The 288,358-nt window shown below is 38.5% G+C and overlaps 10 protein-coding genes, 1 non-coding gene and 1 pseudogene across 26 annotated transcripts; 7 read left to right on the top strand and 5 right to left on the bottom strand.

Annotated features, from left to right (window-relative positions):
* Nucleotides 1-1,157: 1,157 nt before the first annotated feature.
* lrrc24 (leucine rich repeat containing 24) lies at nt 1,158-9,440 on the bottom strand. Its single transcript, XM_052133975.1, has 4 exons — nt 9,044-9,440; nt 5,604-5,882; nt 4,629-4,797; nt 1,158-2,335 (listed from the first exon to the last, which is right to left on the bottom strand). Exons 1-4 carry the CDS (start codon nt 9,203-9,205, stop codon nt 1,158-1,160), a joined length of 1,788 nt encoding a protein of 595 aa, XP_051989935.1. The 5' UTR covers nt 9,206-9,440.
* Nucleotides 9,441-40,068: 30,628 nt separating this feature from the next.
* them6 (thioesterase superfamily member 6) lies at nt 40,069-44,213 on the top strand. Its single transcript, XM_052133987.1, has 3 exons — nt 40,069-40,185; nt 41,040-41,544; nt 43,967-44,213. Coding segments are annotated over exons 1-3 (618 nt in total). The 5' UTR covers nt 40,069-40,183; the 3' UTR covers nt 44,078-44,213.
* A 586-nt stretch (nt 44,214-44,799) lies between these two features.
* LOC127649074 (protein THEM6-like) lies at nt 44,800-55,931 on the top strand. Its single transcript, XM_052133988.1, has 3 exons — nt 44,800-44,852; nt 45,307-45,811; nt 54,322-55,931. Exons 2-3 carry the CDS (start codon nt 45,311-45,313, stop codon nt 54,427-54,429), a joined length of 609 nt encoding a protein of 202 aa, XP_051989948.1. The 5' UTR covers nt 44,800-44,852; nt 45,307-45,310; the 3' UTR covers nt 54,430-55,931.
* A 3,929-nt stretch (nt 55,932-59,860) lies between these two features.
* Nucleotides 59,861-90,640, top strand: LOC127649743 (E3 ubiquitin/ISG15 ligase TRIM25-like). Its single transcript, XM_052134969.1, has 15 exons — nt 59,861-60,480; nt 62,037-62,132; nt 67,265-67,498; nt 70,037-70,190; nt 70,326-70,379; nt 74,731-74,823; nt 76,669-76,720; nt 76,948-76,958; nt 81,085-81,668; nt 81,774-81,860; nt 84,787-85,020; nt 86,769-86,928; nt 87,317-87,373; nt 87,480-87,533; nt 88,371-90,640. The coding sequence occupies exons 1-15, from the start codon at nt 59,884-59,886 to the stop codon at nt 88,919-88,921; spliced, it is 3,018 nt and encodes a 1,005-aa protein (XP_051990929.1). The 5' UTR covers nt 59,861-59,883; the 3' UTR covers nt 88,922-90,640.
* Nucleotides 90,641-90,829: 189 nt separating this feature from the next.
* Nucleotides 90,830-124,726, bottom strand: eef1da (eukaryotic translation elongation factor 1 delta a (guanine nucleotide exchange protein)). 11 transcript variants are annotated; one of them, XM_052133964.1, is made up of 12 exons: nt 124,637-124,669; nt 117,083-117,131; nt 112,865-112,917; nt 110,214-110,716; nt 102,534-102,654; nt 101,403-101,474; nt 96,060-96,125; nt 94,281-94,368; nt 91,754-91,854; nt 91,443-91,640; nt 91,150-91,344; nt 90,830-91,009 (listed from the first exon to the last, which is right to left on the bottom strand). In XM_052133964.1, exons 4-12 carry the CDS (start codon nt 110,711-110,713, stop codon nt 90,971-90,973), a joined length of 1,380 nt encoding a protein of 459 aa, XP_051989924.1. In that variant the 5' UTR covers nt 110,714-110,716; nt 112,865-112,917; nt 117,083-117,131; nt 124,637-124,669; the 3' UTR covers nt 90,830-90,970. The 11 variants fall into 11 exon arrangements, with proteins under 11 accessions (XP_051989924.1, XP_051989923.1, XP_051989925.1 ...); XM_052133963.1 differs by lacking the exon at nt 117,083-117,131 and having other exon boundaries at nt 124,637-124,685; XM_052133965.1 differs by lacking the exon at nt 117,083-117,131 and having other exon boundaries at nt 110,214-110,720.
* A 548-nt stretch (nt 124,727-125,274) lies between these two features.
* Nucleotides 125,275-125,357, bottom strand: trnal-uaa (transfer RNA leucine (anticodon UAA)). Its single transcript has one exon. It is a non-coding gene; the product is annotated as a tRNA-Leu (tRNA).
* A 2,897-nt stretch (nt 125,358-128,254) lies between these two features.
* On the top strand, nt 128,255-151,595 carry ghrhra (growth hormone releasing hormone receptor a). Its single transcript, XM_052133976.1, has 13 exons — nt 128,255-128,380; nt 130,092-130,200; nt 134,210-134,314; nt 138,778-138,878; nt 139,206-139,303; nt 139,475-139,607; nt 143,442-143,595; nt 144,589-144,649; nt 144,960-145,029; nt 145,150-145,241; nt 147,681-147,810; nt 147,939-147,980; nt 149,215-151,595. Exons 1-13 carry the CDS (start codon nt 128,327-128,329, stop codon nt 149,368-149,370), a joined length of 1,305 nt encoding a protein of 434 aa, XP_051989936.1. The 5' UTR covers nt 128,255-128,326; the 3' UTR covers nt 149,371-151,595.
* A 3,722-nt stretch (nt 151,596-155,317) lies between these two features.
* Nucleotides 155,318-207,600, bottom strand: LOC127649060 (pituitary adenylate cyclase-activating polypeptide type I receptor-like). 5 transcript variants are annotated; one of them, XM_052133959.1, is made up of 15 exons: nt 207,480-207,600; nt 195,138-195,236; nt 187,825-187,930; nt 178,460-178,567; nt 177,814-177,917; nt 177,618-177,715; nt 174,920-175,052; nt 172,535-172,688; nt 171,526-171,586; nt 169,606-169,675; nt 169,306-169,397; nt 167,347-167,430; nt 165,191-165,320; nt 163,369-163,410; nt 155,318-159,567 (listed from the first exon to the last, which is right to left on the bottom strand). In XM_052133959.1, the coding sequence occupies exons 2-15, from the start codon at nt 195,192-195,194 to the stop codon at nt 159,343-159,345; spliced, it is 1,464 nt and encodes a 487-aa protein (XP_051989919.1). In that variant the 5' UTR covers nt 195,195-195,236; nt 207,480-207,600; the 3' UTR covers nt 155,318-159,342. The 5 variants fall into 5 exon arrangements, with proteins under 5 accessions (XP_051989919.1, XP_051989918.1, XP_051989920.1 ...); XM_052133958.1 differs by lacking the exon at nt 207,480-207,600 and adding an exon at nt 201,828-201,986; XM_052133960.1 differs by lacking the exon at nt 207,480-207,600 and adding an exon at nt 201,828-201,986 and having other exon boundaries at nt 155,318-159,554.
* Nucleotides 207,601-240,499: 32,899 nt separating this feature from the next.
* On the bottom strand, nt 240,500-269,866 carry fyco1b (FYVE and coiled-coil domain autophagy adaptor 1b). 2 transcript variants are annotated; one of them, XM_052133954.1, is made up of 18 exons: nt 269,791-269,866; nt 269,171-269,271; nt 267,460-267,566; nt 265,696-265,821; nt 262,213-262,319; nt 260,516-260,659; nt 260,169-260,262; nt 257,288-259,486; nt 257,105-257,197; nt 253,353-253,471; nt 253,061-253,228; nt 252,547-252,690; nt 248,736-248,935; nt 248,224-248,350; nt 247,775-247,870; nt 243,617-243,827; nt 242,957-243,066; nt 240,500-242,259 (listed from the first exon to the last, which is right to left on the bottom strand). In XM_052133954.1, the coding sequence occupies exons 2-18, from the start codon at nt 269,220-269,222 to the stop codon at nt 242,199-242,201; spliced, it is 4,158 nt and encodes a 1,385-aa protein (XP_051989914.1). In that variant the 5' UTR covers nt 269,223-269,271; nt 269,791-269,866; the 3' UTR covers nt 240,500-242,198. The 2 variants fall into 2 exon arrangements, with proteins under 2 accessions (XP_051989914.1, XP_051989915.1); XM_052133955.1 differs by having other exon boundaries at nt 257,288-259,483.
* Nucleotides 269,867-272,191: 2,325 nt separating this feature from the next.
* On the top strand, nt 272,192-273,214 carry LOC127649742 (chemokine XC receptor 1-like; annotated as a pseudogene).
* Nucleotides 273,215-281,809: 8,595 nt separating this feature from the next.
* Nucleotides 281,810-283,166, top strand: LOC127649069 (chemokine XC receptor 1-like). The gene is made up of 2 exons (XM_052133982.1): nt 281,810-281,904; nt 282,106-283,166. Exon 2 carries the CDS (start codon nt 282,108-282,110, stop codon nt 283,164-283,166), a length of 1,059 nt encoding a protein of 352 aa, XP_051989942.1. The 5' UTR covers nt 281,810-281,904; nt 282,106-282,107.
* Nucleotides 283,167-285,258: 2,092 nt separating this feature from the next.
* xcr1b.3 (chemokine (C motif) receptor 1b, duplicate 3) lies at nt 285,259-288,065 on the top strand. The gene is made up of 2 exons (XM_052133983.1): nt 285,259-285,354; nt 286,293-288,065. The coding sequence occupies exon 2, from the start codon at nt 286,295-286,297 to the stop codon at nt 287,327-287,329; it is 1,035 nt and encodes a 344-aa protein (XP_051989943.1). The 5' UTR covers nt 285,259-285,354; nt 286,293-286,294; the 3' UTR covers nt 287,330-288,065.
* Nucleotides 288,066-288,358: the final 293 nt, after the last annotated feature.

Here is a 288,358-nt window from a genome sequence, read left to right as displayed (position 1 = left end):
ACTGAAACATACTGGCATTTACCAGAAATAAACTAACTCTGAAACACAACCTGCTCCTGAGCAGGTTATGTTGAGAGACTAAGTTGCTATGGCTATTAGCATATCCTGAAAGTTACCTTGGTTTTTGGAACTGAATGTTGAGGTTTTCAGCTTGCTCTGAGAAAACATACCTGGGTAAGTCAACAACCCTGCTTTCTGGAATACCCCCGGATGCCATGTTTGCAATTTACACAAGCATTGCAGGGAAATTTTGTTGGTGTGGAGAAAGCTGCTTGCTGACCGAGCTGCATGTATACAGGAGCAAAGAGTACACGGTTAATACAGTACAGTGCATGTAAATGGGAACAACTTTCTCACATTAAATCACTTTCTAGCAATAAGCTGCTTCTGGCGTCCAACATAGTCAGTGTGTATTTTAATGTTTACAGATTGGCCCCATTCACTGCCATTTTAAGTGCCTCACTGCAGTTTGTTTTTTAAAGAAAAGGAATTACAAGTCAAACAAATCTTTTTTGCAATCAACAGTTTACCATAAATTCTGTTGATTCAGCTTAACTTGTTTTGAACACAAAATATTCCTCTAAAAGGAGAACTTAACCCAGCTCTTTTATATACAATACCAGCTCATACTGACCATAGCTGTCAAGCTCCAAAAGAGCAAAAATAAATACAATATTGGCGTGAACTAATCCTTTAAAGCTGCTTTGTGTAATTTTTCAATAATAAAACACTGTACCTTTCTTCTAGCTAAGATTAATGTGCAGAGTCAACTATACGTAATCCATTAGCAGATTGATTTCCCCAAAAAGTGTAAACACAGTGGGGCTTTGAACATTTGACTGTTTGTTTGACCCACCCAAAATAGCAACGTTGGCTCCACCAATGGTGTGAGATTTGCGCCATACTACCTCTTTAAAATAGGGGGACTTTTGGGCAAACCTGTTTGAAATCACTGAATATTTTTGCAACACTCCAGCTTTAAAGTATGTTAGTCCTTATATATCACAAAAAAAGCATTTGTGCTCTATGAATGAAAAAGGAAATAAAGCAGGATAATGTTCAATGGCAAGAACCCCGGGCATTTCAAGTGCATTGAAGAGTAAGACTGTCCTTCCACCAAGCAGAAGTTCTCCATCAAAGTAACACAGTGATAGTGTTCAGCAATGGATCTCATAGGCAATCTGTGTGTCAAACAGCAGACTCTGGTTTACGAACAGTCCCTCTAGATCGGGCGGAGGTGCTTCACCTCCTTCTGCAGGAGCCCTGCGGGGACCGATGCCTCCTGCCCTGCCTGGGGTTACTATTCCTTGACTCTGTAGCGCCTCACTGGCCTTCAGCATCACCCCTTGTTGGTTTGTGTTCAGTGGGGTGGGTAACACCGGTTTGGTGCGGTTTAGCACATACATCTCATGGCCACGTTCATCTCGGTACTCTTCAAGCTGAGCGAAAGTGGTGGGACCGTCGGAATAGTCATTGACGTAGAGGATGCTCTCCTCCTTGCTGGCACTGTAACCATCCTCCTCTTTCTGCCGTTGGCGATGACGACTGTATATCATACAGAGCAAGAGTAGGGCCGTCAATGCTAGTAGAGAGATGCCCACAGCGATGGCTGTCTGAGTTGCGGGTCCTAAGGCATTGAAGTCCATGCTTTCCAATTCATACAGTGGCTCTTGACTCACGTCGAATGAGGACGGATGATAGTACGATGATGAATGTAGCCGAGGCCAGATTGCAGAGGCCGACGAAGACAATGACATATTTACGGACAGGTGAAAGGTCACCCTAGCGACCCCACCTGGGTTCCACGCCTCACATTCGTAGCGTCCGGCATGCGCCACTGTAACATTGCTGAGAAACAGCATCCCACTTCCGGTATCTGGATCAAAGCTTTCTCGTTCACCTCCGTCGTCCACACCACGGACTGGTCCTCGACTTGACGTCCCTCCTTTTCCAGCAGGTCTGGCAGTCACCACCCTGCCCCCATTTCTAGCATCTCCTTCCATTCCCACCTCCTGCACCAGTCCCCGGGGAGACAGCTGTGCTTTACCATGAGAGGCTTTTCTCCAGGTGACCTGGGGTTGCGGGTATCCAGATGCTTGGCAAGAAACACGCAAACTCTCTCCCAAACGTACCGTCAGGTGGCTGGGCTCCAACTGCACTACGGGAGGGATGCAAACAAGACTGTTGGCTGGAACCTCTATCAGACTGAGGTGGGAGAGCCTCGGAGGTTCTGCGCAAAGCATCCGGCGTTCCGCTGAGCTCAACAATCTCTGACCTTCTTCATTTATCCAGCCGCGCAGCCAGTGTAAAGCGCAGTCACAGCGCCATGGGTTATCTACAAGAGAAGAAAGACAGCTTGGGAATAAAGGAAGAACTCAAACCTCTCACATCCACATATTTTACAAATAATCTGCTTTAACTCCAAAGGGACTCACCTTCCTATTCCTTCTCCTTCACAGTCTTGTTATGTAAACCCTCCTAATCTCCTTTTGCTTCATATTATATCTCTTTTATGCCAGTTTCATCACCCTACTTATCTACCTTCCTTCAAGTTTTCTTTTTTCAATTGTTTCTTAATGGGATATTTCACCTAGAAATGAAAATGATGCCCTCATTTACTCCCTCTTATGTTGTTCTTTCTTATATTCTATCTTCTGTAGGACATAAAAGGAGATGTTAGGAAGTATGTTAGTCTCAGTAACATGAAGTTGTCATTCTACCTAACATTTCCTTCTGTTTTGGAACATGAGAGTGAGCAAATTGTGACAGAATTTTCATTTTTGGGTGAATGATGGCATCTAGGCAAATCTGAGCAGTTTGAGACAGTTTCATGTTTCCATGCAAGTTGTTAATTTAGTTTATGCCCAAAAAAAAAATAAATAAATAAAAAAAAAAAAAAAAAAAATATATATATATATATATATATATATATATATATATATATATATATATATATATATATATATATATATATATATATATATATTACAAAATAATAATGCAAATAAAACAGTGTTTCCATCGTATGTGTTCAAGAGAACAAATCATCACTTCTGGGGAAATTAGCACAAAATAGAAAAGGAAATTGAAGTTCAAGCCATTGTTGCTTTTTTATTAAAAGTAATGAATGACTTGCAGTTTGGAGGGTGCAGACAAAATGCTCTCATGAACTTCATATTTGCTAGCATTAAGCAGCAGATGCCTTATGTCTGGGAGCGAAAGTTTGTCAGATCATGTTGCCAATAATTTAATGACAGGCTTTGGCTTTGGCATTTCAGAATAACCCAAGCAACATTTGAGGTACTATGCAATGATATCGATATTCTCTGAGAGAATTATGTATATACATGGCTTGTAGAGGAAAACATGACTTTTTAAGCCTCATCTCATGAACATTACGTCACTATGGCAAAATTTTTGCTAAACGAAATTACGTGCTTCATTACATGTTTTGCTGCAGTTTCCTAGTGAAATGTCCAGCAGGTGGCACCAAATGTGAGTGAAATTGTGTCGTAATCAGACAAGATTTTTAAGTGAAATTCGAACTGAAAACTTTAACCTAAACCCAACCAATAGTTCTCTAAATGCAAATGAGAGGTTAACGAAACAGAAATTCTTGCCATTTACCAATGGCTAAACCTAATTGATAGTGTGAAAAAAGCAAATGCGACATGAAAAGCCCATTTTCAGAAGCAACCACGTAATTTCATATTGCTTCTATGACACTTTTGTCTCGTCAGCTTTCATGTTTGGCTGGGCTCAAGTCGCAGTCAGCTGATTCTAAAGTCCAACACTCTATCATGTGAGCTACTGCAGAAGCTAATCACATCGGAATAAGTGTGTAAGAGTAGGTGTGTCTGTAATACAAGCATTAAAATGAATCGTTTATCAAATTATGAATTATAGTAAAAGTGTTTTCGATATCATAACATAGCAGTGAGTGAGTAATAGTGTGAAAGATAGGTGTTTATAAAGTCATAATCGGCCAATGTAGACATGATTTGTGTGAAAGTGAATAAAACGCACAGTTGTTTCATTGCCTCTAGAGTTAATTTCACCAGGAAACTCCAGCGAAACATGGAACGTGGCATCTACACGACTCCACATGCCGAAGTGTCCTTGGGCAAGACACTGAACCCCAAATTGTTCCCAATGGCAGGCTAACACCTTGATTGGCAGCTCTGCTGGCATTGATGGATGAATGAGATGCAGTGTAAAGCGCTTTGAATACCGCTAAGTGTAAAAAGGCGCTATATAAGTAAGACCATTTATAGGTGTTTCCATCCAGCATTTTTTATGCGATATTAAAAAATTGGCTATCCAGATATTTTCGAGTTCTCTTCAGAAACTCCAGAGGAGGCACGTGTAACCTGTGATGTTTTTCATATGAATAAGTGTCTAGAAAATCTGGGCTTCACTGGAACAGTCCACGCATACTGTGCTGATGACTAAATGTACATTATGCGCAGATGTACTGGCACATAAAATAACCAAGTATACTTTGGCATTTAAGCTTCAGTTTCCATTTGCTCTCCATTTAATCTCATTGCTGTCTAGAAGAAGCAATTAAGACTTTAAAAGAGATCTTATGAATTTTCATGGATTTGGGATCATCTACATTTTCTTACCTGTGACTCTGAGCACCTGCAGACTGACGAGGGGTTTGAGTGAAGCGGGACTCAGAGTTCGCAGGTTGTTCCTGCTGAGGTCCAGAAGAGCCAGAGAGGACAGACCCACCAGAGCTTGATCCCCAAGCACCTCCAATGAATTCTCCTGCAAATGCAGCTCCTGCAGACGCTGCAAACATGTCATCAACTTTCAAATTGTTTTATCATTATAACCATCATCATGATTGTTATCACCATCTTCAGTATAATCATGGGTAAAATAAAAACACACTGTGTAAAGCCATCTAGGATAGTACAACGTCATCGGTTTTCAGAACAGTGTGTCCATCAAATTATCATATTGCTGAGAATAAAGTCCCTATTGATTTAGCTCTTTTATTAGTTCGTTTTTATGAGTACAGCTTTTCTCTTTTTTCCACTCTCATGACAGTCAAATGAGATACAGTACTAGGGAACATTGCATAAATATTGGCTAAAATTATGCATAGGTTGTGTAAATGTATAAAATATTTTAAAATAATGTTAATAATTCAGTGGTCTTGCAATATTGGGTGGATTTCATATAAATATTTCCAAGTGATATTTCACCCCAAAATCGAAATATGAGAAAATGTATTTTCAATAAAGATAATTAATCCGAATTTTAGGCAAATTAAGATTTGTATGTTGCGACAACAATTTTATTTCATGGGTTAACCATATTTCCCTCCTCAATTCTCATTACCATAATGCATCCAGATGTCCTATTTTTTTAGTTTTCTTGTAATTATGATTGTTCTCAATTATGATTCTCATTATATATACATATATTTGCATTAGAATAAGCAAAAATTTAGTAAAAATACTAAATAACTACAAAACAAAATACATTTCTTGTTACTTTTTTTATTTTGAGGTGAATATGATGCGGACACGTTCTATGACAATGTTGAAACATTTGAAAAATTTGGGAAAAAGTTGGGACAGTTCCTCTACCTGCAGTCCACGGAAAGTGTAGTCCTCCAGTCTGATGATCTGGTTTGCTGCGAGGTAAAGAATGCGCAGGTGATCCAGGCCACGGAACACGTCCGCAGTGATCAAGTGAATTCGGTTTCCGTTAAACGCGAGCTCCAGAAGCAGGCCCAGGTTTCTGAAAGCCCCAGCTTCCAGGGTGGAGATACTGTTGTTCTGCAGGTAGAGGTAGTGCAGTTGACCGAAGTCAGATAGATCCCGCTGACGGATCTGTCCAATGGCATTGTCCTGAAGAAAGATGGTCTATGATACAAGTTACATGGAAAGAAAACCATTAGTACAGTAGCACTGTATTTTAGAGCAATTATTTAGAAATTATCTATATAAAAAATTAAACTTTTGCATTTGTAATCCAATTTTGTATAAAAAATGTCAACATTTTGTAGTCCCATCAAATGAGTCAAGAAAGAGAAGTTAAAAATCATGGCCAGTATCACTTCCTGTTGATCCATTACAGTGGAAATGGACGGTCTTGCATACTGCTCACTACTGTTGGAGCACATCTAACCTCTTCTGGAAGCTGGTTCCAACTACATGTGGCATAATAGCTAAACACAGTCACCTTGTTTCAAGTGAACCCTTGGTATTTCTAACTGACTTGATCCTCATGCTCTGAGAGTTCGGTTAGGTTTATATTTAAGCATATCTGTATTGTATTTAGAGTGATTTATAAGCAAGTAATAGTACTTTAAAATCCATTCTAAATGTAATTGGAAGTAGGGGTGGGAATCTCTAGACACCTCACGATTCGATTCGATTCGATTACGATTCAGACAGCTGCGATTCGATGATAAAACCATTATCGATGCATCTTTTTTTCAATATAAATTTTTTTTCTCACTGACTGCTTTGTACTTTTAAAGCAAAATATTTGTAATGATTCATAATGAATTTACTTCCAATAACTTTTATTAATACAACGAATGGAAGAAATGTGGCAAGTCAAATCAGACAAAAACATTTCACATGCAGGAATTTGCCCAGTTCTGCAGCGACGATCATGTTTGATGCATTATCAGTTACTAAAACTAAATCTTTCATAGTGATCTTCCATTCCTCTGCTACATTCTTTAACAGCTCAGCCATATTTGCATCCGTGTGGCTCTCATGGGCTGCTCTTGTTTGGAGCACATGAGACACTATCTGCCACTCATCTGTGATAAAAATATGCAGTTACCGTCACATACGATTCTGTGGCAATGGATGTCCACGCATCACAGGTTAGCGCTATCCTTGTTGCTTTCTTTAGCAACTTAATCACATCGATTTTGGTCTCGCTGTATAGTGTGGGGATCGCTGTGTCAGTGAAGTATTTATGAGATGGGATGTTGTATCTCGGCTCCAACGTGCGCAACATACCCCGAAAGCCCTGGTTTTCAACAACCGAGTAAGGATGCAGATCCTTGGCAATAAATATTGCAATCGAATTTGTAATTCTCTTAGCCTTTTCGGAGCTGGGTGGAAGCTTTGACATCGCTTGCTCGATTGTCGTCTGATTCGCAGCTACAACCGGCAGTTTATTTTCTTCCTCCGGGTGGAAATGTGCAATATGGTTTTTCATGTTTGTCGTGTTTCCAAAATATTTTATTTTAGTTTGACACAACTTGCATACAGTGTGGCTCTTGTCCAACTCACGTTTCCCTTCGTCTTCATAGAATCCAAAGTGCTTCCATACACTTGCTTTTAATCCCGAGGGAGCCATCTGTGTCTCGTGTAAAGTGCCAAAAAGACTGTCCGGGCGCTGTAGTTGCACACTTACGAGGTCCGTCTTTTGCATTCCGTCAACATTACGCTAGCAAGAAACATTCATAAAATTGATGCTTGACGTTTGTGAATCGATTCAGAATCGTGCAAGTCCGCATCGTGATGCATCTAAGAATCGATTTTTCCCGCCACCCCTAATTGGAAGCCAGTGTATAGACCTGAGGACTGGAGTAATATCGTCAGTGTTTTTCCATGATAACCTTAGTTTCCGTCCTAACCATCTGTGTCCGTGCAACAAGACATTTAAAAAGGTGTCTGAAAATGAATGAATTCTGGTTGCTTTGTAAATTTGGTAAAATTTTACATTTCGTACACATCAGTTTGCTCCACAAAGCTGTATATTATTAATCATTTGATTGGGTTTTCTATTTCAGTGTAAACAGTCAAATTGACTTATGGTTGGAAGGCACATTTTGTGTTGTACCTGGTTAGTGCCCAGTGTTGACAGTTACATTTCAGTCCTGGCTCGGTTTTTATGTATTCTGTTTATTAGACAAAAGAACAAAGGCTTTAAACTGCTTTATTATTCCTTCCAGCAAAAGCCTACAGACAAAACTGTCCTTTTATGCTGTTTTAAAACTAAAAGAGTTTCTTTCTTCAGTTGTTCCAATTTAATATGTTCCAGGTAAATTTAAAGTCAAAGAGAGTTTGCTGAGAGCCAGCACATCATCCACGCCTTAACAAGTACAAGTCTTACGAAATCGATCAATACAACGTTGTGGATGCTTATAACAGTTCTGGGTCAGCTGTCTCTGAGCCTATACATCCTTACGGGCATATCTGAATCATGCAAACAAATCAATTGACCAGAATCTGAAAATCGCTCATGCATTTGAGTGGCTTGTCTTCACTAATTTATCTACATTAATGATACAACATATTACACTAATTAAATTTCAAATTGATTCCGATCACGTTATTATCTTTGATCAAACACGGGCAGAGCCGAAGCAAATTGCTTGAAAGCGTAGCTTGCACAGGTCAATTAAGCAATTTATGCACACCAGCTCAGAACATTCACCAGCTGCAGCAATTTTAGGGATCTGACCGAGGTGAATGTATATAGATGCAAATTAAGTGATCACGGGTGAGAAGTTCTTCCAGTGAAAAGTTGGGCATTGTAGTCTTTGGAGCTCTATGATCTTAGTTTTAATCTCAGCTTTGCTGCATTTTGTGTTGTTTTGTGCACATATAAACAAACAAGAGTTCAGAACTGCATCAGAGTATGTTTTAGAGTATCCTCTTATTACCTTCCTATGAATTATGTCGGAAATGTAATTTATTTAGTAGAAAGAACAAGAAAGACATTCACACGTTCCCATTCGGCACATGCTTGGACTACTTTTTGTTGGCATTTGCTCTCAAAACAATACTATAACTGAGGGGATGTTACCACTTCCAATGCCTTGAAATGGACCTACACAACTGCCAGCAGTTCCAGTTATATCACTTCACTTTAGTGTAAGCCTATATTTCGTTCCCCCCTTGGTCTCCCATGTTGTTCTTGCTTGTTAATGTTGGTTAACCAAGAAAGTGTTTACTGGTTAAGCTACTTAAAAAGCCTTGTTGGAATACCATTTGCTGGTGATCAGCAGGGTAGAACCCTCTTGTAACCCTCTTGTTTCCGTGCTATCACTCACCTGTGTTCCTTGAGCAATGCCTTGTGGGATCTCTTTGAGTCCGATGGATCCACATTCCACGGTCAAACTATAGCAACGGCACCCCAAAGGACAACCCAGAGAAGACGCCCATAGCTGGGCAAACATGAGCGCCAACACTACTGAGAACTGATGAGGATTCATCTCAGACAAACTGGAAGGAGGGAGTGATAGAAAGAGGCAGCAAATCTAGGGCAAAAGATAGAGAGAAAGAAAGGGAAGAAAGATACGGATTATGGTTAAACCAGTGGAATAATTCTCAAAAGAAAAGAGAGAGACCCAAAACAGACACTGAAGGTTTGTTGTATAGAGCGCACGCACGTGTGACTTAATCAGATCTGTAACGCATGAGATTGCGCTTAAGTGGATCGGAAAATTGAATCCTGGGGTATTGCGAGGGGAAATCAGTGAATATAAGAGTCAATATAGGGTGAAAAATCTGGATGGATAGTATTCGCTTCTGCCTCTCTGGTCCCTACAGTACAAGTCTCTTAGGAGGAATCTGTGCTGGGTTTCGGTTAATTAAACATGAGCCATGAGGTACATATTACTAGCTGCCTTATGGAACTCTCTTCTGTCTGTTTTTGAGAGAACACATGAAATACAAATCCACTCACCCAGCACACACCGCATATCTCTCCCAGGAGTTAAAATCAAAGCCTGGGCTTGCTCTACTTTTCTTGTTCATACAAAGGTGTATAGCTTTCATTATTTGAAAGGATTATGTGAAGTATGAATGAAGACTTGGGCCCAATGGGCCCATATTTACAGCTAACTAGACTAAATATACAGTAGAGCAGAGCAGAATGATGGAATATACCATGTGATGGTAGAAATGTGTCAACAAGTAGAGATTCCTATCAGAATCAGAATCAGAATGAGCTTTATTGCCAAGTGTTCTCACGTACACAAGGAATTTTTGGGGGTGATAGGAGAAACAAGTGCACACAGAACATTACAGTGAGACACAGAATATACAGCAAGGTACGAGTAAGAATAGAGTTACAAATAATAGGACATCTGCAGATGGTAATGTATGTACAAGGTAGGGGTATGTACAGTTATTGAATTACATTTTTGATGGGGGGGGGGGGTTTGTGCGGGGGTTCTCCTGAAGTCCACAATCATCTCCACTGTTTTCAGTGAGTTCAGCTCGAGGTTGTTGATCTGTTGATCTTGAGCTCCCATCTGTATGCAGACTCGTCACCGTTGCAGAAAAGGCTGATGACTGTGGTGGTTGTGCAGGTGTTGTTAAACGTGGTCTGCCAATGCGAGGACGATCAGCTGTCCTTCCTGTCTCCCTGTAGTGCTGTCTTAGGCGTCTCACAGTACGGACATTGCAATTTATTGCTCTGGCCACATCTGCAGTCCTCATGCCTCCATGCAGCATGCCTTGGGCACATTCACACAGATGAGCAGGGACCCTGAGCATCTTTCTTTTGGTGTATTTCAGAGTCAGTAGAAAGGTTTCTTTAGTGTCCTAAGTTTTTATAACTTTGACCTTAATTGCCTACCGTCTGTAAGCTGTTAGTGTCTTAACAACCGATCCACAGGTGCATGTTCATAAATTGTTTATGGTTCATTGAACAAGCATGGAAAACATTGTTTTTATTTATGCATTTGGCAGACGCTTTTATCCAAAGCGACTTACAGTGCACTTATTACAGGGACAATCCCCCCGGAGCAACCTGGAGTTAAGTGCATTGCTCAAGGACACAATGGTGGTGGCTGTGGGGATCGAACCAGCGACCTTCTGATTAACAGTTATGTGCTTTAGCCCACTACACCACCACCACTCCACTTTATTTTAAACACTTTAAAATAAAGAACTGTAAAGTTATTTGGATTTGTACAAAATTATCTTTAAAATACAGTGTCCTGAATAAGGGACGTTTCTTTTTTTGCTGAGTTTATAAACATATCCGTATATTTCCGTGTACTCCGTATCTTCCATATACTCGCATTGCATGCCCTTGCTTTAATCTAGAACAATTGATTATCTAATCAAAATATGCATAGAGGTAAGGATGAAAATATGGATGAATATAGTCAATGATGACAAATTATGATGCAGTAAATCTCCAAAAGATGTCAGTGATTGTTTTTATTTCACTTCTACTGCTGTTATAAGAACTGTGCTGACCACAATGTAACATGGAAGAATAAAAAAAACTATCTGCAGCTATCGGCATAGATTTCTTTGCTTATAACCGATAGTTCCAAAAAGCAACTATCGACACCGATTAATCTGTAAAACCGATATATCGGTCTACCTCTTTTTATACATCGGTCAAACCTTTAATTTATAGTTTACTTCTGTTTTGGTTGTGTAGATTATAATATCTGTTAAATAAATAGCAATTGAACTGCAGAGTTTGGAAATTAATATTTTCATTATGTACAAAGTTATAAGGTATCCTTAATAATTTACAGCATTAGCTAGTACAGAATTTCTTTCTTTTCAAATGGAGATTATAGCTGAAATATACCCAAATTAATTAGAACCGAATGAAATACAAAAACCGTCTGTATTGTATTCCAAGACCTCGTGAATCGGAATCGAATCAAATCAGGAAATCTGTATTGATACCCAGCCTTACATGCTTAGGACATTTTAGGCAGTTCCAAAACTAAAAAATATGTGTCTTTCTTTAGCTGTTTTAACTTACTCTGCTCCTAGTAAATTCAGAGTGAATGATAGTTTGCCGAGAGCCAGCACCAAGTTCTAACAAGTCTTACGGGATGGATCAATACAAAAGTTCTGCATGTGTTTAACAGTTCTGAGTTCTCTGAGCCTATATAACCTTACACGCAACGCTGAAACATCACAGTGCACTTGAAATAGATCATCACTGAAAGAATTAGAGGATGTCTAAACTATGGGCCCAGTTGCTCAGAAGTAGTCTCATCGGATTGTATCAAATCTTGAAAAGGGTTGTTCAAAAAAAGGTTTCTGAAAATCAGATTAGATCACATAATCCAGTCTTGGTTTTGATCTGGATCAAACCTTCAGTATGTGTTGTTTAAAACTTCAGAGTAGGATTGGGATACCTTTGATCCAAAAAATCAGGATTATCTTGATCCCAGCAGAAGGGTGGATTCAGGAACAAAATGTAATAAAACTTTAAAACTGCTCAAATCACACAACATTTGAAACATGTAGTATACAGGTATATACACCAATGTTTGCTTTGAAAAACCAGCACAAACGTGAAATGGATTACCTGATCTTGGACAACAAAACATGGGATTTCCAAATGCAACTTTTTGAACAACTGGGCCCAGGAGATCAAAATGAGGGACATGAGAAGGTTTAAAAATGTTGATTTGAGATCTGAGCTCTGAAATGAAGGCATTCATACAGGTCGTAGATGTGAGAAGAATTTATTAGGTTAGTGACTAGATTTCGCCACATGAAAAGTGCTCCAAACTTTGAATATTAAATGGCATCTCATTTTTCAAAACCAAAAAAACAAGGAGACAAGGCCACATTAGAGGGCAAAGAAAAATATATTGCCTTAAAAATGTATCTCTGTAAGGGAAGATAAAAATGAATTGTTTCCTTATTTCAGCTTAGACCTGTTCCTTCCTTAAAGGGATAAAATCCTGTTATCATTTACTCACCCTTATATTGTTTCAAACCTGTATGACTTTATTTCTTTTCATGGAAAACAATATGAGGGTGAGTAACTGATGACTATCCCTTTAAATGTGCGATTGAATGATGAACCATGAGCAAATGTGAATATTTCATGTTGCTTAATTTAGCAAGTTTTTGAGAGGACAGTGCGCTCGATTAATGCAACATGACCCACATACGCCTCTTTATTTGCTGAATGCATCAAAGAGACAGACATGATAAACATCAGTGGAGAAATGGCAGCCTATTCAAGCCCACTGCCCTGTACGCAAATGCTATTGTCCTTTTGCTGAAAAAGGAGAATCAAAATCACAAAGGAGAGAAGAAAACTGGGGGAAACTTGAATGAGTTTGGTTTCAGCGGTTTCATTCGCTACGTGTGTCGGCTCACAAATATTCTGAAAACATTATAAAAAAGATGAGGCTCAGAAGTGTTGAAAAGGTGCATGTTCTCTGAGGTATGGCACACCCTTACATGTACATCTGGATTCTGTGGTTATTCTAGCAGATTAAAGGGTTATTCTAGCTCCCTAAAGGCTGCAAGAGCAACCACAGAATTTAATATTTACTTCACAGCGTGTTGTTATGAGGCCTTGTGTTTTGAATTCAGAAACAAGTGAATTCAAAACCAATTTCCCTACAAGAACTGCAGGAGAACAGAACAAAGAATGAGACAGAGTGAAAGATGAATGGATGGATGGATTAACAGAAAAACAGAAGACAGATGGACGGATGGACAGAGAGACAAATAGATAGAGAGAAAATTGACGGAAGGACTGATAGATAAATAGATAGATAGAAAAACAAACAGACAGACAGATAAACAGATAAATAGATAGAAAAATGGACGGACGGACGGACAGATAAATAGATAAAAAGAAAAATGGACGGACAGAGGGATGGACAGACAGATAAACACATAGATCGAAAAACAGATGGGTGGATGGACAGATAAACAGATAGAAAAACGGACAGACAGACGGACGTACAGATAAACAGATGGACAGACAGATAAATAGATAGAAAAAAGGATAGATGGACAGACAGCTAAATAGATAGATAGAAAAACAGACAGACAGATGGACGTACAGATAAACAGATAGAAAAACGGATGGACAGACAGACGGACGGACGGACAGATAAATAGATAGAAAGCAAAATGGACGGACAGACAGATGGACAGAGAGATAAATAGATAGATAGAAAAACAGATGGACGGATGGACAGACAAATAGATAGAAAATGGACAGAGATAAATAGATAGATAGAAAAACGGACAGACAGATGGACAGACGGACAGATAAATAGATAGATAGAAAAACGGATGGATGGACAGATAAATGCATAAATAGAAATACGGATGGATGGACAGATGGATTAATAGATAGATAGAAAAATAGACGGACAGATAAACAGAAAAACAGATGGACATCTAAACAGATGGAAAAACGGACAGAAAGATAGATAAAAGAAAAATGGATGGACGGACAGATAAATAGATAGATAGAAAAATGGAGGACGGGAGGATGGATAAATAGATATAAAGAAAAACAGAAGGATAGACGGAAGGACCGATAAGTAGAGAGATAGAAAGACGGACGGACGGACGGACGGACAAACAGATAGACAGATAGATAGATATTTTTTGTATGTTTTGAATGAGCTCTTATGCTTTGTTCCAGTACTGCGTGTAGTATAATAAGTGTTTTGTTTGCTTTTTATGAGAGCAGTTCGTTGTATTTAATATCTACAGAAAAGTGCCACTCATGAACTACCACTTTCTGCCCTGAGCAAGAAAGCATAGAAAAGTAACTGTCCTTGCAGTTGAAATGCACTTGAACTGAATGTGCATTTAGATGCTTATTTAGATTCCCTAATGGTGGACTTGTCTGGTTAGAGGCGAGTGTAATCTTGTCAGCTGCTGTAATGAGACTAAATGTGCTGCCTTGCAGTGGAAGAAACAATAAAGGGATGCACAACAAATCAGTGACCATATTGGTATCAGCCTCTATTATTTTTTTTTTATTTTAGTTTTATTACATTTATTGGTCTGATTAGGCAAAAAGGCAAATATTGGTCTTTTTCTGTCCCAGGTTTCAAAAGTTATCTGTTGTTTCAACTGGACACTGACGTTTTGATGACGGAACTCACTTGCATGTCATTTCACTTAATGTGAATGCATTTTTGAAACAGTATAGATTTATAATATTGCCTATTATATTGTTATTGTCATCCATAACATAATTAACTAGATTCCCCATGCAAACCTCACCACTTCAATGCTTTTTTTGTGTGTGCATTATCTAGGGTGTTCTGGGTGGTTTGCTGGGGTAATGCTAAGAGACTATAGTCAAAATATTCCACCTCTCAAGGCTCTGATATTTTGGTCCCTAGTAGAGGTTGACAGATATATCAATGTTTTTTAACATTCAATAAATCGATTTTAAAAACAATTGGATGATTAATCTGTTATTTTCCTTTTCCACCAGTTTTTTAGTTATCGCTATCTGCAAAATCCAAAATTGGTCGACTTCAAGTTCCTAAACCGATAAGCCAAAACATTGTGACCACCTTCCTAATATGCTGCTGGTCTTCCGCGTGCCACCGAAGCAGCGCCGACCTGCCGTGGCATGTACTCTACAAGACCCCTGAAGGTGTCCTGTGGTATCTGGCACCAAGACATTAGCAGCAGATCCTTCAAGTCCTGTAAGTTATGAGGTGAAGCCACCGTGGATCAGACTTGTTGGTCCAGCACATCCCACAGATGCTCATTTGTACTGAGATCTGGATAATTTGGAGTCCAAGGCAACACTCTCAAACCATTCCCGAACAATATGTGCAGTAAGGAAGGGTGCATTATAGTGCTGAATCAGGAAATCACATTGCGATGAAGGAGTGTGCCTGGTCTGTAATGATGTTTAGGTAGGTGGCACGTGTCAAATTGACGTTCACATGAATGACCGGACCCAGGGTTGGTCATCTTTCAACATTGCATCCTGATGCCATCACTTCCCCAGGTAAACGGTGCACACGTACATGCTGTCCACATGATGTAAAAGAAAACGGGATTCATCGGACCAGGCAACCTTCTTCTGCTGCTCCAAGGTCCAGTTCCGACGCTTGCATGCCCTTTGTAGGCACGTTTGACAGTGGACAGGGGTCATCATGTGCACTTGTACCAGTCTGAGGCTACGCAACCCCATATGCAGCAGTATGTGATGCACTTTGTGTTGTCACACATTCCTCCCGTAACCTTCATTAAAATTTGTTCAGACCACACAGGATAGCCTTTGTGCCCTCGCGCATTGACCAGCCTTGGACGCACAACACCCAGTCACCGGTTTGTGGTTTGTCCATCCTTGAAACACTGTAGGTACTCACCAATGCTGACCAGGAGCACACCACATGCCTGGCTGTTTTAGAGATGCTCTGACCCAGTCATCTGGCCATAACAATTTGTCCCGTGTCAAAGTCACTCAAGTCTTTACTCCTGCCCATTTCTCCTGCATTCAACACGTTGACTACGAGAACTGATTGTTCGCTTACCATCAAATCTACACAGACCTTGACATGTGGCCTTGTTAGGAGATGATCAACGTTATTCGCGTCACCTCTGAGTGGTCATGATGTTTTGTATTTGTGTATTTATGGCTCGATTTGCTCCATCAGTGAATTACATTTTTTTTGACCCATTTTACTGTCCACCAGGCAAAACATTTTATCATATTTGATCACTTGATGACAAAAGTAGAACAGTTACAAGACACATTTTGAGGTATCATTCCTGTCTGTAGCAGTGCTGTAAATGTGAATGAGTTACTCATCAAAGTTAAATACATACTGTATGATGAGGGAATTTGCACTGGCATCTCATCGTATGCAATAATCATCATAGATATACCACACAGATACTACATTACTCTGCTGAACACTCTGACCTCCATGAATGTGCACACAATCACCATTTCTGGAGTCTAAATTATAATTGGTGATACTTCAATACTTAGCCTGATGAAATCATTTAAATAAATAAGTTACATACCCTTGCCTCTGTAACCCTCATATAACATCATTTACAAATGAAATCTTTACAGAGGGCTTCTCTTTAATGGTAAGAGATAGCAAAGAGGCAAATTACCAGAGATAAAAGCATTGAGTGTTAAGACTACCAAGTATCATCAATACAAATCACAGCAATCGCATGATCTGGCGTGAGCATTTATCAGCAAATGCTCTGTGGTGGAGTCACTCTCAAATCTCTCATTTGAAAGAGAAAAACTCAAGCTTGTATTATACTCTCAATAAGAGCACTTTAAGGCTGTCACAATTATGCTGGCAGGAGATGGTGAAAGAGAGAGAGAAAATTTGAGCAAGAGTGCAAATATACAGAAATGCCATCCGGCCATACCTCCCATGTTGTCATGGAAACAATAGCGGAGGGTCTGGATTCTGAAGGCAGGGCCTGTAGGCACTGTTACAACCAAGAACGGTGTTCAACACTTAGCAGAGATAAGAATTAGACAGAGACAAAGGGAGAGGGAGATTAACGGAGGGACAAATTTTCAAAGAGAGCAAGGAATATGAAGTACATTCATTTAACGCTTATTATGGTCGACCTTTCTTCCGGCGTGTTATCATGAGTAACAAGTGATCCTAAGGCAAGCGTTACTATTGCTATTGCTCATACAATCCCCCAACCCTAAATACCAAACTTCGGTCTGTAAATTGTCCCACATTGTGCTACGGACATGAATGATGAATGGCATTGCAAGTGGCACACTCCATGGTTTGAGCTATAGGAATAGATGAATTATGCCTTCAATTTTGTGGCTTTTGGAGGAGAGTTGTTCTGTTAGTTTTCTAAGCAATCAGACGATTTTAGCAAAACACGGTCTCCTAGATTCACATTACTATACTTGTGTTTTGCAGCAGTTTCCTGGTGAAATGAACACTAGAGGCACTACAACAACAACAATGACTTTTGTTGAGTAGTGCTGCTAGTCAATTAAAGTATTTAATTGTGATTAATCGAATGTTTTTAATAGGTAATCGGGATAAATTAATCACAGATTTTTAAAGTGCCTAAATTTAACTCTATATATACTTCTTTTCCTGTCAAAATAAATTTTGACAATTATGTAGCAATTATGTTTATTGTAAGTTACTCCACAGCATAAAATCGACATTCACTAAAATACCACTGCTTTAAGTAAAATTAAACATTTCCCAAAGTCTAAGTGGGAGGTTGACTAAATGATATAACTAGTCCCATAGGATGAATATTCATTGCAACTACATTACATCCTTTCAACCCTCATCCTCTGCAAATTAATCATGGCTATTCACTTTGCTACAGCAATCATGAAGCTGCATTCACATGATCCACGATGTTTTAAACTCCACATTAAAACCTCTGCAGAGAACGTTTTGTTTTGCACTTAGCACTCGCACTTTACACATAAATGATACTGATGCATCTCTCCAGCAGGTCATGTAAATGCAGCTTTTCACAGATTCCATCTGGGTATGTTTTGTTCCAAAAATACAGTTAAGAGGACCTTTCTTCATCACTTGATCATTGACACAGCATCATTGATGTGTGTGTTTGTGGACAGTGCAGATTATCAGTTCATAAACATGTACTTTTACATTTACATTTATGCATTTGGCAGATACTTTTATACAAAGCGACTTACAGTGCACTTATTACAGGGACAATCCCCCAGAGCAACCTGGAGTTAAGTGCCTTGCTCAAGGACACAATGGTGGTGGCTGTGGGGATCGAACCAGCGACCTTCTGATTAACAGTTATGTGCTTTAGACCACTACGCCACCACCACTTTTCACTTTGTTCCTCACAGAATGCTATCTTATGACATCAAAACACTTTTAATATAGTGTATGACATTTAAGGTAATACATTTTAACGTTTACATTACATAACCAACTACATTTAAAAGATCGGGATCAAATTGCGTGGTAGCGCAACTGATTGAGCATTGATTTTGCGATGCAAAGTACCGAGGTAAGAGTCCTGAAGAGCATGTGACTCGACATGTGAGTCGAAAGTGTCAAAGAAGCACCAAGAAATGACATGGTTGCTTCGGCAGAAGCGTTTTTCATTTATGTACTATCGGTTAGGTTTAGGTTTAGGGTAGTGAGGAAGGTTTTGTTGATTTAAACTTGATATAATATTAATATATGTTTTTCCCAGGACAGTCCCGTATTTAAGCACGTTTTCTAGTGTCCGACTTATTCTGATAATATCGCATTTTTTCCCTGTATTTCCCTTAAAATTTAAAATTTCTCTATGGCCTAGGCAGCTTTCTCAGTCACGTGAGTATTCTTATCAAAGTTAGCCAAGGATACGGCTTGGAAAACCAATAAAATCATACATGTGATTTTGAAGTACATGATTGGATTAAACTATCCAATCACAATCCCCTATCAATAGACTTCCAGTTAGTGAACTGATTGAAGAGTCAGTAAAGAGTGCACAGATGAAATTGCGGCTAAAAAAATTTCAAGGAAGCGTGCATGTACATTTAATGAGGATCTTCAAAAAGAGTTTACATTTCTACAAAAAGAAGTGACAGACAGAGCCTAGTAAAGTGAAGTGTGAGATTTGTGGAGCTCGTTTTTCCATCACCCATTGCATCCAAATTGGAGCCGCTCATTGGAGAACATAGAAAAAGTTGAGTGGGCCCTACTGAGAGACATCCCAAAGTGGAAAGACATTCAGAGCAGCCTCAAACACTTCTAATCCAGAATCCCCGCTCTCAGTTTGATTGACAAAACCACGCTCTTTGATGAGTGGGCTTGCACGAAAAAACATTATCACTCGTCGCATCACTGAGTGGAACATGAACAAGACGGCCATCTCTGAGAGATAGACAGACGTTTTCGTGAGCTGGAGAGCAAGACCTTCAACTTCAGAGTCTTAGACAAGGTCGTGCAGTTTGTTTTATGCATGTCTGGGACATATGCAAAACTTTTGCTCTCGTATATGCATTCCTGCTACTGAATGCTCTGCAGGCTACTGCATCTATGAGAGATAAGTCGAGATGACATTTCCCGGTGCCTACTTTTTGTAAAGAGTGAGAAGATACAGTGATCCTTTCTTAATTGCATCATTACATCATACATAAATCTGATATATGTCATAGCCTATGGAGAAAAAAAATGAAAAATGAAAATATATGGTCTTAATGCAAATTAAAATGCAATCTATTTAATAAAATGCAACAAAAATGTTTTTATATATGTAGTACTTTTTCCCAAACTACAGGCCTAATGGACTTTGGATACCATGTGCTCAAATATCAACTGTTATTTTATATGTATGTTTATCTGGCCATTTATCATGCACAATCATGGTGGATAACTAAATTGTTGTTCCAAAACAAATACGAATTATTCAGAATTGTATTTAATTTAGAGCTCAAAACCTTCACTCACCACACAGATGGAAGCATTTATTGCTTTATTAATGGAGAAGGAACCACCATCACAACAACAACAAAAACAATAATAACATACGATTAAATTGTGCACCAAAGCATTCCATTTCAATTAGACCACTCGCATTTAATATCGTTTTAACTGTGATGTCTTTATTTTCACACATTCATAAACTGAAGATTATGATTTGTGCATTGCCTAGCCTACATATTGTCTTTTGGGCTTCACGCTTTCATTGCACTGGCTTTCTCTTCTTGTTGAACTCAAAAGCTGGAATAATCCTGGAATACTCATAGGAGAGCTTGCAGAAGACTGTCATTATGACACATTTTGTGAGAGAACACAAATGTTTTGCAAGAGACTGCAAAAGCATTTGCAGGTTTATTTTCCCCCACCCAAATAATTCTTCCCAAATACCTTGACCCTTTAGGGCAGGGACATCAAACTCAGTTCCTGGAGGGCCACAGCCCTGCAGAGTTTAGTCCCAGCCCTGTTCCAAAATGCCTCCTTGTAATCTTCAAGCACTCCTCAAGACCTCGATTAGCTGCTTCAGGTGTGTTTAGTTAGGGTTGGAGCTAAACTCTGCTGGACTGTTGACCTCCAGGAACCGAGTTTGACATCCCTGCTTTAGGGGCTCAGTATGAAGGCAATGCTTTTTGTACGTCTTAATTTTGGACTGACTGCTCGGCACTTTATGATAAACTTTTGAAAGACAAGCGCACACTGAGAAAAATTGCTGCTAGCGAAAAGTACAAGGTGATAACAGTTACATATGCGGATGCACCCTCTACTTTGCATTGATCTGCACCTAGGTAAGGATACGTCAATTTCATTTTTGCTGGGAGGGGGGTGTCCCGTTTTCCACAAGCTGCAATCTGGTCACCCTAGGAATAATGCATTTTTATGCCATGTTGTTCATAACAGTTGTTGTCTCCCAATAAAGCACATTTTCGGTATCTTTGGAGCTCGAGGTTTTGGAAAGAGGGGTTGTGGCTAGAACGGCTGAAATCACTTACATTTAGTGACCAGAAGATCATAGAGTTTTAAAGGTGGGCCCTTTTGACCTGGGACAGTAAGCAACCATCTAGCAATGCCCCAGCAATCACACGGACCACTCTAGCATTGTCGTGGTAAGTTTTGCACAAATATGAAAATTGAATTGTGAATTGTGTGTATGTTTGTATTTGTTTACAAGAGCAAGTAAGCAACAATGAGAAGAAATCATGTAGATTGTCATGCTCTGTTTGTGTGCGTCCACTTCGTCAATGCTTTCACGAACACAAGCGTCGTATCTCCTTCCGTTCTCACTCTGTGATTGTGTGTGTTCCATTCAGCAAACAGTAATCACATAACACGAGGGCAGTAATCAAAGACTTCTTACACTTTCCCCAAACCCTGTGACAGAGTAATCAAAGACTTACAAAAACACTTACACACCACAGTCTTTCATCATTTCTCATCAAAAACACATACAGCAGAACTTACAGACTTCACAGTCCGTGCAGCAGACAGCCAAACCTACATCTACTAGTGTCCACAAATCTATACAAGGCCAGTGAATTTCTAATTTCTCTGCTGGCGTCACCAATTTACCCAGATAATCTGAACTGAGAGGCGGATCTAGATGAATAGCCACATCTGCTTGATATTTAAACGTTGACTCGTGTCCAGCTGCGGTTTACTCAGATCGATTTTTCTGGTCGCTACCTCCAAATCAATGTGTGTGTGTGTGTGTGTGTGTGTGTGTGTGTGTGTGTGTGTGTGTGTGTGTGCTGATTTAAACTTATGATTTACAACTTAGTGTAGAAGATGCAAATCAGTATATTCTGAAGATTAATATTATGAAAATACAGTATGCGCAGGTCACATTTCACAAGATAGACAGAAAAAATTAAATATATAGAACAAATATTTTTTTTGGGGGGTATTCAGTTTTTTAGTTTTTTGCCATCTGACATTATTTTCATGACTGTGGCATTTTCTACTCCAATTATTATTATTTCTTGCAATTCCTGGTGCTCGTAATAATGATATTCATTATATTATAATTTCTGTGAATTTGTGAATACAGTGAAAAAAAATACTGTAATATGTTTGTTTCTTTTTTTTTTTTATAAAGTACAATATTTTATTGGTCCTAAAAGAAGGGTTTCTTTAAGCAATGTATATGTTTATATATGTATATGTATATACTGTACAGAATATATATAGCTGTATTTTAACTTAATTTACACTTAATTTGCTGTCAAATGCATTTATTTCCATCTTAGGAAAAAAACAAAAACAATATGTAACAATATAAAGATATGCATTATTGAAACACTTAGTCCCCATAGATTGAGTATTCATTCATCTTTTCATTCATTTCACTTTTCTATATTCATAATTTTACATTTAAAATATAAGTCTCATAATATCATGTATGCATTTGCAACTGCTGTGTAAATGCATTTATTCCTGCTCTGTGAAAATACACCTAATTGCCTCTTCAGATGGAGCTTCTGTGCCACCTTTGCTGTGTAAACATGGCTTGGCGTGCTTCAGTGGTAATTCAAATGCGCCTTACATCGGCTGAAAATACTTGATTTTTTATCACAAGTCCTATCTGGGCTTGTTTTGTACTTCAAATAATAGCACTAAGTGGTCCTTTGTCCATCATTTTCTCACTGACAAGGAAGCGCTGTTGTGGTGTGTCCATCACTGTAATGACTCTGGGTGGACACATTACAAAGGTTTCACCCTCCCAACAAGTGTTTATGTTGGTTTGTGCTGTATTAACAGTAAATGTGTTAACAAAAATGTACATGTTAAAATCTTTTAATTAATCACATGTGATTAATGAATTAATTCAGACAGCTCAAGTATATATATATATATTAGGGATGTCCCGATTAAACTTAAATGTCCCGAGCTCTTAAATGTATGAGCAGATGTGCTCCACACATTCACTTTGAAGCACGCAGCACATGCAAACTACATATTTATCTCATTAAAAAAACTGTGTAATTATCACACTAGGACATAACGTGATTTAATTTGTGTACTGAATGTTTACTCAATGACATTCATCTGATTATATTGGAGCATTTTAGCAAGCACGAGTACAAGTACATGAGCGCAGTATCAAACCCCATTCCAATACCAATATCAGTATCAGGACATCCCGAATATATAAATGAAGCTATTTGACACAACAGATATTTAAATATATTCCACAAGACAAAAGGATAATATATCTGTTGTGTAGCTCCTAAAGGGCAGTATTAAATAAAAAAAGATATATATTATATTATATATATATTATATATAATATTTTCCGAAATGGCTGTGTAACTTATTAGACAAAAGGAGGATGTAAAGATATGCACTTAACTGTTTATAACACTATTACACTATTTATTTGAATAATGTTTTTTCATTCAGCGTTTCAAGATCTGGGTGTTGTTACATTATAGTATCCATATGTATGCAGTGCTGGTGATTTTATCAATCCGTGCTCTTTTATTCACAGCACGCTTACATGCCTGTGACAGTCTGCTGTTGCTTCTGCACTGGACATTTAGCCAATACACTCAAAATAAACCAGAAATTAACAAAGTGCCTTCACTATTTCTGTAATGCTTGCAACATGATGGGTCCGGTCAACCTGTTGCCAAAACTGACATGCTGCACTGAATGCACTGTTATTGCGGTTTTACTGTCATGCACACTGAGAACTGACAGTAGTGAATCAATAGACTCTGTGATCCCTTGTTCCCACTCTTCCTTTGTCTCTTTCTCAATGTAGACTATCTTTCTTTGCTCTGGCCAACCTCCAAGCCGCTGTCCAGTTCTGAAATGATCACAGCCTTAAAGAAGCACTTAATCAGACAATTACAATTTGGTCATCATTTACTTTTTTACATTACTTGTGCATTACAAACCCATATCACTTTTTCCCATGGAACACAAAAGGAGATGTTAGGCAAAATGTTAGCCTCAGTCAACTTTCACTGGATGGGAAAAGCAATGTCAGTGAAAGTGAATGGTGACTGAGGCTGTCAGTCTGCTTATTGTCGCTTTTTGTGTTCCGTGGAAGAAAGAAAGTCGTATGGGTTTTGAACAACATGAGGGAGAGTAACTGATGACAGAATTACTATCCCTGTAATAATGTGGTCACTTTTACTCTCCTGCACATTTCATTACAATGCTGAATTTGAGAGACACGTTAAAAGTGTTGCACTTCAGCTGTTGCAGGCTTCTATGGTTGCAGAATATCAGATAGTCACATAATAAGCATTCAAATGCGTTACTGCTTCCAAAATCATCCATTCAGTTTGTTACACTGAAATGTATATATATTTATATATATATAAATAAATAAATAAATAAATAAATATATATATATATATATATATATATATATATATATATATATATATATATATATATATATATATTTATTTATTTATTTACCTAAAAATGTGATTCATGTGTTAACATCTAAATTAACTGGTTTTTATTTAAGTCAAAAATATAATTTAACATCACTGAATCAACCTGAATAGCCCATTAGATTAAACCACCAACAGAACTCATTTTAAGGGTCACATGGGGTAGAAATAGCTCAGTAGGGTCACAGATGCAGGTTACCACTTTTTACAGTATAGAAATAGACTCTTTAGGAAGTCATGACTAGAAACAGCAGTGCACATGTTGTGAATTCAAATAGATAAAGTGTTTGAAAAGTAACATGATATATATATATATATATATATATATATATATATATATATATATATATATATATATATATATATATATATTGGGATCTGTTAGAATATATTAAAATAATACACATAGAATTCTTACCTGAGAAATGATCGATAGTGTTTAAGAGCTGCGTTGCTGGTCTTTATTAAATTCAAACGCACAAATAAGGACAAACGGCACCTTTCAAAGCCGAAACATCAATCCACGTCGGGACGGGAAACAAAGCGGCATTTGAGCTGCGATCTCGAAAGGCCACCGCTCCGTCCTGCCGTTCTGCACAGAATATTCCCGTCATATCCGCTTCAGAAATATCAAATCAATATCAGACAGAGCGAATCGTGAATCGTTTACCAATCTTTGGTCTTGGTAACCAAAATAACGTCTTGTATGCCTGTAAAATAGGTTATGAATCCCACTTCCCCAATCCCCACTTCATTATGAGCTCAGCTGATCAGACTCTCTCTCTCTCTCTCTCTCTCTCTCTCTCTCTCTCTCCTCTCTCTCTCTCTCTCTCTCTCTCTCTCTCTCTCTCTCTTGTTCATTCTGATTGGTAACTTGAATCTTCGAGCACGCTGGCGTTCATTCAGCTTGTTCTGTTTCCTTTCAATTCACTTCAGCACAATTTTTAGTTTAATTTTACAATGTATGTTTTACCAGAAGAATCATCTAAAAACGCTAAATCGAGGGGCCATTCACAGCGCGCTATTTATTTATTTTTTTAAAGTGATAGTTCACCCAAAAATGAAAATTGTTTAGCAGAAGAAAGAAAGTCATACACATCCGGGATGGCATGAAGTTGAGTAAATGATTAGATAATTTTCATTTTTGGGTGAACTATCACTTTAAAAAATAAATAAATAGCGCTGTGAACACACCTTCGTTTGTGTAAAAACAATAACTTATCTCTGTATGTCCATACAATGTAAGTGAACGTTGGCTAGAACTTTGAAGCTCCAAAAAGCATGTAAAGGCAGCATAAAAGTAATCCAAAAAAACTCCAGTGGTTACATCCATATCTTCATAAGCGATATGATAGGTGTGTGTGAGAAATAGATCAATATTTACGTCCTTTTTTATGATCAATCTCCACTTTTACTTTCACATTCTTCTTCTTTTGTTTTAGCCCATTGGCATTCTTTGTGCATCCTACTGGGCTGGGAGGAGAATTTATAGTAAAAACAAAAGTGTCTCAACCACACCTATTATATCACTTCTGAAGACATACACTCACTGAGCACTTTCTTGGAAGACCTGTAAAACTGCTTATTCATGTGATTATTTAATCAGCTAATCGTGTGGCGGCAGTGCAAGGCATAAACATTCAGATACAGGCCAGGTGCTTCAGTTAATGTTCACATCAACCATCAGAATGAGGAAAATAAGTGATCTCAGTGATTTTGACTGTGGCATGTTTGTTGGTGTCAGACAGGCTGGTTTGAGTATTTCTGTAACTGCTGATCTCCTGGGATTTTCAGGCACAACAGTCACTAGACTTTACTCAGAATGGTGCCAAAAACAAAGAACATCCATTGTGTGGCAGTTCTGTGGACGGAAATGCCTTGTTGATGAGCGAGGTCAACAGAGAATGGCTAGACTGGTTCAAACAGACAAAGTCTATGGTAACTCAGATAACCACTCTGTACAATTATAACATCTCAGAACACACAGCACATCAAACCTTGAATCGGATGGGCTACAACAGAAGACCTCGTCTGGAACTTTATTAGGACCGTATGTGTTCCTAGTAACGTGCTCAGTGAGTGTAGATTTAACCACTGGAGTCATATGGATTACTCTCATGCTGCCTTATATGTTTTTTGGATCTTAAAAGTTCTGGCCACCATTCATCAACTGTTCATCAACATCAACTGTTTGTAAGCACGTATCGAGAACCCACTTTCTGTTATAGACCTATTCATTGCACTAAATTGTTTTTTGTTTTTGTTTTTATAGCACAAGGTTGTCTTTGGTCTGAATGGTCCATATGGCTACTTAGTTACTAATAATATTTTTTAAGTTTCAAAGACAATAACTTATTGTAATTTAACATTTACATTTATGCATTTGGCAAATGCTTTTATCCAAAGCGACTTAAAGTGCACTTATTACAGGGACAATCCCCCCGGAGCAACCTGGAGTTAAGTGCCTTGCTCAAGGACACAATGGTGGTGGCTGTGGGGATCGAACCAGCGACCTTCTGATTACCAGTTATGTGCTTTAGACCACTACACCACCACCTTTAGACAACTATTGTAAATGTTTTTAGAAGTAAAATGTCAGAATTTCCTTATAATTTACTGTGCAGTTTAAAAAAATATGTTTAACAAGATAATAGTTCTTTTATAGTAGTATTGATATAATATTGTTTTTATGTAAGTTAAATGTTATGAATCACCTTATAATTTACAGTCAAAAAAAAATAAAACAGTAAAAGAGCATTCCCAGAAGCCCTTTAAATAAATAATAATTTTCTTCTTGTTTTTGTTATTATGTACATTTAGGTGTTTGTTACATTTGATCTTATTTAGTACGTGTATTATCATTTTACTTACCCTGATGTTTTGTTTTTGTATCTTTATTAGTGCTGTTCAATCATGTCGTTTGTCTATGGGTTCTATGTGGGCCAATTTTGATCTGTCTGTTTGTTTGTTTTTTATGCTTCTTGTGATTGTCTGTATAATTTGGAGTCAATTTTGATAGATTGACTATGTTTTTAATTTATTAAATATTTTATTTATATGTCTGCAAATGTACTATACCTTGAAATAAGTTAAGCTAGTTTAGGTGGTTTTCAGCTGGCCAAGCTGGTATCCCAGCCTGATCAGCTGACAAGTGCCCAAAAGCCTCTAAAATTACCAAACTAGTCCAGTCTGACAATTGGAAACCAGCTTGGTTGCCAGCTAAGACCAGCAAACCACCAGACTGATTTAAGCTATTTGTTTGTTTGTTTGTTTGTTTTAGCAGAGTTATGAATTGTAAACCATACAGTGAGTCACCAAACTGCATCCAGTAATGGCTGAAACATTGTCATTGTATTTTTAATGGTGTAGCTGCCAGCTCTTATTTTTCCAAGTAGTGGCAAAACACATGATTTGTTGGTCTTTTCGACAGTTACCATATTCTGGTAGTCGATTACAAGTGAGGTCAACCACAAATGTGAGAGAGATATTGAATATTTACCTTTTTTACAGTATATATGTTCAAACAGTCTTTATTGACACTGACATTGGCACTTTTCCATTCACATGATTTCAGCACCATGGATAGCTACATGTGACCAGTTACAAAAGACATATACTTTTGGCCCTTACTGTACTTATAATGGCGGTTGTGGCTCAGGTGGTAGAGCGGGTCGGCCACTAATCGCAGGGTTGGCGGTTCTATTCTCAGCCCACATGACTCCACATGCCCAAGTGTCCTTGGGCAAGACACTGAACCCCAAGTTGCTCCCAATGGCAGGCTAGCACCTTGCATGGCAGCTCTGCTGTCATTGGAATGTATGAGGTGAATGAGACACAGTGTAAAGTGCTTTGGTAGCTGCTAAGGTTAAAAAGGTGCTATATAAGTGCAGACCATTTACCATTATAAGTACAGTGATGGTAATACCATGGTACTTTGAGATATATCATGTTGTAACATGTAAATTAACCGTTTACTGACTTATTCCATTCAAATATATTATTTAATATGACTTAATGAATGTTATATTGGGCAATCCAAATGAAAGTCACTACTATTGTCGTGTTACAAAAAGACGCTGTTTTGTTAGTGTGATTCATTCAAGACAAAAAGGCTTAATTTTATGTTAAAACATGGTGCACGGTACACTATAATGTACTAACTCACAGTCCTTTACTATCTTTTAGCATCTAACTACAGGAAACACATGTAAGAATGAGTGAACCCTTCTGCTGTAACTGTAATTTTCATTTCTTTTTATGTATGTATGTGTGAGTTTATTATAAATAGAGATGCCTTTCTGTCTAAAAGCCAAATAACAGATTTTCTCTTTGCTCCTGGGTGACTCTTATCCACATTGCAGAAACAAATTAAGTGTCAATGTACATTCATTAATGCATCTCTCTCAGACTGATTCCGGAACACCCTTGCTGTTATTGAATATTTCGACAGAAGCAAACTCTACACAAAGCATAGCCGCCCAGATGATTCCTGCATAACCCAGGGCTCAATAATGCTTGTCCCCAACTGACGGACCTTGTCATAAAATAAAGTCATGCGATTTTATTCTCCCCTTCTCCGAATTCAATAAAACATTGCACATGGCACACAATGGAAGGTTGGATTTTCTACAAACAGAAATGACACAAAGAATCGGTTGCCATGGTGATGTGAACCCATGCTGACATTAATATTGGTCTATGAGAAAGAATAGAAACTCTGTTTTCTCCTTTCTGTTTGTTCTTGTGTGGAGAATGCAGCTTACGTCTTGCTTATCTCTATGTGTAATCCCTAATGGTTTCTTTTGATGGCTGTGTTATTGTTTATATATGGGTCTTATTAACCTCTGGGATCGAGCTAAAGGGGGGTGGGGGTCAAGGCAAACTGACCCACATTTAAATGCATTCGGATCTGTGTATGTATGGGATGATGGCATTCAAACACTTATATAAAAGCATCATATAAAAGCACAAGTGTGTACTTTCTCAAATGCATTTGCAGGATTGGTGTGTTTTTACAGTGTGAGTAAATACCCCAGGCTGTGCTGGTTCATGTTGACCTGAATTAGTGTAATTACAAATCAAAGAAAAATGTCTGGCGTAAATCAGAGATTTGGTACACCACCACACAAAAACAAACACACTTCAGTTCATATAGCTTTTCCTTTTCGCCCGAGGAGGCCCAGGCTGTGACATTGTTGTAACACCTACAGTAGTGATCTGCCGTCCTAGACAGGCCTCATTGGAGTGTGCTCCTGAACCAAAGACAGATTCAAATGGTCAACTACAAAATTCTGCTTCCTTTTAAAACAGGTCATGACATAAAGAATAACATTTTCCTTGATCTTTTGACATATAAGAGGTCATTGTACTGTAAAAACATACTGTAAGTTTCAGAACTCAAAACTTCCTCACTGCAAAAAGAGCATTTGTTGAAACCAAGCTGCCCAAATGACTCGTTCTCTACTTCCTCCACACTGTGATGTCATAGTGCATCCGATTGCCTCCACAACAACACATCAATGCCTATTTTACATTATATTATTTCAGTTGTGTGCCCAGTAATAGTAAGCAGTGAGATGAGAATGATAGAGCAGGTCAGTCAAGAGCAGATCATCATAACAGTGGGCGCTTACTGTCAAGACTTAAAGGAGAAGCAGCACCAAAACCAAGAATTTATAAAAGAGGGTCAGAATGAGGGTGGAAAATGATCATTTTTACAAATATTTTACATTTTTGTGCCAAAAAAACTTAACTAATATTATAAGTGAAACTCAAGGAACATGTACAAAATAATAAAAATGTCATGTCATGACCACTTTAAGAGGGTTAATTTTAAAGCAGCATCACATACTATATATTTTACTGATAAGCAAGGACGCACTGATCCAACACTTGTGTGCCGATATACGATTATTTAGAACAATATCTGCCGATACCAATACTGATGGTTTGGTGGTTCTACTTTGTTATGCTATGTTGTTTCAAATCACTGATATCTCTACATGTCTTCCAAGTTTCAGAGTAACTGGTCTCAGTTTTAAACAATAAGCACATTCTTAACTCAAGTAAACAGAATATTAAAATGATGCAGCCTCCACTTTAGCTTTAAAAAAACTTGTCTTATTCCTTGTCTTATTGCAGCTCCACTGTCATTGTCACCCAATTCAAAGTAATTCCACACAAGAGACATTTCTTTCTCACACAGCACAAATCATAGTCTAATTGTCTCATCTGTTTTTTCTGCCCCCTTTTGATTCACAGGAAATAGTCGGCCCTGATCGTGGGCTGTTTTTAAACAATCGGCTGATTGTTATAGTGCAATGAATTGCTTTTGTTGGCCGATTTGACGATTGTCCGATACATCTGTGCATCTGTACTGATAAGGCATTCTGAGAATGCATTGCTACAATTTGGTTAAAAAATCATCCAAGATAACAGACAATTTGAAAGGAATTTTGATTGCAAATATATTTAATTCATTAATGGAACGTAATGATAAAAATAGTTCAATCTAATGAAATCTAATCTATTTAAAGGTAATATGTTTCCCAAAATGTGTGTGCTATGTATTTTGCTATGACGTATTTGCCTAATAGAACACTGTAGCTATAGCATTAACATAACGTCAAACTACTATTTTAGCACAATAGTGCCCGCACACTTTTTCAGCCGTTTTGATTCCGGAAGTGTTTTTCCCATTATAATTTTTTTCCATAGAGATTTCATTAAGTCCTTCATAAAACAGTTCTAAGACATGAACCAATCCAAACAGCTTTGAGGTTAGTAGCAATATTATAAACTTTGATTTGAAGCAAAAAGTATTTCAAAATTTATAAAAATTACGAAGAATATTTAACATCTTTCATGAGGGAATGAACTACATTCCCATGACGCCTTGCGAATGATGTAATGGAATTAAAAATGATGGAAAAATATAAAATGATTGATTTAAAGTTGTTGATAGAGTAAACAATGTATTTTAGTTTTAATTGCCAAATATTCAGATATACAAATACTTTTGCTGGCCAAATAAAGCAGATACTTAACATTTACATTTACATTTATGCATTTGGCAGACGCTTTTATCCAAAGCAAAATAAATTGCACTTATTACAGGGACGATTCCCCCAGAGCAACTTGGAGTTAAGTGCCTTGCTCAAGGACACAATGGTGGTGGCTGTTAGGATCAAACCAGCAACCTTCTGATTACCAGTTCAGCACTTTAGCCAACTACACCACCCACCACTCGCCTAACTTAAGAGCCTATGATTGGATCATTATTGCAGTGATTAATATGTTTCAGCCGGCAACAATACTTTGCAACCTAACTGATGCAGTGTGTTGCTTCTCATTTCTTAAAAACCATGTTGGAAGACGTATTCCGTGGTCATGGAAAAGATGTTACTGTGTTTCAAAAGGGGCAAATTATTGGCCTGCATCAAGCAAAGAAAACAACGTAAGGAGATTGCTGAAATCACTGGAATTGGGTTACGAACTGTCCAATGCATTATTAAAATCTGGAAGGATAGTGGTGAACCGTCAGCTTCACAGAAGAAATGTGGTCAGGAAAAACTTTGAATGATCGTGATCGGAGATCACAAAAACGCTTAGTGAAATCACATCATAAAAAAATCGACAGTAGAACTCGCAGCTATGTTTAATAGTTAAAGTAAGTGCATTTCCACATGCACAATGTGACGAGAACTTTCAGGATTTGGACTAAACAGCTGTGTGGCCACAAGAAAGCCCCTTGTTAGTGAGGCTAATTGGAAAAAAGACTTCAATTAGCTAGGGAACATGATTAAACTGTGGATCAATGGAAAAAGGTCACTAGGTCTGATGAGTCCAGATATACCCTATTCCAAAGCGATGAGCGGGTCAGGGTAAGAAGGGAAGCGTGTGAAGTGATGCACCCATCATGCATACTGCCCACTGCACAAGCCTCAGGAGGCAGTGTTATGATCTGGGGATGCTTCAATTGGTCAGGTCTAGGCTCAGGAACGTTATGCAGCAATAAAATTAAGTACTGTATGACCAGGTTATCCCAAAAATAGATTTTTTCATTCCTGACAGCACTGGCATATTCCAGGACAACAATGCCAAGATTCATCCCCTTCAGATTGTGAATGAATGGTTCGGGGAGCATGAGGAATCATTTTCACACATTAATTGGTCACCACAGAGTCCTGACCCTTAACCCCATTGAAATTCTTTGGGATGTACTGGAGAAGACTTTACGGAGTGGTTTGACTCTCCCGCCATCGATACAAGATCTCGGCCAAACATTAATGCAGCTCTGGATGGAAATAAATGTTGTGAAGTTGCATAAGGTTTTCGAAACAATACCATGATGAATGTGCACAGTGAACAAAGCTAAAGGTGGTCCAATGAAATATTAGAGTATGCAACTCTTTTTTATTAACCAGGCAGTATATATAAATAGTTTAAGAGTGTGGGGAGATCGACTCGATTTCGTCATTCACGGTGTGTCATGAAAGTGGACAGTCTTTGCAGAGCTCATTTGGTGCACTTTGTTTGTGGTGATTCACTGAATGGTGGATATTGGAGTGGTGGTGGTTTAGTGGTCTAAACCACATAACTGGTAAACTGGTAATCAGAAGGTTGCTGGTTTGATCCCCACAGCCACCACCATTGTATCCTTGAGTAAGGCACTTAACTCCAGGTTGCTCCGGGGGGATTGTCCCTGTAATAAGTGCACTGTAAGTCGCTTTGGATAAAAGCGTCTGCCAAATGCATAAATGTAAATGTAAATAATTTATCATAAACAAATTATTCACTTATGGAAAAAAAATTTGAATTGGGAATTTTACTTCCGATACCAGACTGTTGGGCACTGTTGCCTTTTTAATAGAGGTGCCACCTCATGTTGGTTCTCTAGTTTATAAAGTTTTAGTTTAGTTTACATATTTTGTTTTAGTTTAGTTGTGCTTAAGAAGAACGTTTCAGTAAAGAAGTCAGCTGCCTTTGTAGGCAGTGGACAACTAAGGTTTTAGAACAGAACTAATGCCTCCTTGAGCAGTTGCTTTGTGTGCATTTGTGTTTGTGCCTTTGTTTGTGTTTGCAAATGTTTTACTGTATATTGTCCCATAGGCAAAAGTGTTTTTAGGGATTATTATAATACTGAATTATGAAACAGTTCAAACTGGAGAGGGAGGTGGGCCATTACTATAAGAACTTTGAAGGATTACAGCATTGAAAAAGTCATATATTCAAAAGAGAACATGAGCAATGGTGTACTAGACAGATGTTTCCTATTTCAGTAATCTTTTAGGGGGATAAAAACAAGGGCTTTTGCACAAACCACAGACTGAAACACACACACACACACACACACACACACAAACATTCAGACATCTGTCTCTGTTGTTGTCTGCTTGAGGTCAATGAATAAGCAGATTTGACTGATTACTGCTGTGAACTTGTGTTTGTGTGTGTGTGTGTGTGTGTGTGTGTGTGTGTGTGTGTGTGTGTGTGTGTGTGTGTGTGTGTGTGTGTGTGTGTGTGTGTGTACATGTTTATACTAAATTGTGGGGACCAAATATCAGAGCTGAGATCACCTGGGGCCCAGCCAGCGGTCCCCACAAGGGAAATGGCTTATTAAACATGTAAAAATGCAAAACGTTTTCTGTGAGGGTTAGGTTTAGGGGTAGGGTTAGGGGATAGAAATTATGATTAGTCTGTGGAGAGTCCCCATAATGATATAAAACAATTTTGCATGTATATGTGTATCCACAGTCCATCGATTTATCTATCTGTCATCTAATGAATGTCATTTACCACTCATCCCAACACACACACACACATACACACACACAATCCAATATTACTCATGGGATTTCAACAGCAACCCCTCAATGGGTTCATTACTATTTCAGGAACACATTGCACCACAATCGATACGTTTCCATTAAAGTGATGAATGACTGTTTTTCAAATGCTCTCGACACAATCACTGTATGGTGTTTGATACATAGACTGTGTTTTGTCATGTGTCATGAGTAATGCTTATTCCTTAGACGTCTGTCGGTCTGTATTTTAAAGGGATGATTCATCCAAAAATTAAAATTCTGCCACCATTTACTCACTCTCAAGTCATTCAAAACCCATATGGCTTTTGTTCTTCCATGGAAAAAAAGGAGGGAAAAAGTGGTCCATATGACTTGTGTACTATTCAACAATTCAGAAACACATCAACAAATCAAGAATGTAATTGTAAATGCAAATCATAAAACAAAAAACTAAATCCAGAAGCGGAAAGGGTAGGTACCATAGCTTCTCACCTGATTGGCTGTGTGAGACTTAGTCCTTTCTTCGGGATTGGCTCACTGATTATATCAAAATTTATGCAAAAAGATCACTGACTGAAAAACTAATTCATTTGGAGTGTTTTTTTCTCTCGGGAAAACAGCAACAGGAAACTTTATAACACAGAGAGTAAAAACAGCGAGCGGGGAAAGTTAGCTTTAGGTAAAATTTTCAACTATGGTCTCATGGTTCATGTAGTGCAGTAAGGGATCGTCTTAAAGTCCACAAACTGAAACATTGGTGGTGTGCAAGTATATCTCCTTATATTGATACAGCATTCACTTATTTTAGAAAAAAACACTGAATGACTAACGTCCTGGTTACTTTCATAACCTCCATTCCCTGATGGAGGGAACGAGACGTTGTGTCGATGTAGTGACACTAGGGGTCACTCTTGAGAGCCCGGAAACACCTCTGATCTTTGATAAAAGGCCAATGGGAATTGGCGAGTGGTTTTGCATGCCCCTGCCCTGGAAATACGGGTATAAAAGAAGGGGACGTGCATACCGCTCATTAGGTTTTGTGCTTTGAAGCCAAGAATAAGGTCCCGGCCATTTCAGTGGTAGTTCAGCGTTGTTGCAGGAGGGACATAACGTCTCGTTCCCTCCATCAGGAAATGGAGGTTATGAAAGCAACCCGGATGTTCCCTATCTGTCACTCACTCAACGTTGTGTCGATATAGTGACACTAGGGGTCCCCTACAAAAAGGCCACAACTGGCGGTGCGAGATGGGCAGACTGCTGTGTGCCGCTTAGCCAGTGCAGCGGGCCGGCCCGTAACCTCCCCTGACGCACTGTGAATGTCAAACAGCCCTTTGGGGACGAGTCGAGTACTCAAAAGGATGGGGATAGGCTTGTTCTTGTCTTGACTCTTTTTACTTTTTTCTCCACAGAAAAAGAGAGAATTCACTAACTGACCGGGACGCCAGTGTTCACTCCCAAGGGGAAGACACTGGAGGGGCCGTGGAATTGAGTGGAAATGCGCCACATTGTCTTGCCGAGTCTAGTCGGAAGTATGTCAAGTCCCATGGTAGGTCCTACCCCACGGAGAGGAAGCTCTACGAGCATGGAGACTGGGGCAGAGCAGTCTCTGCCCAAGGAAGATGCCGTTTGCCAACCAGGAAACGTTTTTCAGCGGGAGATACATTGCAAGGGTTGCCTATGGGGAACCAGAGCATGCGGAGCACCTGTCCCAGCATGGGGCGTAGTTAGCACAAGTACTGGGCCGGCCATGAGACGGGTGGCGTCTGCTTCCTGTGGGGAAGAGGGGCCGCCGGGGCGGGCCAGGGTGGAGCCGGTGCACCTGCCGCAGGGGGACGCCCTTGGCGACGAGCAGACGGGGTGTGGGATCTTGACCCGCACCGGGGCAGGATGTGTTGGATGGCCTGCTGCTTCACTGCCGAGAACTGCTGGGTGAAGTCCTCGATGGTGTCGCCGAATAGGTCGGCCTTGGAGACGGGGGCATTAATGTGTCCCGCATCTCAACCAGGTTCAGCCACAGGTGCCGCTCCTGGACCAACAGTGTGGACATCGTCCACCCGAGAGACCGTGCCGTAACCTTCGTTGCCCAGAGGGCAAGGTCGGTCGCCGAGCGCAGCTCCTGCATGTCGAAGTAGCATATGTAATTTGTATTTTCTATATCTTCTAATCTTTATGAATATTTCTTTAAAAAATAAGCAAGGAAATTTGTTTTTATTATTAATATTTAAAACAAAGTCAGGTGGTGTAACTAGCACGCAGGTAGCCATTCTGGAGAAGAAAAAACAAACAAACAAAAAAACAGAGGACACCGACCCTCGTGTGACATTTAAATATATATATACAATAATAATAATATTTTGATATTTTTATGAAAATGCAGCTTTTGTTCTTGTCATTTGTAGTAACCCTAAGTAAATGTCCTGACATTCTTTACTCTATATTTCTACCTTGAAAAATAAGTTATAAAATATTTTTTGAAATGAATGACTACTGTGTTCTCAACGTGCAAGGGATGTATTTTAAGTATTTTACTAAGACCACTTGTCAAATAATTTTTTTGGTAGAAAATACTAAAACAAATTTCACAAATTTATGAAACCAACATGGACACATTGACGATTATATTTGTATGAACTTGATACGTGTTTTATACTATATTTTTTTTGGATACCCCTGTTTGACAGTGACCCTTTAACAGTTTAATTTTGGTCTGTTCCTCACACAAAGCCAGGGACGGACTGGCAATAGGGAGAACCGGGACATTTCCAGTGGGCCGGAGGCGAAACAGGCTGAATGGGAGGCGATAAGCTGAAACGGGCTTATCACTAAGTTGCGTTCACACTGCCAGCTACTTTGTCGCCAGTGGCTGGCGGTTAGGTCGCTAATGGTGTGTATGGAGAGTCTAACAGCACTGTTTCTTTACAATTAATATTATGAAAATATTAGTAATGTTATTAATATGGTATGTTTATTCACTATATCTGATCATTTATATGGTTTCATTTGCTGTAACACATTTTTAAAACAAATTATTTAATAGTTAATTTTAAAGGCTATTAGATGATTTAAACTTATTTGGATCGCAGATACACCTTTCCACGGATAATTTTTCTTAAATATGTCCTTGTACGTGGGCAGTGACATATCATATAACACTGGTAAATTGCTAACAGCAAGGATTAACCTTTCCTCCACCTTTCCGTCACTGCAGGAGCTGAGGGAGAGAAGGATCACGTGAGCGCCACCATCTTCTGTCGTATTGGCTGTCGCTCCCGAAAGTCGCTCTTCGTTTGTATAAAGTTAAACATTTCTCAAATTTGTCGCATCGCTGGACACACCCACATCCGGTCGCCATCGCTCGTGTCGCCGGAAGTCGCCAGCTCTCTTTGAAAATTAACGAGATGAGGTTGTTTTGTCGCTGTGTGTCGCTGGCAGTGTGAATGCAGCTTTGTGCCAAACGGGCCGCGACTGGGGGGCGCAATAGCAGAAAAGGACAGAAAAAAGAACGTTGTATGGGTATGGAATGATATGAGGGTAAATTCTAATAGAATTGTCCTATTTTTTGGTGAACTATCCCTTTAAAGGACAGCTGATTATCCACAATCAGACACCATGCAGAACTATTATTTTCTTGTCCAAGCTTTGATTAATTCATGGGTAATTGCATATGTGGAAGGAGAATGGGAGGATGGCTACAGTAATAGTTATATCTCTTTCAGACAGTACTTTGTTCAGAGGGCCTGTTCATCCATCTCCTTCACTGACAATGTCAGACTCAATCTGCTATAATTCATCATTCATATCGACTCACAGCACTTCTCAAAGGACTCAAAGTGCAGGCAAAGCAGGAACAAATCCAACAGATATGAATACGTGAATTCGTAAAAAGACATTGAACCTCAAAGGAAGGTGCATTTTATATACAACAGACCCCACACAACTTAATTCAAAATTAAAACCACTGACATGAAAAACTTAATGTTCACAACATGCTCAAAAAAATATTTTAGCCAATTTTTTACAATTTATGCATTTCAGTTTCATAACAGAATTCCATCAGACTGCATTGTTTAATTTTTAACTAAATTAAAAAAATACAACTTTTTTATTATTTAGTTAAAGATTACTCTCAGATATATTTTTGTTATGATATTTAAATGCATAAATCTAACTTTTTTTTTTTTTGTGCTTTCTCAGATGTGCATGACTTTATTTTTTCCGTTAAACATAAACAAATATTTTTAGAACAATATCTCATCTCGGTAGGTCCTTTCAATGCAAGTGAATGGTGACCAGCACTCCAAAAGCAGATAAAGTCAGCATAAACATAATCCATCAGACTCCAGTGGTTTAATCAATGTCTTCTAAAGTGATCCAATTGGTTTTGGGTGAGAACAGAAATAAAAAGTAACTCCTATAGAGCCATTTAGCACTCTGCATATACGTCAAGTGCTAGGAAGTGTAATCGAGCTTGAAATCATGATCTTGCCTAGAGACAGCTATGCCAAGAAGACAAGATGTACAGTGAAAAGGGATTCAGATTTTGGTCTGTTCTCACCCAAAACCAACTGTATAACTTTAGAGGACATTAATTAAATCACTGGAGTCTTATTAATAAATTTGTATGCTGAATTTATCTCCTTTTTGGAGTTCTGGTCATCGTTCACTTGCATCATAGTTATGAACTTACAGAGCTGAGATATTCCAATAAAAATCTTTGTTGTGCTCATTTATGCATTTGGCAGATGCTTTTATCCAAAGTGACTTATAGTGCAATTATTACAGGGACAATCCCCCCAGAACAACCTGGATTTAAGTGCCTTGCTCAAGGGCACAATTGTGGTGGCTGTGGGGTTTGAACCAACAACCTAATGATTAACAGCCCTGTGCTTTAGCCACTACGCCACCACCACCAGGGTGAACTATCCCTTTAAGCATGAAACACCTGGAAGCCCTACTTTATTTGCCAAAACATGTTTCAAATTTCACACCTGAACAGGAAGCTATATTTTTAATTTCTAATAATTTAAATCTCTTTCTTGACTCATTCTTTGATCAGACATTTTGTATATGAATATTTTGTAAATTATTTAAAATATTAATTCAAATAAATATAAATGACATGTATAAAGTAATATTTCCTTTGCATTTTTATATATTTATGAAATACATATAGCATATTTATATAATATTATGAATATTAAAATGTAAAATATAATACATTTAATACATGTTCAAACTCCAGACGAACGTCCTTCGGTGACGTCATATCAGTATGTAGGAGGTGTGTCATCATATCATCTGCTCTGGTCGTGGTTAAAGCAAAGTGATCCTAGCAAGTCAGTCCACTATCGGCCATCTTTGGAACGCTATCGGGAGGCTATTTCCGGTCATGCCGGTGCAGCTCCTATCTACTTCAATGGGGAAAGACCGAAATCTGCTAAACGGTTGGTCAAGATTATAATCAAAGAACATATTTCAATTCAGCAATAAAATCTGACAATACTGGGATCATAAATTACGTTCAAACAATGTGATTATCCCCAGCTCGTATAGCTATGCGCATGCGCGTTCTGGAGTTGATTGACAGGTGATTTCTCTATCTAAATGTTGATTGGCTCTTATAACTGTAAGGCGGGACTTCCTTTCTACGTCCGTTGGACGCTTGTAGCTCCTTGGTTGAGCGTTCCAATTCTCCCATTCATTTAAATACAAGTGGCCCTTCTCTGCTAAATACACTCTGGTTGAAGACGTCAAGTTGCGGTTGGTATAACAGTGTGGACATGTAAGTATGCTATTTGAAGGTAACATGTTGAAACTTTAACAGCTGCTACTTTAGTTATGAGAAGCCAACATTTTGTTAAGCCAGTGCTGAACTAGTTTCGCAAACACTTGCACAAAGTTGAGTGCGTCTTTACGGCGTCAATGGTGTGCATGTGCTGAAGAAATTATAATACCGAGTCAAACAAAAATACTGCGACCTTTATCGTCGCGAGTTATTGTTGTTTTGTTCAAATATTTTGATATATCTATTTGGGTTTATAAAACTAATAATGCGTTGTTTAAAATAGCTGAAAAAAATCAATTCAGCTCCCTCAAGCACACAAAACCGTCTTAACCAGCTTAACTAGTTCTTCTCGAATGAGTCTGTAAAATGACGTCTGAATGCAAAGCAACGCAGAATCAGTCATTTATGTCAGTTTTCAGTTTTTTGTCATGGATCTCTAAGCCGAAATAAAAGTTAACTAATAGAACGCAACGGTAAATAACAAGTAGGTAATGACAAATAACATGGGGATGAACATCAGTATAAAGTTATAAACAACAAGTAGTACCTTTTTTATAGTAATAATATTACTTTAAAATGATGTGCACACACATATATGAAGATTTATCAGCAGATATACATGTAGCATGTCGCCACGTTTAAAATTACATGACCAGCTAAATACTACTGACTTGTTATTAAACCCTTTCAGTCCTAATCTTGGCTTGTTTGGCTTTGGTGTGATTCTACATCCACACCAATAGGTGTCATTATAAGACAAAAGCCTAATTCAGCGTTTGCGTAGTTACTGTGTTATGGCTTTGCATTGCAGTTGTGTATTGTGGCATTAACTTTACCTCTCTACATTACAGGGAGGACACATTGCTGTGGATTCTGGCCGTGTTGTTACTTCTGTTCTGCAGTCTGGATGTGTGGTATTATTTACGTGTAGTGGTTGTGTTGACCAGAGCCTGGTTCCTCTCACCTGTATTTGACATCACAGGGGAGCAGACTGTCAGCGGGCGAGTCCTTCTCCATGACATTGACCTATGCCACATGAACAATGCCCGCTACCTACGCGAGTGTGACTTTGCCCGTTTTTCTCTATACGCCCGCAATGGGGTGTTCAAGGCTTTAAGAGCCCTGCAATGTACCATGGTTGTTGGGGCAACTACCATCCGCTACCGACGGCCATTGTGTGTGGGTGAGGCATTCAAGCTGTGCAGTCGAATCGTCACTTGGGACGAGAAGTCGTTTTACCTAGAGCAGCGGTTTGTGTCTTGTAAAGATGGAATAGTCTGTGCCATCATGTTCTGCAAACAGAATGTCCTGCGTAGCAGTCCGGAGAAGATCCTGCAATATCTGTGCAAAAGGAAGGTGAGCTGTCATACATTTACTGATACATTTAGCTTATTCTGTATAGTTTTACATCATCTAAAAATGTACACTGGTGGCCAAAAGTTTGGAATAATGTTCAGATTTTGCTGTTTCGGTAGGAAATTGGTACTTTAATTCACCAAAATGGCATTCAACTGATCACAAACTATAGTCAGGACATTACTGATGTAAAAAAACAGCACCATCACTATTTGGAAAAGTAATTTTTAATCAAATCTAGACCGGCCCCATTCCAGCAGCCATCACACCAACACCTTATCCTTGAGTAATCAAGATAAATTGATAATTTGATACTATTATGCCTTAAGACTAGGCAAGGTCTTAAGGTCAAAATTTGGTCAAAAAGGGCATAAAAAGAAACAGCTTTCTCTAGAAACTCGTCAGTCAATCGTTGTTTTGAGGAATGAATGCCATAAAATGCTTGAAATTGCCCAAAAAGCTGAAGCTTTTATACAAAGGTGTACACTACAGACAACTGGCTGTAACAAGGACAGAGAGAGATGTGGAAGACCAGATGTGCAACTAAACAAGAGGATAAGTACATCAGAGTCTCTAGTTTGAGAAATAGACGCCTCACATGTCCTCCGCTGACAGCTTCATTGAATTCTACCCTCTCAACACCAGTTTCATGTACAACAGTAAAGAGAAGACTCAGGAGGACTTATGGGAAGAATGGCAAAGAAAATGCCACTTTTAAAACCGAAAAACAAAAAGAAAAGGTTTGAGTGGGCAAAGAAACACAAACATTGGACAACAGATAATTGGAAAAGAGTGTTATGGATCTTAACCCCATTGAGCTTTTGTGGGATCAGTTAGACTGTAAGGTGTGTGAGAAGTGACAAGACAGACACATCTATGGCAAGTGCTACAGGAAGTGTGGGGTGAAACGTCACCTGAGTATCTGGACAAACTGACAGCTAGAATGCCAAGGATCTGCAAAGCTGTCATTGCTGCACGTGAAGGATTTTTTGAATGAGAACGCTTTGAAGTAGTTTAAGAAGTTCTGAAAAAATTATAAAAAATTGTTTTGTTATTAATGTCTGACTATACATTGTGATCAGTTGAATGGCACTTTGGTGAATAAAAGTACCAATTTCTTTCAATGACATCAAAATCTGCACATTTTTCCAGACTTTTGGCCACCAGTGTACATTCATACAAAAGTGAATGGGGACAGACATTTGAGCTCCAAAAATTACCAAATAATCACCATAAAAGTAGAAATGCAACTTACGTTAGCTTAGTGTGAGGAAGATACCGAAATGCAAGTCATTATTCACTGATAATCTCCTCATCCTTCAGAGCCATATGCTAACGTTCAAAAAAACTTTAGTGTTTAGAAGCTTTGTGCCAGGTTTATGTCATAGATGCCAAATACCATTCTCACGTCACAAGACCAATCGCGACACGGCAAGTTCGAAAATACCCAACTGCAAATGACATTTAAGATCTATGGCAGAGGAGAAGATTTTCAACTTAAATTATATGTCTTGTCCTCACACAAAGCTATAGTGCTTTATTTATTTATTTGTTTGTTTATTTTTGGCTGTAGTGAAGGGTTAGGTTCATTTTAAGAGGACACTTAAGTCATTTTATTGGCAGTAGAGCATGGTCCGAACATTATTTAATTTTGGTCAAAAGGTATCACTTAGCTACTACACTCAAATTATTTTACGATTTACGCATTTCAGTTTCATAACAAAAATCCTTAAAATTGAATTGCATAATCTTAAAAAAAAATATATATAATATATAATATATTATTATATATATATATATATATATATATATATATATATATATATATATATATATATATATATATATATATAGTATATATATACGTTTTATGAATAAAATGTTAAAAATGACAGTTCAGTTTGATGGAATTTTGTTATGAAGTTGGAATGTGTAAATATTAAAAATAGGCTAAAATACTTTGAGTGTAGTTTTCTGTTTAACATATCGCAGCTCAAATCGCAATATGTTTCAATTTAATCTCAATATGAGTTTTTGTCCAAATCGTGCAGCCCTAATAGTAATGAATATAATGAAAAATGATTGAGTTGATGCAATAAAAACATGACCCAAGTTGTCCAGCAGCTGGCAGCACTTTGTTGAACTCTTAAAAGATCATAAGCTGTTTAGTGTGGGAAACAAGTGCATTTGAGTTTGATTCACTTCAGAGTTGTTTCTCTCCAGTGCATACATTTTATTTTACTGTTATTTTCTTTATTTCTTAATGTATATAATCATTATGAATCTAAAACCAGGCGGCTCATCTCTTTTTTGTTGTTGTTGTTGTTTATGTTGCTGCTTAAACCAGAAACTTACTTAATGGGTTATAATGTTCTCATGTCCCACACCGCACGCAACTTAAAGACTTATTTACTTTTTCTAGGTGGAAGTTCCGGAATTTCCTGAAGACCTGCAGCACTGGATTAATTTCATTTCTGCCAGCAGTAAAGCACTCCGAGTAGAAAGTGGGATGGATGACAAAAAGAATGAATAAGGGCTCAACAGGACCTATTTCCATAACTGAACTCTTACAAGACGGTTTACAAGATCAAGAATCTTTCTGCTGGACACATACAGTAATAGTGTCTTAGTGTTTGGATACTGTAATGCAAAATAAAAATGTGAACTTGTGTGTTGTACTGTAAAAGCCTAATTCATGGACACATTGTCACTTTCAAAAAATCTGATTATTTTTGTTAATATCTAAACATAACTTATTAAAGCTAAATGTAAGAACAGAAGAGAAAATAAACCAAAAAAAAATTATCTTTGAAATGTTTTTTTTATTTATGCCAAAACCAATATGCATAATAGCAGTTAGATACAAAAAAAAAAAAAATATTTACAAAAAAAAAAAACAGCTAGAAAAACTATTATTGGAGGTTATATATTAACAGTATTCGTCAACTTATTTTTTAGATATTTTGTTAATACTGTCTAAGAAATATGTAATAATAATACAAATTTAAATCAATTTAATATAATGGATTCTTGCCTTAAATTACATTTAAAAATATTTTGTTCTCCCCAAATAATAATAAAAAAATATAAATGCATTGAATCTATGAGTTTTTGTAGTAATAATAACAAACAATATAAAAAACGCTTCTCTGAAATGTTCTTCCTGGTGTCGTTACAAAAATCTGAAGCCACGCCCAACATTCGTAGGACGGCCGACGCAAGAACGTCGTTTCACGCTGAACCAATCAGAGCGCATTTCAGTCTGCACGCAAGTGTGCCTGAAGCCGGCTGATCGGGGTGTCCATCGCGTGAGTAACAATTTCATATATTTGACAAGATTATGATTACAAACATTCATAAATGCTTTCGTTTATTAATGAAGATTATTTAAAAAATAAAAAAACTTGTCAGCATGGGGTACGCTTCATCTCACGACCTTGTCAATGTTATGCAGCTGACGTCGGTTATTTAATCTAAATTAATAATGGACAAATGGGTTTTCAGTAATTTCCCGGAATTAATGACGTAACGGGTATTTACAGTAGGCGCTCACAATGTCATAATAATGTCCTGCGTCTTGTTTTGTAACAACAGACGCCGGATAATGTGTGTCAGCATCACAGTTTTCTTTATTTTAAGAGTTGAATATTATTCATATGGCATAGAAATACTCAATAAACCCAGTTTTGCTTATTCACGTGATCCTCCTTAATCCTTAATTATTAATGACGTGAATAATAAATTATCGTCACTGTGAAACAGAATCATGCTGCTGTGGCTCCTGTCTGGGTCTCTGGTTCTGTTCGGCAGTGTTGATGTCTGGTACTTCCTGCGAGGCTCATGGATGGTCATCAAGTCCTGGTTTCAGGTTCCGATTCGAGATGTTCTGGCCGAGCAGATCGTACACGGACGGGTTCTCCTGCACGATCTGGACTACATGTGCCACATGAATAACGCCCGCTACCTGCGCGAGTGCGACTTTGCCCGCTTGGCGCACTGCACCCGGAACGGGCTCTTCATGGCCGCCCGAGAGCTCAACGCCACGATGGTGGTCGGAGCCTCGACCATCCGCTACAGACGCTCTCTGGCGCTCGGCGAAGCGTTTGAGTTGCGAACACGCATCATGTCCTGGGATGAGAAGTCCTTTTATCTGGAGCAGAGATTCGTGTCCAAATCAGACGGGTTCATCTCTGCGGTGATGCTGTGCCGACAGAACGTCATACGCAGCACTCCAGAGAAGATCTTGGATTTCCTTTGCAAGAAAAGGGTATGGATTTGTATAATTCTTCAGTCACAAAAAAGTTCCAAAAACTACTTTGTAAGGCCTACTTCTATAATGTACCCTAGAGTACCATCCAATGGTACATTACTATGTTAATCATTCAGAACATTCAAAGTAGGTGCACTAACAAAAATGATAATGGCAATACCATGGCAGTACATTGGGGCACCATGTAAATATCATGGTACAAGAATGTGGCAGTACAAATACAATCATGCTACTACCTTGTAAAACCATGTATTTGGACATGTTCAATGGTAAAATCCTTTTTTGGACATGTATCATGGTAATACTATGTTTTTTGACATACCATGGTCATACCATATTTTTGAACATGTACCTGGGTAATACTATGTTTTTTGACATGTACCATGGTCATACCATATTTTTGACATGTACCAGGGTTATACCATGTTTTTGGACATGTACAATTGTCATACCATATTATTGGACACATACCACGGTCATACCATGTTCTTGGACATGTACCATAGTCATACCATGTTTTTGGACATGTACCAGGGTCATACAATGGTTTTGGACATGTACCAGGGCAATAATATGTGTTTGGACATCTACCATGGTCATACCGTTTTTGGACACATACCACAGTCATACCATGTTTTTGGACATGTACCATGGTCATACCATGTTTTTGGACATGTACCATGGTCATACCATGTTTTTGAACATGTACCTGGGTAATACTATGTTTTTTGACATGTACCATGGTCATACCATATTTTTGACATGTACCAGGTTATACCATGTTTTTGGACATGTACCATTGTCATACCATATTTTTGGACACATACCACGGTCATACCATGTTTTTGGACATGTACCATGGTCATACCATTTTTTTGGACACTTACCACTGTCATACCATGTTCTTGGACATGTACCATAGTCATACCATGTTTTTGGACATGTACCAGGGTCATACAATGGTTTTGGACATGTACCAGGGCAATAATATGTGTTTGGACATCTACCATGGTCATACCGTTTTTGGACACATACCATGGTCATACCATGTTTTTGGACATGTACCATGGTCATACCATGTTTTGGGACATGTACCATGGTCATACCATGTTTTGGGATGTGTACCATGGTCATACCATGTTTTGGGACGTGTACCATGGTCATACCATGTTTTGGGACATGTACCATGGTATGGCCATGGTTTTGGACATGTACCAGGGCAATAACATGTTTTTGAACATCTACTATGGTCATAACATGTTTTTGGAAATAGCATGGTCATACCATATTTTTGAACATGTACCTGGGTAATACTATGTTTTTTGACATGTACCATGGTCATACCATGTTTTTGGACATGTACCAGGGCAATAACATGTTTTTGAACATCTACTATGGTCATAACATGTTTTTAGAAATAGCATGGTCATTTCATGTTTTTGACATGTACCATGGTCGTACCATGTTTTTGGACATGTACCAAGGTAATACCATGTTTTTAGAGAAGTGCTATGGTCAAACCATGTTCTGGGGCATGTACTATAGTCATACCATGTTTTTGGACATGTCCCAGGGCAATAATATGTGTTTGGACATCTACCATGATCATTCCATGTTTTTGGAAATAGCATGGCCATTTAATGTTTTTGGACATGTACCATGGTCATAACATGTTTTTGGGCATGTACCAGGGTAATACCATGTTTTTGGAGATGTGCCATGGTCATACCATGTTTTTGGACATATACCACGGTCATACCATGCTTTTGGACATGTACCATGGTCATACCATTTTTTTGGACATGTACCATAGTCATACCATGTTTATGGACATGTACCATGGTCATACCATGTTTTGGGACGTGTACCATGGTCATATCATTGTTTTGGACATGTACCATGGTCATACCATGTTTTTAGAGATGTGCTATGGTCAAACCATGTTTTTGGACATTTACCATGGTAATATCATGTTTTTGTACCTGGGTAATTTCAAGTTTTTGGACATGTAGCATGGTAAGGTCATGTTTTTGGACATGTATCATTGTAATATCATGTGTTTTGGACATTTATCATTGTAATATCATGTATTTTGGACATGTATCATGGTAATATCATGTTTTTGACATGTATCATGGTAATATCATGTTTTTGGATATGTATCATGGTAATATCATGTATTTTACATGTATCATGGTAATATCATGTTTTTGGATATGTATCATTGTAATATCATGTTTTTGACATGTATTGTGGTTATGTCATGTTTTTTTTCCATGTATCATGTTAATATCATGTTTTTGGACATGTACCAGGGTAAAACATTTTTTTTGACATGTATCATGGTAATATCATGTATTTGACATTTATCATTGTAATATCATTTGTTTTATACATGTATCATAGTAATATCATGTTTTTGACATATATCATGTTAATAACATGTTTTTGGAGCTGTATCATGGTAAAATCATGTTTTTGGACATGTATCATGGTAATATCATGTTTTCACATGTTTAATGGTAATATCATGGTTTTGGACTTGCATCATGGTTGCATCATGTATTTCTGGACATGGTAATATCATGTCTTTGGGCATGTAACATTGTAAAATCATGTTGTCACAGACTGTCTCCCTCGTGTTTCCTAGGACTCTTATTTTGAAGTCTTTCCCCTGGACTACATTACCCAGTATGCATTGCCCTCGTCACTGCCATCTGTTCCTCATTTTTCTCACCTTTTTTCCATTCCCTCATTAGCTCTTGTTTGTATAATTACACTTTTGTTTTTGCATACCTTTGTCAGTTCCCGTTTGTTTTTCAATGTCATAATTTGTATCAAATTCTGCTACTCAAGCAAGGGGACCGTCCAGTTGAGTATCACATCTGTGAGTTCTTAGAATTAGCGAATTTAGTGCACTATCCAGACCACTCTCTGGAACCCTTACTGGACCCTCTGTGAATATGTGGAGAAGGCTCTGGAACTTTGCGGTTCCCATTACACAGTGGATTATGACGGGAACCCCGGGCCAAAACCTGCATCTTCGGCTCCTTGCTCCAAGGTATCCACGGCTCCGAGTGAATGCCTGTGGCCTCGCCTCGCCAAGGAATCCACAGCTCCGAGTGAATGCCTGTGGCCTCGCCAGCTCCCGTGACGATGCTCCCAGCTGTCTGGAAAAGTAGGAGAAGGAAAAGGACACGTTCTCCCCAGTGCGCACGGCCACAGAGGTCGTTCCTCAGTCCCTGCCAATGTTCACGACCTCGGATGTCATACCCCAGTCGCTGCCAGTGCTCACGACCACGGAGGTCGTTCCCCAGTCGCTGCCAGTGCTCACGACCACGGAGGTCGTTCCCCAGTCGCTGCCAGTGCTCACGACCACGGTGGTCGTTCGCCAGTTGCTGTCAGTGCTCACGACCACAGAGATTGTTCCCCAGTCGCTGCCAGTGCTCGCAACCATGGAGGTCATTCCCAAGTCGCTGCCAGTGCTCCTGATCACGGAGCGCCTGATCTCACCTGGCTCTGCCTGCCTTCGTTGAGCCTCTCCTGGCTCCGCCCTCCGAGTCTTCTGCCACTCCTCCAGAGACTCCTCCTCCAAGGGTTCCTACCGCTCCTCCATAGACTTCTCCTCCAGTGGTTCCGTCTGCCCCTCCTCCAGCGGCTCTGCCGCCTGACCCAATCCCTACCCTGTGTCCACCTTCCAGGCCTCCTGACCCAGTCCCTAACCTGTGGCCACCTCCCAGGCCTCCTGATCCAGTCCACGCCCTGTGGCCACCTCCCAGGCCTCCTGATACAGTCCACGCCCTGTGACCACCTCCCAGGCCTCCTGACCCAGCCCTGCGGCCGCCTCCCAGGCCTATAAATACCCTTTAGTTTTGCGTTCCTTTGTCCATTCTTGTTTGTTTTTGTTTGAGTTCCTGTTTGTTTGTTTCACTGTCATCATTTTTATTAAAGCCTGCAAATAGATCCTACATCTCCAGTCTCATCTCAGCAATGACTTGTGACATGATAATACCATGTTTTTTGGACATTAATCATTGTAATATGTTTTTGGAGATGTTTCATGGTAACATCATGTTTTCTACATGTATCATGGTAATATCATATTTTTGGAGATGTATCATTGTAATATCATGCTTTTAAGGTATCACAGTAATATATTTTTGACATGTATCATGGTATTATCATGTTTTTGGACATATGCCACATTAATATCATGTTTTTGGTCATGTATTAGGTAGAATCAGATGCATTTTTGGAGATGTATCATGTTTTTGACATGTATGCTGGTAATATCATGTTTTTTACACTTATCATGGTAATATCATGTTTTTTACATGTATCATGGTAATATCATGTTTTTGACATGTATCACAGTAATATAATGTTTTTTACATGTATCACGGTAATATCATGTTTTTTACACGTATCATGTCTTTGGAGATGTGTCATTGCAATATCATGTTTTTGACATGGTAATATCATGTTTTTGGACATGTATTATGGCTGCATCATGTTTTATTGGCCATGTGCCATTGTAATATCATGTTTTTGGACATGTTCAATGGTAATACCATGTGTTTGGATGTGCCATGGTACAATCATGTTTTTGGACATGCATCATGGTAATATCTTGTTTTGTGGACATGTACCAGGGTAATATCATGTTTTTGACATGTATCATGGTAATATCTTGTGTTTGGAGATGTATCATGGTAATATCATGTTTTTGGACATATATCACAGTAATATCATGTTTTTTACCTATATTATGGTAATATCATGTTTTTGGAGATGTGTCATTGCAATATCATGTTTTTGACATGTATCATTGCAGTATCATGTTTTTGACATATGTCATGGTAATATCATGTTTTTGACATGTATCACTGTAATATGTATTATGGCTAAATCATGTTTTATTGGACATGTTCAATTGTAATACTATATTTTTGGGCATATGCCATGGTGCAATAATGCTTTTTGACATGTATCATGGTAATATCGTGTTTTTGGACATGTATCTTGTTAATATAATGTTTTTACATGTTTTTTATTTATCATGTTTTTTTGACATGTATCATGGTAATATCATGTTTTTGACATGTATCATGGTAATATCATATTATCACAAGTATCATGGTAATATCATGTTTTTGACATGTATCATGTTAATATAATGTTTTTACATGTTTTTTATTTATCATGTTTTTTTACATGTATCATGGTAATATCGTGTTTTTGGACATATACCAGGGTTATATCACGTTTTTGACATGTATCATGGTAATATCATATTATCACAAGTTTCATGGTAATATCATGTTTCTGGACTTTTATCATTGTAAAATCATGTTTTTGGATATATTCAATGGTAAAACCATGTTTTTGGACATTTATAATTGTAATATCATGTTTTTGAAGATGTTTCATGGTAACATTGTGTTTTCTACATGTATCATGATAATATCATATTTTTGACATGTATCATGGTAATATCATGTTTTGGACATGTTCATTGGTAATACCATGTTGTTGGAAATGTGCCATGGTACAATCATATTTTTTGAAGATATATCAAGGTAATATCGTGTTTTTTTTTTACATGTACCATGGCAATATCATGTATTTAGACATGTATCATGGTAATATCATGTTTTTGGACATGTATCATGGTAATATTATGTTTTTGGACATGTATCATGGCAATATCATGTATTTATGTATCATGGTAATATTATGTTTTTGGACATGTATCATGGCAATATCATGTATTTAGACATGTATCATGGTAATATCATGTTTTTGGACATGTATCATGGCAATATCATGTATTTATGTATCATGGTAATATCATGTTTTTGGACATGTATCATGGCAATATCATGTATTTATGTATCATGGTAATATTATGTTTTTGGACATGTATCATGGCAATATCATGTATTTATGTATCATGGTAATATCATGTTTTTGGACATGTATCATGGCAATATCATGTATTTATGTATCATGGTAATATCATGTTTTTGGACATGTATCATGGCAATATCATGTATTTATGTATCATGGTAATATTATGTTTTTGGACATGTATCATGGCAATATCATGTATTTATGTATCATGGTAATATGTTTTTGGACATGTATCATGGCAATATCATGTATTTATGTATCATGGTAATATCATGTTTTTGGACATGTATCATGGCAATATCATGTATTTATGTATCATGGTAATATCATGTTTTTGGACATGTATCATGGCAATATCATGTATTTATGTATCATGGTAATATCATGTTTTTGGACATGTATCATGGCAATATCATGTATTTATGTATCATGGTAATATTATGTTTTTGGACATGTATCATGGCAATATCATGTATTTAGACATGTATCATGGTAATATCATGTTTTTGGACATGTATCATGGTAATATCATGTTTTTGGACATATGCCACATTAATATCATGTTTTTGGTCATGTATTAGGTAGAATCAGATGCATTTTTGGAGATGAATCATGTTTTTGACAATATCATGGTAATATCATGTTTTTGGCAATATCATGTATTTAGACATGTATCATGGTAATATCATGTTTTGATATTACATGATACATGTTTTGTATCATGGTAATATCATGTTTTTGACATGTATCATGGCAATATCATGTATTTAGACATGTATCATGGTAATATCATATTTTTGGAGATGTATCACAGTAATATATTTTTGACATGTATCATGGTATTATCATGTTTTTGGACATATGCCACATTAATATCATGTTTTTGGTCATGTATTAGGTAGAATCAGATGCATTTTTGGAGATGAATCATGTTTTTGACAATATCATGTTTTTGGACATGTATCATGGTAATATCATGTTTTTGGACATGTATCATGGTAATATCATGTTTTTGGACATGTATCATGGCAATATCATGTATTTAGACATGTATCATGGTAATATCATGTTTTTGGACATGTATCATGGTAATATCATGTTTTTGGACATGTATCATGGTAATATCATGTTTTTGGACATGTATCATGGTAATATCATGTATTTAGACATGTATCATGGTAATATCATGTATTTAGACATGTATCATGGTAAAATCATGTTTTTGGATATGTATCATTGTAATATCATGTTTTTGGACATGTATCATGGTAATATCATGTTTTTGGACATGTATCATGGTAATATCATGTATTTAGACATGTATCATGGTAATATCATGTATTTAGACATGTATCATGGTAAAATCATGTTTTTGGACATGTATCATGGTAAGGTCATGTTTTTGGACATGTATCATGGTAATATCATGTTTTTGGACATGTATCATGGTAATATCATGTTTTTGGACATGTATCATGGCAATATCATGTATTTAGACATTTATCATGGTAATATCATGTTTTTGGACATGTATCATGGTAATATCATGTATTTAGACATGTATCATGGTAGTATCATGTTTTTGGACATGTATCATGGTAATATCATGTTTTTGGACATGTATCATGGTAATATCATGTTTTTGACATGTATCATGGCAATATCATGTATTTAGACATGTATCATGGTAATATCATGTTTTTGGACATGTATCATGGTAATATCATGTTTTTGGACATGTATCATGGTAATATCATGTTTTTGACATGTATCATGGTAATATGTTTTTGGACCTGTATCATGGTAATATCATGTTTTTGGACATGTATCATAGTAATATAATTTTTTGACATGTTTTTTACATGTTTTTGGAGATTTTTTGCATGCACTTCACTTCTACCACAGATTGTGCAAACACTCCCATCCATGCCCACTTGCTCTTTCCGCTGACATGAAAATTGATCTTTGAATTAGCGCTTTCATGAAAATGAGTTAAGATGTTGTGCTTAGTTGCATCTAGCATGGTCACGGAAATAGAGCCCATTATGTTAGTAAATGGTTTTGCACAAACAAATCAATAAATTACCCTTTTCCACCTGTCTATGGCCCTCTGTCTGAAACACTGATTGGCTAACATATTTGGAGTGCAAACACCCCCTAACAACACTCGTGGAACAGTTTGTTTTTCCATGAATAAAAGAATGAAAACGTGCAAGCTATTTATAAAATCACCTGAAAAGTCTCCTTGGGTGTGCCGTTCCTCTTAAGAGTACTCATTTAGAAACATAGTAATGGTAATGTACCAGGTCTCTATGTGGGATAGGGGCTGTGGTGATACCATGTTTGACATGTATCATGGCAACCGCATGTTTTTGGTCAAATGGAATTCTTGGAAGTACCATGTAAAATAGAATGGTATACTTTTTAACACCTTATTTGTTAATGACTTATGTATACTATATATATATATAATTAATATCCATCTGATACCATCACTGTACCCTGATACCGCCACTTTACAATAGTTGTTTTGTAAGGGTACAATGGATGTTCCTACCTAACAAAAATATATCTTCTATATTTGTCTCTTTAAGGTGGAGTGCCCTGACATTCCAGAGGACCTGCAGCACTGGATTCGATTCATCACTGCCAGTAGTCAGGCATTGAGGGCAGAGAGTGGACTCGAGGAGAAGACCAAATGATCATTTTAAAGACACTTACTGTAAGCCTTCCTTGTGCATGTAAGTTACCCCATGAGGATAACCTTAAATTATGTAACTTTTCTTTAAAAGGTCAGTTTTGAAATTGCAAAAGGTATTGCTGATCCAGAACATGGGATATTGGATCGTCCTTATATCTGTTCATCCATTTACTATTCCACATTTGCCCTTTATATGGTTTGTGTTAGTTATAAGCAGGCCCGCACAGAATCTTCAAAGCTCTATAGGTTTCAGCAGAATTTGAACACACATCATTCTCGCATTTCTACACATTCCACGTCCCTTGTGTGTTAATTTAATAAATATCTTGGCTTATTGGTATGCTTTCAGCTTCCAGCTCTGTATATCACATTTAACTGTTTAAATTCATTCCACACATTTTCCTCCAACATCAGTGTATAAAATGCAAACATTTCCAGATTCCTTCTGGGCCTGTCTAGAAATATAGAAACATGATGGTTGTCTTTACTAAACCACTACAGAAGATGCTAAAAAGAAATAATACTGACAAAACACAGAGCACGAATCTCTTTGTAGAAAAATGAACGCATGAGCGAGTGTTTAAGAAGGACAAAAACTTGACTCCAAACTTGACTCCATTGAATTGAACGCTCCCATGACCAAATACGCACATAAACGTAATTCTTAACTTGAAAGTCATGTTGGATGACCGAGTATTTTTCTTAGTTCTGAGCAGTGATTTCAAACAAATATACATTACCGGTCAAAACTTTTGAAACACTTGACTGAAATGTTTCTCATGATCTTAAAAATCGTTTGATCTGAAGGCGTATGCTAAAATGTTTGAAATTAGTTTTGTTAACAAAAATATAATTGTGCCACCATATTTATTTATTTCAAAATTTTATTTAAAAAAAAATATGTTTTTGAAATTTATGACTTGGACCAAATAATAAAGAAAAGCAGCCAATAAGTGCCCAACATAGATGGGAACTCCTTCAACATGGTTTAAAAAGCATCCCAGGAAAAAACCTCAAGAAGTTGGTTGAGAAAATGTCAAGAGTACATTTCTGCAAATTCTAGACAAAGGGCGATGACTTTGAAGATGCTAAAATATAACACAGTTTTGATTTATTTTGCATTATGTTTAGTCACATCATAATTCCCATAGTTCCATTTATGTTATTCCATAGTTTTGATGACATTCCTATTATTCTAAAATGTGAAGAAAAAAAAATTCAAAAATGTTTCAAAACTTTTGACCGGTTGTGTATATATAAAATAATGTTTTATCATATCACTTATTCATGGATTGTTTGTGTTAGTCAGATATGTTAAGTAATGATTTATTCCCATTTAAAACGAAGGTTTATTATTATTTATGAGGGAACGTGTATTTATTCAATTAAGATGTTTTTCAAATATTTGCATTATATTTTTATTTAAGAATCTGTATGAAAAATGTATCTAAAGGAATGAAAGTACCTGAAATGAAACTTGAAGACTTGCATTATGAAATAAAATACTGCATTATAAATAAAGTGTATATATGTGTCTAAGTTATTAGATGTATATATTTATATCATGTTGTGGCAGCAGAGGCGTGGTCAAGCGCCCTCACCGCTTCCTCTCCCTGATAGGCGCTTGACCACGCCCCCTGCAATCACAAAAGTAAATCTAGCTTTTGTGCAGAAGGGATGTGATGAGTAAGAGCAGCACTATTGCCATCTAGTGTCTAAAGACTGTCATAATTGACTATTATTCTTACAGTTTTTAACAAACGCTTACATGCTTTTCTCAAAACTGGGTACACTGTCAAAAAAATAAAAAATATATAAAAGCTTCTCATAGACCCCCTTACTCCTAATATTAAGATGTGTCTTGGGTAATCAGATCACATGTGGTCAGGTAAGACAAATCGCTGTTGACACCTGTTTGCTTAAATGCGTCTCCTGTGACCACTTGTGATCGGATTTGGAGGGGAGGCTCTCTGTTTCATGAGGACACACATCAATCACTATGTCAGTGTGTTACTGCATATATTAAGTCAGAAAAGACAAAGAAAGCACAAAAGAAACTGCTGTTTCTCCCAGATGCTGTTGAAATTTTATCTACGCACAAAGGCAACATGTCAAGCTGAATTATCCGTTATTTTAGTGCATTACGAGGTGTTCACGCTTCCCATCTGACTTGATATCAGACAAACTAAAGAGGTTCTGTGAAGCTTTCATGATTGTGGAGGGTTATTTCCTTTTAAAGCCGCTCGTAATCTGCAAAGATTAAACTCTTGTTTTAGTGAAGCGGTTGATTGACAGGTTAGACGTGGCACTTCACTGCTGCCGAAATGCATAAATGGCGGATTAGCATTTACACCTCTGATGTGAAGTGGTTTTGACCACATTCGTATGTGGTTTTTGTGATCATATCACAAAATGTTTTAGACCCCGTTTAGACCTGTAATTAGCACTGACCACATGTGAACAGATCGCCTGAAATGCATTTTAACACCAGGTGGAAATGTGGTCATAGTCAGTACAACAGCTGTCTTTGTGGACTACACATTTGATAATTTTTCATTGCTTTGCACAATCATTTAATGACCACATTCTTCAAAATTCATGAAATCTTTTCTCACTCAAACCTAACTATTATATCAGCTCCATATACAAACCCAATAGATTGCAACAGTGCCTGACCACTTTTTCAGCCATCTGGGGTCCCGGAAGTATTTCCCCATTTTTTCCATAGACTTTTTGTAAAATCCTTCACAAAAGAGTTGTAAGCCATGAACCAAACCAACCAGCTTCGAGGTGAATAACAACATCACAAACTTTGTTTTGAGGCAAATAAAGTATTTGAAAATTGGACATAAAGACAAAGGTTCAAGGCATTCCCCCTGTGCTATAGTGAAAGCACTACAACAAAACTACTTATATAGTTAAACATGCCATACTATGCACCATATCTTATTTTTTTCTGGTTATTATTGGGATTTTGGTTGAACAATAAACTGTGTCTGGAATGTTATTAATTTCGGACTACTGTAGCCTCTGTGTCTGTGCCCGTAATAGTAAGAAAAGACAAAATAAAATATTATTATATAAATCGATTGTAAATCGGCTGATTAATCGGTTGTCAGGCTTTTCCAATATCTTAGTTATCAGTATCCACAAAATCCACTAGCGGTCAACCTCTAGTATGGGGGTGAGTCAGTGCCTATGTCATGGGTAACTTGCACATCTGTGAGGGCACCATTAATACAGAAAGATGTGTTTAAATTTTGGAGCAACATGCTGCCATTCAGACTCTGTCTTTTTCAGGGACATCCCTGCATTTTCCATTTCCATCATGTAATCCGATAACAAAGTGGTTACTGTAATCCAATTACTTTATATTAAAAAAAAAACGGAGATTACAGTTACTGACTTTCATTTAAGGGAATTACTTTTTAGAGCATCACTTGGACTACACATATTTCTATATAATATTTATATAGAGTATTGGCATTATTTAGAATTTTTTTTAAACTTTTCTATGAGATGTGTTTTAGAAAGTGATAATTTCATGTAACTAACTTTTCGGTGAACTAATCATATTTTTACTATTTTAGAGAAGTAATTTGTAATCTGTAATGGATTGCTTTTTATATTATTTTCAATACACACTGATCAGTCACAACATTAATACCACCTGCCTAATATTTTGTAGGTCCCCCTTGTGCTGCGAAAACAGCGCAACCCGCATCTCAGAATGATGCTATTATTCTCACCACAATTGTACAGAGTGGTTATCTGAGTTACTGTAGACTTTGTCAGCTCAAACCAGTCTGTCCATTCTCTGTTGACGTCTCTCATCAACAAGGCATTTCCATCCACAGAACGGCCGCTCACTGGATGTTTTTTGTTTTTGGCACCATAAACTGAAGCTCCTGACCCTAATCTGCATGATTGTATGCACTGCACTGCTGCCACATGGTTGGCTGATTAGATAATCGCATGGATGATTGTTGCTGCCAGACAGGCTGGTTTGAGTATTTCTGTAACTTTTCTTTTCATACACAACAGTCTCTAGAATTTACTCAGAATGAGCCAAAAACGAAAAAGATCCTGTGAGCGGCAGTTCTGTGGACAGCAGCGCCTTGTTGATGAGAGAGGTCATCAGAGAATGGCCAGATTGGTTCAAACTGACAAAGTTTACAGAAACTCAGATAACCGCTCTGTACAATTGTGATGAGAAGAATAGCATTCTGAGATGCAGGTTGGCACTGTTTTGGAGGCAAGAGGTGGACCTACACAATATTAGGCAGGTGGTTTTAATGTTGTAGCTGATCGGTATATACTTTTATATCATTGTTTGCATGAATGCAAACCAATGGGACTTTGCAAGCTTAAAGTCAAACAATTATAAAAGAATATTCCGAGTTCGAAACAAGTTAAGTTCAGTTGACAGCATTTGTGGCATAATGTTAATTACCACAATAATAATTTCGACTCATCCTTCCTTTTATTTAAATAAGCAAAATCTGGGTTACTGTGAGTAAAATACGATTTGGATGCTTTATTCTGCCTTCCTCGCTTCAATCAAGACATGAATTCACCGGTGGGAAGAAATACATGGACACAGAATGTCACAAGCAGTTCTTTGATTTACTAAAGGAAAGCATGGGGTTATATGGTTCTTGTCACACAAGGCTGGTTACACCCTTTACCTTGAACCTTGTTTCCTCTCGCTTACAGAAGTACATTCTTATCAAGTACATTTCTTTGCTTAAGACAGTGCCGAAAACATACAAAGCAGATTAGCAAGCATCTGCATAAAAGGACACATTATTCCATCTGAGGCCTAAAAACAGTTACAGTGAGGCACTTACAATGGAAGTGAATGGGGTCAATTTTTGGCGAGCTTGAAGGCAGAAATTTTATAGAAACACTTAAATTAATTCTTCGGTTAAAACTGGTGTATTATTTGAGCTGTAAAGATGTTTAAATTGTTGTTTACAGGGTTTACGGCATTTTGTCATGGCAACAAAGTTGTAAAATTGGAGATTACACAGAAAAGGTTAGTAAGTGATTTTATCACACTAAAATCATGTTAACACATTGTTTACATCTTGTGGCTATACTTTTGAAATGGTGAGTATTTTAACATTAACGTACTGGCCCCATTCACTCCCATTGTAAGTGCCTCACTGTAACCAAGATTTTTTTTAAAGGAGGGACGAGTCGAAATATATCAGCATTATGCCACAAATGCTGTCAATTGAGTTTAACTTGTATTGAACCTGGAATATTCCTTTAATGCATCACTTTAAACACTGCTATGACGTAACAATGCTAAACACTGCAGATCTCTCTGAAATGGAGTTCTCGGTTGTTGTGCATGGCAGCTTTCCGGCCCCTCCCCCTCCTGTCAGACTCCATGGTCACATGACTCACTTCCTGCATAAACAAAGCTCGCCTGGGTTTCGCTTTTAAAATGGCGCAAGCTGGAGTTTTCCTGGAGCACGACCAGTTCAACTGTTCCATATGTCTGGATGTCTTAAAGGACCCTGTGACTATCCCATGTGGCCACAGCTATTGTAAAGGCTGCATTAAAGGATACTGGGACCAAGACGACAATCTGGGCATTTATGGCTGTCCTCAGTGCAGGCAGAGCTTTGCACCCAGACCTGTGCTTGGCAGGAACACCATGCTGGCTGATGTCGTGGAGAAACTAAAGAAGACAGGGCTCCATGCTGGGCCAACAACCTCTGATCCGAGCCAAGCCAAGCCAGGGGACGTGGAGTGCGACGTCTGTTATGGAAAGAAAAACAAAGCCTTTAAATCGTGTCTGGTTTGTCTTGCGTCCTATTGTGAGACCCACCTTCAACCTCACTTCGAGTCAGCGGCCTTTCAGAAACACAATCTGGTGTCCCCTTCAAAAAAGCTACAAGAACAGATGTGCTGTCGCCACGATAAACTCCTGGAGGTTTTCTGTCGCACGGATCAGCAGTGTATTTGTTACCTTTGTTTAACCGATGAGCACAAAGGGCATGACACTGTTCTGGCAACAATAGAGATGAATGAGAAAAAGGTAACGTTTTAAAGACCAGTTCTAGAGACTTTTATGTGTGTAATGTTAGTGTTTTGTTGCCTGAAAATGTAAATTCTGTCATCATTTACTCACCCTCGTGTTGTTCCAAACCGTTCCCTCCATACAATGAGAGTGAATGGTGACTGAGACTAACATTCTGCAAAACATCTCTTTTTGTGCTTATGGAGAAAAATAAATAAAATACGGGTTTGAAACAGCACGAGGGTGCATAAATGATGACATAATTAGCATTTTTGGGTGAACTATTACTTTAACCCTTGTGCATCAATTAAAAAAAGTTACACATAGGTTCATTATGGACAAAAATGGCCATGTCCAAAAACTGTCATGAAAATATTAGAGATTTATATTTTTTTCCACTTTCACTGACATAATTTTTTTAACCAGCATCAGCTCTAATCATAATGACCAAACATTCATTCATTTTTAGAATTTTAACCCTTTAAACGCTGGTTTGTTTACATAATGCCACTGTTGTTTTTTTAGGAAAAAATTAAAAATAGTAATTATTATCAATTTAATAGATGCTAAGCAGAATTTTTTTTCTTTGATTATTAGAGCCTCGGATATGTCAATGATTAACAACAACATTCATTTTGATGCTTTCATATTTTTTATGCAGTATCAGATTTAAAAAAAGCTACCACTCAGGTCCATAATGGACAAAAATGGCCATGTCAAAAGTGTCATAAAAATATTATAGAATAATATTTTTTCTACTTTCACTGACTTATATTTTAACCAGCATCAGTTCTAATCATAATTACCAAACATTCATTTATTTTCAGAATTTTAACACTTTAAACGCCGGTTTGTTTACATAATGCCACTGTTGTTTTTTTATAAAAAATATAATAATTATAATTATTTTCAATTTAATAAATGCTAAACAGAATTTTTTTAATTTTTATTATTAGAGCCTCAGACACATACAAACCACACTCTGAAATCCATACCAACACACTCACACAATTATATATTCATAATGTATCTAATTGGCTCTATAATATGCATAAGCCAAAAACAGCAGAAAACAACAACAAAAGCTGATGATATGCCAAACCTGAAAAAATGGCACGATCTGATAAAAAATATTTAAAATGTAAATTTTGAAGCCTTGCCAACATAATGAAAGCATGTTAAACAAGATTGCATAATTTTATAGTTAAATGGCACTGGGATTAAAAATCGCAGTTTTAATGGGTTTCAATGTGCCATTTTTGTCCAAAACAACGCTAAGAGGGAGTATTTTGTGTAACTAGTGCAAAAAATATTTTTTTAAAGAAAATAGGGTGAAATATTAAAATTCCAATAAAAATTCACACCTGTGGAAAATTTTATGCAGTTAGCATTAACACAAAGTTATCAAAAAAACAAAACTGAAAAAGCCAAAAATGTCCACAAGGATGCACAAGGGTTAAAAGTGTTTGAAATATAACACGGTTGAAGAAAGTTGGTGCATGTAACTATATAACACATGGATGAATAATGTTTGTTTATTTTTTTGAGTATGTACGTTGTGTTTTTCCTCCCAGAATGCTCTCGTGGAGATGCAGAGGATTTCCCAGCAGAGAATTCAGGAAAGAGAGAAGGAGTTGGCTGACCTGAGACAGGCTGCACAGGCGCTCACAGTGAGTATGATGTGTTTACATGTGTCTACTTCACAATTTGCCTTGAAGTTTGGCACTTGATAAGGCCTCTCGGTTTAATCCAAGTGTGCCGCACAAGCCCTCAAAAGTGAAGCCAAAACGTCTCGATCGCCCCTGGTGACTGGTCCTAGTATAGGTCATAAACCCCGCCTGGGACGTGAGACCAACTAAACAATTCAATTGCACTTCACATATCTTTTTTCCAAAGATAGTTTCTGTCATTTACTGTCGTTTCTATCATGTTGATGTAATTTCAAGTGTTTGTTTTCAAAATAAGTTTGTTTTTAGTTATTTGATGCAATAGAATCGGTGCTGTGACATCATGATTGACAGCTGTGATTGACAGGTTCACTGAGCGAAGTAGTCACTGAAGCACCAACTGACTTTTTTTCGGGATCTTCGGAGGACTGAGGAGATTGGAGCTTTAAATTTAATATCTAAATTTCTATAATTAATTATTTCACACCGTCAAAAGTGCAGGGGCGTGTCCTTGCGATTGATTCAGCGAGAGTGAGGGCGGGGCCTTGATTTCGCGGCTTTACTTCCTGCTCACTACTGCGCAGGTCTGGTCCCGAAATCGCAACTGCGCAGACTCAAGTCCCAAGATGTCAACGCCATATCGGGACACTGGCGGCTTCAGTTCTCATCAATGGAAAAGAGCGAAGGGGCGTCGTCCATCTTTTTTTTACAGTCTATGGTTTAATCAATATCAGCCCTTCATCACTAAACTTTTAGTTCTCCAATAGAAGTTTGTTTTTGTGGAGCTGTCTTCAGAAATGATTCACTGGCCAGACTAAACATAATGTACTCTATACATGTGTTTCTTGAACTTTGGGCACTTTTAGCCCTGTGAATTTCAAGAAAGTAAGTTTATCTAGTTTAATTTGTCTACTAACCATGTCCAACAGTGTACGTACATGTACAACAGGAGATTAGTGTCATTTGTTTCTGAAAGTCATTACATTTCTAGCACATCTCAAATACTGTTGCATTTAATAGAATTCTGTGGCGGAAATGTCGGTGATGGAAATAACTTTTTTTATGTTTTTGAAATGGATGAATTTTGTCTAAGGCTAATTTCACAGCTTGTGTTTTATGTATCTCAAATACACGTAATTAAATTATATTTTCACACTTTGAATGATTTTGTAAAATTACAGCTTGACTGGAAATGATCGGCAATAAAAAATATTCTGATCACAAGTGTTATTAACCTTGATTTTTCTTTGTTGTATTCAAACATCACTTCACTCAAAAAAATTATTAGATTTACGCATTTCAATTTCATAAAATTCTTTAATAAAATAAAGCTTTTTTTTTTTAATTTTAGCAATCTTTTGTAAAATTAAATATTTAAGTATCTTTAATTTAGGTAAACATGACACAATTGGATGAAATTTTATTATGAAATTTAAAGGGGTCATGACATACTTATATGTGTATGTGTGTATGTGTATATATATATATATATATATATATATATATATATATATATATATTGTATTATCTTCCCTGAGTTTTACTTTTAATGTTAATAATTGTTTTTGTTGTTGAACCAAACAGTCATAATTGAGTCATATAACAGTCAAAATTGAGTCATATATATAATCATTTTCCACCCTGTCTCTGGCCCTCTGTCTGAAGTGCTCAGTTTTAAGCTGCCTGGCCCTTTAAGACTTCAATGTAGACGCCCACTCCTTTGATTGGCTACCATCATGCAGCTCTTCCAATACAGCCATTTTTGAAATGCAGTCCGAAGAAAATGAACAAACTCCACACTACATTTCAGAGTTAGCACATAACATTAAATATATTTAACAACACATTTAATCTGAATGTATCAATCTGTTCCCTCTAAAACAGCATAAACGATCAAGCAGTTGTGACGTTTGTGAATGGAGTTGGTTACACAAAGACCTGCATGTGTTGCTCGCAGTCAGTGGCAGCAGCAAAATGAGGCACTTGTATCACTCTTAAAATGCAGCGCACATCGCTAGAAATGCATCAGAATGATCAAAGACGTCCATTGAGTGCATGTTTACAAAAGACCAACGATTAAAAATAGCACAGATGGGTGCAAAAACAGTCCAGGACGTCTTCAACAGCAAGACAGTAGGGGATCCTTTTTATTACATGACATCACGTCTTTTAAAACCGGCGCGATATGTATAATGACAGTCAAAGCTGTGCATGTTTATGTAGAAAAACATTTAAATCCAGACAGGCACATTATAGTGTCCACTTTGGATGAATCTCCATGACAGGCCCCATCTCTCTCCTCTTCACCTGTGTGACTGACTGAGCATCAGTGGGTGGGGCCAAGGGTGCAATGACGAAAAGTTGGCCTTTATGTTCTACTGAAATGGCAGTCCTATGCTGATGTATTTGTTTCTTATGATGTCACAAATTCCAAATGAGCCGTTTTTACAGCTTGGCTTGAATAAAGAATTCCAGTTCTGAAACTTACAGTATGTTTTTATATTGCAATGACCTCTATTAAAGTCAAAATATCAAAGACAATTTTATTCCTGATGTCATGACCCCTTTAAAATGCATTAATCTTAAAAATTGGCTGAAATATTTCACATTTCATAGCTCAAGTATTCTCTTTGTTGACACTTTTTTGATTAAATACACAAATGATATTTTCACACTTTTTGCATAATTTGGCAAAATTACAGTTTAATTGAAAATTATGGTCAATAAACTCCACAGATTTCATATTATCAAACTATAGTTTAGGCAAGTCGTTTAGGACATCTATTTGTGCATGACATGAGTAATTTTTCCATGAATTGTTTACATACAGATTGTTTCACTTCTAATTGACTACATCACAATTCCAGTGGGTCAGAAGTTCATATACACCAAATTAACTGTGCCTGTAAGCAGCTTGTAAAATTCCAGAAAATGATGTCAAGCTTTTAGACAATTAGCTTCTGATAGGCTATTTGGCTAATTGAGTCAATTGGAGGTGTACCTGTGGATGTATTTTAAGGCCTACCTTCAAACTCTGTGACTCTTTGCTTGACATCATAGAACAATCAAAGGAAATCAGCCAAGACGTTTCTCCTTCAGCGACACACACCTTCTAGACTACTAAGGTCTTCGCAGAGTTTATTTTTAACGATCCCCAAAGGAGATCGGGCCTTTTCTGTGGTGGCACCACGGCTGTGGAATAGCCTGAGTCTCACCTTGAAGTCTCACCTTTTTTCACTTGCTTTTAACTGTGCTTAATGTGGGTTGCTTATTTTGTTATGTGTCATTATATTTTCTACATTCTGTATTTATATGATCCGTTTATGCTATAATGTGAAGAACTTTGGTAAACACGTGTTGTTTTTAATGTGCTATAGAAATAAAATGGATTGATTGATTGATTGATTGAAAACGGCAGAAAAATAAATTGTGCACCTCCACAAGTCTGGTTCATAGGGAGCAATTTCAAAATGCCTGAAGGTACTACGTATCCATCTGTACTATACAATAGTACAAAAGTATAAACGCCATGTGACCATGCAGCCATCATACCACTCAGGAAGGAGACCCATTCTGTCTCCTAGAGATGAACGTAGTTTGTGGTGAAAAGTCCAAATCAATCGTAGAACAACAGCAATGAACCTTGTGAAGATGCTGGAGGAAACATGTAGACTAGTATCTTAACTCAGCAAAAAAAAACTTTTTCAGGACACTGTATTAGAGATAATTTAAAGATAATTTTGTACAAATCCAAATAACTTTACAGATCTTGTAAAGGGTTTAAACAATGTTTTCCATGCTTGTTTAACGAACCATAAACAATTTATGAACCTGCACCTGTGGAACGGTCGTAAAGACACTAACAGCTAACAGGCAGAAGGCAATTAAGGTCACAGATATAAAAACGTAGGACACTAAAGAAACCTTTCTACCGACTCTGAAAAACACCAAAAGAAAGATGCTCAGGGTCCCTGCTCATCTGTGTGAACGTGCCTTAGGCATGCTGCATGGAGGCATGAGAACTGCAGATGTGGCCAGGGCAATAAATTGTAATGTCTGTACTGTGAGACGCCTAACACAGCGGTACAGGGAGACAGGAAGGACAGCTGATCATCCTCGCAGTGGCAGACCACGTGTAACAACACCTGCACATGATCGGTACATCCGAATATCACACCTGCGGGACCGGTACAGGATGGCAACAACAACTGCCCGAGTTACACCAGGAATGCACAATCCCTCCATCAGTGCTCAGACTGTTCGGAATAGGCTGAGAGCGGCTGGACTGTGGGCTTGTAGGCATGTTGTAAGGCAGGTCCTTACCAGACATCACCGGCAACAACGTCGCCTATGGGCACAAACCCACCTTCGCTGGACAAGACAGGACTGGCAAAAAGTGCTCTTCACTGACAAGTCGCGGTTTTGTTTCACCAGGGGTGATGGTCGAACTCTCGCTTCACGTCGAAGGAATGAGTGTTACTCCGAGGCCTGTACTCTGGAGCGGGATCGATTTGGAGATGGAGGGTGTGTCACAACATCATTGGACAGCGCTTGTTGTCATTGCAGGCAATCTCAACACTGTGCGTTACAGAGAAGACATCCTCCCTCATGTGGTACCCTTCCTGCAAGACAGGAATGTCAGTGTTCTGCTATGGCCAGCGAAGAGCCCGGATCTCAATCCCATCAAGCGTGTCTGGGACCTGCTAGGGCCATTCCCCCCAGAAATGTCCGTGATCTTGCAAGTGCCTTGGTGGAAGAGTGGGGTAACATCTTGCAGCAAGAATTCGCAAATCGGGTGCAGTCCATGAGGAGGAGATTCACTGCAGTAATTAATGCAGCTGGTGGCCACTCCAGATACTGACTGTTACTAATGATTTTTCACTGACCTTAGAATGTATATTTATACTCTTTAAAATATATCTAAACAAAAACAGAACCCTAGACGTGTAAAAACTATAAAACTTTTAAAGCTTTTCAAATTCATGTAATTGCCCTTTTTATTATATATTATATGACCATTTTCCACCCTCTCTCTGACCCTTGGAATTAAACAGGTTGTTGATGTTTCTGTAGACCACCTCTGTTACGATTGGCTAACCAATGGATGCTATTTTTATTTTTTTGCATCCACTCAGATTTCCGCACAGACGGCACTCGATGAGAGCGAGCGTATTTTCACAGAACTGGTGTGCTCTATAGAGCGGCGCCGCACTGAAGTGAAGGAGCTGATCCGAGGTCAGGAGAGGACAGCAGTGAATCAGGCTGAAGCAGTTCTTCATCAACTGGAACAAGAGATCACGGCGCTGAAGAAAACACATGCTGAATTAGGAGAGCTCTTCCAAACAGAGGACCATATCGCCTTCCTGCAGGTAATGTTTATTTTTAACCAATTCTTTTCCTAGCTGATATACAGTACCCTAAATATAACAACAGTCTCTCTTATATAACCTGGAAGTAGGTGTCTTGAACAAGGACTCAGTAGTGATTATTTATGAATCACCTTTCCTGAAGTTTGAAACTACAATCTTCTGGAAAGTTACCAGGGTAACTTTCCAGAAGAAATATTCCTGGTTCAGTACAAGTTAAGCTCAATCGACTTAATATGTGTAATATGTGTGATGACGTGTTTAAATCGCTTGCTAACCTTTTCCATGTAAAGCTGTATCCAATTTTAAAACTTTGTTGCCAAGACAACGTAACTGCATTAACCCTGTCATTTATTACAATTTAAACAACTTTACCGCTCAAATAAGACACAATTGTTAATAGAAGAATTAATGTAAGTGCTTATATTAAATTATAAGCATCACATTTCTGCCTTTTTAAACCCTCCAAAAATTGCCCCATTCACTTCCATTGTAAGTGCCTCACTGTAACCTCGATTTTTGCTACTTTTGTTTTTATAGATTGTTTTATAAAGAGCGACGAGTCGAAAGTAACTTTTGTGGTAATCAAAATTAGCAATGAGCTTGACTTGTATTGAACACGCAATATTACACTAATATAACATACTCCATTGTGAACATTTACAGTTACTGTAGGATGTAGTAATATATCTTTAGTTTACATTTTTGTAGTTTTTGAATTGAAAATTCGGTTATCATTTACTCACCTACAGTCGTTCCAAACCTGTATGACATTCATTCTTCCGTGGAACACAACAGGAGATGTTTTGCAGAAATTCCCAGCTGTTTTTGTGCATCTAAATATTCCAATGAAAATATACAGTGACCATTAGAGAATTTAGTGCACGTGTCATATTAACTACATTTATGTTGCTTTTTCACTTGTATGTAGCTGTACAGTCCCTGTTAACTATGTTTTCATTATAGAAAAAGAATAGCTAAAAAATTCCTGATATCACGGCCCCGAATATACTTCATACGGAATCGAAGAACGAAGGGGTGTGACGTAATTTAGAACAAAATGGCGAACAAGGTGTTTTTGCGTTTTGTTGCGGTGGTTCGTAACTACTAGCCTGAGCGAACTTTTAGCAGAACTTCCTGCCATTGGTCCATGTCATTGGTAGGTGTGACCAGGAGCTCCAACTACCTTGATGTCGGCAGCTAATTCCCGTTCACTGCGTTTAGTTAACATAAACACCGCCGTCTAGCGTTATTATCGAGCTGGTGGAAATTTACCAACATCTATATGATCGTTCGCATAGAAACGTTTCCCAAAACCATGTCAAGTCATTTTTATTTGTATAGCGCCTTTGACAACACCCATTGTTTCAAAGCAGCTTTACAGAAGATACAAAAAAATAACCTTGGGAGAAACCAGACTCACTGTAGGGGCCAGTTCCCCTCTGACTAACATCATGAATATAATGCCAATATTACTTATGTATAGTGCAAGTCACGGTTTAAAATTATTAAACTAAGGAAGTGTTAAGAGTCCGTGTTTAAACATAGATTTTGTATGTATAACTGAAAGATTAATGACCAATGTCTTTGAAGTGCATCTTGGATTAACTGCAGAGGTTCACATTGATGCATCGTCCTTTGTTAGTTGGCTGATAAAGGCTTTTGTTGGCAATTGTTAGTCATGAGTGTAGTCCATCAATAGGCCGAGGTGATGCAGGCAGAGTTCATTGAGGTGCATGGCAGTTCAACCTGGACAGTATTTGTGGTGGGGTCTGTCCTAAATCCAAGGTTCATGCAGTGGCATATGAAGTATCCCATGTCTTATGGTTGGAGTTGGCATCAGTTCATCTTCTGAAGTCCGTCGTAATAGACTGAAGTGATGTTTGACTGGCACCAGCTGCTATAGTCGTCATCACACAGCGACACATAGCAGTGGAGTCCAACACGAAGCAGGAATGGAGCTGGATCCAGCTGGTTCTGGTGACCTCAGGATAGGAGTCCCATGATTGAGACAGGGAAACAAATAAATAAATATTAGTATTGATGCCATTCAATTTATTGCAGCGTTATAGATCATGATCACGGTTTCTGGCTCCGGCAGACTGAACTAAAGTAGCCTAATTATGGGTTGATGGATAAATTAGGTGTATGCCTGGTTAAATAGATGAGTCTTTAGTCTAGACTTAAACTGAGGGAGTGTGTCTGCATCTCGAACAGTGTTAGGGAGATTATTCCATAGTTTAGGAGCCATGTATGAAAAGGATCTTTACTGAGCGTCCTCATATTTAAATGTACTTCTAAGAAAATGACACACACATGAGATTACATCATTCTCTGCTATAATCTGTCATGATATGTAGAGGCAAAGATGAAAACTAGCCTTTGTGGATATAAATACATATCAGTAATTGGATTTTGAGTTTTCAATTTGTACTCGTTTTAAGTCAGACCTCTGCCTACAGGTAATATAGTTGCATTTATTTGCCTTTCAATATGAATGTTACACTTTCACTGTATTATTTTTCTTTTACTGTTGCTCAGAATTGCAGGTCTGTGTGTGCTCAGCCTGCGCCTGTTGTCTTACCTGCAATCACCTTTGAGCCAAACTTTGGGATCGTCATGACAGCGGTATCCGAGTTCCAAGCTCTCTTAGACGATGTCTGCCAAGGTGGATTTGTCAGTATTTCGGAGAAAGGTGAACATACTTCACTTAAAGGGGTGTTAATGCATTGTGTTTAAAATGAGGCATTTAAAGCCATTAAGAAAGAAAAAAAATCAATATTGACTGTTTTATACAATGACAATCTAAATATCCTGTTCTGTTTCACAGTGAATGATGTTACTATTATTCAGTCCACGATCCAAAAACCAGATTCTAACTTAGGTAAGAGCCATAAACACCATAAATTCAGCCTAGACAGAAACCTTTATGTGAGCTCACTTCCCAAACCTAGTAAGCTGTCTATATAAGCAGTTTTTTCTGCTTCTAAGGCAGCATCCTAACCGAAATGGTAAGCTTGGGACTCATAAGATTTGAACTTTGTCTTAAAGGATTCGTTCACCCAAAAATGAAAATTCAATCATTGTTTTCTCAACCCCGTGTTATTACCCTATATCACTTTTTTAACACAAAGGGAGAAATTGTGAAAACATGTTGTGCTCAGTGATGTCATAATGGCAGTTTATGGTGACCATGACTTCAAGCTTCAAAAGAAAGCAAAAATACAATTCAGAAGTCTAATAAATTGTTCCACGAGACTCATGATTGTTATGAAAGCATACGATAAGGTTTGGTGAGAAACAAGCCGAAATCTAATGTGTTATTTAGGGAAAATATTCACTGACCATTGATCTCCTTTGTGAGTTTATTATAGGGCACAAGAGGAACAGCAAACTGCGCCCTCTCGACATTGGGGCGTTCAAGCGAAAACTTGTTTTGTTTATCCTCCACAATGATAGTGACAACAGAACACAACACGGCTGCACACAAACCAGAGAACAGAACTTACTAAACATGTCTGAAGAGTTTACTGTTGAAGAATTTATGCATTTCTAAACCCAGCCTTTTGTTTGGAAAGTTTTTGGACCGGTGCCAGTTCACAGTGGACGGAGTTACCGTGCGATGCCGAAAATAGAAAACAAGCGATCGATACAATGTACCGTCGCTTGTCACTGCTGGTTAGGACAAAAACTCTGATAACCATAGAAAATATACCTTTTATCGCTTGTCATTTGCCATCAGGTTAGGACAAGATGTGACCGTGGCTGCCTGTAGCCTCTGTTTCTGATGATTTCCGAATACCCAGTTCAAAAAAGCAAGGCTGGGCATAGAAATGCATCAATTCTTCGGCTACAAACTCTTCATGTACTTGCATGTAAGTTCTGTTCTCTGGTTTGTGTGCAGTTGTGTTGTGTTTTCTGTTGTCACTAACGTTGTGGAGGATCTGTTTTTAGATAAACAAGACAAGTTTTTGCTTGAACGCCTCAATGTTGCTCTCGTGCTCTATAATGAATGCGCACAGGAGATCAACCCTCAGTGAATATTATCGATAAATAACGCGTTAAATTTCAGTTTGTTTCTCACCAAACCTTATCGTATGCTTTCATAACAATCATGAGTCTCATGGAACAATTTATTAAACTTCTGAATTATACTTGTGTGTTCTTTTGAAGCTTGAAGTGGTGGTCACCATAAACTGCCATTTTATGACATCGAGCACAAACTTTTGACAACTTCCCTTTGTGTTAAGAAAAAGATAGAAAGTCAGGGGTAAATATACAGTGACAATTTTCATTTTTGGGTGAACTGTCCCTTTAACATGTTACTAAGCTAATGACACTATTCTAATAACAATTAAGAATACATAGCATACACAGTGGGTAAAATAATACATTTTTAAATATAAAGGCAGATTTATTTAGTCAGCATTTCTCTGGACTGACTAACATCTCCATGAAGGATTCATACAATGCTGCCATAGATTTGGGCCAAATTGAGGCATATCTGACTGTATTCTTGCACTAAAAACAAATCTAGAAAACAGCTAGTGGATGGGGGCAAAAATGAGTTCTGCTGTTACTTACCTACTGTACCTCTTGGAGCCTTTGCGTCGAGAGTGCACATACTGAATGTGATACCTTTAAATGCGGTCTATGTAGGCAGCTCACTCGGTTTTGGAGCAGAGCTAAACTCAGCAAAAGAAGAAACGTCCTCTCACATTCAGCTGCTTTTATTTTCAGCTAACTTAAAATGTGTAAATATTTGTGTGAACATAAGAATATTCAACAACTAAGCCATAAACTGTTCACAGGTCAAAGTTTCACAGACATGTGACAAACAGAAATTGAATTATGTGTCCCTGAACAAAGAGGGGATCAAAATCAAAAGTAACAGTCAGTATCTGGAGTGGCCACCAGCTGCATTATGTACTGCAGTAGGCTTTCAAAACTCAAACTGCAGTAATCAGAATCAGATTTTTTTAAATGGTTTTAGTTCTGATTTTGAACTAGCAAATGCACTAAACGATTTTTACTGTAGTTTTGACAATTTGAATTTTAGTAAAGAAATCCAGGAATTGAGCGTTAAGTTAATGGATGATCAGCATTTTAACATTGACCTTCAGGATGTTGAAAAAGCTTTCAGACGTGTAAAGGCAAATAAAAGCCCAGGTCCTGATAGCATTTGTGGCAGACCATTAAAGTCATGTGCAAAAGAATTAAGCCCTGTATTTCATGAAATTTGTAATAAGTCTCTGAAAACACAACATGTACCGATCCTTTGGAAGGATGCGGTGGTCATTCCTGTCCCTAAATGTAGAGGCCTTAAGATGATAAATGATTTTAGGCCGGTCGCTTTGACTTCCATTTTAATGAAAATCCTTGAGAAATTAGTACGGTCTGAGATTTTGAGGTGGACAGAATATCGATTGGACCCTATGCAGTTTGCATATAGACCTCACAGAGGAGTACATGATGCTACAGTCACAATGTTAAATTTGCTATTAGGACACTTGGATGGACAGAGGACACATGCTAGACTTTTATTCGTTGACTTTTCTTCGGCGTTCAATACAATTCAACCACACATTTTAATTAAGAGGCTTTTAGATCAGTTTGTGTTAAGTAATAATTTGGTTGGATTTTGAATTTCTTAACTAATAGAACACAAAGAGTAAAAGTTAATGGTGTCTTATCTAAACAGATGAGTTCCTCTACAGGGTCTCCTCAAGGATGTGTGCTGTCCCCACTTTTATTTATTTTATATACTAACATGTGTCAAAGCATGTATGAGAACAGATTTATTATAAAATATGCAGATGAATTTACTTAAGGAGAATGAGACCTCACATGGTCCAATTATTGAGAGGTGTTTTTTCAGATATGTACTAGGGGTCTTATGATTTTAAGACGTTATAAAGATTATATGAAATGCTCTTGAGAGCATTATCTTTTTGAGAGCACTTCACTAAGTTTATGAGTATTTTTTTATCTGTCCTTAATGTGTAGTGTAGTGTAGTGTCCTGTGTTTTGTGTTTTTTGTATTGGATGCCATAGAATAGAATGTCATTGCACTGTAAAACAAATTTACCTACGGGTACAAATAAAGTAAACAAACAAACAAACAAACATCTCCTCCTCATGGACTGCACCATATTTGCCAGTTCTTGCTGTGAGATGTTACCCCACTCTTCCACCAAGGCACTTGCAAGATCACAAACATTTCTGGGGGAATGGCCCTTGCCCTCACCCACCGATCCAACAGGTCCCAGACGTGGCTGGTGGCATTGTCATGCTGGAGGGTCTTGTCAGGATGAGTCTGCAGGAAGGGTACCACATGAGGCAGTTGGATGTCTTCTCTGTAATGCACAGTGTTGAGATTGCCTGCAATGAAAACAAGCTCAGTCCAATGATGCCGTGACCCTCCACTTCCAAATCAATCCCGCTCCAGAGTACAGGCCTAGTGTAACGCTCATTCGTTTGATGATAAACGAAAGTCCGACCATCACCCGTGGTCAACCACGACATGTCAGTGAAGAGCACTTTTTACCAGTCCTGTCTGGTCCAGCGAAGGTGGGTTTGTGCCCATAGGCCAGTGATGTCTGGTAAGGACCTGCCTTACAACAGGTCTACAATCCCTCAGTCCAGCCTCTCTCAGCCTATAGCAGACAGTCTGAGCACTGATGGAGGGATTGTGCGTTCCTGGTTAACTTGGGCAGTTGTTGTTGCCGCCATCCTGTACCTGTCCCGCAGGTGTGATATTCGGATGTACCGAGCATGTGCAGGTGTTGTTACACGTGGTCTGCCACTGCAAGGACGATCAGCTGTCCTTCCTGTCTCCCTGTTCCGCTGTCTTAGGCGTCTAACAGTACAGACATTACAATTTATTGCCCTGGCCACATCTGCAGTCCTCATGCCTCCATGCAGCATGCCTAAGGCACGTTCACACAGATGAGCAGGGACCCTGAGCATCTTTCTTTTGGTGTTTTTCAGAGTCAGTAAAAAGGCAATAAAGATCTCTAAAGTTATTTGCATTTTTACAAAATTCTTTTAAAATACAGAGTACTGAAAAAGGGACGTTTCTATTTTCGCTGAGTTTATATACTCCAACTTTAATAGAATATTATTGTTAGACGAAGTTTTCTCTTAATCTGATGAAACATTCATTAAAAACATTTCTGATTTTGATATGAATGTGAATTTGCTTTCGGTGCTAACAGGATTGTTTCATTTCATAGCTATATCAACACCACTACTCTTTGGCCAGTCCGGACAAAATCCTTTTACCATAAATGCCCCGACATTTAGTCTTTTTCCATTGTCATCACATGGTAAGTATAAGGAAAATCTTTTATTGTGGAATTATGATGTCACACTGTTGATCCAATTCTGTCTTTGAAGATGTTAAATGAATGTTACGGTTCAGTACATTTTAAGCTCAGTTGACGGGATCTGTGACATGATTTTGATTGCCACTAAAATGTATTCAGACTCGCCCCTCATTTAAATAAAAAAGGCAATTAGAATGGATGTGAATGGGCCAGCCCATTAATATTAAATACACCGTTTCAAAAATATAAACATTATATATGTTAAAATGACTAGTCTGATATAAATGCTTCTAGTTTTAACTGGCATAACATTGTCATGACAACAATTTTGTAATATGTCAACACAGATTAGGTTAGTAAGTGATTTGATCACACTAAAATCACGATAACATGTATAATGTTTACATCTTGTTGCTATACTTTTGAAACAATGTTTATATTAATGTTTGGACTGTCCCCATTCACTTGCATTGCAAGTGCTTTACTGTAACAATGCTTTTTGATTTTCTTTAACCCTTTAAGCTCTGAAGGCTTTTTTTTTTTTAAGATTTCCTGTTTCAGTGACATGTTTTGTTCCTTATATTGTCATCAGTATCTACGAAAATGTTTGTGTTGATACGACAAAGCAACAAAAAGTTTAAGCATTAAAACAATTATTTATCATAGTGTCCAAAAATGTCTCCAAACATATAAAACATAATAATTGTACAAAAGAGCTAATTACATATGCAAACACAACAATGACTAAAGGTATGCATAACATGCACACAAGATTTTAGTAAAGAGATTTCACAGAATGGGTGATTTTTGACTCATTGAGTCTGTGGCGCCCTCTCCTGGTGGTCATATGTAACATTGTGCTTCATATGGATTATCTAATGATCTATGCATCTGATTACCTTGTGTGTGGGCTCCTTTGAAAGATAATCACCTCCTCTAAGTAATGTTTTGACTGATTGCAATAATATGTGCAGTGCAAATTTATTGACATTTTCTTTAATAAATTATCAAAACAGAACACTTCTAATTTGTCTGCAAATTTCAAAGCACTTGTTCAGTTTTTGTCCTAATGCCTGCATGCATTGGAAAGTAGATTTCAAGCTTTCAAACGATACTTATTTTGTGATGGTCAAGACATTCTTTTCTCACAGGCCTCTTCTTAAAGTGTTAAATAAAGGAGGGATGAGTCAAAATACATTTTTGTGGAAATCAACATTAAATACATTAAAATCACGATAAACTGTGTCTATTTTAGTAGTTATGGACTGGCCCCATTCACTTCCATTGTAAGTGCCTTCTGTAACCATGATCTTTACTTTTTTTAATTTATTTTTTTATACATTTTGTTTTGTGGAAATCAACTTCATGCCACATATGTGGTTAATTTAAATTAATTTGTATTGAACCCAGAACATTCCTTCAATGTTGTGTGGGATTTTCTTTTTTTTTCCTTGTCAAAGTGCATTTAGTTTAAATGTATATCATTGTACCCCCTGTTATATTCTCCTGGCATTAACAAAGAATAAATAAAATGTAGCTTTTCTAAATGTTTATTTTTTGGCCTTATGCAACTATGTAGAGGAGAGACTTGTGTCGCCTGTATGAGCACCAAAGCTCAATGTGTCAGATAGAGTAACCCTAACCCAGTGTGCTAGCTGCTATGCCACGGCTCTAACTGCTTTGCATAAACAAAAACAAGATAGACGTCTTTTGGTCTTGCTGTTAATCAATCTGATCCAGATTGGTAATTTTTTTCAAATAATGTTGCACACTTCAGCCAGTCCACAACACTATATCTGACCTCCCTGCCTCTAATCATTACCTTATGTTCTCCGTCCTCTTCAGGATCCAGAGCATTAAGTTCTCGTCAGAGACTGCAGCCGCGAAGGAGACGCAAGTAACAGCCAAAAACGCCTGATTAGACTTGAGAGAGGAGGATTATGATAGAGGCCAAAAGGTGTTTTTATTCCGTTGCTTTTATGAAACATGTAAATGGTTAAAGACTGAAAGCTGCATTAACCATACCAACAAAGACAGAAATGTAAATACAGATACGTTTCAGTGTCTCAAAATGTAAATTTCTCAATAGTAGCAACATAAATTTCTGTTCTCTTACAACTAAAGATGTGTTTCGAGTGAAAGTTCATTCAAAGTGTGAGATTATCCAAATTTTCCAAGTGATTTCATGTGAATTAAGTATTAATCATGCCTATATATTAAACCGTGATATATCAGTGTAATTGCTTTATGAGTGATGCTATCTATTACTAAAATGTACTGTAAAAGATGTTGACTCTTCTTAACATTTGTCTGAACCGTTTGTGTGTATTAAACAATGTTTAATTGCAAGTATTTTTAAAATCAGGGTGCTAAATGTATATTTTTCATAACATGAAAAATAAAGTTTCTTCCATGCAGTGTTTTTGTTTGTTAATTTTCTATATGGATGGATTGTAATAAAAAGATGTGTATGTATTTCTTTTGCTGAACAAAACTAAGGAGTTTAGAATATCACAGCTCTGTAGGTCCATAGAATATAAGTGAATGGTGGCCAGAACTTTGAAGCTCCAAAAAGCACATAAATGCTGCATAAAAATAATCCATACAACTCCAGTTGTAAAATCCAGTTAAATCCATTTCTTCTGAAGTGATACGATAGGTGTGGGTGAGAAACAGATCAATATTTAAGCCTTTTTTACAATACATTTCAGAACAGTCTGCGCCAGAATTTCTGCGTTTTCTAAAAATAAAGCACAGATGGATTATCGCCATCTAAGGGAGCTGGAGCGTTCAGCATCAACACATCACAGTCCTTGAACTCTACTACAGTTAAGGCTGCTCTACTAAACGTGAGATCAATAGAATAAAATCATGAAATATAAACATTTTGTTTGCTATCATTTGAACTGGACTTTCTATTTTTGACCGAGTCATGGCTCGGCCCTCTGGACACCTGCCTTCTTTCTGAACTATTGCCAAGGAACTGCAATGTTTTTAATACCCCTAGAACTACTGGTCAGGGTGGGGGGTGTGGCAACACTTCTTAAAGACTGTTTTAAATGCAGCCTAATGGAGAAATATTCATGTTCTGAGCTACAATTGGTTAAACTGAAACTGGCTCACACTGTATATTGTGCTCTTATCTACCGCCCGGCCCAAATATGATAAGGACTTTATAGATTTTCCTTCTTTCATTGTTCCCACCACTGATAATCTTCTGATCATTGGGGATTTTAATATCCATGTATGTTGTCCGTCTAAACCACCGGTACGACAGTTCTCTAAACGTATTGATTTTTTAATGTAATACAGCCAGTCTGTGATGGCACACATAGACACGGTCACACTCTTCAGCTGATTTTATCCTTGGGGTTTATTCATTATTAATGTGTTTACAGACGACATTAATCTAACCGAACATAAACCTGTCTTTTTCAATGTTAAACTTCCTCCTCTTACATCTAAATTTTGAATTGCTGATTGTAGATTTCGACCTGTTAATGAGTCTAATAATGAGTCTTCAGAATAACTAAACCAGTCTCTAAATGTAAACATGAAGGTTGTATGAGGTCTATAATATTAAATATGATTAATGCAAATGTTTATATGCCTTAAATTTAAAAATCACTTAACATAATTATCTCTAAAATAATGAATTATTCATTTATATCTATCCATCTATACACTCACCTAAAGGATTATTAGGAACAGCATACTAATACTGTGTTTGACCCCCTTTCGCCTTAAGAACTGCCTTAATTCTACGTGGCATTGATTCAACAAGGTGCTGAAAGCATTCTTTAGAAATGTTGGCCCATATTGATAGGATAGCATCTTGCAGTTGATGGAGATTTGTGGGATGCACATCCAGGGCACGAAGCTCCAGTTCCACCACATCCCAAAGATGCTCTATTGGGTTGAGATCTGGTGACTGTGGGGGCCATTTTAGTACAGTGAACTCATTGTCATGTTCAAGAAACCAATTTGAAATGATTCGAGCTTTGTGACATGGTGCATTATCCTGCTGGAAGTAGCCATCAGAGGATGGGTACATGGTGGCCATAAAGGGATGGACATGGTCAGAAACAATGCTCAGGTAGGCCGTGGCATTTAAACGATGCCCAATTGGCACTAAGAGGCCTAAAGTGTGCCAAGAAAACATCCCCCACACCATTACACCACAACCACCAGCCTGCACAGTGGTAACAAGGCATGATGGATCCATGTTCTCATTCTGTTTACGCCAAATTCTGACTCTACCATCTGAGTGTCTCAACAGAAATCGAGACTCATCAGACCAGGCAACATTTTTCCAGTCTTCAACTGTCCAATTTTGGTGAGCTCTTGCAAATTGTAGCCTCTTTTTCCTATTTGTAGTGGAGATGAGTGGTACCCGGTGGGGTCTTCTGCTGTTGTAGCCCATCCGCCTCAAGGTTGTGCGTGTTGTGGCTTCACAAATGCTTTGCTGCATACCTCGGTTGTAACGAGTGGTTATTTCAGGCAAAGTTGCTCTTCTATCAGCTTGAATCAGTCGGCCCATTCTCCTCTGACCTCTAGCATCAACAAGGCATTTTCAGCCCACAGGACTGCCGCATACTGGATGTTTTTCCTTTTCACACCATTCTTTGTAAACCCTAGAAATGGTTGTGCGTGAAAATCCCAGTAACTGAGCAGATTGTGAAATACTCAGACCGGCCCGTCTGGCACCAACAACCATGCCACGCTCAAAATTGCTTAAATCACCTTTCTTTCCCATTCTGACATTCAGTTTGGAGTTCAGGAGATTGTCTTGACCAGGACCACACCTCTAAATGCATTGAAGCAACTGCCATGTGATTGGTTGATTAGATAATTGCATTAATGAGAAATTGAACAGGTGTTCCTAATAATCCTTTAGGTGAGTGTACATAGTATATATATATATGCGTGTTATTCCATATTTTTTATATCTTTTATAAAATTATTACATTTATTATATTATAAATTATCATAAAGAATGAGTGTTTCAAAACTTTTGACCGATAGAGTGTGTGTGTGTGTGTGTGTGTTGTGTAAATGCACACACACACACACACACACACACACACACACACACACACACACACACACACACACACACACACACACAGGGTTGGGAGGATATTTTTTAAATGCATTCCACTACAGATTACATGCTGTAAAATGTCATTTGTAACGTATTTCCGTTAGATACTCAAGGTCAGTAATGTAATCTAAATACTTTGGATTACTTCTTCAGGACTGGTAGATTTTTTTTCACTTGTTCTGACTATAAAAACCCAAATATCTTCTGCAGTGTTGTTTCTAAAACAAGATCAATCAAACTGATCTTGTTTTAAGGATTTTTAGATATTTTTACAGGAAAACAATACAAAAATGATTATCAGGAATATGATTTTTGCCCTAATATCAAAGGTCTTACTAACTAAAAAAGAAAAATGAAATTATGATCTAACGTGAATTTTCTTGATAAAAAATATGATTGTGTCTGGTAACGTGCATGTATAATGGCTAGAAATAGCATTTTAGCTTAGCGTAAAGCTAACAATTTACACAAGGATTATTTCTATTTCTTCTGCTCCAAACTTACTTCAAACGTACTTCTCTGTCTGCTCGTATGAATGTAACACATCATAAGAAAGTGTTTCACCGCTGTTCAAATGCACTTTGGATCGCATCATTTATATTTATAAATGTTTTCCATCTGAATATGACTAAATATTAAATGAAACAAATGACAATAAAATGCAAAGTAATCTCTTCAGTAATCAAAATATTTGAATGTAGTTGTATTCTATGTAATGTAGTGATCTAAATTGTAACTGTAGTGGAATACAATTACTAATATTTTGTATTTTAAATACGTAATCCTGTTACATGTATTCTGTTTGTGTATTCCCAACACTGTATGTGTGTGTATGTGTATATATATATATATATATATATATATATATATATATATATATATATATATATCATATTATAATTTCTATATACAGGTTGCATGTGAAGCTTGACCACCTGGCACTCTTGGTTTGCATAAAAGCAAAGTGCGATGTTTTTATTCTCATGTTTGATTGGCCGCTTCAGGCTAGTTTTAAATAGAAACCTGATAAGCTTCTACCTGCATTGTAACCCACGCCCAGTTTATACACAAACACTCTCGTCACCGTCCTCTATTGTCCTGCCTTCCTGACCTCCGTTCTGTCTTTCATTTCGCTCTACTCCAACCACAGCTGTGAGAAAAAATGGCTGACACAAATATCTCTGTGGACAAGGACCAATTCTGTTGCTCGGTGTGCTTGGAAGTGCTGTGGGAGCCGGTCACTATTCCCTGTGGTCACAGTTATTGCATGGAGTGTATTAAAGGTTACTGGAGGAAATTTGAGTTAAAAGAAGAGTACAGCTGCCCTCAGTGTCGAAGAACCTTTAGTCCCAGACCTGCGCTGTCCAAAAACACGATGCTGGCTGATATTGTGGAAAAACTGAGGAGAACTGGAGTTCAAGATTTTCTTCAGAGTCATTTGAAGGATGTGGACTGTGACGTTTGTACTGGGAGGAAGCATAGAGCTGTGACGTTTTGTGTGAAATGTCAGACGTTATACTGTGAAATTCACCTAAAACCTCACAACGAAAGAAATCGAGGAAGGATGCATCAGCTTATTGAAGTTACAAAGCAATCGCAGAAGAGAATTTGTTCACGGCACAATAAACTGCGGGAGGTTTACTGTCGCACCGACCAACAGTGCATTTGTAGTTCATGCCTAAAGGATGGGCACGAGGGACACAGCGCAGTATCAATTATGGAGGAGAGGACCGACAAACAGGTAATTAAAATCTTTGAATCACACAATACAGAATTTTGTAAAACGTTTTAAGATGGCTAACAAATCACGATTCTCATGATTTTAAATCTCATGATTTTTAAACAGAAACACTTTGAGGAAGTGTGGAGAAAGTCAAAGCAGAGGTGTAAGGAGAGAGAAAAGGAACTGCGAAACATTGTAAAATACATCAAGGTAATGTGTTCTTCAAGTGGAACTGGAAATATCGTCACGAGTTACGAGCAAATTAATGACTAAGCGGAGTCGTATGTACTAGTGGGGAATCTCATAATTCTGGATGATACCAGAGTTGCCAAGTTGTGAAGTTGGAAGGGGCATTTCGACATGAAAGATATTTCATATTTTCATATGTATTTCAATAATATTAATTTGTTATGTATGACAGTCAACTAATGGCTCTGCCTTCACGGAAAGAAATACAAAATTCATACTTCCTGAAAGATATTAATGAAATAAGTGTTGTGAGATGTCTCACCAGTCTCCGTGACAGCTCTAGACTCTGTGAACAGCACACAAATATGTCTTTGAGCCTAACTGTTTGCTAGTGTTAAAGTTGTAGTAAGTGATTTATTTTATGAATTGACACGCAGAAAACATCTCCATTACTTGTCAGATATCACTTTAATAGATGCAATGTCACGCCTGTATCAGTGATAGTCTCTGATAACAGCTGGGGGGAAATGGCCAGATTCTTTGTATAGCCAATCAGAAGACTTTGAAGCACTCTCTGCCTTGCAATCATTCTGCCTGTTGACTTGGTAGCCCATATTTGGGCACCGGTGTAGTGCCGAATTTTGACTCCCTAGTATCCTTATGATTAGGGTTAGGTGCAGGGATGGGCTTTAGGGGTAGGGACCAATAAACTTAGGGTTAGGGGTGGGTGTATGGTTGGGCTTTAGGGATAAGGGCCAATCAGGTTGGCGGGAGTCAGAATCCGGCAGGCAGTCAGATTTCGGCACAAAACTGAAAAGCTTAGAAAGTCAGTTTGAGAGTTATCCATTTTTTTTGTCGTGTGAAAATGCCATTTTGCTACCGTTGCTTTTGACATTTATTGCAACAGTACCTGTACAAGCCAATCCAAATGTTTGGGTTTGCTGACATCAAATGGCATATTTGCTTTATTCTTGAGATTCGTTGAGACGCTCTCCTGCTTCATCTTCGATTACAACGGTCTCCAAGTCGAAGCTGAAGTACCAGAATGGCTAACATCGCTTACAGCACCTTTAAACCAAAGGATGTGGAAATTCTCAGTGTTGGAAATTGAGATTCCATCAGAGATCAAAGAAAAAGACTTCAAGACTTCACCCAAAAATGAAATTTCTTTCATCGTTTACTCAACCTTTTGCCATTCCAACCGCATCTGTAGAACACTAAAGATACTAGACAGAATGTTGACAGTGATCAGTGGCTGTCAAGCTTGAAAAAATATCATTAAAGGTCCATAAAAGTAATCCAACTCGTACTATATTTCAATTATTCTAAAGCCATACAGTTGCTTAAGTCAAGTGGTTTTTATTGTCGTTTCAACCATATACGGTTAGTACAGTACACAAAAAAGACAACGTTCCTCCAGGACCATGGTGCAAAGTCCTTATTTGCTGAAAATATTGTCCTCTAAATCTCTGTCACATATTCAAATTTGAAGCGTTACAATCGGACAAATGTAGTCACCCAATAAAGGCTACAACTGTTCAGCCATGATGTCATTTTATAGGCGAACCCGGAAGTCTAATTTGCTGAAATTCTTAGTTTTTTTTTTTTAAAGAATTATAAATGGCATGAGTTGTGCAGAATGATCATTTATTCTTATTTCTTGGAAAATATGCAAGGAAACAATTTTGTTTAAAATATCATAAATATTTGAAAAAGTTTTGTCCACCAAATCATGTGGCATAACCAACATGTAGGTTGCCATTTTATAGATTTGTTTATTTCTGGTAGAGAGGACCATTTAAAACCTGCATATGATGTTTTTTTGTTTGTTTGTTTTTAATCAGATTTGTAAAATGTTTTTATGGAAAGGCATGACCTCTTGTTCAGGTCCTACGGTTAAACCATGAGAAAACTTCTTGATATTCTTAAATCCATCATTTATGATGAATATATATATATATCATTTTTGCCTTGAACATTTTTTGAAAACTCTTGAAATTAATGATTAAGTTGCAATCAATGTGCACATAAAAGTATTTTAATACCTTTTCTTTGATACATTTTTTAGTCATTACATTTTTTTTTGGTAGAAAATGCTACAAATATTCTTCAAAAAATCTATGAATCCAAAGTGGACAAAAATATTATATTCTACACTGTAAAAATGTCTGTAATTTTAACAGTAAAATACTGTAAAAATGCTACAGAAATAAAATTTTAATTGATTAACGAATATTAACTGTAAAATATACAGTAAAATGTTGTAATATATTTTAAAATACAATACAGTACTTTTTACAATAAAATGTTGTAAATATTAAATGTTTTAGATGTAAAAACTAAGATTTTCCTGTATAATTAATGGTCAAAATTTACATTGTTTAACAAGAGAGTACTTGTACTTTTTAAAGTAAATTATTGTTTAAATTACAGTAAAAAAAAAAAAAAAAACGTAATCGGGCGTTCCCAGAATTCCATGCGTGACCCATTACATTTCATTATATTTTACGGGAATAGATATGTTTAATCGTATTTTTTATATCAGTTACGTACACTGGGGTGTTCTGTTTTACATTTGATGTACTTAAGTTAATGTTTACTGCATTATTTAAATCTCACGTGTTACTCTGATGGTGTTTAGTGTTTGTGTGAGTGACACTGAGCACTGTCTCGACATGTTTATTGATCACTGCACCGGAAGAGCTCAAAACATTGAAGTTTTGCATTGAATCATTTGGCAGACACTTTTATCCAAAGCAATTTACAGTGCATTCATTCAAGGTTCCCTGGCAATCAAACTACCACTTGAACTAAACAGAAATGTTGAGTTTCCTGTATAGTTCAAGTATTTCTAATTTTTCTCATTTTTGGGTGAAACAAATCTGACATTGATATATTTAGTTCCATAAACTGAACAATTTCCTTTCCGTTACCAACATCTGAGCAGCGTTCTGCACAAGTGGTTGAGGATGACAGTGAAAAGATCTTCACCAGACTGCTGCGCTCCATCGAAAGGAAGCACAACGAGGCGAAAGAGCTGATCAGAGGTGAGGAGAGGACAGCTCTAGGCCAGACGGAGAAGCTTCTAGAACGACTGAGTCAACAGATAATTGAACATAGAAGAGGAGAGGCTGAGCTAGAGATGCTTTCAAACACAGAGGACCATATACATTTCCTACAGGTGAAGTCCTGAGTTTCACACGGCTTTATTTGTGCTGGAGGCGATTATACTCCACATGTCAAATGATGTAACCTACATAGCCTTTGTGTAGTCTGTTGGGGAATTTAGGCCAACAAATGTCAGGCTTTGTTCAGAATGGAATACTAGTGTCGGTTGGGGAGATTTTGGTTTTTCCCTAATAAAGTAGATATGAGCTGTACTTGTATCCATAGAAAAATTGCTGTATGGAGACACGGAGTAACCCGACTTGCCTTAAAAGGACTTTGGTTTAATTCAATGAGTGGCCTCCAGTTATCATCTAGGAAATAACAATGGTTACTTTGCATTACTTTGCATTTTAGTTTAAAAATACTGCAGTGGTAATGGCATTGTGTAATAAAGTATTTAATAGTGTGCTAGTATGTAGTATGCTTTCAGTAAGGGAACCCTTTTCAATAAGGGCATACACTCACCTAAAGGATTATTAGGAACACCTGTTCAATTTCTCATTAATGCAATTATCTAATCAACCAATCACATGGCAGTTGCTTCAATGCATGGGTGTGGTCCTGGTCAAGACAATCTCCTGAACTCCAAACTGAATGTCAGAATGGGAAAGAAAGGTGATTTAAGCCATTTTGAGCGTGGCATGGTTGTTGGTGCCAGACGGGCCGGTCTGAGTATTTCACAATCTGCGGAGTTACTGGGATTTTCATGCACAACCATTTTTAGGGTTTACAAAGAATGGTGTGAAAAGGGAAAAACATCCAGTATGTGGCAGTCCTGTGTGCGAAAATGCCTTGTTGATGCTAGAGGTCAGAGGAGAATGGGCCGACTGATTCAAGCTGATAGAAGAGCAACTTTGCCTGAAATAACCACTCGTTACAACCGAGGTATGCAGCAAAGCATTTGTGAAGCCACAACACGCACAACCTTGAGGCGGATGGGCTACAACAGCAGAAGACCCCACCGGGTACCACTCATCTCCACTACAAATAGGAAAAAGAGGCTACAATTTGCAAGAGCTCACCAAAATTGGACAGTTGAAGACTGGAAAAATGTTGCCTGGTCTGATGAGTCTCGATTTCTGTTGAGACATTCAGATGGTAGAGTCAGAATTTGGCGTAAACAGAATGAGAACATGGATCCATCATGACTTGTTACCACTGTGCAGGCTGGTGGTGGTGGTGTAATGGGGTGGGGGATGTTTTCTTGGCACACTTTAGGCCCCTTAGTGCCAATTGGGCATCGTTTAAATGCCACGGCCTACCTGAGCATTGTTTCTGACCATGTCCATCCCTTTATGGCCACCATGTACCCATCCTCTGATGGCTACTACTCCAGCAGGATAATGCACCATGTCACAAAGCTCGAATCATTTCAAATTGGTTTCTTGAACATGACAATGAGTTCACTGTACTAAAATGGCCCCCACAGTCACCAGATCTCAACCCAATAGAGCATCTTTGGGATGTGGTGGAACGGGAGCTTCGTGCCCTGGATGTGCATCCCACAAATCTCCATCAACTGCAAGATGCTATCCTATCAATATGGGCCAACATTTCTAAAGAATGCTTTCAGCACCTTGTTGAATCAATGCCACGTAGAATTAAGGCAGTTCTGAAGGCGAAAGGGGGTCAAACACAGTATTAGTATGGTGTTCCTAATAATCCTTTAGGTGAGTGTATATGCTTAACCTCTAATCTGTAATGCCTTACCTGAATTCAGCAGTCTCATGCCAATTTCACCTGTTTGACTAACCTGTGTAGAACTATAAGTCTCTATGTGCTCCTCCTGAACTCGGGGGTCAGCCCAGCATTAACGTCCATCCATACTTCTCTTTGCTGATACTGAGGAAGGCTCTCACAGAGATAAAAGAGAGAGTTACTGACATTTGTGACAGAGAATCAGCAAGAATATCAGAAATGGGTGAGTATATACTGACTTTTAAGTCTCCAATTAATCAGATAGAGCCAATATGAAATACAATCAGATCCCAAACGTATTAGAGGCTGTTGACTATGGGAGTCTATGAGTGGCAACTAACAAAAATGAAAAAACAAATATTTAGAATGAAGTTGTCAGAATGAATCATTTTAAATAGGAAAATGGATGAAGAAATTAGCAAATGTATTTTTAATCAAAAAGTTGTTTTTTTTAAAAATGTATGATTATTTGGATATTTACATAAAATGGTTATATATATAATTGACACACCTAATCCTTTATAGCCGTCCATTTGTTTTGAACTTTATAAACACCTGCAGTGTTGATATACAAACTCACCTCATGACATCTGACAATTTTCTATTTACAGTTGAGCAAAATCAGGCATCTGAAAATATCTTGAGTTTACCAGTGAACTCTGAAACAGGTACTGAAACCCCTACAAGCGAGTCAAAGCACATTAACTCACCCGTGTTTACATGTGTAAGTTAAGAGACGTATCTGACCTAATTCATCTCACTGACCTCTTCCAGCACGAGGAACATCACCACAAACTGAGCCGAGGACTAGAGCAGATTTCTTACAATGTAAGTGTCATTTCAAATGTTTGATAATCCAGCCAAACTGGAAAACCAAGATTTTAAAAGACTAAACTATAGGTAAATCAAAAAGCTTTTAACTTTTGAACAATTTCATTGCAAGATTTGACATCTGACAAAATTTGGGGAAGATCAAATAAAAGCTGAAGGATTTTGAAAGCATGTTTTTGAAAAAGAAATGGCCAAAGTAACTAGAGAGAGAAAACAAATTGGGTTTCTATATAGTCAGTAAGATAAGCTTAAACATGCCTGAAAATATGAGGCCAAATTTGGCATGATCGCAACATAAGAGTAGAAATTCACATGGAAATTTCACAACTGTTTACCACAATGTTTAATAAGGTGCCATAGACCATTGGGAAGAATAAGCATGAAACCAACAAGAACTGTGTAGAACATACGGTTAGAAAGTTGTGAACATTTGAGATAGAGACTCCAATATTGGCATGATCAAAGACAAGTCTCTCCCCTACGTGTATGCCAAATTTCATAACTTTTGAACCAGTGTTCCATAAGCTGTCATAGACCATTGGGAAGAATAAGTGGAAAACCAACAAGATCTGCATAAACCAGATGGTTAGAAAGTTACAAGCAAAACCTGCATGAAAATATGAGCATTTGAGATGGATACTCCAAACCTGGCATGATCAAAGCCAAGTCTTTCCAATATGAGTGTGCCAAATTTCACAACATTTTACCATGGCCTGTTTTATAAGGTGCCACTAACCATTGGGAATAATAATAAGCAGAACAAATATTAAAAGATACTGTAGGTGCCTAAAAACACACCTTTTAATGGCTTTCATTTCTACTTTAAACCAACAGATTGCCATGATCTGACGTTAGACCCGAACACTGCCAACTCTTTCATCCGTCTCTCTGGAGACCATCGAGAGGCCACAACAGAACCGGAGCCTCAGTCGTACTCTGAACATCCAGAGCGGTTCAGCAGTTGGGCTCAGGTCTTGTGCACTGAGGGTCTGTCGGAACGCTGTTACTGGGAGGTGGAGTGGGGAGGCAGTGGGGGAGTTTCCATTGGAGCTTCCTACAAAGGGATTCCAAGGACTGGAAGGAATATGGACAGAAAACTGGGATGCAATTCCAAATCCTGGAGTTTAGATTTCTCCAATTCTCTTTGTTTTTTCAGGCACAATAAGTCTAGTATAGAAATACACACTCCGATGCCAAATAGAATTGGGGTGTTTCTTGATCACACAGCTGGAACTCTGGCTTTCTATATTGTTACTTTAGCAGATGATAGCATGACTTTGCTTCATCAAGTGCAGACCACTTTCGCCCAACCCCTCTACCCTGGATTCTGGGTTGGACTTGGCTCCACTTTGAAAATCTGTCAAACTTTCAGTTTCTCAGCTTAGTAAAACAAAAGCGTGTGCTCTTTTTTAATTATAAAGAAGATATTTTGTTATTGTTATGAATAGGGCTGAAAGAATTGGTTCTTGTCTAGAATAAAAAAACATGACTTTCGGTTCTGTTTACGGTTCCCAAACGTAACAATGTGTCCTGCAGGGGGCCTGGGTAGCTCAGCGAGTATTGACGCCAACTATCACCCCTGGAGTCACGAGTTCGAATCCAGGGCATGAGTGACTCCAGCCAGGTCTCCTAAGCAACCAAATTGGCCCGGCTGCTAGGGAGGGTAGAGTCACATGGGGTAACCTCCTCATGGTCTCTATAATGTGGTTCTCGCTCTCAATGGGACACGTGGTAAGTTGTGCGTGGATCGTGGAGAATAGCATGAGCCTCTACATGCGAAATCTCCACGGTGTCATGCACAACAAGCCACGTGATAAGATGCAAGGATTGACAGTCTCAGAAGTGGAGGCAACTGAGACTTGTCCTCTGCCACCCGGATTGAGGTGAGAAACCGTGCCACCAAGAGGACCTACTATGTAGTGGAAATTCGGCGTTCCAAATTGGGAGAAAAGGGGATTTACAATTTTTTTTTTTAATCTACGGGGCAAAATATACAGCACAACTAGTGCAGTCCGATTCCCAAACTAATAAATCTAATGAGCCAGTTCTTTTGAATCTATAGCATGACCACCATAATTCAATCCCCAAACAACTGACTCTTATGAGCTGGTTCTTTTTAGTGAATCAAAGGCAAGTATATTTACTGATTTACTGAATAATCAAACACGTAATTGACGATTTTCGTCTTGTCCAGTTTGAAATGAAATGAGAACTGCTACCATGTTATGCAATGTGGTACTTGAGTCTCCCGAGACTTAAATCAGGCAGTGTAGTTACTGAATTGTTCGTCATATGACAATGTGTAGTTAAAGATACACAAGTTTAGGTGTAGACAATAACATTTTAGAAAATAATACATGCAAGAATTAAATGTTACATCTTTTTTGTTTTAGAACTTTTATTTAAATGTACTGTATAGTTTCCATAAATTATTGGATTGCATCTATGCCTCTAAAAAGTCTATAATAAAATGGATTTCTGATTTGTTTTATAGGCTCTGTCGAAATCTGAAATTACTGCATCACTTGGCAACAGGCTGCTGAGGGCAGTAAATGCAATAAGAATTGCATTTCTTATGTCCAAACAATTCTTCCTCAAAAGTACTAAAAGTATCATTAAAAAAACTAGAATTGTTAAAAAGGAACCGTTCCATCATAATTCTCTCATCATTTACTCACCCTCATGCCGACAACTTTCTATATTGCATATCCCACACAAACACACACACACACACATATATATATATATATATATATATATATATATATATGAATGTGAACATGGTATTTAACATATATTTAATTACATAAATGGAAACTGAAAACAATCAATGCTTTACAAAAATATGTGTTAAATGCATTAAATACCGTAGGAACAACATATGCATTCTTGGGGTAGTAATGCAAATTATTTTATAATATAAAAAAATATTCCACAAATTATTATTATTATAATTTTTTTTTTTTTAAAGTCAGTTACACAAAGATACACTCTTTAATTGAGAAATATCTGGAGATGCAGATTAAAAGACCACTTCACGCTGGGTCATTTTTGACCACATATGCGTTTTAGGGTTAATCCATATCCCCTTAGGGCAATACGGACACTTTAGCTGAGAAATAGACCCAAATGTATTCTAAGAAGTTCTTATTCACTATAAATATTTCAAATCCAAATCTTGTGATTTGATAAGGTTGAGTAAATTATGACAAAAAAATCAAATTCAGTTTACGTTGTTATACATTTAAAATAAGGAGATGCATGAAAATTTAAATTGGTAAAACCAGGACATTATAAACAAATACAAAAATAACAATCCAAATAAAGACAGTCAACTACAATGATTTTGTTCATGTAACCGAACAGTTTATTGGTAACCGTGTGATATAAAAGCAGCAGTAACCCCGTGTGAGGAGTTTTTTGACACGAGAGGCTCAGATCTTGTTGAAAGCAGCAATATCAACACTCTGGATCTACAACATAATGAGGGAATTAAGTTTACTAAAAGCACAAAAAGTCCTGTTTTACCCCAAAATGTAATTAAATAAATTATGCAAATTATAATTCATTTAAAATGTGGGATGAAAATCACCCAAAAAGATTGTGCACTTACGTAGTCCTCAAACTGGGTGATCTCCTCTTCCAGAATGTCTGTTCCCACTTTATCATCTTCAACCACACAGCCGATCTGGAGCTTTTTGATGCCATAGCCGACAGGAACCAGTTTAGAAGCTCCCCACAGGAGCCCGTCCAGATGTATGGAGCGTACACACTCTTCCAGCTTGGCCATATCGGTCTCATCATCCCACTGATAAATAAAAAGTTGATATATTTGAAAATACAAGTGAGCAGAAAGAAATCATACATTATACTTTAAAATAGTCTGTGTGTTGTACGGATTCGTACAGGTTTGACATCCAGCAGGATTGAGGATTTGGCGATGAGTGCTGGTTTTTTGGCCTTCCTCGCGGAGTACTCCTTCACTCTTTCCGCTTTGATGCGCTCTGCCTCCTCGTCTTCCTCATCACTGCCAAAAAGGTCGATATCATCATCATCATCATCATCATTGTGCTTCTCAACCTTGGGCTTCTGGGCGGGAGCAGCCTTCAAATGAAACCGTAACAAATGCTAAACCATAAATCAGTAAATAACATTTATAAATTACCATAGAAGCAAAGGCAGCCTCTAGAGAATATTAAAGATGGTATCTCATCTACCTTGGTGACAGCAGCTGTCTTTAGAGCCGGTGCTTTGCTCTTTTCCAGCACAGCCATCCTGGACTCCAGTTTGGACAGCACGCTTCTTAGATCATCCACCACTGAAATAGATTCCATGCTGATCACTGATTCAATAAGCCCATTAGAACCAACTGGACATTTAGGCCTTGTTTACACATGGTATGAACATTAGTCTTGGTTGATCTGATCACATGGTCCGCCAAGACAATCTGATGTTTAACTTACGCATCTCAAATTCATCTTCATTGACCACTGGACCACTTTGTTGAAGTGAGAGTCTCTGATTTCATTACAATATACGTCACGTATACTCAATATTTATAATATTATCACATATAGTCAATACTTTTTAATGTGATGCACTGGAATACATTTAAAGGATTAGTTCACCCAAAAATGAAAATTCGGCCGTTATATACTCACCCCTGTGTTGTTATAACCACATATGACTTCCTTTTTTTCTTAACAAAAAGGGAGAAATTGTGCTAAGTGATGTCATACACTGGCAGTTTATGGTGACCCCCTCTTTAAGGACACAAAAGTATAATTCAGAAGTCTATTAAATTATTCCATGAGACTCATGATTGTTCTGAAAGCATACAATGGGACAGCTCAGGTGGTAGAGCGGTTCGGCCACTAATCACAGGGTTGGCGGTTTGCTTCCTGGCCCACATGACTCCACATTCCGAAGTGTCCTTGGGCAAGACACTGAACCCCAAGTTGCTCCCAATTGCAGGCTAGCACCTTGCATGGCAGCTCTGACATCATTGGTGTATGAGTGTGTGTGTGAATGGGTGATTGGGACACAGTGTAAAGTGCTTCGGTACCACTAAGGTTAAAAAAGGCGCTATATAAGTGCAGACCATTTACCATACAATAAGTTTTGGTGTGAAACAACCTGAAATCGAATGTATTATTTAGTGAAAATTTTCACTGATCGATATTCTCCTGTCCACATTCACGATGTGCTGCATAACTACTGTTGCTCTTTGGACAAGAGCAATAGTTATGCAGCACGAGCGAGATGGGGCAACAGGACCACCAGCAATATTATCAACAGAAAACACAGCATAGCTGCACACAAACCAGAGAACAGAACTTAAACATGTCTGAAGAGTTTGTAGTGAAAGAATAGATGCATTTCAATGTCCAGACTTATTTGTTTGAAGCAGAGCCCTCCATCAAACAGAGAGATGGGGCTGAAGGTAGTCACACCAAGTCCTACTCAAACGCAAAATGACATGCAGTAAAAGAGATATTTTCTATGTAAAATCAGAGTATTTTGTCATAAGCAGCTGCGATGAGCAACGGAATATTTTGTCGATCACTTTGTTTCTATATTTGCTGTTGCGCGTGGTAACGGCATCTGCTATGAACTGGCACCGGTCCAAAATGCAACACGTGGTGCGATCGTCTGTGTTCCACGACTGCTTTTGGTCCTTGAAAATCGTATAACGTGCAAGTAAGGGCAGCTAGTGGATTTCCTGGTGCCTCCCTCGGGTAAGATGGTGCCCCCCTACGAAGTTGGTGCCCTAAGCAGAGTGTGTAATATGCGTATAGGAAGCGGTGGTACTTGTAGCTACCTTCAACCTACTCCATCACAGTTTTTGATTCCAGACTCTGGTTAAAACAAACAATGCTGGACATTAAAATGCATCTAATCTTCTACTACAGACTCTTCAGACATGTGTTTAGGTTCTGTTCTCTGGTTTGTGTGCAGTTAAGTTGTGTTTTCTGTTTTTAATATCGCTGGTGGTCCTGTTGAAGCGAAACAAAATTAGTTTTCGCTTGAACGCCCCATCTCACGCGAGCTGCATAACTACTGTTGCTCTCATGCCCCATCATGAACACGCACAGGAGAATAATGGTCAGTGAAAATCTTTACTAAATAATACATAAGATTTCGGTTTGTTTCGCACCTAAACTTATTGTATGCTTTCATAACAATCATGAGTCTCGTGGAATAATTTATTAGACTTCTGAATTATACTTTTGTGTTCTTTTGAAGCTTGAAGAGGTGGTCACTATAAACAGAGCACAAAATTTCTTCACAATTTCTCCCTTTGTGTTAAGAAAAAGAAAGAAAGTCATATGTGATAACACGGGGGGTGAGTAAACAATGACTGAATTTTCATTTTTGGGTGAACTAATCCTTTGAGAGAGAATATTTCATATTCTGCCCAACTCTGCTCCAATCCCAGCTTAGTATGTAGAGACAACTGTAAGCCAGACAGTTAATGGGTTACTTTTCTTGAAAACTATAAACACTACATCTCTGAGGCACTATGAAAATTTCTTTGTGCAACCCGTCTCAAGAAAGACAATAACATTGACTCGACCAATTGGCGTGAGTTGGGGAATGACCATGTTTGTTTGATCAGCAGCAGACGGGGGTTTTCAGGTTTTTTGGCAAATCTGTTTAGTGGGACTTGTGTCGCAGAAATTACATCACTTTCTTTTCTAAACACACACACACACACACACACACACACACACACACACACACCTTTGTGCAGATTCTTGTTGTCTAGTTCTAGACTCTTCAAACGAGAGACCAGCTCACTCTGATCCTCAGACTTACTGGCATTCTGACTCTGAAATCAGACAGAGAAAAACTGAATGTTAGTAAATTACATCTCATAAAAAAAAACTACTACATGCAAAACACACCATGCAGGGTCATCCAAATGTTAACCAACCTAAAATGAAACAAGCAGAAATCATATGGATGACATTTCAGAATATATTTTAAAACTTTGTCTTTCTACTGTATTTAGCAGTAGCATGCAGATTGTTTATGTGAAAGCTCAACTCTAAATGTGTGCATGAACATACACTTACCAATAACTTTATTAGTCACACCTGTACACATCTTATCAGCCAATCGTGTGGCAGCAGTGCAATGCATAAAATCATGCAGATACGGGCCAGGAGCTTCAGTTTGTTTTCACATCAACCATCAGAATGGGGGAAAAAAATGGCACCAACAATCCAATCATGTGGCATGATTGTTGGTGCCAGATGAGCTGGTTTGAGTATCTGTGTAACTGCTGATCTCCTGGGATTTTTACGCACAACAGTCTCTACAGTTTACTCCAAACTGTGCCAAAAACAAAAAAACATCCAGTGAGCGGCAGTTCTGCGGATGGAAATACCTTATTGATGAGAGAGGTCAAGGGAGAATGGCCAGACTGGTTCGATCTGACAGAAAGGCTACGGTAACTCAGATAACCACTCTGTGCAAATGTCATAAGCAGAATGCACATGTCATACCTTGAGGCCGATGGGCTACAACAACAGAGGACCACGTCGGGTTCCACTTCTGTCAGCCAAGAACAGAAAACTGAGGCTGACAGAAGTGGAACCCAACATGGTCATCTGCGGTTGTAGCCCATCTGCCATCTCACTGGATGTTTTTGGCACCATTCTGAGTAAATTCTAGAGACTGTTGTGTATGAAAATCCCAGGAGATCAACAGTTACAGAAATACTCAAACCAGCCCATCTGGCACCAACAATCATGCCACGGTCAAAGTCAATGAGATTAACAAATTTCCCCATTCTGATGGTTGATGTGAACATTAACTGAATCTCCTGACCCATATCTGCATGGCTTTATGCATTGCACTGCTGGCACACAATTGGTTGATTTAATAATGACATGAATAAGTAGGTGTACAGGTGTTCCTAATAAAGTGGTTGGTGAGTGTATGTTTGCATGTAACCTGTAACGTATACTCGACAGCATTCAGAACCCATCCATCCATCCATCCATCCATCCATCCATCGTCAACCGCTTATCCTGTGTACAGGGTCGCGGGGGGCTGGAGCCTATCCCAGCTAACATTGGGCGAAAGGCGGGGGACACCCTGGACAGGTCGCCAGTGCATTCAGAACCCATTTTACTTTATTTTTTTTACACAAGACTTTTTGTAGGGCATGAATTGTATCCATTGCAAATTGGATTTTGAGAAGGTCTCTACATGACACATGGCTGGAGGGGAGTTGAAAAATAAGAGGGCTTGCTGACATCAGCCAAAATAGAATGTTGTTAAATAGGCGGAGCAAGTTATTACATAGAAATTAAATATTATGAATAAAAAAACATTTAAAATCTCTTTGAAATAATATGCACTGATGAATTGAGCACAATTAGACCAGGAATATAGTAAATATGGAACATTTTGAGTTCATGTAATGGTGTAAATCCTAAAAATAAAAACACTACATTTCTAATTCTCATGCTTTTCACACAGGTGTGGAGTTAACCACCCCACAGCACTTACGGTCTTCCTCTCCCGGGTTTTTTGAGGGCGTGAGTGCCCTTTATTGCCCTGCAGAGCAGTCTTCACCTGAGACATTCACATTTCACCACCACAATCAGAGAACAATCAGGAAGAGAGATCGAAATCACAAGAATAATGTGCTATAAAAAAGCATGAGTTTTGCCTTTTTCGTTACCAATGCTAAAAGTTAAAAAAATAAAAATAAGACAAGATATGCGACGAGTTGCCTGTATTCATTAGGATTGTTTTATTACTTTTCTGCTTTAACCTAAACTGAGAATTCTTATCATTTAATCACCCCTATGTTGCTCAGAACAATTGTGATTTTTGTGTAGGAACACAAAGTTACCTACTGTAGCAGAATGTTTACATTGCCTTTTTTCCATACAAAGATGTGGATGGGGACCAGTCTGTCAAGCTCCAAAAAAGGACATCAAAATGACATTGTAATTCACTGAAAAACTTCAGCCCAAGCTTTCTTGGCTGTGGTCACCATCCACTTTCACTGTATGGACAACAGCAGCCCATCTGATAAATTAATACTTTTGTGGCAAAATCACAAGTGTTAAGCAAAAATGGAGGGTCAATTAAAAAATTGAAATTTTAAAGAGCAAAAGAGTTTAAAAACTACAAATACAAACACATTTTCAAAGAAACCATTTTTACAGTTTATCAAAAGGTTTTAAAAAAAATATTCAAGTGCATGTCAAAGTTTGTAATGTAGTCGTGAGGTTTGCTTGCTTAAATCAGAGTCAGACCTAGAATATGTTAAACAATAAGAGCATAAATCACAAACACATTATTACATCCTCGGGCAATCTGCTTCCTCTTACAATCTTAATGCAGACAAATGAACACAACACTGAGAACTCACTGTATGACAGAGCAAAGCACATACACCGCAAAAACACACAAACAACTTAGGAAAGAGATGAAGCCAAATCCATTTGCATTACAGGACAGCTTGCTATAGCTAATTACTTTTAGTTGCACACATACACACATTAAATCTTTGAAATGATCTCTGGTTTTTAGCCAATCCAAGAACACGTTTTCATATTTAATGCATGAATGGGAGGTGTGCAGTAGCTGCTGAAAGAGGAACCAGTTGCTGCAGCACCAATGCTATTTATTTTATTACATTTATTTCTCAAATGTAAAGGCCTTTTAAAAAAACACTTACACCCAGGGCACTGCAAACTTTCATCAGTCTGAGATTAAAACAAAGTTTGCAGATTTGAAAGTGAAATGCGATCGCTAATGTGTTTTATGCCAAGTACAACCCATGAAATAATTATGATTTACTTGTTTTAATGCAAAATAAAAATCAAACAATACAAACATGGGGAATCGAGTTTTAATAACTTATTAAGCTTTTAAGACTCTGAGGTTGTAAATCGGTGGTATATCTATGCAATTTTAATCCTACAAAGAAACGATCAACCAATCAGAGAACTGCGGCTAGCGAAGTGTGCCAAAAGAGCTCTGCACTTCAATGATGCACTGTGAATGGCGCAACCATTGGTCTCCCTACCCTCTCAAGCTACTTATAATTTATTTGTATGTCTTTGAATATTGAGCAACAAAATCGAGATATATTTTTCTATACTCATAACCAACAACTTTAAATCAATAGTTATATACTGTATTTTTGCATTGTTTTTAAAACATTACGTCACTCGTAATGCTTCATGGGATTGTAGTTCACTCTCTCATGAAAGATGTTAAAGGGTCATGAAACCGAAAAACATTTTTTTTTAAATGTGAACAGATATGTACATGATGCACATCACTAAAAAACAATGACCACACTCATTGTTTATTGTAAATGATAAAGTAGTTATTTTTTCGTTTCATTGAGCCATTTCGTTCTTCCGGTTTCAAAAGGAAAGTTAAAGCAACGTCACAAAACTGAGGTATATGCGTAAACTCGTGATAGAACAGCACACATTTACGTCCCTAGATTGAGCGTTTCTCAACATGCATCTTCTCGCCTGATAAGCAGGAAAAGACTATGGCTTTTTCATGAACAGAAGACAATGATGAAAACCGAAATCTCAAAAGTCATGTCAACTATCTATTTTTTACCAGTGTTACGTCATCATGACAATGGAGTTGAAATACTGGATAACTTAACACAGACCTAGTAAAATGTATTATGCTTATATATTGCATCTACACGTTTTTAAAAACAGTGTGTATATGTTTTGTGTATCTGACCCGTTTGCTTTCATTGTATGTGCCTTATTACTGCACGTGATTTAATGAAGAGGGATGTCAAAATTATGTGGCAAATCAACAATATGCCACAAATACTGTCAATAGTTTAACTTGTATTAAAGCCAAACACTCCATGTAAGAATAAATATCTATGAATTATTGTAAAGTCTTAAAGCAGTGCTGGTTTTGATGGTAATGTCTGCTCTAAATGCAGTTCTCACTTCATTCTTAAAAGTTTGAACAAAATATCCAAATCTTTTTACAGGTTTGCAAACTGTTCTATTGCCTTAAGACTTCACACTTTTGTCCCATTATTAATATACTGCAAAGTGCCCCAAACCCTTTTGTTTTCATCTCCACTCATTGTGTGTGTTTTTAGAAGTAGGTCTTGACCCCCTCCCATTTTCCCTCTTCCTGTCCACAACACACGGCCACATATTTTCCTACCCAATTCGAGAAGTTGTTTCTCAGTCTGAGGTGTGAAAGTTGGGGCTCAACTAGGTGGGCTTCCTGACCCTTTAAGTAAAGTTGTCTTTTTGTCTGATTTTTAAATACATATTTGCTTCAAATCAAAGTTTGTAATGATGTGATTCCACCTCAGAGCTGGTTGTTTTTTTCATGACTTAGAACTCTTATGAAGTACTTTAAGAAATAAGAAAAATACTTCCGGAACCTAAACGGCTGAAAAAGTGGACAGGCACTCTATTAATCTTCCAATAGCATGGATTTGAACAATCAGGATATTAACGTACAAATTCCTCCTGCATGCCAGCAATGATCCTGAGATTTGAAAGAGGTTCATGAATTATGCCGTTTTTGTGTTGTTTAGTACCCCGTGTTGGAGACCACGAGTTCCCCCAATTAGAAACTGCCTTTAGATAAACTCTTTTTGGTTAAACACATTCATTCTGCTCCACACGGAGTCGCTAATCCATTACAACCGCAGTTTGTTTTTTGTCACTGCCATGACACCAAAGAGGCTCCATAAAAACAGTGTGAAAATAGATATATTTTTGGGAGGAGAGGGTTTGGATTGTAGCTGCAGACTTAAGCCTTAATGGAATACATAGACAATAAATTACCAACTGAAAACTTTATTAGCCAAATATCAAATGGACAAATGGACACGGCATCTACATGCACTTTTTCAGTAAATTCAGGATGGAGTGTAGAGGCTTCACGCTATTCTCCGCAGCATCCACGCACAACTCGCCACACGTACCACCGAGAGCGAGAACCACATTATAGCGACCACGGGGAGGTTACCCCAATGTGAATCTACCAATTGCTTAAGAGACCTGGCTGGTGTCACTCCACACACCCTGGTCAATACTCACTCAACTACACATGCCCCCAATATCCTTTGGTTTTAAACATTGTACACCAAGATATATTTAGTTAACTTAATACATGTTAACTAAACTTCAGACTTGTATTACACATAGATAACAACTATTTGGTATTATATTCATGCTGTATAGCCAGACAGGAACTGGCACCCCAACCGAGCCAGGTTTTTCCAAGTTTTGTTTTTCCCCCACAAACAAACACTTAGTGTTTGGGGTTCCTTGCCACGATCACCTTTGGCTTGTTTTCTGGGGGCCTAAAGACAATTACATTTTTTTAAATACTTTTTAAGGCATGATTTCCAATGCCGTTTTTCAATTAACTGCTAAATGAGGACTTTAAGCTAGGCATACTTGCATATTGTAACAGCATTTTGTTTTAGTCTGTTCTAATTTCAAGTTTTATGGTTTATATTGCCCGGTTTTGAATGTTATTGATGATGATGAAAAAACATCATATCCGGCAAATTCTTTTTATTTTGTACATTAGGGATATTAAATTATTAGTGATTTAATTTTAGCCTTGGTACACATCTTTGGTTTTGTGTCAATAAAGATGTACTTGAGCCTTAAAGGGTTAGTTCACCCAAAAATGAAAATTATCCCATAATTTACTCACCCTCAAGCCATCCAAGTTGTATATGACAATTTTCTTTCAACTATAATCGCTGGCTTCCGGTAACGGCCGTCCGTGCGTTCACGAGAGAGTCGAGTTCTGGCGTATGACGTAGGCGTAGCGTAAGCTCTGGTGAGAACAACACAGAAGCGCAGAGGATAGCCAGTGATTTTAGTTTATAAAATTATAAATATGGATATTTTTCTAACAAAAATGCATCGATTTACTTCAGAAGGCCTTTATTAACCCCCTGGTGCCATATGGATTACTTTTTTGATGGATGGATGGAAATCTAAGGTACCATTCACTCAGATTATAAAGCTTGGAAGAGCCCGGATATTTTTTAATATAACTGATTGTGTTTGGCTGAAAGAAGAAAGTCATACACAACTAGGATGGCTTGAGGGTGAGTAAATTATGGGATCATTTTCATTTTGGGGTGAACTAACCCTTTAATGATGTTGCTGTGGGGGTATTTATGGCTAATAATATTGGGAAACACTGGGATAAAGTATCATCAATTTTAATTACTTTTTAAAGGAATAGTTTGCCCAAAAACTCAAATGACAAAAAAAACAATGACAAATACAGCACCATAGAAGTGGTCCATATGACTTTTAATAACTTTGTGTGAGGAACAAATTGAAATTCTTTTTTACTGATAAGCAGAGGAGGAGATTAAGCATTGTAGTATACAACAAAATGGCACGTCAATGGTATTCAACGCGACATACCATTGGTTGTCATTACATTTGATTTAAGCAAAGTAGAACGTCAATTTTGTTTTGTTCATCACACAAAGTTAGTGTGGTGCTTTTTGTCAATTTTGAAGCTTGACAGCCCCAGTCCTCTGTCATTACATAGAAACGAGTGGCTATGATTTTATTCAAAAATTCACCTTTTGAGTTCCACGGTGGGAAAAAAAAATCAGACTGGTTTAGGCTGACTAAATGACACGATTTACATTTTTGGGTGTACATTCCTTTAAATGGGACCCAATGCAGAGCGACAGTTACTGAGCGTCAGTAAGAGAGAACATTTTCAGCGCACTCCAGTTAAAAGTGCAAGCAATTCTGTAGCGAGTATGCTCCAAAATGCTTAATATCATGTCAGATAATGCTACGTTTTTTCATATTTGGGGGTTTTGGAGGCAGTACTCACTCCGGATAGGGATTGCTGGATATTCTGTCTGGCTTTAGCAATGTCCTGCAGGATGGCACTAGCATCTCTCTCCTGGAAGAATACAGCGGGGTAAAGAGGCCCATGTCAAACAAACCAGCAAGAGGCATGTGAGCATGCGAGCATGCAAGCAAGCAAGAAAACATACAAAAGGCACATAGGTGCATATGCAAATGCTGTTAGTGCAGAACATTCAGCATATGAGGTAGAAAGTATATGAAAAGCAGGAATGAAAGATGACACCTAGAAAAATAGAAGACCTTAGATAGACGGACAACAGCTGAGAACACATTAACTCATGCACAAATCTCTGCAACACTATTAGAATTCGGTCACCCATTTTTTTTCTTTTTTAAGAAATAGATCACCCAAAAATAACAAATTCTGTCATTATTTACCTTTCACCCTCATGTCATTCCTAAACCGAATGCTGTTATTTTTACCATTGAACACCAAAAGCTAACTTTGAAGAAAATCCTGGCCACTCTTTTCCATACAATTAAAGTGAGTGAGGACTGGGGCTGTTAAGCTCCATAATAACAAAACAAACAAACAGAAAGAAAGAGAGAAAGGGAATGAAATAAAAAGGAACAGAGAAAAAGTAATTAACAAACAAACAGTCAGTCAGAGAATAAAAAAGAGAAAAAGTAACCAAAACAAACAGACAGACAATGAAAAAAAAAATGAAAAAAAAAACCCAAACAAAAATAAGGAAAATGAAAAAGAAACAAAACCAAAAGGAGAGAAGTAATAAAAAGAAAAAAGAAAGTAAAACAAAAAGAAAGAAAATGAAAAAACTAAAAGAAAGTAAAACAAAAAATAAAAGAAACAAAGAGAAAGAAACAAGAAGAAACAACATACAAAGAAAAAGGAAAAAGTTTGAAACCTCCATTTCTAAAGTATGTGGTAATGGAGAGTATTTTCGAAATTCCTAAATTCCCCTCCTGTCTCAGTCAGTCAAACATGTTTGGATCAACATGAGGGCGAATAAAAAAAAATGACACTATATACATAGTTTCCATTCAGCCTATAACATGTTCAGAGGAAACACTAACGGGCAAGTTTTAGACACTCAAGCTGTGGTTTAACACCCAAGCCTCTAGAGGGCAGTACCTGTGGTGTCTGTGGGACGCCATTCTTGACCTCATAAAAGTGTCTCTCTGCCTCGTCATATCTGGACTTGTCAAACCAGATATTCTCCTGGGCGAGTCCCTGAAGTCCACTCATTGTGATCCTAAGAAATAACAAACAAGGCAGAAAGTTATAACAAGTGTGTTAAAGAACATTGAGTTGAGCCTTTCCAAAGCTGTATATTTAAAATGATCAATGTAAAACACAGCCAAAATTCAAAAGCTGCTCAAGTCTTCTAATGGAGTAATTGTGTGCCCATTCACAAAAGCATTATAGCATACAAATACAAATCAAACCGAGCAAGCAAAGCACAAACCATGTGTGCCAAATGCACAAGCAAATATTTCCGTTACTGTATTTCAACACATCATTGCAATTCACACTTGTTCCGTAAATGTACTTTTGGTAATTCTCTTGCATTCTAATTCTACTCATTTGTGTTTTAATACAGATGCATCATCAGGACCATTTATTGGCCAGACCAGCAAAATGTCACAGAAATGTACGTTCCTCTCAAGTTGTATATACTGTACCGATTTCATAGCATAGGAATGTCCATATCAGTTTGATTGGTGTGTAACCATCTCTATTATAACTTTACTTCCAAAGAAACTATTAAAGAAACTATTAATATTATTGTATAGTATTGCATGTTTCTGCATATTATTTGACCGCTTAATAGAGTAGACGTAATTCCCATAATTATGCAATCCTCATTTTGTCTTTTATGTTACAGTCTTATTGTTTGTCTTGTATAGGCCTTCTATTGTAGTATTACGGTACACATGCATTGTCCATCAGGGCTGGACTGGGAAGAGAAATCAGGAGAAAATTGTTGAGAGCGGGAGGGGCGCAGGGGTCGCCATCCTTTTCTACATATCGCGGCTCATTTTAGCTTATCGTGGACCATTCGGCCCGTTTCAACCCACCGGACCCCTCGGTTCTCCCGATGGCCAGTCCTGCCCTGATCTGCCCCAAAGAGAGTAGGCCCACAGGTAAAATGTCCGGTATGCCAGATTACCAGTCCAGCCCTGTTGTCCACTGAGGCTGTAGAATGTATAAGTGACTTCAATTTAACTCATAACAGCCATATCACAATCTTACGCTATTTATATGATGTGTAGTACAGCAGTACATAGATTAACGTGTAGAGGATGAATAATCATATTTCCAAATGATATCCTCAAAGCAAGTAACATCTTGATAAGGTTTAAACGAATAACTTATCAACATGAAAATAACATGTCATGAGGACTACGGCTCTTCAGGTAAAGATCTCAAGAGTGATCACAGACAAAGAAGGTAACCTCAAACCATCAGATTGATCACTGCAGAAGATCAGTGCTGAAACAACTCGTGTAAAATGTTCCTCCACAAATTGCTTGCACTTTTAGGTTTCAACCACAGGTGTCGCCAGAGAGACCAAAGTTTCATAGAGCAGCTTTAAAGCTACACTACAGATTTCTGGGTGTACACTACAGAATTGGTTGTTGAAACATACCCTATCCTAGGACCCCCCATAAGAGTTAAGTGACCCCCCATAAGCCCAAATAAATGTAACTTTGAGGGTCTTTTGTTTCTAGAATACTAGAAACAAATCTAGATTTTTTCCCCCAAATGATTGCTCTTAACATTGACAATTTTGTGTCCCATATTTTATAAATAATCCAAATGTGATTTTTTTTTTATGTCAGAAAATTATAAAACACGCTTGAATGCAGGTTTTTTGCTTTTTTCTGAAAAAACTTACTGACAGTGACTGAGTGGATCCTTATTTTCAAAATAATGGTGAGAAATAATTGTTCTTTGAATTATGATTGTTGGTACACCTAAATTAGTATGTAAATTCCTCTTCAATCTTAGAACCAAACCAAACCAAACCATTGCTAGAGGTTAATTAATAATGTGTGCAGTTAATATAGAGGTCGTTTTGCCAGTATTTATCGAACTCTACATGTTAGCTCACTATCAAACAGTTGTAAAGTTATTTCATAGATGCTTTGTTGGGATACATCTTTGTCCCTTTACTATGATGTGCACGTGATGAGTGCCCTCCCTCAATAACTTTAAATAAGAAAGCCATGTTGATAAACCATAGAGAGGAGAAAATAATTCATTAAGGAATATAACCATATAATACAACGAACAACATCTTATTTATAGCTCTAGCATTCACTGTGCATCTCAGCAATGGTGACCACCATTTAAATTCTAAACTTTATAGTCTTCTATTGAGCCCAAGATCAACATCTTACGGTTTTCTTTCAATTCATAAAAATATTGAATTTACTCATTTTAATCAAAATATCAAATTATCCTCTGAATTTTTGGTAGGGATTCTTGGGAGTCGCACATGCATCTGACGTTATTATTCAGTTCAAACGTGTTAAACAGTCCCGTGCTTTGGCGGCTACCAGCATTTTTTCTGCCGCCCTGAACTCTTCTCCAACAGTGATACCATCACCTTTCATTAGACACATTAGAGTTGCTGTACGAGTGCCAACGCAGTGACACGATCAGAGATATAGTGATGAACGTACTGTAGTACGGAGCAGAGAAATCATAGTCAGTTTCAGCAGAGAACTGAGCTTGAAAGAATAGGAGGCAACCGTGAAACTATTTCAAGCATTGGGCATCTCCTGCACAAAAGCTCAGATGAATCAAGTCAACAATGTTTGTAATGTTTGTGGTCAGGTAAACATCTGATGCACTGTCATTTTGTTTGAGAAACCCATGAGAAAGAACTGTAATTTGGGTCATTGCAAGGGGACTCCCCAAGAGCTAACTAAATTCCAACACTGCTATAACCTCACACTTATAACCTACACCCATGACAACGCTAAATAAAGGCATCAGACTAGCATTCGCTAGAATTGTAAGACTTCTACATTTCAATTTCATAACAAAATTCCATCATATTGAATTGAGCAATCTTTAACAAAAAAAGAAATATTAATTTCATTGTTAAAAAAGTACACAATTGTGGAATTTTTATGAAATTGTTTTTGTGTATAAATGCTTACAGGTAGAGCTGGGCGCTAAAACAATATCAATATATAAATGAACAGATCATCTTATATCCAACTGCACTCAATTGATAAACTTGTAAATAAATTGGAAATATTTTCATAGAAGATCCCTCAGACACCACTACATTGGCTGTGTCTGGGCCCCCAATGCAGTTTTGTAAAGACTATTTAGGATTTTGTTTTCTCTTCTTTTTTTTGGAAATTAAAAAAAAATTTGCAATGTGCAAATGTGATTGAATATCGTGATAAATATCGTTATCGAATGATATGAAAAAGAATATTGTGCTAATATTTTTTGCCATATCACCCAGCCCTACTTATAGGAAGCTTTCAAAATTTATGTGAAACAGGAATACAGGGATTTTTTTATTATTTGCTGAACAAAATGAAGAAAATGTATTAACTAATCAAGTTTAAGAATATATATATACACACACTCACCTAAAGGATTATTAGGAACACCATACTAATACTGTGTTTGACCCCCTTTCACCTTCAGAACTGCCTTAATTCTACGTGGCATTGATTCAACAAGGTGCTGAAAGCATTCTTTAGAAATGTTGGCCCATATTGATAGGATAGCATCTTGCAGTTGATGGAGATTTGTGGGATGCACATCCAGGGCACGAAGCTCCTGTTCCACCACATCCCAAAGATGCTCTATTGGGTTGAGATCTGGTGACTGTGGGGGCCATTTTAGTACAGTGAACTCATTGTCATGTTCAAGAAACCAATTTGAAATGATTCGAGCTTTGTGACATGGTGCATTATCCTGCTGGAAGTAGCCATCAGAGGATGGGTACATGGTGGGGTCTTCTGCTGTTGTAGCCCATCCGCCTCAAGGTTGTGCGTGTTGTGACTTCACAAATGCTTTGCTGCATACCTCGGTTGTAGCGAGTGGTTATTTCAGGCAAAGTTGCTCTTCTATCAGCTTGAATCAGTCGGCCCATTCTCCTCTGACCTCTAGCATCAACAAGGCATTTTCAGCCCACAGGACTGCCGCGATACTGGATGTTTTTCCTTTTCACACCATTCTTTGTAAACCCTAGAAATGGTTGTGCGTGAAAATCCCAGTAACTGAGCAGATTGTGAAATACTCAGACCGGCCCGTCTGGCACCAACAACCATGCCACGCTCAAAATTGCTTAAATCACCTTTCTTTCCCATTCTGACATTCAGTTTGGAGTTCAGGAGATTGTCTTGACCAGGACCACACCCCTAAATGCATTGAAGCAACTGCCATGTGATTGGTTGATTAGATAATTGCATTAATGAGAAATTTAACAGGTGTTCCTAATAATCCTTTAGGTGAGTGTATATATATATATATATATATATATATATATATATATATATATAAAATAATAAATAAAAATAAACTCATGTCTTGGTTATTACGGTTACTTTCACTTATTCAATAATTATTATAGCCAAATCGGTTTATTTTTATTAATTTTTTTATCTAAATGTCACATATCAAAATCTAGTATCAAAGCAGGGTACAGCAAGAACATGGTTTTGAACACTGATTGTTTATGTCCTGTCTCAATAATGGTATTTTATTAATTTTTAACTAAGAAATCAGAAATCTTTCATAGCACAAGTTTAAATATATTATAAATAGTTACAGAAACAGTTGAATAATAACTTTCATCCTATGCATACAACTTGGTGTGTGAATGACTGTGTACGCACGCTAAACCCTGATTATATTGCTCTCATGCTGATTTTTGTTGGACGCCATGATTCGTGCCAGTCAGCTCATCTCTTGAGTAAGGATGTAAGAGGATGTCATAACAGTCAGTCTCTTCAACTGCTAAAAATCCTTTATTTAATTTTAGCTGACACAGACTGTAGACAATGGGACAGACTTTGCGTGCTAAAACCCAGATTAGTTTCACACTGAACAACTTTCAACCAGTTTGGTGACACAAACCACCTAGGAGGCTTTTGATATGAGTAAATACATTTACTAAAAGGTTGGGAAAATGATGCCAAAACGTAATACAATCCATAAACAGCTCAAATAAAACCAACAAATACACACAAATTGACAAGTGAGAAGACGAAGGTTTCCGATCAAATAAACGGTAAAAATTAGTGGTGCACTGATCAGGAAATTTGAGGACGATCTCTTTTTTTAACACCAAGATCGGCCGATGCCGAATATATGCACTTATTACACTCCCCACGGAAACAAGTGAAAGCGGAACTAATATTACCAACATCCAACTAAATGAAAAGGAAGGAACGTACATATAATAAATCTATATTAAATATTTAGTTACTATACTATAATGCATTACTAAATTTAATATAATAATGAATAAAAATTATTACATTAAATTATGACAAACTAAGATTTTCACTTAAAATTGTATTCAAACAGTCTCTATCACTCAACACGTCCGATTGTCACGACTCACGTTATGGCACGTTTACTTCGATTTGCATTAGGGTTGGGCGATGTCCCCTAAATTGGCAGTTGACGATGTTGACAGTAAAACATCGCGATGGACGATGATATCGTCGGTGGGGCGGGGCGGGGTTATATAATTTCATATAATTTTCAAAAATTATATGACAAATTATAATTTCGTTATTTTACTAACCCAACTAATGACTCGTTGGCGCTTTATCAGTAGGTTGCACGACACGTGAAGCATTTTTTTTTAGCTTTCACTTAAGAAGAGTTGTGCACTTTTTATTTTAATATATCTCTTTACATAAATACTATTTTCCACTTAAAAACTATGATTTCAGTTATTTTACTATCCCAACTGACTCATCCGGCTTTCCAATAGGTTGCACGTAAGGGGAAAAATATTTCTTCCACTTAAGAAGAGTTGTGCACTTTTAAGCACTTTTTATTTTAATATATCTCTTTACATAGATATTTTTTTCTACTGAAAAACTATAATTTCGTTATTTTACTAGCCCAACTAATTAGTAGCCCACTCATCCGGGCTTTTTAATATATTGCGCCTAAGAAAAAAAAGTCGTCTTTGGGCAGCCTTCTTGCGAAGAGAGCAGCCTCAGCCACGCTCACTGATGAGCAAAATGTCGAGGCAGAAATGACCATGTACCTGCAGGAAATGGCCATTGATGGGGAAGAGGACCCTCTGACTTGGTGGAAAACGAACGACAAAAGGTTTCCGTTCATGGCAAGATTAGCACGGAAATATCTGTGCATATGTGCTACCAGTACTCCATCAGAGCGGGTCTTCAGCACAGCGGGTAGTGTAGTTACTCCAATCCGCAGCTTATTAAAACCAGATAAAGTGAATATGTTGGTATTTCTGGCCAGAAACATCGAAATTTAAACATGGTCTATGGTGAAAGATATTAGACTTCTTTACGCATTTTTCACCATCCGTTGCGGAGCTATTCGATTTTGCATATTATTTTTTAAACGTTCATTTGTGTAGTTCATATGACCACTTTACAATATTTCAATAACATAATTTATGTGCTGAAGTTAATTGTGCTGCTAATTATAAGTGAAATGTTAATGCCGAGTTTCGGTCTGAGTGTTGTTCCCGTTTTCTTGTTTTATTTGTTGTTCTTCTATGTTTTAATAAATGTGTGTTATTCATATTCAACTTGTTTCTTTCATTTGATTTGACATTATGGATTTATGGCCAAGGAAATTTTTCTTTAAAAGTATTAACCAGACAAAAGTTATTTGACGTTCGCTGGTCTGGGTTTATCTTAAACTGCCGCTTCAGTGTATACAAGAGCTATGTGACAATGAGCAAGATTTTCTGAGACACTACAACTATTAATAATTAATTAATGAAGGCTATTTTCTTGTAGCCTACAACATAAAATATTTTAATCTAACTGTACAGTGTAAGACATGTAAAAAAAAAGACGAAGCTAACAATCAATATTTGTGTAGCCTGCCTGACACGGTATTTTCACAGACTAACACGTCACGTCTCTGGCATATACTACAGTATTTAAAATAGCATATATGCATTAGTTATATTCTCAATTTAATTTACAGAGCAATCCCTGCAAAGTTTTTAGGTTAACTATAGAAGAGACTAGGATTAGTGTGTCACTAAAGACTCGCAAAAGGGGGCGTGGCATCACAATGGTGGCTCTACATCGTGATGTTGGTCAGCCATCACGATGGATGATGATATCGTCCATCGGCACAACCCTAATTTGTATACGCATGTTTATCTGTTGTTTAATTTGTTTTTATACCCATTTGCAGTCACTTTATCCTCTCCATGCTCACAGAATCAGTGAGTCAGAATTATTACCATAATGACTCTAGAAAATGGGCAATTTAATATTCAATTTAATAATAAAAACAAACCTGCATATTCATCTGAATAACAGCATGTCTGATCGTTCAAATTTGTGAATCATTAGAATTGCCAACAATTCACCATACAGAGGCCACATTATCATGCATCCAGATTATTCGCTCATTCATTAGAGTAGTAGTGTATGCATGATTCCCTGCATGCTGCAAAAAAGATCGGCCCTGATTCAAGGCACAATCAGTCAATCACAGACTTAATACGAAGATTGGCCAATTTAGATCAGTGGCTGATTGATCAGTGCACCCCTAGTCGAAATACAAGTCAACTTTCCCATGCCCCTAAGCTAGCCATACTTGTCCCTTTTCTGAGGGGCGCGTTCAGACTCAGAGTAGACTCTCTTTCGGCTACTGTTGGGGGCCTTATGAGCAGTCTTGGGTTCAGACGATGAACGCTGGTGGTTCAAACCCCGCTGGCGTTCCCGTGAGTTAAAGGAACGAGTATGTGTGTAGTTCTCCTCCTGTTGATATTGCTGACCACCATTCCGTTTAGCCCTGAAGACCAGGGTGCGAGGAAATCGCTCTTTTGGGGAGGATGAAATGGGAGGGGTTCCACACCCGGAGCTCAACAAGGATTGATAGGCATTGTCGGCTTGCTCATATATGCTGCGGTTGAACCAAATCTTCTCCCCTCTAATCGCCTGGGAGGTTGCATTACCTTTTTCTTCAGAACCCTGATTTTCAGACCAGAACGAACGAGTGCGTTTTCTCTTCTCGTCATTTGAGTGTGGCCTGATCGTGGTCTGTTCTTGTTTAGTAGTTTGTTCTTTTACTCGAGTCCCGCTTTGGTTCTCCATCCTCTAACTCAATTACAGCATGTGATGAAGGAAAAACAAAAAAGAAGATGCTAAGGAATTAGTTTGAGCTGATGTTAGAGATACAGAACATTAGGCCAGAGGTGGAAACAACCAATCACATCCAAAAGCCTTGCAGAACAGCCAGGTCACAATCAGCAGAAGCCAAAGAGTTCAGGAGGCAAACTTCATACAGCGATACAAACAGAACTGTATCAGACTCGAGGTGGAATCTAGTGATTTTAATAGTCTTTTCAAGAATTACTTTGATCGAATAAGTGTACGTTAACCCTTTCATAAATCCAAATACACCTTGTCCTAAAAAAAGCATAAAAATTACTGCACATATACAACTAATAAAACACAGCTACAGTCTCAAAACTACAGTCATGGACAAATAATAGTGTCCAAGGTGATACAAATTATAAACCTTTTTCAAATCTAAAATAAATAAATAAACACAACTAGTAAGATTTAAATGAATGCTATAAAATAAGTCATTCACTTCATGACATTGACAACAAACAACAATGTTTTTGGATCATGAATGAGTAATTGACAACAAACAACAATGTTTTTGGATCATGAATGAGTAATTACGATTAGGAACGTCAGACTTAACTTAAAATCAACAATAAAAGCGGTGCCAAGCAGTGAAACCATGCAAGCTCATTAATTACCGAAACTAACGAACACTAGTTTCAAAAAAGTAAAATGCACTTCTTTTATTCACCTGTGAAATTTACTAAAATTAGCGAATTAATGACAAGGTTTTCTATTTTAGGATTGATGTAAAAATGTAGAATTTACAGGTGGAGGTGCTATATGTAATATTTTTTTTCTGTACTTAATCATAAAATGACCATAATATGTCATTAGAGAATTAGGAAACATGCCAAGTTGACTGACTGACTTCATCGATAACAATGCTACAGCCAGTATTTTCTACTTTGAAGTTTCCATTCCAGGCCGGAATTTTTGTTTATGTTTTGGCCTGTGTGAGCCCACTACTGCCCATTTACCAATAGCATTTCGACACTGCCGGGTTGACGGATTTGAACAAATTTGCCAGGCAAACAACATCGTGTGCTGCAGCCATGGAAGCCAGCAAACGAACTGGATCAGAGATAACCCCCAACCTAAAAAGCCTCGCCATCCGTCTAAAAACCTGGTAAAACAAGGATACATTTTGGAGATGCCTTTTGAAGATGGAGACAGCTTAAAGCCCAGAAATCCTTAAAATGGATGCGGAGTTGGCTAATTTGCGGGTCAACATTCTGGCAACCCACATGAGCTTAGAGTCTGAGGCTTGTTGTCAATCTTACATAGAGCACCTTTAATATTTTTAAGTTTATGCTTAAACTAACTTCATCTTAAATCTGCTATATTTAGGATTCACCACAAAAAAAAAAAACAATTTCAGTGTAGTTTAAGACATGTCAAGTTTGTAGAAATCGAACCTTTGAGCCCAATTTGGTTAAATTAATTATAAAAAAAATTAAATAAATCTATAGTATTTTATATATATAAAAAAAATTGGCTTAAGACTTCAATTTAATGTGGTGTTATGTAAAGGAGTGGTCTTGCATTTTAAAAAGCATGAGTGTATACACAACTTTTTGGGGGAAGAAATCTCAATAATTTCTAGTCTCTTGATGGTCATACCACATGACATTTTTTTACTTTTTTTTTATTATTACTTTTGAACTCAGAAATTGAAAGGTGTATTCAAGTATTAAGGTTTGCGTGAATTGTTTTTATGCATTTTTGAATAATAGGTCTGGACAAAAATGCCAAAATGGGCATCACGTCACTGACCCTACAGTAAAATTATACAATACATAAAAGAATTGAAGAAATATGCAGGGTTATTCTTTAACTTGATGTCTGTGTTTCACATGATGCTGTTAAATACCAAACAATTTCTCAAGCGTAAAGCATAAATAAGACTTCCAATGGAAGTCTAGCAGGCAAGACGGCAGAACTGCAACTATAACCATAAACAAGACATTAACAACAAATGGCACTGCACGTGTAACAGCACAATTTCAAGCAAAAATAAAGACACTCCAAACTACCACTAATCATCCTTAATTACAGCGAATCCATTACACAGGCTTTTTAACAAATCATGCGGTGCAGTTCCCCACTCACCTGCTAAGGTGTTCAGAGAATAAAAAGATGGAGACAGGAGCTTTTCACCTTCCCTTTAACAACAAGCAATTAACCATTAGAAGAGATGACAAAATGTTACCAATACTTACAAAAACGTACTGTGAAAGTACTATTGTTCAGTAATGTTTCAGACCATATTTATGTAACATGGAATTGGAACTATGGAACGGTATTGCAAGGTACTGTAAAGAATGCCATGATATTACCATACAAGTGTCCCAAAAAGTTCTGGTTCTTTATTGTAAGGGAAGAGCTAACCCGTTTAGCACTTTAATTTTTGTTAAACATAACTTGTGAGTGGTGGTGGCGTAGTGGGCTAAAGCATAACTGTTAATCAGAAGGTTGCTGGTTCGATCCCCACAACCACCACCATTGTGTCCTTGAGCAAGGCACTTAACTCCAGGTTGCTCCGGGGGGATTGTCCCTGTAATAAGGGCTCTGTGTTGCTTTAGATAAAAGCGTCTGCCAAATGCATAAATGTAAAAATGTAAATGTTAGTATGACAGAGAGAGGGACCTTACACAATAGTCCTAATCCTGGTGCATTCATAGATATGAGTCACAACATGGATCGCATTCTACTCCAAAAAATTTATAATTACAGCCACAAGATGCAACGCTTAACCTATGGGCAATATGGAAGGAAACATAATTTCAAAACACTTTGAAACCAGCAGATTTTAGGCCTTTTGGTCGATGTAAATTTTGATTGTTTGACTTTCAAATTGAAAAGAAACGAGAAAACAACATGTTTATTAATTTCATTTTTTTTTTATTAATTCGGCTTGATTTTCATTTTTTGGAGTCGTGGGTAGGAAATGGATAAACAGCTTGAATATTTTATTTGTACATGTGGGTGGCATGAAATGTCCCTTTCCACTGATTGGTCAACCCGTGCCCTCATTAGATCTTCCTCAATGCTGTAGGACAGAGTAAAAGTTCAACGCTATTGCAGTTGTACGGATTCTCAGTGTTCGATCGGCTGCTCAAATTTAATTGCAAATACATCTCTCTCTCATTAAACATCTGGATTAAGGAGTGTCTGTGACATAACCCGTCCTAGTATGGGCATGGTCTAGACAGGGTTCTGTAGCTTTCTTCTATGTAGGCATGGGTACGGCAACCTATACGCATGGCATAAGCAGTGTTTTAGAAATATCCCTCGCATCTGCACGCAAAATTACTTCTTAGTCTACTTAAGTTTTATTTAGCTGTCAGCTATCAACATCTCTCAAAGTGCACAAAGCTGCACAACCCAGCGTGACCAACAGTGCGGAATAGATTGTGATTGCAATCATACTATCTCTTTGTACCCACCAAATTTTTGACCCGTTTTATCCCTTCCATTCATCAGATCGGTATCAACCTGGGACCTCATTCAACCCCAACTCTTCTTTATTCCTCAGTCTATTATGAATTGTAACATAAAAATGCAACCGCAAAATAAACACTTTTCCAACCATGTTTTTTGTTTTACAAAAATGTTATAGGATCGCTAGAGACCCGAGATAGAGTAGTAGTTCTAATATATATTTGTATATCCATAAATCATATTTCATCACATTATTTTGATATACATTAATTCGAATTTATGCGAGTTTATCACTACACATCTATAGTTTTGTTTACGGTTCTATAATTTATTTTTTGGTGCTTACACAAATGAGTACCAAATCAATTTTCAGCGCTGCAACGGGGAACGTCCCTTGCGTTTTACACATGTATATCATATCCATTTATTTGTTCCTCAAGATTTCACAGTTGTTTCAGTGATTGACACATGAATTCAATGTTGAAGCAAACAATAATGAAATTAGCAACAAAATTACTTTCATTATAAAATGCTTTTCTGTTGGACTTTAATTCATAAGTTTAATTGTTCCACACAGATGATGCATTTGGAATAATAAGAATATTTTGTTAATTCCAAGTCCTTATTTTCTATAAATGTTTCTCCGATAATAGCATTATAATTTTGTAAATTATTTTATTATCTTTATAAAAATTTTAAATTCCAATTACTCCAAAAGAATTTGCTGTGGGGAGACCAGGGATAATGGCAATGCTTAATAAATGCAACATTGAAAATAACTTAAGGCACAGTGCACACACCGCACACGTTTCATGCACTTTGCATTAGCAATTCAAAATCTCTATCCCCCAAAAATAACGGACAGTTGCGGTTAACAATAAACACGGATGTAAAAAAAAAAAAAACAACAAAAAAAAAATAGTTGTCTTATATTAAAATTTCTTAATTTTTGTTTTTAAAGTCATAATTGTATCTACAGTAAATCAAATCACACCATTGTGTGTTGTCCTTTCATAACATATATCTTCAATTAAATGTAACAGTATCATGACATAACAGGGTGGAAAATAAATCGAGTTGCACACAAAATATACAGTTCATTCGAAGTATTGAATGAAGTACAAGAAAGTATTCAGACCACTTAATTTTTTCACATTTTGTTTTGTTGCAGCCTTATGCAAAAAACTTTAAATACATTTGTTCACATCAATCTACACTCCGTACCCAATAATAACAAAGCAAAAACCAGATGTTTGACAACAAATAAAACAAAAACTGAAATATCGCATTGACAAAAAGGTCTCATGGCTGAAAATGCAGAGTAAAAACCAAGCCATGAGGTCAAAAGGAACTGACCGCAGAGCTCAAGAGACAGGATTGTGTTGAGGCACAGATCTGGGGAAGGAAAAAAATTAATAAAAAATGGAAGCTGTATTGACGGTTCCAAAGAGTACAGAGGCCTCCATGATTCTTAAACGAAGAAGTTTGGAACAACCAGGACTCTTCCTAGAGCTGGCCACTTGGCCAAACTGAGCAATAGGGGAGAAGGGCCTCGGTAGAGTTGCCAAAAAGAAGTCTCTCCTCATAACACAACAAAGCCCACTTGAAATTTGCAAAAAAGCACCTAAAGGACTCAATTCTCTAGTCTGGGGAAACCAGGCACCGCTCATCACCTGCGCAATAGCACCCCAATAGTGATTTCAGCAGCAGGAACTGGGGGACTGGTCTGGGATAAAGAAAAGCGGAATGCAGCAAAATACAGAGATATTCTTAGTGAAAACCTGGTCTAGAGTGGGTTCACCTTCCAACAGGACAATGACCCCAAGCACAGAGCCAAGACAATGCAAGATTGGCTTAGGGGCAACTCTGTGAACATCCTTGAGGGGCCTAGCCAGAGCCCGAACTTGAACCCAATCGAACATCTCTGAAGATACCTGAAAATTGCTGTCCACCGACAGTCCCCAACCAACCTGACAGAGCTTAAGAGGATCTGCAGAGAAGATTGGCAGAAAATCCCCAAATCCATATGTGCAAAGCTTGTCACATCAAACTCAAAAATAATTTAGGCTGTAATCACTGACAATTGTGCTTCAACTAAGTACTGAGTTAAGAATCTGAATACTTATGTCAATGTGATTTGTCATAATGGGGTATGGCATTTAGTTTTATGTGAAAAAAATAATTGAAAGCATTTTAGCATAAGGCTGCAACATAACAAAACGTGAATAAAATTAAGGGGTCTGAATACTTTCTGGAAGCACTGTACATAGAAATACCACAACTAGCATGAAGGACTTAAATGTCAACAAATTGTAGGTATGACCCACATACAAGCCTATAAAACATAGGAGGTGTGAATCTTCACTGGCCTCACGATTCGATTACTATTTAAAGGGCAACAATTTGATAATAAAATAGAATCTTGTCCTTTCAGTTTCATAATTTATTTTTTACTCTTATTTTGTCTCTTTCAGCTTTTTATTTAACAGCCATTTTAAAAATCAAGTCACATTACATAAACTGGCATTTTACATTCAGTATGGGCTGTGAACAAAACATGGAACATCCACAAGATTAAATAAATGGTTCTATATTTTAAGAGTATCTCAGTTTTTCAATTTCTTTCTTTAGAACCTTATAAACAAAAACCCAAAGCACAAACAAAAATATTGTTTCTCCATCAAAACTGAACAAAAACACTGAATACTATTACTTCAACTGATTACATTATTATTTTTGCATTGTAAATCATTCAATAGTATTTCATTATTATTTCAAATTTATCTATGCCATGCTATTCATTTGCATTTAACATGGAAGTTGCTGGTCCAGGATGAGAGATATGTCTGCTTCTATGAGAGTGTAGCTGTCAGCTTCTCTCCTCACCTGCACAGGTGATGGTAGCATCCCGTATGCACCGTTCTATCTGTTTGCTCTGCAAGTAGAAGATAAAACCTTTATCATCAGGTGTGTGCACTGTCCTGGCAAACGAGTGACTGGCAATGACAAAAGCCAATGAAATGGAGAGCGTGCAAGAGTAGAGAAAGGCATCGGGGGAGGGAAGAATGTTTTTTAATGAAAACATCAACATCTCCCGAACCACTGCCACGTCATTATTTCCTTCTGCGTTTTCCCCTGTTGTGTGCAAATCAGTGCAATTATGGGTTTGAGCTCGTCTTGCATGATGTTTGTTAGCTTATTATGAATAATCTCTCCTGTTGGTATGTGGGTGTGTGTGGCAGGGTGGAGGGCGGGGCCGGGTCATGATTATACACACCCTGTCCCTTATCAGGCTAATTAAGCCTCCGAGGGGGATAAAGGCAGAAGGCAGACGGTGGTGCGACGAGAGAGAGATAGTTTATGGACATGTCCGTCATGTGTGTGTTTGTCTTTTGGTTTAAGTTATTCACTAAAATATTATTTATATTGCCAAGCTGGTTCTCGCCTCCTCCTTCCCATTGAACTCGTTTACAATGTGTTTGCGATTCAGTTCTCTTCGACATTGCTATGGGGAAAGGTACTTTAATCCAGAACCTGGTTGAAACACTTGTACAAGAACACTAATCTTCTGATTGTATGAGCCCTGCAAACTTGGCCTAAAAGAAGGCAATCGATCACCATTAATTCAGATTTTTCATCCTCCACGACAAGACCATTCTACTTAGTTTGGGAAACACTTCTTTGCTTCAACGTCATAGCTACACATTCAGCGGACTACTCTTCTCTGCAGGACACCATCAGGACAACCTGTGCTTTAGCACCTACAGTGAGGAGATTCTTGATCCTGTGTGTTCCGGTGATGTTTTATCCACACCGTTGAGGACGCTTCGGTAACTGGTTACTAAGCTTCAGAGTCTCACAGTCAAACATCGTGGCACTTCAGCGTGACACCTACCCACTTCCTAGCGCACTGGCACAAGTTTACTGTATCCTTTATTGCTATAATATAACTGTATTATACCTTAAAAAAGAGCTGTTTGCATGTTCGTGTCTTTTTCAAGTTGTCGTTCCCAAGTGTTCCTTGGGTGCCCACGCGGAAGTGGCTCTCATTTATACAGACCACCCTCATTGCAAGGGCATGAATCTCAAGACATTGCACACTAGGATCGCCCTCATTCTGAGGGACGATGCAGTCTCATGCAACCTCCCACCCACCACCTCTTGCCAAGTGACCACACAAGGAGGTATGGCAGGGCCATGAGGTCGCACAAGCATTCCAAGCATCAGATGTAATGTCAGCCACGGGTGAGGAGCATGCACAGGCCACCAATAAGGAGCTTCTTTGTATCCTCGTGAAGGCGATCAAAGAGCTCGGTTTAGAGTGGTCTCTTCCCAAAGAGCCTGAGAATTTCCACTTTGACTAATTGTTCTTGCAGTCTGGCCGCCTTCAGTAGACCACAGCCCATAGACACGCTCCATTTTTGGAGTGATTCTTAGCTGCTCAGAAGCAGTCTCAGGCTAGAAGACATTTTTTGACTAAAATCAACAGTGCCGCCTTTCTAACGCCCCGCTCTCGCTCTACCACCAGTCAGCGACCAGCTAAGGATCCCTCTTTCACCGATCAAGAGATGCCAATATCCGCAGCAGAGCCAGCAGTAAAGCCGCGCCAGCTGTGGCCCAAATGAAGGCAAATATGCTTTCCACCAGTACGTCGTCTTACGTCTGTAATCAGCAAAATCAGGGAAAACAAGGAAACGCTTGTTAGTTGCACCGAAATGGCCCAACCAACCCTGGTTCCAGGAGACAGGCAGTTGAACCCCCCTCGCCCAGCTATGGTGCCAACTTGGGACCAAAATTTAGTGCTGAAAGCACTTAAAAGCTCTCAGTTCTAACTTTTGGAATCTGTTGAGCTGTGCATCCTTTCATTAAAGACCACATTTCTGGCCTCATTTAAATGGGTTGTTGACTTGCAGGCACCGTCTACTGACAGCTCATGTCTGGAGTTACATTTCCATTTAATCATTTAGCAGATGCTTTTATCTAAAGCAACACATATGAGACACACAGCAAGCAATTTGACATACAAAGTTTAACGACACCTGCAGTATAGGACTGCCAAGTTCTCACAGTGGCTGGATTAGTAAAGATGCTAGCACAGAAGAAAGAGCAGACAAGGTATTATTTTTTTTTACACTGCGCAAGTTGAGTGCAGTGCTAAGTACTATTAGTGTGGATTGGTTAAGTGCTCGAGGAACAGATGTGCTTTCAGCTGGGTTTTGAATGTTGAGAAGGTAACAGCAGATCGTCTGGTGGTTGGAAGTTCATTCCACCACAGAGGGGAAGAGAAAGTGAATGATCATGAAATAATCATTGAGCCTCTTTGTGATGGGACCACCGTTCATCGCTCGTTTATAGACCTGAAGAAGTGAATTGAAGAGGGTGCAGTTCCATTGGCTTTCCTGAAAGCCAGAGTCAAAACCTTACATTTGATGGGCAGCTACAGAGTGGAGTGAAATCAAGAGTGGGGTGCCAGGAGCCCTTTTTGGCTGAGTGAAGACCAGATGCTCTGCTGCATTCTGGACCATCTGCAGTGGCTTGTGTTAGCTGGTAGGACAGCCAACAGAGCATTGCAGTAGTCCAGTCTTGAAATGACCAGAGCTTGGACCAGGAGCTCTGTAGCAAAATTCAGACAGGAAAGGTCTGATTTTCCTGATGGTGATTGATGACATGTGTGTAGTGAAATTAAGCTGGTCATCTACCACCACTCCCAGGTTCCAAAGTTACCAACAAACCTTTCAAAAGCCAGGATTAACCTAGAAAAGGCTACGTGCCAAGAGATTTGTCAACATCCTTCAGGGTTCAGGTGGTCCGTTTGAAAAACTTCTACCCCCTGCCTTAAATTCAGACAAGGAATGGTCAATGCATTTGTTATGCCATGTGTGGGCATTACACACATGCACCCGCCAGTTTCAGCTGTTAGACTAGCTCTTTATTTGTTATTTAGGATGCACAAAAGATATGCATGTCTCCAAACAAATGCTCTCACACTGGATTGTAGATGCGATCTTCCTCGCATATGAGTTGCAAGGAGTAAATTGCACTGTTGGGTCAAAGCACATTCAACTAGAGGCATGGCATCATCATGGGCATGGACAAACAATGCGTCCCTACAGGACATATGTTTGGCTGCAGGATGGTCATCAGATAATATGTTTGCGAGGTTTACAACATGGATTTAAGTTCCATTTCCTCTCAAGTCCTTTCTGTTATGAGCACTTTTTATATCCAGTGAATTCAGACAGAAACACTCTGATACTTGTAGGCTGTCATTTGTATGTAGAGTTTTGTTTTAATACCCGCTCTAGAAAGTCACAAGCACTCCTTTTATGCATAAAACCTACTTGTCACATGATTGTGAAACGGTTAATATTATACTATAAGTATTTTATAAAATCCCCAAATAATATTTATTCCCATCTGATAAGTCCACCTAGATTATTTATTCATATATACACATAAAGCCTACATATATGTACTGTATATGCACGGATAAAATATATAATTCAAGTCATCGGCCTGCAAGACCATGGCTCTTTTCACCTATGATTAAGTATTTTTTCTCATAGCAATGTCTCGTTCCCTTCATCTCAGGGAACCAAGGTTGCATACGTAACCCGAGATGTTTTCAAATATAGTCTGCATTGCTGTGCGAGCAAGCGGCACCCTCTAGCGGTCTGGACGGCATTATCCATAATACAACTATAATACAGAGTTTAAAGTGGGGGTTTGTGCCTTTGGTTCAAACATCTTATTTTTCCATGAGGAGGATGACATTTCCATTAAATTGCCCAACATATGCATAGTAGGAATTTGTAACGTTCTATCAAATACAGTACATATATGTAAAATGTGAGATTTGTTGTTTTGAACTGCAAAAACAGAAGTGCAAAAATGTTTTAGTAGTACAAAATAATCCCTTTTTTCTATTTCAATCATCATGTTATCATATTTAGTTTTTATAGATATTTTTTTATCTTCCATTTATCTTTTATTGTGGCACTCTTTAAAATGTTGGCCTTTCATGTGTAACAGATCCAATGCATGTTCAATGGAAATTATTTGCTAGAAAAGTGAAGGAAAAAAGTTTGTACATTTTAAAACATAATTCCAAAGTAAAACAATGGTCTAATGACAATATGTATATTGGTATCAGCTTAAAGTAAAAAAAATAATAATAATATATTATATATATACACACACTCACCTAAAGGATTATTAGGAACACCTGTTCAATTTCTCATTAATGCAATTATCTAATCAACCAATCACATGGCAGTTGCTTCAATGCATTTAGAGGTGTGGTCCTGGTCAAGACAATCTCCTGAACTCCAAACTGAATGTCAGAATGGGAAAGAAAGGTGATTTAAGCAATTTTGAGCGTGGCATGGTTGTTGGTGCCAGACGGGCCGGTCTGAGTATTTCACAATCTGCTCAGTTACTGGGATTTTCACGCACAACCATTTCTAGGGTTTACAAAGAATGGTGTGAAAAGGGAAAAACATCCAGTATGCGGCAGTCCTGTGGGCAAAAATGCCTTGTTGATGCTAGAGGTCAGAGAAGAATGGGCCGACTGATTCAAGCTGATAGAAGAGCAACTTTGCCTGAAATAACCACTCGTTACAACCAAGGTATGCAGCAAAGCATTTGTGAAGCCACAACACGCACAACCTTGAGGGGGATGGGCTACAACAGCAGAAGACCCCACCGGGTCCCACTCATCTCCACTACAAATAGGAAAAAGAGGCTACAATTTGCAAGAGCTCACCAAAATTGGACAGTTGAAGACTGGAAAAATGTTGCCTGGTCTGATGAGTCTCGATTTCTGTTGAGACACTCAGATGGTAGAGTCAGAATGTGGCGTAAACAGAATGAGAACATGGATCCATCATGCCTTGTTACCACTGTGCAGGCTGGTGGTGGTGGTGTAATGGTGTGGGGGATGTTTTCTTGGCACACTTTAGGCCCCTTAGTGCCAATTGGGCATCGTTTAAATGCCACGGCCTACCTGAGCATTGTTTCTGACCATGTCCATCCCTTTATGGCCACCATGTACCCATCCTCTGATGACTACTTCCAGCAGGATAATGCACCATGTCACAAAGCTCGAATCATTTCAAATTGGTTTCTTGAACATGACAATGAGTTCACTGTACTAAAATGGCCCCCACAGTCACCAGATCTCAACCCAATAGAGCATCTTTGGGATGTGGTGGAACGGGAGCTTCGTGCCCTGGATGTGCATCCCACAAATCTCCATCAACTGCAAGATGCTATCCTATCAATATGGGCCAACATTTCTAAAGAATGCTTTCAGCACCTCGTTGAATCAATGCCACGTAGAATTAAGGCAGTTCTGAAGGCGAAAGGGGGTCAAACACAGTATTAGTATGGTGTTCCTAATAATCCTTTAGGTGAGTGTATATTAGGGCTGTCGATTTAACGCGTTAATAACGTGCGATTAATTTGACAAAAATTAACGCGTTAAAAAATTCAAGCTTGTAGTACCACCTGTTTACTCCAGAGGGCAGTAATTGAAATTTCAGCTGTGTGAGCAACACACAGTTTATACAGTGAAGAAAACAATTTCTTGCATTCAAAACACTTGATGGAATGCAAATGCAATCTTTAAGGGATCTTAAGATGCGTTTAAAGATTGAGTATTAAACTATATTTAACTCGACACAGTGACCTAAACATTTTATTTTTATGACGCAACACACCCAAGATGCGACACAAGCATGTCTGACACAGGTCGTACGGTCTTTACCTCATACATATTTAATTACCAACAAGGTTAAGGATGTGTCCTTTAAACTGTTACACTGTTTTTACCCGGTCAATCTTTATTTAAGGAACATGCTCCCTGAAATAGATCCACTTTGCTCCTTCTGTAATGCTGTAGATGAAAAGTTTGTTTCTACCATAACACTATGTAATGAATATAATGTCTTGGCATTATTGTAAAAGATATCTGTAGTATTGTGTACTATGCGTACCCCTGGCTTTTTTCTAAAAAAAAAAAAAAAGTCTAACGCAGGTGTACACTGACGGGTCCCTAAACAAGCCCTCATAATAAATCTCCAACTGATTGACAAATTCACTTGTGAAATGGATTGCTGTGAACTGTGTGTCAATGATTGGCTTATGATCAATAATATGGTAGTAAACAATACATTGTATTCTAAAACCACTTTTTGTATTGTCTTATCGATGAACTCTTCTGCCACAAGAATATAATGCATTTTAATTATCTGAATATTTGTTTATTTTATATATATATAATTTTTTTTATATTTAAAGATAACTATGTATAATTATTTAATCATTATATATTGAATTATTGTTATACGAGGGGCTTTCTCAGCAAATATTTGTATATGCGATTAATTAATCGGGACACCATGAAATTAATTAGATAAAAAATTGTAATCGATTGACAGCCCTAATATATATATATATATATATACACACATTTTTTTTTTCAGTAATGCACATAAATTGCAACTCAATGGGGCAATGCACTCCATTGTAATAAACATAAAAATAGATAAGACATTTGTCAAATTAGAATAAAGCCACAAGACCTGAATATTATGCATGTTAACATGAGACTACTGTGATAAATCTGCAAAGTTATTGTTAATTTTTACTTTCATTTATTATGCACAAGAAATCATGAAAAGACTGTTTACAAAGACAACAACTCACCCTCATCTATTTCGTCTGTAGTGCATAACCAGACATTTATAAGTCTAGAAAAGCAACCCCACAACATTTAAAGGAAAATTTAGACAACTTCATAGCTCAAAATATTTGACTAGATATTTAAGCAAAAAAAAAAATGTTTTTATAATGCCTTGCCCCATTGACTTCTATTGCACGCACACTGCATTAAGCTACTGTAAACACGACCGGTGGTGATAATAATAGTCTACCATGATAATCGACAACATCGGAAACTTTTTTTTCTTTATAATACTTTTAGAAAGTAAGGAGCAACTTTGTGAATCATAAAGGCGAAGTGCACCTAAAGACTAAAACTCGGGAGAGACCAGCAGGTCAGGATTAGATGACACATAAAGATCCGTTACAGATGCTTCCAGTGACTCGCCCTGTTTATGAACTTGTGAAACATAAACTGTCAAACTGACCTGCATATGTGCTGTCCGTATGATTTACTTATGAATATAAACTCGTGCAAAACAACTGTAACAGTGTAAACTTAGACGCTGAGAAGTTGTTATATTCACGCCGAAAAATTCACATAATCGTTATAGAGTGTGATCAATATCATGGAGGTTTAAATTCCGCTGCGGATTAAACGTGTTTCACACGCAGCCACGTGGCGCGACACGAACAGCGGAACACTTCAATAATGCCGTTATAAAAGTGACACATGTTTACCACTATCGTGCTGATCAAAATTAAAGTTTAACTTACTTTTGAAGAGTTTGATAAGTGACAAGCAGTTCGATTGAACTTCTCCGCTAGACTCTTTTTACAGAAAGGGACTGACAGAGCCGGGTAACATGATCTTTTACTTGACAGGGGGGGTTCTTTTAAAATATTATTATAATTTTGATATGATACAATGCAGATTTCCAGATTTTTGAATTGAACTTGCATATATGTTAATACATCATTGGTTCTAATCTAATAAAGTATGCCAATGTGTGTATGTTTTAGTATTGTGTAGATAGTGTTTAAATACTGGCGTGTAGTACACCCCTCAGGACATGCGTGGCACATTCCAGTTGAGTTGCAACCAAACATTCCGTCCTGCTCGTGCTCTCGTGCCAGAACAGTAACAGCTGCACATTCGTAAGCCTAATAAGTAAATAAATAAATACATATTATTATTAATTTTAGTGAAAACTCAACGTTTAGAGTTTTTTGAAGATATCATGATATCCAGCTAGCATGCTTAGATTCTTTTTTTTCAAAGATTCTCCCGCTTGTAGTACCATAAATATGCATACCCTTTGAAAGGCCAGATCCTAAATGCAAACGTTCATATATTTTATGCATGCTAGCGCATAAAGATTAATCTGTTTCGAATGAACTAAAGATTCGATGCCTACCAGAAGTGGGGTTCGAACCCACGCGGACATTTGTCCATTGGATCTTAAGTCCAACGCCTTAACCACTCGGCCATCCTGGTTGCCTTACGTTAACACCATATGTGTGTACTCTTTCATTTATATAATCAGTATATATTGAACTTATGTTAGAAAAGTTTTATTGCTAATTTGCTTTTTACAAATTAAATACAGTTCTAGACATTCACAAGTATTAAGGAAATATCTTATTATATCTTATTATATCAAAAATATCTCCCAGTGGTTCTCAATCCTGCTCCTGGAGGACCCCCAACACTTCACATTTGGCATCTCCCTGATCAAACACACCTGATTAAACTCACCAGCTCATTAGTAGAGACTTCAAGACCTGGGAGACTCCCAGGCCTTAAACCCTTTAAAGGGATAGTTCACTCATTATTCACTTACGCTGATGCCATCCCAGATGTGAATGACTTACTTTCATCAGCAGGACACAAATGAAGATAGAGCTATGTCAGGTCCTCATAATGTAAGTACACAGGTGCCAGCACTTTGGCGGTCCAAAAGTCCTATTTAGGCTGTATAAAAGTAACCCACATGACTCCAATCGATCAGTGAATGTCTTCTGAAGCAAATCGATATGTTTGTGTAAAAATAAATCGATAATTAAAACATTATTAACTTTCAAAAAGTGCTTCCTGCCAACAGCTGACACGAAGCATGTCGTAAGCGTGTCGGCGAGTTTAGAAGCTACGCTTATTTACAACAGAAGAACGAACATCACGCAAGAGTTCAGCCATTTCAAACTGAATCAGACACTTGGATGGAAGCGCCGATTTAAAGGTAAAAACATTTTAGTTATCTGCTTGTTTCTTACATAAACCTACTGATTTGCTTCAGAAGACATTAATTGATCAACTGGAGTTGTGTGGACTACTTTTATGCTGCCTAAATATGACTTTTGGACTGATAAAATGCTGGCACCCATGTACTTCTATTATAAGGACCTGACAGAGCTGTATCTTCTAAAAATCTTCATATGTGTTCTGCTGAAGAAAGACTGTCATACACATCTGGGATGGCATCAGGGCAAGTGAATGAGACAATTTTCATTTTTTGGTGAACTATTCCTTTAATGCATACTTCGGGTCTTTAGTGACCCAGGACCTCATTTTTCTTTTCTTTTTTTTCTTAAGTTGAGTTATTTTTGAGTTATGCCCATATCTCTTTACTATTCCTCAACGTATCTCTTCTAAATAGTGTATAAAAAAAACCCTATAAATAAATACATTTAAAAAGAAGAAAAAAAAACTGAAACATTTCTAAAAATAAATATATATATATATTATAACTGCTTTATTACCAAAAGTGTATATGGTCATTAAAGGTGCAATCAGTCCATTTGTCCTCACTAAAAAGTTTTACTCATAAATAAATTAATTGTAATTTTTTAAACATATAAATAAAATCATGAGCACTCATATGAAACTAAGAATCCAGTCACATCAGTAACCTTATAAAAGCTGTTTTATTCTACATGGAGAGGGTTCCCTCATGGGGGCGGCCAGGTTAAAATCACATGAGCAGTCAAATACTACTCACTTAATCTCAGTAACACTTTCACTCATGGATTAAATTAATCATGGCATTATATATTGAATTTCTACAATGGCATCTGTGACTTAAATCTATTGATTTTGAATGATGCTGCATCCACACCACTAGGTGTCACTGCAAGTCCTGGATGACACAAGCAAAAAGTTACTGACTTATAGTGTCGTTTTCTTCTTTCTGTGCTTCCATAAATAATATATAATATCTATATAAGTTTACGATCACAGGATATACTGTAAATGTATTTCCATATTACAAGAGAATGAGTACAATATTCATAAAATTTACTATATCACATTGATATTCTGTGTGACAGTGGTGAATTATCAGTATTCTACAATACATTTTATACAAGCTATTTCTTACACGAGGTGGCCCTGATGTGTCAGTAATTTACATATCTGACATTTGACATATCTATTTGACGAAGAAGCAACATGGAAGTAAACTATGATTTGGCTGAACTACAAAAATGATGTAAGTTGTGCATATTTTTTTTACTCAAAAAGTGCCTAAAAAAATACATATGTGTTGCTTACGTGTAGATTATTGGTTATGTGGGGGTTGAGTGGATACAATGACACCCAGGGACAAAGAGGTTTGGCGACCTTGGTGTGTGCACATGTAAAGTTTGTACATCTGTACAGAGATGATTTCACCTATAAAGAACTAATTTGTGCCAAAAAGTAAAAAATAACTAAAACAGCAAGCGAGTGGGGTGGCCAATGGGTTGGCCAGGCTTCGGTCAATGGTGGCCACGGCCACCCCTGGCCGACCCCTAGCTCCGCCACTGTTAGAAATACCTCTTTATATTAACTACCAGTAGTCCAGTAAATGAGAATTAGGCTACTCTAAATTTTACCATTAAAACTGATATAATTATCCTACTAATAATTTAAAAATACAGACCATTGTAGGCTAAACATGGTATAGTGAGATATAAGTAGCTACGAGTACAAAATGCTTAGGAATGGCTTATTGTTTCTACCAGATATATTTTTTAATTATTCACATCTTCAGATAACATTTCCTCACAACCATCTGCCCCATTTTACATCCTGAAAATAGATGTTTTTTCATACTAAATATTGATGTGCGTCAAGTACCTGTATGCTTTTGTCTGCAAACGCAAACATCACGCAAAAACTATTTCTCAACTTCTGGGACAGTTGCTTATCTTTTCGATCTAGAATTAGGTTACATTAAAAAAAAAAAAAAAAAAAAAGTGTTTAACACAAATCCACGACTTAACGGGTCTCTACTATCCATATAGCGCGCTCCACGTCAGCGTCACAAGCGCATCATCCAAAGAGAGAGTGAATCAAAATGAGACTTAAGATGCTTCAGTCCGTCTGAATCGCGCTGTCTGAGGAATACACGGGAATATTCAGTGTCTCTTCGCGGTCAGTTTCTTGGGTCATCAAACCCTGGACTATTATGGTTGCTGCTTTTGGATATGGCTAATATGAGTGTTCTTATTCTGTGCTTATTTGCGACTATTTGGAGAGCTGTAAGTGTTGAATTGGGAATTTTTTACTATATTTCATGTTGTACTATGGACATTTTATAAAGCTCAGAATTATAGATTATATTAAAAACAATCTAAATAGTTTTGAATGTCTTGCACAGTTTGGCAGTATATGGTTGATACAAGAAGTGATTTTGAAGAAATTAATTACTGGGTATTTATGGGATATTAATGCACTTTTGTTGGAATGTATTAAGAACGATTATGATAATAACATTAAAGCCTAAAGAAACCCTTGTCAAAAAAATCCTAAAGGAATCCTGTTTGCATTTTTAACATCATTTGGAACCTACGCATCATAAAGGGAATTTTCCTGTTCCAACACAAAACAAGATGTTTTAGAATAGTTTCCCATATGACTATTATGATTCCCTGTTGGATAAACCCCCACATATGGACATCAAAAGAAATGTATGAATTTATAGAAAATCTTTCAGGATGTAAACACGCATAGCTTTTAATTCTTTTAACTGAATTTTGTCCAATTATTATTACAGTATCAATGTAGAGTTCTGATTACGTAATATATCCATGTTATAGATTTCTGTAAAATTTTTAAGTATTTGAGATTGCAATTTCTTTCTTATACTATATTTATTTAGTCTGTTAACTCAAATTCCTCATAAGAGCGACTCACTTACCATTTCAGAACATAATTGATAATCCAATTAACAATCAAAAAGTAGGAATTTCCATTTATACTGTATGGTCTTGAGATTCTTCTTCTTCTTCTTGTTTCCTAATGATTTAAAGATGCATTTATTTATTTATTTTACAATACGGTCATAGAAATAAATAAGTAACATGTATAGAAGCAATTAAAGTCAGAATTAGGAATTTGTGATTGGACTTCAAATGCTTAAATTGGATGTTTGATAGAGTTTTCATATGATTCAACCATATGATTTTTGCAGTTATTATTTCATCTCTCACTGGGAATAGTCTCAGTTTTCAGCCCATGGTGTAGTTCATAACTGTGTTTATGAAGGTTTGACGCATTAGTCACAATACGTTTCTGAATCTCAGCATTCCCACTACATTCAAAAGTATTTTCTGTTCTTTATCACTTGTAATCACAACATGTAGTGTATTATTTTAAACCTCTGGTATCAACCATTATACACTCACTGAGTACTTTAGGAACACAATGGTCCTAATAAAGTGTCCGTCGTGGTCTTATGCTGTTGTAGCCCATCTGCCTCAAGGTTCGACGTGTTGTGCATTCTGAGATGCGATTCTGCTCACTACAATTGTACAGAGTGGTTATCTGAGTTACCATAGCCTTTCTGTCAGCTTGAACCAATCTGCTTATTCTCTGTTGACATCTCTCATCAACAAGGCATTTCCATCCGCAGAACTGCCACACACTGGATGTTTTTTGTTTTTGGCACCATTCTGAGTAAATCCTAGAGACTGTTGTGCATGAAATTCCCAGGAGATCAGCAGTTACAGAAATATTCAAACCAGCATGTCTGGCACCAACAATCATGCCATGGTCGAAAATGTCTGAGATAAATTTTTGTCCCCATTCTGATGGTTGATGTGAACATTAACAACATTGTACGGCTGCCACACGATTGGCTGATTAGATAATCACATGAATAATAGGAGAACAGGTGTTCCTAATAAAGTGCTCACTGAGTGTATGTGCCAACTGCTTTAATTAAACATCTTGTATTCTGTGGTTCATCAGGTGCAGGCCATCCATTCAGACTGTGCTATTATCTCTCAGCTGATACAAGACCAAGAGACCTGCATCCAGACCAGGAAGAGAGAGACCAAAAATCTGTCCAAACAAACAGGTTGGTCAGCATTAACATACTGATGTGATGTGACTGAAATGATTAAGTAGCTTCTAAATTGAACAAGTTAGTTTAAGTGTAAACCTGAAAAAAAAAAAGAAGTAAATTCTAGATTTTTATTCAATTCAAAAATCTTAAAAAGTATGCTCTAGCTTATAAGTAAATATTACTGACGAATCTTTATTATCTTTACAATGTGTCTTCATATATCAATCCTACAGTAGAAAACCCTTGTCATATTTATACACTTATTTGAGTAAATTTTACAAGGAAACAAATTAAGTAAATTTTACTTAACTTATCGAAGCTGGTGTATTGGTTGCATGGTTCCACTATTTGCAAATATATTTAAAAACAGTTTTTATTGTTGATTTTGTCATTACATTTGGTAACTTTCATTTTCTACTCAAAATTACCCATTCACGATCTAAAATAATCTGTTGATATTTACCGTCATCATGTTTTTGCACCAGGTGTTTCTGTATTTTTTTCTATCGCCGGTAATGCGTGATTATATCTAACCTACATCTTACAACTTAACAACTTAAACAACAGTACAACTTCCTTATGTCATGTGATAAATGATTAATTGTGTTTATAAGGAAAGTCAAAATCCTGAAATGTTCTAATAAAATGTGAATTTCAAAGTTTAAGTACTTCGCTCATCCGATTTGTATGTAAAAGTTTCTGTATTTACTGAAATGTTAAATTTAATCACTCACTTTAATCAATATTATGTCATGAAATAGGCCTACATTTTACTTCAAATTTACTTTAAAAATTAACTGTGTGCAAAAACTTGCTCAATTCAAATGAAGTAAATCTTACTAGTCATTTTCTTAGTGCAAAGCTCACCTGCACACTTCCCATTTGAACATTTTAGAATATAAATATATTCATGCTCTGGTTCTTACTGATGATACGGTACCAGGATAAATGGTGAGTTTGTTTACCCCTCCTTCATTGGTCTAACACCAGAAACTGATGCATTCATACTAGGCCTGGTCTCATCCACTCCAGCTGATTATATGCATTTACCATGATGTTAACCATGCTACTTTAATTGAATATAGCAGGGGAAAGGAAGGAAACTCGGGCATGCACCTGCAGCATTTACTCATGTGGTTCAAACATTTCTTCAATCATTTCTTTTCTATATATTTATTTGTTTGATCAATTGACTACAGACCATTTTTGGTGGTTTCAAGAGAGATTTACGAGAGTGTCATGTTAACAGATTTGTACTTTTAATGAAGATTTTCTTGTATGTTAAGGTTTTAAGTGTTACTGACAGCCAGTCTGGGAACGGTTGAGTGCTGTGGGAAGTTTCCTGGCAAAAAAGCTTTTTAGAGCAGTCAAGCATAGCCTAATCTCGATAGTGACTTGCGGAGTTATTGTTAATCTAAAATGAGTTTGACTGGGGCTCTCATTGGATTCCTCCCTGAAGACTCTGTGAATATAAGTTCTATGAATAGCAATCTGTGCAATCGTGAAAGTCCATGTCCACAGAGATGCGCTAGCGGCCAGAATGTTCGACCCACGGGGTAGATGTTAATTGTGTTACTCGGCAGCTAAAACCCCCAGAGATCCGTGTTCCTACAACTTGAGAATGTGTGAGTGGAAAACGAGATGCCGTGAAATTTAGCTGTCTCTCTTGCAGCACCATTTTGAATCTTTCCCTTCAATCCAATTTTCTGAACATGCCAAAATGCAACAATATTGTTTTCTTGCAAATCAAATTAAATATGCAAGATTTAGATAAACAAGAGACTGGCAATGCGCAAAATAATCCATGTTGATTTATATATAGGATGTTAGCTGCTAAATTAGAATTGAATTCTCAAAAGAACAATTCTCTAAAGCTTCACGGCAGTATTTACATTAACCAGCAATTTGATCTGAAGTTAAAAACTTCAAACTAAAATGTCTCAATCTAAAGTGTGACCCACTGGCCTTTGAAAGGACATGTCTTCCCCTTGGCAGGAACATACAGTGACAGAGTTCCCAAGGTGTCTTCGAGGCATCATACATACTCTTAAAGTCAATGTGAAATGCAACCAACCGCAACCAATTGCTGAGTGACATATGAAAAAACGGGATGTTGAACAAGAACAAAATGTAGCACAGGACTTGCTTTTTCCACCGTTTAATTGAATAGTGAAAAGTGGGCATTATGGTGTCTGAATGGTAGAGGTTGAATTAGTATGTCATCTAAAAAGGAAAATAATTTCAATGGCACAGGTTATTTCATTTTGTTATTTCAATGTTTAAAGGCTAGCATTTTTTAATAAACACAAATGGATTGTGCACAATAAAAAGAAAAAATGTGCATTTAAAAAAAAAAAAGTAAATGGGTTATGTTTTTACTTTGAACTTCAGCCAATATCATTTCACTTAGTAGATGACAGTTTGATGACTTCCAAACTTTGGAAGCATTTAGATGTGAAATGCTTTGAACAAAACTGATATTCCTAGTAGAAAACCATCTATGTACTGGTGCTTTTATTGAATCCAAAAACCAATACGCTGATATATAGAACTTATAATTTCTATCAGGAAGACAAGCAGACTTGAGTGAAATTTAAGATCACATTTATTTGATGTATATTGAATATATAACGGAATAGAAATGTCTCTCTTTGGCGTCTGGCAGTCCGAAGATGTAGTACTCGCAACCGTTATATCCTGCTGGAGATAGGAGGCAGGGGCGAGGAGCCTATCCCTGTGCAGGACAGGACTCAACTGGTGGTGGTGGGGTGGTGGAGGTTGCCGTGTTAGCACACTGAAACAGCAATGTGATAGATTGTGAGCAGACTTATAAAGCTGACATGTGATGGCTGACATGTGATTGGCTATGAGTTACCCAGCTAATGGTGCGATGATGTACAGCTGCTAGTCTTCCCGCTAGAGCTACGCTGCGCTTACATGTAACATCAAGAAATTTCGTTTCCAAAAGCATATTCATTTCAATATCCGTATATAGAATATTGTTCTGAATAAAAAGAGGGATCTGCACTGACTTGCCTGGAAAATACTGTAGTAACTTGAGAACATGTCTCACAAATAATATCCTTGTCACCTTGTTTCTGCCAAGTGTTTCAAATTTGTTGAGCTGCAACTCCACAACCCATATGCATAATGCATGCATACATTTGATATTACCTCGTGTTTTTTTTCCCCTCAAAGTATGCTCATACACCTAAATGGAGTATATAAAACTGAATGTTGTTATAAATAGCTATTGGCATTTAGGTCATTCTGCAAAAAATATCTCAACTTTCTTAAAGGCATTGTTGGCACTGGAACCTCTCAAATTCTCTCTTAGCATATAGGACAATTCAAGCGTTACATTTCAATGACCAGCTCATAAATATTCAGGATCACATGAATCATCTGGTTTTGCACAAACTTGTGGAGTTCATGCCAGCTTGAGAGCATGCTGTTATTAAAGCAAAAAGGGAGAATGCCAAATACTACAAACTTCTAAAATGCATGTACATTTTTCCCTTTGCACTCAAATTGTTGTGCTGTTTATATAATTTGTAATGAAATGTGTATATTCAATTAGAAAATAGCACAAAATAGAAGCATTTTCAACATATGGTTTTGTATTTTTATGCATATATTAAGTTCTATTTTTTTTTACATAATATTATGGAGAGCGTGCATCACATTTATCTGGAAAACCTTATGATCAATGGGGAGCCATTCCTCCTTAATTGCGAATTGTCCGCTCAACATGAGGTTATGATGGAGGTTCTTCCCCTTTGTTAGATGACAAACAGATCAACAAATCTACAACGTAGATTTACTTTGGCAGACCTTCAATTTGCTATAATTCTCTGCAGTACATGCCTTGAATGTGAAACCAGTGCTGTTGAAAGTTGATCTCATGTTGAACTTTAAAATATCGATCAAGGAAAAGTAGATTGATTGAATGGATTGAAATATGCACATACTGTATTTTCCAACGTCTTTCATTAGGTTGATTTTGACTGTTATGATGTAGGATGTGGGACGGATTGGGATGGGATCAGGTGCTGGCAGACAGCCAATACAGGACAACTGATCAATGTATCCTGCTCGGAAGTCTTCCAGCATTTCTCCAATGAAGGTCAGTTCCATCCATCTGTTTTTCAAAACTTCTATCAGAGACTAAATCTTATCTGTCTGTCTATCCATCCATCCATCTATTAGGGATGGAAATCGATTAAAAATAATTAACTAATTAATCGCACAATTTGCTGTCATCAATATTTAAACGTAGAATCACGTAATTAAATTAATCAACACAAAGGAAGTATATTTCTGTGGAGCGGAGGGGGGCGGGGCCGGGTCGGAATATTGCGCGCCCGGTCCCCAATCGGCCTGATGAGGCGCACGAGGGATAAAGGCGGCCGGTGACGATTGTTCGAGAGAGAGAGAATTACGGGCATGTCCGTCATGTGTGTTTGTTTATGTGTTTTTGGTTTGAGTTTTCATTAAATTATGATTTATATTGACAAGCCGGTTCTCGCCTCCTCCTTGCCCATCCTTTAACTGTTTTACATTGGTGCCGAAAGCCGGGAAGGAGGAGGGATGGCCGTCGCAGAGTCCTCGACACTGCCGTCCACCCAGGGGAACCCGGCCCCGCCCCCCTCCGCTCCACAATTTCATTTTATAAAATTTGTAATGACTTCTTGTTAACTGAACAGACTCTCCACAGAACTATAGTCACTCCCATCAAATATTACATGCAGCAACATTATAAACAATAAAGTGCTTAAGTGCAAGTTGGATATTAAATCCATGAAGGTTATCAAAAAGACTGGATGAGCTTAAAACTTAAGGCAATAGGACAAAAGAAAGGCAGTTTCTTCATATGCACCAACAATAGCAAAAACCAAATGTTAAAGTGCAAGTTGAAAATGTAAACCATGTTGAAACACACGCGCAGGTTTCCATGTTTTATGGGGACTTAGACATAACGATTTTTATACTGTACAAACTATAGATTCTATCCCCTACCCCTAAACCTAACCCTCACAAAAAACTTTCTGCATTCAAATAACATCATTTACATTCAATAACATTTGGTCCCCACAAAGTGATAAATACAGGCGCTCTCTCTCTCTCTCTCTCTCTCTCTCACACACAGAGACAGAGAGAGAGACAGAGAGAGAACACAGAGGACAGATAGATGGGATAAAACACACACACACACACACACACATAATACACACACAGATAGAGAGAACACACACATAAGAGATAGGAAGAGAGGAGAAATACACACACACCGATCTTTGGCTACTTCCTAAAAATGTTCATCGCATGACTCCGCAAAGTGGCGCTCTGTGGTTCTTTGACTCACAGTAAGGGCAAACGAACACAATCGTCACTCTGCTGTGACGCCCAAGTCTGTCTGTCTATCTAGCTAGCTGTCTGTCTCACAGAAGTGGAAATGTTTATTTTTAATCAATTTCGTCTGTCACGTGTATTTGCATCACCTACTTTCTCTTGGCATAGCTTCAGGAGGGGCTCGTAGCGCTTTAGAAGAATGTTACTGTAAAGTGGGTCACGGTGCGAAGAGACACAAAACCAGAGATTTTTCTTTGAAAACTGTGCAATATTTTTTTTCAGTGTGAATTAAAAAAGGTTAATTATTGTTGCAGTCATTTGAGCTGGTGTAAGAGAGCTCTAGACTCCTTCTGAAACGTTTGTTAAAAAGAGGCGCAAACGAGTTTTTGTTTTGTTATTTTGTTTATTTTTTATTTAGCATTGGTGCAATGCTTTCAGAGTTTTGGTTTACACTAAGGGGATGCAATATTCTTAGAGGTCAGTAATCTTTATATTTTTCGGGTTGCAAAGTACACTGAATTTGTGAATATGTAGATAGAGAAGCACAGAGCCCCAGAAAAATTGCGATTCTGCTTGCACTGATTATAAGTCATGTCAACTTTGCATTCAAGAGTTATTTGTCATAAATAAATTCTAGTATCTCAGTTACATTTACAAAGAATAATAACTTCCCACTCATACATTTGTGTTGGCAAGTGCTCTGTTTTTTTCTGAATATATAATACACACACACACACACACACACACACACACACACACACACACACACACACACACACACACACACACACACATGTTGTGTTTCCATGTTTTATGGGGACTTTCCATAGACATAATGGTTTTTATACTGTACAAACTTTATATTCTATCCCCTAAACCTAACCCTACCCCTAAACCTAACCCTCACAGAAAACTTTCTGCATTTTTACATTTTCAAAAAACATAATTTAGTATGATTTATAAGCTGTTTTCCTCATGGGGACCAACAAAATGTCCCCACAAGGTCAAAAATTTCGGGTTTTACTATCCTTATGGGGACATTTGGTCCCCATAAAGTGATAAATACACGCACACACACACACACACACACACACACACACACACACACACACACACACACACACACACACACACACACACAAGCACTTTGAAGCATATTCACCTGGGACATGTACAATATGTTCACTGTTTTTCAAATAAAAAAAATAAAACCATTTGTGATGTTTTGAACACATTTTATAGTTTCCTGACAACAAAAGCGTGGAGATTATTGCATAATAGCGCTTTTAATTCCACTCAAATTTCATCACAATTCTCTTTGAAGGGTCGTGCCATCTGTGTCTGCCCCTGTTAAACACCACGCAGTATATTACAGCTGTTTGATTCATTTTCCCCCTAAAACCATAAGAGTTTGGATTAGAGACTCTGTCTAAATCTGTGCTCTTTTCTTAATATTTCAAATCCTCTGGAAGTGCTTAGGGATAGGGTGAGGAGCTTAGTCATCCGTGAGGAGCTCGGAGTAGAGCCGCTGCTCCTTTGCGTTGAAAGGAGTCAGTTGAGGTGGTTTGGGCATCTGGTAAGGGTGCCCCCTGGCCGCCTCCCTAGGGAGGTGTTTCAGGCACGTCCAGCTGGGAGGAGGCCTCGGGGAAGACCCAGGACTAGGTGGAGAGATTACATTTCCACACTGGCCTTGGAACGCCTCGGGGTCGCCCAGTCAGAGCTGGTTAATGTGGCTCGGGATAGGGAAGTTTGGGGCCCCCTGCTGGAGCAGCTGCCCCCGCGACCCGACTTCAGATAAGCGGTTGAAGATGGATGGAAGGATGGATGGATGGAAGTGCTTACAGGTCAGCTGTTCATATGACAAAAGAGTACAAAGTGTTGTCCCATTACATTTACTCAACAAAGTCACAAAGCATGGAAAGTATCTATTTCAATACTTTTTATATTGATGATTTTGGCCTGTCCTACCTCAGTGGTCTGTATACTACAAGTGAAATCATACAACAATGTTATATTTTTTACATGATCTGATAAATTCATATTCAATTCCTATATTAATATATGCTTTAATAATCTGCTTTAATTCAGTTTCCTTAAACTGTGATGCAGAGATGGAGATAAAATCATATAAATATTTCTAAAACATTGCAGGAAGACAAGTACATAATCTCATTCCATTGTCACGCTCAGCCATTACCAAAGTTATTGTAAGAAAAATCAACAAAAAATGTTTTTCTTTAATTTATGGAAAATCTAAGTCAACTACAAACCAACATTTGGCGCCAAATTTGCCCCGACTTCATGGCTTAATTTAGGATTTACCTTTTTATTTTTTAAGCATTAACCTAAGATTGATATTTATTAAAGAAATGACACCAATTATTTACATTGTATGGAAAATAAGAGCAGCATCAATACTCTTTAAAATTTCTCCTTGTGTCACATGGAAGAAAATCAATTGGGTGTTGAGTGACATGAGGGTGAGTAAATGATGACAAAAAAAATCATTAATAATAATTAAGTAATTTCAACTTTAAAACCTATTAATTTGAAACAACTATGGCAGATTTAGGGATGCTGGTTTTCACACTATTCAGGTAGTTGAGGGTAAAGCTGCAGAAACTGTGATGCACTAATGGGCTAAAATAGGACAACTGCCACCTGTTCCAGGACAGGAAATGTTGCCAACAGCAGGTCTTGTCCCAGCTCTAGTGATTACGCTCTCCCCCAAAGCATTCTTCAGGCTTCTGTAGGTATTTTTGGAAGTGTGCTGAAGTGGGAATTGTGCTTACCGCTCTCTGAAACAAGGGCTGATCAGCTGGGGTCTTGAGAAACTACAATTTAATGAAAATCATGCCTCATGTTGCTCCAAACCCATATTCATTTATTTCATCTATGGAACACAAGAAAGGACATGTTAGGGATGAATGTATACCGTAACCTCAGTCATCATTCACTTTCATTGTATGGAAAAAAAGATGCAATAAAAGGTGACTGAGGTTTTTAGTCCTTCTTTTTAAGCTTTATATCAAACCATAATTGCTCTCAAAAATGTCCAACTTCCATGGTGTGGGATGCACATGTGTACAGACTGTTGACGTGCAAATGTATAAACACAGACAAAATATACAGAGTAGATTTTAATCCAGACTAAGTACTTTAAAATGTGTTTTGTATATTGCTAACTGTATTATACAACTGTTACACTTATTATTAAGAATGCTGTTTATTGTGCAGGTTTTATATACCGGAACTGCACGTCTACAGGCTGGAGTGACCCGTATCCTCCATATGAGGAGGCCTGTGCATTTGAAGACGATTCAGAATCCAGAACAGTGGTACATATACTCTCAATATACTTTCATAGATGACAGTCATACCAAACATTTAAAAACATTACCTTTTTTTAAAGCAGCTCAGTATGATGTGTGATGACGTGTTCTTGAACTTCCAATAGTGACCACTTGTAGGTGCTGTTCATTCAAATAAATTGAAATTGAATACTGAAATTCATTGTAAAATTTGTAAAAGTGACCATGGGAAACCCTGGTCCTCTTTAAATGAATCAAACACAGTATAATCAACATCCGTAATTCTATGTTGAGCTACAGTTTTACATTTTGCGAATACTGAATCTTTCAGAAAACTTGCCCTTTACTTTTCAGACGACATACTTCTCATCTTTGAAACAACTGTACACTGCAGGATACGCAACCTCACTTATATCGCTCATAACAGCCGTTATTATATTCACTTGCTTCAGGTAAAGCTCCATATTGCATACATTCAGCATATCATTTACATAATTATTTATACAGAGTATAAACAGCCTGTTGTTCCAGTTCCAGTGGAACATTTAAATGTATCAGTTGTATTTTTCTTATATACACAGACATATCAGACTTTTTTCCCTAAACGCATTTGTCTATTACAGGAAATTTCATTGTACCAGAAACTACATACACATCAATCTATTTGTTTCCTTCATCCTACGGGCTACTGCAGTTTTCATCAAAGATGCTGTACTTTTCTCCGATGAAACTCTGGACCACTGTTTAATGTCCACGGTGAGTAAGAGAGAGTGTGTATTGGCACTTTTCCACTGCACGTTATGGTTCGTCTCGCCTCACTCAACTCGCTTTACTTTTCAGAGCTTGCATTTCCACTGCAGTTTAGTGCCGCCTCAACGTGGGTGGGATTATAGGCTGATCGTCATAGTACTGCCGTGACATCATCTTAAACACGACACAAACTGACCAAAACAATAACACGACCGCTAGCTGTTAGCTACTAGCTCATTGTGCTACATAAAGCAGTTGTTGCGTGGTGATTTTACACAAGTGTAACAGTTAAATTGGTCTGGTTGTTTTAGAAGCAAGCTTCCAGTAGCTGCTCAACTAAATAAAGTGAAGCTTTCAAGCAGAGTATAGAGTTAACGTAACAAAACGTACCATCCTCCATCGTGGATCAACGGCAGTCCAGGGCACTCTCCCTCCCATTGCTCGCCGGTTTAGATAGCGTCCATTTTGTCAAACCACTTCCAATTTTCCTTGATGGTTTTGTAGTCACTTTTAAGTTTTTCTAACTTTTCCCTACAATGTTGGTAGGTCCGATGGTAGCCGTGTGCAGCCAACAGCTGAGACACTTCCTGAGAGACTTTTTCGTTTCGCCCATCGCTAACGAGTGGAACGTCTGCGCCTCGTTTATTGACCACGCTGTGGTTTTGCACACAGCCATTTCTTTTTACAATTCGGATATCGCGTGAACAAATGATACTGCTATCGCTGTTTATAACTTTAAAACTAGCGGGTTGATGTCGCGTGTTGGAAATCCAGTGACACTGGTAGTAACGATTCTCCCTGACCAATCGGTGATCAGCAGGATTTTTACGTCACATTTAGTATCGGCTCGGCTCGCTTGGAACCTCGACCGAGGTGGTACTAAAAAAAGTAGCAGGTACCAGGTACTATCCACAGTGGAAAACCCCCCAAAAGCGAGCAGAGTCACGTTGAGTCGAGTTGTACCCTGCAGTGGAAAAGCCCAATATGTTTGTATTTATATACAATAAGCAGTGCTGGGTAGATTACTTCTAAACTGTGTTCTGGCACTGATTAAAAATGTGTTTGTTTTACTCGCTATTTGTCTGTCACTTGTTCTTACCCCGACATTTGGGCATTACAAACGCCATCCATGTGACGTAACAAATAAGGGGTTATATTTACAAATAACGATTGATCTTAGCGAGCTGCTACTGTATACAAGCAATTTTACAAAAAAATATTTTTATGTGCGTTTCCCAAAACTGCACTTAACATAAATGCGCAAGAATGCAAGTGAAACTTAGAGAGAGTCGCTGTCCACATGTGAGGTGCTGAAACGTGACAGTGTAGTGCGTTTGTCATTGTAGCTTAGTTATGTTCGTGCCTAACTTTGGAAATACTTATTATTTATCTCACTGGGGAAATGTTCACATTTATATTCTTAAATATTCAACCTAATTAACTTCTTAGGCTAATTAAATGTAGTGTGTGGTTAAATGTAGTTTCTATTACCTTTAGACAATCACAGCTTCGTTCATCACAAATGCGTTTGCAATGTTTCATTTTCACAAATTCTGTGGGTCGAGGTGCAATTGCTTCCAGGGTCTGTAAAGACAGAGTATGTTAATGGAATGCGGTTAGCCACTGAGGCCATGTGAACGATCCTGACAATGATCAAGCCTGGCTGTGGCTCAGTTGGTGGAGCGGGTCGGCCACTAATTGCAGGATTGGTGGTTCGAATCCCGGCCCACATAACTCCACATGCCAAAGTGTCCTTGGGCAAGACACTGAACCCCAAGTTGCTCCCAATGGCAGGCTAGCGCCTTGCATGGCAGCTCTCCCGCCATTGGTGTATGAATGGGTGAATGTGTCACAGTGTAAAGCACTTTGAATACTGTTAAGGTTAAAAAGGCGCTATATAAGTGCAGACCATTTACTATTTATCAAAGTTCACTGAGTTGTCAGCGGAGTACAAGGTAACAAGCTGAAAGCTGCACATTAGGAACATTCACCAATCAAACAGAGGTCTGTTCTTTGCACAACAAATTGATAAGTGTCAATTTGGAACAACATTGTGGTGTGGGCGAGAGCACCTTTGGGTATCAGAGAGGAAGAGGAGATGAGGATGACGAGCTAAGACATTTGTGCAATATAGCCTATGGCCGATTTTCTTTACCATTGTTACCAACTACATGGCTGTCCACACAGTTCAGTGTAATGTATTTCTTTACTAGTTCATTAATATATTTTATAAATGTATTTATTATAATTATTAATTGTTAATGAATCTACTAATAAATACATCTTAAAATCAGCAGATATTAAAATCTCATTGTATTCTGCATAAATTGTAATCATGCTAACATTAAATGTATTAAACTGAATTAAATGCATTTAGAGTAATTTTTCCAATTTTTTGGTCCTGCAGGTGACTGCATGAATCTCTCTCCTTACAATGCTCTTAGCATTCTATGCTTACTCCAGAGCCCTTGTAAATGAATCTATGACCATTTCACCCTAAAATGTAAATTCTCTCATCATTTACTTACCCTTATGCCATGCCAAATGTGTATGACTTACTTTCTTCTGCTGAACAGAAATGAAGATTTTTAGAAGAATATCTCATAATGTCTTCTTAATGTAAGTGAATGGGTACCAAAATTTGAAAGCTCCAAAAATCACATGAAGGCAATGCAAAAGAAATCCATAAGACTCCAGTGGTTTAATCCATGTCTTCAGAAGATATATGATAGGTGTGGGTGAGAAACATATCAGTATTATTTAGTATAAATTCTTCTCCCTCCACAGTAGGTGGCGATATGCACGCAAAATGTGAATCGCCAAAAACAAAAGCAGAAGAATGTGAAAGTGAAAGTGGAGAATTTATAGTAAAAAAAAGGACTTACTGTAAATATTGATATTTTGAAGATATTCTTCTAAAAATCTTTGTGTTCAGAAGAAGAAAAAAAGTCATACACATCTGGGATGAGAGAGATGTCAATGAAAGAAAAATATGAGTTCACTTAAAATATTCGTTCAAAAAGACAGATTTGTTCAGGAACGACAGACACATCACTAGTTGTAACAAATACAGACAACAAGAGTACTGGCAGTCATAATTGTCATTCAAAATTATCAAAATGAAATAAATAAATAAATAATGTTGCATGTACTGGTTTAGTCATTCATAACACATTTGAACATATTTCAAAATGAATTATGGAGGGATGTTCTCTGGGGCTAAGCCCCTTTCCTCTTCCAAACCTAGAAACACCCTCACCTGTATACGAAAAATCACCAAATATAATAACATTTAAGCATCACTGTCTTAGAAAATTGTCTGTAAACCCACCTAAATTGTCTGTGTAGCCACCCACATTACCCTAGTGTTGAGATTTATGGCAAGTAACACTTACTGTTAAAATCTAATTTGTTTATATTATTAAAAATAGGAATTATAGTGTGCTGAGTGACTCCAGCCAGGTCTCCTAAGCAACCAAATTGGCCTGGTTGCTAGGGAGGGTAGAGTCACTTGGGGTAACCTTCTCATGGTCACGATTAGTGGTTCTCGCTTTCAATGGGGCACGTGGTAAGTTCTGCACTTGTCCTCCGCCACCCGGATTGATGTGAGTAACCGTGCCACCACGAGGACCTAGTAAGTAGTGGGAATTGAGCATTCCAAATTGGGAGAAAAGACAGAAAACATTAGCATTTGCATACTTTAAATAAAATTGTTAGACTTTATTTACTATGAAAACAAACTTTTCCCATGTTAAAATGAATTATCACTTTGTGTTGATGCAGTCTAATGTAGCTGATGATGATTACACTCTTATCCTGTCTCTGTTTTGTTATTCACAGGCAGTGTGTAAGTCTGCTGTAGCGTTCTTTCAATTCTGCATTCTCACTAATTACTTCTGGCTACTGGTGGAGGGAATGTACCTGCAAACACTCCTGGCTCTCACGTTTGTCTCGCAGAGGAAGTACGTCTGGTGGTACATCCTTATTGGATGGGGTTGGTACTGTACACCATGAAAAAAGGGTTTCCAGGAAAAAGACTTGTTTATATTTAGATTAAAAGGCACAACATCTCTGAATATCTGACAAGATCAGAAACTGGAGGAACTGTGAGAATTGTAGCCTACTATAGATCGCATTTCTCTCCTTTTTATTAAGATTTTATTCCTCAGAGTTTGCTCTTAACGGAGCTCTCAGTCATGTTTTATTTAAGTATCAACATTGTCTCAGATGTTTCTCCTAAAATTCCTTTGGAGGAATAAAAAGAGATACAAATGAGACAATATTAACGTACAGTAAAACTATAGAGCTATGAAGTAAATGTGATTAGCACATGTAAGAATTTGATGTTACATGTAAGCGCAGTGTAGTTCTAGCGGGAAGACTAGCAGCTGTAAATCATCCCACCTTTTGCAAGGTAACTCATAGCCAATCACATGTCAGTCATCGCTTTATAAGTATGTCACAATCTATCACATTGCTGTTTCAGTGTGCACTGCAACGCGGCAACCTCCACCACCCCACCACCACCAGTTGAGTCCCGTCCTGCGCGGGGGTAGGCTCCTCACCCCTGCCTCCTATCTCCGGCAGGATATGACGGTTCTGAGTACTACAACTTCCTCGGAACGCCAGACGGGGCCTACGCCAAAAGAGACATTACATTTCTGTTTTATTTTCATCAAATGTTATCAAAAACTTTACTCAAGTCTGCGAGTCTTCCTGATAGAAATTTTTTAATTCATATAAAAATATGTGACTTGTAATTGCAGACCGAGGTATCTCGGCAAATTTGAGAGTTTAACAGACACGCACATAACAGACACACTTCCTGGTGACTTTTATTGAAATATCTGAGAAGCAGGAGACTTCTCCATTTAATTTTGGTTATATTGAAGAGATCTAATATGTGATTGTTATTTCCTTGGGCTGTCATCTCTTTTCTGTGAATTTGAAGAAAGGTAGTATTATACTTTGTCTGTATTTTTTGTAGGTGTGCCATCAGTTGTCCTGATCGTGTGGGTGTTGACCAGACAGTTCTACGATAACAGAGGGTATGTCGGATCTTTAACTCTACAGTCAACATGAAATCAAAATTGACCTTACTTTCCACATGCATGCTCCTGATCTTATTGTGTACAAACACTCAGTGCACATGATCTCAAATGAAAAAAGTTACATAAAAATGTAATACTAACCCCTCCCCTTCAACCACTTGACATATAGAGACCACTTTTCACAATCCAGTCAATTCCCGTTGAATAACCTGCTTCAATCTGAAAACCATTACAGTCACATAACAGAAGTACAACTGGCTTAAAATGGACTTTAACTTGTTTTTCATGTTATTTTAAACATATGCAGATGTTGGGATGACACAGACAATATGAACATCTGGTGGATAATCAAAGGACCTATCACAGCATCACTGTTTGTGAGTAATGATTTTATCGAACCACAGATTTTGATCAATAAATGAAGTTTACTAGAGATATTACCTGAGAAATCACCTGCTCTACTTTTAGTAATATGTTTCTGTCTGTCTGCCTGGCAGGCCAATATTATCATCTTCCTAAATGTGATACGGATCTTGGTTCAGAAATTAAAGAGTCCTGGAGTCAGAGGCTGTGACATGGGTCACTTCATGTGAGTCATAAGAACGGTGTGAATGGAATAGGGCACGAATCAACAACTCGTCTCAACAGTAATACAGTAAAATACATGTAGGGTCCAAAATGAACCCTAATGCCAGTGCCGTTTCTAGGCATAGGCCCAGGGCGCCATAAGCTGGGGGCTCACACAATGCTATCTTATTACATTGAAACACTTTTACTATAGCGCATGGTTTGTAAGGGTATACATTGCAATGCTTGCATTACATAACCAACTACATGTACAAGCTTGTTCAAGTTCAATCAAATTGCGTGGTAGCTCAACTAAAAAGAGCGTTGCACTTGCGATGCAAAGGTACGTGTCCTGATACAATCCTACATGATTGAATCATGCACAGTATTACTGGAACGAGCATGAAGAAATTAAATAGCATCAATTTTGATCTCTTTGTTTTATTGTTCTTTAACTCCACAATGTCATTGCTAAGTATGTTTGGCTTTCTAGCTAAACATTTGACAGTAAAATTTGAAAAAGTTACAAAAGAAAAAAAGTTAGCTGTTTGTATGTCTTTGATTTGAATTACTCACAATGTTTACATCAGACTTCATTGTTACATTACCATTTAAACCCTACATTATATTTCAATTCCTAATGAAAAAAACATTTTATTTACTTGCATTTTTTTTGCTCGACCAGTTTTAATTTTTAACCAGAATACAATGACATTACATGCTGTAAATAGCAGTCCATATATAGTCCAATATACAATGTATTCCAGATGAAACCAGATTACTCTAGAAACAGAGGTCATGCAGACAGATGGTGTGTGATAGCGTGACAGGAAATCCACATGAAGAAATGCAGATCTTTAGTTCTCTGTTCAGACAGAACACTGCTGTAAATGACTGATGTTTCAGCTGCCGGGTTCATCCGTAATGCATGAATAATATTGTAATAAGCCCACCCATCGACTAACTTGACAGTTCACGCAGAGGGTGGGTTTCTATTTTAGGCCCCCATTGTCTTTACTTCCAGACAATGCTGTGTATATCCAAAGATGTAGAGAAATCACATTTAGTCCATTATACAGAGGCGTGATTGCTTCTGAAAGTGCGGATTAGGCAGAAGACGACCTTTAGATCTGTCTTGCAAATTTGATTTTGTGCTGTTTAACCTCACAGAGACACTATATGCTTGACTTTTCACCTCCAACTCACTCACTTTTAATACTATTCTGGTATACACGTTGGTACTTATGAAAGATTTTACATAATTTAAAGTCTGTTTGAGCTAATCCTGCCTTTTCATGTTTAATTTTAAACATTTAAATGTGTTTAAAAGGATGTACACTCACATTAGATTGGATCAGGTGTCTACAGTAAGCTCTTTCATTGTGCATACTGTATGTGTGGCATTCCCTCATGTTGAATACATGTTTAGATCACAGGACCAGCCGAATACTACTCACTTTACCTTTGTAGCCTCTCAATCAGACACTTTTGATCGCAGAATAAATTAATAATGGGAGACCTTATTCATCCGCCTGTGAATAAGGTATTTCTACAATGGCATGAATGGCTTTTTGGAACACCCTTGATGAAGGGATTAATGAAACATCACTTCACCTGAAATATAACCATGATGATGCAGCGTCCATCATCCCATTAGTTGTTTTAACAACATGAATCTCTTATTTATTGCTGTTCATTTGCTGTTGCAAATAAATATTCTTTTTGTAATGTTTTTTTTGTCTTATTTGCCCCTTGCGTGGTGTTTTTATAATAATAAAAATGACTCGTTCTCAACTTCCTCCACATTGTGATGTCACACTGTGATAGACATATGCATCTGACCGCCTCCACAACAACACATCAATGCCTTTTAATCACATCTGTAGCCCTGCCCAGTAGCGGTGAGCAGGTCAGTCACTCAGAGAGCCAATCAAAACAGTGGTTGTTTACTGTCAAGTCTTAAAGGAGAAGCAGGACCTAAACTGAGCGTTTCTGACAGAGAGTCAGAATAAGGGTGGAAAATGAACATGTTTTACAAATTCAGTATATGACTGTTTTTGTGCAAAAAATTTAATAAAAGATGAAATGGCATGTCATGACCCCTTTGTGCTCAGCATAAGCAGAAGTTCTCAGTTACTAATGTCATTGTAAAAATGAACTTTTCACAGTCAGCCATGATTGATTTAGTTAATTGACGCTAGTTAAAGTGTCAAAATATTCGGCTGGTCATGTGATCTCGACATGGCGGCACTCATGAATGTGCACCCAGCACTATATGTAAATTACAATAAAGTAGCTTTTTTTCCTAGACTGATAAAACTGAAGTCTTCATCTCATGTGAGTGTATATCATTTTAAACATATTACTATTACGATACTATTTCTATCTGTTAAAAACATCTAGCAATTAACAAAAAAATTATGATAATAATTCTATCCTGTCTTCGTTGTTGTTTGTGCAGGAGGCTCGCCAAATCCACCTTGTTTCTGATTCCTCTGTTCGGGATGCACTACACTGTGTTTGCCTTTCTGCCTGAGAACACAGGAGAAATAATCCGGTTCTATATTGAACTCGGTCTAGGCTCTTTCCAGGTACAGATGGATGCATTTGTTACATTGAGAACTGAACTATTCAATATCAGATTATCATGATTTTGCAGTTTCATACTGTGTGTTTTTGGATGTGTCTGATTTCGTACCTGCAATGCTTGTTTTTTCAGGGCTTTGTGGTGGCCCTTCTTTACTGTTTCTTGAATGGAGAGGTAAGTATTACCATACAGTAAACATTCAACATGATTATGAACTAGATTTTTCACACCTTACAGAGTGTACCTACCCTAAACCTAACTGATAGTCATAAACAGTAAATGTGAGATGAAATATGCCATTGATGAAGCAATCTTGTCATTTTGTGGTGCTTCTATGACACTGTGGCTGTGCGGAGGGCTGGGTCGTGATTCCGCACACCCGGCCCCTAATCAGGCTAATTAACCCTCGAGAGGGATAAAGGCCGACCAAAGACGACAGTGTGACAGAGAGAGATTTACGGACAGCTGTCCGACACCTGTGTGTGTGTGTGTGTTTGTCTTTTTGGTTGAGTTTATATATTATTTATACCATCAAGCCGGTTCTCTCCTCCTCCTTTCCCTTTAATCCCTTCACACTGCTGCTGTCCTCCGTCGGCCTTGATCCCTCTCGAGGGCTAATTAGCCTGATTAGGGGCCGGGTGTTTCCAGCAGGAAACCGATGGAGTGCATACTCCAGGTAGGGAAGGAGGTATTGCCCCAAGTGAAGGAGTTCAAGTACCTCGGGGTCTTGTTCACGAGTGAGGGGACAATGGAGCGGGAGGTTGGCCGGAGAATCGGGGCAGCGGGGGCGGTATTGCACTCGCTCTATCGCACCGTTGTCACAAAAAGAGAGCTGAGCCGGAAGGCAAAGCTCTCGATCTACCGGTCAATTTTTGTTCCTACCCTCACCTATGGTCATGAAGGCTGGGTCATGACCGAAAGAACTAGGTCGCGAGTACAAGCGGCCGAAATGGGCTTCCTCAGAAGGGTGGCGGGCTTCTCCCTTAGAGATAGGGTGAGGAGCTCAGTCATCCGTGAGGAGCTCGGAGTAGAGCCGCTGCTCCTTTGTGTCGAAAGGAGTCAGTTGAGGTGGTTAGGGCATCTGGTAAGGATGCCCCCTGGCCGCCACCCTAGGGAGGTGTTTCAGGCACGTCCAGCTGGGAGGAGGCCTCGGGGAAGACCCAGGATTATGTGGAGAGATTACATCTCCACACTGGCCTGGGAACGCCTCGGGGTCCCCCAGTCAGAGCTGGTTAATGTGGCTCGGGATAGTGCCCTAGTGTTCATTTGGAACTGAAGTGATACGTAGAACAAGCCTCAAAAAAATTATATTGCAAAAATGTATGTATATAGTAATGTGATTCAGTTTAGGTTGTTTTGATTTACATTGTGCAATAGAGAACAGTGTTATCTCTTTCTATCTCTTCAGGTACAGGCAGAGTTAAAGCGAAGGTTATGGAAATGGCAGACACAGACTCACCTGAGTCCAAGTAAAAAGCGCCGGGTCACTGTTACTCAGATCACGATGCATGAGGTCAGTGACCCACAGACTGCCATCTGCAATGGAAACATCACATCTGTGTGAACACACCTGTATGATGTAGTTGTATTTCATGCTGTACCCAAAAGACTGGAAGTGCTTCATGTTCAGCTCTGAAGAGTGGAAGACTTTCTAATGAGAAGAAATCGGTCACCAATCAGCACTTATCAAGAAGTATGTGCTAAGAATACCTCCCAGTTTTCGATTTCGAAGCTTTTATAACAATGTTGACGCTGTTTGCATTGTTTTAAAACTGACTTGAAGGTGGTAAAACTGCAATCAGACATTACCATGTTAAAGACTGTGATTGTGACTATAGAGTACCAGTAGATAAGCATCCTGATCTCCACATTCTGTGCCTATATGTTTGTCTGAAAAAACTCAACAGTCAGTCAGTTTTGGCTTTTTCGTCATTGCTCAGTAGCTTAAGGGAGTTTAAGTTAAACATTTTGTGTTCTGAGGTTGATTAAAATGTCTCATGTAATATATGATTGTTTTATGCAAATAAAAGTATTTTAAGTAAGCTCTAATGTTAAAATTTGACCTTCATTCCACAATCCAGACTTCATATGTTGAGCTGTCTGTTATATATGTGTCGTATTGTAACTCAAAACTGTCTGGTTGCATTTGATACCTCAGACTCCCAGTGGGGCAAAAAGTTTGATGTTTAAGACTGGAGGTTGATGTAATTCTTAGCGGTAGCTTAGAGGAAAGCTAAAACCAAGTTGTGTTTGCAGTCAGTGAGTAATTTATTTAATAAATGCCAATGTTTGGCATTGAATGCTCCATGTGTCAATTTAGAATTTTTGGTATTTTAACATATGATTATTGACATAAATGCAGTATACATACTGTATATTGCATTATTACTAAATGAGACCATCTAATTTATCAGCATATTTTAAAGGGATATGTGCATACAGTATGTCTACATATATTACAGCCGTGGCCAAAAGTATTGGCAGTGATATCAATTTTGTGTTTTGCAAAGTTTCCTGCTTCAGTATTTGTAGATTATGTTTTCACATGTTTCTATGGTATATTGGAAAACAATAAGCATTTCACGAAAAGTGGTTTCTTTGCTGCCCTTCTTGACACCAGGCCATTGTCCAAAAGTCTTCGCCTCACTGTGCCAATATTGAACAAGCTCTGCACTGGTGGTGACATGAATCCGTAGCTGACTCCTCAGGAGGAGACGGTCCTGGCGCTTGCTGGACACTCTGGGATGTCCTGAAGCCTTCATCCCTGCAGTTGAACCTCTCTCCTTGAAGTTCTTGATGATCCAGTAAATGGTTCTTTCAGGTGCAATATTCTTTTGCAGCAATTTTCTTGCATGTGAGGCTATTTTGATGCAAAGCAATGATGGCTGCACGTCTTTCTTTAGAGGTAACCATTGCTAACAAGAACACAATGATTGGAAGCACTTCTTCCCTCCTTTTATAGCAATCAGTCTGCTCTTATAATCCAATCAGAATGATAGAGTGATTTCACCTGACTAGTACTCGTTCACACTTTCCCAGGTGCTGCTGATATGATTAGTGAAATGATGTTAGCTGGTCATTTCTGTTTTTTTTTTTCCAAGTTCTTTTTTTTGGCCAATGAAGCTTTTTGCAATTATTTAAAATGCATCTGATCACTCTGCACAATAATCTAGAAACAATGTGAATCAATCTGAAGCAGCAAACTTTGCGAAACACAGAATTTATGTCACTGCCAATACTTTTGGCCACGGCTGTACAGCTTGCATGATTCCAGCTAACTTAAATAGGTTCAACTGGAGCACTTAAACTCTAAAATTGTTGTATAAATACTAATGGAATTTATCAAATATATTAAACTATTGGTAGAATGTTGAGTGGTGGTGGCGTAGTGGGCTAAAGCATAACTGTTAATCAGAAGATTGCTGGTTCGAGCCCCACAGCCACCACCATTGTGTCCTTGAGCAAGGCACTTAACTCCAGGTTGCTCCGGGGGGATTGTCCCTGTAATAAGTGCACTGTAAGTTGCTTTGGATAAAAGTGTCTGCCAAATGCATAAATGTAAATATTGGTAACAGTTTACAATAAGGCTAACGGTAAAGCTTTATAAGAATTAACAATATTTTTACAGCATTTATAAAACTTTGTTGAGGTTAATTGATTAAAACATGATTGTTAATTTTTAGCTCAAGTTATATGTATGAAGTATACAACTTTACATTTTAAAAATGTACTTTAGTAGTAAAAGTTAAAACTAATTTCAACCAAGATTAACAAGTTATGCAAAACTATCGTTCATTGTTAGTTCATGTTAACTAATATAGATAACTAATGTTAACAAGTACAATTTTATTGTTTAGGTTCATCAAAATAAGTTACACTTGCTAAATCATTATTTAAAATGTGTCATATCCTTGTTTTAGAAAAAATATATATCATGAATGAAACTTGTAGATCTGTGCAGGGAATGGATCTGTTCTATTTTCATTCATAGCATGAATTCAACCCAGAATGTAAATTCCAATTCAGATCTAAAAATACTGAATGATTCAGGTGTGAGTCAGATGTGTACTGTGGGACAATGTTCTTCAGATGAAATAAAATTGAACCCAGTGCTCCGAGCATCTCACAGCAGAAATTTCCAATACTTTAGTTATCGAAGCTATCTGCAAAACATATGGTATGGAATGCATTAAAGCAGATGGCTACTGTATGTACAACAGTCTTTATGAGCTTATCCTGTAATATAAAGTCTTGCTTAAGTCTTTTCCATATGGTTTATGTTCTGTGCTACATCATATTGAACCATGATAAATGTTTAATGCATTAAACAATGTATTGATAATGCAATGTGAATGAAGGTGCCATTTTTTGTTGTAAATGGTCTGCACTTATATAGCACTTTTTTATCCTTTTGCGGTTTTCAAAGCGCTTTACACTGTGCCCCACACACACACACACACGATGGCAGAGCAGCCATGCAAGGTGCTACCCTGCCATTGGGAGCAACTAAAGTCTTGCCCAAGGACACTTCAGCATGTGGAGTCGTGTGGGCCAGGAATCAAACCGCCAACCCTGCGATTAGAGGGCAACCCGTTCTACCACCTGAGCCACAGCCGCCCCAATTAAAGGGGGGCTCCAAACATTCATTTTTTATTCTATGGATCACAAAATGAGATGTTAGGCCGAATGTTATGGACTCAGTAACCATTCACTTTTAAGGACTCTTTTACAGGTATGTACAGGTTGCACATAATTGAAAACAAATATAGCACTCATTATGTTTATTGTTTATGGTAAAGTTGTTATTTTTTCTGCCATTTCGTGTTTCCTGTTTGAACACTAAACCTGAAGCGACTACATAAAACATGAGGTATATGCGTAAACTCTATATTGTGGTTGGTAGTAGAGTTTGCAAATACATCATTCGATTCTGAGCTTTCGCCACATTATTCATGAGAAGGAATGCTTCCATCCTATCATTGCACTGCCTCATGCATGAGCTCGACTTACAGTGGAGATTTGAAAATAATATGTAGGACATGGCAGCGGTTCCTGACCGACGCAAGTTCAACAGCACGTGGAAAAGATACAAGAGCGGACTTCTATACTAAACAAGGTGGTGAGATCGGAATCACTCGTCTGATTGGACTACAGTCGATAACTGGACCGGCGAGCATGTTTTCTTCTGCTTCTCAAGCGCTCCAAACATTTGTTTAGAGATGCACACACATTCCATCTCGTCTTCTCCGTACGTCTGATTATGGACATGATAACATGTTGGCCTGTTCAAAAACAGAAGACGAGGAAAATCAAAAACGAAACGTCATGTCAACTCTCTTTGTGGTTTGCTTTACATCATGCGAAAGTTACAGGGATTTAGCCCTACAGGGTTTACCAGCATTCTGTCGTCAAGACAACGAAGTTGAAATACTGGATAGCAGGCAAAGTTAGTAAGCAATTTTATCACACTAGATATCAAAACATATTATGCTTAAGTATTGCAACTGTACTTTTGAAACACTGTGTAGTTCGTGTTTTTTGTATTGGACCTGTTTACTTTGTTTATGTGCCTTGCTGAACGTGATTTTTTTTTTTTCTCAAAAAAAGAAAACCCTCCCACCTTTTAACATTTTCCACACCCCTTTCATGACTCAATAGTGTCAATTAGCCGCTTTTCCACTATTGGGCCAGTGCGAGCCAAGGCTATGGACCTCGAGCTGCAAGACCAAAATCGATCTGCGTTCCCACCATTGGGCCAATAACGTCTGCCAATGTCACACACCCCGCCCATATCACAAGCAAGAGGGCAGGTCCTACCCAATTTGGCACCCCAGACGAGACCCTCCATTCCTTGTATAACATTAATGAAACTATGGACTAAAAACATACTGACACCTTTTCACATTACACAGCATAAGATTAAGTTTATCAAAGTTATCTTATCTTTCTCAAATGCCTGCTGTGGCAGTATCATGGTACAGTGATGGTACAATATGGTAAAACCTTGGTATTTCATTTTTATAATATATATAATGGGATTTGTATTGTAGGCTACTCCAAGGAACATGTCCAGTAAACATGGTATTGGCTTGGTAATTTTTGGTACTTTAAGTGCTTTCACATAATGTTAATGTTACACACTGCACAGCTATCTACCAGCTGGCTCCCGTTACACTTACCCCCCCAAACCTCACTCCCATCCGGGTCACGGCACCATTGTGAAGCTAACGTTCTACCCGCTCCGTATGGGACTCGAACCAACATCTCCGGCGTGGGAGGCGGGTGCTCTAACAAGGAGGCTAAAGGCTACAACCTCTAGCGTAAGTTGCTAGAGCACCTCTTGAGGTCAGGAGAGTGAGGTTTACACACTGCACACACTCCTCTCTCTGTTTTTGCCAAATACAGATATAACAGAAGCAATAAGTGTAGTATGGTAGTAAGGCATTTAGTACACTGCCTCTATATTCCGTGGGTGACACAACACGTTATTGGAACACACAGGGTCCATTTTGTTGGACACAGATTGCACACATGCAAAAGTTGTCTCTGTAGATTGGCGCCCCGAAGTGATGCCACACTAGGTGCACACCAATGTCACCTAATGGGTTGACCGGCCCTGCAAGAGGGAAGCTCAAGCTGAGGTATCATGTTATCTAGTTATCTAATGACTGGTGGTGGTGTAGTGGGATAAAGCACATAACTGTTAATCAGAAGGTTGCTGGTTTGATCCCCATAGCCACCGCCATTGTGTCCTTGAGCAAGGCACTTAACTCCAGGTTGCTCTGGGGGAATTGTCCCTGTATTAAGTTCACTGTAAGTCGCTTTGGATAAAAGCATCTGCCAAATGCATAAATGTAAATCTAGTTATTTAGAATATCGAGTTTATATCGAATGTAAACAGCAAGATAAGTTAGTGTTGACAACTCACCGACTGTAATTGCCATGGTGTCCCAAGTGGTCTCTCCACTAACAGCGGGACGATGTCCCAGCACAATGTCTATGAATGTTCACTGAACCATGGAAAGTAATTGCTTTGTCTATTGGGCTTTTTAATGGATTTGTACTGTGCCCGCTTGAAAAAAAAGTTTTTCCCCCCGAACCTGTACCGTTGTGCGCTGGATACACAAACTGGGAAGTTCTGCAAAACTCCGCCTTTGACATTGAACATGCCTCATTCCCCGGTTGGCCTTGTTTGGCCCAAGGGTAATAAGCAGGTAAAAGGCCACTGGCCCCGAGAAAGCCCAGAGGTAGCTCGATGAATCCCCAGAAGTAACAGTGGGAACACAGCTGGCCCTGGCATGCACTAGCACAGCCTAATTTCGCCGATAGTGGAAACATGGCTAATGACTGGTGCTGAACTGAACTAGGGGGGTTTCATGATACTTTAAATATTGCAATATTAAATATTATCCCATCTGGTACAGTATTTCTCTCAATAGCTTTCTTCCCCTACTACAAGAATATGGGAGACATGATTATTCCAAAACACACATAAATGAAAAATCTGCAGAAGTTCAAGAGTTGTTTTTCAACAGTGGAACTTAAACATGTACAAAATGTTCACATGTCAAACAAAGACATTATCTCTACATCAAAGAAGGCAGCTTTACAAAGCGGCAGAGCAGAATGTACAATACAGTTGTGTTACATTCAGTTTAAAAGAGTTAGCCACAATATGACCAGATCTCAAAGACACAATGAAACATTTCAGACCTACACAGCACAAAACACAAAAGAGAGTTCAAATGCTTTCAAATTCAAAATCCTCTTCCCTCTACAGCGCTCAAATTTACAATGAAATAAAAACAAAGCGACATCTATTGGCAGGCGGATGTATTACAAGCACATTTCCACAGCAGGTTTGTAACAGCTTTGAGACATGGTCGTTACCTTCTGAGCACTCACACTCAGAATGACAGCTGGTGTTAAGAACATAGAAAGCAGCACAAATCGTTCTTTTTTCATGCAGAAATATCAAGAAATAGCCACAGGATGAGGATGGCCCTTTCGTTACTATATCTAAACACATATTTAGCTCCATGTCTTTATGGTCACGTGATCCAAGCCACATTTGAAACACCAGACAGTGAATTCTGTTCACGATCACTGAGAGCTTGTTCGAGATCATTAATATTTACAGCTTGACTGAAATAATAATAATAATAATAATAATAATAATAATAATAATAATAATAAAATGAGAAAGTTCAAACAATTAAATACAAAAAAACTTTTGTCATTACCAGTAGCCACCATGACATATTTAAAGGTGAAGTGTGTCATTTTGCACCACTAGCATCACCAAACAGAATTGCAGCCCTACTGCACCGGTTCAACCAGAAGGGTGACTTTGGGGTGGGGCCACCTGTTTCTCTGACCAATGGCAGACGAGGGGAGTGTTCCGAGCTTGTTTGAAATGCAATCCTGTTTGGTGCCACCAGTAGCACAGAATTCACACATTTCATCTTTAAATGAAGACAATCTCAGATATGTGTTACATAAAAGATAAAAAACATGTTAGATGTTAACCATCTCGCCTCCATATGATATACTAGGCCTAACTACTATGAGCAGCAACAAAAGCATATACATATTGCATTTTAAAATTGGCAACTTCATATTCACAGAATGACCACAGCTAAAGTTTTACATCAAGGTTTGGGACTTCATAGTGACTGAGAGTGCAGCTGATGTATGAGAGAATGCTGGTACATCCATCATTTACTGGCACATGTACATCTTTAACGTACATTGAGAAATCACACTCTAGAACTTCACACCAGGTAATCATTACTGCACTAGAGACAAACAACAACTTTTGCAGAGACTGTTGCCACATATGTTCACTTTGTACACTGATGCACATTGTTCTCATGATACATTTTTTTTAATATGAAACATGCTCCCATTGATGCATGTAACTATACCAATATTTTTGCAAAATGATTTTTACGTGGGTTGTTGTATGTGTTGCACCGGTTTCCTGCAGTAATGAACACTAGAGGCACTACAAAGACAATTGGCTTTCATACAAATCAAAAAAACATCAGATTTACAGTTCATTATCAAACTGTTTCAGTCTTATTTCTCACACGATGCTATCTTAGTGCAGTCAGTCGATTAACATTTTAATCGTGATTAATCGCATCATTTGTTTTTGTAGTTGATTGTGATTAATCGCAGATTTTGAAAGTGCTGAAATTTGACACTATATAAATGTATTTTCTTGTCAAAATTGATTTATTTCCATCTTAGGAAGAAAAAAAAACAATATGTACCAATATAATGATTTATTAACATTTTCCAAACACAGTATTAAGATAGAAATGCACTAAAATATCACCAAATGTCACATCAAACATTTCCCAAAGCCTAAGTGGGAGTTTGACTAATTGAAAGAGCTAGTCTTTCCATAGGATGTTTATTCATTGCAATGGGCATTAAATCTTTTAAACTCTCATCATCTACACTATTAATCAGCCAGTAGTAATTCCTACAGCAATTGTGAAGCTGCGTTGATGATTCACGTAAGCGTGTCATCACCAGCATCATGCACCGCTTTGAACTCCCTATGTGCCTTACACAGGCTGAAAAATACTTGATTTCTGTCACAAGTCCCATCTGGACTTGTTCGGTAGATCAAATAGCGCTCAGAACTGCCACAATATGTGTAATGAACCACGTAAAATCATTTTGCAAAAATGTTGCCATAGTCATGTCATTCTCATGAGATCAGGCTCAAAATATGCAGCACTGAGTGATGTAAGAACTACTAATGATTGTCATTCAGTGGCGATGCAGTAAATCTGGTTGGATTAATAAATTGACATCAAAGTTTGCACGTGTAAAGGGTTGGGGGTTAACTGTCGCTCTCGTAGCATTAAACTTCAGCCAAAAAGCTAAATTCTACCCCTCATGTTCCAGAACTGTAGGATTTTCCTTCATTCTGTGGAACATAAAATTATACTTTTATATGGTGCTTTTTGAAGCTTGACAGCCCCTGGTCACTGTCTACGTTCATTGTAAAAAAAAAAAAAAAGCAGTGTTGGTTTGGAACAACTCAAGGGTGAGTAAATGATGACATAATTTAAATTGAAATTACTTTACACATTCACATTTCACTCAAATGTCTCTTTTTTTCTGTCACAGTTCAATTCTCAGCCCTAACATGCATTTGTAATGCACCCGATAGTAAAATAATGGCATTGATTTGAATACAGCATCTCGAAGCTATAGATATCACAGTATATAAATCAAAGATTTATTGGTAGATCAGAATTAAAAACTTCTTTAAATATTGAATTTGTTAATCTAAATCACTAATAATAACAAAATTAATACTGTATGGCACTGTTTGTTTAGAATCCATTAAAGCTATCTTTGTGACCAACGGGCACTTTATAATAAATCCCTTGTAATCCTATTTATTTACTCAAGTTATTTTTCAGCTAACGGAGCATAAAGACGAACAATCCTTGATTTGTTTATATTGGTTCTGAATCGTTATGCATGTCTCATTTGCATAATGAGAAGTACATTACACTGGCCTCCAAAAGACAAAGGCTAAAATTGAAAAATTAAACCATAATAACATTTAAATGTAATCTAAATTCATGAGTCACTCTTAAGTTTTAATATTGTTGACATACTCTGTACTTACGGCTGATTGTAAAAAAATATGTTTTACAATCTCTCTGTAGAGAAGGTTGAATCAAATACACAGCATTTGTTCGAGCAACACTAAATCTGAACATTTTCTTTTTGTAATGTATATTTGATAAACACAGTATCTTGCAGGTAAAACTATATTTAAATAACCATATTTTGGCACTTTATATTACTGTATTATATTTTGCTTGATCGTTTCATTGACATAACACTGAAATGCAACCAGTTTGACATGGTAAAGAAATGTTCTGGGTTCAAAACACGTTTAGCTCAATCAACAGCATTTGTGGCATAATACTGATTACCAAAACAATATAGATTCTGTGGTAATCAACATTATGCTACAAATGCTTTCAATTGATTTATTGAACCTGTAACATCCCTTTACTGCCTTAGCCTTACACTGGTACACTAGTAAAGCAATGTGCTATCAGTTTGACAGAAATGAATAGTTTTAAGGGCACAATATTTAGGCCTGTATGACATTTTTTTTAGTGGCATATCACTACATTCAAACCACAAACAGTTCACATTCTCTATGGCTCATAATGTGATGTGAAAAAATCACTTACATTTATGCTGCGACCTCATTTCGGCAACTGTGTGAACTTTTCTGCATTATTATTGGCCATTATTAAAAAGAGATAAAAGAACATTATTTTAAGCTTGTATTCTTTGTTTTCTCAAAAGATTAATTAGAAAGCCTCACAATAGTTTTGGCAGTCTACGTGAATCCCTGGATGAATCGTTTTGACCAATTTGAAATACTATCCCGAGGTCTCATTAATCAATTATTTAGTTTCTAATCGTGATTGGTTTGAATTGAAGGGTGTGGCTTTAGGAACGGACTGGCTGAGATGTGGGCCGATCAGACGTTCAGGTGGGCAGGTTCAGGTTGACCGTCTCGGCCATCGGGCTGGACATGCGTATCTGTGAGCTGCTCTTGCTTAGGATGGACAGCTGCGTCCCCCCGTTCACCCCACTGCTCGCTAGTGAAGGGTGACGTTGCTGCTTCAGGTCCACAGCAAAGTACCTGTTCACCGTCCAGCTCCTCCATTTCCTCTTTATCTCCGACTGCACCTTTAGGGAGAAACTTGAAAAGGTCATTTTTTAATGTACTCAGCTGTAAAGGTGCGTTTTTCCCCAGACCACACTCCCCAGTCCTAAACAGGTACAAGGCGACACATTTATGCATCGTTTATATATGTATATAGTATACGGAAAAACACATGATTTTTGGGGAAGTTTATACTGTTTTTGATAAAACAACGTTTCAGCTTTGAAATGAGGAGGTTTATTGAGTAATTCAAACATTAACAATGCAATTCACATAAAAAATACTTGAGTAAAACTCAACTATGACTAACATGCTTTCATAGTAAATTTGATATTTTGTGTGAGACAGTTACAATAAATAAATAATAATATGTAAGTTATATACACTCACCTAAAGGATTATTAGGAACACCATACTGATACTGTGTTTGACCCCCTTTCGCCTTCAGAACTGCCTTAATTCTACGTGGCATTGATTCAACAAGGTGCTGAAAGCATTCTTTAGAAATGTTGGCCCATATTGACAGGATAGCATCTTGCAGTTGATGGAGATTTGTGGGATGCACATTCAGGGCACGAAGCTCCCGTTCCACCACATCCCAAAGATGCTCTATTGGGTTGAGATCTGGTGACTGTGGGGGCCATTTTAGTACAGTGAACTCATTGTCATGTTCAAGAAACCAATTTGAAATGATTCGAGCTTTGTGACATGGTGCATTATCCTGCTGGAAGTAGCCATCAGAGGATGGGTACATGGTGGCCATAAAGGGATGGACATGGTCAGAAACAATGCTCAGGTAGGCCGTGGCATTTAAACGATGCCCAATTGGCACTAAGGGGCCTAAAGTGTGCCAAGAAAACATCCCCCACACCATTACACCACCACAACCAGCCTGCACAGTGGTAACAAGGCATGATGGATCCATGTTCTCATTCTGTTTACGCCAAATTCTGACTCTACCATCTGAATGTCTCAACAGAAATCGAGACTCATCAGACCAGGCAACATTTTTCCAGTCTTCAACTGTCCAATTTTGGTGAGCTCTTGCAAATTGTAGCCTCTTTTTCCTATTTGTAGTGGAGATGAGTGGTACCCGGTGGGGTCTTCTGCTGTTGTAGCCCATCCGCCTCAAGGTTGTGCATGTTGTGGCTTCACAAATGCTTTGCTGCATACCTCGGTTGTAACGAGTGGTTATTTCAGGCAAAGTTGCTCTTCTATCAGCTTGAATCAGTCGGCCCATTCTCCTCTGACCTCTAGCATCAACAAGGCATTTTCTGCCCACAGGACTGCCGCATACTGGATGTTTTCCCTTTTCACACCATTCTTTGTAAACCCTAGAAATGGTTGTGCGTGAAAATCCCAGTAACTGAGCAGATTGTGAAATACTCAGACCGGCCCGTCTGGCACCAACAACCATGCCACGCTCAAAATTGCTTAAATCACCTTTCTTTCCCATTCTGACATTCAGTTTGGAGTTCAGGAGATTGTCTTGACCAAGACCACACCCCTAAATGCATTGAAGCAACTGCCATGTGATTGGTTGATTAGATAATTGCATTAATGAGAAATTGAACAGGTGTTCCTAATAATCCTTTAGGTGAGTGTATATATCATAATATATTAATTAAATTAAAATAATATATGATAATAAATTGATTATTAAATAAATACAATTCTCATTAAAAGCTGAAATGTTGGCACAAGTAGTTTTAAACAATCTTTAATTATAATTATTTGAATTAAAAAGTGAAAAAAAAAATTGGTATCATGTAGCATGTCATTGATTTGTAAATTATATTCACCCTTTGCTATATTGAAAGCACTACAACTAAACATTATATGATGTTTTACCATGTGAATTTAATTGTTTTGTTTTTAATGTACAGTCATTTCTAATCAGATGACTGCAACACACTCCAAAATAGTTGAGACATGGGCAATTTCAGACTAATAACAATTTGATGAGTTAAAATAAAAAGGCGATGTGAAACAGGAGACGTTAAACAGGTTAAGCAATCATATCATAGTATATAAGGAGCCTCCAAAAACAGCCTAGACCTTCAAGAGCAAGGATCGGTCTAGACTTGTCAATTTGCCAACAGATACTTCAGCAAATAATCCAGCGCTTTGAGAACAATGTATGTTAGTCAACACCACTCGCTGCTGCATCCACAGATGCACGTTAAGACTTTACTGTGCAAAGCAGAAGCCGTACAACAACACTGTCCAGAAGCGCTGCCGACTTCTCTGGGCTCGATCTCAACTTAGATGGAAAGTAGAACAGTGGAACCATGTTTATGAGTCCACATTTTAAATCAGACGTTGTGTTCTCCAGGCCAAAGAGGAAAAGGACCACCCAAGCTGTTATCAGCATCAGGTCCAAAAGCCAGAGTGTGTATGGGCCAGGTGTCAATGCCCATGGTATGGGTAATTCGCACATCTGTGAGGGCACCATTAATGCAGAAAAATATGTAAAAACCTTGGAGCAGCATATACAGCCATCCAGCACCATCTTTTCCAGGGACATCCTGGAAATTTCAGCAGGACAACTTCAAACCACATACTGGCTGTGTAAGCAGAGAGTGCGGGTGCTAGATTGGCCTGCCTGCAGTCCTAACCATCTCCAATTGAGAATGTGTGGCGCATTATAAAGTGCACAATCCGGCAACAAAGACCCCGTGTAGCTAAAGACCAGCATAATGGATGAATGGGGGAAAATCCACTTTTTAAACTTAACAAACTTGTGTCTTCAGTGCCCAAATGAGTTATTAAAATAAATAAGTGTTATTAGAAGAAATGGTGATGTTTCACAGTGGTAAACACTCGACTGTCTCAATTGTTTTGGAGTGTGTTGCCATCATCTGATTTGAAATTACATAACAAAAAAACAATGAAATTCACAAGGTAAAACATAATATAAAGTGTAGTGCTTTCAATATAGCAAAGTGTGAATATAATTTTGATTAAATGGAGTAATCCCTTAGAAATCAACTTAATATTTGTGAATCAGAAATCTATCTATCTATCTATCTATCTATCTATCTATCTATCTATCTATCTATCTATCTATCTATCTATCTATCTATCTGTCTGTCTGTCTGTCTGTCTGTCTGTCTGTCTGTCTGTCTGTCACCTTGATATATATGATTAAAATGTTTTTTTTTTTACTTGGTCACACCACTAGAGACTTTTAAATCATTATTTATAGTATTTATTTAGAAAATTGTATAAAATGATTTTCAAAAATGCGACACCAACATGGCCACAAAGATTACATTTCTACAAATTTAACACGGTTTAAATGAGATTTTATTTTAAGATTTTACATGAAATGTGCTATATAAATAACGTTGCCTTTCAAATGTTCTATTCATTACTGCATCATAATATGTATCTTTAACTACACATCATTTGAACAAGTGTAGTTAATGACTGATTTACATTTCATGAACGTTCAGGAAACACTGGACCACAGTGAAAGCAAAATACTGCATGCAGCAACAAAATCATAGCCAATAAGGATATCAATTATGTTTAATTCTGGACCAATGAGATTGTGCTGTGGGTGGGGCTAACCAGTTCAATGTGACAAAAAAAAAAAAAAAAAAAAGAGAAGACAACGACAAAAGATCAACAAAGCATTTAAGTCTTTTTTACTCCTTGGTAGTAACTATAATGATTTTTTCTTTTGGAGAGTTAGGCCTACTATTAAATTAGAGAGTCTTGATTTAATGTATTCTAAGCAAACTCAACATTCAAGGAAGTCTATCAAATTAATTTGAAAAACAAATTGATTCCATGAATTTGAACTACAAAGAATATCAAAACATCTCTTACCTCTCCATTCAGAAAGCAGTACAGGACGGCCACCACAAACCCCTGTGGAGAGTTCAAGTGAAGATTTGGTTAGTAAGCAGCCAGTGATCTGATTAAGGTCAAAGCCACAACCACATAACACTGAACATGTCTCACTCACATTTTGTTAGAGATTATTTTTAATGTACACTGGAGTTTTTTTAATATACACCCACCGGGCAAAATGTGAAACCTTGTGATCTGCCTCACTGTCTACTGCAGCTACCTTCAAAGACTGCACACACAGTTGATTCCAATAGAGTCGTTAGCTTAGCATGTTGCTAAGTTGATTCCAATAGAGTCGTTAGCTTAGCATGTTGCTAAGCTAACACATTTTACAGACAGGAATGTAAACCACGTTAAATTATCTCTATCAAAATTTGTACACTTACTAAACACATTTTCTTGTTTTATAAATGTCATTTTATGTATTCAATTAAGAATATCCCACATCCGACTTTAAATGGAAAATAGCATACCCGGCCCGATCTAGTAACTATTAGTAAGTGTATTTGTGCGTAACATTTAAAAGTACATTTTTGTAAGTTTGGATAGATGCAGGAATGTATAATATCTATGTAATGACAGCAAATACAAAGTAAACTATTTTATGAATATACAGCTTTAGAAATGATAAATAAGATGAATACGCTTTGTTGTAATGCTTATTGAGGCGGCACTATCTTAATTGTTAACCCTTTAATGCATACATCGGTTCTTTAGTGACCAGGAAACTAATTCCACCCCCTGTACCTCATCTATATTTTGGAGTTATGTCCATACCTCTTTAGTATTCCTCAACCTTTCTCTTCTGAATAGTAAAAAAAAGAAGGCAAAATTGCAAAAAAAAAAAATATATACGTTTTTATAGCTGCCTAATTACCAAAAGTGTATAGAGATATGTAATAGTGTCGTATTACAATTTTTCTCAATCACTTTGGCTCAATTCTCGAATGAAAATGATTTTTTTCAAAACAGTAAGTTCAAATCTCAGAATAATTAATTTCTTGTTCACACCAGATTTGAATTTTATATTCATTAGCTAATTGCACGTGTGACGCTCCTGTTCTACCCACTCCGTACAGGATTCAAACCAGCATCTCCGGCATGGGAGGAGGGTGCGCTAACAAGGAGGCTAAAGGCCCTAACGTCAGTCCCTAGTGCATCTCTTGAGGTCAGAGTGAGGTTTATACGCATTGCTCAGCTATCTACCAGCTGGCCACCATTACACTCACCCTCCTAAACCTCGCTCCCATCTGGGTCAATTATCGGTTTTGGGACATTCCTAGTTATATTGTCAAATTAGGTTAATGTGTCAAGAGTGTTAAATAAGTGTGATGGCATTGAACATTTAATTAATCTTACTGATTGTAAATACAATAGAAATAACCAATGAATTCAATTAATTACATTTTCTTGGATTCAATTAGTATTCTCAAACATTTGTACATATCTAAATCTGTTTGTACATAAAATGGTTTACATTTTAGAATCTGTCCATATGTCAAAATTGACGTTTCAGTGTCTCTGCAAACATAAGCAAATGTGCAATGTTCATTTGCAAATTTTATGTAAGAAAAGCTACGAATACTCATGAGATAATGTTGGTAATACAATTTGGCCACAACAAAGTATTTTAAAGGCACCATCATTTTGCTGCCTACTGTCAGGATCTCACCTTTGATGCCAAAAAATGCTGTTTAGGTAGGCTGGTCTATAAGTTTTGGAACAGAACAATGGTGTCCATGGAAGTGTTACTAAAAAAGGAGATAAAGTTGCTACTATGCAAACTGTTGTTCAGTACCTGAAAGGAGCCCAGGCCCAGCTCAAAGACCAGTCTCTCCCTCTTGCTGAAATCCTCAGGGGAGAAGGCAAACACAGTGTAGTGGATTCCAAACAGCGGGATGAGGAGCAGGGTTGAACGCGCCAGACGCCTGTCAACACAAAGCAAACACCAGAGCATCAAACTGCTGGTTGATTCTCTCATCATGTCAACACACAGTTACTGTGATACACTGGAGATCAGAGCCATCCACAAGAAGAGAGATGATGGTGAGCGTCCTGCAAAATCACAAATGAGGTTGCCTTAATATCTCAATTGTTTCTCCCAGGCAGCAATGGATTTGAATTGAATGGAGAGCAAATGGAGAATTTTGCTGAAGTTTATGGCAAACCTGCTCCAGTAATCTCACATCTGTCTCATTGAGAGTTTCAGAAGTGATCTCAACAATGTCTCAAACACTGATACCAAAGTCTGCAATCAAAAAGAGATTTTAATACGAACTCAAACATTTCTCATCAAATTCTTCCAAGACCAAATGATCTGAGCTATGCTATCTACATGAGTTTGAGCAACGCTCCTGAGTTATAAAACAGCAAGCTCTGAGCAGTGTCAACTACACAATAAAAAAGCACCATGATCCCTTTACTAATTCCTCAGTGATACACAACTCCTACAAATCAAGGTTGTAGGTGTTTTGGAACATAGTCGCTGGTTCAAGCTGGTCCAAGCTGGTCCAAGCTGGTTAAAGTTGTCAACCAGCTGATCTACTAGCTGTTGGAGCCCTGGTTGAGCTGGTAGACCATTTTGAACCAGCTACCATGTTCCAAAATCCATCTTGACCACATTTACCTTTAAATGCATGGTTATTTCGCTAAACAATATTACATACCTCAGGTCTTCAGTGAAGCGGCATATATATATCTATCACAACTGGATCTACAAATGCCCAGATTTTATTTATTGCCATTGGCGTTTTATTTTTCATATATCAAAGAGATGATGCAACAAATCAGGACAAAACTAGAACCGGATTTGAGTTGCAACTGGCAGTCAAACACATACTGAGCTACACTTAACACATAATCTACACATAAGATAAACAGGAGCTACACAAAACTATTTTCTCAGGCACTTTTTCAGTCTAAATAGACGCATAGCCAGTTCATACTGTTCATGTGTTATATTGGTGTGGTGGTGGTGTAGTGGTCTAAGCACATAACTGGTAATCTGGTAATCAGAAGGATGCTGGTTCAAGCCCCACAGCCACCACCATTGTGTCCTTGAGCAAGGCACTAAACTCCAGGTTGGGGATTGTCCCTGTATTAAGGGCTCTGTAAGCGTCTGCCAAATGCATAAATGTAAATGTATACTTGCTATAGTTTACTTCCACGTTGCTTCTTCTTCAAATAGCAATGTCAAAAGTCAACCACTGACACATCAGTGCCACCTTGAGTAAGAAATAGCATGTATGTGTATGTATGTGTACATGTATATGGGATACTTTGTCACACACAAAAATCAACGTCATATAGAAGTCGTTTGCATGAATATAGTACTCATTTGTCTCGAAATAAACAAAGAAATATGTATCACATTGGTAGTAAACTTGAAATAATCATAAAAATAAGATTTAGGAAGAAACAAAGATACACGATTACATATCTCGGGTCTTTAATGACCCTATACACCTTTAGTAATCAAGCAGTTATAAACTATTTTTTTCTTCGCAATTTTGCCACATTTTCTGTGGCAAAACACTGATTCGGAAGAGAAAGGTTGAGGAATACTGAAGAGGTATGGACACAACTCCAAAAATGGATGAGGACATATATGTAGACCCGTCACTAAAGACCCGAGGTATGCATTAAAGTGTTAAACAGCCATTAACTGGTCTACCAGCACAGCCAGTTCCCCTACAAACCAGTTTGGATCACCTTAAACAACCAGTTCTAAAACACAGCGACAACCTTGTGCTGTTTTTAGCTGGATTATCCAGCAGGTTACTGCACAACTACACAACAACTACACAACAACAACAACAACAACAACATCAACAACAGACAAGACAACAAAACTATCAGCTTTCTCAATTTAGAAGTAAAAATGCACATTTGTTGACCAAAGCACACAAAATGCGCATCCTCCACACACATTCACACACAAACATACACACTTACAGCGTGATGGAAGAAAGCTCTGACATCCTGCACGAATGCTGGGCGGCCTGTGTGGGCTCACTGAAGCATTTCTGTGCACAGCTGCTAAACACGACAAAGACAACAAACACTCTTTAGGACAGAACACACATACTCTCTCTCTCTCTCTCTCTCTCTCTCTCTCTCTCTCTACACACACACACACACACACACACACACACACACATACTCATTCACAAAACTGGCCACACAGAACATATCCCAGCATTCAGAGTCTGAGAGACCTTATAAGGTCCTTTAAAGGAATAGTTCACCCAAAAATTATAATTCTCTTAGTATTTACTCACCCTTATGACGTATCAAACTCGTATTACTTACTTTTTTCGACCGAACACAAATTAAGATATTTTCATAAATGTGTATCATGTGTTTATATTTATTCAATGGAAGTTCATTGAGTCCAAAACCTTCAAGCGCAAAAAAGTACATAAAGGCAGCATAAAGGTAATCTGTACGATTTTAGTGGTGTAATCAATGTCTTCTGAAGCAATACAATGGTTTTTGAGTGAGAAAAGATCAAAATGTAACAGTTTTTACTGTACATCTTGACATCTGAGGTCTCCTTGGTGCGCTCATGATTTGAAGCTGGATTACACTCCCTCGTGCTTAACGCATGCGCAGAACACGTGTATGGCATTGAGCATTTTGGTCTGTTCTCACCCGAAACTGATCGTATCGCTTCAGAAGACAGGTATTAAACCCCTCTAGTCTTATGGATTACCTTTATTCTGTCCTTTTCAGAGCTTGAAACTTTTGAACCCCATTGACTTATATTATATGGACAAAAACACCACATACATTCCCCAAAATATCTTAGTGTTCTGCAGAAGAAAGAATGGGAAGAAAGAGTTTGGGATGGCCTGAGGGTGAGTAAATGATGGGAGAATTTTCATTTTTGGGTGAACTGTTCTTTTAATTCTCAAAACCTATTTAACATTGAAGTTAATTTTTCTAAAACTGACACCATGCTTAAATTGTCCTTTATGAACAATGTTATATTACTTATGTTTCGGATCTCAAAGATGTTTCACCAGCAGAACATTTGTGATTATTTTGATGAATTCGGTTGTATAGTTCAACAGTGTGATTTTGATAGAGTCAAACTGACACAAATCAGAGCTAACATTACTATCCTGGATAACAATTGCATTCCTGAAGTGCATGCAGAGTTTGTGATACCAAAAAGGACAAAAGCTTTGAATATGTCAAAAGGAACATATGTGAACATAATAAGATAATGGGGAAATAATAGGTTCATTTGAAAATGGCTTTTATTATTGTATTATTTTTTGCACATGCAGTATTGGGGTTCTTTTGGGACCCCAAACATAAATAAGTATTTATAACCAACAGACACTCTTTCACCGCCACAAAGCCAACAAACAGTGCTGATCAACACAACAATTATATTTGATCCCCCCTAAAATCAGCACACCCTATCTAACTGTAAATCGCACAGAAGCTCTGATGAAGATTTGTTACACATGAAACTTTAATTTCACATCCTCAAATTAAATCCCTTATAGTTGCAAAATTCTAAATGAGTGTGTACAGGATTCCTTTTTGGAATTTGCTCATAATTTGTGACCAATCCTAATGGAGTCAATTATGATGCTCCGTGTCAACCATTGGGTGCAAACATTATCTGTCTCAAACAAAAACAGGGTATTATCTTTGCCCTTTACTCTAATGTTACTCTGTTAAGATCACAGTTATCACCCAAACAACATGTAACATGACGGTATTCGTTTAGTACACAACAAAATGGCTTACAATGGTGGCATCTATAGCAGAAAATAACAACAGATACATCAACAATCAAGATTAAATAAATAAACAGCCAGGAACAGCACCATCTTTCATCAAAAATAACATTTTGCTCATATACTGTTTCCATGGTGACTGAAACACTTTACTCACAGGTAAATGCTGGACTCTTTTCCGCCGATATCTGGAGACTGCAGCTTCTGCACCAGGATTATGATTATTCCAATGAAGAGAACAAAATTAATCTGAATGGGAAAATAACTGAATGAGTTTAGTGTGTTATGGAATATTGTTTCATACAGATTTACATACTGCATATGTATGGCGCCATTCATATATGTTGTATTTGCTCATTTACCCATGTTTTTAACTCTCGAAAACACATACAGAGATGCAGAATTTGTCAGAAGGTGTTGCAGGTGTTGCAGATGAGGGGAATATTTCTAGACTCACCATAATTGATGCCACAACTGGTCCCTTGATCACCCACCAGAGGGCAGTGTAATCATTCATATCCCAGCAGCTGCAGAAATACAAACAATTATAGGAGCTTTGCAGCAATTCACGCTTGGTCACCTGATTTACACGCTTAGAGCATTTCACACACTCAAGGTATGTTCAGAATGGCATACTACATACTATATTTGAAGGAACATAATATGCAGTATATGAAAAGATACTTACTACATACTACTTTAATGTGCATGGTACTGTATTGTAGTGCATGCATACTATTGTATAGTGTACAATACATTTCGACATTCCATATCCAGGGTGACAAATGAACACAATCAACCGCAATTTTTAACATCTCTTTATTCACTCGTTATTTTCCTAAACTGCCAAAAGTCATTTCTGCTCAAAACTGGATTAAAATGCAAATTAACAATTTTAGTTCTAATATGATGACTGGACAGCATTCGCTGAATTACACGTGACATTACAAGCTCATATGACAAAAATGTATCATACAACTGTTTTATACATTTATTGTTGCTGTGTACTTTTCACATCCTATTTCTTTTCTCAGAATCCCCAATTTGGAATGTCCAATTCCCAGTGCACTCTAAGTCCTTGTGGTGGCGTAGTGACTCGCCTCAATCCGGGAGGCAGAGGATGAATCTCAGTTGCCTCTGTGTCTGAGATCATCAATCCATGCATTTTATCATGTGGCTTGTTGAGCACGTTACCACGGAGACTTAAGCTGCGTTCACACTGCCAGCTACTTTGTCGCTGCATGTCGCCAGTGGCTGGCAGTTAGGTCGTTAGTGTGTATGGAGAGTCTAAACAGCACTGTTTCTTTACAATTAATATTATTAAAATATTAGGATCACGTGAGCTCTACCATCTTCACTCGTATTGGCTGTCGCTCCCGAAAGTCGCTCTTCATTTGTATAAAGTTAAACATGTCTCAACTTTGTCGAATCGCTGGACACACCCACATCCGGTTGCCAAAGGTCGCCGTCGCTCGTGTTGCCAGCTCTCATTGAAAACGAATGAGATGAGGTTGTTTTGTTGCTGCGTGTCGCTGGTAGTGTGAACGCAGCTTTAGCGTGTGTGGAGGCCCACGCTGTTCTCCGCGGCATCCACGCACAACTCGCTACGCGCCCCACCGAGAGCGAGAACCACACATTATAGTGACCACGAGGACTAGAGGTAGAGGACCACCCCCATGTGACTCTACCCTCCCTAACAACCAGGCCAATTATGGTTGCTTAGGAGGCCTGATGGAGTCACTCAGCACACCCTGGATTCGAACTCATGACTCCAGAGGTGGTAATCAGCGTCAATACTCGCTGAGCTACCAAGGCCCCCTTTCACATCCTATTTAAAACAATTGCAGTCAGTATAAAGTATATACTGTGCATTATACAGTAAGCAATATGCTAGTAATCCATTTCCAAACATAGCCTCAATCTTCAGTGACTCATGAAACTAAATGCAAATAGTTTCCATGTATGCCAGCATTTGCTTAGTAATCTGTCTTGTGAAGATTAAAAAAAAATGAATAACTTTGTGTTTCTTTGGGCTTCGGGCACATTTATGTCCAAACAGTATTTCACAAAAATTCAAAATTGTATTTCCATCGGTGTCATTTCAACCACAGAATTCTATTAAACACAATACAGAATTTGAGATGTGGTGGGACTAAAAAAATTACAAAAATGACATAAATCTCCTGTGATGCATGTACATACACTGTTGGTCAGTAGGCAAATGGGGGGATAAAATTATATGAAAATGTGAAACATGTTTTAACGTGACTACGTTCTATCTAAATGCCTGAAGTTGAAGAAACACCCTTATATATATATATATATATATATATATATATATATATATATATATATATATATATAAAATTTAACATACCCAGAATCATCAAAATGTAGACGCAGAACAGCCCAGATGGTCACACAAATAGTGGGTGTCCCTAAAAGGGAGAGACGTTTGCAGATGCCAAAGGTCATTATTATAAATGTATTAAATATGCCAGGATAACAAATCACATCCTATGAGCCAGTATCCAGTAAGATAGGAAATCCAATACAAAGATGATGCGGTCCATTTCCTATTTTACAAACCTATAACTGTGATAAATACTGTAATCAATTACACAAAAATCCCATTTGCAGTGTATGGAAGTAATATACATGTATACATGTAATGGGATTATGCATTTAAATTACATGATATAAGTAACTGTAATCCACTAGTTACAATTACAATTGTTGGTAATCAGAATACAGTTACATTAATACATTGGAAAACATTTATCCATATAAATGATGCAAACTGAGGAGCGTTTGAACAGCAGCGAAACACTTTCTTATAATATGTTACATTCATACAAGCAGAATGAGGACTCTTTCATTCTGTTATGACTGAAAACGTGGATATGACGTCATTTAGGAACTTTCCCTTTGGGAGCTTAATAGAGAGAATCCACATACGATCAGAAATAGATGTACAGTTTGGGTTTTGAAGTTAGTTTTGAGCAACAGAAATAGTTAACCTTGTGTAAACTGTAATGTGAGCAGTTAGCTTTATGCTTTTATAAAAAAAAATAAAAAAAATTCCCCTTTACTAAGACCTTTAATATTAGTGCAAAAAAATTTGTTGCAAAAATGTTTTCTTGATGATCATTTATGTATTGTTTTCCTGAAAAAATATAAAAAATTCCTTAAAACGAGATAAATGTACTTTACTTTAATCAAAACAAGAAAAAAGTATTTCGATTACGTTTCTGACCTTAAGTAACCAAACGAACATTTTATAGCATGTATTCTGCAATCTTTAGTGGAATAGATTTTTAAAGTAACCCTCCCAACCCTGCCCACTTGAATTATTAACTTTCATATGATGCAATGCTGTGACATACCCCAGCCAATGATGGTGTACCAGTAGAAGTAGCGTCTTTCAGGGAAGAAGGTCTCCACCAGCAGTGTGAAGAGGTAGAGACCTTCGATGAAGAGCCAGAAGTAGTTTGACATGACACAGTAATGGAAGAAGACCATCACGGCTTTACAGCCCACCTAAACACAGAACCACAGGGGAGAATTTGATATGTATAAATTACTACTGGTAACAGCATTGTTTATTTGCACATGCTGTCAATGCTGGTTTAGCATCTGATTCAGTAATGAATTATGCAGATCAGGCATATAATGCAAATAGCGTTAAACTAGAATCAGTTCGGTTAGTAATTAAGATGCAGGTTTTTGTGCTGAAAAGTGGCACAACATCTTTTTCAGGTTTGATTCTAAGTGTAACATAGGCTGAATTATTATTTAAGGTCCTTTAGTTGTTAAAGGGATAGTTCACCCAAAAATGAAAATACACTCATCATTTACTCTCCCTCGTGCCATCCCAGATGTGTATGACTTTCTTTCTTCTGCTGAACACAAACTAATATTTTTAGGAGATTATTTCAGCTCTGTACGTCCATACAATGTAAGTGAATAGGTATACACATTTTGATGCTCCAACAGGACATAAAGGCAGCATAAAAGTAATCCATACTCCAGTGGTTAAATCCATTTCTTCAGAAGTGATATGACAGGTGTGGCTGAGAAACAGATGAATAAGTCCGTTTTTACTATCAATCTCCTAGCAATTTGCCACATTCAGGATTTGCATTCTTTGTGTATCTGGCCACCTACTGGGCAGGGAGGAGAATTTATGGGCAAAAAGGACTTAAATATTGATCTGTTTCTCACCCACACATATCATGTGACTTCAGAAGACATGGATTAAACCACTGGAGTCTTATGGATTACTTTTATCCTGCCTTTATGTGCTTTTTAGAGCATACATTTTACATTTTGTTACCCATTCACTTGCATTGTGCGGACCTATAGTGCTGAAATATTCTTTAAAAAAATCTTCATTTGTGTTCAGCTTAAGAAATAAAGTCATACACATCTGGGATGGCATGAGGGTGAGTAAATGACGAGAAAATGCTCATTTTTGGCTGAACTATTCCTTTAATGTTGCTTAAGTTTTGTTCTGCACTGCTGAAAAAAAAGGCAATTTTAGCTTTTTTGCGCTTAAAGTCAACAAGAACCACAACATGTCTTAATTCCTGTGATGGGTGTAATCTGATTACATCAATCCACTGTAAGTTATTAGTTACTGTAATCTAATTACATTTCAAATCAAAATTATTCAAAGTTTTAAAAAAGAAATGTGTTTTTGTGAACTGTCACCAACACAAAGCAAATTGCTCTACCTCTCCTTTTAGGCTGGCATCATGAATACCTCCTATTTTCCAGCCCTTGCCCTCCAAAAACCTGGCTCAGTTTTGGTATATAACATCCACTTTTAATGATCCAATCAATTCCCTGTGGATAAAATCAAGTCCTGCCCTACATTTGTTTTCATTGACTATCCTGTTTTACATATAAATATGCCTAAATTCATAATCAAAATGGATTAAAATCACACCTGCAGGAAACCCAGCTGGCCAACCAACTAAACCCCTTTGGACTAACTACTGGCCTGCATAGACCAGCAAAGATTATGATAAAAAACCTTCAGCTGGTTGGATTTTCAAGTGCAAGTTATCATACATTAACATACATTTGTATTAAATTCAATAACTCCCCTGTGGCTTCTGATTCAAGCCTCTCACACATATGAGGATCATTAATTCATTCAAATGTGTTTTCAGCAATAAAACAATCAGTGATGCATCCTTACCCAGAATCCTCTTCCTGTCTGTCAGACTGAATGTATATTTCCATTTATTTCCATTCACAATTTCTGGCCTGCAGTGTGTCAGAACACCCTGAAGTCTTTAACCATGTTCATCAATTCCCCTCTGATCCAATTACACACTAGGTGATGTCATTACCGAGTCCTCTGATTGGCTGGGTGAGAGAGCTCAGAGCCCTCGTTCAGGTGCGTAATGAGAGCATGCAGGTTTTATAAGCTATTCATATGCTAATACAGAAATAATGGAATATTTCCCCGAGCTTGTTGAACTCGGCTCCATGGCTGTTTTTTCAAACACAGATGGGGGATCTAATGTGCTGTTAGTGAACATAAAACAATTGAGTTATTATTAGCCTGTGGATTTCCCATGCAAAAGGAATCCAGGCAAATTTGAGCCCCACAAACAGCGTCTCACATCCATATGGATCAGTTTGTGGGTTTACTATAAAAGCAAAGTCTGAAGAGTGTGTATTTAAAGGGATAGTTCACCCAAAAATGAAAATGGACATCATTTACAGTACTTCTGTCATTGAGAAAGTGCACTACTCACAGTATGGACGAAGCAGTGGTCACTGTCCTCCTCTGCATACAGAACGCCGTCTTTAATGAACACAGAGATGGCTCTCAGGATGAACGACACAAACAAATTCATGTGGATGAAGTTCCTGGTACAGTGAAGCTTCCTGTTTGACAAATGTTCGAAGGAAAAAGGATTTTATAGAACATTTCTGTCAGGGTGAGGTTGGCTGTGCAAATGGCCACCCTTAAGAATAAAAGTTCTTCAATGGTTCTTTGCAGAATTTTAGGTTGAACAAAGAACTCTCTACTTATCCAGAACCATTTTTCAGATAGGGTTCTTGAGGTTGTTCTTTGGAGACACACATATCCCAAACACATATTACTGTCTTTCATACATCCCATTCCGATGATACATCCCAATTGGGCCGGATGTCAAGATTTATTTTGACTAAGAAAAAAGTGGTCATATCGCTTCTGAAGACATGGATTAAACCTCTCAAATTTTGGATCCCATTGACTTACAATGTATGGACAAAAACACATCATACATTCTTAAAAATATCTTTCTTTGAGTTCCGCAGAAGAAAGAAAGACATGCAAGTTTTGGAGTATGAAATATATATATATTCATTTATTTAAAAAAGCACCCCAGAAAAAAGGGCACTTTCTCTCGAGGAAGAGAAAAGTGCTCAAGCCCCCTTTGATGTCTTTGTGTGCACGTGCCTGCAGTTTAACAACGTATGTGGAACTCGAGACGAGAGCATGTTGAAAGTCTACACTTTCAGTGGAGGAAAACACAGTTAAAACTGCGTAAACTTGGCAAAATCAACACGATTTCAATTGTAAACATATTGATGTGGACCTGGCCATACTTTGTCAAAAAATCTAAAAGGAATGCTAATGAAACGTCTATCATATTTTGGAACCAATACTAATGGGATCAACTTCAATTCCTATTTTTTGGGTTTATTTACCTAAGTTCCCCTTCTGTTGCTCACTTCGACGTTGTGTCGAAGAAGCGACACTAGGGGTCTCTCTTGAGCGCCGAATATACCTCTGATCTATGAAAAAAGGCCAATGGGAATTAGGCAGACAGTATTTGCATACCCCGCCCCCGGACATACGGGTATAAAGGTGGAGAAATACGTCTAGTTCATTCAGAAATTTTCTTCGGAGCCGATGGTCATGTATGCAGCGAGCTGCGAGTCACACACTGTTCCTCCCACCTCTGAGTGCGATTGTTGTTGGATCTACCGTGCCTATCAGCGGCTTTCTCCTTCTCTGCAGGGCTGTGCAGTTAAAAGATTTATTTTCTCTAAAAGAGCAAATACACAGCTGGCGTTGAACGTCCTTTTCAGAACGCGTCTTTTTAAAGATGTCTTTCTGCCTCTGTGTAGTTTCTGGATCCGGTTGATTTCTCCCCACCTCTGACGGTCATAAAAGCTGCCTCACGTGCCTGGGCTGCGATCACACGCGTTTTATGAATGTTCATGTTCTCAGTGCGAGAACATAGCCATGACAGTGTTGCAGTCGCGGCTTTCTTTTGTCATGAGACAAAGCAGCTTCAGCCACCCCCCGCCCCTCGCCTCGCCTCCTTCCTACGGAATTGGGGCAGGCGCCGCGGGCACTGAAGTCGATTTGGGGATAATGACGGGCTCCGTACGGGCACCGTAATGGTACGTGCAGTCTGACACAACTGGTCGCCTTTGCACGTAAAATACCTCCCCACTCCTGTGTCAGCAGAACACGGCTCAGCGCATGGCGTGATTTAAATTGGACCCCTAGTGTCGCATCTTTGACACAACGTTGAAGTGAGCGACAGATGGGGAACATCTAGGTTACATATGTAACCTCCGTTCCCCGATGGAGGTAACGAGACGTTGTGTCCTCCCGGCTACGTCGCTGAGCCGAGCCACTGTAGTGGCCGGACCATTTCCGGCTCCTCAGAAAAATCCTGAATGAACTAGACGTATTTCCCTGCCTTTATACCTGTATGTCCGGGGGCGGGGTATGCAAATTCTGTCTGCCAAGGTATATTCGGCGCTCAAGACACAATGTCTCGTTCCCTCCATCGGGTAACGGAGGTTACATTCGTAACCTAGATGTTTTAATGTATCCAATAGGATCTTATTTTATTCTTAAGCCTAATTTTTACAAAGAAAGAAGACGATTTTTTTCTCTTGAATGCACTTAAACACCCTAACTGAGCAAAGCCTGCATTCATATCACATGTCGCATCGTTTTAAAATTGGCTTGTTGAGGGTGACATCACAGAAGGTTTTCAACTCTCAGGTGGAAGACACATCAGTAGGTAAACAGTCTCTGTTGTAACATTGTTTATTTTTTCCACAATAACCTTGGAGATATGGGCTTCAAAGTTATCCATCTTTAACGTTAAGAGCGTACCACCTCGGCTGGTTCGTGCAATTGTAAATAAAGAATGCCATGTACAAACCACATCCACGATTCCTTTTAGCCAATCATCAATGCTCTTACACTAGCCGTGCTCTTTTAGGTACTGTAACTAAATTTCAGGTATGAGCGCGAACAGGAGAAATATCATCGAGCTAAGATTTAGCAGAACAAAAAAGTGCATTTTGTCATCATTTTTCGGCAAACAAAAAGAAGCCTGTTTACCCAGTAAGATAAATTAGCCTTTAGATGGCTCTTGTTTGACCAAGTAGCTGGAATGGAATCAATGTTGTGTGATGATGCTACTTTAAACTGACCTGAATCTGCAAAGAATGACCATAGCTGTAGTCAGAGACACCAGAGACGTGCTGTAGCCCACTGTATAGAGAGCCTTCACAGATGCGTAGTAAATGTCCTTGAGAAGAGAAAACAAATTTACTTTTGACATTTGAGCTTGGATCTAAAGTATTTTATTAGGAGTTTTTACAGAAAACAGTCAGATGAGATACTCACAGGTTTGGTTGTGTTGTGTACATCTGTCATACAGGCATCAACATAATGAGGATACGGTTCAGACCAGCCAAACTCCGTACAGTTTCTGCTGATCTTGCCGAGACCTGAAATGGAGCCAGGCAAAAGCCAGAACCAAACAATAAATCAAAAGATATTTCCCACCTTCAACCCTCAGGCTGTGTGAATTTGCTGCTGTCAACAGATCTCCAATAACAATAAAAAAATAAAAGCAACAACATTACCATACTGTACATTGACTGCATCTATCTCACAATAGTTAAATAAGATTATCAGGACAAAAGTCTGTTTTTGACCAGCCCCGGGTGTGTAGAATCAGGCTAATCAAGCCTCCGAGAGGGATAAAGGCAGACTGCAGATGGTGGTGCAAAAGAGCGTTTACGGGCAGGTGTCCGACATATGTGTGCGGTTGTGCACACAAATGTAATAGAATTTTTTTCTAATTTTTGTTTTTTTTATTAGGTGCTACTAGTTACAAATCAAAATAAAAAAAGGAAATAGAAAATGCACAAAGCAGTCATGTATGGGTCTCTGGAAGATTAAGTACATCCAAAGCATCCAAAGCATCCAACTTTAAAATATGTAAAAATGCCATCTGTTTATGTTAGCATTTATAAATGTCTCTCACCCTCCTCTGGACTCATAAATTCAAAGAGTTCAGGACAGTTGACCTCCAAGACCTCTCCAACACTTGTCGCCTGCCAGCAGGACAGGTTATCCCACTCCCACGGACAGTCTGAACGGACAATAAAACAATTATCACATCACCTCCCATCTCAGAGGACCTTTTACTGTTGACTGATGCATTCTTTTCTTTACCGGAGATTAAACATATGTTTTTCTCTTTGAGATAGAAATAGGCTAAAATAACAAAAGAAATGTATAGATTACATAAATCTCTTTGCCACATATTTCCATGTTTTTTGACATGATACTATGAAAATACCATGTTTTTATGGATATTTATCATATTAAAACTATTCCTGATAGCACATATACATCACTTGGATGTCTATTTGATGTGTGTGCTTACATCAAGAAGATTGAGGTCGTTTCCTCATCTGCGGAAAGATTATTAGTTTTTTTCTAGAATGTCAAAGGCACACTTGAGACATTTATGATTTAGAATGTATGTAAATTAGATATTTTTTTAAGATGTCTATCGGTTATTAATTAGAATACAATGCTTTCCAGATGAAACGCTCTTAAACAGACATATTGGTGATGTTTGAGTGCTAACTGGGATATTTATGGACATTAATCATGGTAATACCATGGTATTCTTTGAAGTATCTTGGAGTATCATGTACTGCAAACCCCAAGGTGAATAAATATGGTAATCATTCAATCCCATAGTAATGGTAATACAATCTTTGTACCATTTTTGCACCTTTTGCATGAAAACAAAGCCTTTCCAAAAAACAAACCCAGAAAACATCTGGACTCCTGACATGATAACGTATGTGTTCAGTTGATTCTCAATAATACCATAATATTCTTAAGTTAGCCCTTGTGAGGGGGTGAATCATTACAGGTTGCAGAACATGAATCTAACCAGAAGGGGGTATCAGCACTGATTCCGCTGTCTCATCGCCACCCTGAGGGCATGTGCATGATCATTAAACAGTACGCATAAGAATCCATCACATTCAGAATAGAACTTGACTTCAGATTTTTGTGTTTGCGAGATTTGTTTCCCTTTGTTCATTACATACACGATTCTAGAACATTAATTACAGAAATTCCTCTCAATCAGCCTGGTGGCCATGAACAGATGCCAAAGATTAATTAAAGAATGTAGAGCCACTTGATACTGTCAGAACTCCAGCCTCTAGTGTTGCGATCTGAGTTCAGGGTAACACGTGTAAGAGCTTTGAAATTAAATGTTGCAGGCTTATGCTTATGCTTAAATGCTTATTCTTGATATAAGTAATTACAGTACGTTTGCACAAGTAAAAATGTAAATTCTTGATATAAAAAAAATAACGCCATTACTTGCGGAAATGTAAGCGCAGGGTAGTTCTAGCGGGAAGACTAGCAGCTGTACATCATCGCACCATTAGCTGGGTGATTCCAAGCCAATTACATGTGTGCAGTTGCTTTATAAGTCTGCTCACAATCTATCACATTGCTGTTTCAGTGTGCTAACACGGCAACCTCCACCACCCCACCACCACCAGTTGAGTCCCGTCCTGCATGGGGGTAGGCTCCTCGCCTCTGACTCCTATCACCGGCAGGATATGACGGTTCCAAGCACAATTTCTTCCGACCGCCAGACGGGGCCTACGCCAAAGAGAGACATTACTTTTCGGTTTTATATTCATCAAATAAATGTCATCTTAAATTTCACTCAAGACTGCGAGTCTTCCTGATAGAAATGCCCATTCTTGATATAAGAAATAATTAGGAAAAAACGTAATTACTGAAATCAGTAACTGATATCGATATCTGTCATTCGCTCCTGTTCAAAAAGCAATAACAAATATCTATAATTAATTTATTATTAGTTGTTATTCCAGTTTCAAATATCAGCTATGAACTTCCTTCTACTAAATTATAATTTTTTATTTCAACAATTACAATCTTACTAGTCCAAATATGAATTTCTGATATCAGCAATTGAATTATAATGAGTGAAAATTCTATCTGTATGGTATCTTTATTCATAATGTTTTCATATTTCAGATATCAATAAACTGAAGAGTAATTATATCTTTAAAGGCTTTCTTACAATTGAAAAATTGAAATTCAATGGCATAATTTCCGATAACAAAAATTATTGTTTTATTTGTACAAATGTAATTACTGAAATAATGCTATTTATTTTCTAGCCAATCAGAACGCTCTTTGCCGATCAATCATTTTGTGAGCTTGCATTTTCTGACACGGGGTTGGCTGAAGTCACCAAATCACATACAACACCTTTAATAACTTTAAGGAATAGTTTAAAAGAAGCAACACAGTTCAAGAACATGTGGTCTTTTAAATGTTCTCATAACTAATTTCAGAAGAGAGACATGAATCATGTTGTTATGCGCTGGTAGAATTATTTTGGCCAAGTGCCTAATTAACTTCATTGTAAGTTTACTTTGATTAAACTCCCTCTGCAGTCTCTGGAGCGATTTTCCATTTCTCTGCTTTGTTGGGTTGGCTGATAGCCTCTCTCTCTCTCTCTCTCTCTCTCTCTCTCTCTCTCTCTCTCTCTTTCATTCACATCATTAGTTCTTTCCAGCTGTGAGTGAAAGTGTGAAGTGAAGGTAGAAAGCACTAGATGGCTTTTGTCTGTCTGGTTGCACATGTTCTTTCTCACAGATCCCAAATCATGGCTGTTCGCCATTTAGGGAGAGTAGCCACAGTACTAAATATAAAATAGTACTAAATCTAAGCTCTTTGAGATAACTTTGTAAGCCTTTCCAGTTTTATGCAAAGCAACAATTGGTAAATGGTCTTACTTATATAGTGCCTTTTTAACCTTAGTGGTATTCAAAGCGCTTAACACTGCGTCTCATTCACCCATTCACACACATCAATGACTGCAGAGCTGCCATGCAAGGCGCTAACCTGCCATTGGGAGCAACTTGGGGTTCAGTGTCTTGCCCAAGGACACTTCGGCATGTGGAGTCATGTGGGCCGGGAATCGAACCACCAACCCTGCGATTAGTGGACGACACAGTCTACCACCTGAGCCACAGCCGCCCAAACTCTCTTTTTGGCGAGGCCTGGTCCACATCAGCAGATGCTGCTTGTGAATAGCAAACTTAAAATGTTTGAGTACTTTTTATAAGTCAAAGTAGCTCTAACCCACACCTCCAATCTCATTTCATTAATTGAAAGGCCAGGTTTGCCAACTCTTGTCTTCAGTTAGCTTCTAACAAAAGCCAATTATCTGCTAATGTCCAAAGGAGAGCTCTTTAAACCAGCCGGACAGACGTGAGGAGGAAGACAAAGGAATCGTGAACTAAGTAGGACAGAGTGTAATAGTAACTCTCTCTATTTTTATCTTTTGTTGTTGACATCAGAGGTTATGTAGTCAGTCAGACTCTACATTATTTTGGCGCCACAGCCTGTCAATTGGTACAATTGCTAATATTAATACAATAGATGGCCCAGTGTTTGATCCATGTGTTAGTCTGGTAAATCTCTTTTCTGCTGACGTTTATGCATTTACCAAATGAACATTTTGAAATTTTGTTGGGTCTATGAAAAGAATTATGTGTCACTTTCATATGCTAAACAGTTTTGGTACTGTGTTTGGTCACCACTAGATGTTCAATGTAAAATATGGGTCCAAAAGCAAGACCATTAGAGAACCGCTGACTTACATGAAGACTTCCGCTTCGATCTGAGACTGACTCATTGCTATTAAAGGTCAATGCTAGATTGTAATGAAATTGATTGGTGTGACTTTGTGATTGTACCGACCAAAGATAGATCAATGTACAGTATGATGTCACTGATGAGTCACAAGCTCAAAGGGACAGTTTAACTATGTTTACTATATGTTATTCTTTTAAGGGCCGTTCACACCAAATGATTTGTCTGTCTGTCTGTCTGCACAGTTTATTTATTGTTTTTCTATGTAAACATGCACCAGACAGTCTTTAACTGTTGTGCTGCAGTTTTTTCAGAGACTTGCAGAGGAGTGCCGTGTTTTTAAGATGCTGTGTCAAGTTAAACGTTTTAGCTTAAAATTTTATAAAAGGGTCTCGAGTCACCTGCATTCTGTTCAATGCGTTTCAATGCCATTATTGCATGAACATTTTTTCATGCAATAATGAGTTTGGTCTGCACTGCCCCTTTTTGTTGCAGTTGTGGCACCTGGTATTCTCATTCTAGAGAATTTTATTGGACAACAATTTATTTTTGGTTTATTTTTCCAGAAGAGATAGACTAAGATTACGTAAACTTTTAGGAGTAAAATAGTATAAATGGACTTAAAACTAACAGATATAGACCAAAGCCACAGAACTTTAATTTTGATTGTTTCATTTAAACAAAGCCAAAGCCTTCACAAGACTATCTGCATTGCAATTATGTGGGTCAAACCCTTTTAAAGGAGTAGTTCAACTCAAAAATTTAAATGAAAAATGATCTCAGAATTTACTCACCCTCAATGCCATCCCATATGTGTTTGACTTTATTTCTTCTGCTGACCACAAATTAAGATTTTTATAAAAATATCTCAGCTCTGTAGGTCTTCACAATGCAAATGAATGGGTACCAATATTTTGAGGCTCCAAAAAGCATTTAAAGGCAGCATAAAAGTAATCCATAAAACTCCAGTGGTTAAATCTATATCTTCAGAAGTGATATGATAGGTGTGGGTATACTTTTTTAAGTATATATTCTCCCCCCTGCCCAGTAGGTGAGCACCAAGAATGCAAATCACCCAAAACAAAATAGAAGAATGTGAAAGTGAAATTGTAGATTGATGGGAAAAAAGGACTTAATTATCGATCTGTTTCTCACCCATACCTATCATATCACTTCTGATATGAATTAAACCACTGGAGCCATTGGATTGCTTTTATGCTGAATTTATGTGCTTTTGGAGCTTCAAAGTTTTGGTACTCATTCATTTGCATTGTATGGACCTACAGAGCTGAGATATTCTTCTAAAGATCTTCGTTTTTATTCAGCAGAAGAAATAAATTCATACACATCTGGGATTGTATGAGGGCGAGTAAATAATGAAAGAATGTTTATTTTTGGGTGAACTATCCTATAATAAACAATTGCAAATTATTAGTGATCTAAAAGTAAAAAATGTAAGCTTTTGTTTTAAAAAGGTCTGCATTTAGTTGTAATGTTGATTGCGTACAATTGTAGTGATCTAAAAGTAAAAAATGTAAGCTTTTGTTTTAAAAAGGTCTGCATTTAGTTGTAATGTTGATTGCGTACAATTGTAGTTGAAGCTCATGTATCTCTCTCTCTCTCTCTCTCTCCTGTTTCCTCTTTGTCTCATTTTGTCTTTCTATCTGCATCTGTCAATCTGTTTCTCTCCCCCCTCATGAAAACGTGGCTGTTTTATTTCCGGCTAAATGATTTTCTGTCTGCGCACTGATGAGATGAGTCTGCTGTGGTTTGAGGAATAGAAGAATGAGGATCAATGAAGGAGATGTAAACAGCCAGAAAACAAACATCACTGCTGCAGAATAGGCATACCCTCAATTCATACATGCAAAGACATAAAAAAAGTATGTAATAAAAAGTACAGTTTTTGATAAAAAGGTATGAATGCCATTGCAATTGATAACAAGATATCAATCCAAGTGGCTTTTTTAGAAGATTGCAAAAGTACATTTTTCAAGGAATATACTGAAAATGAAAATATAAAAATATATATTCTTAATAATGACTCAGAAGAGTCCAGTTAGTTCCCGGAAAAGCTCTAGCATCATTTGTTTGCAGATGCCTCTTGTTCTGTTATTTTGTTTTCTAATGCAATGTTAAATGGCTTCTGTGTCCAAATAATTTTTTCAGCCACTGTATATCATTTTGAGAGCCCAAAATGTCATGTTACTGTTGTCATTTTTAATTGAAATATTATTAATTGAATTAATATGGTGCAACTGATCATATAATGTAAAAAAAACAAAACAAAGGGGATCACTATATATGTTTTACTAAAATGTGAAGCAGCTGCCATATTTATGTCAGATTTAAGTCAACTGCAAAGGTTTCAATTGCAACAACGTGGCAATTCATTTTTTTAATTATTTCTTTTTATCCCCTTTTCTCCCCAATTTGGAATGTCAAGTTCCCACTAATTAGCAAGTCCTCACGGTGGCGCTGTTACTCACCTCAATCCAGGTGGCGGAGATCAAGTCTCAGTTGCCTCCACTTCTGAGACAATCAATCCGCGCTTTATCACGTGACTCGCTGTGCATGACACCACGGAGACTCACAGCATGTGGAGATTCAAGCCACTCTCCGCAATCCACACACAACTTACCACACAAACCAATGAGAGCGAGAACCACTAATCCCAACCACGGGGAGGTTACACCATGTGACTCTACCCTCCCTAGCAACCAGGCCAATTTAGTTGCTTAGTAAACCTGGTTGGAGTCACTCAGCACACCCTGGATTCGAACTTGCAACTCCAGGGGTGGTAGTCAGCGTCAATACTCGCTGAGCTACACAGGCCCCCGCAATGTGGCATTTCTAGAGTTTTATTGGACCAGCACAATAATTAATGACAAAGTAATTGATCAAGTGCATTCAAAGGTTCCACATGGATCTACAAATTTCTTGGAACATCCAGACAAATTATTCATTCCGTTCTGCTTTGTGGATTCAAAATCACCTTGAGTGCACTAAACCATTTAACTCAGTGAAAAATGATCATAATTGTTTTGCAGCTGTAAGATCATTTACAATCAATGAAACTTTCAATTATGAGGGCTTCAATTCCTGTTGTTATTAATGGGTTTCAGACGTGTTGAAATAATTATCAGCTGTTAACCATTTCCCTTTGTTGTGGTCAATGGTTCTGCTGTTGTCTAATTAGTTTAACCGTCCCCCAGAGGATGCTTTTACTCAGAGTTCAGTAAAGCCAGACTAAACAAGGTGAATGTTGTCTAGTTGTTTCTGAACATTCAAACCTAAATATTTTACATTCTTGCACATCAGAAAAATAATCTTAAACTCTAATTAAGAGATTAATTTAGAAAAAGCTTTTACAGTGTATTTAAATTATACATTTTAGTGATGCACCGATGTATCGGCCAATCATCGGTATCAGCCAATAAAAGCAATTATCACTAGCAGACATTGGCCAATTGTTGATGAACTGGGCCGATTATTTCCTGTGAATAAAAAAGAAGACGGAAGATTCTCTTAATCTGATTTAATAATGTTAATTTGAGATAATAATATGCTTTTGCTTCAGTTCTTTGTTCATAACTGAGACAAGTTACTCTTAAACATGGAAGATATGTAGAGAAAGAAAAATAAAGTTATTATTTAAATTTCTTTCGAAGTTGTGTAATTAATTATCAGTTCATTTTAAATATGGTAGCATAGAAAAGTAGAACCACCAAAATATCTATACAATAATCTGTGACTATCGGTACCATTAGATGTTGTTCTTAACAATCAGATATATGTATCAGCACACAATGTTTATATTGGTGCATTTTTAATACATTTATAAGTATGCAGTATGTTCCCTGGGACTCAAACCCGTGACCTTGGCATTGTTATTGAAAAGTACACATTTAAGAAATGTATTACACATAATGAGACATTTAGCCATCTTCTTTCTCAGCGTTGACTATAAAAAATAAACATTGTGACTCTTATATATGACTAGTATGTCATGGGTACATATACTAATCACTAAAAGTATGTACTTTTCTAGTTATGGGAAAGTACATACTTTTGCATATGTAGTAAGGAGTGACGGCAGGTGCTTATCAAAAGTGGGGAAGCACAGACTACTCAAACGGTGACGTTTCTAAACGACAATAATGACTGTTTTTTCAACAAAGTTGTCAAATGATCAGATTATGAAAGCTGGAATAAACTTCTTACGTCAAATTGAAAATACCTGCACATATATCTCTGAGCTGCCAAATGGTCTGCGTTCGACAGCCTTGTTTCTACATATCATATGCTTTCAATCACTTTTTCAATTACCGCCTATTTGAGAGCTCTTCGAATAGAGAAGCCGGGCTTCTAGGCAGGACAAAAATACATTGATTAAAAGCCCAATGTCCAATTGGCAATAGATTCAGATTCAATGCAAATACATTTATTATATTACATTTACATTTATGCATTTGGCAGATGCTTTTATCCAAAGCGACTTAAAGTGCACTTATTACAGGGACAATCACCCCAGAGCAACCTGGAGTTAAGTGCCTTGCTCAAGGACACAATGGTGATGGCTGTGGGGATCGAACCAGTGACCTACTGTTTAACAGTTATGCGCTTTAGCCCACTACCACCACCACTCCAAATAGTGCCCAAAAGCTCCTATAGACATCCAAAGAAGCACGTGATTATTGCTAAAAAAAGTGGGCAGACATCATTATAACTTAAAATACATTTGGCCTCACATTCCTCACTACTTTTGTCCAACTGAAAGGCATTGTGGGAATATTAGGCCAAAAATCGTAAATAAACGCACACTTCGAAAGTCCATCAGGAACTGTATACTATTTCAAACATACTGTGATTTGGAATGTACTACTTCCAATCTTGCATGCAATTTAAGGCAGAAAGTATGCAGATTGGCATATAGCTACATATATTGAGCAATAGGCAGGAAATCGAGTGTCATTATAACAACTCAAACAGTTTTGCCCCTTATAATCTGTTATTTTCTGCACCAAACAGTCAGAACTGGAGTGTTCTTGAAGCTCCAAACCTATGAGTCACAGTCAAAATGCTCTCTTTCTCTCTCTTCCTCTCTCATTAATCCACATCTCACTGTATGAGTCCTAAAGCTCTCTCAAATATAACTGCTCTCCTCTGTAATTGCTGACAGCTGTCACAGCCCCGCTCCACAATACCTGAACACCTCTATAGGGCACATACGTATGAGATGAATGACACATGCATTACAGGATGGTTGAAATTAACCCAATAAATTCAAGTTAGTGCAACTGTTGAGACTCTGGCTGTTTCGGAGTCTTAGATCATGAGATTAAATAAGTCTCTTGAAACACAAGCAGCCAATAGTGACATCAGCTGCAAAGGAAAGACATTTCAGAGGCAGTCCAAATTATAACATTTTGATGAAAGTTAACAAAGACAGTTTTGTAAACTTTTGCACGATTCGTCAGTGAATTACATGCACTGATGAATCGTGCACAGTAAGACCAGAAAGTAAATCAATAAAGGGTCATTTTTGATTTCATGTTTACATTATAAACTGAAAAGACAAGAAAGTAAGGCTCTGTTACAGTAGAAGTATATTGCCTTTTGTTTTTAAGAATAGTATGTGTAGAAGTATGCAGTATACAACAATAAAAAGTCTCTCACCAAACTTTTCATCATCATTGGGGACATGCAGAGAGATTCGCTCCATGCATCTTTCCTCCTCGCGTTTAATGACGCAGTTGGAGATCTCTGAATGTATGGGCCACATCTGAGACAATTCAAAGATAAAAGTAAATCAACTAGAACCACATATAAGCAACATGAATAAACAGAAGCAGCACAGATGAATTGACACTATAAAAAACATAAAATGTTGCCACAAATAATGTGCCTGCACAAAAACACAAATCTGAAAACTAAACCTGAACTAAAAACTAAAACGTTTGTTGTGATCCTGTCTATTTACCCCTCTGGGTGTTAAATAAAAACCTTTTATAGATGTTGTCCTTTACAGAGGTAGTGTTCTGTCTGCCTCTGCCATCTGTAGGGTTTGTTCCAGCATTTGATTGAACGTCCCTCTATGTACCGTCCCTGAAAATCGAGCTAACACTAGCTTCTGAGGAATCTAGGTATTTTTAGGGCACAATCATTTGAAAAACTGGATGCTTTTTGATTTTGGCACCATTCTGAGTAAATTCTAGAGACTGTTGTGCGTGGAAATCCCAGGAGATCAGCAGTTACACAAATACTCAAACCAGCCCATTTGGCACCAACAATCATGCCACGGTCCAACAATCATGCCACGGTCTGAGATCAAATATTTTCCCCATTCTGATGGTTGATATGAATATTAACCGAAGCTCCTGACCCATTTCTACATGATGTTATGCACTGCACTGCTGCCATATGATTGGCTGATTAGATAATCGCATGAATAAGTAGTTGTACAAGTGTTCCTAATAAAGTCTTCAGTGACTGTATTAAATATTTTTGTATTTCCTTTGGGACAATTCAAAACTTAATTGAGGGGCTAGACCCAAAACCCCTGACCCAAAAAGGTCCTGTCTACAGTCTGTAAGAGAGAGGCCAGATTCCAGATAAAAAAAAATCTTCCCAGAAAAACAAATAATTTGATGAACGATGCTGCGTCATCTTTGCTGCTGACCACACTGGGCAATTTGGAGCCAGAGAACCTATTTATAGACTCAAGCATTAGATTTTAATTTTACACAGTGGAATTTAATTAGATAAATATGCTTTTGTTGTTTTGCTTTGTACAAAAGTGTCTGTGTATGCCTGCCCACTTTTCAGCTGTCTAGAAGTAATTTTCCCATTCATTTTTTCCATATAGGGATTTCATTATAATCCTTCATATGTTGAATCACAACAATGCAAACTTTTTTTTTTGTCTTTAATGAGAACATTAACCACAATCCCATGAAGCATTACAAATGACGTAACCGAAATTAAAATGGAACAACATAACAATATTCTTTTAAAATGAATATGAGTATATAAACAGTATGTTTAAATTACACTGCAAAATATTCATTTATATATGCAAATATATATGTATTTCGAGAGTGTAGGGAGAGTGACTCGATTGTGTCATTCACAGTGTGTCATGGGAGTGGCCAGTCTTTAAAGGTTTATAAGTTATCATAAAAATCCGTTCACCTATGGAGAAAACGAATGAGATTTTTACTTCCGGAACCAGACTGTTGCAATCTATTTCCAAACAGATACCAAGAAAATTTGTGAAAATCAAGATCAAATAAAGCAGGTAAGAGTCTGAGTGCAATTTTGTGTGTCATATGCATGTCCACTTTTGTGTGTTCTGATACTAACTGAGCTTCCATCATTCAGAATATGACTCATTCTCCAGACATAAACACACAGATAGCCCTACACACTCTTTGACCAATAGGAATGGAAACAATAATAATAATAATTAGTTCTCTATAAATCTCTCAGTTGTTTATCCTAGACAGCAATAACATAAGGAGTGCACATGGAAACCTCCTGCTTCTCAGATGTTTCTCCTGAGAAAAATATCCCTGTAATCTTTCAACAATGTCTCAAACTGTGCTCTGATTTGCCAAAATACTAAATTCTGCATTGAAAAGACAGAGATCTCCTTATGAACACTGTATGAACATTTCACATCAAATTCTTTCAAGATCTAATTAGTTGAGCTTTGCTATCCACGTTATTGTATAGCTCTATAGTCTTACATTGCATGTCAACAATTGTCTCTTTTGTAACTATTCCTATAAAAATGAATTTTAGAAGAAACATCTGAGACAAAGTGTATATTTTCTATAAATAAATTGAGGACTCCTATAAAGTCTGCTGAAATAAAATGAGTGACCTCTTAGCAATACAATTTTCCTCTAAATTGTTTTACTAGATTTATAGTTAAAATACACATTCATAGAACAATTAAAACATCTTTGTTTCTCTTTTTTGTAAGATAAAAGATAAGATTTTTATCTTATTATGTCTATAATGTCAGATGTCTGTAACCTCACAGCAGGGAAATTACCAAGAACTACCAAAACATTTATGACAAAACAGTAGATATCTTAAAAACACAGGATGTATTTCTTTCTTTTCTTTCTTTTTAAAAGGTCAACCTCTATCATATGTTCTCAAACTGGCAGTGGTATTAAAACAGAACTGGATTTTAACTATGGCGTTTCAAGTGGCCTGATCTCATGAAAATTATGTGACTGTAGCGACATTTTCGCAAAAGGATTTTACATGGTTTAGCACATGTATCGCGGCAGTTCCGAGGTGAATTATCCACTGCCTGGTAATAAAAAAGTGAGTTCCCCGTCTGTCGCTCACTTCGAAGTTGTGTCGAATGAAGCGACACTAGAAGACTTCTTTGAAGGCCTCGGTTACCTCTGAACTTGAGAAAAGGCCAATGAGAAATTGGTAGACAGAAATGTCCCTCCCCCGGACATACGGGTATAAAAGGAGGGAATCATGTGTCTGTCCATTCAGATTTCTTCTTCAGAGCAGAGCGGTTGTGCGATCAGCGAGCTGAAGTCACTTACTGTTCCACTCACCTCTGTAGAGCGTATGCTGTTGGATCTATGGCACATATCATGGGAGTGGTGGTGGCGTAGTGGCTAAAGCACAGGGCTGTTAATCAGAAGGTCGTTGGTTCAAACCCCACAGTCACCACCATTGTGTCCTTGAGCAAGGCACTTAACTCCAGGTTGCTCCAGGGGATTGACCCTGTAATAATTGCACTGTAAATTGCTTTGGATAAAAGCGTCTGCCAAATGCATAAATGTAAATATCAGTGGCTTTATCCTTCTCTGCATGGCAGTGTAGCTTTGCCCCTGGGTGCTTCGACAGTGCTGCTGAGAGCGTTATTTTCTCTGAAAGAGCAATACACAGCTGGAGTTGAATGTCCTTTTCAGGACTTTAAAGATGCCCCTGTGTAGTTCCTGGATGCGGTTGTTTTCTCTCCGCTTCTGACGGTCCTCGCGTGCCTGGACTGCAATCACACACAGGCAACGTTTTATGAATGGTTCATGTTCTCAGTGCGTGAACATAACCATGGCAACGTTGTGTGGCTTTCCTAGCTTTTCCGTTGCTTCCCCAGCACGCTCGTTTGCTTCAGTTCGGGCTCGAGGTGAGAGCGGCTCGCCTCATGGCCAGTCTGTTTACTCCCTCGGACCCCGCGAGCTGGATGATGATTTTGCCACTGCATTGGAGAACGTCACGAGGTGATGACTCGACTGGGCTGCCACCTCTGGGTCTGCTCGTCCAGTCTGAGCCTGACGCGCAGTTGTCCGCTATGCTTGCCTGGGCCGCCGTGAGCACTAGACGGCTAGACGATTGGTTCCGCCACTCACAGCCACGACCTCACCAGTTCCTTTCTTCCCGGAGGTGCATGATGAAATGACAAAGCCATAGAGGGCACCTTTCACTACCCTCGACGGCGGAGCGGCACCAAGCTGTCTCCACCTTGCCTGCCATGGCCCCCCTGCAAATCCACCAGGCCAAGGCACTTAAAGATCTGCACTTGGGTAGTCCTGATCCTGATGTGCTGTATGAACTGCGATAGACGACCGATTGCGCCCCCGGGGCCCCCCTCGTGGTCCAGGAGCATCATCTATGGCTGGACCTGATCGAGATACGGGAAGTAGACAAAGCACGCTTTCTCAACACCCCGTCTCCAAGCTCCGTCTATTCGGTGACACCGTTGACGACTTCGCCCAGCAGTTCTCAGCGGTGAACAAACAGACAGAGGCCTTTTCCCACATCATGCCCCACCGCCGTACCAGCGCAGGCCGTGATCCGTCTGCTCGCCGAGGGCGTCCTCCTGTGGCTTCCAAGCGTCAAGCAGCTACGCCTCAACCTGGGCCCAGCTCTCAGCCCCAGCGTTGAGTGTTCCACAGGAAGCGCACGCCCCCCGACTCCTGAAAGTCTTCGAGGACCCGGGAGGCTCCCAAGCATTCCTGAGATGGATGACCCAGGGAGCGAGATGTTTGCTCCGGAGCTGGTCCCCCGGTGGAGGGCCGGGAGGAGAACCTTCAGTTAAAAGTATTTTCTTTGCCGAACCCCCTTCGGGCTGTGGTTCCCACATTCTCAATAGTTTTTCCTCTTTCCCTGGGTTACCTGGCCTGCAAATGCCATTCTCACGGCAACCCGGTGCCACACTCTAGCAGTCCCAGCACCGCGGACCTCTCACCTCAGGACCCACAACTGCTGCCCCCAGGCTGGCCGGTTCTGACGAGTCCAGAGGACGCCTACACGGGACCTCCTCCTCAGTGACTAACCCACCCCCCCTGCCGGGTGTGCGGAGCAAGGTAAGTGCTTCAAGAGTGCTCTCAGCACCAAAGCCTCGGAAGGCACTTTTTGCCTCCCAACGCCACACTACCTGCTCTGCAATGCTGCGAAGCCTCGCCAGGTATGTTAAAAATTATCGACCCCTTAGTGCCCCTTGCACGGAGCTTGGACGCGTGGCGCTCACTTCCCAACCCATCACGCTGGCTGGCCAGGACCATCCAACTCGGCTACATGATTCAGTTTACCAGGTCCTTGTCCCCTTTCTGCGGCATTCGCTTTACCTCGGTGCACGGCGAAGACGCCAACACCCATCATGCGGAAATCGCGACCCTTTTACTAACAAAGACATGATAGAGCCTGCCTCTCCAGCCGAGATGAAGAAGGGTTACTACAGCCCTTACTTCATCATACCCAAGAAAAGTGGCAGCTTACGACCGATCTTGGACTTTCAACCGGGCCTTACAAAAACTCCCGTTCAAAATGCTCATGCAAAGACACAGTCTAACTTGCGTCAGATTGGTTTGCAGTGGTAAAACTGAAAGACGCGTACTTCCACGTATTTTGCCTCGACACCGACCCTTCCTACGGTTCGCGTTCGATCAGTACAAGGTCCTCCCCTTGGCATGACCCTGTCCCCTCGCATCTTCATTAAGGTTGCAGAGGCAGCCCTTGCTCCGCTAAGGGAAGTGGGCATTTTCATACTCAATTACCTCGACGACTGACTTATCCTAACCCACTCTCGAGAGTCACTGTGGCCCACACGGTCTTGCTTCTCGGATCTTACGCTCCTCGCAAAAGCCCCTCCCTGGCGAATTCCCCTGAGGAAGGACCTTCTTTCTCAGGAATGGGGCACCCTCTGGTATCCGTGCCCAAACCTCTAGAACCTCCACGTCTGGGTTGGGGACCTGCAAATGTTCTCTCTGAGCTACACTTGCCTGGAGTTCGGTCCGGCAGACAGCCGTGTCATCCTAAGACCGTGACCCGACTACATGCCCAAGGTTCCTATGAACCCCTTCGGGGACCAGGTAGTGAACCTGCAAGCGAAGCTGCCCCGGGAGGAGGCAGACCCAGCCTTTATGTATGTGGACCGCACGCAGAGCTTTAGATGTTCTGAGCAGCTCTTTGTCTGCTTTGGTGGACAGTGGAAAGGGAATGCTGTCTCCAAACAGAGGCTTCCCACTTGGTCGTTGATGCCATTGCATTGACACCCAGGCCATGCCCGCACCCTTGCGGGTTCGAACACTCGACGAGAAGTGTGGCATCCTCGTGGGCAATGGCCAAGGTCACCTCCCTACCAGACATATGCAGAGCAGCGGGCTGGGCAACACCCAATACCTTTACGAGATTTTACACTCTCAGGGTTGAGTTAGTCTCATCCCGTATTTTGTCAGGTCTGAACCGGTAGAACTCGGTAACGTGGTACAACTGACCGGGTGTACCGCTTGCACCTAGCATCTTCCCCTCCACTGAGGCAAACACATGCACTCTTATCCCAGGAGATCCCACTAACTCGGCTCCCTGGATGACTTCTCCCTAGCCCATTCGTCCACCAATTCAGTGGAGGAATTCCCTGACACACTACGGGTACTAAAATTATTCTGTACTGGAATAGGTGCTCCACAGGATGGGCCCTTGTGTGGATTAATACCCCTGTGTGTATTGTCCGCGGTACGGTCCCCCTACGGGCAGATCCGTGTCTCACTTGGGCAGTCCCCGCTGCCTCCCGGTCACTGTGTTTGTAGCAACTCCATCCGCGCAGCAGGTAGGATCTACCGTGCCATTCCCACATGTGGCCTGAAAACCTGTGTGACGTATTACGCCATTTCTTTACCTCCCCGCAGCATGGGCAGGTGGTGGTCTCTGTGGGATCTTTTCCCCCCCGAAAGAATAGGAGTTGGAAAAGAATGCCTTCCCCGATGTGTCTGATTGCATTAAGATGGCCCCAGCCGCTTTAACTCTATGCAAGAAACATAGAGAGAGATGCTTGGCACGCCGCTTTGTTCCCCCCTTCGGGGTGCCGGGAACCTAAGAAGTTTATGCCGATTTTTATGGCCGTTGGGGAAGGTTTTAAATCAACAAAACCTACCTAAACCTTAAACCTAAACCTAAACCTAACCAATAGTGTCATAAAAGCTCATTTGTCATGAAAAACGCCATTACTGAAGCAATAATAACATTTTGTGGTGCTTCTATGACACTTTCAGCTCACTTATCAACTCACATGCTCTTCAGGACTCATGCCACGGTCCTTTGCATCGCAAGTGCAATGCTCTATCAGTTGAGCTACTGCGCAATATGATCGCACTCAAACAAGCTTGTAAATGTGGTTGGTTATGTAATGCAAATGTTCAAATGTTTTGCATTATAAGTCATGTGCTATTGTAAAAGTCTTTAGATGTTCTAAGATAACTGAATGAGAAACAGGGTGAATGCTTATGAACCAATAATCTGCCAATTTACTCATGATTTGTGTAAAAGGGAATAAAAGTAATTGTAGTTGTAGCGCCTCTAGTGTTCAGCAGGAGACTTAAGCGATAAGTACAATGAGCCATGTGATAATAATTCTGCAAAATGTAGGTATAATAACATGATTCTATGAGACCAGGTTGTGTTTTTTCATGAGAATACATGACCACATACAAATACACAGCTGTCTGTGCTCTTACCAGACTGATGATGAGAAAGAGTATGAGAAAGGCCTCTCGTGCCATGTGTCTATACATTCTGCTCACTGTAGTTTTCAGAGATTGCACCCCTTATAAAGCCTGAAAGAGACAGTACAATGTTTTAAAACACACATACTGTAGAGAGCTGCTTCTACAAACTGCAGTATCTGTTCTGCTATTGTCCACATCATGATACAATTCACCACTCAGGCTATTGCAACATGATCACATGGGAATTCGGCATGTTGTTTCCAAGAGTTCCAGTACCCTAGGATTGGCCACATTATGCTGAGTCAATGACAAGCATAATTTCCTATCAGATATTTTTGTATCAGCTCAAGTGTGTTTACATTTCCCTGTGGCAGAGACGTGTGTCTTGGCAGAACAAAAATGGTTGTTTCCCAGTCAATGGCCTTTTTTAATCAGCATTTTTTAATTTGGCATTTTCAACCGCTTTACTTGATTTGCCTACTACATTGTACATCCATACTTTCAATGGATAGTTAAGAAACACCCATCCCAGTTTGAAAAATGGCCACAGATTGGTCATTATTATTATTGATCTATTATGTACATACATGTTGTTGCATTGTACTTACATTTAAATATTCTGCATTTAATTATATGTGTAGTTACACTGTTAACCTTATCCTAAACCTAACCCTACCACAACCCTTACCCTTAACCCAACCCTAATCTAGATCAGATTAGATTAGATTCATCTTTATTGTAATTGTGCAGAGTACAGTACGCTCTGTTAATTAAAGTTAGCATCTCTCTAGAAGTAGTTATGCGGTACAATAGTAGAGACCAGCTCAGTGCAAATTACAAGCAATAATAGATATGGTGCATTGTACAGATATGTGTAAATGGCTGGTGACCATTAGAGTACAAAGCATAATGTATAAATAGTGCAAAATGTGTAAAAAGGGAAGATTGTCGATTAGGTATAAAATGACATTTTATCATGGTACCATCTAAACCCAAACCTAAACCTACCCATACCTCAACGTCAGTAGCAGCAAATGTAAATCTTGTGAGACAACATGTAGTTAAGCAATAAGTACACTGTATTGTAAGTATTTTAATGTTAGTATATAGTATTTAAAGACACCTAATAATAAGTGGGACAGAAGTCTGTCTAGAACAGCAGAAACTCCAGCATTAAAAGCAGAATTTAAAGCGCTTATGACAGACGTAACCGATTCTGCTCATAGCGATTGGCTGCACAGCGTTTTTTGCTTGTCATTGGCATAAATCAGAGTATTTCTCAACTTTTTTAAGCTCTCAACCACCCTCAATGCTTTCTCTGCACCTCTGCCAATTCCACAATCGCCCTCTCAATCATGGGTTAGGTTTTGTTCTTTTGTTTTTATTTGTTCTATTGCTTGAAATATGTATTTTGTTGTTATTACTTTACTACTGACTGTTTATACTTGTCTTTATTAATTACTCATTTTGTAAATATTTTGTTGTGGTATTAAAATTGATATAAAAATTATAAATTGCTTTCATATGTAAGGAAATTACATATTATAACTAAAATATAACCCAATTTAATCAGAATCTAATCAAATTGAATCTAAATTGGATTCAAATTGGAATAAAAACAAGTTAGGAAATCTGTATCAATAGCCAGCCCTACTTACATGTGTCTCTGCATATTAAGCAGCTACAGGAGAAAGTAAAAGTAAAAAGTATTTTTTTTTTTTTTTATAAATAATACACACTTTCTGAAATTCTGAAATTCTTCCAACCCTGCAAGCAAGATTATGCCTTAACACTTTAAGATCAGATGGGCCCATCAGAGACATTTTTTTAATGATTTAGTATATTGTTCAGTACCATGAAACTCTTAACCAACCATATCAGGATTCAGATTGCTGCAAATAGAGGTGGAAGTCATCCAAATATGGGCAGAGAGGATCGTTCAGTCTAATAAATATTATACATATTACAATGTTTTCCTCTCAGTAAACCTCCATATATGACAGCAGACAACAATTTTTGGTGGAATCTGAGATAGGATTGGTGTATTACAGCATATTACATTTAAAGTTAATTATTTAGCAGACCCTTTTATCCAAAGCGACTCAGAAATGAGGAACATAGCATGCAATTTGTTATACAAAGTTCAACAACTTCTACAGTGTTGTACTAACAAGCTCTCAAGGTGGCTGGATTAGTATAGGTACTAGTGCAGAAGAAAGAGACAGAAAGAGACTGAAGGAATTTTTTTTTTTTGTACAGTAAGTGCAAGTTAAGTTCAATAGTAAGTGCAATCAGTGTGGATTGGTTAAATGCTTGCAGAACAGAAGTATTTTCAGCTGGTTCTTGAATGTTGAGATTGTATCAGCAGATCATGTAGATGATGGAAGCTCATTCCACCACAGTGGAACAGAAAATGTGAAATATTGTGAAATAGACTTTGAGCCTTTTTGTGATGGGACCAACAGGCGCCTCTCATTCATAGATCCCAGAGAGTGAGTTGTAGCATAAACCTGGAAATTTAATTGAAGTAAGATAGTGTGGTTCCATTGGCTGTCCTGAGGGCCAGTGTCAAAGTCTTGAATGGGTACAGGTAGCTAGAGGTAGCCAGTGAAGTGCAATCAAGAGTGGGGTGACAAGAGTCCTTTTTGGCTGATTGAAGACCATGTCTACGATTCAACTATGATTCAACCCCATCCAAGCGCAGTTCCTGTGATGCCCAGGTCAGAGATGGTGGACAGGAGAATCTTGTGGTTCACTGTGTTGAAAGCAGCAGCCAAGTCATAGAGGATGAGGATGGATGATTTAGAGTTAGCTCTTGCCAGTCGCAGGGATTCAGCAACTGACAAGATGACATTCTCTGTTGAGTGTCCTCTTTTGAAACCAGACTGATGTCTGTCGCATAGGTTATTCTGTGTGTGAAAAGCTGACAACTGGTTGAATACAACCCTCTAAATAGTTTTAGACAGGAAAGGTAGGAGAGAGACTGGCCTTTAGTTTTCCACTACTTTCGGGTTATGTGTTGTTTTTTTGAGCAGTGGGGTTACTTCAGCCTTCTTTAATGTATTGGGAAAGTTTCCTATTGTGAGAGAGGTGTTGATTATGTGTGTGTGTGTGTGTGTGTGTGTGTGTGTGTGTGTGTGTGTGAGCGTGTATTTATCACTTTGTGGGGACCAAATGTCCCCATAAGGATAGTAAAACCCGATATTTTTGACCTTGTGGGGACATTTTGTCAGTCCCCATAAGGAAAACAGCTTATAAATCATACTAAATTATGTTTTTTGAAAATGTAAAAATGCAGAAAGTTTTCTGTGAGGGTTAGGTTTAGGGGTAGGGTTAGGTTTAGGGGATAGAATATAAAGTTTGTACAGTATAAAAACCATTAAGTCTATGGAAAGTCCCCATAAAACATGGAAACACAACATTTGTGTGTGTGTGTGTGTGTGAGAGAGAGAGTAAGAGTGATGGAGAGGCAGCTTTCATAAGATGTGAGGGGATAGGGTCAAGTGGACAGGTGGTAGGATGGTTAGAAAGAAGCACTTTCTCCTGAGTCTAGGAGACAGAGGAGAAAGAGGAGAACAGAGGATGGGATGTTGGAAAAGAGTGGCTGTGAGTGTTAGGTGTAGAGAACTGGCTGCTGACGCTCGCTACTTTGTCAGTAAAAACATGGCAAAGTCATCAGCAGTCAGAGAAGTAGTAGGATGTAGTGGAGGAAGATAGAGAAGAGAAAGTTGAAAATAGTTTATGTGAATCTGAAGTGTTACTGATCTTATTCTGGTAAAAGTCAATTTTAGCACCTACGAAAGAGGAGAGAAGTGACTGATACTTGCTCAGGTCCGCAGGGTCACTTGACCTGTGGAGTGCCATCCTCAGGGAATGAGGACAGCAATACATCTAGCTCTTCAGTAAAGTTGCCTAGTTGACCTTGGGGCCTATAGATGACCAAAAAGTTCATTTTTGCAGGATTAGTGGAAGTAATGGCATGATATTCAAAAGTTGTGTTATAGCAGAGAGATGAGAGTGGAGGGAATTTCCATGAGTTGATCGAACCAGTTCCCCATCGCGCCCAGTTAGATGAGGGGTGTGGGTGAAAGTGAAGTCAGCTGAGAGAGCTGAGGGAGTTGCTGTGTTGTTTGTGCAGATCCAGGTCTCATGCAGAGCAGAAGAGGGCTGCACACCAGGGCTGCCGCTACAGGTAGCTAATCACAGTCCAGACCACAAATTAGCAACTCAGTCAAAAAGTGTCAAATGCCTGAAACTTCAGATGGATTGTCCTAAAATATTCACTAATAGTCAAAGACTTGCCTTAATCGTCACTGAAGTGCAGAAAAATCTTCTTGCTAACACAGATACCCAGTACAATGTCACAGTAAGAACACAGCTAACAAAACTACAGTTGTTGTTTTCCTCTGACAGACCAAATGCTTGTCCTGCTAGGTAAACAGCAATGGGCCTGCTATTTATCTCAACAAAATGTATGAGTCCAGCCCACAACTTAGCAACTCAAAGTCAAAAAGTGCCAAATACCAGAAACTTCAGCTGGATTTCCCTAAAATATGTATGTATGTGCATGGTTTATATTCACTGAGCCCAAATCTCTAGAGATTTTGATGATTTCACTTTCACACTCTCTGAAATGTAGATTTATACAGTCTTTCTTTGAAAGATTCTCTCTTTTTTTACTCTGCGCTATTATTGTAACCCCTGTGGACAAGCAAGAGAGGCACTTCAAGGAGAGACAGACAGTTGACTGTCAATCAAATAACAGACATGGGTTTTTTATGGATGCAAAACACACTCTGGGGCTCTGATAACCATCATAATGAAAAGTGCAGGGAACACAGCTCTGTTGCTGAATAGGGTCCGTGCTCTTGATGCAGAGGAAAAAGAGCATCTGGCAATAATAATGACTATCATTTAACCTAGTATGTTTTTTTTATGTTACTGCTAGTGATATTGCTGTATTATTTTCTTTTACACAGAGACCTACACGTCAAGGACACACACACACAAACACACATTAGTTGTTCTATCATGGTGGGACTTCCTTTGACATCTATTGCTTTTACCTTGAGCTAATAATATTTTATTACCCCTAAACCTTTTAGCATTTTTAGATTCTCATTAAGACATTATGTTTATTAAGCCATTTTTGTCATCATGGGGATTTAGGCAAAACCTGAACAACACACACACACACACACACACACACACACACACACACACACACACACACGACAATTAAAAACATGCACATTTTCATCATCGATCAAAGAATTATGAATGGAATTCACAGAATACTGTGATATAACAACTTAACGTGGTTTATAATGTCACAATATTTGGATTTCAAGGTCAAAATTGAAGTTTGTAAAGGGTGCTCAGCAAAATGCAAGTCATTATACTGTACATTATGACCTTAAGAGAGGCAAATTAAAATAATGAGTAATGAGCAAATCAACAGAAATGTATATGATGTTAATTTTGAAAGGGAATACAGAAGTGGTTGAATTTCTTTAGCATGAATGTAAAAGCAACATTATTCTGTGCTGTGAGTCACTGCCTGCCTTCAAATTCACTGCAGAAATCTGGACTGATTCAGCAATGGTGATATGCAAAGCAATTGAAAGAGAAAACAGCTCTAAAGCAAGAGCAATTGGCTGATTATTGGCTCTACACGGGTTCTTTGCTGTAACATGCACTGGTAACATTCCCCGGCACAGACAGAAATGAGTTTGGTTCATAGTAATGTATCATAACATGTTCATATCAAAAGTGTGTTTTCCTCTATGGATGCGTTTGCTAACAAAAATCATGTCTAAGTCACATTTCACCCAAACATGAAATGAAAGACACAAGACATTTTATTTGGCATAAATATATAAAAGGCCTATTTTAGGACTATTAAGGTTGTATTTGCATTGCGACATTTCTTTCATGAAAATAACATACATTACTCTCTCCAACAGTCATTACTGTGATGTGTCCAAATGTTAAACATTTGAACGATCATTATTCTGATTAGATTCTCATTACTGTAATAATGACAATTCTCCTGTCCTGACACATTTCATTTTAAATGAACCTTTAATTCAAATCAGCAAAAATGAAATGTAGTACAACAAATATTACCATTATTTATAAATACTAAACAATTTAAATAATATTTCAGTAATGAGAATGGTGTTGACCTGTCATAAAAATACTGTCACAGTGCAAAATTCTTATTAAAATTTATTTTATTAAATGCACACATCAGTTCTTATTATTTATAAGACATGGACATGTTTTTGACATTGCTCATATGAAACAACGATGCGACAAACGCCTTTAGGATGAAAAGCTTCATTTTAAAATGATGGTGTGAATGATATATATATATTTATATTTATTTTATTTTTTTTTAAATGTCACATTAAAGCCCATATATCATCTTTAAATTATATAACACTATGATACCAACATAACTGAACATAAAGACCAATATAATCTGTGCGGTCTCTCAGTGAATATTCACTTATCCTAAGAATAATTAATCCACCTATAAAAAACGTACGAGAAGCGCATTAGAAACACAACGTAAGGTGTTTGTATATGTTGTTTTGCAATGAATGGGTCGCCCACGTTTAACATGTATTGCAGTAGCGTTAGACTATGATCAATGAATGAAGAGATGTGAAGGAAATCCGAGCGCAAACTCACCATCACAGAATAAGACGCAATATATATTCCCTCTCTTCACGTTTATAGCGTCTTAAAATGAACGATTCGCTTCATGCACCTGCGATTTCAACTTTCTCATCCACGACTCACATTGAGGGACAAAGCTGGGAGAAGAATATGTGTCTGTATTGCACTAGAGCTCTGAGGAGACTGAAGAGATCGTGTGAGCTGTGATTCCCTTACAGCCTCTGGTGGTGCTGCTGACAATCACCTGCACTTAGACAAACACCAGCTCACCATCATACCATGATCACTCAACTTTAATCACAATTACATCACAATTATCTTTGAACATCTCTCACCAGTTGACTGATGTTTGACTGGTTTGTCTTAAACGGATAGGTCACCAAAAATAAATAAATGCATGTCATCATGTACTCACCCTAATGATGTTCCAAACCAGTATGACCTTCTTTATTCTGAACACCAAATTAGATGTTATGTAGCATTTTAGCCTCAGTCACCATTCACTTTCATTGCATCTTTTTTCCATGCAATGAAAGCGAATGGTGACTGAGACTAATTTTCTACTTGCGAGATCTACGGAATATAGAAAGCTATACAGGCTTGCTTGGAGCAGCATGTGGTTGAGTAAATGATGACAGAATTTTCTCTTTTGGGGGAACCATCTCTTTAATCGGAGTCAAATTCATGGGTTTTAAAGGTGCACTCAATAATTTTTTCCTCATTAAAAAAGTTTAACTCCAGACATGAATTGTAATTTTGCAATATATGTAGGAAATCATGAGCACTCACATTATAATGAAGACTCCGGTCAAATCAGTAACATTATAAAAGCTGTTTTATTCTACATGGAGGGTCCACACATCTTAGAATCACATGACCAGTCGAATACTACTCGCTTAATCTCAGTAACCGGCCTGTTATTTGACACTTTCACTCATTGTTTAAAGTAATCATGGCTGATTGTGAATACTAAATTTCTACAATGGACACTGAAACTGTAAACTATTGATTTTAAATGATGCTGCATCCAAGCCACTAGGTGTCAGTGTTAATCCAAGGTGACACAAAGACAAAAGCTACTGAGTGCACTGTTGAGAAGGGCTGTGAATTGATTAAAAAACTAATTAATTTAAATTTTCTTTGATTAATCACAATGAATCATTGTACATTAATACAAACATTAAAATATATATTCATAAATATACTGTATTTACTTTATACTTTGTCTAGAAGAACTTGACGGAAATCGGTTAGTGATCATTTATTTTATTTAAATTGAGCGTATAGCCTTAAGTAGACACATTTTTATAGGTATACATTTTTTATACTAGAATATGTTTATGTGCCATAAAATCAGTGGACATGTTGTAATTAAATGTTGGGCAAAATATTCTGGAGTTTTCCAATGGACTTTTTTTTAATAATCAGATAAAATGGGCAGATTCAAGATAAGTGTACATTGCCAATGCATTATAAGACACTATACAGATATAAAACATATCTTATACGTAAATTTAATTTGCTGAAGTTTAAAATCTCAAAACTATTATTTCTTTGGCTGTTGTTCACTCTTTATCGAACACATGCTGTGTCTCTCCCCCACAGTTTCGTCTTTGACACTGGTTCAGATGAGAGTGAGTGAGCGTTTTTGGGCAATGCAAAAAGATACGGCAGCTTGTCCGAATTTCTCCCACACCTGGCTTAATGCTTAAGTGAAGTAAATTCGCTCATGTGTCTATTTTGCCAGGGACATTTGTTGCAGGCAATGAATAAGCATGCACTGCTCCACATAATACGGTTCAGAGCTAGGATGTGCAGTTGAGTCGAAAATGTACCTCCTGGAAATGTATATGTTCTAAATTTTGTCACAGGAAGAAGGAAAAACATTAGTGAAGTTCAGGAAGTGAAAAAATACTGCATCAATTGCATTATTTTTTAATGGATTTAACATTCAACTATTAATCGCATTAATTAACATGTTAAAGCCCTGGTTTTAAGACTATCACACTCACATCATATCTTATAATTTTGCCTATTGACTGACTTGTACAGTTATTACAAGCTGAGTCTCAGACTGGCTTGAGTATTTACCATCACTCATAATTACTGAACAAACACTGAATAATCATTTACATTACATTTACATTTATTCATTTGGCAGACGCTTTTATCCAATCACTGAATAACTCATCATCACTGAACCCACAATAAACCATTAATGAACCAACATTGAACCATCACTGAACAACCCTACTCATCAATGAATTATCACTCACCATCATTGAACCAACACTGAATGATTCCTCACCATCACTGAACATCACTGAATTATCACTCACCATCAATTAACCAACATTGAACCACCACTGAATGATCACTCACCAACATTGAATCATTACTGAATGATCACTCATCATCGCTGGTTCAACATTGAAGCATCACTGAATAATCCCTCACCATCATTGAACCATCATTCACCATCAATTAACCACCATTAAACCATCACTGAATTATTACTCACCATCAATGAACCAACATTGAATTATCACTGAATGATCACTCAACAACATTGAATCATCACTAAATGATCACTCAACATCACTGAATGATCACTCACCATCAATGAACCATCACTAAATGATCACTCACCATCACTGAATGATCACTCATCATCACTGATCCAACACTGAAACATCACTGAATGATCACTTATCATCACTAGTTCAACATTGAAGCATCACTGAATAATCCCTCACCATCATTGAACCATCATTCACCATCAATTAACCACCATTAAACCATCACTGAATTATTACTCACCATCAATGAACCAACATTGAATTATCACTGAATGATCACTCAACAACATTGAATCATCACTAAATGATCACTCAACATCACTGAATGATCACTCACCATCAATGAACCATCACTAAATGATCACTCACCATCACTGAATGATCACTCATCATCACTGATCCAACACTGAAACATCACTGAATGATCACTTATCATCACTAGTTCAACATTGAAGCATCACTGAATAATCCCTCACCATCATTGAACCATCATTCACCATCACAGAACCAACATTGAACATCACTGAATTATCACTCACCATCAATGAACCAACATAGTATCATCACTGAATGATCACTCACCATCAATGAACCATCACTAAATGATCACTCATCATCACTGAATGATCACTCACCATCACTGAACCATCACTAAATGATCACTCACCATCACTGAATGATCACTCATCATCACTAGTTCAACATTGAAGCATCACTGAATAATCACTAACCATCATTGAACCATCAACCACCATCACAGAACCAACATTGAACATCACTGAATTATCACTCACCATCACTGAATTATCACTCACCATCAATGAACCAACATTGAATCATCACTGAATGATCACTCAACAACATTGAATAATCCCTCACCATCATTCACCATCACTGAACCAACCGTGAACATCACTGGATCATCACTCACCAACATTGAATCATCACTGAACGATCACTCACCATCGCAGAATGATCTCTCCATCAATTAACCATCACTAAATGATCACTCAACAATATTGAATCATCACTGAATGATTACTCAATATCACTGAATCAATATTGAACTATCACTAAACCAACAGTAACCCATCACTGAATGATCCCTCACCATCAATTAACTATAATTCACAATAACTGAACCAACACAGAACATCACTGAATGATCACCCACCAACATTAAATCATCACTGCATGATCACTTACCATCACTGAACCATTATTCACTGCCACTGAACCAACATTGAAACAACACTCACCATTAATTAACCAACAGTGAGCCATCACTGAACGATCACTCACCATCACTGAACCAACAATGAACATTACTGAATTATCACTTACCATTTCTGAACCAGCATTGAACTATTGCTACATTATCACTCAACATCACTAAACGAACAAACTGAACCACCAATTATTTATCAATGATCACTTACCATCACAGAACCATCAATTAATTATCATGATGTAATGTTTTTACAGTTTCAAAATTCTGATATGACATGAACACAATACTATCTTGACATTGTAGCAGGGCGGAGGGCGGGGCCGGGTCGGGATCCTACACACCCGGTCCCTTATCAGGCTAATCAAGCCTCCGAGAGGGAAAAAGGTCGATTACAGAGGATCGTGCGGGCGAGAGAGATCGTTTATGGACATGTCCGTCATGTTTGTTTGTGTCTTAAGTTTCTCATTCAAATATTATTTATATCGTGAAGCCGGTTCTCACCTCATCCTTTCCATTGATCCCTTTACACCATATTATGCAGTACTACGAGAAAAGATTTATCATAAAAATGACCAAATCACCTTTAACTTAGTTTGTTATTGTGATTTTAAATAAAAGATTAAAATCTCTGAATGTATCTGAGAGTTTCTAGGTAGCCTTCATTTTCTCTCTGTAAATACTGATTTTATTCTCTGTGACAGGGCGGAGGGCGGGGCCGGGTCGTGATTATACACACCCGGTCCCTAATCAGGCTAATTAAGCCTCCGAGAGGGATAAAGGCAGACGGAGGTGCGGGACAGAGAGATCGTTTACGGACATGTCCGTCATGTGTGTGTGTTTGTCTTTTGTTTAAGTTAATCATTAAAATATTGTTTATATCGCCAGGCTGGTTCTCGCCTCTTTTCCATTGAACTGCTTTACATTCTCATTATCAGCTAAATGAATAGAATAAATACATGATTAATTTCCCTTCTGCTGTTTGTAACATAAGCCCAAGGCTTTTTCGTCTCATGACCTGTCCAATATTACACAATGCTGGAGATGACAGTGCATTTGGAGCTCCCTGCAGGAGTATTCACCCCTCCAACCCAAAGTCCAGCTGGGATCTGTTCTTCATCATTTATACACTCTGTAATGAGGGGAGGGAGAACACACAAAATCTAAAAAACAAAAACAAAAAAACAGAATATATGCACACTGTAGTGTACAGAGAAGACACTGCTAAACAGGAAAAGTGCTGTGTTTCTAGTTGAGTGCAGGAGGTCAGAAGTATATACACAGTTAACATTGTGTTTTTGGTAATCAATTTACTACAATTAATTAAAAATGATGACCACCGTTGTATGATTTTAATTGTTGGATACAGTCGAGAAGGTCAAGACCTCTGAGGTTAGGCAGCCCAAACTCAACATATCTTTAAAATCATTTGTCATGCTTTTATGTTCCCAGGAGTTGGCTTAAAAAGTGCCATTTTTTTCCTGTGTGAAAGTACTTCTTAATGAAACAGGAAGCTGGGTTGAATTAGTCTTCGTTTAGCAGTAAACTTGTATAAAGATGCTTCCACAAAACGTTTTTTTTTTATTAATGTCTTTAAAAAAGTAATGTGAAACCATAATGAACCCTATTCATGATAAGAGGCATTTACAGTTTTAAGCTTAGAGAATTTGTTCCGTGTCAGTAAACAGACCTGAAGCTATTTTTATATCACAATGTGCTCAACAGATGGGGAAAATAATTCAAAATCAATGGCTGCTGAAATATTTTCATGACAAGGAGGAAAAAACAAAGATTCTATTTCCAGCCATTCTTTGTATAAGCAGGCAGAAAGAGACGTCTCTTCACCGAAAACCTTACCAAAATCAGATGTCCTTCAACTTCAGAGCACATCTTATAAAGCCTCAGCTCATCAGCATCAAAACAGCACTCTAATTATTTCCAACAATGAATCAGAATTTTAAATTAAAGGGTTTTTTAAATGTCTAATTTTCTTCCATTGTTTCGCAGGCTCCTCGCAGCGCAAATGATCCTCATTCTCTCTGCTCGGCAGATGTCTCGAGCAGAGCTGGTGCCCTGAGTGCCCGCTATCGCCATGGTGATTTGGCAGTAACACATGGCAGATAGATACTTGAAGCGTTGAGCACTGAACTCCTGCGGCCCCCCGTGAAGAGTGTGCCATGGTGGGGAAGGGTGGGGGGTGAGCGGAAGAACTCGATAACAGCAATCAACCTCCACTCTCATTAAAAGTAGGAGAACACTGATGTTCACACATGTGAGATGATGCAAATGGAAGAAGTCTGCCAGTCTCCTCCAATTAATCTTAAAGAGTGAAAGATATAGTTTGTAGTTGGCGGAACAGTGGTTAGACCAATGTTGTGAGTTTTGGGCAGGACAATCTGTTTGAGAAACCTGTTTGTAAATAGACATTATCTTTAAAATTCTGTTTGGTGACACTACTGGTGCAAAAATGGCAAATTTCACCTTTGAGGAGCAATACGGAGACCGACCGTTTTTCCACTGACTTGAGAAAGGAACAATGATCTAACTGACCATGTTACTACATAATAAGCCCACAAACACACAAAGCGCATCACGGTCTTTGATTATGATGAGGCTGTAGCCGTTGTGCAAGTCCAACACAGATGAATGAGAAACAAGTGAGTAAAAAATGCAAATATATCAATGTTTTGAATCACAATACAATAAACATAAAGAATAAAGAATACTTAATTGTGCTTTCATTCCATGAAACCTCAGAAAATTGGCTCCATTAGAAATATAAATAAACTCCAGCCACTTTCCTTGCATACAGCTCCCATGTACCATTCAGAAGTGATAATCCCTATGCCCTAATCCCTTTGAAGACAATTACCCTCCACTGTGAGAGCTTTAGAGGGCTGAACGGTCGGAACTCACTTTTTAAGAGATTCTATTTGAGAATGACTCTACAGCATGGATCACGCTTCCTTCTTAGTGGCCTGCAAGGGCATCATCAGCGCAGGTGAGATAATAGAAATGCTAATAGAAATGGACTAAAAGCAGCAAAACTTTAATTGTGATTTCATTTAGGCTTTAAGGCATCATTGGCATGCTCTGGACATGAAGGTTGTACCAAACAGAAGGCAGCAAAAGTAGAGATGGATGCCAAATCACACATTTTTACATCATTTTGAAGTGTGCTAAAAATATGTTAGCACTGAACATAAGTGCAAAAAAATAAGTGTACTATGAGTACCCGGATGATGCCAGGTTTGGGGAGTAACGCAATACACGTAACAGGATTGCGCATTTAAAAAACAAAATATTAGTAACTGTATTCCACTATGGTTACAATTTAAATCATTGGTAATCAGAAAATAGTTACATTCAAAAAGTTATTTTGATTACTGAATAGATTACTTTGCTTTATATTGTCATTTGTTCCATTTAATATTTATATTTACATTTATGCATTTGGCAGACGCTTTTATCCAAAGCGACTTACAGTGCACTTATTACAGGGACAATCCCCCCAGAGCAACCTGGAGTTAAGTGCCTTGCTCAAGGACACAATGGTGGTGGCCATGGGTTTAGAACCTGTGACCTTCTGATTATCAGCCCTGTGCTTTAGCCACTACACCACCACATTTAGTCTATTCAGTTGGAAAACATTTATCAATATAAATAGTGCAATCCTAAAAGTGTTCTAACAGTGGTGAAACACTTTATTAAGATGTTTTACATTTAGAAGTGCAGACAGAGAAGTACGTTTGGAGAAGCAGAAATAGAAATAAACCTGCTATAAATTGTAATGTGACCATTTAGCTTTATGCTAAGCTAAAATGCTATTTCTAGCTATTTTACATGCACCAGTTACCAGGCACGATCATATATATTTTATCAAGAAAATCCTTGTAAGGTCATAATTTTATTTTCTCTAGTAAGACCTATGATATTAGGGCAAAAATCGTATTCTTTTTCTCCCCAATTTGGAATTCCCAATGCGCTCTAAGTCCTCATGGTGGCGTGGTGACTCACCTCAATCCAGGTGGCAGAGGATGAATCTCAGTTGCCTCCGTATCTGAGATGTCAGTCAGCGCATATTATCACGTGGCTTGTTAAGTGCGTTACCGTGGAGACATAGCGTGTGTGGAGGCTTCACGCTATTCTCCGCAGCATCCACCCACAACTCACCACACGTTCCACCGAGAGCAAACCACATTAGGTCCATGACCATGAGGAGGTTACCCCATGAGACTCTACCCTCCCTAGCAACTGGACCAATTTGGTTGCTTAGGAGACCTGGCTGGAGTCACTCAGCACGCCCTGGATTCGAACTCGCAACTCCAGGGGTGGTAGTCGGCATCTTTACTAGGGGATGTCAGTGCTCGGATTCAAGCCTTCATTGTTCCCTTTTTGAATGTCGATGTTCTGCGTTTGTAAGGTCTCTTCCATCAGTTGTTAAACGGCGAATGCTTCCGTGTAATAGAAATCCATTAAGTGTTACATTTAGGACGATACTACACTATGAAGCTGAGAGTCATTTCAGACATTTCGAACTAATTTAAAACAACAAAAAAGAGCAGCATTGCATGTATGCTTCACAGATAAGGCAATTTCAGAATGCAACAAACTTAGAGAGAAATCTAATCTAAAATGGTTTTGTTTTTTACACATGACAGTTTGGGTGCTGTTTTAGAAGATAGCTGCCTTTTTAGACAGGGAGGCAGCTCATTAGGGTTTGCATTGGAGCCTTACACATGAAGCTGCAGTCTATCTCATTTCTAGGCTGATCTTTTATTTTTTATATTCAAGTTCACAGCAAACTCATTCTGTTCAATTTGTCTTTGACAGCTGCGTTCCACAGCTGTCTGGAAGAGTGAGTCGTCGGTCACATATGGATGAATGTCTTTGCAAAAAGCTTTTCTTGTGTAATTACAGGCTGCCAATACAAGTGACATATAAAGTCACATGACTGACATGTGCCAATGTATTTTTTACTCTTTTTTTCTATGCTCAAAGGGATCAATCATTTTGCATCCAAATAGTGTCAGCTGGGTTGTATAAGTGTGTGTGGATGTTTCATTTTTTCGAGAGAAGGTGGAGAAATGTTGAAAACTTTATCAACTAAAAAAGAGAGACTTGAGGTTTTAAGAGATAGTTCACCTAAAAATGATAGGCCTACCCGTGTTACTTTTTTTATGGTACACAAACTTAAAAGTTTAAAAGAATATCAAAGATGCTCTTTTCAATACAATGAAAGAGAATTTACGAAAGTGGCATTGAAGTATCATGAAAATAATCCATGCAACTTAAGCTCAATCAACAGCATTTGTGGCATAATGCTGATTAACAAACAATTTGACTCGTCTATCTTTTCAAAAAATAAATAAAATGAAATAAAAAAAAAAAAAAAAAGAGCAAATATCGAGGTTGGAGTTGAGGAAACTACAATGGGCCAAAAATTTGGGGGTCGAAAGTTTTTTTTTTTTTTTTGGAAATCAACATTATGCCACAAATGCTGTCGATTGAGCTTTAAAGGTAAAGTCAAATAGTTTTATGTGGGTAGGACTTTTATTTAAAGTGTCTAGCTAAGATGTTTGTGAGATTCTGAGTGCTTCCAAACCTCAAATATTTCTTTTGAATTAAAGATTTGTCTTTAATTCCATGCATAATTCCTCCTAAAATACCAGGCATGTAAAAAGTTGTTCTCATGTGAACGTAAAACACAAAAATAATGATGATCTTTATCTCCCAAGCTAAAGCGGCTGACGTCTCTCTCTCCTATAACAGTGCGGTCTGGCAGAGTTCCTCAGAATTGTTTTTGGGAGGGTAATAAAGGTCAGATCTCCATCAGGACAGACGTGGCTTTGGGTACATGTTTGTCAAAAGTTAGAACATATGGGAGTGATTGAGTCTGCAGTGAACTGTTCTCAGAATAAACATGAGACGCCACATTATTAACATCTTGGAAGACTTCAGTTGTGAATGTTAAAAACAGAATTTTTGGTTTACTGATTACATCGCTTGCGTGTTTGTGTCTTTCCAAAAATTCCCTGTGATAGACTAATAGGAAAAACACAAATCAGCATTGTTAGGCATTGTCTGGGTGGTTGCTACGTTGCTACTTACTGGATGCTCAAGACCGGATAACTGCTATGCTTCCCTGCTAGCACAATTTAAGGACTAGTTTATGCTATTATTTCTCACCTCCATGTCACTACAAACCTGTGTGCTGTTATTTTCTTTTGAAAACATAAGGAGAATTTTTGAAGAATCTTCATACAGCTCTTTTTCATATTCGACAGTTCATAAAGCTGTTTAAGACAATCAATACATTATGGAAGCATCTGGAAAGGCAGCAATGTGGTAGAAAAATATGAGAAATGATGATCGATCACAATTCAGTTCGCAAATACATATAAAAACAAATACACTTTTAACAATGACGTCATCATTTCAGTTATATTTTGAACATTCAGCCAATGTAAATCAAGGGGTATTTTAAAAATATACAATTTTCTTAAAACTTTTCTTACAAAATCACTTCTGAAAATACATAACACACCTAAGACTAAAAATGTGACATTGTAATATTTAGGGTTTTTGAGATGCTACATACATTACAGCTGATTTTCTGTAAAGTTGAATGAATAATTCTGATTCAAAGCAATGGCCAGCATCATGCAATCACTGCCAACCAGGTAAAAATACAAATGTATCATTATAAAATTGCAGGAAGCTGCAAGCCATGACAACAATCATTGTCAGCATCGCAGCTGAACGGTTTGGAGAAGAGGTGATAAAAGGAGTCAAAACACCTCTTTTTTTTGTGGTCCAAAAATCATCTGCAGCCTGAAACTGAACTTTTGGTCAGATTTTAGGACTGCATGCACTTAGCTGCATAGAGAGCTATAGGATGTCTCCCTTGCTACCTTGCTCCCTATTTAGTGCATGACTTAACCTCCAGTGTGCTGTCTGTCTGCACTGGTCCCAGAACAGTTCGAAATGCATGTTATTTTCATTTTAAGTCCATATAAAGCCTCTGAAAGCTACATTTTTCAGCTTTTGAATGACCCATTGATTCTCAACGTGAAAATGCACAGTAAATACATTTACTAATGTTAATGAATAGAATCAGCATCGCAGCATCATCGTTCAATGATAGCAAAAACATTTTTTTTGACAAGGGGTGGACTGCAGTGTTGAGGACTTTGCGACGGGCATCCCTGGCAAAGGCGGAGGTGAGAACCGGCTTGTCATTTTAACAGATTTGTTATTGTGAAAATGTATTCAAATGTCTTTTTTCAACTTATGTGGGAATAATGTCCCAAAATCCACATGTGTACATAATTTTTATTATCTTGCTGACGTGCAAAAAAATAAACGAAACGAAACTAGATATGCTACTCAAAGATCTTAAAGTGCTTTCTTACCAGAAGCACTTTTGTTGGCTGTGCACCCAAAGAAGCACTTGACAGTCTAAAGCAGGGGTGTCAAACCCGGTTCCTGGAGGTCCACAGTCCAGCAGAGTTTAGCTCCAACCCTAATTAAACACACCTGAAACAGCTAATCGAGATCTTGAGGAGTGCTTGAAGATTACAAGGAGGCATTTTGGAGCAGGACTGGAACTAAACTCTGCAGGTCTGTGGCTCTCCAGGAACCGAGTTTGACACTCCTGGTCTAAAGTGTTGTGAACAGTAATCAGTCGGTTTAAATTAATTGATATTATGCGTTGCATATAGCGAATACAAAATACACAATGTACACACGTGTATGCAAGGTCACATGAGTTTATGATTATATCTACATAGTCCCATGACAACTCGTAATAATTTGTAAAAGATGGTGAATACAGTCATAGGACTGTATTTCCATGTATAGAGACCAACAAATCCACAAACACATTTTCAGATCAGAATTACATTTTAGCAAGCCTCATATCCAAAAATGTATATTAAGAACAAATTTGGTTACTCATTAAAGATTTATTTTCACAATACAAATGAATTATATACTGTATGTCAATAACCTGTAATATGCCTCCCTTGTCTTGTTCCAAACCCTGATGATTTCTTCATTCTGTGGTGCACTAAAGTAATTTTATTAAAGTTAGGTTTTGGTTTGGGTAAGGGGTTATTCATTGGTAAATGTATTTTTCTCTATGGGAGTATAACGACTTGTCATGAAACTGTGTTGATATGTAAACATTTTATCTCTCATAACTTAATCTTGATGTTGTGAAAATTATACATGTCCGTGTTATTTGTTAGTTATCTGTTATTGTTATGTTATCTGTAGTTACCCAGTAACAGTTCTGTTATTTCAGCTGATCGAGTCTGCAGGACCTCCAGCATCTCAAGGGAACAATACTTAGTACAAGAAAGGAGATAATAGTTACAGTCAGGCAAAAGCGTGTGTTCTGTCATGTTACTCTATGTAAATAATGCATGTATGTCTGCAGTAACAGACAGATTATGACCCACTTTATCTCAATAGTGACAGTGGATAATCAAGACAGGATGGCATGTATAAGCAGTATTCAAACTGGGATCCATTGAAAATTGGAGAGAAAGTGTAAAAATTAATTAACTAAATAAAAGTTAACATTTACCAAATTTAAAATTATCATCATTTCATTCTGTTATACATATATATATATATATATATATATTCTAGTTTGTAATAATAATAAATGATAATATAATGAATAATATTTAACAAAATTATTTACAAATGAACAAGATAAATTACATAATACTATATGCTATTTTTCTTAACTATATAAGTTAATCTATATACACAATTTGCTTTTGCAAACAACATGTTGTTGTACTATTTTTCTCATAGTATAAATGTGTCTTTATTTTACATGAAAACATATACAGTACCTGCCTTTCTATTTAAGGAATGGGGTCCTTCAAATGGGCTATAATACTTGGGGGTCTTTGGCATCAAAACGTTTGCAAATCCCTGCCTTACATGACCATACTCTATGAAAAAGGCTTTCCAATTGTATTATTGGTTGTTTGGATGTACAGTATTTTCCAATTTCTTTAGAGCAATTTTCCCTTTGTCACCTCCCCCTCTGAGTCTCTCTCTTGCCAGGAAATTACAGGGTACACGCAGAACACCCACTTGACTCAAAGATCTTCCCGGCAACAAGCCAAGGACTGTGTTTTTTGCACTCATAAATATGAAACAAACATGTGCTCATCATGTGACTCATGCTCTTCAGTGCAGCATAACCATGACAACCTTAAGACATGCGGAATGCTTTACAGAGCGCATTTCTCCATTCAGATATCAGCAACAAGAAAACAATGGATTCATATCTGAAGAAATCCTTGAGCTGCAACTTTAAATTGGACATTTTGATGTACTAGACTGATCTCACAGTGAAATCAGAAACGTATTTTTTTGGGGGGGTAAAATCACTCTGTGTTTACCTAAATTCAAAACACTGCCCCCAGTCGCCAAAGCAGAAAGTGTTGTTGGACATATGGGCACGTGCAAGGATGTTTTTTTTTTTGCAGCTGTACAGGATGTAGTGCGAAGAGGAATTAATATTTTTTTTAACTGAACCCCCCCCAACCCAAACCCCAAACCTAAACCTTACCATTAGTGGAATAAAAATTTAATGTTAGAAGTAAGAAATGCAACCTCCGAATTGAGCTCATCATTGAATATGCAAATTGAATGGAGAAAAGAGCAGAGTCAACATTCTCCCACAGAATAAAAAAAAAAGTCCAGGGGCAGGGCTAAACAATTATACCTTGTGGCAAGGCTCTCCTCCGCCCCTGGCAGCGGCTCCATCGCTCCAGGCAGTCGGGGAGTCCAGTCCCCACACGCCTCGCGAACGGCGGCCGTTCACCGCATCCGGGTGGTCGGGGTACTCCATCCCCTGGTGGATGGCAGCAGCACTCCCCCAAGGGTGGACTGCAGTGTCGAGGACTTCGCGACGGGCATCCCTCCTCCTTCCCGGGTTTCGGCACCAGTGTAACGCTGTTCAGTGGAAAGGAGGAGGTGTGAACCGGCTTGTCAATATAAATAATATTTAAATGAATAACTTAAGACAAACACACACACACACACACACACACACACACACACATGTCCGTACACAATCTCTCTCTCCCACACCATCCTCCGCAGTCGGCCTTTATCCCTCTCGGAGGCTTGAGTAGCCTGATAAGGGACCGGGTGTGTAGAATCACGACCTGGCCCCACCCTCCGCCTTGCCACATACCTCAACATTTTTCAGCTGTTGTTGATATTTAAACCATATCTTGATAATTGTTTATTTATTCAGATATTACAGAAGTGATTTTAAATAATATTCCTTTAATCATCCTAGCAGCCTATATGTAAACAAGTAGATTCATACATTTTAATTAAATAAAAATGTTAAATGTCACTAAATGAACAAAAGGAAGAATGGTATTTAATTTATAATATAATTTGCATGCACCAATTCACCAGGTACATGCCATGTCCTTTGAGATTGAGCAGGCATTAAAGATTTTTAATAGACATTATTAAATGCTGTGCCAAAAATGCGTTATACGGGTGAGTGTAATGTGGAGGAAATGTTATAGACATAAATTGTTGCTTTAGAACCCACCATTCAATGGAAAAAATTGTGTCCATTAAATCATGCAATGAACCATAATGCCAGAAGAGCTTGTTTCGACATATAAAAAAAAGAAAAAGAATAGATTGCCAGTTACCAGTTTCAACATCATAGGCCTCACACGTCATTCTTCCCACAGTTGAGATCCACTGGAATGGACAGCAGCAATGAACTAATCTGACCAAAGACAACAATCTTAACTTGAATGCACAAGGCAAATGTAACGCAGACATGTGTAATGTTAGGGCAGCCAGTGGCCAGAGAAGTGGCTCCAGGAAGGGAGCGGGGTCCAGTGGTTTGGATGATGGCTCTAGGAAGGGATCAGGATTGGGGGGTGACCACAGGGCAGGAACAGGTTCAGGAGGGAGCGGCTCAGATGGCGGAACCATGGAAGGCTCAGGGAGTGAAGCCGTGGAAGGCTCGGGCACTGGCCATGACAGGGGTACATTCTTTGTTGCTGTGAGCATAGGCAGTGGCAGGGTAACAGTCTCCATGGTCGTGAGCACAGACAGTGACGAGGGAATGATCTCCATGGTCATGGGCACTGGCATTGATGAGAGAACTGCCTTTGTGGCTGTGAGTACAAGAAGGGACAGGGGAATCACCTCTGTGGTCATGAGCACAGATAGTGATAGGGGAACAGCCTCCGTGGCCATGAGCACTGGCAGTGATAGGGGAGTAGGAGACCATCTCCTCTTCTGGGATCTGGATGGCCGTGAGCACAGCTGTGGGAGAATTGGATGGCGGAGCCATGGGAGGCTTGAGAGGCGGAGCCATGGGAGGCTTGATGAAGGAAGTGGTGGGGAGGATGGGGAGAAAGTGGTCTCCATTGAAGGGAGCTTGGAGACCACTGGAGCCATAGTGGCCTCCCCACGATAATTCCTCTAGGGCTGGAGCAGGCATGAAAGCTGGCTCTGGGACGAACGAGGCTTTAGGAACTAGCTTGTTGACCATTGGCAGGTGTGGGCTTGTTGACTGTGGCAGGCATGGGCACGTTGACCGTGGCAGGTGTTGGCCAGTTGGCTCGTGGCAGGCGTTGGCCCGTTGGCTCGTGGAGGTGTGGCTGTTGGCTCGTGGAGGTGTGGCCGGTGTGGTGCTGGGCTCCAACGTGGTGGATTTGCATGTGGTGGCCAGTGTAGGAGTGTAGAGTTCCTCATCCACTACTTCAACTGTTAAGGCCAATCCACTCATTAACAGGACAAAGTCAATATACGTTGAAAGAGTCCAACTGACTCTACCTCCAGGCATCCTGAAGCAGACTGGCTCATTAAAGCCCACACGAAAAATGTCTTTGAGGGCAATACCATTAAAGTCCACTTGATACTGTAGCTGAGGTCACAGAACTCCTCCACATTTTCCTTGATGGAACGATTCCCCTGGCGTAACCACAGAAGTTTAACTGCTGGGTTCATATTGTCGGTCGAGTATTCTGTAAAATTGGGGCAGGCAGAACTGGAAAGGCAGACAGGAGCAAGCGAAGACGATGATGTAGTAGTGAAAACCCAAGTGCAGTTTATAGACTGTATCCAAAAAAACGTGAAAGAAACAAAACAGATTCTAAATATCAACTAAACAGGACTAGACTATGACTTAACTTGACTAATGAAAACAAAGACTATGACACAGGATTACAGGATAACACAATTACAATACTCAACAAAGGACAAAGGCAAACACGAGGGCTTACATTCATAGACTAGGGTTAACAAGATAAAAAAACCACCAATGTTTTTATAACCGGTTGAGATAACCGGTGACCACATTCCCATCCCACAGTACCTGCCCAAAGGAAGCAATCTCTGGTGGCAAGCAAACTTGCAGTCTAATGAAGACATTTAAGACGTGATGCCATTCCAGCTGTCTCCAACTTCATTGTTTTTTTTCATACTGAACTAATAACATATGAAACAGTGAGAGAACTGAACAAGTTCACAAGACTAATAAACATGAACCAATGAAAATACAAGACTATTAAATCAAGAACAAATAAGAACAAGACACATAAAACACGAGGGAAACAGGAAACCACATGATTAACACACATGACCAGAAACAGGAGGTAAACTATTTAAAAAATAAAAGACATATAAACAATACATGAACAAAAACACATTTAAACATTACAACAAGGCAGTCTACATCACTTAATATTTTATTTTAAACAGACACTTCAGCCTTACGGTAGAACTATAAAACAGACATAACACAAGGACATGATTGCCAGATCACCACTTCATGGCATCAAACTAACCATAAATACATTAAAGGGATTGTTCTCTTTTTTTATGAGAATTCTCTCATAATTAACTCACCCTCATGACATCCCAGACGTGAATGACTTCCGTTCTTCAGCAGAACACATATGAAGTAAAATAGAAAAATATCTCAGCTCAGTAGGTACTTATAATGGATGTGGATGGTAAAACGATTTTTGATGCTACAAATGCACAGACATTCATCATTAACATCATCCATACGATGTGATGAGGGTTTAGCGTGCAAATTGAATAGCCTTCTTTTATTGTGATTTGTTCTTTAATATTTTTTGGGGCTTATTAAACAACATGAGAAATCGAAATGTTGCTTCTGAAAATGCATGTACCCTGAAATCAACCCCATTTAGCCAAATTACTGACAAGCAGCATCTTCCATCAGACATTTTTGTATCAATTCGAGAATAAACACATTTCCTTCTAGCGCTACAGATAGCGAGTCGAGCGAGCAACCTAAAAGACGGGTTCTGGTCCTGTGGGAACCAGGAGGTAGTCGTGTTCACTAAAACAAAAGTGAGTGCGATTTAGAGGTTGCATTTTCAATACAAAACACATTGTTTTTCTTAAGTGGGATTGGTATGAGGAATGTTCAAAGTGTGCTCTAATTGAACGATCTAATCATAATGGATATTAATTTGTTTAAAGAATACTTGAGATGTAATGAAATGCCAAATGTGATTGAAATTAACAGAAAATGGTTAACCCTTTTCTAAAGTAGTTATTTTGAATAAGCATTATATTCATTTGTTATTTAAAATAAAGCATCTTGTGGTTTCAAAAGTATTTGCCTGAGTTGAAAATGTTTGCCCTGTAACTATTATCCCTATAATAATATAATATAACTTTAACCCCTCTAGGGGCCTTTTATGCAAAATTTTTGATTAATATTATCATTATTATGAAAAAGGCATTTTAAAACTTTTTGTTATTATTTCTTTTCACACAAATGTTGTTGCTCATCGATGTTTAATAAAAAAAAAAAATCAATTAAAAAATAAATAAATAAATAAATAAATAAATAATAATAAAAAAAAATATATATATATATATATATATATATATATATATATATATATATATATATATATATATATATATACTGTATATATATTACACAAAATATACACAATTCATCATTAACTCTAATTATGTGCCCCCTATGTTTCATAGCTATGATGTAATTGTGGGGTAATCACATCTTTTATGGTTCAACAAAAATACATAATTACACCAGTTAAAAAATAATCAGACATTTTTTAAGAAATTTGAAAGAACAAAAAGATCAAAGAAAAAAACTGAAATAAGATCATCTAATCACAAAACTGTAAGTGAGGCATAACGCACACACAAAAAAAGGCTATTAACTGAACATCAATGAGAAGACTGAGAACGTGTTCTATCTGCTTTGATTTCTTTAATGACAAACTCTTTTGTACTGCACAAAAATAAAGACAACTGTGACAGTTTTGTTTAGTTTGCATAGGTGAGAACAGCAGGGGACATTATCCTGCAGTGATGGTGACATCTATGTTAGGACCCTTCACACCAGAAAAGTGTGAAAAACCCTTGATTCAGACCCTTCATCCAAAACACACCTGTCTGTATCAAAATATTCTCAGCCGAACCCTAGCAGTGGCTTCACAGAGCTGCTTTTTGTGCAAACTAAGGATAAAAATGCAGAATTGGCTGTATTTTATATTGGACTATGGAGTAATAATGAAATAAAAAAAGACAGGATTATTTAAAAATGTTGATGTATCCACCAAACATCGGTAATCGGTCGATAAAAACAATTAAAATTATTGTAAAAGTTATGATTAGAAATGTCTTTGGGAGATTTGTCATTAATTTTCAGTGATTTGGATCAGTTGATTTTGGAACAAAGTAGCATAATAATGCAGAACCACCAAACTATCGGTATCGGTACAAGCACGTCTTTCTAAACAATTGGATATCGGAACAACATTTGGTAACACTTTATTTTACAGTGACTTGTTATAAATATAACATTTATTTACTATTGTAATAACAGTAAATTATACATAAATACAAGCAACTAACCCTAAACCAAATAAGCTCATATAGTCACTTAAAATTACTCAGTATTTACTTGTGTAATTACACTGTGACAAGGACACTGTAAAATAAAGTGCAACCACCAAATTCTTTTTATCAGTGTATCCCTATTATGAACAGAACAGCATTACAATTGACAATGGATCTTAACATCAAAGCAGGCAAAGAAATTGCATAAAAGAGCCTAATGATTTTCAGGCTATTTATAGTAATAAATATATTGGAAATTACCAAGCCAATTAGGATTTTAATTAAACCAAAATGATTGTAGCAGATTCCTTGTATGTTCTCTGTATAGTCTTATGAACAAGACAGTAGCCATGTAGTCACAGTAGCCACTCAATGAGGAGTGGTGGTGGCGTAGTGCACTAAAGCACATAACTGTAATCAGAAGGTTGCTGGTTCGATCCCCACAGCCACCACCATTGTGTCCTTGAGCAAGGCACTTAACTCCAGGTTGCTCCGGGGGGATTGTCCAATAAGTGCACTGTAAGTCGCTTTGGATAAAAGTGTCTGCCAAATGCATAAATGTAAATTTAATGGTTCCCCTTCTGTCGCTCTCTCCACGTTGTGTCGGAGAAGCGACACTAGGGGTCTCTCTTGAGCGCCGATATCCACCTCTGATCTATGAAAAAAGGCCAATGAGAGTTGGCAGCCGGTATTTGCATGTCCAGCCCCCGGACATACGGGTATTTAAGCGGCGCAAATATGGGAGTTCATTCAGAAAATTTCTTCGGAGCCGATGGTCTGTTTGCAGTCTGCTGCGAGAATACACACCCTGAACTCCTGTATCTCTGACGATCTGCTTGCTGTTGGATTTGACGGCGCACAACAGCGGCTTTCTCCTACTTTGCACGGCGTGCATTGTTGCCCCTGAGCGCTTCGACAGCGCAGACACACACACACACACACACACACTGTGTATTAAAAGAGCAATTTCCTTTAAAAGAGTAAATTCCTCTGCGTAGACCCCCCGCGAACCTCCCGTTCCCCGACACGCTCGCTGGTCCCCGTCCACGCTCGCGGCGATAGCGGCTCCCCTCACGGCCTGGCTGTCTATCCTCCCGAGCCCAAAGCAGATGAGCTCGCCGCTGCATCGGAGAGTGTGATGTCTGATGCCGAGGACTCCCCTGGACTGCCGCCTTCGGGCCAGCAGGCCCAGGCTGAGGCCGACGCTCAGATGTCTGACATGCTTTCCCGGGCCGCCGTGAGCGTAGGGTTGGATTGGAACCCTCCATCCTCCCCACAGCCTTCACGGTTGGGTGACTGGTTCCTGGGGGCAGTGCGCCGTTCGTGGCCTCGCATCCCCCCGGTCCCGTTTTTCCCGGAGGTGCATGATGAGCTGACGTCTACGTGGAGAGCCCCGCTCTCCGCTCGTCTAGGTGCCACCCGCTCCACTCTCAACACCCTCGACGGCAGAGAGTGCCACGGATACGGGGCGATTCCCCAGGTCGATAGGGCAGTTGCGTACCATCTATGCCCCGGTAGCCCTACCTCCTGGCGTGGCCGCCCCGTACTCCCATCCAAGCCCTGTAGGACAACATCCTCGCTCAACGCGAAGGCCTACAGTGCGGCTGGACGCGCTGCCTCCGCCCTGCATGCGATGGCCCTCCTGCAAGTCCACCAGGCCAAAGCACTCAGAAGCATGCACGTCGCTGAGAGCGACGAAGGCCACAGCGCAGGCACTCGGACAGGCGATGGCCACCCTAGTGGTCCAGGAACGCCATCTCTGGCTCAATCTGGTCGAGAAGCGTGAGGCTGACAAGAACCGCTTCCTGGACTTTTCGGCGACACCGTCGAGGACTTCGCCCAACAGTTCTCCGCGGTGAAGAAGCAGACGGAGGCCATCTCTCACATCATGCCCCGCCGCACACCTGCCGCTACGGGCCCTGCCCCGTCTGCTCGCCGAGGGCGTCCCCCTGCGGCGAAGAAACCAGCTCCTACTCCGCCCCAACCCGGGCCCAGCTCTCAGCCCCAGCGTCGAGCACCCCGCAGGCGGCGTACACCCCCTGTCTCACAAACCCCCTCTAGGACCCGGAAGGCTCCCAAGCGTTCCTGAGACAGTCGACCCAGAGCCGAAGATGATAGCTCCGGAGGTGGAAAGACCGCTCCGTCCCCCGGTGGAGGGCCGGGTGGAGAATCCTTTGTTTTTTCATTTGCCACACCCCCTGACGGGGGCTGTGGTACCCACATTCCTAGATTGGTTCGCAGCGGTAGACCTGAAGGACGCGTACTTCCACGTCTCAATTCTGCCACGACACCGACCCTTCTTACGGTTCACGTTCGACGGCCAGGCATTTCAGTACAAAGTCCTCCCCTTCGGCCTGTCTCTGTCCCCTCGCGTCTTCACAAAGGTCGCAGAGGCGGCCCTTGCCCCGCTACGAGTAGCCGGCATCCGCATTCTCAACTACCTCGACGACTGGCTCATCCTAGTACACTCTCGAGAGTTACTATGCACACACAGAGACCAGGTGCTCCGGCACCTCAGCCGCTTGGGGTTTCAGGTCAACTGGGAAAAGAGCAAGCTCACTCCGGTTCAGAGCATCTCTTTTCTCGGGTTGGAGTTAGACTCAGTCTCAATGACAGCACGTCTCATGAGCGAGCGTGCTCAGTCGGTGCTGGACTGCCTCGCTTCCTTCAAGCCAGGCACAGTGGTCCCTCTAAAACTTTTCCAGAGGCTCCTGGGGCATATGGCGTCCTCCGCGGCGGTCGCGCCGCTGGGGTTGATGCATATGAGACCACTCCAGCACTGGCTCCAGACTCGAGTCCCGAGACAAGCATGGCACCATGGCACGCATCGGGTAAGGATCACCCCCGCCTGCCTCAAAACACTCTGACCCTGGACAGACCTCTGCTTTTTACGGGCAGGAGTGCCCCTGCAGCAGGTGTCCCGACGTGTTCTGGTCACAACCGACGCCTCCCGGTCCGGGTGGGGTGCCGTGTGCAGCGGGCACGCAGCAGCGGGCCGTTGGAAAGGGGCCCCGCTGCGTTGGCACATCAATTGCCTGGAGTTGCTGACCGTCCTTCTTGCTCTCAGGAAGTTCCTCCCGTTAGTTCGGGACAAACATGTCCTCGTGAGATCGGACAGCACCACGGTGGTGGCGTACATAAATCGCCAAGGCGGCGTACGCTCCCGCCACATGTCACAACTCGCCCGCCGTCTCCTCCTATGGAGCCAGCAGCGACTGCGTGCCACTCACATCCCCGGCAAGCTCAACGTCGTAGCGGACGCGCTATCACGACAACGCCTGCCCGGCGGGGAGTGGAGGCTTCACCCCCAGTCGGTCCAGCTGATTTGGGAACGGTTTGGCAAGGCCCAGGTAGACCTGTTTGCCTCCCAGGAAACCTCCCACTGCCCACTCTGGTACGCCCTAACAGAGGCTCCCCTCGGGACAGACGCGCTGGCACACAGCTGGCCCTCGGGGCTGCGCAAGTACGCATTTCCCCCAGTGAGCCTTCTTGCACCGGTGCTGTGCAAGGTGAGGGAGGACGAGGAGCAAGTCACGTTAGTGGTCCCCTACTGGCCCACTCGGACTTGGTTCTCGGAACTCAGGCTTCTCGCGACAGCTCCTCCCTGGCAAATTCCCCTGAGAAAGGACCTCCTCTCTCAGGGACGGGGCACGCTCTGGCAACCGCGCCCAGACCTCTGGAACCTCCACGTCTGGTCCCTGGACGGGATGCGGAAGAGCTAGCCGGCTTACCGGCGACCGTTGTGAATACAATCAACCAAGCCAGAGCCCCCTCTACCAGGCACCTTTACGCCCTAAAGTGGCGTTTGTTCGCAGATTGGTGTTCTTCCCGAACTGAAGACCTGCAGAGATGCGCGATCGGGTCAGTGCTCCTGTTCCTACAGGAGAGGCTGGACAGGAGGCTGTCCCTGTCCACCCTCAAGGTGTATGTTGCCGCCATTGCCGCCCACCACAATCCTGTAGACGGCAAGTCTTTGGGTAAGCACGACCTGATCCTCAGGTTCCTGAGAGGCGCCCGGAGGTTGAATCCCTCCCGGCCAGGCCTAGTTCCCTCCTGGGATCTCTCGGTAGTCTTGGCAGGACTCCAGAGACCTCCCTTCGAGCCGCTTGAATCAATTGGACTCAGGGCCCTCTCTCTTAAGACGGCCCTGCTGATCACGCTCGGCTCTATCAAGAGGGTCGGGGACCTGCAAGCGTTCTCTGTCAGCGACACTTGCCTGGAGTTCGGTCCGGCAGATACGTCTGTGATCCTAAGACCGCGACCGGGCTATGTGCCCAAGGTTCCTACCACACCCTTCCGAGATCAGGTAGTGAACCTGCAAGCGCTGCCCCGGGAGGAGGCAGACCCAGCCCTTTCGTTGCTGTGTCCAGTGCGCGCCCTGCGCATTTACCTGGACCGCACACAGAGCACCAGACGCTCTGAGCAGGTCTTTGTCTGCTTTGGGGGACGGCAGAAAGGGAATGCCGCCTCCAAACAGAGGCTCGCCCACTGGGTTGTCGACGCCATCACACTGGCTTATCACACCCAGGCCATGCCCCTACCCTTGCGGGTCCGAGCTCACTCAACAAGGGGTGTTGCGTCCTCGTGGGCACTGGCCAAGGGCACCTCCCTAGCAGACATCTCTAGAGCCGCGGGTTGGGCAACACCCAACACCTTTGCGAGGTTTTACAACCTCCGCATTGAGTCGGTTGCGTCTCGTGTTTTGTCAGGTCCGAGCCCGTAGAACTCGATAACATGTAGATCGACCGGCCGGGTGGATCGCTTGCACCCAGCACCCTTTTCCTGACGTCAAGGTAAAGTAGTGCGCCTTCTTCCCAGGGCGCCCCACTCCCAGTCGGGACCCTGGTCGATTCCTCCCCAGCCCTCCGGGTCCGCGGTTCAGCGGAGGAACTTGCCGACCCAAGCCACTGCGGGTACCCTGATGGCTACCCTGTACTGGTATAGGTGCTCCACAGGTAAGGCCTCCTGCCTGGACTCCCCCTGTGTGTATTTCCACGGTTCTGTCCCCTTACGAGCGGACCCCCGTGTCTCCCTTAGGCAGTTACAGCTGCCCCGGTCGCCGTGCTGTAGCAACTCCCCCCTTTCGAGGCTGGATCTACCACCACACCATACTTTCCACATGAGCCCTAAGACAGCCCTGTGACGTGTCTACCACTTTTCCTCCCCAAGAAAAAGGGCAGGTGTGGTCTCCGCAGGGTCTGGGTAAGACCCCCTTCCCTATATGCGTGTAAGGGCCCCGGCCGTGATTGCTCTATGCGAGAAACATAGAGAGGCCCAAAAAGAGGCCCAGCCAGGCTGGCCCGTTCCCATGTTGGCAAACATCGCCTTGTTCCCCTCCCAGGGTAACTAGAAGGATCCCGATGTTCTTATGGGGCATTGGGGAAGGGTACGTGCAGCCAGGTACAGACGATGCGCGGCACTGGATGAAATCCCTGCCCGCCTCTGTATCGGCGGTTCACGTACACGGTTCAGCGCATGGCAAGATTGGAATGGGTCCCCTAGTGTCGCTTTTTCCGACACAACGTGGAGAGAGCGACAGAAGGGGGAACGTTTGGTTACGTATGTAAACTCCGTTCCCCGAGGGAGGGAATGACACGTTGTGTCTTTCCTCCGCCATGTCGCTGAACCGAGCCACTGTTGTGGCCGGACCATTTCCAGCTCCTCAGAAAAATCCTGAATGAACTCCCGTATTTGCGCCGCTTAAATACCCGTATGTCCGGGGGCGGGACATGCAAATACCGGCTGCCAACTCTCATTGGCCTTTTTTCATAGATCAGAGGTGGATATCGGCGCTCAAGAGAGACCCCTAGTGTCGCTTCTCCGACACAACGTGTCATTCCCTCCCTCGGGGAACGGAGGTTACATCCGTAACCAAACATTTTCTTTTGTCAATTTTGGAGCTTTACAGTCCCAGTCCACCTTCACTTTCATCAAATGGAAAGAGCAGCCTGGACATTCAGCATAACATCTCATTTTGTGTTCCACTGAACAAAGTAGGTCAAATGGGTCTGGAATGAAGGTTAAATGATGACATAATTTCCATTTTTCTAAACTATTCCTTAATGCTCTCAGTGTGCAATGCAACAAACAATAAATAGCATTTCTATCGTAAAGACACGTAGGCTTGAGTGAAGTTTAAGATGTCATTTATTTGATAAATGTAAAACAGAAAGTAATGTCTCTCTCTTTGGTGTAGGCCCCGTCCGGCGGTCAGAGGGAGTTGTACCCGGAACCGTCATGTCCTGCCGGAGATAGGAGGCAGGGGCGAGGAGCCTACCCCTGTGCGGGACAGGGCTCAACTGGTGGTGGAGGTTGCCGTGATAGCACACTGAAACAGCAGCCTGATAGATTGTGAGCAGACTTATAAAGCAATGGCTTACATGCAATTTGCTAGGAATTACCCAGCTAATGATGTGATGATGTACAGCTGCTAGTCTTCCCAATAGAACTACGCTGCGCTTCCCATTTCTAGGAGGTGACCCGAGTATCATTTTGAACTGACCACATGAAACTGAACAACAACACTGTTCTATTCCACTCATCATTACAAATCGAATGAGAACATCTTCACTTGCTGCATGAAAGAATGAAGGCGACCCTTTGAGAAAAATCACAGTGCCAACTCTTTGAAACACCACCTCCACATTTCTCTATGAGTTGTGTTTGTAAGCACCTTTATTCATATTCAAACACAACACACCATACATTTAATCACTGGTGACAGTTTTACGGGAAAGTAAAAAAAGGCTTTACTTTTTAGTCGGTATGTCTGACAAATGAATTTATTATAACGTGCGCCACATCTGTAAGGTTTAAATCCTAGTAATTAGCAGGGTTAATGTCTGCTGTAATTTCTCAATTAGATATTTTACTCCATTGAGAGCAGGTGGAGAGAGAGACGCACCTGTTTCACACTGAGTGCTGAAGTGCAAAAGGGGAGACGTCAATGTTAAACTCACTCAAATAAAACACACACGGCTACACAAGAGGAAACTTGAAATCAAAGAAATGGCAGCCGGACAGACATTTGACACAAACAAGATGGAAGAGGAACCAAAATCGTGTTTGTTATATATCTTTCTGGTAACAGTTCATCAGTATATACACATTGCCCACCATAAAAACATTTTACCAGCATTAACTTAACTTTTATTTTTATCATTTAGCACAAACTTATTGGTGAAATTGTTGTGAGCTTGTGCTATCTTTCTAAGACCCGAGTGTGTCTGTATGTGCACATTTTTCATTTCACTTTTTGATTTACATTTACGCATTTGCCAGACGCTTTTATCCAAAGCGACTTACAGTGTTCTTATTACAGGACAATCCCCCCAGAGCAACCTGGAGTTAAGTGCCTTGCTCAAGGACACAATGGTGGTGGCTGTGAGGATCGAACCAGCAACCTTCTGATTACCAGTTATGTGCTTTAGACCACTACGCCACCACCAACCCCCCAACTAGTAACTAGTAGCACCTAATAAGCATGCAAAACAAAAATATCCTCATATGTGAAAAGTGGAACTAAGTTGTGAAATTTAAAATAATACCATGCTATAGAAAGTCTTTTAAAATCAAATTGATTTTTTTTTTTTAAATGTATCCCCTTTTCTCCCAATTTGGAATGCCCAATTCCAACTACTTAGTAGGTGCTCGTGATGGTGTGGTTACTCACCTCAATCCGGGTGGTGAAAGACAAATCTCAGTTGTCTCCGCTTCTGAGAGAGTCAATCCGCACATCTTATAACGTGACTCGCTGTGCATGCCACCACGGAGACTCACAGCATGTGGAGGCTCATGCTACTCTCCACGATCCAAACACAACTTACCATGCTCCCCATTAAGAACCACTAGTCGCAACCATGAGGAGGTTACCCCATGTGACTCTACCCTCCCTAGCAACCTCATTGAGCTACCCAGGCCCCCCTGCCTAATCAAACTGTTTATGTTTCCAGGACTGTTGGTTATTCATGTTTTTGGGACATTACCAACATTACATCAGAAATTAGCATAACTAAGTTATGGCCAGCATCATCCAATCACTTTCAATATACGGTATAAATTCTTAATCTATTTACTGACATTGTCCCATGTCAGCCAAACATGTTGAGTGGTCCAAACATCCTCTGCAGCCTGAAATTGAACTTTTGTTCGGATTTTAGGAGTGAATGCAGTTAGCTGCAAAGAGAGCTATATGATGCACCCTTGCTCCCTATTTAATGACTGACTTAACCTCCAGTGTGTTGTCTGTCTGCACTGGTCTCAGAACAGTTAGAAATGCACCTTAATTTCATCCTAACTCCATATAAATCCTCTGAAAGCAAAATGTTTCACATTTTTGATAAACCCATTGATTCTCAATGTGATAATGCACAGTAAATATAGCAATTCTTATGGGAAACTAGTGCTATAGTCCACTATAGTGGTCATTGTGTTTAACAGCATTTTTTTTTTAAATGGCATATCGGATGAAACTAAAAACTTTTGACTCAAACCTGGTTTTAATGTAAAAACTTTATGAGACAAACACCACTGAGATTGGCGCCATGTTGTTTTGTCACATGACTCGGTGCATCAAAATTTGAACACTTTACTGACAGTCCACAGTGTCCTGAAATGAGATCAGTTAGTTTAAATGAAATTCTGCATAGCGTACAGCTAAGACAATACATAATGTCCGCGCAGGAGGACGCTGGACAAACAGTCCCGTCCCAAACTTAAGCTATTGCTTGAGACAATGTTGCTGTGTTGGGCTGGTCCCGCTCAGATCACTCAAACAAACAGAGCAATGTTTTGATAGCGTTACAGAATCACAGTGTTTTCACACTTTTCAGGGAAATCAACTGACAAATAGCTTACTTTGTCTTTGCAATTTAAGCTAGAATACACGTAGTTTAACATAGTTAAAATGATACACATCAGCTTTAAAGGGGAATGTTTTGATGTCCAGTTATGCATGTACACTCACCTAAAGGATTATTAGGAACACCTGTTCAATTTCTCATTAATGCAATTATCTATCAACCAATCACATGGCAGTTGCTTCAATGCATTTAGGGGTGTGGTCCTGATCAAGACAATCTCCTGAACTCCAAACTGAATGTCAGAATGGGAAAGAAAGGTGATTTAAGCAATTTTGAGCGTGGCATGGTTGTTGGTGCCAGACGGGCCGGTCTGAGTATTTCACAATCTGCTCAGTTACTGGGATTTTCACGCACAACCATTTCTAGGGTTTACAAAGAATGGTGTGAAAAGGGAAAAACATCCAGTATGCGGCAGTCCTGTGGGCTGAAAATGCCTTGTTGATGCTAGAGGTCAGAGGAGAATGGGCCGACTGATTCAAGCTGATAGAAGAGCAACTTTGCCTGAAATAACCACTCGTTACAACCGAGGTATGCAGCAAAGCATTTGTGAAGCCACAACACGCACAACCTTGAGGCGGATGGGCTACAACAGCAGAAGACCCCACCGGGTACCACTCATCTCCACTACAAATAGGAAAAAGAGGCTACAATTTGCAAGAGCTCACCAAAATTGGACAGTTGAAGACTGGAAAAATGTTGCCTGGTCTGATGAGTCTTGATTTCTGTTGAGACATTCAGATGGTAGAGTCAGAATTTTGCGTAAACAGAATGAGAACATGGATCCATCATGCCTTGTTATCACTGTGCAGGCTGGTGGTGGTGGTGTAATGGTGTGGGGGATGTTTTCTTGGCACACTTTAGGCCCCTTAGTGCCAATTGGGCATCGTTTAAATGCCACGGCCTACCTGAGCATTGTTTCTGACCATGTCCATCCCTTTATGGCCACCATGTACCCATCCTCTGATGGCTACTACTTCCAGCAGGATAATGCACCATGTCACAAAGCTCGAATCATTTCAAATTGGTTTCTTGAACATGACAATGAGTTCACTGTATTAAAATGGCCCCCACAGTCACCAGATCTCAACCCAATAGAGCATCTTTGGGATGTGGTGGAACGGGAGCTTCGTGCCCTGAATGTGCATCCCACAAATCTCCATCAACTGTAAAATGCTATCCTATCAATATGGGCCAACATTTCTAAAGAATGCTTTCAGCACCTTGTTGAATCAATGCCACATAGAATTAAGGCAGTTCTGAAGGCGAAAGGGGGTCAAACACAGTATTAGTATGGTGTTCCTAATAATCCTTTAGGTGAGTGTATATACACAATGATTCAGACAGGTATGTTCTAAGCTGCAGCTCTGTTGAAGCACTCTCACCGGCTGACACTTGGTTGTCTAATGGAAGTCAATGACTTGCATTATAAAGGTTCTAGAACAGACGGAGTATCCATGGAAACTTGCTCTGGAGAGGGTGTACCTCCCATTGCCTGCAGCAATATATTGTAAGTATCGAGCCATTTATTCTGTGCTTTGAAAAAAAAAACCTTCAGTGATGGCCGTTATCATGCCGTCTGAAGGATCTGGATGCAAGTACAGCTGCCTACGCATGACCTGATTAAAATTCCAATTCAATCAAGTCCTGCTGTCCTGCGAGAACATCTCCTCTGTGAAATGACACATGATATCATGTGTACTGTCATGCTACATGGCAGTACATTCGAGGTTGCAACCTCTGTTTAAGCAGATCAAATATATCGCTTCGTGTCTCTCTGCTCTATTATATGCGTCTCTTTATTTATCACTAAACCTTTTAAAGCTATAGTTCACTCACAAATGAAAATGCTGTCATCATTTACTCACACTCATGTCGTTTCAAATTAACTTTATTCTTTCCGTAGATCACAAAAAGCGATGTCAGTCAGAATGTTAAGAACTCAGAGCCTCAGTCACCATTCACTTTCACTGTGATGGAAAAATATGCAATGACTATCTCTTTAAAGGAATATTCCGGCTTAAATACAAGTTAAGCTCAATCATAATGTTGATAACCGCAATGATCGAGGTCACAGTGAGGCATTTACAAATGGATGTGAATGGAACCAAATTAATTTTATTAATTTTATAAAAGCACTTACATTAATTCTTCTGTTAAAACTTGTGTATTATTTGAGCGGTAAATTTGTTTAAATCATCATGTTATTTGGGGTTTAAGGGTTTCTGGAGTTACATCATCAAGATCATCATCAGGATATAACTTTAAAAAGAAAAGGTTAGCAAGCGATTTTATCACACTAAAGTCATTGAGCGGCTGTGGCTTTTTCAGGCAGAGCAGGTTGGCCACTAATCGCAGGGTTGGCGGTTCGATTCCCGGCCTACATGACTCCACATGCTGAAGTGTCCTTGGGCAAGACACTGAACCCCAAGTTCCTCCCAATGGCAGGCTGGCGCCTTGCATGGCAGCTCTGCCGTCATTTGTGTGTGTGTGTGTGTGTGTGTGTGTGTGAGAATGGGTGAATGAGTCACAGTGTAAAGTGCCTTGAATACCTTTAAGGTTAAAAAAGTGCTATATACTGTAAGTGCAGACCATTTACCATGTTAATATTAGGGCTGTCGATTTAGTTAATTCAGTGCGATTAATTTGATTAAAAATAACGCGTAAAAAAAAATCAACGCAATTAATCACAATGCTCTCGGACAGTAATAAGGAAGATTCCTGAGAAATGCAAGCTTGTAGTACCACCTGTTTACTCCAGAGGGCAGTAATTGAAATTTCAGCTGTGTGGTAACTCGCAGTTTATACAGTGAAGAAAACAACCAGACAGCACAAACATGTGTTACGTTCTTGCGTTCAAAACACTTGTTGGAGCGTAAATTTGAACTAAGGGATCTCAAGATGTGTTCTAAGTATTAAACTATATTTAACTTGACACAGTGACCTAAACATTTTTTGTTTATGACGCAACGCACCCGAGGCGCTACACTAGCATGTCTGACGCTTGTTGAAATTGATGGGTTCTTAAACAAGCCCTCATAATAAATCTAAAACGGATTGACAAATTCACTTGTGTAATGGATTGCTGTGAACTGTGTGTCAATGATTGACTTATGATCAATAATATGGTAGTAAACAAAGCCGCGTTTTGTATCGTCTTATCAAAGATTAACTCTTCTGCTACAAGAATATAATGCATTTTAATTATCTGAATAAATATATATATATATATATATATATATATATATATATATATATATATATATATATATAGGCATTGCTATGTGGTTGCAAAGGGTTTCTGAGTGGTTTTTCATGTGTTGCTATACAGTTGCTAGAGTATTCTGGGTGGTTGCTAGGTGTTTGCTAAATGGTCAAGGTCAAACAAGCCTATCTATGACATTCTGATCCCTAGATATGGCTCAGGTCCCTCCGTCGATATACGTGCGATTTATTTCACCTATTTTATTGTCTGCCAGGTGACAATGTCTGATCATTTAGAAAAGAAATAGCACACCTCTCCTTAATGACTTGAGGTATCATTAATGTCTGTATCACAAACATACTTTAATACTTCAATCCTGAGTATAAGCAATATTAATAGTGATGCCCAAATAAGCAAGAACCACTAGACTTTAACAAAGGTTTTTTCCTTGAAATGAAGTTGCTCTTCTGCACCCTGAGGATTAGCAGTGGTTTTGTGGTCACGTTTTGGTCACATTCTAGTTCCTGTGATTTATCATGGATATCATTTATTTATTTTAATCACAGACTTCACGTCATATCAATGCAAAAAATAAATATCTTGCTGAGAATTGTTTGTCTTTTTTTCCAGTAAAATATCATACTTGAAACAAGATGAATTTACTAGAGCAAAATGACAGTATAATATAATGAAAATTATATTTTTTTGTCTTGTTTTCAGACATATCTAAGACACTTTAGTAACGTTTATGCTTACAACAAGAAAAAAACTATTTGCCGATGGGGTTAGGAAAAAAAAACTTGATTCAAAGGGCCTCACCACGTCGGTTCTAGCCGGGAGGGCTCACTCTGCTCGGCCTTGCCGGTGCTATGGAGGGCCTGTTTCACGCAAGCTCTCCCAGAACTTTAAAGGACATAATACCTGTTTCTGGACCCTCCAGGCAGTAGTTGGAGCCACCCCATGCCCACTTGGGCTCATCCTCCCGGCCGTGGCCGGTCTGGCGGGGGGCCTGGTTCTAACACCCTTTCCCAAAATTACTTTTATTTACATCAACTCAATATTTTGTTATACTGCTTCTCATTCAAGCATGTCACTTTTTTCCACCTTATATTAGGAAAGTTTAGATTTGTTTTACCAGCAAATAAGACAAAAATACTCTTTCTGCAGTAATGATGGATTAATACACAGACCTCATGAGGAGAAACATTTTCAAAACAGAATATGACCTTTTTAAATATGCAGAATTATCTATGATATCAGCTCCTTTAGAAATGTTAGAAAAATATTCATTCATTTATTGATTCATTTTATGTATTTTTTCATATTTTCCTTTTCCTTTTTTTTAATTCTCAGTACATTTAGCTTTCCAATTGATAGCCTTTTTTATCTGTTGTTACCATGACAACAAGCAGCAGCTCAAATTCTCTCAATAACATGTCCAAATATGAGCTGCGTTTGAGAGACAGTCCTCTCAGTCCATTTGGTTTCCAGTAAAAAGCAGTCAACAAAAAGGATGAGAAAATATTAATATTGAAATATTAGTAATAGTTAGTGGTTTAAGGATTTGAAAAAAAAAAACCCAAACACTAAGTATTAAACGTTTCAGTGTAAATGATGATACATGAATGATACCTCGAATCATGTAGCTTGTTAAACTGAGGGGTGCAATTCATTTTCTATGTGATCAGATGAATTGACGCCTGACATACAATAAAACGAGTAAAAAATCCTATAAACTTACATTAAAGGAGTGACCCGCATCATATCAAGGAACCAGAATATAACAGAGACTTTAGAGGTGAGCACCTTTGACCTGGGCCGGTAAGTAACCACCTCACAACCACCCAGAACACAATAGCAACCTCAAAGCAATGCTTTGACAACCACTCAGAATGTACAAATATAGTTTTGCCTTGGATATGTAGCGACGGGTACAGAAAGAGATAAAACTAACAATACAGTGATGAAAATGTGCATCCAAGAAGTAATATGCAAGACAAATAGAGATTTGATGAGACACAGAGGATTCAAATGTTGACTGTTTGTGATGAACGGCCTCTGTGGACAACTTAAGAAAACGCTCTGATGAAATTGTGTTTGACACAAGCAAACATTCAGAGAAATAGGACACAACTGCATCAGCTAAACATCAGCTGGGAGTCACACACACACACACACACACACACACACACACACACTCGGCTATTATAGAAATGCAAAAAGTTTTCTTTTAGGGTAAGTGTGTGAGTTAGTCTATAATATATATATATATATATATATATATATATATATATATATATATATATATATATATAAAATACAAATAATTATGCTTTATATAAAAACGAATAAATGTCTATGGTATGTCTCCATTTAGATAATAATATGGAAAGGGAATAATGGAAAGGGGGATACGTGAACTGGCTTGACAATTATAAATTATATATTAATATAAAACTGAACCAAAAAGACAAACACACACACAGGTGTCGGACAGCTGTCCGTAAATCTCTCTCTCTCTCTCTCTCGCACTGCAGCTTCCAGTCGCCCTTTATCCATCTCTGAGGCTTGATTAGCCTGATTAGGGACCGGGTGTGCAAAATCACGATACGGCCCCGTCCTCTGCACTGTCACATAATATTATTATTATTATTATTTAAAATTGTGTTTGACATTTAAAATATTTTTTTGCATTTTTAAAAAGGGTCACAAAATTAAAGCGCTAAGAACAACAAGCAATTAATAATTTTTTTTAATGCATTCTTTTTTCTTAATCGCAATTAACACTTTACCGTTAATACAGTAAAAACAACTAGAGGTGGAACCTTTGCTATGTGTCCGACCGGAGTCATTGCACTGATGAACACTCCACAAAAACACACAGCAGTGATTCAGTGTCAGTGATGGGGAAAGGAGCTCTTAACGCTATTTGATGTACAAAACATGCCCAGATTGTGACAAAAATCAAGTATTTTCACCTTAAATAAGATGTATTTAATTACCACAGAAGCACGCCAAGTCTTAACTATCACCAAAACGCAGAATGAGACGCTTTTGTATGCAAGCGTTTTTCATGTGGAATTCAAAGTTGCGCTGACGACATGATGGGAATCAGGACCACAGCTTCATGGTTGCTGTAACAAAGCGGATAGCAATAGTCTAACGGCTGATTCATATTGTGGAGAATGAGAGTTTAAGAGATTTAATGCACATTGCACTGAAAATGCAACCTATGTGGGGACTAGTTCTTTAAAATATTCATACTCAAACTTAAGCTTTGGGAAATGTTTAATGTGAATTTAATTGGTGCTATTTCAGTGCATATCTATCTTTATACTGTGGAAGGCTGTGGAATTAAAATGTTAATAAAGCATTATATTGTTACATATTATTTTCTTTCCTTTTCTAAGATGGAAATAAATCAATTTTGACAGGTAAATAATTGTATATAAATTTCAGAACTTTTAAAATCTGCATTTAATTGCGGTTTAACTACGAAAATTATGTGATTAATCGCAATTACAAATTTTAATGGACTGACAGCACTGATTTTTACAAACAAGGACAATTTTACCCAAAAGGAAGGTTTTGTCAGATTAACATCCCTTTATGGGAACAAATATGTCCCCAAACTATGGCCACATCTATTTGAAACCTTTTTTTCATTTTCCAAAGCATGCACTAATGGAGAGTGTTTTCGAAAGGCTCTGTTTTCAGAAGAGGAAAACACCTTCCAGTGTGGATGTGAGGCGTGAATGTAGAGAAATCAATGTGTTTTCAAACGAAAACGTATTAGTGTGAATGAGGCTTATAGCCATGAACACACACACACACACACAAACACACACACACACACACACACACACACACGGTGGTGAGGCTATCATTATGAGGACTCTCCATAGACATAATTATTTTGTTATTGTACAAACTATAGATTGTATCCCCTAACCCTACTCCTAAACCTAACCCTCCCAAAAAACTTTCTGCGTTTCTACATTTCCAATAAAACACCATTTAGTATGTTTTTTTTAAGCGATTTGAATTATGGGACCACTAGATATGTCCTCATAAACCACATTTATAGCATAATACACTTAAAACATAATAAACCACTTAACCCCCCCCCCCCCCACACACACACATACACATAAACACTTGAATATGAATAAGAATATGAAAAAGTCTATAAGTGTCTTCTCTGAACAGTACTCCAATAAATAAACAATGGTGTACTGCACTGTTAATTATTATGGTAATAAAATTCACACACTGGAATATAAACAGATTTCAGGGGCCACGCTCTGTTCCGGAGGTTATTACGAATGAGCAGTATAACATTGTTTGCCAGGCCCTGTCATGGGAAAATCCATGTGTTTTCTTAAAAACAAAAAGCGAATGGTGCTTGCCCATGCAAAGTGTCTATATGATATTCTGGTCTAGATACGGCTCGGGCCCTCCTTCAATGGGATTTTGTCTTCACACGTTTTATCATCTGCCCGGCAAAAAACCCCCCAAAAAAACGCACATCAGATATCAAAAGTGGCTTCCAATATTGCATGTGCAACTTATTACATACCTGGAGCTGGGGTGTGAAAGCTTGCAGCCTTTGAAATCTGAGGGGCTAATAAAAAAAACTTGATGCAGAAACTATAATATGAGGGTAATATGACCAGATCCCAAGACCTATATTACAAAATAATTGTATTCTCCTGAAAACCTTTTAGATTGTTTGGATCTGAAGTTACCTTTCAGACACATTTGATAAATATTCTCTTTATATAATTGTTTTGGAAACCTTTGATTGTTTTAAAGAAAGCCGTTTCAAGTATGAGAAATATTGATCAAATCAGTCTCAATGATGGGTGTCATCTGACATACCTGCAGTCCAGAAGTAATGCTTGTTATGGGTGAGACTGCCACCTTGTGCTCATCACGCCTACAACACATCAATAACAGCCTGAAAGAATCCACAAACCAGCATTTGGGTTTAGACTAGACTAGACTAGAATAAACGAAACAAATTAGATTACTATCCCATTATCCCACGAGAGCTTAGATGGCGTCACATTTAAAATGCTGTATGTAAAAATAACACAACAGGGGATCATTTCAACTGTAGATGCTACAGTAGGCTATACACACTAAAAAAGTTGCCCCTTATTGTTATTGTTAAATTCAACACTCTCATGGCGAAATCTTCAGGATTCGTACGACTTTTCTAAATTTGGCAAATTTGTATGATATCGTGCGACTGCACTCGTTTGAATTCCTAAGACTTTCACTATAGCCAATGACGTCGCTGGACATCTAATACGCGACAATCAGGGCTGGACTGGTAATCTGGCATAGCGGGCACTTTCCCGGTTTGCCGATGCACTTTGGGGAAAATCAGGAGCAGATTAACCGCATCGGGAGAACCGCTCGGGCCGGTGGGTCGGCCGCGAAATGGTCCGAATGGGCCGTGATAAGCTACAACTAGCCCACGCTTTATGCAGAAAGGACCACAAAACGGCACCGCGATATGCAGAAAAGGACAGCAAACACCAACCGCTCAACTTTTGGGCCAGTTGCTATGTAAAATTCCCGATTTATCTTTTTAGTCCAGCCCTGGCAACAATTACTTGCTTCTGTTACACACAACAGCTTCCTGTCATGTTTACACACTCTACTGATTGGTTAAGTTTAAATAAGGGGTTTGGGTAAGGGCATAATATAAGCCTGTGCTTAACGCCTAGTGCACAACACCTAGTGCACAGAACTCGCGCACTTACTTAAACAGGACAATGCTGCATTTCATATAAAGTATGTCACCAGCATACCTACGTTCGTCATCAAATGCTGTAGGCTACATACTCTGAAAGTATGCAAATTCTGACACAGCTTATCTTAAATAAATCAAATCTTCCAAGACAAGTGAACTATAAACAACATTGATATTGAAGTGTGATATTTGACGTTTTTTTTTATATATCAGCGCTAGGTCTGTGACCTCTGACCTCATCTTATTTCAGTAAAGCAGTTTTGCACTAAACACATTTGAGTAGAATGAGCAAAGATTTATGGCACTCTTCAAAAGAGCCTGAATGGACACTGCTTTAGACAACCAATGGCTACAGTATGTTTACAACAGAAGCCTGCAGCAGTACAAACGGAATATTAATATTGGCTAGTATTTAAAAAAAATGCTCTTGTGGGACAGTATGCAACGATAACCATTCCAAACTGTAGTATGCTACATTATCACATGATTTCATGTTTTCATTTTCAGGAATAGGAATGATCTTTATATATATAAATTGCGCATTATAGTTGTGCATTGCAGTGTGCTCTGTAGTAGGCCTATACTGCACATTTTGGCACACATTATAGGTTATTCTGGTATTGTTAGCATACAGAAAATTCACAGGAACTATGCACGGTAAACATACTAAAGTATATTCTACAAAAGTAATATGAGTAGTATGCTATTCCAAACATTGGATCCAAATTTTACAAATAAAGTCATCGAAAAAATATGAAATAACACACACAGGACATACTGTAGCTACTGTTCGGAGCCAGCACGACCAATTTTCTATGGAGGATATTACATTTAATCCCCTCAGTCATAAACATATAGTCGCAGCCTTGGTGTTTATGTGTGTGTGTTGCTGTCTTAAAACGTAATTGATATTCAACTCACATCTTTCTACACACCCTCCCCCAGCTCACTCCATTTCTGTGTGTGTGTGTGTGTGTGTGTGTGTGTGTGTGTGTGTGTGTGTGTGTGTGTGTGTGTGTGTGTGTGTGTGTGTAAATCTCTGATCATTGCAGGTCAGTCACAGGATGTGATGTGATTTACAATGGGATCATTAACCTTGGGAAACGGTCTGGACTCTGCACCACAAACACACTGCGTTCAGATGAACTTCATTGTGAGCTCAACGCCACTCAGTCTCTGCAGCTCTGGATGCTGTAACCATGGGCAACCGTGATGTGAGCACTGCCTGGGTGAAGCCATGACAGGGAATAATCAATATCCTTAGTGAATACATGCATAAAGAACTAATCACTGTGTCGAGCTTAAGAATTTTCCTGGAGCAGATGGCAGCCAAGAGAACGAAGACACCTTATTGCCATGAGCGGGTGTGCGAGCCAGTTATTTATATCAAGGGGTGTTGATGCAACTTGACACCAGTGTTACTATTGTAAGCGTAAACAAACGACAATCAAACTAAAATATGAAAATAATAATAATAATTTCTAAAATACATTTTTATGGCACCAGAAATAACTAAAATAAATCAATCACAAATTATTTGTGGTTTTGATTTATAATATAGTATGAACAGTTTTCCAGACCAAACACTGGGCAATGCCATGACTTAAATAGGACTTAAATATTGATCTATTTATCACCCACACCTAACATATCACTTCTGAAGACATGGATTTAACCACTGGAGTTGTATGGATTACTTTTATGCTGACTGTATTTGCTTTTTTGAGATTCAAAGTTTTGGACCCTGTTGACTTGCATTATATGGACCTACAGAGCTGAAATATTCCTATTAAAATCTCAGATTGTGTTCAGCAAAAGAGAGAAAGTCATACACATCTGGGATGGCATGAGGGTGAGTAAATGAAAGAGAATTTTCATTATTTGGGTGAACTTTTCCTTTCATCAGAAGCACTGTATAATATAAAGCACTCTCATAACAACTCAAAGTAGTTCATGATATCAACGTAACTAACCTTGGGTCATCGCTTCAAAACATCTACCTACTCGGGTGATCGGCACTACTGAGCCACATGTTTTTTTATCAAATTATCCGCTAAAAACATCCACCGATGTGAGTTAAAACACATGAGAACCAGAAAAAGAAAACAGGCTTAGCAGATGTGCACTCACAAGTGTGCGTATGTCGGGTATTTATTATCGGCAACGTCTTCAACGTGGCACATCCAATCAGAATTGAGATTCGGAACACCATTTATAAAATACATTAATTCTAAAAACATGAAATACATGTATGGATACAGAGTGGAATCAAGAGACACCAGATATCATGCCACCAGGTAGTTTTAATCCAACAGCTCCATCGCAAACCAGCCTCAATGTACTGTAACATCACTGTTGTAATAAAGCTTCATACAGTAATAACACTCATCAAATCAGTACCGTATCAGCCTCTAGAACACAGTTAGAAAGTGCAAAAGTATAGGATCAATGCTTATTTGTCAGATTTAGCCATTACAAAAGTTTAATTTACAATATTCACAGCAAGGCTGGAGTTCTCAGGGTTATTGCACATATAGTGACCGCCCAGAAGTCTTATTTATGCAAAAACACAGTAAGCGGAGTTATTGCTTATACATTTTTGTATGGCATTAGCTCAATGAAATGTATTTATTTTTTTTATTTTTTTGGTTGAACATAAATAAGGCAGAAAATGGGGTTTCCTTTTATTACAGTGTGCTTATCCTTTCAGAATACAGATTTTAGATCTGCATACAAATCATGGCTTTTGGGTAGCACTGGAACCCTTCAAAAACTGAGCATTGCAATACACAGATTATTTAATTTCTCATAAGAAAAATAGTTTTGTTTCATAAAGAGTACATTCATGCAGTAGTTTTGAAACTGTTTATAATTTAATTAAATAGAAAGACTTTGTCCAAACATTTTGCATAAATTCCCATTCCTGCATCCCCTTTTGTGTGCATATTTGATATTTGACAGATGGCATAAAAGAATGTTAAAGTAAAAGACTGATGTCCCTTTATGTAAGAGAGCTGATGTCATATCAGTATGTTTCTATAGCTATATCTACTCAACACTCACTCATTTCATTACAAATACAGTAATAAAGCTTTTCTGTAGTGCATAATCTGCCTTCATGTAGCTAAAGTACATCTATTTTACTACTGACCTCTAAAGTTCACTTAATTGTCTTTCCCTGTTCCTCCCATCCAGTTCCAGTGTTAAGTACTTCAGAGATATTGTGCCATTCCAGCTATTAGAGTTTGCCATTTTCATTTATGGCAGTACATTATATATTAATCCTATGTGTCAGTAATATAGCAAAAGTATGTTAGAATCATTCATAAAAGGATTGTGGCTTTTATAGCCTGTGAATCTCACGAAAACATTTCCGGTCAGTTTTCACCCCAAAAATAAAAGAAATACATTTTGATTTGATAAATACCTTATAATAATTAAATTATTTTGTAAAACATTTTATAAAGAGACATGAAGCATGTTTTAAGGATCGTTAGGAATTATTTTGCATTTTGACACTAGTTCTATGATATTTACACATATTTCCTCAAAGTTCTTATAAATGTAATGCATTCTGAGTTTTTTGTACAGTAGTTATTCTCAATTGTGATTCTTGCTACTGCAATACAGTAATATTTAATGAGCCGAAAATATTCTTTAAAATGTTTTTGTAAAATTTTACCATAAAAGACCACTCAAATCCAGTTGACATTTCATTATGAATCTTCAGAATCCTCGACAAGCAGTCTCATGATCAGGCACATATAGATGTGTGTGTGTGTGTGTGACCTTTGCTTTCCTATTTATAGAGAATCACTTCAATTGCAGTCTTCTGGCTTCTCTATACTCAGTTTGTACAGGACTTTCTTAGAGACAAACCTGCAAACAAAATAGGAAATAATTATTTTTAAAGGGACAGTTGACAAAAAGCTTCAGTTGCCATTTACTTTCAATGCATCTTTTTTATACAATGAAAGTGAAAGCTGACTGAGCATGTCAGTTCCTATCTCTTTTTGTGTTCCACAAAGTCATATGGGTTTGGAAAAACATGAGGGTGAATAAACGATGACAGAATTATCAGTTATTTTCATGTGAACTATCCCTTTAAACAGAGTTTTAGGGTGTGTTCACATTTGTATTCGGTTCTTTTGGTCCGGACCAAAAACGAAAATTATACATTTAGTCCTGGTTCGTTTAGCGTTCACACTGGCATTTTTAACATCAAACCTACCGATACAAAACCAAAGGCATCAGTGAAAAGTCACAACCTGATTGGACAGCTTTTATAACGTATATTTTTTGATGGAACTTACCGAACATCCAAAACAATGCTGGCGAAATGCGCTCGTTGGGTGTATATATGTATATATGGTGAAGAGTTAATAAAATGTGTAAAGGAGTCAAAACAATAGCAGGAATTCCTCCGTTGTACACACAAACGAAGATATGCTCTTGAACATGAACCGCACTAACAAAGCAATCGAACCAGAGTTTGTTTTAATCGAACCAAACCTGCCAAGTGTGAACACAACCTAAGAGCAGATGACAGAAATCTGGTGGAGGAAAGCATTCAAACCTGGAGAAGGAGTTGTCAAAGATGAGCGTGTATTCTCCAGGGTTCCTGACCTTAAGCTGACCCTGAATCGTCTCCTTGTGAGAGTTACATCTTGTCAGAGCGATCAGAACCTGAGGGAGAAAAACCAAGATAGAGGAGTCATTCATTGTTAAACTAAGGTTTCTAAAGCTGTCCAGATGTCATTGCCTGAGGCGAGTACAGCAATATGTGTGACAGATTCATACTGTAATATCTAGCCCCTTTCACACATGAACCCCTTTGAATTGCTGTCAAATTACTTATATTTCCAGTAAGGTACCGCATCTGTAATTCACATTGCACATCTGTGAAGGAAAGGTGTGTTGGAGAACAACGCTGCACATGCAACTATTTTAATATCTATACACATACAAATATTGAACATAGTTTTGCCGAATCGCGATTAATTTGATTTGTAGAATTCTAAACCGGTTATTTACCAACACTAACGATTCTTGATTCAAAATCATATTTCTACATCCATGCATATAAATCAGCAAGATTAGTAATCAATGCATCACGAAAACAAGTGCATCATTACACCCCTACTATTTAAACATCTAAACGGAGAAAATGTTGTCATACGGTAAAACTATATAAGTGACAGCACCTTATGAAATGCAAACGCATACTATATTTTACCTTGGCCTGTTCTAGCGGTGTATCTCTCTTCTCTCTGTACACCACACTGAAGGAAATACTCTTGGGTTCAGAGGAGAAGATCCAGCCGATGATTTGACCAGGATGAGCAGCAGTTATGATAATGGCACTGTAACAGCTAGACTTAATAAAGAGTTCTCTGGACTCATCACCAATCTGAAGCACGTCCTCCACACGGAATGCCACCGAGTGCCTGAAAAACACAACATGACTGCTGTCAACATGCCATAGAGGCTCATTTTACATCTGATCTGGCTCTTTACAGTCTGTTAGCTTATGCTTGATCTACCCTTACAAAAAATTACCATGGCAACCATAGAAAATACCATAGTAACTATTAGGGGTGTGCAGCGGAGCCATCATCTGCGTTTGTATCTGTATCTGTTCATATGACAAAATGATCTGTATCTGTCTCTGTATTCAGAGAGCAACAAGTGTGGGCGGGGCTTAAACCGGAAGTGCATTAAAACAAAATGAAACACCCGTTTTTAAGTATTACTCTTTGTAGAGCGGAGGAGGGTGGGGATTGGTGACCGGGCGTGCGTCATTCCAGCCTGGCCCCGCCCTCCTCCGCTCTACACTCATATATTTACAGTTTCTATTAATTAAATATGCCTTATATATGCCGTATAATAACAGACTAATAATTATTATTATTAATAATTTGTAGGCTATATAAACTGTGGAAATTGTTGTGGTTTCTGTTTTTTAGTCTTTCCCATTCATTTCCTATGGCCGGTCAATTTTGACTGCGAACCGCAAAGGTGTCGATTTTTTTATGATCACTGACTTATCGAATCAAATCCCATTTTTTGGGGGTCCTGGGTAGCTCAGTAGTAAATAACGCTGGCTACCACCCCTGGAGTTCGCTAGTTCGAATCCCAGGGCATGCTGAGTGACTCCAGCCATGTCTCCTAAGCAACAAAATTGGCCCGATTCACATGGGGTAACCTCCTTGTGGTCGCTATAATGTGGTTCGTTCTCGGTGGGGCGTGTGGTGAGTTGAGCGTGGATGCCGTGGTGGATGGCGTTAAGCCTCAGTGTCTCCGTGGCAACGCGCTCAACAAGCCACGTGATAAGATGCGCAGGTTGACGGTCTCAGATGTGGAGGCAGCTGGGATTCGTCCTCCACCACCCAGATTGAGGCGAATCAACACACGACCATGAGGACTTAAAAGCACATTGGGAATTGGGCATGCCAAATTGGGAGAAAAAGGGGGGGTAAATAAATGAATAAATAAATTCAAATTTTTTGTGTATGTGTGTTCAGAGGAGTTTTGAACCACTCAGAAAAACAAACAAAAAATGAATTACATGACAGATTAGGAAGGTTAAAGTTCATTTTCAGTTGGACTAAATGCGCATGTAAATACTAACCGTTTGAAAGAGATCCTATATTATGGTAGTAACAATCATGGTTGGGAGAGTTACTTTTAAAATGTATCCCACTACAGATTACAGAATAACTGCTGTTTAATGTAATTTGTAATTATTTAATTACCGTAATTTCCGGACTATAAGCCGCAACTTTTTTCCCACGCTTTGAACCTCGCGGCTTATACAATGACGCGGCTAATATATGGATTTTTCCCGCTTTCAAATTTTATAAAAAAAAAAAAAAAAGAACATTCTGTGACGTGCTCAGTTTTTTGGCGGCGTGAAGCTTTCATTAGACCAATGAAATTGCCGAACGGGTTAAGGTCAAAATAACTTTTTTTGTTTACTGTTTAGATTAAATCGAGCGCGCTCAAACTTCCCATCATTCTGATTACGGTAGTAATTTTGTCACCCTCACCATGGCAAAGACATGGAGAAACGCATATGATGCTGCTTTCAAGTTGAAGGCGATTGATCTGGCTGTTGGAAAAGGAAATAGAGCTGCTGAACGGGAGCTTGGTCTTAATGAGTCGAAGATAAGACGTTGGAAACAGCAGCGTGATGAATTGACTCAGTGCAAAAAGACAACTAAATCTGAGGCTATTCAACTCCGACACCGAAGGAGATGACTTCAGTGGTTTCATGTGCACAAGAGGAGGAAGATAGTGACCAATGACTTTCTTGGTAGGCTACTGTTTACTGCAAATGTTTTATTACAAGCCGTGTGTGGCAGCGGGGGCGTGGTCAAGCGCCCGTCCGGGAGAGAAAAGCTGAAAGGGCGCTTACACCTGCGCTAAATTATGTCTAACACCGGTGTCTAATTTCAAGTGCCCTGCTTCACGTGTCCTTCTTGGGAAAACTGTCACACGGGCACCAGTGTGACAGTTTTCAGCAGGGCACTTGACGTTCCAGGTAAGGCTTTTAATGGCCACAGCAATGTTTACAATCAATTTTATAAAGTTTCTCAATTCTTCTATGCGCCAACACTAGACTGGCGTGTGTCACTCTCTCAGCTCTGTGGCTGCTGCCTTTTTATGCCGCTCTCCCCATGCTTACTGAAATTAGACACCGGTGTTAGACATAATTTAGCTCAGGTGTAAGCGCCCTTACCGCTTTTCTCTCGGACGGACGCTTGACCACGCCCCGCTGTCACACCGTGTTTCGTTAAAGCCTGAGTAAAGTTCATTTGTTTCAATGTACCGGTAGGCACCTGCGGCTTATAGACAGGTGCGGCTTATTTATGTTCAAAATAATATTTTATTTAAAAATCAGTGGGTGCGGCTTATATTCAGGTGCGCTCAATAGTCCGGAAATTACGGTAAATTACTCGGGCACGGGCAGATTTTTAAGTTAATAACATGCAAAAAAAATATCCAATGCAGTGAGAAAAATACACCTTTTAAAAAATGCATTTTATTAAAAAAAACTAAATATCTAATGCAGTGTTGCTTCTCAAGTAAATTTATTTGAATGATTTAGATTTTTTCACAGGAAAAAAAAATATTTTTGCAGTACATCTTATGCCCCATATCATGAACCTAAAAGGTCATATCCAACTTTTCACTCATAACAGTGTGAAAGCGCTCTCTGTATGCACGTATGAATGACAGATACCAGAAGAAAGTGTTTTACCGCTGTTCAAGCACTCCTCAGATCGCCTCCTTTATATGGATGTTTTCCAACTGAATACAGCAAATATTAAATTAAACAAATTAAAATAAGATAAAAAGTAATCCCTCAGTAATTCAAATAATTTTTGAAAGTAACTGCATTCTGATTACCAACTATTTAAATTAGAATTGTAGTGGAATACAGTTACTATAATTTTGTATTTCAAATATGTAACACTTTTACATGTACACCGTTACTCCCCAACCCTGGTAACAATAACTGAAGTAACTATGATTCTTTTGATGATAATTATGGTTACCATGGAAAACGAGAAGACAAATGTCTTCTTATCTTGTAGATTCTCTTTTCAGTGCAGGGTATGATTTATTTTGTTATTTGAAGATGTCTTGAAACAACACAATAAATGGGATTACTACTGCTTTTGATTCCAAAGCTTCTGAAAATTTTTTTTTTTTTTTTATTTAAAATAATGTCAAAAGTAGCCTAATGGTACACCTGTCATGTCCATTGCAATGAACAAACAATTAAAATTCTCAAATCAATAAATAATTATTAAAATCAGTTTTATTTTCTATGCATCCTTTTTCAATCAGCTTTCTTTTTTATTATTCTGGAGCAAATCCCTTCATCAGGTATTGGTTTTGAATTTAGCCTTCCACTGGACACTGCAAACATTTCTGGCAACTATATAGACTACTAGATATAAATGCACAGTTGACTAAAGTGTCATTTATTGAATAATTCCTGAGGGAATTTCTTCAGTGTGATCGTGTCTCTTTCCGTGTTTGTAGAGGTAAAGATGTGGGTAGGAAAGCTTGGCAGTGTCAGCAACATTATTTAGAGCAGCGGGACATTTAGTGAAGGGTCCGTTACACACCACGGAGAACGCAGCAATTTATTAACAAGCTCTTCCTCATTTTCTCTCGAAATGTAAAGTGTATAGAAGCTCTGAAATTGTATTCATTTATTTATAAAGTGTTTAATAACACACAGCTAAGTTCAGTTGCACTAACAGAATTTCTTGTGACAAAAAACATCTGTTTGTTAATGCTTTGCCATGATGGAGAAAAGTCATATAGCAAGTGAATAAGATAATGCAGATGTATAGTCAAGGTTGTGTGTTTTACTCACGTCATCTCTCCAGATTTCAACAGACAGATCTCGGCATCCTGAACAGAGCCAATCAGCTCGTCTGAATCTTCTGTGGTGGTGATGTCACTGCTGCTACTGTCAGAATCAAAAGCGCACATACATACATACTCTCACAATTTTCTTTGGTTGACAAACACTCAAGCAAAAAATCTGAATTCAACTGAAAAAAGTCTGTAAGCATCGACAAGAAAAAGGGAAACATTAGATGAAGTTAGCAGTACATTGGGACACAGTGGCAGGCACCATGCGGTCCTGTCAAATTTATTTTGATTAATGAAAATAAATCCAATAATGAAACTGAAATTCAGCTCAGCAGGAGCTCATTTAATCTAGTCTGTTATTTCAGCACAAACAATCTCCCTATGTTGTTTACATCCACGCAAGTGCAGATCATTTGTGCTAACAAGACAGGTGTGTGCATGTCTCACAGGTGTTGTGTCTCTGGAGAGAGTGCAGTGGTGTAGGACAGTGAGTTGCTGTCATGGACACAGCTCACTTCCTCCTCTGAAATGATGTCAAACGCTGTATCATCTGGCCGAGAGGACTTCAGCACCCCTGTGTGGACAACAGTCACATTACACACACAATTATAGGGCATTGTCCACAGAGGGAGAACAGATTAGGGCAAAACAAACAAGCTGCTCGCTATTCAACATGCTTGTGAGCGAATCATTTCTAGTGGTAGTTTAGTACTACAGTAGACAGTGGGACAGCTCACCAAGGTATGTCTCTTCCTTCTGATCTCAGATAATGTTCTGATCAGGTTCTGATCCAAACCCTAGTGAGCTACCTTGCTACTGACTGCATAGACCAAAACCTACTGTAGCAGCATCCTAAATGAAATGTCACTTCATAGACAGCTCACAGAGTCCATGATATTTACTGTTGTAAACCTCTCAATGCTTGCTAAGATGGTTAAATTACTACTGTGACTTCTCACCTGTGAGAGTAGGCGTGCTGGTTTGGGTGGGGCTTGATAGTGGGCTATAGGGTGGATGTGTAGGACTACTTAGACCCGCCTTTTTGTGACGCTCTGGTGAGCGAGTGTAACAGTCTTTACAGCAACGCTCCTTTCCACCGCCCTGCTGGCCATTAACAACATAACTGCAGCAGTAGTAACAGAAGGGTCGACCACATAACCTGTCACAAAATATGAAGAATTGACAATATAGTACACATGTAAGTATACCTGTTACCAATAACAAGAATGAAATACTGAAAAAAGTGTTGACTAACGGGAAGCCTACGGGCTGATGTGTACATACAGTGGAAAGAAAAAGTATGTGAACCCCTTGGAACTAGCTAGTTTTCTGTAGCCATTGGTCATAAAATGTGATCTCATCTTCATCGAAGTCAAAAGTGTAGACAAACACAATGTGATTAAGCTAACAACACAATTATAATCTTTCATGTCTTAACATGTTTTGGTCATGAAACATTTTCTCGGTAGCGCTGTGGAGTGTCAAGGTAGGCTTTGGCAAACTTCAGGCGCTAAGCAATGCTTTTGTTGGAAAACAGCGGCTTCCTTCATGGTGTCCTGCCTGTGCACACCATGCCTGTTTAATGTTTTCCATATAGAAGACTCATGAACAGAGATGCTAACCAGTTCCACTGATTCCTTCAAGTCTTTATCTATCACTCTAGGGTTCTATTTTTACCTCAATGAGCATTTTGTGGTGTGTCCTTTGAGTCATCTTGGCTGGATGGCCACTTCTAGGGAGAGTAGCCACAGTACTAAATCATCTTCATTTATAGACAATGTCAAATTGTGGTCAAATGAATGTGGTCAGATGAATATCTAGTTATTATATAGGATATCTAGCTCTTCGTGATAACTTTGTAATACTTTCCAGCTTTATGCAAAGCAAAAATTCTTGATCGTAGATATTCTGAGATATCTATTTAGCGAGGCATGGTCGACGTCAGTAAATGCTTCTTGTGAATAGCAAACTCAAAATGTCAAAGTACCTCTAACCCACACCTCCGAACTCGTTTCATTAATTGCAACTTAGATGAAGATCAAACCAGATTTTAAGACAAAATTATACATAAATGCAGGTAATTCGAAAGGGTTCACATACATTGTTCTTGCCAATGTACAGTAAAGCAACAATTCAAAAAAATAAAAATTGGACTGCAAGAAATTCTTGTTTCAATATTTGTCAATATGATTAGTTAGATGGACATTTTTGTCTTGATGGAGGTTTCTGGTTCACCTTGTTGTTTGCACTATGAGCTTTGCGTTAAAGGTGCTGTAAGCTATTTTAGCCGTTCTACTTCCACAAGAATGAGCTGTTGGATTAGACATGCCCCTCTTTCCAAACCCGCACTCCAAAGATACCAAATGGGCTTTATCGAGGCCGACATCGTGCAGAAACGGTTGTTAAAAACAACAGCACCAAAATAGCGCACTCAACTGACAACTGTTATGAACAACGTGGCATAAAAATGGTACTAAGTCTCAATAATTTGCTGCAACTACAACACGTGAGAACATGCAAAATGACTGACAGGTCGAAAGCATCATTGTCCGCCGAAACATTTTTGTTTGCTGTTTACAGAGTCATGAATCAACAATAATAATAATAATAATAATAATAATAATAATAATACATACGGTTCTGTGCTCCGCAAATCCATCTTGTGCTCAGAGGTGTGCTCCGAGTTCTGTTTCGTTTTCTTATGTGCGCTGAGGGCATTATATTTAAAGCACTCCAGATTCACTTTAATTTCCCTTTTGCATAAGTCAAAATATGTTTGGCCACTTCAAGTTAATATACAAATAGAATACCCCATAGCACCGGGTATTTGTGGAAAGAGAAGATGTTAAAATGAGGAGCACATTAAACAGATGTTGTGAACTCTTAAGGTGTTCCTGCATATTCCTCCAAAATATAAGCTTGATTATATTATAAAATGAAAGTTTGATATATTACTATCGTAAGATAATTATAGCAATAATATATTATTCAAGTTGACTAGGTTCCAAAAAAATTATGATGAATTACAAAGTGGAAAAAAAACAGGTACACTGTGGACAGGTACAATGTAAATATGAAAAAAACATTTTTTTATTTTTATTTTGGCTGTAGTGAAAAAGGTCTGAGTTTAGTTTGTTTCAAGAGGACTCTTTAAGTTTTTTCATTGGCAGTAGAGCATGGCCAAAACATTATCTAATTTTGGTCAAAAGGTATCACACTTAGCTAATATCTACACTCAAAAAATTATATAAGGATTTACGCATTTCAATTTCATAACAACATTCCTTAAAATCAAAAAAAAAATATATATATATATATATATATTATTATAATAATAATAATAATAATAATAATAATAATTATATATATATATATATATTTCATATATGTTTTATGAAAAATCTTTTGTTACAAATTACAGTTCAATTTTATGGAATTTTGTTTTGAAATGTGTCCATGTTAAAAACAGGCCAAGCAGTTTTTTGGAGTGTACTTTATTGTTTATCAGTTCAAATAGAAATATTTTTCAAAATAATCTCAATATGACATTTTGTTAAAATCATGCACCGCTAGTTTATTGTTAGTTCATGATACCGAATGCACTTACTATTGTTTTAAAATTTTGAGTTAGTTTTAACATTTCTTATGCAGCACAGCACATCTATTTCAGTTTTACAATGGACCAAAGAAAGCTGTATGACTGACCAATCAGAAGAAGCTGTGGGTGGGTCAAGCATCTTGTCCTTACTTTAAAAGAGTTTAAAGTTTAAAGTAGGAACTGTCAAATTTGGCTAATGTTATTTCAAAGGACACTCTTATTGTGGTAATGTACTTTTTTGTTTAACATTTTTATTGATTGAAAATTTTAAAAACGACATACTGACGTCAACAATAAAAAGGGCCATTTCCAGTTAAAAGAGTCAAATCTGGAAAATGTGGGAATGGTAAACTCCCACTTAACTTCAAGTTTGTAAGATGTATTAGGGACAAAACGGACCAAAGTACCATGAAACCGTTAACGTCCACAAAAAATCCACACCTCGATTCAGCGGACATGTAAAGGAACTGTGAAGTTTGACGGAAATTTACAGATGAAATTTGGCTGGTAGTGGCAGTACATTTTATTTTACTTGATATTTTTGACAGACTGAATTTCGTTGTGTTGTGCACTACTGGGCCACCGTACATTACAGAAAAAAAAAAAATATTTTAAAATTAAGAAATGTATCTGTATTTATAAATTTTTTTGTTATGTAAATTTTCAACACATACACTGTTACCATTGTGCTGATATAACAGAAGGTGAGAAATGCAAATGTGACTCAAGTGTGGAAAAGTCCCCTGACAGACAACATAAGAGGATTACTTACCATGGCAACAAATGGCCATAACACGGAAGGAATCGTCTGTCACTATACATCCGAATTGTATATAATCGGATGTAAACGGGCTTGTGGAATTTGAGACTCCGGGCCAATAGATTTCTGAATACGTCCGAAATTCAGCGATTTATATACAGGAGTCTACTGGTCCGGATACAGATCTTTACATGCAGTGTAAATTGTACAACATATCATAAAGAATCTACCACAACCTGTTTAAAAAAAGAAAAGATTGTTTGTCTTTGACAACAAGTGTTAAAACAAACGTGTTAAAAAATTTCTTGAGACTCGGGTCCTATTCTGGTTTTTGAATGAAAGAATTAGTCCTATATACTACATAACAAAGTATGCTATGTACTGTAGTTTATCAAATTCATCCACCCTTTACCTGCAGTTATATCTGCGCAGCATCCAGCTGAATTGGCTGCGGCAGCTCAGGCAGTATGTGACATCTCTGTCAGTCTGTTCTTCAGCTCTCAGTTTCTGCTCAAACTCCAGCGCATCCGACTTCTGCCACAAAGCATCTTTCTCCCTACAGGGGGCATCAAAGTTCTATGAAGAACAGCTTGCAATAATTTAGTAGTTACACCACAAAGCCAAAAGTATGTAAAGATTTAGCATTAGTGCCTGACTGCACTGACATTCTTGTGTCTGAATGGGAGAAAACTCATGTTCCCATGCAGCCATGTTCCAATTTCTACTGCAAAGCCTTTCAAGAAGGGTGGAAGCTGTTATACCAAAATTCCCTATTAACTCTCAAGGTTTGTGAAATTGAATGTCCAACAAGCACATTTGATGCGGTGTTCGGGTGTCTTTTAGCAGTATCTCCTGATTTGTTTAAATGAAATTATCAGTGAAAACACCATACGTAGGTTGAAAACTATACAGGCCAAACTTATCACCTTATGAGCTCAATAAGCCTCTCCTCTAAGTTCCTCTTGGTGCGGAAAAGGTCATCTATCTCTGCAGACATCCTCAGCTCACAATCTTGCTTCTCCTCTGTACTTCTGCTTAAGTTCACCTTCAGATCTTGACAGGTCTTCTGAGCAAGAGCCAACTCCTCCTCAGCTCTAACAGAAACACATAGGAAAAGGACGCAACCATTAGGTATGACTTGAAGATGGCAAAATTAATTCTGTTATTGTTTTTTTTTTTTTTATGGACTACCTGAAAAACAGTACAGACATCTCTTACCTCGATAAGTCCACTGTGAGGCTTTTTATCTGTTCCTCTTTCTGATAAATTACGGTTTCAGAATTACCAATAAAGGAGTTTTTCTTTTCGATCATCTGACTGTAGTCGCTGTTGACAGACTTTCAAACACAAACACACATGGAAGCACAAACCTGTTAATTTCCCCTCATATTAAGGACAGACTTAAATCACATTTTTAAGGGTGGGAATATTTAGGCACTGAATTATTCAGCTTCAACTCAGTTACACAATTATTGATGTAACTCAATTTCACAATGGCAAAAACAAACTTTTTTTTAAAAGTAGCTCTAAGGGGGTTTGGGTAGCTCAGCAAGTGAAGACACTGACTATCACACCTGGAGTCGCTAGTTCGAATCCAGGGTGTGCTGAGTGACTCCAGTCAGGTTTTCTAAGAAACATATTGGCCTGGTTGCTAGGGTGGGTAGAGTCACATTGGGTTAACCTCCTCGTGGTCACTATAATGTGGTTCTCGCTCTCGGTGGGGTGCGTGGTGAGTTCTGCATGGATGTCGCAGAGAATAGCGTGAAGTCTCCACGCGCTCTACGTCTCCGCGGTAATGCACTCAACAAGCCACGTGATAAAATGCGTGGATTGACGGTCTCTGATGCGGAGTCAACTGAGATTTGTCCTCTGCCACCCGGATTGAGGCGAGTCACTACGCCACCAAGAGGACCTAGAGCGTATTGAGAATTGGACTTGCCAAATTGGAGAGAAAAAACTAAATCCAAAAAACTAAAAAAGTAGATCTAGCGATCACTCTACCTGATGTTGAAACTTGATAAAAGGTTCACTGAAATGACAGCGAAAGCAACAGAATGTTGTTCTGTCAGATCTAGTCAGGAATGTAAAAATGCATGTTAGTTATGTTCTAAAAATATTTAAAAAATGTCAATGAAGTGATATGTGCAGATTTTGCGAACCACGTGGCTCTTATCTGTATCAGCAATGTTTTGTTTTGCACATCCTTTTGTAATAAAAATATACTAGTAATATATATATGGTAAATGGTAAATGTCTGCACTTATATAGCACCTTTTTAACCTTATCGGTATTCAAAGCGCTTTACACTGTGACACATTCACCCATACTCCAATGGCGGCTGAGCTGCCATGCAAGGCGCTAGCCTGCCATTGGGAGCAACTTGGGGTTCAGTGTCTTGCCCAAGGACACTTCGGCATGTGGAGTCATGTGGGCCGGGATTCGAACCACCAATCCTGCAATTACCAACTGAGCCACAGTCAGCCCTATATATATATATATATATATATATATATATATATATATATATATATATATATATACACACACCAGATTTAAAAACATTTTGAAAATCTGAGTAGCTCTTGTCCATGTAAACCCACTTTCCAATGGGGTAAGAAAAATAAACTTGTTTTCCCCTTTAAATTAAGTGTATTTGTCTTATATCATTGGCAAATATGTTTTTTTTATATTCTTTCTTGATTTAAGCACAAACTTCAAAATTCAGATTTCTCTGAAAACAAGACTTGATATCTTATGTCATTTTGCATCTTTAATAAACGCATCTTGTTTAAAAGGTAAAGTATGTCATTTTTATGTCAAAATTAGTGCTGTCGGTTGATAATTTTTTTAAATCGTGATTAATCGCATAATTGTTTGTAGTTAATCATGATTAATCGCAGATTTTGAAAGTGCTGAAATTTGACACTATAATATACTTATTTTCCTGACAAAATGCATTTATTTCTATCTTAAGAAAGAAAACAAAACAATATGTACCAATATAATGCTTATTAAACATTTTCCAGACAAAGCCTTCCACAGTACAAAAGATAGAACTGCACTAAAGTAGCATTAAACATTTCCCAAAGTCTAAGTGGGAGTTTGACTAATTGAAAGACCTAGTCTCCAGATAGGAGGCGTATTTATTGCAATGTGCATGAAATCTCTTAAACTCACATACTCCACAACATTAATCTGTTGGTAGACAGTGGCTATCCGCTTTGTTACAGCAATCGTGAAGCTGCGTTCATGATTCATGTCAGGGCGGCAACACCAGTGGCACTTTAAAATCCACATAAAGAGTGCTTGCAAACAAAAATGTCTCATTCTGCGTATTGGTGATAGTTAAGATTTGACGTGCTTCTGTGGTTATTAAAATGCTCCTTATACAGGAGGAAAATACTTGATTTCTATCAAGTAATTTTGTGTGTGTGTGCAGAGATAATTTTATTTACTGAGACAACAACCTCCACGGCTCTATCATAGGAGAGAGTGCAATGGTCAACTAGCGTGTTACCAAGGAATGTCTATGGGACCACCACGTTATGCTATTTTATGTTAGGCTTTTAGACTCACCTTGGTGGACGGGCTCTGATGCGTGCGTGCAATGTGCGTGTAATGACTTCTGGCAGACACATTACAAAGGTTCTGCCCTTCAAACCAGTGTTTATTATTTTTATTACCTCCCCCAAAAATATAATCCCTGAGCTTCCCAGTCACTATCAAAACATTGATGTTTATATTTTGAGCGGACCGCTAAGCTCCACCGATCACTTTCTAGCTCAGCATATGCGTGAATTTGGGGCACGGCTACTTGTTCAACTGGGGGAATATGAACATCCATGAGAGACGTGTACAGAGGAGAAGAAATTCTGCTTTGCCAAAATTCTAAGACTTGCTAAAACACACAGAAACATAGAATGGAGTAAACCCAGAGTGAACATTGGCGTCACATTTAAAAGGTGGAGGAATTTGAGGGAATCTTTGGGTTTTGAAGGAGAAGCCGAACTTGTTGAGTTGCTTCTTGACAGGTAAGCTAGACACAAGGTATTGCCACACAAGTTAGCTAATTACTGACGAGCTCCAGATAAATTCGTAAAATACTTGGAATATGTATCATTACGCTTACTTGTTCCAAAAAGAACCATCCTACCTTATGTGCTGGATCCCTGGCACATTCACCAGCCGTTCAATCTGGCGATGTTTACAAATGACCCGATTCCTCTGCCAAGAATTCTGTCCAGTGTGTATATGTTCTAGTGGTCATGTTTATTACGACATTAAACGTTAATAACCTTTTATTTAGTATGGCCTATTTGTACATAAGGAATCAGAGTGTGCAAAAGGGCGTGATGAGTCTAAATTGGCAAATTATAATTTATTTTTGTAATTCCGTTTGGTGCCAAAAGAAGCACATAAATTACATACTGCACATATAAGTATGTTTAAATATTTTTAGATATTTTAGTAAAAAAAATACTTTTGTAGTTTAGCAAGCACTAGTAATTAATTTAGAGTTTTGATCATGACTTTTTGTGATACAATGCAGAACCGTTCAAGTAACAATCACAAAGAAATATGAATAGGATTTTGTCTCAGCCCTAATTAATTCCAAAGTATATTTCGTTTTTTAGCATGATGCAAATTTCGTCATCAGCACAGTACGCGTGGACGGTATGCATGCAGGCTAGTTTTTATAGACACAAGGACAATCTGCGTCTTTGTGCGCCACCGGCTCATGCGTCTGACGTTGACTGTGCTAAAAAACAATCACAAAGCAGTAGAAGTGTGCATGCATTAGGTGCCCGTATGGACTCGCAATAAAAATAGTATACTTTAATAGGCTGCGAACTTAACAGTGTGTGAAATGGAACGACACACGGAAAAAATAAGCAAACCCTAGCTTTAACTACTCTTATTTATATCTTGAGAAATGAAAAACTTTCAGCTATGTATAATTATCATAATACCTCCAGCTCAGAAACTCTGGACTCAAGTCTTGTAATTTTCTCAAGTTCGATGTCCAACCTCTTTCTCAATCCATCCAGTTCCTCGTTCAAAACCTTCAACAAAAACATTCATAAAGAGTGTTCAATAAAACTGTACAATACAGACAAAAAACAACATCCATTTTCAGAGTTTACTACCATTACCTGCACTTGGCTCTGGTGGTGAGCAGTTTCATCGTACAGCTGGGATCTCAGAGTGTCCACCTCTCTCTGCCGGATCTCCTGGAGGCTCCTGGCTTCTTCTTCAGCCTGTTCTAGCCTCTCCTGTAACTTCTGTGTGGCTTCTGGGAGTCCCTCAGTATGCTTTAGTTGTTCTAGTAGTCTTGCGTTTTCTTTCCTCATGACTTCCATTGAACTGCTCAGAATTTGCACCTCCTCCCGTGCCTCCACCTTTTGCTCCTGCAGCTTGGTCGAGAGATCCTCCCATCGCAGCTGAGCTTCAGCATTCTTCCCCGTTAACATGCAAACTTGCACCCCAAGTTCAGCTGTCTCTGTGTTGGCCCTGTCCAAGGCCTCACGGGCCTCTCCATTCTCAATCACCAACGCGTTGTTCTGTTTCTTCAACAAGTGAAACTCTTCTCTCATGGCGTTCACCTCCTTTTGGTGTTCCATTCTGGCCTGAGCCTCCATATCCCTCTCCTTGACCAAGGCATCTTCTCGTTCTCTGCAATGAAGCAGTTCCACCACGTGTCTGCGGTTTAGTTCTTCCACCTGTCCCTTAAGTTGCTCTGTCTGAGCCCGGAGGTCTTCTCTGGAGGCTTCTGTCACCTCTTGCAGAGCCTGGATCTTCATCCTCTCCTCGGAGCTCACCAAGAGCTGTGCTCGGAGCTCCACAACATCTTCCTGAAGTCTAGAGACCTCCTTCATGTTGAGCTCCAACTGAGCCTCAGCCAGAGCCAACCTGGAAGTGGTGGCTCCATTATTTGATCTTAAGGATTCACTGGATGCCTCCTGGAGATGCCTACAAGACTTCCTCTTATCCTCCTCAGGCATGGCAGCACTCTCATCTAGCTCTTCCAGCTTTGATATAATGTCCTCTTTCCTTCTGAGTTGGCCATTTTCAGTTTCCAAATTTGTAAACACCACTTCCATTTCCTCATTCTTCAACTGGCCATTCGGTAGGCACTCCTTGAGTTGCAGGTTTTCGACTGCAAGTCCAGCTGACTCCAGCCTGTTTCTCAGCTGCCTCTCAGAGGCCTGTGCGGCAACCAGCTCATTCTCTAGAGCCATCTTGATTTGTGCCAGCTCCTTGCTGCTCTCCTCATTCCTTTTCACAGTCTGGATCAGCTTGGTATTGATCTCCATTAAACTTGTGCACTGGTTCTTGTACTCTTCCAGTTTCTTGGCTTGTGCTTGCAAACCCTGACTCTCCACAGTCAACCGCTGGTTGTAACTCTCCAGTTGCCGGATCTTCTGTGTACTGCTAGACAACTCTGTCTCCTTCGCCTTGAGTCGTTCTTCAAGTGCACCTTTCTGTTGCATCTCCTCTTGTGCTTTCCTCTTCAGCTCATCCAATTCACACTCTTGGGCCTCCTGTGCGCTTTGAAAGTCCTGGAGCTGGGTTCGGAGGTTTCCGGTTTCTCGCTCCTTCAGAGACAGCGCCCCCTGAAGACGGTTGATGGTCTTTCGCAGCTCATCAGCCTGTTGCATTGCATCAGTTTGTTCTGCATCAGCTGAGGTTTTAAATGTATCCAGTTTGCCTTCAGTCTCTTTTAGTTTTTCTTCCTGTAGCTTCAGCTCCTGAGCAAGTCTCTCAGCCAGTCTGGCTCGGTCTTCGCTCTCTCGTTTGGACTCACTTTTCTCCTCTTCAGCCTCCTTTAGCTTGTTTAGGAGTTCTTGGATCTTCCAGGCTGAATCAAAGTAGCAGGCTGCCTGCTGTCCTTTTTCACTTAAAGCTCCGTCAAGCTTCGAAATAAGTTCCATGTTCCTGTTCTCCGCAATGCTCAGCTTGGCTTCTAATTTGCGTTCTGATGCCTCAAGAACTCGTAGGGCTCCCAGTTCCTGTGTGGTGGTATGGAGATGATCGGTGCACTCTCTGACGGCCTTTACCACCTCCTGTCCAGCCCCAGGTGAATCTGCGGACTGGTCACCTTGTTTCTCTCGATGAAGACTTTTAGCAGCCAATAACTGGTCTTGTAGATCCTTGACCATGGCCCTCAAATCATCTGCTTCATTGTTGAGCAGCTGAATCTTCTCTTGAAGCTTCTGTTGTCTCAGTTCTGATTGGTCCAGCTCAATGCGCAGGTCTTCAGAGGTACTACAGGAGAGCTCCCCCAACTCCCCCAGATCTCCTAGGAGACTAGAGCCGAGATCCTGGCCTGGACAAAACTCCTGATTTGGCTGCTTTAGGGAAAAAGAGCCAAAATTATCAGTAACTATGTGACTATTGTAGTAGGTAAACACAATCTAACAGAATACAAAGAAATAAAAATGTATTCTCTCACATTGGTTTTATTATCGATACTGAGTGTTACAAAATTAGTAGTATTGCGGAATCAATTCCTGTGAAACACTGTCTGATTGATACAAATAAAGGAAACTTGACACATATACAATTTTAAATGAACAGAGTTGTGGTTAAGTAATATGCATTAAATAATTTGATTACATTTTAGAAGACTGAAGACATAACTTTTTGAAATAACACCATAAGAAACGTAATTAGTTATGCAATAATTAAATGTGCTATTTATATAAGTAGCCAGAAGAATTAAAACAAAACTACTAAACTGTATAAAAAGTAACTACATAACATAATCAGTTCTGTAATGAAACATTTAAAAATAAATGTAACAAGAAAACTTTACATAAAATTGACACATTGCTTTCTGTAAATAGTACCTATAGTACGTAACGCAATTAGTTACACAATAATAAAATGTTACTTATAAAATAAATGTTCCTGAACACTGTTTTTAATTGAGACAGCAGCCATTTTGTGTTTATGTATTGTCCAATTAAAGCAAATCATTTTATGGATATGAACATAATCGACATCTGTGATATTACTAAAGTGTTACTATACCTGTAAGTAATTGCTGACCAAACTGTTGACACTAGAGCAGCGACTGGGTGGTTTCCACACATGAGCGGGTGAGACAGCTGATCCCAGAGTCTTTCTGTATGAGTAAAATGCACAGAAGTATGTATTTAGTTTGATTTGGTTGAGTAAAGTACTATTAATGACTAATTAACCATGAATCATAGGCTGAGCTTAATAAGTCTGCGAGTCATTTTAAGGAATAATTTTGGGAGTTGCCTGATTCCTATGAAAATTCAGAAAGTAGATGAGTAACCTACAAATAGTTTTATAAGCATTTGAGTATGTGAGTATGCATAAATACACGGCCAAACCATCATACTGTAAATTACCTGGCAAAAGCGGGCCAGTCAGAGTCAAGGTCATGACCTCTGGATGCTACATCAAACTGGACCTCACTGAGTTCATACAGGTGGTTGATGATATCAATGTTCTGATGAGACTTCAGGAAGGGACTGCGTTCATAATACCACTCACTGTGGATAATAAATCATAAACAGTACATTAACAAGTGAAAAGTTCTCGGAATGGCTAAACAGCCTACAGAGGTGGTGCACACTCTGACACGCTGGTGTCAGGAGCACAACCGCTCCCTCAACGTCAGTAGCTTGTGGTGGACTTTAGGAGAAAATACAGAGAGCACAGCCCCATCACCATCAATGGAGCACCGGTGGAGAGAGTCAGCAGCTTCCTCGGAGTTCACATCACTGAGGAACTCACATGGTCCTTCCACACTGAGGCCGTTGTGAAGAAGGCTCACCAGCGCCTCTTCTTCCTGAGACGGTTGTGGAAGTTTGGAATGAACCACCACATCCTCACAAGGTTCTACACCAGCATTGTAGAGAGCATCCTGACTGGCTCCATCACCGCCTGGTACGGTAACAGCACCACCACCAACCACAAAATCCTGCAAAGGGTGGTGCGAACTGCCAGACACATCATCGGAGGTGAGCTTCCCTCCCTCCAGGACATCTACACAAGGCGGTGTGTGAAAAAAGCTGGGAGGCTCATCAGAGACTCCAACCACCTGAGCGATGTGCTGCTCTCACTGCTACCATCAGGCAGGTGGTATCGCAGCCGAATCCATGGCAGCTTTTCCCCCCAAGCAATCAGACTTTTGAACTCTTGATACTCGCTCACGATACATATATCAGCACCGCACTTTATTAGCCTCAGACTGGACCCACATTTCATACTTCACTTAATAACACTCTAGCAACTGACTATCAACTGACAGATAAATGTCAACACACCACTTTGTATTTATTTCCACTGATTACAAGGGGGTGGAGGGTACAGTGTATTTTTTGTATACAGTCTTCTTAGTTTGTGTATACTGTGTATTGTATATTATTAGGTGTATATTGTATATTGTGTTGTGTAACAAGATGTGTAAACTGTGCTATGTGTAATTCAGATGTTTATTGTAATTGTCATACTACTATGTTGTTTGGAACTGCACCCAAGACTTTTGATTTGATTTGGTTTGGGGATTGATTTGATTATTGTAACTATGAAAAACACTGGCCAAAATCAAAAGAAATAGCTGACTACATATCTTCATGCTTAATTTGAAAGAGGAAGGAACTTAATTTTGTGAAATCTCTTGTTTCAAGGAAGTGAGAACACGCTAAGGAAGAGAAATTAATGGTCCAGTGGACCAGTCCTCTCTGAATCATCATTTTTGTAAATTTTCGTAACGGCAGTTATAAAAACCTTTGCCATTTTAGTGGCAAATACGAATGTATTCATGCATTAATTTATGCACTAATGTATTAAAAATCTTACGCACAAACATTACAAATCATTACAAATTTATTAGAGCCAACTTCTTGTTTAATGATCTGTTTTCATGTGAATTTCTGACCATAATTTGGAAATCGAAAGACAAGAAGTGGTTGTGGTTTTCACAAAAGTGTTTTTTACATTTTTGATTGCAAGTCTCTGTTGTACTTAAATCACATGATGTACAACTGATTATACTAATATATAAAATAAATATATCAGGTCTATCAGGTAAGTACATTACCATGTGATCTTGGAGTTCATAAGACATTGCTGAAGAGTGTCTGCCAGTCTTTGGTGCACCAGAGAGTAGCGAATGAATGCTCGTCCTTTCCCTAGTGACGTCTTCAGCTAAACCACACAAAGTAAACACAAAGAGGCCTTGCACTGAATAAACAAGATATGCATGTTTCAAACGAGAGTTGAGAATGACATGTTCAAGGAATATTCCGGGTTCAATACAGAATCTCAATTTAAGTTAAGTTCATTCAAAAAGCATTTATGGCATTATTTTGATTACCCCCAAAAAATAAATGTTTGGAGAGTTTAGAAAAAGCACATACATTAATTATTCTGTTAAAACTTGTGTGTTAAAGTTGTTTTCATGTTAAATTCAGAAAGTTATTCTCTTCTCTATTCCAGTTATTCTTTTGGCAATAAATATGGATTTTTTTTAGATGCAATATTAAAAATGTAAAACAGGTACATTCATCACACTGTATATAGAAGGTCAAGACTCAAGACTGCAGTGTTTTATGAGTTACAATATTCCACGCAGCGTGCTTTGATTGTATATTGCACGTTTTGGCAAATGTAGTAGCACATCTAGGTAGGTATTTCATGCATACTGAACATGTAGTACTACGACAATAGTATGAGTAGAACAGTAGTATGCTATTCTGAACACACACATGTCTGCTCTGGTACGCTATTGTCAGGAGAGCAGATGGAGGATTACAGTGGGTGACCACAGAACATAAGGACACCAGATGGAAACGTTACACTACAGCTGATGCTGGAATTCTGGATTTGCTCTTGAGTCAAGTCTCTTTCAAAACTAAGCATTTCTGTATAAAAAGAATTTTGTTGAAATTTCAATCAGCCAGTTGCAGTAATAGTTTTGCATCTCTTAAAGGGATAGTTCACCCAATAATGAAAATTCTCTCATATGAATCCCAGATGTGTATGACTTTCTTTCTTCAGCTGAACACAATCGAAGCTATGTAGAAAAATATTTCAGCTCTGTAGGTCCATACAATGCCAGTTAATGATGACTAAAACTTTGAAGCTCAAAAAAGCACATAAAGGCAGCACAAAAGTAATCCATATGGCTCCAGTGATTAAATCCATATCTTCAGAAGTTATATGATAGGTGTGGGCAAGAAACAGATCCAATGTTTCTCACCCACACCTACCATATCACTTCTGAAGACATGGATTTAACCACTGGAGTCTGGATGGATTTATTGGAGTATGGATTTCTTTTATGTGCTTTTTGGGCATTCAAAGATCTGGCCACCATTCACTTGCATTGTATGGACCTACAGAGCTGAGTTATTCTTCTAAAAATATTAGTTTGTGTTCAGCAGAAGAAAGAAAGTCATACACATCTGGGATGGCATATGGGCGAGTAAATGATGAGAGCATTTTCATTATTGTGTGAACGATCACTTTAATGAAAATTTTACCTCAAGTGAGAACAAAGGATTGACTAAATTATATTTTGTGATTTGCACATGTTGTGATTTGATGTGTTTTACTTATTATGTTGAAAGACCAGAGGCACTTTCAACATTTTTCACATTTCATAACTTACATTTCATACTTACATCCTCATACCTCACCGACAACTACAAATTTACCTTTCATGTTTTGTTATGAGAAACATTTAAAAGTACTGTACCACTAATAGACTTCTAGACAAATGTATAAGAAACAACAGTAACAGTAATAGTGCTATTAAAGCATTTACACTTCATCATAATATTGCATTTAATAAAAACTCCTTATTATGGAGCAATTGTAACATTTGAAAAATAAATTAATCCACTGTATCCACACACACACGCACGCACGAACGCACCCACCCACCCATGCACACACATACACAATGGATACTAGATGCTTATACACTCACCTAAAGGATTATTAGGAACACCATACTAATACTGTGTTTGACCCCCTTTCGCCTTCAGAACTGCCTTAATTCTACGTGGCATTGATTCAACAAGGTGCTGAAAGCATTCTTTAGAAATGTTGGCCCATATTGATAGGATAGCATCTTGCAGTTGATGGAGATTTGTGGGATGCACATCCAGGGCACGAAGCTCCCGTTCCACCACATCCCAAAGATGCTCTATTGGGTTGAGATCTGGTGACTGTGGGGGCCATTTTAGTACAGTGAACTCATTGTCATGTTCAAGAAACCAATTTGAAATGATTCGAGCTTTGTGACATGGTGCATTATCCTGCTGGAAGTAGCCATCAGAGGATGGGTACATGGTGGCCATAAAGGGATGGACATGGTCAGAAACAATGCTCAGGTAGGCCGTGGCATTTAAACGATGCCCAATTGGCACTAAGGGGCCTAAAGTGTGCCAAGAAAACATCCCCCACACCATTACACCACCACCACCAGCCTGCACAGTGGTAACAAGGCATGATGGATCCATGTTCTCATTCTGTTTACGCCAAATTCTGACTCTACCATCTGAATGTCTCAACAGAAATCGAGACTTATCAGACCAGGCAACATTTTTCCAGTCTTCAACTGTCCAATTTTGGTGAGCTCTTGCAAATTGTAGCCTCTTTTTCCTATTTGTAGTGGAGATGAGTGGTACCCGGTGGGGTCTTCTGCTGTTGTAGCCCATCCGCCTCAAGGTTGTGCGTGTTGTGGCTTCACAAATGCTTTGCTGCATACCTCGGTTGTAACGAGTGGTTATTTCAGGCAAAGTTGCTCTTCTATCAGCTTGAATCAGTCGGCCCATTCTCCTCTGACCTCTAGCATCAACAAGGCATTTTCAGCCCACAGGACTGCTGCATACTGGATGTTTTTCCTTTTCACACCATTCTTTGTAAACCCTAGAAATGGTTGTGCGTGAAAATCCCAGTAACTGAGCAGATTGTGAAATACTCAGACCGGCCCGTCTGGCACCAACAACCATGCCACGCTCAAAATTGCTTAAATCACCTTTCTTTCCCATTCTGACATTCAGTTTGGAGTTCAGGAGATTGTCTTGACCAGGACCACACCCCTAAATGCATTGAAGCAACTGCCATGTGATTGGTTGATTAGATAATTGCATTAATGAGAAATTGAACAGGTGTTCCTAATAATCCTTTAGGTGAGTGTATTGTTACATATTATAAAGAATTAGTCTTTCAATTCAGTCACACAACTATAATATTAACTTTATTTTAATGTGAGAGAGCAACATATATAAATCACCTGTTTTGGTAAAGGAATAAAATGTGTATGTAGTATGTAGTCTTTTGTCTTTGAAGTATAAAATATTATTTGAGATAGTCTCTACGGCTAGTCTAACTATGCATGACCAACCTGAGGATTTCCTGCTTCAAACCCTCCGGAGAAGAGCACAACTAAAAATGTCAGAAAACCAATGACATAAAACTGCGAAAGAGAAATGAGAAGGTACGCCAGAGCCAAACACGGACTGGCTGAAGACACTGATTTCCCACAGAGTTTTGGGCTCATGTGGTGGATTACCTCAGGGATTGATTTGACAAAGCGAATCCCGTCATTAGCTCCTTTAATCTTGGCCAAGCAGTCACAGAAATAATCCCAGTAGTCTTTCCTGCTGCCCAGAAATGTGGTCTTCTCTTTCTGGTCAAACTGGACAAAACAGTCAACAGTTAAATCTCACAGCACAACAACTTTGTACAAACATGACTTCTGGTTAAATATGACTGATTGAAGACCAACAAACAACTAGTTATAACTAGAGCTGTCAGAAATAACAGGTTAACACATGCAGTTTATTAAAAAATTTGTCTTAATCGCGATACAACAATTTACCGTTAATACAGCATAAACCAGCATAAACATTTGTTGGAAGGGCGGAACCTTTGCGATGTGTCCGCCAAGAGTCATTGCACTTATAATAGATATTACGGTTTAATTTTCTGTTAATGCAATGATTTTCTGTAAAGCCAATTTGAAACGATGCGTGTTGTCAAAGACGCTACCCAAATAAAAACTTGACTTAACAAGACACTGACGCACACTTCGCAGCACACCCACAACAGCGCTTCCTTGTCAGTGATAAAGTGATGTGGAAAGGTTCTCTTAACACTATTTGATGTACAAAACAAGCCCAGATGGGACTTGAAATCAAGTATTTTTCTGCCTATGTAAGGATCAATATCAATCACAGAAGCACGTCAAGTCTTAACTATCATCAAAACTCAGAATGAGACTTTTTTGCTTTTCATGTGGAGTTTAAAGCTGCATTTGCAGCTGGCGTTGACGCCCTGACGCGAATGATGAACAATTGCTGTAACAAAGCAGACAGCCACAGACTACCGGCTGAGAAATATTGTGGAGAATGATTTAAAGTGATTTAATGCCCATTGCAATGAATATACAACCTATTTGGAGACTAGTCAAGCTTTGGGAAATGTTTAATGTTGAATTGGTGCTATTTTAGTGCATTTCTCTCTTTATACTGTGGAAGGCTTTGTTTGGGAAATGTTAATAAAGCATTATATTGTTACATATTTTCTTTTTCTAATATAATATCTAAAATGGAAATAAATGCATTTTGACAATAAAAGAAGTATATATAGTGTCAAATTTAAGCACTTACAAAATTGGTGATTAATCACGATTAACTAAAAAAAATGTAATCGACTGACAGCACTAGTTCAAACAACTCATCATTACACTTGCATAATGAAGTGACAATAAAGTGATTTGATTTCACATGACATTCAGGGTTTCCCATGCTTTGACCAATTAATTTGGAGCCTAGACATTCACATTTTGGTGAAGTTAAAACAGTGCTACACAAAATCTTTTATCTTAATTGTAGTATTATTGTAGGGGAACATTTATTATATATTTTACAATTTCTGAACCATAGCTGAGTGCTAGCATAAAACATCATTAAAGGAATATATCATAATAAAAGAATAGCATAAGAAATAAACTCTTGACAGTTTTGGAACAACATGTGGGTGAGTAAATGATGACAGAATTGTATTTTTTGTGAACTATCCCTTTAAAGGTAAAAGGATTTTCAAGTAGGTATAGCTGCAGACTGGAGTTCTCCAAATGGGGGCGGAATCTCCAAAATGGGGTTGTGCCAACTCCAAAAGGGGGTTGTGCCAACTCCAAAAGGGGGTGTCACTTCCACTCACAGTTAAGGTTAGGGGCTTCCTATATCTTTAATGGCGATTTGGAGCTCATGCCCCTTTTTGGAGCAAAGCCTGCAGCTATACCCTTCTCAGGATTTTAAAGATTGTGTCGTACTTGCAGTAGGTACTCCAGTTTGTAGCAGAACTTATGAAGGCTGGAGCTATCATCTGTGATGGGTTCTCCTGTTTCACAATGTTCTTTGCTCAACTCAGAAACAGCATCTGTACAAAGAAACATGTGGATTTGAGTCTAAGCAAAGTGTTTCAACCATTTCTGGTTTACAGTAGTTAAAATGGGTGCTGTAAATATGAATTACTCAGATATGCTGGAGCTGTATGACTAAGCATCATACGCTCATGGTCATAATAACTCCAGAACTGATATATTTATATACCACATATATATTACACCAATCAGCCACAACATTAAAACCACTTGCTTAATAATGTGTTGGTCCCACTTGTGCCGCCAAAACAGTGCCAACCCGCATCACAGAATAGCATTCTTAGATGATATTCTTCTCACCATAATTGTATAGAGCGGTTAGCTGAGTTACTGTAGACTTTGTCAGCACAAACCACTCTGGCATTCTCTGTTTTCTCATCAACAAGGTTTTTCCATCCACAGAACGGCCGCTCAATGGATGTTTTTGGTACCATTCGGAGTAAATTCGAAAGACCAAGCCCATTTGGCACCAACAATCATCCATGCGATTGTCTAATCAGCTGATCATGTGGCAGCAGTGCAGTGCATAAAATCATACAGATATGGATCAAGAGCTTCAGTTAATGTTCACATCAACCATCAGTATGGGGAAAAATTTTTATCTCAGTGATTTGGAGTGTGGCATGAATACTGGTGCCAGACGGGCTGGTTTGAGTATTTCTGTAACTGCTGATCTCCTGGGATATTCACACACAACAGCCTCTAGAATTTACTCCGAATGGTGCCAAAAACAAAATAGTGAGAGTGGATGGAAACACCTTGTTGATGAGAGAGGTCATCAGAGAATGGCCAGATTGGTTCAAACTGACAAAGTCTACGGTAACTCAGATAACCACTCTGTACAATTGTGGTGAGAAGTACAGCATGTCAGAATGCTATTCTGAGATGCGGGTTGGCGCTGTTTTGGCAGCACGAGGGGGACCTACACAATAAAAGGCAGGTGGTTTTAATGTTGTGGCTGATCGGTGTATATATATATATACTGATCTATACACACATATATATACAAATATATATTTATTAGGGCTGAAACGATTAGTCGATAATAAAAATTGTTGACAAAAAATTTAGTTGTCGAATAGTCGTTTGATCTAATTTAATGTAACATGAGATCACTTTAAACTCTAATGATGAGAGCAGCACTGCACCTTGCACCTGACTGAGGAGAGAAAGAAAACAGCTCACAGTCCTGATGCGCTCTAAACTTTCCAAAGGGTTTCAAGTGACCACAAAGTTTGAGGGAATTATAATGCAAAATACAAAGTAAATAAATACAGAAGCATTCTCGTTGTGGAATAAGTGGAGCTACCACTCCGCTGAAGCAAAACTTGCATGTCGAGCATCTTTAAAGGAAACACCCGACATTACATCTTTAATGCAGTTATATTTAATGCGTTATAACTTTATTGCAATAATCGCCAAATAGTCGAATAATCATTCTAATAATCGTTAGATTAATCCATTATCAAAATAATTATTAGTTGCAGCCCTAATATATATATATATTGAGCGAGAGAGAGAGAGAGAGAGAGATAGAGAGAGAAATAGAGAGAGAGAGAGAGAGAGAGAGAGAGAGAGAGAGAGAGAGAGAGATTTGTACCATGCAGATCTCTGATTATTCTCTGCAGCTGATTTTCTCCAACTGTACTCATGGTGGGATGAATATATTAGTAGAGATGATTCATAAAGTCAACATTGAGTCTGTAGAATCAAATGAATACACAAGAAGTAATATAAGACGTAAATAAACCAGAAAAACAAGACAACTCAGACTGGTCATTGGACTATGATATAATTAAAAAACACCTACTCTTAGAATTTAACCCTGAACTTATTTATGTCATAAAACCACAGAAAACAAATAAAATAATGTTTAAATCTGAACTTTTTATGGGATTTATTGATTAAAGCGACTGCATAAGGGAGTTTTTCTTTTGTTTTTTAACGCTGGGAAATTCTGTGAAAGAAAAAACTTGTTTATATAATGATTAACTTAGTACGAATAAATTGTCTCGAAAACGACTAAAACTAAAAAACATATTTTTAATCTATAAAAATGTAAATGTGCAGCAGTTAAGCACCTGCTGAACTTCACAAGTTTACAGTAGCAAAAAAAATCAACATCATATTTCAGCCAAATCGACTTCTCAACAGGACAAATTAATTTATTGAAGATAAAGACTTGTAAATCGTGATTAATATATATAAATAAATACATACTTCGTTAAGAAAGTAGATCTTCCACATCGATTATTTACAGTAAATACAACCCTGCTGCCGTTTCGGTGGGGCGGTCACTAATATTAAATGACAGCATTCTGGTCCAATCAGAAGCGGCAGATGTTGAACGCGATGGCTGATTGGTTCGGGAGTGCAGCTAGTTTGGTTGCGCGGTAAGAACGCAGTAAACAGACAAAAGTATCACGTGAACAGTATGAACTCTAAATTCCAAACAGATTACAGCATTTAACGTACATGTCCAATAAATAACGTCAAAATAATATAATAAATAACCTTGTTTGCGTGTAACCATCAAAATTCAGAGAGGCTTCAACGAACAGTTGCAATATTTTTGTGTATTTTATTTATTGATTATTTAATATTGTATTCTATATGAAAGAGACACATATAAGCGTTTTACAGTCAATAAATGTATAAAGAGGGGATCCTTTTATAGAAAATGTATGGACCAACATCATTTGTGTGAAAATATATATTAACGGAAGGTTTTTTGATTAGAATTCTTTTGTGTGTTTGTTTGTGTAAAAAACACACAAAAAAAAAACTCAACTCATGCAAATACTTTGGAGACAGAAAGATGCTTTTTTTGAGTGACAAATTTAGATTAGGTTATGCTTATTAATATTAAGCACATTTTTCTGTTAATTTCAGTCACATTTGACATTTCATAACATCTCAAGTATTCTATAAGCAAATGAATCTCCACTGTAACTGGATCAGTCAGTATGAGCCCACTTTTAACATTTTGCATAACAAATATAAATATATTTTTTACAGTGCCCCATGCACTGTAAAAAAAAAAAAAAGTCAGGTAACCTAAAAATGTGCTTCACGTAGTAACAGCGAAATTAACAGGTTTAATTAAAGTAAAAATGTCCATTAATCTGAATAAATCAAACTGACAAATTCAATTACACCAACAAAAGTCATTTTTTAAAGAGAAAATAGATCTGTGAGTTTACAGTTGCAAGTTAAAAAAAATTCAGTGCACTTGATGTGATTTAAAGGGGCCTTTAGCCTCTGCAACAGGGGATTTTTACCCAAAATACTATAATTTCAATTATTGGACTGTTATTAAAAACCTTTGATTCAATCACCTTGAAAAAAACAGAAAATTATCAATATAAAAATGTTGTCTTAAAATAAATGTGATCATTTCAGTGATTCTCATTAGCTAAATAAATTTGCAACATTTTAAAAATGATTAAATATTACATCAAATTTCATTAGGAAAAATGTGCAGTGTACGGTGACGAACAGTTGTTAAGGAAAGTACTTTGGTTGTTTTTTGTTGCTGTTTAGTGTTTTTGGGAGAAAATAAAATTAAAAGTGCCATTAACCCCGCAGGGCCTTTAGGCCCATTGTACCCTATTATATGATGCTTAATACACACACTGAGCACTTTACTAGGACCACTATGGTCCTAATAAAGGGCTCGACATGATCTTCTGCTGTTGTAGCCCATCCGCCTCAAGTTTCGACATGTTGTGCATTCTGAGATGCTTTTCTGCTCACTACAATTGTACAGAGTGGTTATCTGAGTTACTGTAGCCTTTCTGTCAGCTCGAACCAGTCTAGCCATTCTCCATTGACATTTCTCATCAACATGGCGTTTCCATCCACGTAACTGCCGCTCACTGGATGTTTTATGTATTTAGCACCATTCTGCGTAAACTCGGAAATACTCAGAAAGTTACGGAAATACTCAAACCAGCCCATCTGGCACCAACAATCATGCCATGGTTGAAATCACTGAGATCAAATTTGTTCCCCATTCAGATGGTTGATGTGAACATTTACTGAAGCTCCTGACCCATTTCTGCATGATTTTATGCACTGCTGTCACACGATTGGCTGATTCGATAATCACATCAATGAGTAGGTATACAGGTGTTCATAATAAAGTGCTAAATGAGTGCATATCTGATTAAACAAAAGTTGGCATATGAATGATGCACAAAATGTGACTGATGCATCTTTTTTTGTGTCAAGTGCTTTGTCAAATGCAAAGGCCTCTCCTGATCTTGCTCACTTATTGATGTTGTGTGGGAACAGAAAACCAAAAATGGGACTGTAATGGGTTTTGTGTTTGAAAATGGGGGATCTGTGCATCATTATTGGGAAGTTTGAGCTCTCATAGGAACAATCACACATGAGGAGGGTTTCAGTAGTTCGTCAACACTCTTTGGAAAAAAGGTAAGAATATCTATATTTGCATTAACATTTGCATTTATTGCAAATAGTCGGTACACTGATTTTAATATCGTAAGAAATACAAAAATGAAATATTTATTTGTTCCTCAGGTGCACATTTTGCAACATTTCCAAAGAGTCCATCGTCACATCATTTACACATTTGATGAATGAAAGTGAGCAGACAATGTCTACCATTAAAAATGACACAGACAATGACTATCCAGACGACGTATGTAACAAGACAAATGTGATCCAGTTTGCCGCAGCTGTCACTCCAATCGTTTTCACCATAGTCACTGTGTTCAGCTGTGTGGGAAACACATTGGTCTTATGGGTTCTTTTGAAATACGAAAATCTCAAATCCCTGACCAACACATATCTGTTTAACCTGGCTCTCTCCGATTTGATCTTCACCTTTGGCCTGCCCTTTTGGGCATACTACTACATGTACGGCTGGACTTTTGGAGATCCCGCTTGTAAAGTGGTTAACTTTGTGTTCTACACGGGATATTACAGCAGCATCATTTTCCTGACGGTTTTATCTGTGCACCGCTACGTGGCTGTGGTTTACCCCATGTCAGTGGTCATATCAAGGAAAAGTCTGCACTGTTATGTAACATCTGCTGTCATCTGGATCACCAGTCTTTGCGCTGCCGTGCCACAAGCCAAGTTCAATACAGTTGTTTCCAACTCCAATGAGTCCAACAGTACGGTTGTATTCCAGTTCTGTGATTTCGAGGACCATATTAATTGGAAACTCATGAGTACATACTTGCAAAATTCCCTTTTTATTGTCGCATTCGCTATCATTACTTTTTGCTACTTTGGGATCCTAGGAGGACTGCTTCGACCAACATCTCACACTCGCAACAAGACTGTATGTTTAATCGTCTGCATTGTGGTGTTTTTTGTCCTTGGATGGGGACCGTACAATGTGGCCATATTTCTGGACTCTCTGATCTCATGGAAAATATATCCTTTCTATGAATGCAATGTCAGTGTCACTGTAGACTACTTGATGTGCATCTCTCAGATGGTGGCTTTCTCTCACTGCTGCCTGAATCCCGTGTTTTACGTCTTTGTAGGGAACAAATTCAGAAACCACCTGAAGAAAATGTTATTGACTGTCTGTAAGAAGGGCAGAGAGCCTCAGAATTGACACAGCAGGCTTATTTACTCGAATGGTGAAGAAATATCCATGTATTAGCTCCTCGTGCTTGTAATATTTTATCACAGAAATAAGAAACAACCAACAATAGCTTTAAACAAATAATGTAAAGAAGATCCTGATTATTTTGAATGCATGTTTAAAAAAAGTGTTTAATATCAAAGTCAAGCATGCTTTTTTAAAGTAACAAATATGAATGACTTTTGTTTGCATTATTATATAGGCATCATGTTTTGTCAATTTAATTTGCATTACACATTTGCTTTGTTTTATACATTTCTGTGCATTTTCTGCATGTATCTTTACTTGTGAAATTTGAACAACATAATATATTTACCTGTACATACTGCATTTGTATATACCTTACGTTTGTCATATGTGAACAATGTAATAACAATGTAATAGCTTGTAATAAGGTGAACAATGCTTTTTGAAAATATGTGCATGGTTTATGTCACTGCAAAATGTGTCTAGGTGTTGTTGCTGTCACTTCTGTCATTATCAACCACAAACACTACAAGTATTACTCACTGTCAGTTTCTCTAACATAGTCTAGTCTACAGCAGTTCTGTGGTCTATGTTATGCTTCAGTTCTCCACATATGTGCAATCATGTGTGGTTGGCTGATTCAGCATCCTTTAGTTATTTGTTCTACAAGGTCACATGTTTAAGAACAGCATAAACAATGACTGCAAATGAGTGAAGTCTTTTGAATCTCATGAGACTATTAATGTGTATGATCTAACGTGGAATCCCTTAGATCATTCATCATTGTTCATTTGTGTTTCTGGTAGAATCATGCATGAACATAATGCAAATTAATAACTCTAGATGTAAGAAAGAAAATCATCCAATAAATGAGATTTATTGAATATCTCATTTGGTTCTCTACGTTGGACATATTCATTTTGTAACTGTGCTCTAACTGTAAAGGGATAGTTACATTTACATTTATTCATTTGGCAGATGCTTTGATCAAAAGAAGATTTAAGGAGACAGCAGTACAAAAAGTGCTGTATTACAAAGTTTCAGTAGCATCAGAATAGTAGTATCCAAGACAGATTAGAGTGCAACAAGAATATATATTATTAATAATATATATTATTATTATTATTTAGTGCTCATGGAAAAGATGTGTTTTTAGCCATTTTTTTGAAGACAGAGAGTGAATCAGCTTCACGGATGGAGTTGGGAAGGTCATTCCACCAACGAGGGACAGTGAAACCGAAAGTCTGGGAAAGTGTTTTGGTGCCTCTTTGAGTTGGAACAACAAGGCGCCACTCATTATCAGACTGCAGGCTTCTGGTGGGAACATAGCTCTGCAGAAATGATTTTAGGTATGCTGGACCAGACCCTGTAACTGTTCTGAATGCCAGCATCAGAGCCTTGAATTTGATCCGTGCATCAACCGGCAGCCAGTGGAGAGAGACAATGAGTGGTGTAACATGCACTCTCTATGGTTTGTTGAAGACGAGATGTGTTGCTGCATTCTGGATCATTTGCAGGGGTCTAATTGCACATGCAGGGAGGTCTGCAATGAGAGTAGTCCAGACTAGTTATGACAAGTGACTGAACAAGAAGGTGTGTGGCTGTTCAGAGAGGAAGGGTCTTATCTTCCTATTGTAGAGTGTAAATCTACATGATCTTACTAGTCTTTGAGATGTGGTCTGTGAAACTGAGTTAGTTATCGATGGTTACCCCTAGATTTCGGACAGTTTTTGAAAGCGTTATTGTAGTTGAACCCAGCTGCACAGTGATGTTGTGTCGAGGAGCTCCGTCTTCACTGGTTTAAGTTGCAAGTGGTGTTCCTTCATCCAGGCCGAGATATCGGCCAAACAGGCCAAGATTTGATCAGGCACTGTGGTGTTGTTAGTTTACCCAAAAATGAAAATTCTCTCATCATTTACTCACCATCATGCAATCCCAAATGTGAATGACTTAACTTGCTTTATTCAGCAGAACCCAAATTAAGATTTTTAGAAGAATATATCAGCTCTGTATGTCCAATGCAAGTAAATAGTGATCAGACCTTTGTAGCTCCAAAAATCACCTAAAGGAAACATTAAAGTAATCCAAATGACTCCAGTGGTTAAATACATATCTTCACAAAACTATATGATAAATGTGGGTGAGAAACAGATAAAAATGTAAGTCCTTTTTATCTCTAAATCTCCACTTTCAGTTTAGGATGTGAAAGTGAAACTGAACAGGCACCACATGTGGCGTTCAGATTTAAAAGTGAAAGAGAAAAATGGGTTAAGGTTAAAAAAAGGACTTAAATGTTGATCTGATTCTCACCCACATCTGTCATACCGCTTCTGAAGATATACTGTAGATTTAACCATGTGAGTCATATTGTAAGGGACATACAGAACTGAAATACTTTTCTAAAAACGAAAGTCTGGGAAAGTGTTTTGGTGCCTCTTTGAGTTGGAACAACAAGTCTGCATCAACCGGCAGCCAGTGGAGAGAGACAATGAGTGGTGTAACATGCACTCTCTATGTTTTGTTGAAGATGAGACATGTTGCTGCATTCTGGATCATTTGCAGGGGTCTAATTGCAAATGCAGGGAGGCCTGCAATGAGAGCATTACAGTAGTCCAGTCTAGTTATGACAAGTGACTGAACAAGAAGTTGTATGGCATGTTCAGAGAGGAAGGGTCTTATCTTCCTGATATTATAGAGTGTAAATCTACATGATCTTACTATCTTTGAGATGTGGTCTGTGAAATCGTGTTAGTTATCGATGGTTATTTTAGGTATGCTGGGGCAGACCCTGTAACTTTTCTGAATGCCAGCATCAGAGCCTTGAATTTGATCCATGCATACACATCTGGGATGGCATGGGGGAAAGTAAATGTTGAAAGAATTTACATTTTTGGGTGAACTATCCTTTTAAGCATTTGATACAATGAACTTATTATGTAATTTAATTACATTTGTAGTTAAACTGTTAATCTTACCTCTAACCCTAAACCACCATCAGAACTCGAATTTGAAAAAAGACTGGGTGTAATTGGATGTTACCAAAAAATGTAGCTGTTAATTTTTGTTAATAATATGAATTCACCTAAAAAATCCAGGTTGTGAAATTCAAGTTTTTATTATTCAAGGTGTGTATTTCCGGTCGTGAAATTCAGGTCTCAATATTCAGGTTGTTGAATGCGAGTTGAGAAATTCAGATGGCAAAATTTGAGGATGATATTTGGGAATGCAACGTTGATGTAATCCATCTCTCTCTCTTGGACAATGATGGAAACATGCTAAAAAAAGTAATTTTAAATGAAATAACAAATACACGTATATCCATTATGTTATACATACAGTATATAGTAGTAAATATCTATAGCCTATTTTTATAATGTGCAGAACGTCATTTCTTTGCTCCTTGGCAATTCGCATTGAACGAATCTGCTGAGAAGGCCATTCAAATTATTCACCAGATAACACAGTCCGCAGTTGATCCATAGCACGGCCAATCTCAGTGGAACATCACAGTAAACATCTCTCATTCAGTGTGGTTTTGTGATCTGTTTAAAATACAAAACATCTGTGATGATCACGTCTTGAACAATGGGCAAATATCATATTCTTGATAATAATTTTTGTATTGTTTTCCTGTAAAAATATCAAAAAATCCTTAAAACAAGATCAGTTTGATTGATCTTGTTTTAGAAACAACACTGCAGAAGATATTTCGGTTTTTCAGAGAATGTATTTTTAACATGTGTATTTTGTCTTACTGTACTGGCAGAGATTTTATAGTCAAAACAAGTGAAAAAATCTACCAGTGCTGAAGAAGTAATCCAAAGTATTTAGAATACGTTACTGACCTCGCGTAATCTAATGGAATACATTTCAAATTACATGTATTCTGTAATCTGTAGTGAAATACATTTCAGAAGTAACCCATCCAACCCTGTTCATGCATGCATTACATGCAAAACAAAGGTAACTATAACGGAATACTGAATCTAATTTTAGTAAGGGGTACAATGCACATATTACAGAACATTCTCTTAAGTATATAGATGGAGCCCAGATTTATATTATCATGAAGGTAATGTGGTCTACCTGAAAATAAACATAACATATAAGACACTGACAAATCATCAGTAGTCTACCTACAGTATGTAATACATATGAGGTCAGACGATCCAGAATTTTGATTAAAATAATAAAAAGCGAGATGGCATGCTAACTCAAGCAATCCAGACAGGTTATGTAAAAAAATTAGGAACAGAATGTGTGTTGTACATTCTAAGTTCATTATATTTTCATTCAGCACTAGTAAAAATGTGCAGAAAACAGGTAATAGCGGCTGTTGTTTCAGTCAGCCATATGTCTGTATTATTTCACTTATTTATAGTCACAACAAGAGGTAGCTGTATACCCGATTCATATTACCTTGGATGCAATGATTAAACACACTCTGTTGTTTAGAGAGAGAGAGAGAGAGAGAGAGAGAGAGAGAGATTGAGAAGTCAAAGAATAGACACATATCTCTGTCCAGCCATATTTGTATAAACCGAATTGTATGAACTGAGTTTTCAGAAATAAAACAGAGATGTAGAAGGTTGATAGAGCCACACGTACACATTCAGAAGCTACAGTCAGGCAGAGAGTACAGAGGACCGCAGTGTTTTGGAGGTTTTGGATGTTTTGCTAACCCAAATTGAACTGGAAGAACCGAAGAGAAAGGCGGAGAGAGCGGGAATGTCTGTCACATCTTCTCCATTCTGAACCGGTGTGTGTGTGACAAAACTCAGACTGAAGAGAGCAAGACCTCAGCGAAACAGTCAGTAGGTGTAACATTTTCAGACAAAAGAAGTAGTTTTTAACCAGCTAGTGAGATGCTATCTTCAATATAAGTTTAACAGAATGATTTTGGACTGGTGCCAGTTCACAGGATGGAGCTACCCGACGTGACGCTGCAAAAAGAAAAACAAACGATTGACAGAATCTCTCGTTGCTTGTCGCAGCTGTAGGACAAATCTCAGATTAACATAAAAAGATAACTTTAATCGCGTGCCGTGTTGCGCCTGGCTAACATTCTCCATCTCAGTTTGATTTCAGAGTCTTCTGAAATCCAACTGGGTAAGGATATTTCCTCTGAGAGTCCTGCACAGGTCCATTTTTGGAGACCCGCCCCCGCCCGTACCCGCAAGGTTCAGCACCAGATCCGACCCGTCACCCGTGATAATATCAAAATTAAATCCGCACCCGCCCAGACCCGTTAATATTTGACCCGTGCCCGCGATAACTCACACACACTAAAATCATTCCAATTAAAGTGATTTATTTTTTATCTCGCACCTCTCTCAACATCACAATAGCCTCATGAATGGGCAAATGAAACAGGTTAAAGTGCGCTTTGTTTTGCGCCATTCAAGTAGCCTACATCGGCACCTAAATAGGCTATGGAACCTGATAACGCAAATAGACCTATTAATAAAAAATGTAAAAAAAGAACAAGAAAAAAATACAACCTACCTGAGCCTGTCGCTCACAAACAATAGCCTATGCCTATGCATTTACTTTCTCTTAAGGTTACTGTGCAGGAAAAGGATATCGTCCACAGTCCCAGGTTTAAGTTGCGTTCTTCGTTCTTGAATTACAAATCCAGCCATGGAAAAGTCTCTCTCACTCGCAGCGCTCGATGCTGGGATGGAGAGAACATTCCGCGCAATCATTGTCAGGTTGGGAAATGTTTTCGCATGCTCCTTCCACCACAACAAAACATCGAAAGGATCCCCCTTGGGTGGCTTGAACTCGATGTATGCAGAGACCTCATCCTCGGGCAGCACAGTGTCATCGCTGGAGTCCTCTACGTCTGACAAACAATCAGCTGTTGAAACCAAACGAACTCTCTTCGCAGCTGGGCCTGCCGAGATGCTGTGGCATGGTAGCAGATCTTCGCGTTTCTCCTCGAGTTCTATTTAAAAGAAATAGACACATGGATGTATATATTTCACTAAATTATTAATTTGCCCATTAACAATAATTGTTAATTATTAAAGACAAGTAGCATATAAGTTTGTGATTGAATAGCTTAACTTTCACAAGACGCCGTGCTTCGCTATGAACTCCCATAATTTCACCATGGTCTCCCAGCAGCTTCAGGCTTTCAACTTTGAATGCAAGAACATTGCCAGCTTATGCAAGAGATGCAGCACAAATTTCTCAGTTAAAATCTTGAGGCATTTTTCTTTAAGCGATGACAATATCAGACTGTTGGTAGAAGACGGCTGAAGGTGACGTCTGAGGCGCTCCAACCACACAGCTGTCAAGTGGATGGTCGGAGTTTTGGATGCTTCCAGGGCTTTGGTGGCTTCTTTGAATCGTGCCAAAAAATTCACAATGTCATGCAAAGTCTCCTTGCTCATGCAGTTTAAACGGTGTTCTTCGTCACGTTCCTCCAGAAGAGCACGGATGGCATCGTAGTGGCTGCTAATGGAGTCCAGCATCGTGTGAAGGGAGTTCCATCGCGTCTCCACGGATGCTTTCAGTGTTTTTTGCAGACGATTCTGGAGATGTGACTGCTTAAAGTAAGTCACAAGAGACTTAGCAGACTCAATGACACCAGATACCTCTTCGCCAAACAAATCGTCCCCAGCAGGTTTCTCAAGTGTGGTATGCAATACTGTGTTCAGGATATGTGCTGCGCAACTCAATCTCGTGGCTGTGCGGAGGGCCGCAACAATGTTTGCAACTCTGTCAGTTACGTACACTAGTTTGGTAAAGAACTCATCCAGTCCAAATTTGTGGAGTGCTTGGACGATGGCTGGCCTGAGGTTGTCAGCTGTTTTACGTAAATTGCTGTCCCATTCAGCTGTGCAGAGCACTCGCTCCTGCAGTTCCCAATTGCTTTTAATGTAATGTATTGTCACACAGAGATATCCAATTTTTCGGAAATCATCCGTCCACAAATCCAGCGTCACAGCCCCGTTGCTCTCGGTCAATTGTTCCCTCAGCTCCGGAATTATGCCTTGTCTTTTATCCTCGGCATATGTAGTGATCCTACGGGAGACAGTAGTTGGATCGGGCAGAAGCTGACGCGTGTCCACAAGGCCAGCTCGTGCCCCAGTGTCAATTAAGCCCTGTGCCAGTTCCAAAAATCCATCGCCGCACACAGTCTCAAATGATCTAATGTCTCGGCACACAAATTGCACAGCCAATTGTGTTATCGCCTCCTTGTCTTCCCCTCTTGGAGGTTTGTACCCTTTGGCAAAATACCTGTCAATTGTAGCACTGGAAACCCCTGCTGTGCTCCTGCAAGTCTCGACATGCTTCCTAAGAGAAGACGTGCCCAGCTTCCGGCTATCAAACGGCAAAACTTTATGGCATGTTTTGCAAGCCGCAAATCCGCTTATGATGTTATTTTCCTGATCACGTATTACACCACACTTTCTCCACACATCCGATTTTGCCTTTAAAGACTCGTTGTCAACAATTTTATATACTCCGCTCGCCAACTTTACTTTTACTTCATCCATAGCTACTCCTGCAACGCTCCAACTAGGCTACGAGAAGCATCAATGAAAGTCGCACTGTCGCAGTGACGTAATGGGTCCAAAGGTCATATCATTGTTGCGAATATGTAATGGTAATTTAGACACAAATATTGCACATATTTTTCATCCGCTACTACCCGCCCGCAAGGAGTTCATAATCCACCCGCATCCCCGCCCGTGAATTTTAGGAATGTCACAATCCACCCGTTTTAGACACTTTTATGCGGGTACCCGCGGGTACGCGACCCGTTGCAGGACTCTGTTTCCTCTCCCCTTTGACTTCAAACTCTTCGGTTTGTATACAGCTGTGTTGTGTTCTCTGTTTTTATTATATCTGGGGGTCCAGTTGTATCAAAAAAAAATGTATCTTGCTTGAACGCCCCCATTTCACGAGCAAGGGATGTGTGAATTGCTGCTCTCGTGCACTCTCATTAACGCAAAAAGGGAATGAACGGTTGATGAAGTTTTCACTAAATAATAAATTGGGCTTCTGTTTGTCTCTTCCCAAACCTTATTTTATGCCTTCAGAACAATGCATAAGTCACAATAATTAATTAGACTTCTGAATTATACTTTTGCGTCCTTTTGATATTTGAAGAGGTGGTCACCATGCACTGCCATTGTATGACGTCACTTCAAAATTTCTCCATTTGTGTTAAGAAAATGAAAGAAAGTCACGTGGTTACGTAATAACAACAATGGGGTGAGTAAATTATGAGTTAATTAAAAATTGTTTGGTGAACTATCCTTTTAATTATGTTTTTAATACAAATGTTTTAAATAAAACAACTGAATATTGTTTTTTAAATCAGATTATGGGATGGGGGTGAGGAGGCACAAAAGTTGTGGCCAAAACAAGTTAGAACAACTCATCAAAACATATATATATATATATTTTTAATTGAAACTTAAACATAAAACCCAAAAAGCTTTAATATGGTTGAATAAACCTGACTACATCAGATGACACCACAAAAGTAACTTTACTAAGGTCAGAACTGTTGTAGCATTCATGTAAATCTTTACAACTGTTACCAGTCATCTCCATAGATTTCCCAGCACACAACACACACACAGCCTAGCAACATTTGTTTATTCATTGTGAAACTGTTAACATTAGCAAAAGGAAATGACACTGACCAAAGTGCAACATCAATTGTCACTTGCACAATAATTCTTCAGCTGATTCACATTTTGGTCCCGACAGACATCGAGGTAGGCTTAAGTGTCATGTTCTTAAACTATTCATTAACTATAGATTAAAGAAACCGGCATAAATTCTGATTAAGCATTATTGTAAAAGTTTTATTGAATTAGACATGCGACATGATATAGCTTGATAGTCAAATATCAGCATTTGCAAAGTGTTAAAAAATACCTACTCTTCTCTCTCCCAACCATGTTTGTTTCTTCTAGAAATGCAAAAAGCAGAGATGACATTCAACAGCAGCTTTGAAAATGACTCCTATAATGGAAATGAAGATTTAATTACAATGTGTGAAGCTGATGACTATGAAAAAGTCACAGCGGTGTGCTATGCCACTATCTTCTGCCTCAGCCTACTTGGCAATGGTCTCCTCCTGTGTGCCCTTACATGCTATGAAGACCTAAAGAGGGCCACCAACCTGTTCATGTTCTGCTTGGCTCTGTTTGATCTACTCTTCACCCTGACATTGCCTTTTTGGTGTGTGGAGCTTCTCCATCATTGGGTCTTTGGCAACATCGCATGCAAGGTCGTGACTGGGGCCTACTTTGTAGGCATCTACGGAAGTCTCATTCTTCTGACGGCCATGACGCTTGATCGTTTCGTCGTCGTGGTGGTAAGAAGCGACTGGCTAACACGGAGTCGAAGGCTCGTATGTTCAAAAGTCGCATGTGCTTGTGCATGGATCATCAGTTTGGTGGCTTGTCTGAGAGATTCGATGGCCTCGAAGGCAGAGAAAGTGCATATCGTCACCTACGCATGTAAAACCACCACTACGTATGACGATAATGTGGGTTATTACACTCAGCTCATTCTGCTTTTCCTCTTACCGTTTGCGGTTATTGTTTTCTGCTACACCAAAATTCTGTTAACGCTCATGTCAACATCCACTAGGCAAAAATACAGGACTGTAATATTGGTGTTGAGCATTGTTATTGCGTTCTTTATATGCTGGGGACCATATCATATTGTCATAGTGTTGTCGTCCTTCTATGATTTCTGTGAGCATTATCATTTGCATGGGGCATTTGTCGTCAGCAGGATTCTGGCATTTTCCCACTGCTGCATGAATCCAGCATTGTATTTTCTCAGAAGAAAGTTCAGAATGCTTGTGTCCAGCTTCCTATTTTGCTCTCCTGAACTTAGGCAGTCGGGACGGTATAGAGAAGGCACAGATCAAAGCGACTCCCGGATTCATCCGTACATGACTGAAAGGGTTCTGGAAAATGGCGGTGTGAGACAAGCAAATGCCACAGAGCTGAACTCAATGTAAAAGCTATATGAAATGTCTGTGACTTTAAACTTCCATTTGAACTTATTTATTCCCAAAGGAAATTTGTATTGCTCAAAGGTTTCACTTTCATAACTCATGAGACTTTAATGGAATTGCAAAATTCAACATGGACTCTTTTCAAACAGGTTTCCCCAACTCTCCCCTGGTCTTCCATTGGATGAAAACAGATAGTCCTCCCTCAAACCAACAGAGTAATGTTTTGAAACGTCAAAGAATCTTAATTTTCTGTGAAATCAGCCTTTGCGTTAACAGTAGTTGTCTCTGCATATTAAGCTGTGATTAGAGAAAAAATATCAACTTAGATTCCCCCCCCCATAAAATTCCATAGGACACAATAAAATGAGACACCAATGAAGAATTTCAAGCTATACGATTAATGTAGATAGCATAGATTATATCAGGGTTACTCAACTTTGGAAAGCAAGGGGGCCAGAAAGCAGGGGGCCGCACTCTTATTTATTAATTTATTAAAACATATTTGAATTACTATTTTATATTAATCAGGCGAGCGGACTTCGCTATATGCTATTTAATACATTATGGACACTTGTAATTAACACATGAAAAATAAAACATTACATATAGATATATAGAAAAATTCTTGTAAATGTGTGGTTCTTTTAAAAACAAGAAATTGTGATATAGAATTATTATAATGATCATATATAGGACAATATTTGTCAATATATTTTTTAAAGATCTGCACTTTTACAAGTAGACCATATACTGCAGTAGAATGCACAACTCACTGTACAATTAAAATGTACATTTTGAGAAATAGTAGACTCGTGTATGTATATAGTGACCGAGAGCGCACCCAAACTGTTGCACAGACTGATGCTACACGCATGTTATAAAAAGTGTCTTATAATCAGATTTATATTCGCAGATTTGTCGTTAAATTCATAATTTTTATCCATTTGCCTTTTCTTTTCCTCTACAGCGGTTCAGCAGTTTATCCATACTGAGAATTACCGTAAAGGCTCTAGAAAATGTACACCTTTGGAAGAATTTCAATCTAATGAGAACAGTGATTTTTGATTGGAGCACAGCTCAAGACAGTGTTGAGATCTCATAAACTCTAGAGGAGATGGTCTTTTTCTCAGGAGGATTCAGCCAAAAACGTCTCCAATTGCTCTACATTCAAAAATTCTCTCATCATATACCCACTCTCGTGCCATCCCAGATGTGAATGACTTTCTTTCTTCTGCTGAACACAAAGATTTTACAATGCAAGTGAATAGGTGTTCAACACTTTCAAGCTCCAAAAACCATAAAAGTAATCCAGAAGACTCCAGTGGATAAATCCTTGTCTCCTGAAAGACCAAATATGAGAACAGACCAAAATATAACTTTTTTTTTCACTACTAATATTCTCATTGGCGATCATGATTTCTAGCTCAATTACACCTCCGAGTGCTTGACACATGCGCAGACCACTAGACAGACCAATCAACCAAGACTGCTGATTTAAATTGTTATTTAAATCTAAAATGTATCATATGTTGGTCGGTTTCTCACCCAAAACCAATTGGATGACTTCAGAAGACATGGATTATACCGGTGGAATTTTTTAGATGTTTTTATTTTATGCTTTATGTCCCTTTGGAGCTTCAAAATGTTGGACCCAATTTACTTGCATTGTATGTATCTAAAGAGCTGAGATATTCTTCTAAAAATCTTCATTTGTGTTCTGAAGAAGAAAGAAAATTATACATATCTGGGATGGCATGAGTGTAGGTAAATGATGAGAGAATTTGCATTTTTGGGGAAACTTTCCCTTTAATCTAATTGTTGTCTTTGAGAGACAATTAAGATATTAAAGATAACTTATTGTTGTTGTTTTTTCTTTGCTATGGGTTAAGATCAGATCAGCTTGTAATGTATAGTTTTTTCTCTGCATTAGGTATTTTTGTAGAACATATTTTGTGTTCTTGCTGTGTTCAAAGATTAACTTTAAGAAAAAGAGTATGTATTAAAACAAATTTTTTCATGAGTTGTGTTTATAATTTTGAAGTCCATTTGATTGGCATCTGGCAAATTTGGATGTGAGTGGGCCGGGCATTTATGTGACCGAAGAGCGAGACTTGCAGATCAGGATTGATTTCAGTTTCTCTGTATGAGACAGGAAGGATATTTTAAGAATAAAAAAAAACCCATAACCAAGGTATTTATCGTCTAACATTCATTGTCTTTCATTTTGACAACTTTTCTTTCTTTCTGTCTTTGTTTCTGTTTTCTTTCTTTATCTTTTGTTTGTTTCTCACTTTCTTTTGGTTTCTTTGATTGTTTCTTGCTTTCTGTTCTTTTCTTCTTCTGTGGAGCACAAATATAATTGTTTTAAGAATCTTAAGAATCTACTTTTTGACAGTTAGTGACCGTGCCTTTCAAGCTCCAAAATAGGACAGAAATGCCAGTATAGCACCAATAAATTACTCCATATGACTAAAGCGATATATTCAATAGTACAATAGCTTTGTTTGAGGAGCATGCCAAAATTTCTGTTGTAACTCGTTGAAACTATGATTGAATGTCTGACTTGGAGTATACTGTGTCTGACTACTTTTAAGGTGTGTGTGTGTCTGTGTGTGTGTGTGTGTGTGTGTGCGCGCCCACATCCGTGGACTTGTGCTCAAGTATGTGCTCTGGATTTTCCTGAACATTTATAATTTCTGTATTTTGTATTCTAATCCATTCGCTTCCAATGGCCAGTCATTTTTGACCAGGAACACAAAAGGTGAAATAATAAAGGTGAAACCAATAAAATGTAAAAATAAAAAAATTATAATCATGTGTGTGTGTGTGTGTGTGTGTGTGTGTGTGTGTGTGTGTGTGTGTGTGTGTGTGTGTGTGTGTGTGTGTGTGTGTGTGTGTCCTTTCTGGGGCTTGACGGCAATGGTCACTCTGAAAGGAAGTTGTATAGAAAAAAGTTGCATAATGATTGTCAAAAATGTCCCCTTTTATGCATCATAGAACAAATCAAAGCATATGGGTTTAGAATGAAAATAATGACATAACTGAATAACATCAAACTCATTTACGATTTTATGTTCACTTGATTATATTGCTGTATGTAGATAAACTTGTGTTGTTGTCATTGTACAGGTATGATGTATCAAGAGACTTTACAGGGGAACTTTAATTCCAGCAGTGATTATGACATAAACTACACATATGTGGATTATCCTTTGATTACATTAGAAGATGGGAATTCTGCTGGGGTGATTATCGCTGTATGCTACAGCATCATCATCTGCATCAGTCTATCAGGAAACACTTTCCTGCTCTGGGTGCTCTTGAAGCAAGTGGGTTTGGGCAACTCTGCGGACCGCTTCCTCCTTCATCTTACAGCGTCTGACCTGATCTTCACCATAACGTTGGTCCCCTGGACCATCAACCAGATCCAGGGCTGGATCTTTGGGCTGGTATGCTGCAGGTTGTTCACCTGGGGTCTCTTCCTAGGTCTATACAGCTACATGATGTTCCTCACAGTCATGACAGTTCATCGATATGTAGCTGTTGTGTATCCGGTTTTTGCATCATCTGTATGGAATCGTAGCAGACTGTATGCGCAGCTCTTGTCTGCTGTGGTGTGGCTGATCCCCATAGGCTTCAGTTTGCCGGAATTGTTCTTTTCTGAACTCGTGGACAGTCATCAGGGTGTCTTGTGTGTTTCAGTCGATAACTCAGTGTTAACATTGCTGGGCCATTTTATTCAGATAATTCTCTTTTTTCTGCTGCCATTCCTGGTTATTGCATTCTGCTACACCCGCATGGCATTCATCATCCACCAGAGCCGCATCACAAGCAGGAACCGGCATCACGCCGTGTGTAATATCTTCTGCATGGCCATGGGCTTCTTCATCTGTTGGGCACCTTATAACATCTTCCTCTTCCTCATCTCCTTGAGGATTTTAGGCGTCACTGTGTTAAATCTGACAGCGTGGGAAGAGAACATTTACTGTGTCACTCACGTTCTGGCTTACTCACACTGCTGTCTGAACCCACTCATACACATCTTTGGAGGGAGGAAGTTCAGGAAATATCTCACTTGGTTAAAAAGCTTCACTCGGTTCTCACAGAGGTACAGCAGTTACACTTTTAGCAACCAGAGCAGCCTTTCAGGGCAAACTCATCTCTGATCATAATAACCTTTGGGTTCTACATTTTAAAAGTGTAGCATGAAAGTGCAATTAGCAAAGAATACACTACCTGTCAAAAGTGTGTACACACCTACTAATTCATTATTATTGCTATTTTTCCACATGTTAGAATAATAGAAATATCATTCAAAATCAAAGTATGGGGGTGTCATGGCGGAGGGCGGGGCCGGCTCGTGATTCTGCACACCCGGTCCCTAATCAGGCTTATAAGTAGGGGCGGGGTGTGCGGATTCCGCCCTGTCAAAATGGGTATTATGTTATGACTAAATTATCAAACTCTTTTAAACTGTAGAACTCCAGTGTATAATATATATTATAAATGTGTCAATAAAGTGTCACTCAGTTTTTTTGTCCATGTTTGATAAATTCAAATGTAATGTCTATGTCATGTGGTGTAACTGTACGTTAATTGACAGTAAAAATGTTTGGCAGGAGTTGTTCTGAATAATCTTTTATTATTATGTCTTAAGAAAATAAGCAGTGAAACCATTTTAGTTTAAAATATGATTCATTTTGAAAAACCTTTGTACACCAAATCAAAGTCATGTGGTGTAACCAATATGTAGGCAGCAATGTTGTTGTCATGTGTCAAAACCTCTTTAGACCAGCAAGACTGTGTGTGAAGTTTTAAAAACAAATCATGATTTTGACATATCATTAAAAATCTATATTTTGACATTTTTATGAAAAGGCACATTTTGTTCGGGTCATTTGGTGTAACGATTAGAAAACTTAAAAATTAATGATATTTGTAAAAAATATTTTTCACCTTGAAACATATGATTGAAAACTTGATTGATTAAGTTGCGCACACGCTCATGTTTTCAAGCTGCAAGGAAACTATTTGAATACCTTTTAGTTGATGGCTACAACACATTACATTTTTAAAGTTTTAAACCCTTGTATTGTGCTGGTTTGTGCTGACACCTTTTGTGTTACCGAAAAAAATGACCGGCCCACTAAGATTGATAATAAATCTCTCATATTGCATATATTATCCCAAGATAA

The sequence above is a fragment of the Xyrauchen texanus genome, chromosome 9 (genome assembly GCF_025860055.1).
Source record: "Xyrauchen texanus isolate HMW12.3.18 chromosome 9, RBS_HiC_50CHRs, whole genome shotgun sequence".
In the NCBI taxonomy this organism is placed as follows: Eukaryota; Metazoa; Chordata; class Actinopteri; order Cypriniformes; family Catostomidae; genus Xyrauchen; species Xyrauchen texanus.
This window is presented reverse-complemented; position numbering and strand designations above follow the sequence as displayed.

Coding starts and splice junctions, on each gene's coding strand:
- lrrc24 (XM_052133975.1), bottom strand. CDS start 9,205: ATGAATCCTCATCAGTTCTCAGTAGTGTTGGCGCTCATGTTTGCCCAG. Junction 4,798..5,603: donor ACACTTTCCGTGGACTGCAG/GTAGAGGAACTG, acceptor ACATGTTTGCAG/CGTCTGCAGGAGCTGCATTT. Junction 2,336..4,628: donor GCAGGTGCTCAGAGTCACAG/GTAAGAAAATGT, acceptor CTTCTCTTGTAG/ATAACCCATGGCGCTGTGAC.
- them6 (XM_052133987.1), top strand. Junction 41,545..43,966: donor AATATCTGTGCAAAAGGAAG/GTGAGCTGTCAT, acceptor TACTTTTTCTAG/GTGGAAGTTCCGGAATTTCC.
- LOC127649074 (XM_052133988.1), top strand. CDS start 45,311: ATGCTGCTGTGGCTCCTGTCTGGGTCTCTGGTTCTGTTCGGCAGTGTT. Junction 45,812..54,321: donor ATTTCCTTTGCAAGAAAAGG/GTATGGATTTGT, acceptor TGTCTCTTTAAG/GTGGAGTGCCCTGACATTCC.
- LOC127649743 (XM_052134969.1), top strand. CDS start 59,884: ATGGCGCAAGCTGGAGTTTTCCTGGAGCACGACCAGTTCAACTGTTCC. Junction 62,133..67,264: donor AGGCTGCACAGGCGCTCACA/GTGAGTATGATG, acceptor GCATCCACTCAG/ATTTCCGCACAGACGGCACT. Junction 70,191..70,325: donor TGTCAGTATTTCGGAGAAAG/GTGAACATACTT, acceptor TCTGTTTCACAG/TGAATGATGTTACTATTATT.
- eef1da (XM_052133963.1), bottom strand. CDS start 110,713: ATGGAGAACCAAAGCGGGACTCGAGTAAAAGAACAAACTACTAAACAA. Junction 96,126..101,402: donor TCCAGCAATCCCTATCCGGA/GTGAGTACTGCC, acceptor TGAATGTCTCAG/GTGAAGACTGCTCTGCAGGG. Junction 91,010..91,149: donor TCACCCAGTTTGAGGACTAC/GTAAGTGCACAA, acceptor ATTATGTTGTAG/ATCCAGAGTGTTGATATTGC.
- ghrhra (XM_052133976.1), top strand. CDS start 128,327: ATGGCTAATATGAGTGTTCTTATTCTGTGCTTATTTGCGACTATTTGG. Junction 138,879..139,205: donor ATTCAGAATCCAGAACAGTG/GTACATATACTC, acceptor TTTACTTTTCAG/ACGACATACTTCTCATCTTT. Junction 144,650..144,959: donor CAGTTCTACGATAACAGAGG/GTATGTCGGATC, acceptor AAACATATGCAG/ATGTTGGGATGACACAGACA.
- LOC127649060 (XM_052133959.1), bottom strand. CDS start 195,194: ATGTATAGACACATGGCACGAGAGGCCTTTCTCATACTCTTTCTCATC. Junction 187,931..195,137: donor TCTTTCTCATCATCAGTCTG/GTAAGAGCACAG, acceptor GAATTGTCTCAG/ATGTGGCCCATACATTCAGA. Junction 171,587..172,534: donor GTACACCATCATTGGCTGGG/GTATGTCACAGC, acceptor TCTCCCTTTTAG/GGACACCCACTATTTGTGTG.
- fyco1b (XM_052133954.1), bottom strand. CDS start 269,222: ATGAGTACAGTTGGAGAAAATCAGCTGCAGAGAATAATCAGAGATCTG. Junction 260,263..260,515: donor GACTGGCCCGCTTTTGCCAG/GTAATTTACAGT, acceptor TTACTCATACAG/AAAGACTCTGGGATCAGCTG. Junction 253,472..257,104: donor CCAGAGTTTCTGAGCTGGAG/GTATTATGATAA, acceptor TGTGTTTGAAAG/TCTGTCAACAGCGACTACAG.
- LOC127649069 (XM_052133982.1), top strand. CDS start 282,108: ATGCAAAAAGCAGAGATGACATTCAACAGCAGCTTTGAAAATGACTCC.
- xcr1b.3 (XM_052133983.1), top strand. CDS start 286,295: ATGATGTATCAAGAGACTTTACAGGGGAACTTTAATTCCAGCAGTGAT.